The sequence below is a fragment of the Platalea leucorodia genome (genome assembly GCF_965183815.1).
Source record: "Platalea leucorodia genome assembly, chromosome: 1".
NCBI lineage: Eukaryota > Metazoa > Chordata > Aves > Pelecaniformes > Threskiornithidae > Platalea > Platalea leucorodia.
Window position 1 is genome coordinate 162,313,968 of NC_138823.1, and position 253,771 is coordinate 162,567,738.

The window sequence follows — 253,771 nt, forward strand, 5'->3', positions numbered from 1 at the left end:
TTGCCAGACACATCCCCAAGCTCATCATTTTCTACCAGGAGGCAGAGAGAACAGCCATTAAACCCAGCAGTGAAAGAAGAAAATCACATGCACAATTTGCTGCCTATGCCTCTCCCCTGGGACTCCAGGGTTTAATGCAATTTGGTGTATCCCAGCCAGTGGTGCTTGGCTGCTTTTAATTAAAAAAAAATTAAAGGATTTATGTTGGGATTAAATGGGATAATTATTGATTGATCTCTGCCTTCTAAATTGAAAAGCATTTGGATTAATCAGCTTTTAAGTAGGAAATCACTCGGCTCTGGACAGGAAGCCAGCCTCAGGCCCTGCACTTTGCCTCTAGCAGTGCTTTATTTTGTCCTCTACCCCCAAACTCAATGGGAAATGTTTTCCTTTCTTCCCTTCTTCTTGATTCTTACTCACAGCTCAGAAGAAAACTGCTTACATTGAGACAGGCTCGAGGTCACAATTGTTAAGATCACCCTACCTTTGCATGTTACCTTGCGCTACCTGCAGAGAACATCTGCCAGCCTCTGTAACATCCCAATACACCTGGCCAGGAGGTCTGCCATCCTGCAAAACCCTTGTGCTGGGAACTGGGCAAGCCGCCTCCCAGACTGGTCAAGCCAGCACTGAAATACTCCATGGATGGAAAGATCAGGTTTGTACCAACAGTGATGCTGGTAGGTCAAGCAAAGCATATGGCCAAATAGCTCAACAATCAGAAGGGAATTGTAAATAAAATGGTGTAAAGCTTGCTCTTGGTTTAGTTCTGGAACGGTATATATCACCCCATCTATACAAGCAGTTGGAAATTAGGTTAAGCAGGTGAGGAAGGTGGTAGGGCAGTATGAACTAAAAATAATAATGGCACACTCAAAATAATAATACTCTCCATCCCCAGCTGCAGAAGTAGGCTGCTGACCTCAGCACTGTGTGTTCAGGTTTCCGCATTTATGCTGGAACAGAAATAGTGTAGTTGTATGACCCTCATATCTACTTGGATTATTACACCTGTGTGAAAAATAAGGTCTTGTTAATTCCTAGGAAACCCCAAAGGGAGAATATTGAAGAAAAAAGATTTGCTATTTCAGGAGAAATATTATTTAAAAAAAAACAGGGAATTTCAATGGGATTTTTCAGCCTCTGAATAAAATTGCCAGTTCCAATGAGTCATGTTTCCAATGCCAGAACTTAGAAGCAAGTTTTAACTTTACCCTTTGTGAATGAATAATGTCCACATCACAGTCTTTGTCTTCTAATTTATCTAGTGTTGGGAAATTTTGCTATTTTATTTTAAAAAGTTCCTCCTTCCTCTCAAAAAAGAATCCCCTTTCAAAACATTTTTTTTTAAGATTCCCCATCAGAAGAAAGGAAGAAATCCATCCAGGAAGACTACGTTTTTCTAGGCAGCATTTCTGCTGAAGTACTCCAATCACTGCAATGCTGATCCAACGTTGACTTACACGCAAACCTCCCCCACAGCTGATCTACCGGAGGTAGGTGACCTGGCAGCACAGTGGCGGATTACATCCCTCTGCAAGTGTAAGGTAATTCATACTTGAAAGGATCATCTGAGTTCCTCACACAGTAGTCAGCTCTATATTAACTAAGCAGAAGACCTTGCTTCAGCTCAGTGAAAGCCTCTCCTCCATGGACAGCCAAACTTGGAGAACAAAGCATCCATGTTGTTTCAGTCCCAGTCTCTGAACACCCTGAAATTATAACTATGCTGGCTATAACCCCTGAACAATCCCTTCTGCACAGCTTCGTTAGGAAAAGCATACTCAGAGCTGATCAGCCTAGCTCACGAGAATGCCAAGAACTACTGATGAGGTTAGGTAGTGATGATATATAAATGGATGACCAGTTATTTGAACTCCGAAGCTGCTTGTCTCATCTCAGTTAGAGGGAACAGCTAGTGCGTTTTCTAAAGCGTCCTGATAGTCAGACCTCAAACATCTTGGGTGCAGAACTCCCACAGGATGCCTTCTAATGGACATCAAGAAATGAATGAGTTCCACCAAATGTTGACCAACTGCTGTGGGGCCAGTCAAGCCTCTCTGCACCATGCTCCTGGTTGATACACTGGTTTGCATTTGGGGATGAGCACAAGGGAGAGCAGTCTTGTCTACACATGTATGCTGGCATACATGTACAAGTCTACGTGCACAAGTCTATGCAAGTGCATGAGTGTCATGAGAAAGGGTCCATGCATCCCTGTGCGTAGTTAGCACGTCTCACCACCCTGTCATCTAGCTATTTCCAGAGCCGATTTGATCAGGTACAGCACTCAGATGAAAAGCTACACATGTCTCTGTGTCCCCAAATTGCTGTTCTCCCCTGGGCCTGGTGCTGCACAGCATGTAGTGTGGAGTGCTGACTCAAGAGGGTCTGGAGAAATCACTCCAGACCCAGGAGGACTTGTTGGGCCATGTCATAACCCAGCTCCTTCTGAGTAAAGCAGCTCAGGTATTTTCACTAGTTTCTGTTTATCCCAGGCCTACACGATGGTGGAAAACAAAAGGAGTTTTGTTGTGTTTTTAAGACGAGACTAAATAAAACAATAAGGCACAAGAAAATGAACTGGTTACAGAAGATCACTGAATGCACTTTTCTGCATAATAGTCAATACATTAAAAATATGTATGAGCCAGTAACATAAAAAATTGAAGGCTAGACATGCTACTTTGCAGGCAAGAAAGGGTAAAATTGACTCCTTTTCTTGTCCTTTTCCCAAAGTAAACAAGTGGAGCAAGACTAAGGAATGGGGTTCCTAACGTCAGAAGAGTGCAGAACATGACCACCTGCTCAAGGGAAATAATTTTGCTCAGGATCTCTTCAGCCTACTTCATTGTGCCATTCCCCATGGTAAAACTTAAACCCACTCTCAGATCTGTCAGTCAAAAGTAACTGTCCTCATTTAACACCTGATAACCACTTTTCTAATGACCTCCTGGGTTGACCAGGGGGAGGTAGCACATTGAAGCCGTAGTCCCAAATCAGCTCCTGCACCTAAGAATAACTTCCCTGCTCCTTTAGGGGAGATTAAAGTCACCTGGACCACCAGTGCAGCTCTTCTCCATCTCCCAGACCACACATGGCAAGGAGAAGCTGAAGTGCTCCTTAAAATCTTGGTTGGACCTGTCCTGAGACAGAGGAGGCTGGGACTCAATTTTACTTTACCAAACAATGTGTAGCAGAGTATTTTCCTTAACAGTGTCTTAAGACATATTTTGTCCTCATCCCCCAGTTAACGTGCTTACTGGGAGCCTGGTGGTGTCACCTCAAAAAGAAGAGGCACAATCCTACCAGTCAATCAATGACCTTTTTGAGTTTCCTGCTTTCCGATCTCAGAAGCAATACATACCAGGCATCAAGTGCCATTTAAAAGCCTGCTCATGTGCCAGCTATTACTTTCCCTGGAAACTGAGGGGAGCAGACAACATGCTGGAGGTCAAGGCTGCCATTCAGCCAGAGAAATGGGCAGACAGGAACCTCACAGACTGCACCAAGAGCAAATACTCTTGCAATTTGCTCAGCCAGAGCAAATGCCCGAGTCCTACATCTGGGGCAGAATAACTCCATGCAATCAGACCATCTGGGGACTGACCAGCTGGGGAAGCTTTGCAGAAAGGGTCCTGGTGGGTAACGAGTTGAACAGGAGTCTACAGGGGTCCCTTGGAACAGTGAAAGTCTACCACATATTGGGCTGTATGAGCATGAATAGAGCCAACATGCCCAGGGATGCAGTTGTTTCCTTCTCTCGAGCCTCATAAGATTATCTGGATTACTGTGTCCAGTTTCAGGCTTCCCAATCCAAGGGGGTTATGACAAACTGGAGCTCATCCAGTGGAGGGCCAGCTTGATGGTTAGAGTGCTGGAGGGCACAGCATGTGAGAAGAGGGAGAGAAAGCAGGTTTCCCTCAGCCTGGAGGGAAGAAAAGACTAAGAGGGGACCACACCGCTCTTTTTATCTGCCTGGCGTGGGGTCAATGAGAAAATAGAGCCATATTTTTTTCCCAAGGAGCACAGAAAAACAATAAGAGGCAATAGCACGATTTGCAGCAATGGAAATTTCAATTACATATAAGGGGGGAAAAAGTCCCCACAAGAGTGATGCAACCTGGAACAGGGACCTAGGGAGGCTGTGCCATCTCTGTCCTTGCTGATATTCAAAACCTGAGTAGACAGGGCTCTGTACAACCTGGTTTAACATCAAACGCTTGAAGCGGACCCTGCTTTGAGCAGGGCATTGGACCTCCAGAGGTCCTTTCCAGCCTAAATTATCCTATGATTTTATGGCATATTACTGACTTTCACTGCAGAAATCAAAGTTATAAACCACGGAATTTAATCTAAGAACTCCAGGCAATCTTTCAGATCCCTTCAGTCCATGCTTTTAAATGCTTGCGTGGTAGGGACTAGAGACCGTGAATCTGATATGATATTCCCAGAGCTGTGTGGGAAGTAAATGAGACCTAACGTCTGTGCAGGAGCCGGTATCACCGGGGAGACACGCAGCACACCGCGGTCTGGAATTTCCCATGCGCTGAAGCCTGTGTGCCGGGCACATTGCACTGTGATAGCTGAGAGGTAACAAGAAGGATTAGCAGTAGAAAAGGATATTTGCACAGCAGACAACAGAAAGACTAAATTTCTGGGTGATGCTAGTGGTGGGTTTAGCAGGTGCTGCTCGTGGTAGGAGGACACTGTGCCTGAGGAGCCTTCAAGGCAGCGACTGAACTGCCCCTGCAAGAGGCTGTAGCATTGAAAACCCCTTAGCACCTCCTTGCAGGCAGCAACTGGGGCAGGCAGCAGCTACTAACATCTCTCCTGCCCACATCAGCGTAACCTGCTTAAGCAACTGCCTCTGCATTTAGAGCCAGCTCCAGTACAGGATGACTGCACACAGAAGGTAACCTTCACCCATCTCCTAGGAGCCTCACAATGCATTTCTTTCTTCTCCTCCCCCATCACTTTTCCATGACCTCAAACTCCCCCTGGGGACTGTCAGAGTTTTGAATGATTTATTCCAGTAATGGCAAAAGCCCTGCAGAGCCCAACCCCTTCTTCTCAGCAACTGCTGGCTGTTTGGGACAGCTCAGGTCACCAGAGGGTGCTGCTGGGGCCCTCCAAGAGCCAACCTGGCAGATTGAAAGCAAAATAAAGGTGCTCTTCTGCCCCGACTCCTTTTTTTCTGTGTGGTGACCCGTGTATTTTCAGGCAGATTGGCCTTTTCTTCTGTGCATGCCCCAGTCCTTTGAAGGTAGGCTGTGTAAAACCACCTTTCTTTGCAATCTCAGGGCTGCAGCATCCTGCAGAGAGACGGTGTGTGCTCTCCTGAGATTTTGCTCATGCCCATTCAAAAAGTCATCTGGCAGCCCCTCAGTGCAGGAGGAGCAGGAGGGTCTGTAAGGCTGAGTGGTTGACCACGGTTACATATTAAGAGGGTCTTCCACCACCCCAGAGAGGAAAGGAGGGGATGTGTGTGTATCTGCGCACGTGTGCTGTGCACAAGCCCACACAGAATCACTTAAAGCCAGTAAAAGCCAACGCATTAGTTTCATGGAGCGGCAGGGAAGTCCGTCTGGACCTTTTGGCTTCTTGTGCCTAAAGCTGCTGTTGCAACAGATTATCCCAGCAGTTTCTGAGGCATCCTCGAATTTAGTTTTACATGTTTCTATACTGTTTGGTTTCAGCCAAGTTAATCCTGGCTGTCACTTGAGTACAGTTAATGATGCTCTACTGAGAGATTTGCAATTGTGCATAATGGGGCTAAAGCCCCTCCCTGCATTCTTCACCCTGCTTTCGGAGAGCTTCTGTCAGGCACGCAGGAGTCACCGAGCATTTTGCAAAGGAGTGCCTGAAAATGAATTCTGCAGTCCTAAATGAGCTGCTTTATAATCCTTCTATCTGCTTCAGGCTGTCTCAGATTAATACTATTTGCCAGTCACTTCCCCCTCTCTAAAAAAGACACATATTTTTAGCCTCTCAACAAATCTGACACATTGGAGTTTCCCTTGCATGTAATCCCACTGTCACCATTTCTAAGTATTTTTTTTTAAAATTCTTCTTAACTTCATGTAGTCCAGGAGTGGGAATTTAAGATCAGTAGTTCAAGCAGCTAGTGCCTATGGATACACGTGCATTTATAATACTTGCAAGAGACACAGCTCCCAAATTGCACCAGGGAAAAAAAAAAAACCAAACAATATAGGTTTGTAGAGTCCCAGAAAGGCTCTTACTGAAGACAAGCTCTGCGGTGGAGTCAATGGCTCTCTCCTGCCCATGGTTTTAACGTGCCCTGCGCGGGCCAGTTGTGGTTATATAATACTGGCTCCGGAGCAGATGCTGCCGTGTTCGGGCTGGGAGATTATAGCTGGCATGCACGACTAATGGAAGCTTTCTGACAAATGCAGCCATCCCTGCCAGGCAGGGGATCGCAGTGAGGCAGCCGCTCTCCAGCCTCTTGCTCGCCGGCTCTTCCCCACGATCCCGTGCAGCTGGGATGGAGACAGGGAGCGGAGCCGGCGGGGCCGGAGCGGAGGCTGCAATGGGACACGGTGCTCCGTTGGGAGCAGGCAGCCTTCCAAAGCAACAACAAAAAAACCCCAATAAATTCAGCAAATACTCCCCTGCTCGACCCGCATATGGCTGGAGGTGTACTAGCGGCTGTAACTGATGGACTGTAACAGTTGTCAGGCACGGGTGTCTCGTTTGGAGGAAGATGATATACTGCGTCCAGGATGGTTAGTGTGTTCCTGTGGTTGAGTATCTGATTGAATATTTCTTCGTGTTCCTTTGTGATTCGCCACATGTTTGGTGTATCAGGTGTCTCATTACCTTTTTCAGCACCCTGACTTGGCTTTGTGGCATGTGCAGCATAATGCCACCACGAAAATGGAACAGGCCCTTATCGCAGTGTGCTGGGTACAGCTCCGAGATAGGCTTTAACACTTAGGTATCAAAAGGCTACCTTAGCAACCCCAAATCTGCTCTGACTCTGCTTCAGAAAATCTCACGTGTTGTCTTTTGGTGGCACGGGCTTTTTCCAGGCAGGTAGGAGACAGGAGGGAAGCAGAAGCAAAATCTCCAGCTGCTCTTCACAACAGCGCTGCTCCCATCCCCACCCTTGAGAGAATTTCTGTGTTTGACTGATCAACGCCAATCCCTGCTATCCCCGAGGGGCCGCAGACGCAGCCTCCCAAGCGTCCTGCAGTTTGACAGACATGGTTGTTTCAGTCTGCTGACTCCCAGCCCATCCCTCCAAAACCCTGGGCTGCTACATCGCGTTAAAGTGATGGACGAGGAAGAGCTGTACCCAGCGGATTCAAAGCACTCCTTGTTAGTGCTTAAAGGTTGCTTCACATCTGGATCCCATTAAAAAAAGCTATCCAGTTTGGTTACCAAATAAAACTCATCCAGGCATAAGACTAAATGAGCAAGCATTTCTAGTAAAACTGGTATTGTCTGGTTTGAGATATGTGCCACCACTGATGCCTTTATGCTACCTTTACAGAAAAAGCTAAGCCTTACTAGGGATAAGATCCAACTGGATCCTTTTCCTCACAAAATAAAATAATCAACAGGCCACCTCCTACTTAACCCCATTTGGCCATTTCGAGCTTCGCCTCTTCTGTTGTTTTCTGCTGTCTGGCAAAACAGGCCTTTTGCTATCGCCACCTGCATCTGAGGCAAGCAGGGAGATGAGAGGGGGTGGTACATTCCCACGGCTTACATCATGGGACATCCCATCTGTCCATACAGAGCTGTGGGAGAACTCCCAACTCACCTCAGCCGTTTCCTAAATCCCCACTGAGATAGAGTATTTCTAAGAAGAAAAGTAAAAGGGGATCTGAAGGCATGCAAGTGCCTTAAATTTGCCTGATAACGTCCCTTGGAAAGGTCTACCCAGGAGATTCTTCCTACCTTCCAGTCTCAGCTGAGTAACCACCTCTCCATGTAAAGGTCAGATGTGTTGGAGCCTCAACCAAGGGAAGATTGGACCTTTCCGGGCTGCAGACACAGGTATTAATTTCTAATTAACACTTCAGTTATTCCTTTGCCCTGCCACCACCTCCATGCACGCACACTCCATCCATCCGTTTCACAGAGGTCAGAGAAAGCAGACAGATTCCTCAAGGGGTTAATCTGCAATGTAACCCTTTGGTTGCACTTCAAGATCTTCTAGGCTAGGTACCAGTGATACCTGAGCTTGTTTTAAGCCTGCTGGCTTGCAGCAATCTAGTTAAAACAGCACAGAGGTCAGAATGGGCTGCATAATTTACCCAAGAAAGCGGCTGAATCAGTTTGTAGAGGGCTCTGTGCTCGTGTCTGTGGTTACATTGCCACCAGCACCTGAGCTATGTAATGCCCATCTTGCAAAGACATGTCTATGTGATGCTGCAGCTCCCAGCAGTGGTGTTACCAGAATAAAATCTTGGGCTCCAGCCACTGTCCAAACCACAAAGCCTCCCGTCCCTCTGTAAACAGCAGCTGCTTCTCTTCCCAGAAGTGACCACATTTCAGCAATGGCTGTCGCAACGTAAATATTTTCTAACCCACTAGAAACACGTGGGCAGGCTGTACTTAAGGGTTTGCGTTCTTAAAGTGAGAGATGCAAGTGTGGAGCTGGATGGTCTTCCTGGGTTTGTCTGTCCATAGGGCGTGCAAGATCACATATTTGCTGTTTAAGAGCAGTGCTGTCAGCTGAATCCAACTACAAACAGTTCAATCCGTTACTTACACAACAATATTAGAAGCATTGAACCACAGGAGGAAGAGCACTGATCCTTTCATGAACCTGATTGTAGCAGAAGAGTGGCAGCTCCGTGGTGCCATGTGCGCACAGGAACGCCAGCGCTGGGGAGCCCATGGCAAGCGTTTGCACCCCAGCTCTTGGGCTTCATTTGGCAAGCAACAAGAGATGGGACTGCAAGTCATCGTGATTGCACAGGCTCAGACAGTCCCACAGACACAGCAATATCCAGAGAGGCAATATTTCACTGTGTAGCTGGAAGGAGGCTATGGAAGAGATTAACATGACCACTACCACCAAAATCCTCTAGGACTATGGTCATTTTCTTAGGCTGTTCTGGGGAAAGCAAACATGACAGAGGGGCCAAAAAATGTTATGGTAGATGAAGCATTTCTCAGGTAACACTTTCAGATGCTGCTTCACAGCAGGGTGCTTCTTAACCCCTTTTTTCAAATTTGCATGAAGTCGGACATAGTTCAATTGTTAACAACATATAAAGAATATCTCCAGTCATTTGAAGAGATAGTAGATAACCTTGGTTCTTTATAGCATCAACCACCTAGGGCAAAGACCATCTTTATTCATGGCCAGGGCTGGGCTTGACATACAGAGTCCGGCAGTGCATTTGCAGAGGAGCAGGCCGGATCTGGGCAGAGCTTGGACAGATCACCTGTCTCTGCAACCAAGTCTGCACCGTGCTACACTGCAGCAGCTCACAGCTCTCTGCTGCATTAAGCAATGTAGGGATGCTCTCAGGTGCTACAAAAACCTCAATGGGCAATGGAGACTTTCACCTCCAGGACATGGTACAGCTTCAGGCTGGAGCGCTGCTAGAGAAGAATTAAATTTTTTGGCCTGTAGCACTGAGAGTAGTGCCAGGGACATCTGACGTGAGCTGGGTGCCCAAGCCTGACCAAGGTTTGAAATTCTTTTAGCCTGAATCTTAATGAAACAAAAGGCAGATGAGGAAACAGGGTATTCAGAGAGAAAACTGCAGAGTACAAATATTTGAGCATGATATTTCAATGTGATGTCTTCAGCCAAAGCTGCCCTTAATAAATATACATGTAGTTTTGTTTCAGTCAAAATGTTTAATATAAAGTTGTCCAAAACATTTGAATTTGGGACTTTGTTCAACTATTGAAAGAAAAACATCTGCTGGCTGCACTTCTCTCACTGAAAGTCAGGGAAAGTCCTGGCAGAGAATCATTATTAACCAGCAATGAGCTGGAGACCTCCATGGTGAGAGCGGGGGGGACAGAAAAAGAAGAGGAGCTATGGTGTTTCTGGAGAGCCCATCAGCATGGCTGATACCCCTAAACTGCCACGTGGCCTCCTGTGAAGCATCCCATGACCCGCTGAGCCTCAAACACCAGCCATGAGCAATGCAGGACAGACTGCATCTGCCCTGTGGCTAGAGGACATCAGTTGTCACTGCTCTTTGGAAGGCATCTTGCAAAGAAAAGGGGAATCCTTGACTTATTTCCCCGTCTCAGAGATCTGGCTCTTGCTGAGCATGCAATCTTTATAGAGACTCCAAGTGTCAGCAGAAAGCTAACTCCTGGAGCTTGCCTACTGCTTCTCATGCTGATTTGTGGCAGAAGATTACATTTGCTCTACATAAAAGCCTTTGCTTGTGCACAGCTGAATGATTACCCGTTTTTAATGTGCTATGACAAGGACGACTGGGTCTTGAACCTTTTGGCCCTGCTGCAAGATCACTTTTAGCCTGCAGTGCAGTTTGAGTTTTCCTGCTGAGTGTGGCAGGAGACATACCAAGATTTCTTAGATGCCTCTTTGCTCTGAACAGAGGGACAGCTGCTGTTATGAGAGATGCCCAGAGCATCCTTTATGGATCAGCAGTAGTCATGCTGCACATGGGGAGGAGGAAAGCTGATTTATTGCTGAGTAAGATGCATTTGTCTCACTCTGGGTCCTGTGATGATGTTGCCATCACTAGCGAGATGAGTTGTCTCTAGCACAAGGAGCCTCCTGCCTCTGTCTGTGATCCCCTATAAACAAAAAGGAAAGATTTAGCAAGCAGGAAGCAAAGATAACAGCAAACTGTACTTACATCTTGGGTCGCCAGCTGGTTGGGGCAGGTTTCTAACCCAGCAGGTTTTCTCCCCAGGAGTGGCGACAGCAGTAGCCAGACCATGCTTTGCATTCCTTGTGGTCATCTTCTTGCAAGCCAGCAGACATTTGAACTCCACTGATATTAGATTTTGTGGTCACTTTGTAATGCAAGTGTAATTGAGCCCTTTTGTGGTTTTGGCTTCATTAATGTTGCACTCATTTTTAGCGTATAACATAGCCTACCTTCTCCATCCTCTAAAAATGAAGAGCATGCTTTGGCTCAGACAAGTATCCTCAGAAGCCCAGGATGGAGACATGGAGTCCTGTCCAGGTAAATCACTCTCAGAAATTCCTCCCACAGCTGTGTATTTCCATATATACACATACACACATGTAGAGCTTTGCTTTTCTGGTTTTATGTTTTACAATATGATGAGATTGGTCAGACTTGTGGAAAAAAAAAAAATCATCAGACATCCATTCCCCAAAGTCCCCAATTCCTAGAAGCCTGCCAAGGAGATCTCTCAAACCAGAATATACCACACTTCTTGGTGACTTGACAAATCAGGCAGGTTTCTCATCGGGACTGAACAGATGGAGAAGCAGCCTGTCTGGGGAACTTCCCGGGTTGCTCCCCAGGTGTGTGAGCCCTTTGTCAAAGTGGTTATTCCCATACCACTAAACAAGACATGGCTAGGCGCAGACCTTGGTGCTGGCACACTATCATCTGGACTACAAAATTGCTCTGAGCACTGCACCACTTGCTCCCTGTGTGCTTTCTGGTAGTGGCAGCAGCTTGGCGGTGTCCCCAGGTCATCCCATGCCACCCAGATTTAACCCCCCTGTAACCTCACATCCCTTCCCATTTCTCAATGATTGTCTCCCATCATCAGCTGCCTGTTCTACCTACATTTCTTTTCCCAACAGCCGTTTCCCCTCTTGGGAGGTCTTGAAGCTTCGGTGCCAGCTGGTCTAGCAGCAAGCCCTGATAGGCGAACAGTGAAAGATCCCTGGAACTGTTCTGATCTAGGTCAACCTGCACCTCCCAAACATGTTTTTCAGGGTTTAAACTGGTCAAAAACTGCTCCAGCTAATCAGGTTGGAAGGTGAGACCCTGCTCAGGGAGATCAGAGTTTAGTCCTGCTGTGCTATTTAGCCTCTGGGCAAGAAGAACAACCTGTCACTCATTTTGATTACCAGCCTGGATGTAGCCGGTGTGAGTCGGAAACACAGCCCAAGATGTGGTCCATGCAGGTAAACAGACCTGCCTGGCTCACTGCTCCAGAACTACTGATGTCCGAGGTTAAACAGGGAGCATGTTTTCACTGTGCTGACTTAAATCCTACAGCCAAAGTAAAAAACAACAATAGCTGGAGATTAACATATATCCTTACAAACAGGGAAATCAGCAGAAAATTAGTGCTTGGACACATTGTAGGGAATCTCAACCATTTTGGAGGGGTGGGGGAATGAAGCGTGTCTCATGCCGGATGCGTGGCATTGCCTTGTGCACAGTTGTATAGCAAGTGCTGTAAGCCAAGGAACGCTTGATTCGTATTGAAGGGACCACCCTCTCATAGCTTTTGTCAGTGACATGACGCCCTTAAGAAAACCCACGTCTTGCAGGCAGACTTGTCTGACCCCATTAGCTTGGGAGGGAGATGAGCGTTTGGAATGGAAACTCTCATCCTGACTCTTTCATAGACCAATAAGACAGAGCACCAAGGTGCAAACATCAGAGTGACTCATAGCAAGCTGAGCTGAAATAGAGATGATATCGAAGCATTAATAACAGAACCTTTGCACCGCGGCGTTTAGAAAAACAGCTTTAGTGATGGCAAAGCAGACTAGAAAGCAGACTTAGAGGGCAAAGAAGTTGACTGTGGGCCTGACTGGAGAGCGTGAAGTCTCCCTCCGCCAATAAAGGGATTTATTTGCTGAGTAGGTGATAACATCAGACTGACACCCCTGGAGAGAGAGCATCCCAATTTAGGATAGCATCACGAGTATGTTTCGCCAGTCGCTATGAAGGTATTTACATGCATTTAATCCATGTAGTCAGCTGGTGTGAGAGTCAAAGCTCTCAAATTAGAGCTGGGTAAGGACCTTAAGTTTCGGGCTTCAGGGATTTGGACACAGCTCTGCGACCAGAGCCGTGATACTTGCAACCATCAACTACCTACACCAAGAACAGAGAGGATTACAAAAGCTCAGGTTGCTAATTGCAAACATCATCAGATAAAAAGATTTCTCCAGGATCACATTTTATCTCATTCTTTACTCTGGGAAGCTCCCTTTGACTTTATTTGGAGTTTGCTCCAGGACAGATTGCTAAGGAAGACACACCCTGGTTGCCTTCATGGAGGTGATAATATGGTTTTACTGAAAATCTTCTGTTTTGCCCCACACAAATTCTGAGCACATGAACTAAATTCCTTTCAGAGGAAAGTAAGGGGGATAGCTCACTTTGAGCACGAAGGGGTGTGCTTTGTCTGCCCTTCCCAATACACGTTGTGACACTGAACTGACTTGAGAGGTGTAAGCTAGGAAGTCACTCCCCGCTCCCCATGTCACGTACAACCTTATAAAGCAACAGCCCTACTACCCCTATTAGATTTGGACAGGAGCCACATCTACCGCCTTCTGGAGCCTGGGTAGCCCTTCACCTTCCCCCTGTCAGTGTCCAGGAGTGTTTCTATACCAAACACTCCAAGAATGTGAAGGCTGACTAATCTTCAGGCTGATCTTCCCACCCTTCCCAGGGAGGCTGAGGTGTGAGGAGATCGCAGCTGCTGGGTAGCAGGTTCACACTCTGGGCCCTGAAGCTGTTAAGTCCTTGAGACCCTACACAAAAATAAGCTCTGCAGCCTTTGTGGATTATGGTTCCCAACATATGCACACCATATGTGAAATGCAAGACCTTGTTATGATGGAGCACAAGAGCATGGGTCAACAGCAGGGTGACAAACTGGGGCTTTATCCCTGGTGGTCACACCTGACCCATGGCCACCTGACAGGCTTCGCCTTGCACCATCCCCTCCTGTTTTCACAGGGGACAATTTCTCTTCAGCTACACTAAGTCAGGCTCAGAATAGAATCAGAAACCCCACTTCACCCAGCTGAGCATTTCTTTTTCTGGTTAACCACTAAAAGCTTGCAGCAAAATGAAGATGACTTCCCTGGAGTCAAGCAAGCCTCCATGTGAGAGAAGTTAGATGGTTTCTCTGATGGCCTCGGTTGTCTTCTCAGTGGAGAAAGTGGTATCACTCATTTAGCCCAGCTCTATTGCAAATGCTATTGCAAGGAGCTGCTTGTTTTGCCAGGCACACTACTCCTGGCAAAAGAAATTTCACCGTGGCTTGAACGGCAAAAAACTTAGGCCTTGAAACAAGGCATTTTAATTGTCGTTTTTCTTTCTTACCCTATACCTACACCCAGCTATGCAGTGTGTTCTGTTACATGGAAAGATGAGAAACAGCTTGGCTTATAACAGGGGTAGCAGCACTGGCCATTGAATATTACAGGGTTTCAGAGGGGCTTTCTTCTGACAATGAGGAGAAAGAGGACTTGAATCCTAGTACCCCAACCCAGCCCTGAGTTTAAAAAAAAAAAAAATAATGAAAGAAGATCTTATTGCTTGTACACATTTTCTAGCCCACCTCACCTTCTCTTTTGACTTAATGTTTCACAATACTTTCTGACACACTGTCTAGGAGGTCAATGCAACCGTTGGAGCCCCACATGCAGGAGCGCATCCAGATTGCTGCCCTCTGCACCTCCCTGCTGCCTGGAGAGTATGGTAAGGGCAGCCTTTTGTGCAGTGAAACCCTGAGGCTGGAGAGCCTGCCCAGCTAAACCCTGCAACATTTCTATGGGGATAAACGAATACTGGAGCACCAGCCATGCAGATAAGCAGTTATCTGTGCTGTGCACACACGGAGGGATCTGTTGCAGCCCTGCACGCAACCCCAAGCTGCTTACAAGTCTGCATCGCTGCTGATGCTATCGAGACGAACATCACCTATTGCAGGCGATTTATGCCAATGTCATCATCACTGAGGTACCTCTTAGCTTACCTCCTCACCCACCCACCGCTCATACCAAAGCAAATCAGGGTACTTGTATACTTCTACCCCACCTTGCTTCTCCCTATATTTTCTCAACTCCTCAAACTTTTGATGAGAAGCATTTCACAGAAGTGTGGCAAAGGAGAGAGGTACACAGGCTGATCTTACTCCTAAGGTGCTCTTCACAGAAAGCAAAAAGTACAATAGGTTCTGCCTCGCGCATCTTTCCATTTGATAGCAAAGACAATCCAAACAAATCCAAACACATCTCAAAGTACCAGAACTAACAGCATCTGATTTCCTGTGTTTCAGGCCATGGAACTGATGGTCCCTGGTGGTTAACAAATGCAAATTAATTGTTCCCCCTACAATTATAAGGCAATTATAAGATCTGTCCTCTCTGTGAAAATGTTCTGTCTTTCCTTAAGACCTGAGCTCTTTTATAACTTTTCCTGCTTGCTGAAGCCTCACAGTGGATATCTCCCAGCTGCTTATTTTCACAAAACTCGTAGGAATTCACTTATCTTTGAGACTCCCACCCCTCCATCAAACCAGACTGAAACAGGCCAGGGGGAACAACACAGGCAGATGGACATGGACCCTGTGAGCACATAGCTCGTTTCCATGGAAAGCCTGACAGGTTCTCCAAGGCACATACCCTCCTTTGAGAGGTGATATCACCATCAATCTTCTCCTTCTGGGTAAGGGGCTCCCTTCTCCTACTGCACAAAGGAAACAGCTATCTTCACCCCATTTCAACCACAGGCCTTAGAGAAGACCCTCCACATCTGCAGCACCTCAGCACAGTGCTGCTGAAGCACTTGTCACAGCTACAAACCTTCTGCTGCAACATCCAGAGCAACTCACCTTCAAACCACAGCCCTCCACTTTGTCACAGGCTCAGGAAGACCTTCTTCTCTTCAAAGTCTTTCTAGCAAACCTCAAGCCAACTCAGTCAAAAAAGAATATTAAATTCCTTCAGGATCAACAAAACACCTTTCAGAAATAGTAGGTGTGTCTTCTAAACATTGCTATGCTTTGCTGTGAGAAAATGCAGCCCTTTGCTCCAGTCTGTGAAGGAAAGCAGCCCTAAAGCTGCACTGGGGATTTATCCCTCCTCTCAGACCTCGCCCCACTTAGGTGCAAACTAGGAAACAGCTGCAGGATGGAGAGCATCTTCCATGATATAAAGGTGCAGAGCAGACATGGGGATGTCTAGGAGAGCGTAGAGCTTCTTAGGAGAGTACCTGCTCTAGAGCCCAAAGCATGAATGCAAGCTCTGCCTAACCTGGAGCTCTTTAGCTCAGTTAGCAGCATTTCCACATCTGCTGGGAACAGGTTCAGAGCAGTCTGCAGATCCTGCAAAGAAAGGGTGTGAACAGATCTGCAGTGGGCATGTGGTTTTGCCTACAAAAGGGCCTGTATAAAGGAGACAGCTTTGGGCTTAGGGTCAACTTTTCCTTGTGCCTGGGCTGCAATTGCACAAGTATTTCCTAAAAAGCCAGCCCTGCATGATGCAGTGAGCTTTTTTCCTTCTCAAACATCACCAAGAAAAATTATGTTCCTGGGTTCCTCCTAGTAGGACTTAGCTGGTCCTCAAAAAAGCCAAAAATTCCTTTGCACTCCAAAATGTCACTGAGGCCACCAAGGTCTGAATTGTCCTATGTTGCACTGGACCCCAAGACTCCAGGTCTGTATCCTCTGTAGAAATCCTTATCGCCTGCACAGCTTGTCCCTGAGCTAAAACTGAAAATTGTTTTGTTTGTGCTTGGTCTGCAGGTTTGCTAGATTAAAAATTAAGACAAATGTGAGCAGCTGGGACAGTCTATATGAAAAAAAGGGGTTAGAAACCTGCCTTCCCTAAGGGCAATAGCTAAATTCCCTTTGGCTTTAGAGTAACTGGGATTTCACAGAAAGCACAGATGTTTTAAAGTACAGGTACGTAGTTCAAGTCACCTTTTAGCGGAGACCAGCATTTTAACTCCTTTTAGGAGCACTTTGCATGGTTTTATCATTACAGTCTCAGTCTTTTATCTTTTTCTCTTAAAGTCTCAGGTTTTTTTTTCCTAATATAGTTGTTAGAAAAACAGAAAACCTGAAAGTATGATGAAGCATGCCCTTGAAGTTTTGGGGAAATAAAAATAAAATAATAATAATTTTAAAGAAAAGCAAAACAAGAGACATTCATTTGAATTAAAATCTCACTTTTTAAGTCACTCTGGTGATGTTTGAGCACTGGATCGTGGTTTCTGGGACTGTGCGGTATTCAATATAACTATTTTCTAGGCGAAAAAGACCCCCTGATGCCCTGGCCTGGCAGGGACTCACTACCCAACGTAAAGCAATGAGACTCCAGGGGCAACAACCGCGGCAGCAGTCTCAGAAACGTTGTCGCGGCAAAAGCACACGGGCCAGGAGCTGCTCAAAGTCCTGTTTGTCAGCTGGCTAAAATAGCTCGGGCGGAGGTGCTGACAAACCCATACCCACACTGCAGCCCAACACCTCCAGCCCTCGCGGGGTTATCGGTGACGTTTGACTCCGAAGCATTTTTTTGCTCACTGCCAATAGCTATTCCCCTTAGACTATTTGCTTTCACATGCTTTCCCTTTGACACGGCTGCTATTTCTTTGCAATATGTAAACACTCAGAAGGATTTCCATGTTTGTTCTTCACACGGTGCGGCCGGTCTTTCACAGCTCGCCGGGAGAATTGACATGAAGAAGCAGCCGTTTTGCAGGCGTTTGGTATTTCTTTTTTTTGTGCTGTGCTCCTGTCTATTTTCTCTTGTTTTAAATCCAGTTCTGCTCTTGTCTCAGCACCCCAGCACACAGCAGAAAAATGCATTGCTGTTGTCAGCAACACGACACTTACTGTCATCCTACATGGCCGTCCTTTAATACTAGAGCTCAGCGGAGGCTTTGTGCTGAAAAGCATTTATTTTTTATTTCTCCTTTTCCTACAGCAACTTTTGATGATTATAAAAATTCTCTTTAGATTTAAAGCAAGCTGCTAATGTGTGGCTTTTTCTAAGAACACTCCCTGAGTTTGCCTGCGTTGCTGTAACTGTCTGTTTTCATGCACTTATTTCCAAAATGATCCTGGTATTTAGTAAGACAATTCGCATCAAAAGTAAAACAGGAACTGAAACCACTAAAAAAAAATCTCAAGATGAATCTGGAAATTGCAGGCCCTGACTCTGATCTCAGGAATTTTGCATAGGTTGGATTTAATAGATCTGCTGCTTTGTAAAATCAAGATAATTTGATTGATTTAAAAAAAAAAAACTATAAAAGTTTGCATTAACTGAGGAGCCAGTCCTTCAGGTTCCTTTCCAAGGCCTGGAAAATAAGAAATCCCTTTGGCAAAAATGGTCAATATTTTTTGAAATTTCATCCTAAAAAATGGAAAATCCGAAAGCCTTTAGAAACTTTCCCAAGATCTGCATGAAAATAAAGAGAGCCTTGTAACCCAAAGCAGCCCCTAGCACAGTGATGGGAAACACATGTATAGGAGTTAGGTTATTGTGATAAAAATCTGGCATGAAAATTTTCATAGTGGAGATTATGACCCTGAATTTGCTTCCCATGGGAATTTTGACCACAAATTCTAACCAGGAATTTCCTTAACTAACCTGAACTTGTCTCCACAGAGAGTTCTCATTTCAGCAAACTGCTCCTTCCAACCAAAAATATCTTGCTGAAAATTTTCCACACAGATTTATTCTATACACATGATTACTCAGAAATCATATTACTATATGACACATCTTAGCAAAGGCTAATTTAAAAAAAAAAAAAAAGTCTTTTGCACAAGTCAGACTGCCCCAGGTTAATGTAAAACATGACTATAAACTGATTTTATTAAACTAATTCAAAGGACTGAGTGGACTTTTTCATTGCAGTTTAAACCAGCTCAGTTTTGTTCTGTTTTAATAGGATTAGGAACCTGCTGTGTTTAAATAGAAATCAGAGCACTGAAACAGGGTAACGAAATTGGTACTAGCCTGGATGAAGATAAGGCTGATTCAGTCAATGCTGATAACAGCAAAGGGTCATCTGTGCCCCTTCTGAAGATCCTTCCAGGATTAAGGCATGCATGTGTTGGGAAGGATGTTACTCTTTCTTTAGTATGATTTTTAACATGTAAGTAATATAATAATAACCAAAATGCAAATCAATATAATTAAACTGGAAAGACATCCATATTACTTTAAGAAAATCTCGTTTATATATTTTTTGTTGATCTCTTGGTGGGATCCCAAGTTTCCAGAAAAAATCTTCCTCCAGATAATTCTACCAGGCAAGATGGGTTGAAATATAAATGCTGGGCTCATCCTATAAATTACTCTCTTTGAAGAGAAGCTTTTGGGTCTCTTTCAAATTAATCTGAAGTACCCAGAAATTCTCCATCATTTTCAACAAGCTTTGGCTCAAGCCTTTAATGCTCTGTAGTTAGCCTTAAAATGCAAGATGAACTGGAGGGGTTTTCATTGACAAGCCTTCCTTCTAACAAAAGTCACCACGGATTTCACAAACAGATGTGCTGAAAAAGAGTCAGCGAAATAATAACATAAATGTTTATAAAATAACAAAACAAAGCAAAAAAAAAAAAAAGGCACAGGAAATATTTGTTATCCTTATTTATTTAATAAAGAACATAATAAACTTGAATTTTTCCAGGTACAAACAGCTTAATATGTCCTATGATATTGGCTGATAGCTTCCTTGCTCTTTTCGTAGCTTGGGTGATTCATGTGGTAGCATTTATTGAACAAATCAACAGAAAAAATGGTAGCACTCACCATGCTTATAGACAGTGTGGGCCAACTATTGAGTTACTGTCTTTAACTAAATCACTGCACCGGGAGGTTGTATCATTGCTAGATTCAGATCGGCATCTCCATTAATAAAGATCTGCAAGTGAGGTTATTTGAAGTTTTTGAGGGGAGTTCTGCATACCATATAAAGATACCATTCTCTCTTCAACTCTAAAGAAATGTGCCACAAAACAATAGAAAACCCAATAGAAAACCAACCTTCCAGTTACAAAGGTTTTGAAAGTCATTTACAATTCAGTTTTAGAAAGTTGCACTGTAAACATCTATAGTTAAGACCCTCTTTCAGATTTTTTTTGCATTATGATTTTTTTTTTTTTTACAGGTTTTGGGTAGAAGATGGAACCATTTGTAATTGCATCAGTACTATACAGTCTCACAGCAATGATATAATAAAATGTTCAATGCAAGGGTGAAATGACCAGAGGAAGAGCTCTTCTCTAATATAATCAGTGACCAGCTAATCAACCCATTACATCCCGTTCATTACTGGGCCTGACCCTTAAGAAGAATATCAGTCGAATATTTTCTAATATAAGTTGCAAATAATTAAAATATTTTTTTAAAACATGACCAACACTGCACTGCTGTGTGCAGGCTGGCTTTTTCCTTGGGTTTTGAATAGTTTATATTGTATGTGAAAAAAATCACACAAGAAATGCTCCTTTTTCTTAGTATTTTTCCCTCTCTTCTATTCTAAAGCTTTGAAAAGAAAATAATTTTACCAGTTGTCAGCCAATAAATGCTTGTTCAGCAAGTAATGAATGTACTATTTTCTAATTAAACAGTTTCATTACAGGCAGCAGCTCATTGCTAATGATCAATAAATCCCATTGAGAAGAAAACATTTTAATCAGTAAGTCGTGTCCTCTGAGTGTCAGCCACTCTATAAACTCACAAGGTACATATATATGTATAGATATACGTATGTGTGTATATATATATATGCATATAAATATAAAAATCGCATACTCTTTCTGGGTGATATGTACAGTCAGAATAACATTACAGCATAAATACACAGGGAATCTGTATAAAGTTTCTCTAATTTGAGAAGCCTTGAGCAATTTTGTTTTTTTGCGGGGGGGTTAGGGGTGGGGAGGGAGGACAGAATAAAGAGTGTTTTCACTTTAAGGAACGAAGAGTAGTTCCCTTAAGTTAGAATCTAATTACATACAAGATTTAAAGGCAACAAAATCCCTGGAGAACAGCCCTATGTTATACACCATAGACATGGGGTTAAAAGGGCAAGAGAGCATGATTATAATAATACTTATATAGTACTTTTCATTCCCTTATAGCACTTTGCAACCAGAAAGTCATACAACACCCCTGTGAGGTAGGTAAGTATTATTATCCCCATTTTACAGATGGGTAAACTGAGGCACAGATAGGTTAAATTATTTGCCTAAAAATCATGTAGTAAGAATCAGGAATAGACCCCAGGAATCCTGATGGCAAATCCTCTGAATTAACCGATAGACCACTCTCAAGTGAATGCCTGAGACACCTCTCAATGAATGGAGAGAATATATTAGCCCATATTTACACAGATACATCGTCATCCTTTGACATGTTGTCTTTACATATTCTGACTTGTTTAGAGGACAGGTAACAATGGCCATAGATAAACTTGACTGTAACATGTCGCTTTAATTCTTGTTGCCAACCCCATGTGGATTTTGACTCCTTTACAACCTGGGATGTAACTAAATGTCAATGACAATACACCTTAAATACATTCTTGATATCTTTGCTTCTCCAGGTGAAAAGCACAATTACTCTTCCTTAAAGTGCAATGGCTCATTACAGAAATCTCAAGATTTTCCATGAAGTCCAACCAAACCTAAGTACAATCAGTCTGAAGGTGAAAAAGAAAGAACTTGTCTGTAATGATGGACTTGTCTCTGTATTCCGTAAATACCTTTTCACATTCTATTGAGGCTGAAAGTTTAATAATAAATAATAATCTATATTAGCATGTAAAACCTCTAATACTTCTCTACAGCCACACATCCACCTTTCACCCCGTTGTCATTTCTTTGGCCTGAAGCTGATGGACACATCGACTGTAAATATCACTTTGCCTACAGGAATGAGGACATATCTATTTTCTAGTAGATTCTTTTTATTGGTTCCTGTATTTCTTGTCCTTCCCCAGTAATCTAACGGTATGGTCTGAGAAAATGAAAGATGGATACTGAGTAGAAAGGATTCAAAACCTCAAAATTTACGTACAGATCCAGAGGCAATTCCCCTCCCACCTTTTTAATCACACTGTTGCAGCTGTTCTGCGTGGTCCAATTGGTGTTGTTTTTAGTAGTAGTAATAGCAGTAGTAGTAGTACTTTTGGAGTAATATTGATGCACACAGTTTCCAATAAGGCTGCTTAGCTCAGTGTTCCTGGGGAAAACACAACCTATCCCACTACCTTAACAGAAACTTTGCCGGCGTAGATGGTGCTTTGGAGCACTACACACAAACGTGATGCACTACTTCTATGGCGAGTTTGACTGCGGTATTCAAAGCAGATGCTTGAAACATACTAAAAAATTAGTGCTTTTATTAACAGTTTTACAAACAGAATCCATTACTGTCTAGTTTCCTGAAGGATAGAACAAGCCATTTCTCTCATTATTTTGACATCATTTCCTCCTCTGCTTTTTGTATTTCTGCTGATGAGCAGTTGCAAGTCCCAAGAGGGAGGGCTTAGTGTAATAAACAGTTAAAATGTTGCTAATTTGATAGTTTACTTTGCAACAACTTTCCTCTTGAAATGATGGGGATCCCACAAGTTCCTATTACCTTGATTCAGAGTTCATCATGAAGAGTGTAAGGATCATTAATCTCCATGGAAAAAGAGACATTTTTTTTTAAGTAAAAAAATATCAAATATAATAAATTTATGAAAGACCATTCACAACATATACAGTAAGTGTTACATTTTGCTACAGCAGCTGTGATATTTTTTTTTTCTTTTTAGAATGCAAGGTCATACATCGCCGTAAGTAAACACACTAATATGAGTAAGACCTTAAATGAATGTATACAGCCAGGCTTTATCTGTGGATAGATATACACTGTGTTTACTGTTTTACAGTCTAGCATATTCTTATTCACACCATTGATATAACAGCTATGACCCTGCAAAGATTCTTCCTGTGCATATATAAATATAAATATTGAGCCAAGTCAAAAAGAGCAGGGTCAAAGGTTATATGACTTATTAGACTCCTGTAGTTAAGGGTAAAAACTCCATTGTTTCTTTTGCAACTAATTTTTAATAAGAAGGCTGCTTCAATCATTGTGTAGTTACAGCATTACATTCTGTAAACAATATTTTAAAGCATTCTAAACAAACATTTAAACAATTGATTCTTTATCCTTGTCCGGCGAGAGAAGACAATCTATAGCCTCATCGCTTTTGCTCGAGTCTGTCATCTTCAGCTGGAGATTATCACTCGTACCTCTGGTGACACTGTCGTAGGATGGAGGGAAAGACGTGGAGGACAGAGTTTCTGATTTGTCTATTGGCCTGCCGTAGTTTTCGTTCATCATGAATGCAATAAGACCCTCCTTCTCGGGCGCATCGTCCTCGAGGATGCTGCCCTCAAAAGTTCTGTGCCGGTACAAGTAAGATGCCTGCTTCATGGAGCGCCGAAACAAATGTCTCCTGTAGGCCCGCTGGATGACGATGGCAGAGACCTCTTCTTGTTTCCGTCTGAGAGTTGTTGTAATCGGTTCGTAAGAGATCTTAGACGGATTCGCTGCCATGAACTTTTCTTCCATCTGTATTTTAAGGGCATCCATCTCTCCGGATTCTCCTAGCACCCTTTTTGTAAAAGCAAACAAAATATCCAAGCAATGGATCCTATCTCCACTAACCATGGGGAGGTCCATTGCTATGAGTTTGATTTTGTTTGGTTTCGCTATGCGCAAAGGTTCTGACAGCGCGTCTGCAAAGTCTGAAAGTGCAGAATACTCAATAAACTGAGTGGCTTCAGGGTCAAACTTCTCCCAGATTTCATAGAACATATCAAAATCATCCTCGCTTAGAGGCTCTGTACTTTCCTCAGTGGCTACACTGAAGTTCTCTAAAATAATGGCTATATACATGTTTACAACAATGAGAAATGATATAATGATATAAGTAACAAAGAATAAAATCCCTACGGCAGGGCTTCCGCAGTCTCCCTTTGAACCATTTGCATTCGGAAGGTTTGGGTCGCAATACGGTGGTCCAGTGTTTAAAATAGGGTTGAGAAGACCATCCCAGCCAGCTGATGTGGTGATTTGGAAGAGACAGAGCATGCTGTTAGCAAAGGTTTGGAAGTTGAACATGTCATCAATCCCATACTCCTTCTTAACATAGGCAAAGTTAGCCATGCCAAAAATGGCATAAATGAACATGACCAGAAAAAGCAAGAGGCCAATGTTGAACAGAGCAGGTAGGGACATCATTAAGGCAAACAGGAGAGTTCGAATTCCTTTGGCTCCCCGGATAAGTCTTAGGATCCGGCCAATCCGAGCCAAGCGAATGACTCTGAAGAGTGTGGGAGAGAAGAAATATTTCTGGATGATGTCAGAAAGTACGGTGCCTTGGAAAGAAAAGAAACAAACAGTGAGTTAGTACATGGGAAATAATCCCAGGCTTCCCTTTAAAGGAATCAGTCAGGGTTATGGACAAAATCAATGAAAAGTTTCCCAAAATGGAAGACCTATAATAAAGGGAATGGCATTGTCATTAGCGTTTTCATGCCTGTTTAATCCACGCAGACTTCTGAGGCTATGAGCAAAGGTGTCAATAGTAGCCATAGTTTTATTGAGGGAAAGACGGTCTATTGGGAATGAGAAATCAGGATCAACTCAGACAGGACATACCTATCTGCAGCTTTTGGTCACGACTTTTGATCACAACTTTTGGTCACCTGAGCCATTTATCCTGAGCGTAACTGGTCAGAATTTTTCTGATTTGGCAATATTTTTGTCTGTAAAGTGTTTGTGAGTCAGCACTGAAAAGCTGGTGAGCTGGACCTGGTTTTCTGAGCCACCACCAGAACAGTGCAGGTTTCTACTGGAAATCCACTTGGTTGGTTGTTTGCCTATTAATTTTTCCAGTTTCCCTGATGGGCTGGGAGGGAACTAAGGGCTAAGATTGTACTAGCAAGGAAATGAGCTTGCATCTCTGTAGCTAAACTGTTCCTGCAGAAACAGAGTAGCTTGGTCCAGATTGTCTAATGCCAACAGTCCCTGGCTGCACTGAGCTGTGCTGAGCTCACGTCTCCCAGCCCAGCCCCGGAGAAAGCTCACTTGCATGGCCAAAATCCTCTGACACTGAAACAACCTAGTGGATCACGGGGCAGCCCTATGACAAATGTGACAGCTCTGGTTAACCGGCTGCTATGGGCATATCCTGAGCATCCAGCATCAAGGCTCTGATGACAGCTGTATGGTAGTGATGTTCCCTGGGTGACCCAAATCTGAAATCCACGTGGTCTTGGCTGATCCAAGGGCCCCAAAGCACAGGCTGCTCTCTGGGCACTAGAGATCTCCTGCACTGGGACCTTGCAGGCTCTCTGGTCCACCAGAGAGAGTTTAGAGCAACAGAAGCATCAGTCAATGCGATGATGGCTCTGTTTTCCTAATGTGACAGTTTTACTTTCACCTGTTCCCTCCTTCAAAATGGAAACTATATTGGAAAAGCCAAATTTCTGAGTTCCTTCTGCTCACTGGATCAGTTGATCATCTTCTAGTTGCTACTTTATTTCCCACGTCGATGAAAACTCTTTTGGCAGGATTTCAGATTCACATTTGACCTGCACTCCTGTAGCACCTAACCTATGATCTATGGTTGGGGCTGCAGAACAACAAAAGGCACAAATTAACAATAAAACCGTGTCTCTCTGTTTCGTCCCTTGGGTAGATGAGGATTTGGAGCTCCAGAGACAACAGGGCTGAGAACAGCCAGACTCACTGCACTTGCCCAAATGTGCCCTGAAGGGCTATTTCACACTAATGTAATAAAAAGTAAGTAGCAAAACAATAGCAGTCTGCATGTGCCCTTTTCATGTGGCTTTTTTACTCCTCCGTCTTTGGCTGTTATGCAGAACTGGGTTTAAGTAAATGCATGGTGCCAGTTCTGGACCGTGATTTATCACCAGAAACCATTAAGTGTGGTGTGATAAACCTCATAGTTTCACTGATCACACAAGTTATTATTAGGCAGTATTATGTTGTATTATTTAAATATTAAAAATATGCTTAGGAACTAATTCTCTGAGTTGAAAGTGTATTTTATTGCATGAAGCCTTCAACTTTGTCTAATTAAATTTAGGTCTGCCTTTTTAACTTTGGAGTTTGAGTGAAAATCCAGATTCACCTACCTACGATAGACAGAATCACGACGACAAAGTCAAATATGTTCCAGCCATTGGTGAAGTAGTAGTGTCGCAGAGCCACCATTTTGATGATGCACTCCCCGGTGAAGATGGCAACAAAAAGCATGTTGATTTTATGGAGGATGTTCACTTTTTCTTGACTTTGGTCATCCGTTTCCACCATCATCGTAACCATGTTAAGGCAGATGAGAATCATGATGGAGACATCAAAGGCTTGTTTTGAGACAACATCAAAAATAAAACCTTGGTATTTGTTCTGGAGGAAAGGAGAAGATTTAGTTAGGAAATTTGAACTGTGTCAAAATGATGACATCATTGTCTCCTGATTGATCAGAAAGTAGAGGAAAATAGACAATGATGTACTGCTTCTGATTAGAACTTCATAAACATAAAGATGATGACGAATAGTTGGATGATAGAGTTTTCAAACCCATTTACTCCTAATGATTCTTGAAACTACTGAAAAAAGACCTTGGACTGGGGCCATGAATTCATTCAATGCAGGCATGTGGCCACTGCCACAACTACATATGTGAATTGGCCTTTTAGTCAATATTGCAGAACAATGGGAATTTTGTACCATGCAGGTCACTGGACTTGCAAATACTGTCCAAAATCAAAACATGTAAATACTAAGTGGCTTTCATCTGGAAGCAATCACTCTTCCTACACTGGGAAGTTGAATTGCATTCATTCTATTAAATAAATATTCAACTATTACACATATTACAACTGAATTATGCCATTCTTACCAGTGGCCTTGGGATTGGCTTTTGAGGTTTCTTAGATCCCAACTTTTTCATTGCATTATAATACTTTTTCTGTTCTTCTGTCATAAAGATATCCTGGCCACCTAAGTATAGGGTGAGAACAAAGCTATTACTTTTGATGAAAAGAGGTCCATTGCCTCCATCCAAAGTTCAGGGCTGCATCCTCTTCTATGTTCTTATTTCCCTTTTCAGGTAGCTTTCATGAAAATATCGAAGAAGGGCTTGATGAAATGCAGTGCTGGGAGCTGCTTATTGCATGGAGGTGAAGGGCAGGAGACAGAGAGCAGTGCAGGCAACCAAGGAGGAGCAAGACTCGGATTCTGTCTGCACTCAAGGTAGGTCCAGGGCGAAAGGGGGAAATAAAAGAACCTCAGCCCTTTGTTTAGAGCCTACAAAGCAGCGAGGAACACAGCTCTCAGGCCAGGCTGCTCCTCCCTGACCCTGGCTGCACCTTGGGGCAGGGAGGCGATGGGTTGAGGAGAACAGGTTGCACTGCTCTGAGGGACGGTGGTGTTAGTGCATGGGGGACAGCAGGGCGGTCTGTGCCTCTGCGGCAGAGTTTGTGCCAGAGATCCCATATGCATGGAGCTGCTTCACTGCTTTCTGTGGGGAATATAATCCCCCAGCCTGTATTTTCAGGATGCTCATCCTGTGGGGACATTTGGGGCTGCTGCAACTGTGCATTTGTAAAACTCCTGCAAGGGGGTTTCTGCGGCTGTTCTGTCAATGCTAATCTTGAGGCTAATGTGGCACAGCCACTGCTTATAAATCTATCCCTTGCCCTGGTCTCTGCAGCAATCACAAGGTGATATGTAACATATGTGCTACTTATCTTTTTCTTTTGTTGGTTAAAATTGTCAATGATGACACCAATGAAGAGGTTCAATGTGAAGAAAGACCCAAAGATGATGAAAATCACAAAGTACAGGTACATGTATAAATTACATTCCCATTCAGGCTGCTCCTCACACTGCAAAGGGAAAAGGGAAAAAGCGAAAATGATACTGTCTCCGCACATATCACAATATTAATGCAGTTAGAAGAAAACTGTCCATCAGCAATAAAGATTATGAAACAGGAAAAACAGTGTAACTCCCACTAGCAGAGTCAGCGCTCCATGGTCTCTGTTTGAAGTTTACTACTGGCATCTGCAATGCCACTGTCATTTCAGCTACGTTTCACGACACTGTCACAGCAATCACACTGCTTCAGAAAGTGCAACCTCAGAATAAATCCTATAAAATATTCTCAGTCTGAACCCAGAGGGGGAAAAGAATCCATTTTCTGATTAGCCCTAATCTTATATGAACTGATGGCACTTATAAAAACCATAAGTATGATTGCAGTATAATTAAATGTTACTTAAAAACACTGTGTTGAGAGTCAGTGTATTTAGAAGTACAATTTTTCTTTCATGAAGGGTAGGAATGAATAAGATCTCTTGCTGAAGGACTGAGCAATGCAGTCAAATAGCCTCAAATCACATGTACCACGTTTGGCAAAAATGCTCAGATTTGCCCCACCAGCTCCAGATATCTAACCAAGATGCCAGAAGCTCCCATTTCCCTAAATGCTGTATTTTCTCATGTGTAACCCATGTGTTTCATTCAGTAGCAGGGACGATACACACACGTGTACATGTAGTACAAGAATAAATCAACATCACAAGCTATGTTATGCAAAGGTAGTTCTCCACTCCTTTGATGTCATGAGTTTTTTTCACCCCTTATTCCTCCATTTAGGGCTCGACTCCCTGTTACTCAATTCAGACCGCCAAATTCCCAGTACTCAGTGTAATCCTGTTCCTTTAATATTATTAAAAGAGCAACAACAACAAAACTAACCCATGTATGATATAGTAAGGAAAAAGCCCTTTTTTCTTTTTTTTTTTTTGTTAAGGAAACCTGAAAGCTGAATGGGATGTAGGTAGGAACTGGTTGCCAGCGCAGGGCAGTCACCAGCACCCAGAGCTCCAGCACATCTCAAGCCAGAGCTGGAAGTTCATACCAGCCGCCTTCCCTGCCACGAGCTCCTCCACCCTCCTTGAGTGGAGCTGCTGGTTACAGAGAAGAAACTTGCTGAAAGTGAAGATATACTGGGGTTTGAGGATGGGGATTACAAGGGAATGTAACTTAATGCTTTTAAAGAGTTTCCAGTTATCACAAGTTAGATCCGTGGAAAATATGGCAGTCAGCAGGGAGAGTGGAAGAAACAGAGAGGAGAATTTAGGTTTTTGGTAGACTCAGTCTCACTCTGGAGATGCCTCGCTGTGCCGGGAATTTTGCAGTATGAGTAGATCAATCAGTTGTGTAGAACTACGGACTGCATTTGTTCTAATCTCAGGGTCATGATGCTTCAGTACCAGCTGCTAAAAATTAAGGGCTGCAACTGTCTTAACCAGAGTAAGACAAGGGCTGGCAACCTGCATGTATTTTGTTGCTGTTGTTGTTAAACACCATGAATGATGCAAAAGTCAACGGAAAAGGAAATTATTAATTTCTCTGTAGTGACCTACCTCTCGTGAATCCACTGCTGCATACATAATGTCCATCCAACCTTTAAATGTGGCCTGAAAAAAACCCCACAAAATACACAATTAAGCATCTTAAATAGGCATATCTTGAAATGATGCTATCACCTCTGTGATGAGTTTTCAAAATGCAATGATGTTGAGCATGTTCTTCCGAGTTAACGAATTGCCTCTCCTTTAAAGTAATATGTATCCAGGGGTTTATGTTCATTTAGACATTTAAAATTATTCCAGAATGGTTTTCTCCTGGATTCTCTTATTCATGTTTTCTGATTTTCTGCAGTTGTAGTGATAAAGCAAAGGGTTTTAAAAGAGATTTTAAAAAGGAGAGAAAACACGGCAATTCAATCTTTGGAAGTTTTAACCTTAAGAATTTCAAGTAACTAAGAGATATGGCTACACAGGACAACTCAGAGTGCTGTCCTGCACAAGTCTCAGACCAGTGACTATGTTGTAGGATCCCACTGAAGCTTGGATTCTGCCCTCTTTTAAAATGGGGTAAATTAAGGCAATGTCAAAGCCCAGGGAGACACATAAATCACAGCTGACTTGAAAGGAGCAAAGGCAATCAACACCTGCTGTGAGTCTGGCCCTGGAAACTCCATCTGCTTTACTGTTCAGATTTTCTTCCTTTAAATCAGGGTTTCTAATTATTATTTTTTTTAATTGTTTAAATAAGGAGGGACTCCACAGAAGTCTGTGCCTGTTACTGAAACCTGCAGTGGAGAAAGGGCAGTGACAATACTCCTAGGAGAAACATGCAGAAGTGATTTTTACTATTCTGTATCAAAACCATGACTCTCTGCTCTCAGTATATGCCTCTCATTAGACACAGCCTGACACCAAACATACGTGGCATTAGGTCTGACTCTGGCCTAAGCCACATTACCTTTATATTAGTCCTCTGGGGTTGTTTCATTTGACTTCTGACCCATTTAGACTTACCCTGGATTTAAAATCGGTGTGAGCAGCAAATGAGGCATTTTTAGATTTATTGATTTAATTGGATTTACACTAGCATGCCTGAAAGATCCACGCTCAATTTTTTTTTTAATCCTACTGTCACTTAGGTTGAATTTTCACCATGGTGTGTAGGCACGCAATTCCAGATAATGCTAATAGGAATTTGGCCAGTGGTTCCCAGGGGAAGCCCGGGCATTTGTGTTGAGCTAGGTATATCCAGAGATTTTAGAAATGCTCCATTATACATTCTCTATTATTAAATTAAATCCTGGAGGTAGCGCTGCCTTACCATTTCCCTCTGAAGGCGACTGAGCGAAGGGAAAATGTTGTACAAGAGGTTAACCATATTTCTCATGAAAGTATATATAATGTTTGAAAGGTTGCATTCATTTTTATCTACTGGTTGAAAGAGATTAAACCCCGCAAACCAGAACCCTTTGGAAAATCTATTCCATGATACTGTGTGTTAAAAAACACTTTAGATGTAAAGTGTTCATAGGAATGATCAGCAGTTTTATTGAAACAAATAATTATTTGAACCTGTCATGCTGATCCTCCTTAACTGTTCTAATATTTTCCTTTTTTGAGGTTCTCTTTCTAATCTGATGAAAGATTTCCTCATGTCATTAGAGTTGCTTGCAGCTTCCAGCTCAAAGTGCCATTCAGGACGGGTGGATGGGATGAAACAAGAAATCCTTTTCCCCGTGGCACAAAACGATATGATCTTAGCCTGTACTTTTCTCCCACTTGGGAGGAAATCTTTTCTCTTGAGTAGCTATTTTACTCCTTGATGTGTACCACAGACACAAGAGACACTACTGCAAGGCACAGTGGTTTATAGCAATAATAGATGATGAAGTGATCTGACAAAAAATAAATATTAAGAGAATGAAGTACTGCGATTTTCTGTTTTTCCCAGTTGTCCAGAAGTAAGAGAATTAAAAATCCACGGGGCTTCTGGAAAGCTTCCCTAGACACTTCATCTGCAGAGGGTAAAAGATACTGAGAATGAAAGAAATATAACACTGGGGAAAGAAATTATTTATCTGGAATTAGTAACCACTTATACTCTGGATAAGGAAGTGACAAAATCTTCATGGGAGTGTTTGTGATATTATCCTGCCTGGAAGCTATCCAGAGAAACACCATTTTCTACTGAAACTGTCATGTGATGAGATTATCTACCGATAAACTCATCTTGGGATGGGATTACATTTTGTTATTTGACTGGTGGTTAGAGCTGCAACGCAGTAAATTAGTGGGGAGGAGGAGAGGTGGGATGGCACTAGCTGCCCTCAAACCATTTATTGTATAACCAAATGGTGCCTTAAAATAAAACAAACCTTTGAATCTGCTAGGGGGATTTTTTTTCTAGAAAAGGACTGCAGTAGTGCAATAAAAATGGCTGCTTATGACGGCGGAAATACCGGTCCTAGCATTACTTCTTTAAGCATTACTATTGGTGAGAGAAACTTCTGAAAGCTAAAACAGAGCCACCAACAGTACAATCAAACTACACATATTTAAGTTGGCTATGCTAACTCCACTGTCTGCTGGCTTTTCTGTTGAATTTTTCGGTTTGTTCCATTTTACCATCAGAGCAGTTTTATACTGAATATTCTTTTTACATCTATTTTGCATTAAGACTATTTGATGGGAAGGGCACCACTGAGCATTGGACCCACCAGAGCACCCCAGAAGTCTGCACTGTGCTGGGCTATGTGGGCTCCAAGGGCACTGCCTCTGCTCTCCTTGAATTTCCACCAGTAATTCCTCATGGAAATACTGCTTACTCCTGATCTCTGGACGCATGGAGAAATCTACCCTGGAGCACCAATTTATGGTTTGTTCAGAAGCACAGAACTTTTGCACATTTTGCATCCACGGTGAAAGTAAAATCTAGCATTACAGTCTACAGAAGTGCAAGAGATCATTTAACTCAGTAACTTTAGACACACGCTGCTGTCTCGTGACCATTTTGTAGCTGATTTATGAGCTCAGTCATGACTTTGAACCCGGCATGAGGGGTTGATTTAACTCTACAGCTCCTGATTGCTGTCCTGGTCTAGGAGTGCTTCTGTGATCTTCCATTCCTTATCTGGAGCCCCAGAGTGACAAAAAGTTGTAGAACATGTTGGATGTAAGTCTGTTCCTGTCTAAGGAGAACTTTTCCAAGCAAGCCAGATGCTGTGTGAGAGACCACTTGTTTTCTTGGTGTTCTTCAATAGATTGCTGAAATTTCAAGACACGTTGCAAAAAAATATGTGGAGGTGATCATAACATGAAGGGAAGGATTCTTCGAGGGAAATGCAAAACTCCTACTGGAAATTTAAGATATTTCTTTGTTCAGCTCAAATACAGATTTATAGAACATAGGTGCTGTGATCTGCAAAGCAATTCTGGGAATATAGAAAAAGCATTACTGAAGCACTGGGTTGTAGCAATAATTTTTTCCTAATAGATTAGGGCGTTAAGGATGTTAAATCCCCAGAAGAGTGAATCATCCCTCTTGCAAATTAAAAAGTCGTGATAATAAAGATCTTTTCGTCCTCGTGAATGAGGCATTTCTCTTGCTTGTAGAGTGAGCAGAGATTACCTCCTATTTTAGTAATCTGTTGTGAGACAGCGCGTTTGTTAGTTGGAGAAGCTCAAAACTTGACTGACCACTTCACATGAATGTTTTCTCAGGCTCGTTAATTCAAAGTGGCATCTTCAGAACAACATGATGGATCCTAAACAAGGTAGGAAAAGAGCAAAGGATATTTGGGGAAAGTTTCACACAGTTCTCAACTACCTTGTCAGAAAGTTTGTCTCTGCATAGTAGTAAGCCTTAAAGTTTCCATAGTAGGAACTTCTCATTTCTTTCAAGGATGCTGTAGAAGTGAAGACAAAACACTAGGCAGACAGATTTTTTTTATGTATTTCCATTTGGATTTTCAGACACATTCAGGCATCCAAAGGTAACTTCAGAGTTGTTTAAAGGGTGTGTTGCAGCAGCTGAAAATGTCAACAGTCAAAAGACGAGTCCCACTTAAATGCTCCTATTTTGGATCCCGGAGGGTTGTAACCAAAATGCTTATCTCATCGTTGCTACGCACTGTCTCAGCATGCACAAAGACGCATCGATGTGTCTGTCTCTTTAGGAGAGCTGAGCTGTTAACTGATCCCCTGCAGTTCCTATGGTAGTTTGCTCATGAAATGTGACTCCATATGGAGGATTATTTGGCAAGGAGCACCTGTAACCGACACTCCTCGGCTGGAGTCTGGCAAAAGATATCCAGATGTTTGGGCCCCTTCTCTGTGGGTGTCATCTTTACACTTTATTGCTTAAGATTGTCGTTAGCAGCAGACAGAAGAGCTCCAGGTGCAGGATGAAAGTTAAAATCAATCTTTTAATGGCATCTGGCTCCTGCCCTTCCTCCTGGAAGAAGGAGCCAGCACCTGCCATAGAAGCTGCGCAAGGTTTTAGGGCTCTCTCATTACCTGCCATAATCCGTTTGTCCAGCCTGCACAGGCTGTACATTTATGGCACTTCTTTTGTATTTCTGCAACTGGAAAACCTACTTCTCTGCTACCCAATACAGGATCACAGTTTTGAAAGAAACCTGCAGGGTCATCAAGTCCATTTTCAGCTGGAAAACAGCAGTACTAGACCATCCCTTCATAAATGTGCCGAGATCCACCTAATGACCAGTTAGGTTTTTGCTGCCATCACTGATCCCAACAGAAGGCAGTCCCACTTGCTGAATGCAGCCAGTGTCACCAGTGTCAAGTGCCCAGGAACTGATACTGTAGAACAATAGAAGAGACTGCTTTGGGATACTCCTTAGGCAATGCCAATTTATGAAAAGTTGCAGATTTTCAGAAAGCTGGAGCTTGACTCTTATAAAAGAAATGGGGAAGGAATAACTACTACCCTGATGGTGCTTTTTCACCAAACAAACTAGGCATCTGTTATGCAGTCATGGAGGAGATAAGAGGCTTCAGGTGAGGCATAATACTTTAAAACTGGAAATTTTTGCTCAGCTAGCTCGGATGTTTAAATAAAAGACAAAGAAAGCACTATATGGAACAGAAAATCTAATTAAAGATGTTCAAAATGAATTAATCATCTACCCTACATGCGTGAACTGAATATCATAATTACATGCAAAAGATAAAAGTTCTTGCTCTCAGCAAGTTCAGCTTTATGTCATGGAAAGAACCAAAAGTGGTTGTGCCCATTCTAACCTTTCCGCTTTCCAGAGGGTATGAAAGAAAAGACTCGATGGACAGCAGTCAGAAGATCTCAAACTCAAGCATAGGTGTACCAGGAACAGAGTATATAAGGATAAGCATTTCTACAAGAAAGGAAAGGTACTTCATGGAGCTGTTTCACGCATCTGTGACAGAGAAAAAAAGATCTGGGAGAACGCAAATTTGCATCACAGAAAGGAGAAGGTCTGGCAGATCTGATGGGGGACCTGTGGGAGGCTCATGCCCTCTTGGAAGGCCAGGTGGGGGCCTGGGGCAGTACCCTACCACATTGCAAAGGGTGGATGTATATATGTGACAACTGAATTGAGCTCCCAGCATGGAAGTTTTTATCCCAGAAGCAAGGAATGCCATCACAGGTGCTTCAAGACAGTAACCTCCCTGTCCAAGGATGTAGCAAGGGACTTGTTTCACAATACGTGCATAAAATGCAACACAACAAACACTCCTAGTGCATATGCAGCCCTTGTCATCACTAGGCTTCAGAGCAAATTAGGAATGGAAATAAGTATCATTACCACTATTTCACATGAGGGCCCCATGGAATTGAAACACAAAGCAATTTGTCTAAAATCACTCTGCAGTCCACCGGCAGAGCCTGGAAAAGAAGATGGAGTCTCCTGTGGCTCTATCCATTAAGTTGTGCTGCATCACAACACAGTAAATCTCTGTGCATACAATCTGTTTATCTATATTTTACATTTGCTACTGAAAAAGGTTATAAAAGTGGCTTACTTCTGTCTTTATAGATAAAATATTGGCATCATCTTTGAACCTCAACAGCCTCTGATATGCACACACCACCTTTTCAGAGAGAGCAGACTGTATGGAGTTACAGCAATATGATCATCACCACGTTTCATAGTTAGGTTCAATCTGACTCATTATGTTTAGCAGGTGGAAACGAGGGGAGGAATCAGAATGAGAGGCACCAGTGTCCGTCTCGAACATGTCCATGGACGGCGAGCAGAGGACTGTAAATTAAGATTCCTCTGTGACTCCAGCTTGATGCAATAACTTCAGCTGAGTAACTGAAGGTACTGTAACTTCATTTTTTCCCAGCAGGGTCTAGTGAAGTCCCAGGCAGTTCAGGAAGGCCGGTGCACTCTGTCTGCATGACCAGTCCTTCCTGAACCATGACTTCTTGTTTCTGGCACTGAACTTTTCTCTGGATTACAATATTGACAAAATGGTCTTTTATTCACCTCAATATTCCAATCACCTCCCAGAGGACTACATTAGTGATGCACCAGAAACTCAAATTAAGACCAGAAGCTGCCATAAATATTTCTATACCAAATTAATATGCCAAATATGGATAATTTACACTTGAGGAAGGGCATTCCCCTGATAGATAAGGCTGAAAAACCCAGAAAGCATAGAGTTTAACCTGAGCCTTTAAGCTGATGATTTCAATGGGAACAAGCAACATTCACCCATTAATTTAGTTCCCGGTGGTCACACTTACCACTTGTAGCAGAGCCAGGTACCCAGCTCCAACATTATCGAAGTTAACTTTAACTTTTGTCCAGTAAAATGTGCCTGACACATTATAGAGTATACAGTCACTCATGTTGTTAATAATTTTAGAGTCTAAAGGCATATCTCCTTCTGTCTTATTAATGCACTTCCCAAATTTCCCAGCAAACAGGTTCACTCCCATGATGCTAAAGATGAGCCAGAAGATGAGGCAGACGAGCAGAACATTCATGATGGAAGGGATGGCTCCCACGAGGGCATTGACCACCACCTTTGTTGAAACAGGACAGAGAAAACAGAATTAATGTCAGCACTTATACAGAGACTTCGCGAACAAGCTGTTGTGCACCCTTGATTAACTAGGTTGAACCCTCACATGGTGACAGGTGGATAACTACTAACACCACCTAAGGAGCCAGACCACCATGAAAGTCTTCACACATTATCATTTTTTTTTCCTTTTGTAATTGAAGAGCTAATCTGTTGGCAGCCCACCCATGGGATGATGTTTTTTCAAGAGGAATCTTTTAATTCAGGAGCAATCTGCGAAGTCATCATGACCTCTCAGATCCTACTGGATAATACACTTCAGTCAAACCATCTCTAATAATCATACGATTAATTGGAAACGGCTGGGGTACATCACAGCGTCTCAAAATAGACCAAAAAAGATTTCTGAAATCTTTTGCTGAACTCAGGCCTCCATAGTCCTTGGGATGTGAACTCTAGCTGTGATAAATTTTACTGATTTAAATAATAACTGATTGAGACATACTGTACTAAGCCAACTTCCCCCGTCTGATCAGTATGCATGATTAAAACAGTGAAACCATTCTAATTTAACAAAAAATGTATTATTTTTTCCTGTGACATGCTGTAAAGTTCCTACCCGCCAACCCAGGCAGGGCTGTAAACCCCTGTGTAAAACCATACATTTTCTGAGGGAATCACACTATCACAAAATGTAGTTCTCTCCTTCCTATGTCACCAAGTTTTCTTCATATTCACAGCTTTTGGAGATGCTGCCATTGCACGGTCCAGGCAAAGCTGCCTGGCAGCATAGCTGCAGACACCAGCCCCCACAACACGGATTTGTCTCCATCTCTGTCTCATGCTCTGGAGATTAAAATCTGGTAGGCAGACACAAAGCTCTTCCTCTTCTCCATCTACATTTCTGAAACTGAGACAAGGTGATATTGATCCATAAAAATTAAATTTTATTCAATTGTGAAGCTGATTATGGAAAATGTCAGCTCTTGTTTTCTCTCGTATTAGTGTCCAATTTTCTGACAAGCTAATAATGTAACATTCGCTTCCCCATCATTTTTGCATTGCTGAGGAAGAAAAATACCCAGAAGAGTGAAATGGTTTTCATGCATGTATAGCAGCAGCTTCATCTACAATATACAATACAAAATTATGTAGATCTTTCAAAACCCAGATTTATTTTTTGTGCATTTATGAATGAAGCTAATTTTCACACAGAAAAAGCTGCTTGACCAATTTCTTTTTTTCTGTATAGGCCCACTCCTGATGCCTTTTCAATTTGTTTTTTTTTCCTAATTTTATCTTTTAGTTTTGGATGTTAACCAATTTCTAATTTCATTGTTTCAAGACCAAATTTACTGTGTTAACCAAAATGCCAAATAATTTCCAAATCAAGGGCTTATTTGGATGTAGCCTCGGCCCTTGTCAAAGTAGCTTTCTTTTGCTGCTACGCGGGATAATATTTTTGCTCAATTTTAATCCATGCAGCACAAAGCCACTGCACTTATGTTACATACGCTGCTGAACCCAGCTCCCACCCTGTGACAGGACACAGACATCCAGGTTTCAGCAGTGCAAGTGATGGCCATGCCTGCATCCTGCTTTTTTCCTTCTGCTGAATTATGTTCGATGGTTTGTAGATAACAAAACACGACATGAGGCTGGAGCAAATCCTGTAACACCTCTCTGAATGAATTATTAACGGGGGTTTCATTCTTCTCTCACTGCTTCTGCTCTTACACCAGCGTGGTGCCATTTGGTCTGCTGGAATCACTCCTGATTTGCACTGAGACAAGAGAGATGACTTAAAGACCTGAATACATAAAGGCAAGTTACTATCATAAATTCATGTCAAAAGTCCAGCTGCAAACCTTGCCATGGAAAGGGCTGAATTTCTCTTGCAACTAGGAACAGCAACATATATAGCCATGTATAAGAAAAGGTTTCATACTTCTTGATATCCATCAATAGCTTTATAGGAGAAACCACCTTCCAGGTGACTTCTTTAGGGATAACCTAGAACCTGAGCCATCCTCTGCCCTAAGCCACAGTGGTGCAAACCTATAGTTTGTGGTCCAGCTATAGATTTGGTGGCCCAGCTCTCCTGGTCTCATGGGCCACCTTTTCAGTCAAGGCTGATTCAGATTTTAAATCCAGAAATAGACTTGCACAATGCATTAATCCTCCCTTTGCCACAGCAGAGCCCACCAGAATTCCTGCAGTAATTTCAGGCCCAGGCTTTAACTCCTGCCCAAGCCTGGGCACAGCTTTTGCAAAGATGTCTAATTTACAGTGTCATGATTTCAAATAATGGACAAAAATTTTATTATTAGATAATCTATTCCTGGTGTCCTTTGCCCTCACTGTTAGAAACAGTTGCTGTATTTTTAGGTTGAATTTGTTGAACTTGAGGCACTATTCGTCTGTTGTTAGGCATCTTCTCCTATCATGCCAGGCTTCACTACGGGTCAGTTGCCACTGAACATTGCTTTGGGTAATTAAAAAAACAGAGCTTCTTTCTAACTGTCATCATTCCTTCAGATTTCTAATCATGCTGCAGAGACTTTGCCATTTGTAACACCCCGCTTCCAGCAGTTTCATGGAATTCCAGTATTGAAGCACTGCTCTCTCCCTCTGTTTGCTGGGTTATTTCCCTGCCTATTGAGGGATTGTATTAGTCACCTCATTTATCGGACCTGCCCAAAAGCTTGTGTCCTGTTGAACAGTCATCCCAATCCCTAAGTCCTTCTCAGCCGCTGTTTTCCAAGAAACATCCCCCAGAGTGACCTACTTTCCTCTTCCCGAGATGTACGATGTATGTGGTTTTATTAAAATGCATGTTGTACCATTGGTCTGTTTTTCACTGTGATCCAGATCAGTCAGTATAATTCCCTTATCCATAATATCACTTACTACTCCGCTTACTTTTTGTGTTGTCAGCAAAGATTTTATATTTTCTTCCAGATGTTGTTAAAGTCCAGATTAAGGACAGTTCTTATTCTGAAGGATCCCTCACCCTGAGACACTCATCACTGAATTTACAGTGTCATCACTGTTTACAATTACTTTTTGAGATCCATCACCCGTTTTAAATTAATTTAAAATATGTTTACTTGGCTTGGTACAAAGCTCGTGTTTTCATCACAATGTCCCATGGTATCAGATTCCTCTCTGAAATCTAAGGATATTATATCAGTGCAGTTACCGTCATCAGCATAATTTGTAATCAAATCAAAGTACCATATCAGTTTTACAAGAACTATTCCCATGAAATCATGCTAACTAGCATTAATTATGCTATTTCTTTCCTGCATGTATCTTGTAGCAGCCTCACCATGACTTTGCCTAGTATCATTTTCACATTAAATGGTCTATCATCATCCCACTCGTCCTTTTAAAATACTGCAATAACCTCCCTTGCTGGGAAGAAACTTGCAGGGAAGTGGCACCTCTGAAACAATTCCCTGATGGATAACAAATGAGGAGACACGGGAGACTTCATGATTCGGGACAGGCAGACCTAAGTTAATTTACACTGGGCTCTAATATGGCCTGGAAAGTGGTGGGCGACGCAGGGTGGTGGCACGTGCATGGCACCCCCAGGGTCTGCAGTAACTGTCAGGTGGGATACTGGTCTTACTGGGGTCTGTTTTGGGGACAGAAGGGCAAGATGGCAATAGTTCAGCCTTATTTTGCAGACTTCTCATGGGACGGGAGCTGCTGAGACTTGTGTCAAACTCAGACAGGTCCCAGCCTGTTTGAAAACAGGGAAAGGACTGAAGTCTGATGGTAACAGGTTCTCTTGGCCATCCAAGTGCTATTCTATGCCTTTGCCTCAGGACCAATTGTTTCCAAAATTTAGGTACAGCATCTCTTACTGCAGTATGAATGAGAACTTTCTTGTTCCTGTTCTAGCCATGCAGAAATCTTTCAGTTATTCAAGAAAAAGACATTATAATAGAGCAAACTATTATTATTTTCTTACTGTCAGTGTTTGCTTCTCAACATTATCATTATTTAATCTATCACTGCGCTGGCAATTTTCCTGTGCATTCTGGAGCATATGAACTCCTAATAATGAAAGGTCTAACTGTCCCTAGTCATGTTAAGTGTGGTTAGAAAAACTAAAAATAAAATGATTTGATTTTCCAATAGCACGTACTCTCAATTACACTTTATCATAGTTTACAAGCTAATTCACTACCTCTGATAGCTCAGAAAGACTGAATATATTTCAGCTGCAGCAATGATACAGGGAAGAAAAGGGATGTTGACTCAGGGGCCAGGGAAGCCTACAAGTATGAGCATGTTAGGAAGAAAACTTGCTGGGCTGATCTGTGTGTCTACGCCATGTAGGATCGCCACCAAGCCAACCTCTTGCTATTCTCAGAAAACCTCTCGATAGAGATGTGAACTGTTTCACGTTATTTCTTTCCTATTTCAGTCTCACTTTTCCAATGTTTTGGGCTAGTCTTCCCACTGCTTTTCAGGTTTGAATCCAATTTAGTTAAACTGATGCAAAGTCATGAGTGAACATTCTTATGTCAGCTTAGAATATGTTACAGGGGTTTCGCTTGAACTTGTAAATCCACCAGTAGAAGCTAAGCCTTCATAAGCCAGATTTAAATTGATTTGAGAGAGTCCGTGCACAAATCACTCTAGTAATTAAACTAGTGCAGCTTTTGCTGATATCAACATTTGCTCAATTTGCGTATGTTTAATAAAGACTTGGAGTGAGGTCATCAGATGACATAGGAGTGAGAGCTCTAATTAACGTCAGTAGTACAACATCGCTTTGTGCCAGCTAAGGATCTGCAGATTGCTTTTGTTTTATTTTGTGAATAACCTTTAAAATATTGCCTGTGTTTGCTGAAAAGATCGTGGTGAACAAAGCAATTCAGGTTTGGGTGCCCAGAAGAATACAGCCTCTTGAATCCTTTTGTCTTAGTACTAGCACAGAGGAGAGCGGTCTGCAGCAAGATTTGTCTGATCTTCACCCACAAAAATAATGTGATTTAGATAATCACAAGGTCTGTAGGACAAAGCCATAGATCCCCAATTCTGGTCATCCATAGAACAGGCAAAATATGGGTACAGGGTTTTCATAAATTGCTCTATCACCATATTTCCTGGGTTATATCTATCTTGGTCATTAGGCTCTCTAGCCTTCAGTCTGTCTTACTACAAGGGTGTTGCAATGAGAACAGTTAATTGCTAGGAGCTCAGTGCATGAACTACACATTTTAGTCACTGATGATTCAGACCAAAATTTTGTCTATGGGAAAGCTTTACCCTGAATATACCTCAGTATGAAAGCTGTAGCATTTTCTTTGGCCTAGTAGAGGATTTGGGATCATCAGACAATGTAAGTTGTTTTACTTATAGTTTTGTCACAGATTTGGTTTCTCTTACTATGCAATCTGCAAGATTAGCAGTAACCTCAGCTCATACAGAACACAGTTGTCATCATCTGCAAGTCATGCATGGTGCAAGGAGTTAAATAAACTGCTTATCTACACAAGAATTGCTTAGTGTAGCAGGTAGGCTTAACAAATAAACAAGTATGCTGTGCAGATATAGCCACGCCGGCAAAGGAATGCAGAAGGGAAAGAGATGGATGCAAAAGATGGAGCAACAAACACAAGCTACATGGTTTTAATGTTAATCCTGACATTCCATATTAAAACTGCAATCTGTTCAAAGGAAAGATTTTATATAATCATTCATTTGCTTTCCCCATCTTTAGCATTTCTAATTTTTGCTTTAATTATTAGTGAAAAAGTCCTTATGAACTTTCCCAGCCAGTCTCATTTTAATACATGTCAAAAGCAGGGAGCAAACTTGTAGCTTGGTTATTCCCCTGATACGCCTTATAATTGAGAGGTAATTGTTAGCCAGATGCTTCCTCGGCCAAAAAGCTGGTTTTTAAAGCGCAACATGACAAGTTAGGCAGCAGGATTAGTTTATCATTAAATCCACCGGAGGATAAGCTGTGATGATACAATTGCAATCAAGACAAAGGAGGGATTTCTGATTTTGTTGTTTTGATACAGCATTATCAGTCATTTCCTTTTGCAGACTGAATGAAGACAAAACCACGTGCAACTGTTCCCTGTTACGTGCTTGATGTCACACAGTAGAGCTTTGGTCGATGCTTTATATAGTCTTACCCTCATCCCTTCAAATCGTGACAATGCTCTTAATGGTCGCAGGGCTCGGAGGGTCCTGAGGGATTTAATGGGACCCATCTCGGAGTATCCAAGTGTATTGGCGATGAGGCTTATTAAAGAGACCTGAATGGAGACACAAAGCAAAAATCCAAACTGTTAGTACAGTCCTGCCATTTTCCTTCTCTTCTGACTTTCTTTCCTGAAAAGAAACATCTGGTTAGTTGGAAACAGCTGAAACAGTGGGGGGAAAAAAAAAAAAACAAAACCCCACCTTAAATGGAAGCCATTAAATTAGACCAACACAGAAAAAAGGAGGTTTTTACATCCACACATATACAGAACTCTTACCAACTCACAAAACCTTTGTTTCCAGTTTAATGCAAAATTTATAGAAATGCAGACTTTCAAAGATGTCCGTTTTCTTTTAACTAAGCACACAGAAATCCTTTTATTGTCAGCTTGCACAAAGCTGATGAGAAAAGACATCACCGTTACAAAACTACCACTCTGTGACGCCCATGCTGTAGGTTTCCTGTACAATCCTCAAGGTGTGTGTATCTTCCACTACTGAAAATAAGATGAGTCACCTAAGTGTTATAATTTAGGGCTTTCTGGATGAAAGCACCTGTAAGATCTAACCATTTCCAGCAGAGATAAAAGATTTTAGCATTACCATTCAATTATCAATCTTAAACTTACTAATTAGAAACAAGTCTTCTAGATTGGTGATAGACATGACTTTATACCATAGACTTTAAAAGAATGAAGTGCATGACTCGTTGATTCTGCACTTTTTCCCTTTTTCTGGTTTCTACACAGCCTCTAAGGGAGCAAGAAACTTGACAGGTGCTCAACACTGAGGTTCAGACCTCTCAAAGGCTATTATTTCTTTGAAATAAACTACATATTTCCAAAACCGGAGACAGCATGGAGGGGTTCCAATGCTCTTCATGTTCTCAGAGCTTTTGTAGTGCCCAGCTGGTCAGACATGTGGATGCTATCAGGCACAGGTCTGGAGTCTGGATGAACTGAATGGCAGCGGAGATTACAGGTCAGATGATTAACAAACACGTGGAGCAACTGGGTTTTACATGCTTAAGCCGGTGTTCACAGCCTGAGAATTTAGGGATTGAGAAACAAACAGCTCTCCAACACCACAGGTATTATACCAATTTGCATGGATTAAAAAAGGAACGAAAATTAATCCTCACATATTATAAAATACTCTTTTCTTAGAAGAGACACCTATGCATATTACTCGTCACAGTTCCCTTACTCCCATCTTTAGGTGTTTCAACAGCCCCAGTTATCGTGGTATCAGTTTTTCTCACACTCACCAATGTGAGTGTGCAAAGCTTACCTGGAAGGAGTGTGGCTTTATTGTCATTTTAAAGATAGAAGTGAAGTCTCAAAACAGGGATTCTTCTACACTATGTAAAAAATAGGTGCTTAATGTAAAAGGAAACTCTAGGCTCCTCCATGAAGACAGACAGGTCTGGTCAGAAACCTTCCTTTTCATTTTAGGATGGGATGATTTTCCCTCTGAACCCCAATTCTGGCTGACCAGCCCAGCATCACCCATGAGGTTTGTGATAAAGCAGTGATAGGTTAACGGTTGGACTCGATGATCTTAAGGGTCTTTTCCAACCTTAATGATTCTATGATTCTATGATTCTAGAAGATGAGCCTGGTCCCCTAAGTCGTGAGCTAGTGTCCTCTACGGAGCAACCTTTCTCCTGAATATGCATTCATTTATGTACCAGCGCTGTCTGCACAGCTAAGCATCTTTATAAAACTTGCACAATTTGTTAAATTATTTACCTATTGATGGCTTTATTGTGGCATGTGGGTGACAGCAAGCCTAAGGGCAGGAGGTCTTCAAGACACCAAGCCTGCGCTGGATGCAGTGGGCTGGATATCTGCCAGGATAAGACAGCCCAGATCTGCAGATGACGAAGTGGCACAGAGGCTGACTGTCATGCTTTAACATGTCACTTTTTAATAAGGTGTGACATAAACTCACCTCTCACGTACAGACTCAGCGGCTGATGTGGAAGGAAGGTCTTAATAAACACTTCTGCATTTTAGCGTTGAGTGTGCTGTAAAAACATCTCAGCAGACAGGCAGACTGGATTCAAGGTCTGATGTCTTAAGACCCTTAGATAAGTGGGGAGGTAAAAATCACCAGTGAAGCCTTTGCTTCCATCTCTAAGAAAGCAGATCTGAACCCGTGACACGAGCATGCCTAAGAAGTTATTCTGGAGTAAGTAATGCTATAGGTTTGACATATATTCACTAGTAATGCTTCTTTCGCCTAAATCCTGCTCAGTCAATGCTCACAGTTGAAGATAAAAATCTGGGTGTGACTTCAAAACCATCTTAAACTCACCAACACTTCCAAACTGGGGCAGCACCCATTTTCTGTCTTCCCTGTTTCTTACCAACCTTGATTACATCCTGTACTCTGAAGATGCATTAACATACAGTCCAAAGCCTTCTCCTTTCATTCACTCTCCCCATTGACATAATGTTGCCTAAATAAGGAGAAAGGGCTGAAGGATTTGTCTAATAGCAGTAAGCAAACGCACAGCATACTTATATACTAAAGCCATTCAACTATGGCATCTTAAAACTGTAATATAATTGGCATTATTGAGATATCATGATAGGAGTAACACTGTGGCACATATTTCTGTCTTTGGTGGAAAGCTTAGTGCAGAAAATGGCCTTAACCCCACAAAGCCTTGGAGCTCCCTGTCCAGAAAGGCTGGACGTGTAAGAAAAACAGCTCAATGATAGCATGCTCAGTGATAGAAACCAAGATCCATACGCTCACATATCAAGGGAAGCTCATTAATTTGTAAAATGAATGTAGAGATTTAAAAGAAAATTAAGCAGATACAGAGCACTCAACACCCTTCTTTGCCAGCTTCACCCACAATGTCTGAAAGTCAGATCTTCTTGAGGTCTTCAAACTGCCTTGGTTCATGCATCTGCATGCTTCCTCCCTCATATCCTACAACTCCGCTTTCTCTCAAGGCAGAAGATACTCTGTTTAAATCCTGCAAGACCCGACTTTGGATCTGAGCGTGTAACCATTTTCTTTAAGAGTGCCGTAAATGTCACCCTGAAACACATCACAGGTGCTGTTGTCCTCCTGACACAGATTTACACATCATTAGATATCTCTTCAGAGGATTAGGCCGTGAAGCTGTGTGATATTTGGCAATGATTTACAATGCTGGAGTCAAAACTGAGTTTGAGACAACTTCTTTAAATGCAGGTCTGTTGGTTTTGAAGGTATCCCCGTCAAATTTTATTTATAGGAGAATTACTAATGCAGAGACTTGGCCATTTGGACTTGATTAAAAGTGACCCAGAAGGCTATTTTTAGGAAAAAAATCAAGCAGTTTTCAAAATTGGTGCTGACTGCCCCACATAATCACAGCAAAAGGTGAAGTCAGCTGTTTCTGTTAGGTTTTTTTCCTGTTACAAGGCTGTGCAGCCCAGAGCTGCGCTAAGGTTCTGCTCTGTGCTCTGCTGGGTATCAGAAACTCGCTGGTACCTCCAGGGTCAACATAACCTCCAGATTCACAATATGGCACACATTCCTAATCTTTTCTCTTTGCGAATACTTCTGCAGGTTTTTCAGGAAAAAAACAAAACAAACCTGAAGACCAGGCAGCGCTGTAACATTGTGGAGAGCAGGTGAATCCTAAGGAGTCACTGTTGCCTAGAACCATTTCCCATAAAACGCACAACCTGCTGCTGGGCTTGAGCTTTCACCTCACCTTCACCTTTCACATGGCGCGTGTGCTAACAGGTAAGCTACAGAGTCTCTCATCCTCCTGTGCACTTCTTCTGACCCAAGAAGCCTTATTATTCCTCTTATTTGCAGATGCTTTGCTTCTAGCATCTCCCTTGAGGGTCTTTCCAGAACCTGCTAGATCTTTCACAGCTTTCTGTCTAAACCTTCTTTCCCTTAACTTAATCAAGTAATAATGTTCTTCATGTTAGCTTTAGACTGTTCCTTAGCCCCTTGACTTGCTGTTTATTCTGCTCCTCTGAAGTCCCCAGGATGATGCTCTCACTGGAATTTGCTATCTAGCGTGAGCCCCAGTGTACAACCTGGCCAGCAATGAGGGTCCCTAAGGCGGGGAGTGGTCCTTATAATTCAGTATACACAATCCTGCCTCCACAGATATTAACAACAAAAATCTCACCAACCACATGGGCTAGGATTTCAATCACATGGCAGCTCTTCCTTTTTGCTTTCTTCAGATCATCTCAGCACAGCCCAACAAGAGCTCAGCCTTGGTGTTGTCAGTGACTTCCCAAAATTTATTCCATCCTGAAAGAGTGGAAACCCTGAAAGAGTCAGCATTTACTGCCTGGCTCAATGGAAGGGTTTCCCAGCAAAGCCCAGGCTCTAGGCAAAGCCACGTTGATGCTACCTGCACACCTTGGCTTCTTCTTGCCATTGTAGACAGGCAGGTGGTGTTGAGTTCTCTTTTACCCTGGCATTTAAGGAAGTTTGTTGCCCCCATTGCTTACTTTCTTTGCCCAAAGACAGGTTTATCTATATATCTATATATCTATCTATCATCTATAGCGATATCTATAAATATATGATATCTATATATCTGTATTTCTGTATTTCTATAGTCCTACATATTCCTACATGCAAGTTTATCTACATAGATTTTACAGTGGTTTGTATGGCAGCCTCCTCGAGCTGGGTAAAGGGAGAAACAAATGAATGCCACAGCTTTAATTTTTGCCATTTTCAGTGTTATGCTCTAGGAAAAAATTAGAGCTTTTAAATCTTGTGACTGCACTGAACACTAGAAATACCAACCATGGGGATTACCAGGCTGGTGTTTTGAAAGCCAGCCTCCTGTCATCTATGTGGCTTAGTGGCATTAGCAGCTCGGGTCTACAGTGCCCCATTGTATGACATTTGTATGTGTTTCCAGGGCAAAATCAAGAAGAATCAGTGAATTTAGACTGTTAGAATACAGGCAATGATCTCTGAAAAGAGACTAGCCTCCCTGATAACTGTTCAAAGTGATTGATAATATGTTCTAATGAGATTAATGTCTGAATTTCTTAATTATTTTGACAGTCCACTACTAGATTATATTTGACCAAAAAAAAGCCTTGTCCAGGAACCAGGACATTTTTTCAGTAACTGCCACATTTTTGTTTTATTATTTTAGTGGAATATTGTCGGTCTTGAGATAAGAAATACGACTCATGTATTTGCACCCAGGTGGCACCCATGTAGTGTTATGTTCCCGGTGTGCTCACATTGGTGCTCACAGCAATTCATTAGTTAACAGATATGCAGCATTTTTTGACAATTAAAATTGTTCACTATGAACACCCAGAGATAAAGTTATACAATAGGTATATATGTGTTCACCACCTGACAGTGACTTAAGAAATCAATGTTGTAAACCAATGTAAACCCCAGTAAAGCTGTCAGAAGATAATTTTAAGGCTGCAGAAAAACAATTATAAAGTAGGAAGTGCAATAATGCAGCTTCCTTTCAGCACACACAGGGGAAACGGTCTTTAATCAAAAGATCAGACTCTTTTTCCCAAGGGTCTATTGTATTTATAACAGTAGTGGGGTTCCTTCCTATATGCATACATTTTAGTAGCATGCACAGACTCCCTAGCCATGAAATTATGCTGGCAACAGTAATCTGAAGGGCGCAGTCTTTGGGAGCAGTGTTTCACCTGAGTCTGACAGCGTTTCCTATAGCGAGGAGGTGGGTTTGAGCTGGAATAGGGACTGCTCCGTTGTTTTTCGTGTTCCTTCCCACCAGCCTAATAGCACATCATTTCAGATATAACCAGCGAGCATCCACTGGACCGAGCTGGAAGCAGACCTGAGCAGCACCATACAAAGGCAGATGCTACTCGGCACAGACTGCATTTTTGAATTAACCCCAGATCACCACTGAGATGAATTAACAGCAGAGCCCAGGGAACAAGGAGTTCTGCCTGGGCAATGGTAAAAATCCTCTTTGGCTGGTCACATAAATCTTAAAACCCATGAGAACAACGAGAACCTCTACTAAATATCTGCCTGCTGCAGGACACAGCTGCGAGCGATACCCTGCAAGCTGCTGTCTCGGGGAGAAGAGGAGACCTCCTTCCCAGTTTGGGCCATAGCATATGTTTTATGCAGCCAGGGATTTCATCAAATTAACCTGCTTGTTCAATTTAGAGGGGAGGGAGCAAGGAAAATAAGGACATCCGAAAGGGAACACAGCAGCTGAGTTGAAAGCTCTGGCCACTTATTTAAATAAGCAGTTTCAGCTAATGCAGGCCCCCAGTGCTTTCAAATAGCTTTTTACATGCCCCAGGAACACCTGTCTCTCTCTCTCTCTCTCTCCTTAATTATGCTTTTAAAAAAAGAGTAGAAGAAAGAGCTTGGATTACTTTGGGTGCTTCTTTTCAATCCAGTCTGGTTTCTCCTGTCCACTGCTGCCAAGGACAGCATTACCCAAAGAGCAGATATTGCAGCCTGGTGTCTTTAAAAGTCAGGCCTGCAGTCCCAAGTTGCTCCTCTTGATTTGAAAAGGAACAAAATTAGGTCTGTACCCCAAATGCAAACAGAGAAAACTACAGGAAAGGGGGAATTTGCAACGACAATTGAAATACATGGAAGTTCTTGTTGCCACTCTAAAACATTGTTGGGTGAAAAAGGCTTGTAATGAGGTTGGTATTCCCTTGCATCTACCATTTCTGAGCAGACATTTGTTATCACCTTATTTTTTTTAAATATCTCTTTACCCTTTCACTCTGACATTGCATTTTCTGCCATACAGATGCCTAATTGTATGATTGCACCTGTCAATCCAGAAATTGCATGTTAACGAATGAAGGGCATAAAGTTAAGGAAAGTCTTAAAATTAGGACATGAGAGAGAGACTAAGGTGACCTAAACCAAATTCCCACCTCTGTTACCTGTTTCCTTGAGTCACAACCCTCACATTCAGGTAAAGACCACAAACTCCTTAAGGCTGCTCTGGAGTTAGTCCATGGCATGGAGATGAAAGCGTGTCTGCAAACGAGTTAATGAACAGCTTCCCTCACCAGCAGAGGAGTTCGTTACTGCTTGTGGAGTGCTCTTGTGTATTATAATATGATGGGCTACACGAGTGCCTAGATTAATTATAAACAAAAATTATCTCCTGGAAAGCCCGACGCTACTTCTTATAACTCAGGTTAAGAAAGGCTTTTACATCATCCCCTCATGGTTTTTTTCCAGGACATTTCCTCTTCTTTTTTTATTTTTTTTTGTTTCCCCACCTACTACTCAAACTAAGGCTGTGAAACTCTGTTAATATTCCATCTTCTCAGCTTGTTTCCTGGTCCTCATGTCCAAGCTTTTTGAGGTAATGTTTCCTTTTCAGAGGGCAGCCTTGTTGCAAACAGCATGTGCCACTCCTGTTGACTTAAATGCTTTTAAATAAATCATTCCTGCATCCTAATTGCTTCCTGGCGGTTTCCAGAAGAACCTCTTTACGTCTCGCTGTTCTCTTAATCTGCCACCTCCTTTACACCTGCTCAGGCTTTTCTAACAACTCCAGTCAATTCCCAAGGCAGATGGCAGCGAATCAAGAATTAAACCTCAGCTAATTTCTGAGGGAGAGTCAAACAACCTGCTGCTGCGAGCTTACATCCAGCAAGATGGCAAACTGACTTATCAATTTGCAGTTTTCCCACCCCACCCTTTCCAAATGGACTTTCAGCCTGTCTCAAGTCACCTTTCCACTGCAACCAGACAACTTTGCTAGACCTCTGAGTCCCGTTTACTAGCACCGGGTAGGGATGGATGAGAGATTGCTGGGACTTTTGGGGACCACATGACACTCCTTGATCAGCCAAACCTTGGCCAAGACCCAAAGTCTTTCTCCTTGTTGCAGTGGTGGCTGTGTGGGTCCAGCTGCCTTGAAGTCTAGTATTTCTACTGGGATTTAGAGCAAAAGAATTTCTTCATCATCAACTATGTTCTGTTTCTCATCCAGACGCCATGCAGAGACAGCCTTTATTTAGGGCAGCTGAAGAGGAAAGATATTCTCCCCTTAAAAAAGATCTCCAAAAACACCACACGATTCATCCCAGAGTACCTTCTTGATGCTGAATGCTGTTGTCAGGAGTAGACGGGAATATGCTTGATTATTATTTATTATTTGAAGATAGTGTTATAACGCCAGGGGTGCACACAGTGATTACTGAGAGAACATTCCCCTGGGGGCTCAGCCCCATCGACTCTGCTCCATTTCCATTGCAGCCAGTGGGAGTTTAGGTGCTGAGCTGAAGGGATGCTTATTTCTGGGCAGGATTAGGATGAACCCTACTTACATATGACACAATGTAAAAAAAAAAAAAAAAAAAGGAGAAAAAAAAAAAAAAGAGAAAAATCTGTTCGGGCTGTTTCCACAAGGTGCTGTTCTGGATTTGCTCAATTCCCTAAAGCATTTATTTAATCAGATGTTCCAAATCAATATGAAAAATACCAAGTTGATGTGGGAAATACGACAGCCTTAACTTGAAAATCATCTCTGTTTAGTTGGATTCTTGAATCTGAGTTGATCCTGATATTGTGTTGAATATGCTAGGATGGAGAGGGACTCTGAAGAATTATAGGTTCCCTATTTTCTGCCAGAAAGGACAACGGTACAAGTAGGAGTACATACTACAAGTATGAGTCCTCATCTTCATTTGCCTTAGCACAAAGCTCCCCAAAGCCAGTCATACCAGGGTAGGAGGCCAGCACAAAAATCTCTACACCAGTGGGGTACAGCTTTTGAAGTTTCACCCCAATTCCTTTAATCTCTCACCCCTTAATAAAGAATCCCTGACCCCTCTGCAGGCTGCATCGCTCCCTTCACTTCTTCCTTCCCCCTCCTCCTGGCACCAGGCTCTTGAGCAGCTGGATCCTGGCCATCCTGGATGGAGCCACAAGGGTGGTGGGAAAATGTTTTGCAGTCTGCAACAGCTGGGGTTGTAAAGGTGCTGGTCATCAGGGAAAGGAACTGTAGCACAGTCCTCCTCTGTCCTTGCAGTGCATGTGGGACTCTGTCTGGACTGTTAAATACAGCCTACATCTCTGTCCCAGCTCTGATCCTCCATGCAAGGGAGAACATCTCTGTGTAAGGAATTTGGTTGCTACACTCACAGAAATGGAAAGGGCCAAGCAAGCTGCATGCAAGAGCTCAAGGGTTTTATTCATTATTTTCTTTTTAAGCATATTCTTCTAGAAAGGACATTGAAATGTGCTCCATCTTTAAATAACTTCAAGAAATAAAAATGGTTGGTAAACCTAGTTCAGCACAATTTGAGTGGAGATGGGTTATTTACACCACTTTCAAAAGTTGAAATTCTCCCTCAGTAATTGAAATTCTTCAGTAATTGCAGTAATTCTTCATATTGCAACCATTTCACAAGGTGTAGGCGGGCAGTGAGCTACACTTACAGCTGGACTTTTCTCCTTTCCTTCATTTACTGTCCCTTTTCCTCCAGCTGCAGCATGCTTCGTCCTGCTGTGCCTTGTCTGAAACCGAGCTTGTGCTTCCACTTGGCAAAGCCCAGTTGCTCTCCTTTTAGCAGCTATGTGGTAACTAACATGAGGTGCAAACCAAGATAAGACAAGACATTTGGATGTTTTTGCATGTGTTATGTTGAGATAAAGCGTGGGGAGTCAGAAGGGAGATTTACAGCATCCGCTGACCTGCTAACATACATTAAAACCACTTATCTCATCTTCATGTGGAATTTTTTTTTTTCACTTATCCTGAATTAGCCAATATGTAGTAAACCAGCATTTTTTTCTTTTTTTTTTTTTTTTTTCTTCAAAACCGGGCTCCCTGGTTTCTGGAGAGGTATTCTCTTTCCTATTAGTTATCTGCCATCAGCAGAGGCCCAGAAGAATTTGCACTGAGATATCTTCAAAAATCTGACATGAGGATTTGCTTTGAGGAACTGGAAGAAAACTAGTCAAAAATGAACTCTGAAGTAAGAGTACTCTCTTGTAACCCGTGGATTTTTGGTAGCTCACAGAGAGCACTAATAAGGTCACTTTTAAGATGCTTCTGCAAGTGACAAGCTATATTATTTTTACTTTGCCTCAGTTGTATTTTTGTCATTCTATTCCTGTGTGCTTTTCTGAACAGAAACTAGACGAAATTCGCATGCTTTTAGGATAGTTTCCCAAGAATACAAATTGGATTTCAGTGCTGTTTGGAAGCAACTCATTACAGCAGATTGTGTAATTACTGGTAAAGCAAACAGAAATCACCTTGCTAATCAACAGGGAATACAGATGGAAAAAACAATTAAAGTAATCAGAAGCCATCAATATTTACTTCACACAGCAAGTTTTTAACTGTCACTTAAAGACAATCCAACACAAGGGCATAATTCAATTCAATTTTTAACTAGGGATAGAAAGACTGTTTTAAATTGTTCATCTCAAACTCAAAGATTATTAGCTGCTTTTTAACTTCTCTGGCAGTGAAGTATCCTAACTAGAAATCTTAGAGCATATGCTTTCCAGGGAACTATCTTGGAAAATGTAATATCTGTATTTTTTTAAGCATTCAGTGAAAATGATGGTGCATTTAATGACTGAACATCCGTGAGCAGTTCTCAAACAAGCAAACAGGAAATTTGGCAGCAAACAGGAAATTTGGAAAGCTGCTTAATGGGGAATACAGATCTCTAGGTACAAACTCAGCAGCTCCAGGCAAACACCAGAACCGTGTTGTGTTATAACCATTCACAAAATGCAGGGGGGAAACCTACATATTATTTTACTTTCATAAAAACATCTACAAAATCCTGCCTAGTGGACTTGTTGAATAACTCATGTGAGATGTCTGGCCTCAAAATCCATCGCTAAGCCTTGCTTGAACTATTTTGCAGACAGATATACAGCTTAAAGCTGTTGTGAGCCCCTGCCTCGATGGCAGCAAAGCAGGATCTCTGGAAAAAGGGATGGAAGGAGCAATCTTTCTCCATGGTGACTCAGCTGGAGTGAAACTGGTGGGGCATCAGGGCAAAAATTGAGAACTAGAGATGGTCTTCCCCTCCCCGCTGCAGGACATCACATTGAAACCCGTTGCTGGAGATGACTGGAGGGGAAGGAGGCTGCCAGCATGTTTAAAAAAGCAATTGCTTAAAAAATTAGCTTTCCCAAGTATCAAATCTTGAAAGATGGGATAATCTTAGAAAGAATTGGTGGAGAAACCCCCACCTCCCCTCATGCCTGAAATCAGTAAATGACAATCAGTTTTTTTTAAGCCTGGATTGGGACTAACCTTTGGTCAATTAAATTGAACCCCAAAGCTGCAATGGAGATGATGGATTTGTGATAATGGACTTTTGTAGAGAAATCACATTAGTGCCTGTTTAAGACGATTTTTCTGTGTATGCCACAGGCAATGAAACATGGCTGTGACTTTTTTTCTGAGTATTCTTACTAATGAGTTAGGGACTTTACATCGCTTCCCCAAGAGCTTTCTCGTGACAGCTTCTGTAGGGTACCAGTCTCTCCCCTCTGCCTTCAATGCATGATCAGCAAGCGAAGAAGCTGTTGACGGCAACACCTCCCGTCTTTGAATGATGCTAAGCTCCAGATCAGTGTCTTTCCCGAACTGACCACTGCAATGGAATAATCCATCCCCTGTCAGCAGAGACTGGGGCATAGCTCAGAATTAACTGGCTGAAGCTCAAACTAGATAAACTCAAGATAATATTTATAGGTCAGAGGAAACAATTGAAAGGAACATCAAACATGACACCAGCATGCACAACCGGTGGAGTTTATCTGCCCCTTGCTTTAAAACCCAACTGTCTGCCTGTCGCAGGACATGCCTGGTTGAGAGCAGTTTTCATAAACATTCGTTCTGAATGCCATGCGCCTCGGTCTCTGGCCAAGTTCAGGTTCCTTGTTTAATCTGCTTTGTATGAAGAGGTTTTGATTGCATGAATGCTTGGAAAATATCTATTCTTTGTGAAAATATTTGCCTGTGCATCCTAGCAAAGCGGATTGCGCATAAACACCATTCCTGATGGTGATATTGATGTCTGTCTACACTTCAGATATACTATGGTCTTTGTTTTTCCCTCATTTGAAAAGAGCTGTGGACTGAGTGGCCATCACTCCAATTTATGTGCATAGAGAAGCTATATTTGCAGTGTAGAAGAGGGTTCCTTTTAGCAGTATAATTCCAGGGAGGTAACATGCATAGAGATACATTAATGCCTTTTGTTCAGTATATCCAAATTTCAGCAGACACCTAAGGCATCTTTCCCAGGTGCTCTAAGTTGAAATGAGCCTGTATTTTGTGGTTTGATTACTCTTTTCTCCCTTCCCCCCAAAGAAATCTGTTGCAGCATTGTTGATAGGACTTTATTGTATTGCAATGTATTTAAAAGCACTCTTACGGTTTTGCTACACTAGCACACTTTGAGATGCAGAGAAGCCCATTATCAGAGATCATCCTTTAGGGATTCTACATCCAGCAAAAATAGCTCTCAGTTTGCGGATTACTCTGTGTTTTGATGTTCAGGCTTTGCAAGACAGAATTTTCTTTCGTAATCCACAATTGTGAGATGGAGCCTTTGCTGTTCCACAGGCCCAAATCAGTGTCAAAGGTCTTTCACAAGGCAGGTTAAGTAAAAAAAAAAATCAGGAGTAATATACTTATACCCCCTCTGGGTTCACTTCCCATTTAGAAATAGTGAATACTTGCAAATTTTGAGCTGGTTTTATGAACTATTCACAGCAGAAAAAGGATTCTGAGTTGCATTTGTACAATGAGAAAATACAGATGATAGATGGTTTCACATGTCCAATGAAAAATCAACCATCGCAGCTTGAATTTTGAATACCGATACCAAACTGCTAATGAATAATTTGCAGATCAGGAATTTTTAAGTGAATAATTTTAAACAAATAAATTTGAGAAAATCAGACAAGTGGTTCATCTGCTTCTTTTGGAGCAGATAATTTGCCCATTCACTCCCTTCTGCAGCTCAGTTGCTGTGATTTGGTTCTCAAAGGACCAAAAAGAAAATGTAAATTGAAGTAAAAAGTGTGCTGGAAAAATGATAGCATGTTACTTTGCCAATTCAGAGTGACAGGGTGTGTGAGCAATAGGGTAGGAGAAGAGCATCTGTTAAACCCGCTAAAAATATAGTACCAGATTCTCATAATCCACATTGGGAAATGACTTTGAAGAGAAGAATGGAGCATGGGGAAAAGCTTTATTCATTGAGAACACTAAGGGGCAAGCGATTTCCTAGAGTCAATTAATAACTAAAACAACTCAAGGGTGGGGCAACTTTTTGGCTAGACTGGGAGCCTGCAAAAACAACATTTAAGTGTGGGTTAAGAAAATAAAAACCTCTGGGTCAGTAAGAAGGCTCTGGGGTGGATTTACTGGCAATAAGGGGAGTCTCAGGGGCCCGTGGTCCCCTTTCCCCCATAGCACTGTTTTATGCCATATGTGCTCTGGATGTGTGGCAGGGGAGGTGAAGCCCCTTTCTCCAGCTCACCTGTAGCTGCCTCTACAACATGTCATTATACCCACAAACCCCACACTTAAAAAGTAAACATGTGCCTAAATTTTTGGGTTACGAACTGATTTTGCATTCTCATGTAGCTCCCGTTCCAAGGGGACTTTTTGCATGTAGGACAGGATTTAGCTTAGTTTCTGTTTTACTCTCTTTGGTATTAATTAGACGTAATGCTATAAAGTATGTATTTCTAACAAGTGTGGAACTCATTTCAAACTGCGAATGATGCAGCTGAGCTCCATACTGTTTCAGTGAATTAATTGTGAAATTATTCCTATCAGGAAGACCCCTACTTATAGTTGTGACAATATTCAGCTCTCATCCAGCCCTTCTAGTCTTCAGAAGCTCTTTAAAACAATAACTCCAATAACAAATTCCAGAAAGCCCATGTCACACTTTAGGTGAGTCCTATTAGTCCCATTTTACAGATGGAGAAACCAGGAAAGAAAAGCTATGTCACTTGACCTAAACCACAGTAAGTACAGTTTTCAGGGTTGGGCTATAACTTAGGAACTGGTGGTTTCCAGTTTTGTGGTTAGATAATTAAACCAGGCCTTCCTCTTCTATTGAAGCTAATCTGTGAAAAATGAGTGCCTTCTCTTTAAGAGGTTTCCAAGCATGTAGGCAAAGAGGAATTTATGACCTACAATTTATGTAAAGAACTTCCTTTTCATAAATCAATTTATTAAAGCTCTGGAGAAGCTTCCAAAGGCTCTGATCCAGCAGTGCACTTAGACATGTCCATAACTTCAAACAAGTAAATCGTCCCATTGAAGTGCTTTCCTGGACTGGGGCCAAAGAAAGTACAGTTCTCCCCTGAGTCAAGGTTCAGATGTAAAATGGCGAAAAATAATTTATCAAAAGTTTAATAAGTTACACAGTCATGTCAGAGCTCTGCCAGCCTTCCAGATTAATACCTCAAGCTAATAAGAAATGGCCTCAGGGAGATAATTGCCTCCTTATTGATACGCTGTGAGGAAATGTTAAACGTCATCTGGAGGATGCGATGTTGCTGGCTTTTCCTGAATTTGCCAGATCCCACAACCAGGCAATGTGAAACTTCTGAGGGGACATGCCTGGTACTAGCAACACTCCTGGGGCATGAGCTCACTTTTGTTCAACTATTACTCACTTTTAAGGACTATCCTCATTGGAGAACTAAGTATTGTAATATTTCGAGGATTTAGAGTATTTCGTAAGGCTTTGCAATAGTGAAATCACTGACAAGAGAACTATTCACACCTTCTTCTGGACTCCTTCACTGGTAAATACTTGGGAGATGGTACTGAACATACTGTTACACACTGCTGGCAGCCTCGCCAGGAAACTACGCCAAGGACAGTGTCTCTAATCTGCTGAAAGACTTGTGTGTCGAGGTCATGTGCGGAGCAGTTGGAGGTAACCGGACCTTTTGCTAGCAGGGAGCATGGAATGAGATGTTAAATGCTAAAAGAAAGAGCAAGTTCCTAGGGACGAGAAGGGAATGTGACTCAAATTAGCAGGGTGACACCTCTCCGTAACGACACAAAGCGGTCTTCTCTGCTCTGGCGCGCTGATTCCCGGGGATGCACAGCTACATATCAAGACCTCCTTTGAGCTTTGCCTAGGGTTGTTACTCAGAATCAGAGTGACAGCTGTCATTTTGCAAATGCAAAGCTGCCAGACTTAACAGCCTGCTCTTACGCATTATAAAATCCAACACAAGAAGCATCGTAGTTCCAAAATGATACTTACATCTACAATAAGGAAGTCAAGCCAGCACCAGGCATTGGTGAAATACTTCTTGAAGCCATAAGCCACCCATTTCAGGAGCATTTCCAAGACAAAGATGTAAGTGAATATTCTGTCAGCGTATTCCAGCATGGTTTTTATGTTTTTCCGATCTTCAAGGTAAATATCTTCAAAAGCCTGGAAGTACAAAAGAGTGATTAAAAATTTCTCCTAAGCTGTGTTGGAAAGCATCGGTGCTGCACTGCAAGTCTGTAGTATTATTTGATGGGATATCACGTACTGTCTGTGATTTCTGATATATTTTAACGTTCCCATCAGAAAGAGTGCACAGGCACAAATAGGACTGACGGTAACCTAAAAGAGATCTGTTCAGCTTTCCCTTATAATGGACACATGCTTAGCTATCTCTCTCCAGCCTCTACTGGCTGTACTGACTAGACATCCTTTGAGTGTAAGAAGAGCTTAAGCACCCTAAATTTGGGAACGTGAATCTGTGAGCAGGGTGCTACCCCAAGCTGCCCGAGGGAATCCTGCCTCAGCTCCTCTTGGCTGTGCCACTGCTATCGGGGCACCTCAGATGTCCCAGGGCATAGGACGCCTGTCTTTAGGAGGCAGAATCCAACCTTTATATTTAGTCAAATACATCTTATTGCTAAGGCTGACAAATTGGGTTATTAACCTGCCTATGTTACAGAGTACTGGAGTTCCCTGGCTTCTGTTCAGCAATCACATTTCAGGTAGCTACAACTATCTGCCTCAAGAAATGCTCATTATTATTCACTTAGCAGAACAATTATGTTTTAAAGGTCAAGGTATCCTATCTACCCATCTCATCTGTCTCTAACTAATCTTATGCAGGGCATCATCAAAGGACTTTCAGTATCTGTATCAAATACAAGCAACTTAATAACCCCTTTAAAATATTTAAGATATAAACCAATATGCTCACTAAAATAAAACAAATAAGGTTGTCTCATAATTTAGCTTTCACTTTATAATGTACGTCAAATAAAATGCAGGATCCTAGTGCCGGGATTGCATATATACCGCCTATTTTGGGGCTTCTAAGCTGAGCAGTGGTTACGGTCTGCTTCCCCAGCTACTCTAGTGACTGTCATTACACAAGCTGCTCCCGTGTCCCTGTAACCTGGATAACCCAAGCTTTGATATATTACTCTTGTCCCATCGTGTGACCCAGAGCACTTGGCAGCAAGAAACAACATTGTTTGAGAGGGTCTGTGCTAATCACCTTAATTATCTGCATTTACATATTTCAAAATCTGTAGCTACTTTCTGAGGAACTTCAAAAAGTTAGCAAACACCCAGTGCCTAGAGATACAAGAAGTGTGTTACTTGTCACTCAAGCAGTCACACTGCTCTTTTGCCTGCCAGGGAAGAGTAATTAAACTGACAAGAAAGCTTTGGCAGCCTGTGCCAAAGCTTGTCCATTTGTCCCCACACTTTGGGGTGACGTTTTCACTGCAAGTCCATCTCCTATCTTGCCTTCAAAAATGATATTTCAAGAGTGTGAAAGAGCTGTTGGAGAAAGCCACAGAAAACAATACACAGAGAGACTGGAGTTTATCACTTCTTGTAGGGGCTCACTCACTTTGTCAGATGACTTGCTGTACTTTGCAATTACTGCAAAAATAACAACAGACTATTTAAAGTGATTTCCTTTTCTCCCTCCTTTGCTCTCCCTATTTTCTACTAACTTGTCAAAAAGTACATTGTGTTTGGTCTACTAAAAGCACACTGTAAGTCAGAAAGCAGCTTAATAAGGGATGAAAAATATGATACCTGAATGTCTCAGGTGCACTGTGCTTCTGCACGAGCTATGGATGTTACCCAAATGACAAAACTCTGATGCTTTACATTTTTTCACGGTGACGATGCATGAAATCTTTGTGATATAAAAGAACATTAAGGGTTATTTCTTCTGCTTTGCTTTGTGTGTTAAAAAAAAAGAGTTAAACAGGATACCCATAGTGTTATCCACAATTACTACTAAAACACAGGTTCCCAGTTTGGGTGCTTATGGCTTAAATGCATAAGAAGGGTTTTCGGATCTTTTGCAGTAAACTACAGATATATTCTGATGGTTTAACTACCACACACAAATATATACTGGCTTTTAAACTCCCTTAAGAACTTAGCATGCCCCAGGAATGTAGCCAGATGAGCTAAGTTTTTGGAAGACCTCACTCCAGAATAACAGAAGAAAACAGTTGTGTGTTGCCTCCAACATCTCCAGTCCAAATACTGAAGCACAGTGCTTACACGTGAGAAAAACGCAGCATAATTTGCCCTTATACAGAATTGCACTGGCTAAATTGAAAATCGCAAAAAGTAAATGAATACATGCAATGAAAATTAAATGAGATTTATATTGCAGTGTTCAGTATCTAAGGCACTTTTAATTACATGTGTAAGGAAGTGTATTCATCTAAAATGTATTACAGCAAACGACATGCCCCCTTTAAAATGTGTTGAAAAATGAACATGCTGATTCTCAAGCTGGTGCAAAAACTGTCAGACTCCATTGATTTCAGCAAAGCTATGACAATTTTCAGCAGCCTACTATTTACCCAAGTTTTTCCGCCTCTTACTTTTCATAACAAAATAAAATCCCCTTGGTGAAATTTCAGCCCATCCTTGGTGGACCTGGAGAACAGTCCATTCCTTTCCTTTTTGCATCGACATTTATGTATTTCCACCTTCTTGTCTCCCTGCAGAGACTTTCTTTAAACTACATAAACCCAGTACTTCTGTGTTTTCCTCTTTTTTTAGGCCACTGATAATTTGTGTTGCTCTCCTCTGGAGTTTCTTCAATTAGCCCATGTCTTTTCCAAAGTGCAATGCCCAGAGCTGAAGCCTGTGCTCCAGCTGAGGCCTCCTTGATGCCAACTGGAGTGGAAGAACATGCTTATTTATACAGCCCAGTGGGGTGTTCGGCTTTTGTGCGGTGCTGTGATGTAGTTTACTCTATCCTGATTGTTGCCTGTTCTCTCTCCAGCTCCTTTTAGTAAATCTGCTACCTTACCAGTCATCCTGCATCATGCCTTTCTGCCCATGATTATTCCTGACGAGGTGAAGCAGGCACCTTTCTAAGATGATGTTCCTCTTACTATTTAAGGCAGATTCATACGTTTGGCTGAAGTTAATCCTCACATCCAGAAAAACACTGGTAACCTGTCCAAACATGGCACTGCCTGCAATAGTAGGTGTATTTGTTACTCCGTCATGGAGGAGAAGATCAGTGACTACCAGACCAAAGCCTGGAGAACTCTTGATACCTTTGCTCTACATCCGGATAAAAACCTGAGAGAAATCCCACCAACTTCAGTGACATTCCTGACATGTAAATGAGCAACATAAATATATGCTGCCATCGCTACGAAGAGCCCAGGGCTGATAATACAGAGAGGATAATCCCAGTACGCAGCGGGATCTCAGGAGGAGAGGATCCCGTATCAGAGTCCGGGGTAATGACCAAGCAGCCTCCATACATACACATGCATTTGGATGCAACCAGGAGCTATCTGTGCAGGGAAGGTACAGTGGTTTAAGCTAAGGTATATTCAAAACATGACAGGCACCCACTAGCTCCATGTGTAGCACTGATTCAGTGGCCCCTGTGCCTTTTATGATTTTGCTTTGCTGGCTCTAAAATGTGCTAAAAAAAAAGGAAAAGAAAAAAAAACATCCCTGGAGGAAAACACAAGCCTCCAGATGGGAACTGCCATGGGGCAGTTATGGGATGCTGAAGTAGTAACTCTGAGATACTTCCTCACACAGAGTTCCTTAAGGATTTGCTTTTAAAAACATGTACATATCATAATTTTATGTTACAACAGAAGGAAGTTCCCCCCCATATGGTAAAGGTGGGTGAAATCAGAAAAGCAGACCTGTTTTAGCCCCAAACATGCTTTGCTTTAAGAAGTGAGCAGTGAGGGCTCATAAGATCTTAGAGACAGCTAACTGGAGAACACCTTCTCTGAGACCCACGTCCATTTTCAACCAGCTAGGAAATCCTGTTACATTTACCAGGGCTCCACTGCTCAGCAGGATCATGAATATGATGAAAGTTTCAAACCAGTTGTGTTCGACGATTCTGTAGCAGGTTTTCCGTAGCCTCCACCAAATTTTGCCTGGAAATTTTGTGATGTCCACTGAACAGCATGGGAAGAATCTCACACAGACTGAAAAGGAGCAACATGAAAACAAAGCAATTGTTAAAAAAACCCATTTAATTCTTAAAGCTGCAATAAGGAGCTGCTAAACAAGATTTCTTCTAGCAATAAGCTGCTGCATGGAGACTTTCCTCCCTTGTTTTTCTCACAAACTTCTTCTGCTCTGCCTTCTGTTTCCCCCTCTCACTCCTCTATTAAAAAACATTCAAAATCACTTAAAATGTGCCCCAGTGATTTCTCCCAATGATTTTTATAATACAGAATATATTGGCCATGAGTCACCAGTGCCCTAGGTCGATCACATCGTCTTAGCTGAGCTCAGGCACCACCCCTGATCAGGACTAATGACTCTAGCAGGGTATTACCAATAGTTTCCACATCCTTTTGAATGGAGGAAGGATGTTTTCTTGGTACCATGATACCACTAGAATTACTGATTAAAGGTGGCAATCTGATGAAAGGGAGATGAAGGGAGGAGGTGCTACAGCGCAGATGGGATGAACATGCTGAAGAGACTCAGGCAGCAAAAGCAGGAGCAGGTTTTGATCTCTTGGACTCTCATGAGCTTAAATGAGGCATTAGAACAACTTTGGAAATATATTTAGGTGGTTAAATCCCCTTTGATGTCAGCAGAAATTTAGATATCCAGTCCACAGCAGGTTCCCCACTGATGCTTCATAGCACTTTCTGACCTTAGTGACAAATACTCTCTGATAGTTAAATGCTGTGGTTGTGATGGGGACCATACAAGGATTTCTGATAGGCAAAACCACAGCCATTTTTAGTTTCCTTAGCAACATTCATTAGTTATAGCAAAAGGATATTGTCATTGGTAATGGACAGATCCATCTCTCCCATTTTAAAAAACAACATGTGCACTGCCTTGTGCTGGGTAAGAACTTAAAACTGTGGTAGCCAGGACTTGTCCTTGTCCAGGCTGGCCATTCAGCCTTATGTCAGATAATTTGACTCAAATTTCACAACATTTTCTGATGAAAATGACCCTCAGAAACTACTTTATTTTCAAAAAGCAAGCTTTTTACCCTACATTTAATCCATATGCTGTATAGAAAAAAACTTAGCTATGGAGCTTTATGAGTCCCACCATGAGAAAAAAAAAAAACAGAGGCCAACTGCTTCCATAGCTGAAAGGTGGCCAAGGTCACTAACATGTCTTGAAGCATACAACAACTGCTCAGACGTGACAAGGGAAGACATCTCACTATGGTGATTTAATGCAATGTTATTGCAAGTAGAAATAATATTTAGGCAAGGAAGCTGGGGAAGGAAAGAGGGTGAGTGCCAAGGTTACGCAGACAGCAGATGCTGCTAATTCAAGGTGGCATAACAGAGGTGCTTGAGCTGCATATGATACGCGAGGAGATCAAGTGCAAGTCCCGGGATGCCAGGATTTCCAAGCAGCTGGAAGTGGGGGTCTGCTGGCAGCAGCCTCTGCCAGGAGGAAGAGAGCTGCTAAGTCTGCTGTGGTCCTCCTGGCATTTTCTGTAAGTATTTATTAGCCCAGATCGCTGCTATGGAGCAGCAGAGCTGTCGGATGTTTCATACATGAACCACTCCCAGATCTCCCCTTTCCCTCACATTTCCGAGATGTTTGGTAGGTGTAGGCTCTTGGATGTATGAGGTTTTGGTATGGGACTAACAGGACAGTAAATCATTTATGCAAAGGTAATGGGACAATGATGCAAGCAACTACCTGTCCCCTAAATGTCTCTGTCACACAGACCCACACCAGTTCCCAGTTTACCACTGTATTCTGGAATTCAGAGAAATTCTGGGCTCAGTTGAAATACATTTAATCAAACTGTTTGAGAAGAACATAATGCTAGGAGAAGATAGAAGTGTAAGAACCAGCTCTCTGCCTCTTTATAGGTCAGGTACCACTCCGACAAAGGAAAATTTTATCCGTCTAAGCACTTCAATGCTGAACACCAAAGAATCATGTCAGGGGATGAAAGGATATCATGGTAGTCACTGCTTTTTGCTAAAACCAGTACAGTGCTCAGAGACAGTAATGCATGTGATTTGGGTATATTTTAGGAAGTAGATACAAGGAACAGACTTCAGGCATGCAATACTGCATGGTACCAGCATCCCTGAGCTAACATACTCATATGGCAGCTCTGCTTAGAGGTGCCCATGCAGTACAATCCCACCAGTATGACATGACAGTGGGGGCTGTTAGTTGCATCTCAGCGGTGCTGCCAGAAAACTCTTATGCTGCTTCTCACCCCACGACCTGTATGGTCATTACCAGCTTTCAGGTGTCTGGTCCACACTCTGCTGTTATGCAGGTACACTGGCCATCTCATTATCAACTCAGCTTTAGATCAGGAAGAACAAAGACTTGGGCTCAGATCCTTCATTCATCAAGTGAACAGGCTAATGAGCAGATTGTTCACTACGTAAGTGTGGATTTCTCACCATAGAATTATAGAATATCAGGTTGGAAGGGACCTCAAGGATCATCTGGTCCAACCTTTCTAGGCAAGAGCACAGCCTAGATGAGATGGCCCAGCACCCTGTCCAGCTGAGGAAGTTAAGCAGAAATCCCCCTTTTTACTGGAAGTAACCATTGCTTCTAGCAGAATAAACTTTCCATGAGCCTACCTTGTTCCCATAAACAGTTTCAGTTTGGAAAAAAATCAGCTTTTTTCTGACTTAAAACATTTGTCCAGAAACTTTTCCTCTTTTCTCCTAAGTTACTCCCTAGATGGATACTTGGCTTTTTAGTCTCCTAGACAAATGCCTAGGCTCAGCTAGTGACAGGCATGACATGCTCTATCATGCTCTTACAGTGTAGAAATGCTCTGTAAGTGCCATTAGAAAAGGTTAGGATCTTCCAGGAAGTGGTTTTCCCCACCGTAAGGCAGTTGGATGAATCATTCCCTGGAGGAGCCCGCCTCTGTCTTTTCACTACACAGGGAGCCTACATGATTACCCGAGCCCAGGCACAGCTAAAATTAGGGGATCACCTTCAAATTAAATACTAATGAGCAGGGCACCGTGAGTTCCAAAGTCACTTCACTTGTGATGGAAAATACTTACAAAATGGCAAAAACAGGCTATTGCTGATTCAGTCAGCTTCCATCTGATAATCTACAGGTACAGAGAGGTATTTTAAAGACAGAAAGCCTGCTAGGACCACTAATATTTTTTTTATGCTCTTTGATGGCTTTCATGCAATTCCGATCTGAAAAAAAAGTCCTAGTTACTGACAGTAATACCTTGAAAAATCCAAAATAGCTTCTCAGATGAGTCAGCCTAAAATCACAGCGCTATTAAATCCCATGCTTTTGATTGGGCCCAATTCAGAAATGTTTAGACCAGATTCTGATACAATTACTAATGTCAAGTAGCACTTCCATGAATAATCATGCTGGCTGTAATTCAATTGAAATGCTATTTTTAACTATTCATAAAGCAAACAGAAAAAAAGAAAACTGAAAGAAAAAAAGAAAACTGACCACAAATGTCCTTTAATGAATTTGTAAAGTTCTATTTCCATTTCAAAATTTCTGATTTCCCTCACTGTTATTTCATGCCACTGGTTTTCTGGACTCTCTCATAATGCTGGTAGCCTACTGTTCTGGTGACCTTGACCCACGCTTAAATACTGAATTAGAAGCTTCACATAACTCAACCAAAAAGTTTACCTGACCTTGGTCAGCTTTCTAATAGTGGTTGTTTTTTTTTTTTTTTTTTCCATTTCTGTGAAATCAAAACATCAAAAACATTCCAATGTCTCTAAGGCATGACCTGGTGAGGGTCTGAGCAATCATAACTCCAGCTGGCTTCTGCAACAAGGCAGGTGGTCAGCAGAGCCCAGCTTCAGGTTTTGAAAGCTACTTTATCCACATGAAGAAGATTATTCATTAACACCTTTTAGCACAGCAAGTATCAAGGCAGGAATCAACCCTTTGACATTCCTTGCAACAGCATTACTCATACTGCCTTGTCTAACAGATTTGTGCTACCCCCCTGAAATCAATGCTAGTAGGGAGAGGGTTGTGTAGAAGAAGCTGACCACCTTGTGATTTAGTCAGGACTTAGTTTTGTCACCCTAATTCATGTTGGGTTACATCTTATCTGAGAGCAAACTGACTCATTTCCACCATGGACTTTTGGGTAGTAGGTTACTCCTCAGCAGAAACACAGAACAGCAGAAAAAGTCCCCCCCAAAGGGTCTAGTTATTTGCTGGTAAATCAGTGAAGCTATACTGAGATGCATTAGTCATCAACTTGTCCAAGGACAACGTCTGTTTTCAATTCATATTTGAACATTACATACCATTTCTCTCGAAACAGAGACCTATTTACCAAGAAACCTTTCCAAATGCAATGTATACCACGATATTATTTATTTTTTGTTTGTTTTTCATAACAAGGGAATTGTTGCCTTCAGTCCCTGGGGTGTCTTATGGCACAGTCACAAACTGCAGATTAAAATGTGTCATAAACCACAGTCTCCACTGCAGGTGTGACAGAGAAAGCTCTTACTTAAGCACCTGCCACAAGGATAAACAAATTACCAAAAAAAAAAAAAAAAAAAAGCTGGAGGAATTTTATATAAAATGCATTTTGTGTAAATATTCCTTTGGTTCCACATTCACATTTTCTAGCTTGGTGCATTATAATCATGGAGCTGTTAGACCTGATTGCATTACCTTGGTGCACTGGGAAAAAAAAATTCTTTGTAGGTGTGGGAGCTGTACTGCAAAAGCTTCCTCCTGCATGCATGACAGCCAAGCCTATTGATTTCAGGCTTATGAGTAAAGGCTTTACAAATCCACTGCTTGTTCACGCCAATATACACATTTAAATTTACATAAAATTATTAGATGTGTTTTGGAAGGGTTGGGCTGCTGATTCTCTTCAATAAACCAGGAAGACCAATTAATTTCTTCTATACTGTGGTCCAGTAAGTCTGGTACCTTGTGTTCAAACTGCAGTAATTTTGTAGCTACTTTTACACAGGAGTTCCCAACTATTGGGACATTCATTTTTAGAACAAAACAATATTTTGCTTAGCTTTGAATGCTGGTTACAGCATTGCTTGGTTTGACACAAAGAAAATACAGCTTCCTCAGCATAAACTCAAGCAGGCAGGTATTCATAACATGGTTTTAGTATATATATCTCTGCCAAGCTGGGTTTCTAATGACCAGTGTGGCTAGCTGTGTAGGCTCAAACAAGAAAGCAAGCCTGGTTGTACTGTCCCTTTGTAAGCCCCCAGCTGTCTCCCCATGCATGGAGGGAACACAGTCACTGCAGACCCTCTTTATTTAACCTGTTTCTCATCTTCTGCCCCCCCTAACCCACTGGCATGCATGGCTGGGTTTTTAGCTCTCGGGCTAACACAGATTTGCCATCACTGTCTCCAGCATTCGGGTACCTTAGGCATACACGGATATTTGAATCTTTTCTCATGTACTACAACTGGGTGATGCCAAGAGAGCATCTGACAAAGCCACAGCCTGCCAGGTGTTTTTTACTCTTCCAAGGGCTTTACAAGGGTACATTTCTTGTTTATCTGCTGCTGCTCTCCTCATAACATATCCTCTTGGAGGTCACTACAAATAACTATGTGATGCCTTGAAGCAAAGGCAGTGGGCAGCCTGGTCCACCACCGATGTCAGCCCTGCTTCGAGTGAGGGGGTGGACAAGTTGAAATCTAGAGATCCTGTCCAACCTGAATTAATTTAATTCTGTACATGCGATAGGACTATAAGAGTTCTATGACATCTGAAAACTGTATATAACAAAATACTAGCATGCCCTTCCTGATGGAAAAAAATGCTGTGTCTCAGATATTACGGCTAGAGGAAAAAGATACCTTAAAACTTGTTTTGGTTCTGCGATTTTTTCCCTAGCATGACAGTTAACACATTTTGTTTGGCTTGGTTTGGTTTTACTTAGCTTTTAAGCATCATCTGGTGGCAGTCCCCATAGCTCAGTTTAGATCTGTTCAGTTTAACGGTCTGTTTGTGATCCTCTTCACTTTTTTATTTCTAAACAACCGCTAACCGCGGTTGGGGACAGCATGATCCAGATCCCACCATTAATCAGAGTAACTTCACTGTAGCGCATGGCATTTCCAGCTGCGATAATTGCTCCTACATGGTCACATGAAAAACAGGTTGCGGGCGTCCTCGGTGTCACGAGTTGCGATCAACTGCGCGTTGAGCAAGGTAGCTCATTCTCGCCCGACCATCTGACGATACGCCTTTGAAACCTTTGCCAGCGGGCTGTGTCTGGGGAATTACGCTTGAGGACTTGGTGAAAACTTTCTCCTATTAGGGTCTGGGAGAGAGGAGCATGCTGGGGCCAGGGGGCTTTCTTTGGATGACCTTCTGTGAGACACAGAAGAGAATGTCCAAACAGATAGCAATTTTTGATGCAGAGAACGCATACCAATGGAGGTAGCAGGACTGGAGTGTTGCAAGGCATCTGGAGGAAAAAATACCCAAATAGCTGGCATTGCCTAGATGTTGCTTTCCCATCAACTGGCAACAAGAATGATCTCTCCATTTCTATCAGTTTTTTCCCAGCAATACTTGCTAGGTGCCAGAGCTGTGACCCTACCTTGGCTTCACATTTCCTGACCCAAGAATACTCCCTGTTGACCCTAATCAAAGCTATTTTGAGATGATAATGAATTAACAAGTCTCCCCAAGAAAAACGACCTATGGCTTATCTGGGTCACCCAACTCCCGGAAAACTGTGACCTCAGCAAACTTTCAGCAACTATTTCAAGAACATGCATTATCTTCATTGCCTTTGTTATCTGAAAAAGGGGGCTGAATTCGGAACATATTTGTTCAGGACATAACCTATGCTGGATGTGTTTAGAAATGTCATAGTTTGAATTTACATAGCTGGTGAGCTAACAAGGTAAGAACTTAACCCTTCCCCTCTTGCTCTTCCTCTTCATCTCACCTAATCTCCTTCTTTCACAAATATTAGCTGGTCATTCTCCCAATTATACCAAATATTGTTGTATCTCTTTATTACAAGCCAGTAAAGGCGACACTAGATAAACCTTCCCAGTGTATGCCCTTCAATACTTCCTTTTTAGTACTTTTTAACTTTGTCATATCTCAGCTAACTAGACTGTTGTTTGTTGGCTTGCTTATTTTTTACCTGAACTGAAATGATAACTGCATGAGGTTTAATTGCAATGGTAAGTTTGGGTAAAAATATTGGAAGGTATTTAATAGAGGAAGATTATAGGAAAACACTTTGTTTCCTTGCATAAATAAAACCAAACGTTAATGTCATTGCAGTAAGAATCATTTGGACTTTCAGTTTATGGCACTTTGACTTGAAATGTTATGAGTGAACACTCACATGTCAAGTTTATGCATTTTTGCCAAATCCATGAGCAATGTGATCACATTTAGCCTACACAGTAACCTCTGGAAAATCTGTATGGATATGTGTTGCAGAGGAAAGCAAAGCAGATATGTTGGGGAGGACGACACCTGCAACTGCATCCCCAGTGCCCCCGTACACCCTGCACTGGGCCAAGGGCTGGGAGCAGGTTCTCCTTCAATTCCCATTCAGAGCTCAAGGCTCAGCTGGCTGTACCCTGGGAGAAGAGGAAAACACCCTGACTTGAACAGGGACTGGTGAGGAACTAGGAGAGATGAGGAATACCACGCAAAAGGCAGGAGCAGGGATGCTCGGGTGGAAGGGAGCAGGAGCCAGCAGGGTGGATGTAACCCAGGGGAAGTTTGGGGGTCAGCCCACAACGCCTTTGTTTCTACATTTCTCTGCTGCCAGGAGGATGAGTGGGCTTCAAAACTGGCTTAATGCTTCCAGTGATTCATCTAGAAGAGCACCGCTTTCTACCCTGCATCCCATTGACAGCAGAGGAGAAGATCTGACAAACTGGGTTGGTACTGGCGTGGTCCTGCACGATGGAGTTTCAGGCAGTTCTGGTTATTTTAAGAGCTAATTACAGAGTGCTACTGCTCTGGGAATGAATCAGGGCTGTGCACTGAATGAAGTGGTAGGCTGTGTGATGTCTGCCTTTTTTCTTTTAAAAACTGGAAGGCGATCATGGCCAACCACAGTTTCAGAATTTGGAAACGGCATCTGACTAGCACCGGTCTTACAGCACTGGCTTGTTTAAGCAATTATAATATCATTTCTCACTTTGCAGTGCACAACATAGATTGCTGCTCACTAGCCTCATTAAGAAATATATTGTGAAAGAATGAAAACACCAGATCTAATTTCTAAATGTTATTGTATGGGCCAGAATAGTTACACCATGCTTTCTTCCGTCAACTGCATTAATTTTTGGCTACTGCTTTTAAGCAGAGCTGCCAAAAAAATGTTTAGATCCTAGGAACATTTGTAAGCCCTGCAGGGCTCCCTTACCTCATTCAATCATCTTTCTCACGGATATAGAGATGCACATTTTTGCTGACTTCAGGGGCATTCTTATACCCAGCAAATCATCTCTGTCTGATCCCATCTGAGCAGCTCAGTTTTTACTTATAATAATCCTTGAATTTTCAGGGGAATATACTAACATTCAGCTAACCCTATTTTTCCTAACCCAGATTTAAAGGAAAATGAGGAATCTGACTGAGATAAGATTTGGAATAGAACTTACTCTGAGAAGAAATAACTTAGGGTGTTATTTACCTTATAGATTTACTTTAAAATAGATCTTCTGATGTAGCTGGGTTTAAAACCTGTGTTTTGGAGCAGGCTGGTGTTAGAAATTAATAAAATGATGCCATATTTTGGTATTAAAAGTTATGTAAATGTGATTTGTTGTTATCTAAAATAATTAAGTAAAATACCCTTTACATAGCACATCCTTGGTCAGGTGAAAGTTACTGGACATGCTAATCTTAACATCCTTTAAAATAAATGGAAGAGAGTCCCTGGGACTCATGAACTCTCCAGACAGCTTCTATTAACTGCCTATATACATCTAAGCAACAGAAACATCCTGATCTGGTCAGTTCTCTACCGAATTTGATCATGCACACATACGTGAAGGCAAAAATCTTCATTGGCCAAGTTAGAAAAATCAACATTAAAAAAAACCCCAAACCTTTATGGCACAAATTATGATGAAAAAAAGCCGAGCACTTTAGAAGCTGCATAGCCTTTTTTAGCATGCTTTTGGCTTATCTCACCTTGGAAATTTAAAGACTAACGATAACAAGTGATTTTAAGTGTGTGTTTGGAGCATTACAGTATCTAAGAAATGAAGTGCATTCAGTGAAATACTACTGCAAGCAGCCAGAACAACGTGGTGTGAAGACGGAGAGATGTGCACTAAGAGAAGAAGAGGCTTCTTGCCTCAGCATTGCCATGAAATATGCAGGCCCTTACCTTCGGGGAAGCAATCTTCAGGCTCCATCAGCTCCTCAGCAAACTCAGGGATCTGCTCCAGCAGTTCTGCAGGATTTGTCAAATCCACTGTGCTGCCTTCAGAAAGACTGATTTCATCAAGCTTGTTGTCAACAAGAGCAAAGACGAGGAAAACAAATTGATCAATCGCCCTGAAGGACGTAGCTGAGGTTTTATTCCACTAACCAATATCCCAGCTAAAGCCGCCACAACAGAGACATCGCCATGCATTTCATATGGTGCCCGCTCCTTGAGTGACAGCTCTGCCTACGCTGCAGTGAGCTAACAGTTGACCCATCAATAAGAACAACAACAAAAAGTTAACACGTAAAACTTACTTTTTAAAACAAAAGAGAAGCAAACTGTAGAAAGACAGTGAACAGCCATTGAATATTAATGGTAGGAAGAAGCTTGGAATGATAGAACCACTCATGATTTTAAGGCTTGTACATCCTGAGGGCTCATACCTTCAGATGGGGGGGATCAGAAGTGGGACCTAGCTCCTGAAATGCTGAAGGATGAATCTGATGACCTGTGTTGGGTTCCTGTCGCTGGGGCCTCATTCCTGAGGCTCCTCACCCACAGCTGATGGGTGAAATCTGCACCTCATCAGCCAGGACCATGCTCTGCTCCCTGCTGCCACAGCTTCTCCTCCGAGATGAGCAGAAGTCCCTCTGTCACCAGGGTCCGGTCACACGATGCTACAGGCACACATGTGTGAGAGGGCTTCCACCTGCCTCACCCCAGGCCTAACTCATTCCCACCACATGATGTGGCCCCTCGCCTTTTGATCACACATTTCTGATCTCAAGGTGATGTAGGAGGAGGGGCACATGGCTTTTGGAAGCCTTTCAGAGGCTCTATCACTTCCCTGAAGTATTTGACACCACCATCTTAGGCACGTTGTTTAAATTCAGCGGTTCTCAAATTCTCCTCTGCAAAATGGGGACAAGAATATTCCCGCTCCCTGAAGCATTGGTTGTCTTATCTATTTAGGGCAGGAACTCTCAAGTAGAGCTGGGTAAAAATTTCTGGGGAATATATTATTTTAAAAAGTTGTTTTAGAGGCTGAATTTGCTATTAAATAGATATGATATGTGATTAAATAAGTCACTCTAATATGAAACAGAAATTTCATTTCGGGTCAAAACTTTCTTTTAAGAGAATCAAAACAATTTCTTTAGAAGAAAACAGGACTTTTTTTCCCATATTTTATTTTACTAGTCAAAATAAAACATTTTTATTTTGTGTTAATCCAAAATTATATTTTACTTGTTTATTCAGCTTGGCCACTAAAGTGAAAGATCTAATATTTGCCCAGCCCTGTTCACAGGGGCTGACTGTTTGTTTCTGACTGTATTAGAGCACTATCTGGCATAAGTGGGCAACACTAAAGCTGGTATCTTCTACGGGTCATATCAATGCAAAATAGATATAAGCAGGAGTCAGGAGAGGTGGGTTATTGGTTAACTGTCTTATTCCGTTCTCTGAGTGCCTACTGAAATCTTTTTGTGCTTTATCTTGCAATACTATTGTCTCCATTTAAAAAAATGAGGACAATAATACTTACCCATGCTTTTAAACAACCTGTGAGATAGTTATATGAGAGATGGCACATACACATAAAATATTATTTTCATGAGGACGATGGTGATGGAGTTAGAGAACAGGTACAGCTTTATATATTTATTATTAATGTGAAAATGGGCCCTCTGTTTTCCAGTATACACAGTCAATGCAAAATTTATAGCTGAATTCAGAGAAATGCTGAACCTGGGGTAAAATGGGCAAGATTGAACATTCCAGCAATGCTTGCAAGCGGGGATGGAAGCTACTTGTTTGCAATTAGCTGCAGCATCCAGAAGGTCATAGTCTTGGCTAGGGTTTTTAATGCTCTACTCGAAAGGACTGCAAACAACAGAGAACAGACCTTTTAAAAAGAGAGTCAGAACAGAAAGCACAGGTCAAAGACATGGATAAAGCTTCTAAAAAATCCATATATAGAATGCAGCTGTTGTACAGAGCCCATTTTCTACAGACTACCAACCGTATATGATGGTGGAAAAAATGTCATACCAAGTTTTAGCACAGTCAGAAGTTTCTGATACTGTTCATTAGGGAATGCATTTAGTCATTATCTGTTCTGTTATGAAGACGTCAAAACACAGATCATCGAAATAGTCCTAAATCATATACAGCTGTAGGATGTAGAAAGCAGGGGTTCCAATGAGAAAAGAAACCTTGTTGGATATAATTCTTACCAATAGACAGAAATCAAAGAAAACTGTGAGAACAATGCCAGCTTGATAGCATTGTCAATGAGAGAGCTGGATTTAGCAGAGACAGGTTAGGAAACTCACAGAACACAATACAGTGCAATTATAATAGACTACAAGGAAAACATCTTAAAGAATCAAGTTCTTGAGAGTTATTTATCAGGAGGAGTTTTCAGAAAATATTAGAATCCATCAGTGTCAAAGGGAGATGGGGAACATGCAAGACAAAACAGACAGGATTTCTTCTGAAAAACCTTCAAAGAAGAAGAGGCAGAGAACATGGATTCAGAAAACAATAGACAAAGGTTTGAGGGTCCGAACTGGGACTAGAAAAAGAAGTAATCATACATATGAGAGAGGAGGGAAAGATTAGGAAAGCTTGTAGGAAAAGAAGCAAAGGTTACTCTTTGCCAGAAAGGTTAAAGGGATTAAGAAGGCTTTCATGAACTCCGTAATGGAAAGAAAAGAGCTAGAGACATAATAACAATTGATGAGGGCAATGTAACTAATCAAAATTCAGTTGCCTAAGAAAATAAACTCTTTTTAAAAGAATCCAACAAAGGGATCAATAAAAAGAGGGGGGAGAGCCTGTTAGAATTAATACAAATGTAAGCAGAGAAATATCTCAAAAGCCTGAAACATATGCAAATCAATGGATCCAGACAAGGCACATTGTAGGGCATAAAGGGATCCGATACACCAAGTTAAAACACCATTAGCAATCAATAGTGAATGCTCATGGAAAACTGGAAACAGCCCAGGAGAGCAGCAATAAGTAAACACAATACTGAGCTCAGAGAAGAGGAAAAGGGAATAATCATGGGAATCACAGATCACTAAACACTTTCTGTAGCCTGTAATTAAAGTAAACTAAATAAAGACTCAGAGGAGAAAAGGTGCGTGCTTTCTTGGAGGGAAATGTCATAGAGACGTAAAGGTAGTGAGGTGGTTTTCCTGTCTGCTAAGGGTCCTGTGCACAAATGGGGTGCAAAGAGGCCAAAAGAAGGCAAAAAGGACAAATACAGAATCTCCTCTTTCTTTCTTGGAATAAGTGAGTGGAGGAGGTGTACTAGGCAGAGACAACGGGATCTGTCAGAAGCCGCTTCGGGAGACCTCCCACTAGTGCATAAATTCATGCTGCAGAGGGGAGTTTTTAATGTGCTTTTGGGTGGAGCGGCTGTTTTAAACACCCAGACAGGGCTTCCACACCCACTGCTTGTGTCTGCAATAGTGGCAAATTTATCTGAATGGGTTTTTCAGAAAGCCTTTAGCAGAGAGATGCTGAAATCCCATTGAAAGTTGATGTTTGCTCAAGGCTTAACTCTTATCTCCCTTCCTCTCTCCTTCACCTCTGAAGATCACAGCCTTAATCTACCAAATTGGCATATGATATATAGACCTTCAGAAAATATCTGGATGCCTATTATAGAAAAGTCTACTTTTAAAATAAATTGTTATTGGCTTGGATTCACTTATTGCTGTGTGGAGAAAAGCCATCCTAAGGACCCAAATATAACACAAACTTTGTCTTCAGAGGAGGAGATCTGTAGGGATTCGAGTCAGCAGTATCTTCACTACAGATATATAAGAGGTACTGACCGATATAATCCACAGGTTAGTTGATAACATTAAATTGGAGAGAGTATTGAAACCAAGCAAGCAGAAAGGAAAAGAGAAGTAAAACATGGATGGAATATAGCAAAATGAGACTTGACTCAAAACAGTACAAATGAGAGAGTTCAGGAAAAATTCCAATGAAAATCCTGGAAACCTGTAACCCCAAGTCACCTGGAGTAATATTAAAAAATTAGATGTGATTTTGCAGTGGGATATAACAATGCAGAAAACGTATATGAAAGCATTGTGTCTAGATTATGAGATACTATTTCCTCTCTTTATGGTTCTGCGGAAGTTGTATTTGGAATAGTGTGCTTGCTTCTTGGCTAAGACAACTCCAGAAAGGAACAATTGAGGGAGTTACAAAGAAAGAGGTAAAAAAAGTCAGATAAAGGGCACAGTGATAGTCATTTACAAGAAATAATGAAATGACAGAACAATGACGTGTGACTTTAGGGGGTAAGCCAAAGACAAAAGGAAGCAAACAACAGTCTACTAAATTAAATGATATTAATTCATAAAAAGAGAATGATGGATAAAATTGGTAAAAGAGAGTAATGAAATGGTACTTTAAAAGGGAAAAAAAAAATAATAAAAAAAGGCCTGGTTATTAAGGCAATACACCCAGCCATGAGGTTTTTTCTAAGCAAGTGAATTGTTCCCTTTGGTAAATGAAGAAATCCAAGTTGCCTGATACATTTAAAGTAGATTCCACAAAGCTGTACAAAATATTTTATGGGGCAGTGTTTTGGCAGGGAAATCAACCAGTTTGTTCTCTGAGGTCTTACATCCACCTGTGACACCAATGGTTTTATTTCTGTGGTGTCTTTCTAATGATTTATATAGGATGAATATTTAATCATATAATGTATCCTTTACTGACATCAACAGCGTTTTATTCAGAACACATTCAGTGCTTCCTGTTATTGACTGAATCACTCAAAGCCCTGCCTCTTGGGCATACCAAATCCGTTAAGTTGCTTCCTCGCAGTTGCTGGCTTTATTTGGCTCGTTGCAAGTTCTTGGGACATTCATCAAAAAGATGATTAGCATGTCCTTGTGTGCCAGCACAAAGATTACTTCTGAATAGGAGGACTGTAAGTATGTAATGTCCACGCAAGATCTGGCCTTCAAAAATAGCATCCTTTGGGCTTTGCTCTTTCATGTTGGTATTCATAGCCTCATGTGAACTTCCGTTTGATTTCAAGTCATCCCTGGATTATTGCCATATTCCTCCACCTCTTTCTAAGCAGCCGCAAATAGAATCAATTATACTCTACTATAGAAAGGTGACATTTGTGTCCCAGGACCCTTTGAAAGTTGAGGGAGGAAATGGGGATTATTTCTTTATCACGATGTTGCTGAATATATCAAGGCTAGAATGTTCCTCTTTTATCATGACATTTCGTTATAGCACTAAAAGAGGATATAGTTTTCCAGCCTCCATGTTAGGATCACAGGGTTTATTTATTTCAAAAAGACATTTAAACACGAAGGATACCTAATCCCCTGAGAGAAAAATTCCTGAAACAGTCTTTTAATTCCTCCTAGTTATAATGCTTCATCTCATTATTTTAAAGTTTGGGGTTTCTTTGGTAAATACATATACATTTTTTCCTGAGACTGAGATATCAAATATTTGAGTCTCCTTCCTCTGAAGTTCAGGACCTTTTCTTTCTGAAGATGAAGTTCAATATGCCAAGAAGTATTCTGGTAAGGAGGATTGCTCCTTACAGAAATGGTTAATGGCTAGAGGATTTCTGGTTACTGTGAGTGGAATTTCTCTCACCTAAGTGTACAACTCATCTAGTTACCCTGGGTTCCCTTTATAGTCAATGGAGAGAAAGAGGCACTTTCAGAAGATGATTCATCTGACCTAATTTAAATGTTGATTTCAGTCGGAGATGAGACACATTTACCTAACTACATTGGCTCCAGATCCTCATTGACTATAAAGGGACCTCAGATGACAAGTTCAGATGCAGGTGTCTACATTTAGTTTAGCAAATTCCACCCCATATGACAATATGAATCAGCAGGTCTGGAGAAGGTGAGCTCTGGCTCTGTGGTGGCTCTGTTTCCTCTTGTCCTGTCAAGATTTCTCCATTGGATTGCTCCTGCTGGGCACAAATTTGCCAGCAGTTTTACAGCAGAACTGGGAGAGGCGTGATGCATGTTGATACTATGTCATCCTTTCCCTTTCATTAATTCAGTCCCCCCAAAACAGCACTGGTTCCAATCTCAAGGAGCTATGGAGTTTCCCCAAAATCCCAGGACATCACCCAAAACCCCCAGTTCCTGATTTCAAAGAGAGGAATCCATCACTCTAGTAAAAAAGGCAATGTTATGTCAATAAAATGCTAAATCTGAATGGGAAAAAATCCCAACAAGTCAGCAAGTAGGATATAGGGAATTTAAAGCCTGGAGTCACTCAGGGTACAGTGCAAAGACATACATTTTTGGTATTCATGTTTATAAGGACAATATACTCCTACAAATTGAAAATAAATGTCAATGGGTACACACTGAGAAGCAATGAGTGAGCTACACTAGGACGAACATCAGCTGAATGATACCAAGGCTTACTATTTTGTTCAACTTCACTACAGTTGACATCTTCATGTCAACTACTTAAATTGTTGCACCTTTCTTCAGTCTATGTGCTAACAGGAAAAGAAATAGTAATCTGTGACACATAGCAGATGCCCTCCAGTGAACCCAAGGTACAGATCTGCCAAGTCAGCAGATGCCATTCTTAGAGTTACCTTTCAGTGGGAAAACACACACATGTTCACTCCTAAAATAAGACAGTAACATTATAGAGGATTTTGTGTTTTTTTCAAAGCCTCTTGGAATCCCGTCTTAATTTATAATGCACATTTTCCAAGCTTTCCAATTATATTTATGACAACAAAATCCTCTTTCTTCTTTACTAAGACTATAATACCTACCACGTACTATTGCTTTCCTACCACTTGACAAACGTATTTTTACAAGCCATAAATTCCACATAAATCGGTGACATGCACTACAGAGCTGGTGCAATGAATTGCATGCAGTATCAGGTAGGAAAGTTGTTTCTGTTACCTCTTTTTGCCCTACTGGAGGTGGTGGCTCAGCCTTCAACTGCTTATCCACGTGCAACTCACTTAACTCTTCACAAATCTCAGAGTTCTGACTCCGGACGCCTGGGCTTTGGCATCGCTGCCCCCTCAGCTGCAGCTGTTTTTCCTGCTGGAAATAATCCTAGATGGGTTTATTTTCTTTTTCTTTGATAGCATGCTTATTTCTCAAGGAGAACTACCCAGCAAGAAGAGAAAATAGCCTGGACTATACTTGTCAGGGGATGGCATCTTAAGGAAAAATGGCAAGGAACAAGATGACACAAGCTTATGATGTAACTTTTCAGCTTTAGCAACTGGATATGTCAAGATATCTGGCTGTGGAAAATGGAAATACAAACAGGCCAACTTTTTTTGAGCTATTGTTGCTGGGGCTGGAGGAAATACCCCTGCAATCTCCATTTTGAGTCTGGTTTTGGGATACAAGTTTCCTCCGGTGACCCAAGGCGCACAGAAAGGTGCTTGCAGTTCAGTCAAATAACTGAGGGCTGTACTCTGAAGTCGCGGTGATATTCAGTGTTGCAGCTGGAGAAAGGCATGGGTGCAATACCCAACGCTGTGCTATGAGTCTGCCTGAAACAGTGTGGAAAAAAAACACGCCCAGAGGAGACCAGATACACATTGAAGGGAAGGAAAATGCAAAGTTCACAGGAAGAGATAAAAGGTATCTAAAAGTAGATGTGGAAAAACTGCAGGTAAACACGTAAAAGTACGTGGCTCCTATTCAGCCAAACACTTAAGACTACTTTGCACCCGCTGATGCCAACAGGACTTAACCGCAGGTTCAAAGGACAGCGCATCCTTAAGTACTTCACTAAAAAGGGATGAACTCTAGAATCAGAGCAATAATTTCTTTTCTGCAAACACGTCTGACTAGACCCGGTGCTTGCTAGTATGAGTGGTGCCATTAAATCCAGCCACTTCTTCCTGGGGTGATGATTATTGCTGCTGAGTTCTCTAGAAGTACTCCCAGGACTAATGGCAGAGGAGAGTATGTTTGCAGGGTTGGTCCCTACATCTGGAGGCCCAGGTTCTCTGCTGGTGTAAATCAGTGTGGCTTTATTGATTCACCTAAGACAGGGATTTCTCTGAAAACTCCATAGCTCATCACAGCACTACCATCGTTCATGCCATTACTAACGCTGCTACTAAAATATTAATAAAACTCTAGCCAGTTTCAAAGGCTTGTGCTGAATTGCTTACAGAAGGACTTCCATGCTGAGAAAAAAATTACAAGCATAACAGGATTTCAACAGTAGTTGTTGAAACCTATTTATCTTTCACTTGTCCGCCTTTTTTTTTTTCCCTTGGCTTGACTGACATTCAATGTTATTCATGTATTAAACGAGTTTCCCTTCCCCAGGGAGCTGAAGCATACCTGCCTCAGTTCTAAAGCCACATTGCCACAGGAAGTCCCTCAAGAGGTACCAGCAGCAGAAAAACACTTCATTCCAAATATAACTATCTGAAAGAACAGATGACACAAAGGAAGCAGTTGGTTAAGCAAATTGCTCTCCGTATAAATACTTTTGGACTGTCAGGTTTGTACCAGTCCTTTCAAATGTCGTTCTGTGTTTCTAGCAAATTAATTTAAAATCAAATTACTTGTTTCCTGCTTCAGAGGGCATGTGGTCTAAAATATATTCTAACTTTAATAAATTAAATTACGCACGTCCAAGCTTGTGCCCTCTGCATAAGAATGTATTGCATACAATTTCTAGGCACAGTTTAGCACTGATCTTCACAGGCCCGAGATTGCTCCATAATCATCGAGTTATGGTTCTGTCCCTGACAAAAAGTAACAATCTTTAAGGCGCATCTCTGGAAATAGTGTAATATTCAGGGGAGAAGCTAACGTGGAAGGCACAGTATGCACAAGTAAGGCGCTCAGCCATAAAAAGGTTTTTTTAATGCAATGTGCATAGAACTTAGTACCAAGTAATCTTAATGGCATGATATTGGTTATAGCACTAAAACAACAGAAACAATTGTTTCATGTTAAAAGTGCAATGCAATCTGAGGTGACATCTCAAGTTCATTTATGCAGAAAGGTTGTGCACTCAGATTCATTAGAAACTATGCAGTGTATGAGAACAGACTGTGTAACTCAGTTGATCTGACGAATACTCAAGTTGTTAAGCAAATTATTGCACTAAGCTAGAGTCAAGTGCCAAACTTAGACCAATTCTCTATTTACTAACCCTTCTGTGTGGTACCAAGACTCAGCAACACTTTCCTAGAGACTAAACTCCAGGAAATGTGGACCCAGCTGCTTCCCAGAAATCACACTTGTACCAAATATCCAATGAGTTAACGTTCATCTAAAGTGATGAAATATATCCTGGCAAATTATCTAATGGGGACAACATGCGCATGTGCTCAGACAATGATTTGGATCATCATCACATGTCTTCAGACATGTCCTGAAAATTTATAAGGTGGGAGAAAATCACTAAGAGAAATAGACTCTTCAAAACAATCTGGTTGTATAGACTGATCCCAAAAGGAGCGTTAGGGAATCAGCTTGAGTTTTTGCAAGCAACTGATGCCATCCCTGGTAAGCAACTCTCGTGGGATGCAACAGTCTCATTTCCAGCACACAGCACCTGAAGATCGGCACAGACTTGTCTGGGGAAAGGTGCCTTTGGTTATGTTGTTTAACTTCCGACTGTTTGCTTTTGTTCTGATTCCAGATGATTTGTTCTTCTGGAAGCAACGGCAGCAGGTTTATCTCCTGTAAAGCTCCCCACCGTGGGTGGTTTATATAATTTGTTTTTAATTTTTGTATCAAGTGCCATGTTGCCAAGGCAATACACATTATGTTAATATTTATTGATTCAGTTGTTTTCATAATTTATAAAGTAAAACCATTCAGCAATATAAAAACTTTGTGCACATAAAGGGAGGGTTGGGAGCCCAGGACAGACCTCAGCTCCTTTAGAGCATAAACCATAAGTTTGCTCACCTCTGCTCTGATCTGGGCCATAAAGAGGTGTTCTGCCAACACCGTACCAGTAATTAGCACATGGAGGAGGATGGACCCAGTGTTGTCCCCTTGCATGCTGCAGGACAGTTGTAGCACCAGAAAAACAGCAACCAGATTGAAAATAGAGCACAATCTGGGTGACATCTCAAGTGTGTGCACGGACCCACATACTTGTTTGCTGACACAAATAAATACAAAGGCTCCACACTGCATTCTGCCTCTGAAAAGCACAGATCGGCTAATTGTTTCAGGCTCAAATGGGGATTAGTGCAAATGCCGCTCCTTTGGAAAGAGTACTTGCTGTTGGCAAAACAAGACAAATACCTGTCATCAGCACGGATTCACTTTATTCCTTCCCCACGGAAATATCATTTTTTCCATCCTGTGCAAACAAATTTAGAAAGAGGATGCCAGGACCTCCCTTTCAGATGGTGATCAGCTCAAATGGGTTCTCCTGATGCTTCACTCACTCCCTAGATCATGACCCTGGCTTGTAACATTTGTTCCCTGATTCCCTGGCCACGGCTGTTGTGGGAAAGAAGACGTGCAAAGCCTTTGATAGCAGGAAGCTTCCTCTCCCAAGCAGGTGGGGAGGCAAGAAATGGGAATTGCCTCTGAAGCCCTCCCACCTTGCAACTATCACTGCAGAGCCAGCAAGCAAGGATGAAGGATGTGGCAGGATAAAGTTGATCTAAATTATTTTCTGAGGTGTACAGGGCATCCCCTGTCTCTGATGGGACAGTGCAAATGCAAACTGCCCTTTGCTCAGTCCACGGTGCAATGGGAAGATTCAACCCTATGTATCTCCTCTTCTCCCCACCAGGCTGATGCGTCCTTCTGTCTCTTTGAAGAGCAATTTTGAGACACTAATGGGATTTCACAGATGTCCAGGTTCTGCTGTCACTTTCCAGGAATTAGATGGTCAGGACATTTCCAGGTACAGACTCAGAGTGGTGGAGGCTTGTCCTGGTCCCCCCGCATACAAGTCTGCACACACTTGGCCATACAGGTGGGACCCTACAGCACCACTGGACACTGCCCGTCAGAAGAAGCATCAGCAGCAGACAAGGATGCTGGCAACAGAAATATCACTGCTTTAGCCATTCATAGAGGACTGACACTATGAAACTGAGCCTCCTTGAGAAATGCAGCTCAAGAGAGCAGTAATTAGTAATTTAATGAATGACAACATATTTTAACCTGCAAAGCTTCCTATAGCCAGTTTTCGGATACCATAATAGGAGTTGAGGAGCTTTTCATGTATAGCAAACCCAGTTCAGCAGTGTGACACACGTAGTTAGGAGAGGACTGTTTACTCTGTAAAGTAATTGTTGATGTTTGTGTTCCTCCTTGCAGACAGCTACGGATTTCATAAAATTACGGTGCCTGGTAGCAACTGGCATCCTTTCTCAGCAACAGTTTGCATCGAGTAACTGGCACCCTTCCTCTGCAAAGAAGCCAAGAAGTAAATGATCGTGAAAACCGAACTGTTTATATCCTACCTCTACATAAGTGGAGAAGCAAGCAGATTGCAATGCTGCTGAAATACGGCGAGCTTGCGTTACTGCCTGGGTGGCACCTGTTTCGTGTGTAAAGTAAACAGGAGACTACAGTCTGCAGAACTGTCGGGCTGACAACTCCCAGATATGCTGAATTCAGTCTTTCTGAAAAGCCTTGAAAAAGCTGAGCTAAAATGGGAGAGAAATAAATAGCCACAAACCGGGGAAACGAATCGTGGGTTCTTATTACCAGAACAGATCACTTATGATCTTGGTTCTCCTCTTTCACAAATAAATGTAAATCCTTGTAGCACCAATAAAATCAGTGAATTTATCTTTCTGCATATTTAGCATGAGAAGAAACATCACCACATACATCAGGAAAATCCCCTTGCTTCCTTAATACGAGAAGGGGAAGATTAATGTCACTTATTCTGCTAGGAATAAAAGAAGGCTGGTGTGCAGCTGTCAGTTTTAAGTGTGCACATTTGAGAATCTCTCTACCCCGGTTTGAAGAATTGCTTCTGTAAAGCAGAGTTGCTAGTATGCAGTTTAATGAGAAATCAGAGGAAAACCTGGAGTGATACCACACCACAGTGTTGGGATTGTAGCTAAAACACAGAGAGGACTCGTGCTACTCTACGTTCCTTTACAAGTGCAGTTTAATAGCAGACTACAGTGTTTGCAATGCTGATACAAAGCATGTGAAGTCCTACTTTAAGTTTGCAACACATTTACATAATTTAAGAGCTGCAAATTCCTCAGAGAGGGTATGAAAACAGGAAAGGGAAAGTCTAAACTTGATTACTTGAGACTAATCATCCCCACTCTCCAGCTTACGCCACCTGGTCCATCATTTCACTTCAGCAGAAACAACCAGACATCAGGCTAGCTTAGTAGACTGATTTTTGTTCAGTTTTTCAGCCCTTACATAGCCCTCCCAGTCTTTTCTCTTGCCATTCATCTGTGCAAAAGCCAGAAACAATCCGGTGCAAAGTGAGCAGTCAAAGGTCAGAATTAGAAGGTGCTACTCGTATTTGCCACGTGAATCCATCTGGATTTTTTTTTTCTTTTTCTTGATGACCCAGCCTTTTTAGGGACCCCATTTATTAAAACCCAAATCACTAACACATGCATGCAGAAGAGCAATGTGGGCAAAACAGGTTAAACACAATAGTCTCAGAGTCCAGAAAGAGCACAAGCCTGTTGCCCAGCTCCTGGTGAATGTACCAATACATGAAATTATGCCCCTCTACTTGGATGTCCACAGGTCCCAAGGGAGTTCCCAACTGAGCTGTCATCTATCAATCAGAGTTAATGCCATTGTAGTTTGAACTTACACCTATGTAGCTAAACACAGAACTTGTCCTCCTGGTGGAGCTCAGAAACACATTTTTTTTTTCCCCTGAAAGTTGTAGGGTATTTGGAAGCAAAGTGCAGTACTGGTTCTAAAAAATAATGCACCTGTGAGTACTTAGCTGGATAAAAATACCAGAATCTGGCCCTTAAAATTCAGAATGTTGAAAGCTAAGGCTGGCCAGAAACCACAGCTGCCCAGCAGAGGCCATTAACAGCAAAACCTCCCCTGGAACGAGCCTGCCCTTGTATTTCCTTTCATTTTGAATAAAGGTGAACTAAAACTTTGCCAGACAAACATCATCACAGCCACTAACTGCTGGTCTCCGCACAAGTGCTGGATGCTTTGCCAAACGTCATCCCTCAAGGAGGGAAACATCAGTTTAGCAGTGCTCCTTCTCAGATTAATCCAGATCATTTTAAGCATTTGAACTCTGGCCGCAGAGGAGCAAGGCACATTATTTCTAATGGCTTCTGCCTTGCTGGCCTAAGATTCTGTCCCACACTGGGCAAGACACTGCCCATAATAAAACATAGATTCATTATTCCAAGGGTTGACTCTTAAAATTAGTCTAAGTGGGAGAACTTGGCAAAAAGATGGACTGCCAAAGTTAATTTAGCCTGTTATCAATTCAATAGGCTTAAATAGGCAGTGAAAGTGTTTCATAAGTGTTCATTGTTCAGAGTTCAAGCTAATACCTTCTGCTAAATTGCATTTTGAAGTTTAATCACAATCTACTTTATGTTTCTTTTGGTAATTGGGATCTCTCCACAGTATAATATGAAGAACTCAAACTAATGGGCTTCTCTGATGGAAGTTTAAATTTTGGAAGTTTGCCTCAAAGTGCAGTGAGTGAGAGTGCCTGAAATAACCTGGAACCTTTCACCCAAATAAGGCATTATTATTATTTTGATCATTAGGGAAGTCTCATATTATTACAGGCAATAGCAACAAAATAACCATTATTTTAAATTTTGTTATTTTGGACCATAATTAATGGGAGTAATTTCAACCCCCCAACACACGGATGCACGCACTGTCTGACTTGGCAGAGGAGCTGTTGGGGAACTGGCTGCTGTTCATTTTGTCCAAAATGTTAAATGTCAGCATTTTCTTTAACCAAAGGGAGAAACAGTGAGAAATGCTCATTTCTGGGCAGCATTTTGCTCCAGGGAGGGATATGGATACTGGGAAATGGCACCCAGTAGGCTGTGACTGACGCGTAGTCCACGGTCTGGGCACTTGTCCAAATGCATGTTGTCAAGTCCGCTATGCCTGATATCGGTTCTTTCAATGCCAAGCTTTTTTTTTTTTTTTCCTCCCCCCTCTTTCTCTCCTCCATCAGCTCCCTGTGTTTCCTGCACCTCAGGCATTATGCTGTGGACAAATATATTTCCCTGCCACCGCGCACAGAATAAGCACCCTAAAACCTTTGTTTGCAGTGTGACTGCTCTAATCACGTCAGCAGAGATCTGACACGGAGTCGTCTTCTGCCCCATCGTACTGAAACAAAATAAACACAAATGTCTTTCTATATGTAAAAGCAAAGATGCAGACATAGGTGCTTTAAAACTGCTGCTGTGATTTACAGTCCTTTTTCTAATGGCCTTGCTGCTATTCTGAAGACAATAAATACAGAAATATTCTATTTTATTGCTAAAAAACAATTGGCAAATCTATGCAGTTTTCAAGAAATGCAAAGCAAAGCATACAAAAGGGAGAAACCCAGGCAAATTATGTATGTAATAATAATAATGATAATGATAATAATAATAATGAAAAAGCTCTGCTATCTTACTTAATGATCAGAAAAATATTTGCCCAAATAAAGATGACAAAAAGAATGCTGTAAGATTTATCGTGTGCTGCATGCATGTATGCATGTGGGCTCACTCTCCTGCCAGTAAGAGCTGGGGAGTCATCAACTGGCTTCAAAGGTATTTCATCCAGTTGCACTAAAAGAGAACGTGTCCCACAGACTGGAACTGAAAACAGATGGAGTATAAATACTGTTTGAAAGGGCATTATGCTTCCTGACAATAAAGTATATTTCCTACAGTAAAAGGCTGAAATTAATGTACCCTGTCAAATAAACACATGACTTCATGGTATCTCTGATTTATAGATGTTGGAATTATTAGGAGCATAACACACTGTCACAAACAATTTTATAACAAAATCTACGCACTGGCATTTTTATGGTAATTTTCAATAATTTCAGCTACACTTATGTCAACCTGGAATAATTCTATTGACTTTTACAGAATCACTTTGGGTGCAGGAGCAGGTCTGTAATGAACAGAAACTGTACAGTGAAATTTCCACCGTATACAAAGGAAACAGATGTGGGTCCAGATGCAGATGATGAACTCTCTGTTACCTGAGACATTTCATTCTTTTCTCTGTCTTACAAATGCTGTATCATAGCTAAAATAAACTTACAGGCTCTGTGCAGAAATTATTTGTTGAAGTCTTTGACTCAGTGTTATGAGAAAGCTAAACCATGATGATCCTAATGGTCCTCTCTGACCTCAAAATTACGAATCTCTTACTGGTAGAAACATGTAAAAAAAAGCTATCAGAAATAGTTTCACCTTGTCAAATGAAATAAAATGAGTCAGTAATTCTGAAATAAATACGGAGAAGAAGAGAATAAAAGCTTGGGGGTTTGATCTAGTTCAGAGCAATAGAGAAACTGCGCTGTTGAAGAGAGACTGGTGGCAGCCGGCTCTGTCATTGACACGTACAGAGGCAGTTACTCATCTAAAGTCTGGAAAACTGGTTTTCCTGGCAGATGTGTTTGGTGGAGCCCAGAAAAGGGTATACACGAGGGGAGAACTGCCATTGAGAAAAAAATACGAATATGACTGAAAAAGCAAGGCATGGTCTGGAGCAACGAATGCTCGCCCTGTGTGCAAAATCCAGGCAATGCACACCCCTCGGGTCCTCTGTGAAGACCCAGACCAAACTTCTTGAAAATCACAGCAGAGGTGCTGCTCCGCCTTGAAGGGGTCTAGGAAGAGTACAGAGAAGTGCAGCTGTGCAGGCGGGAAACTGGGAAACCCTGAGAGGCAACGAAAGACACTGTCCCCTTCCCACAGGGAATATTGCCTGCCAGGTCACGGGAAGGTGAGCCCTAGCAGGCACAGCAACAACTCTCTGCTATTTAAGGATTTCCACAGCCAGGGGTAAGCCTCAGGCAAGAGGATGGGCCAGCTCTCCACCGGCTTTGCAGTCTCAGGATGGCACGTGGTGGGAGCTGGGACCTGGCTGCCGTGCACGGAAAGGCAGCACTCCCGCGGCGTGCGTGCCTGGTGTCAAGGAAGGGGTAAGAAGCTGCAAAGCGCTCTGTCCCAGCAGCAGGCAGCCAGCACTTTCCATATGACCCAATTAGCCACTCCCTTGGAACAAATCAATAATGGCATTTTCTGAAGACAAGCAGGCAAGTGCTGCTGGCTCGACACTGTGTTGCATGCGAAAATACAAAGGTCTTATCTCTGAGGAAAGCAGCGTCCGTGCCTGGCTCTGTCACTGCAGAGGGGGTGAATGTGAGATGTGGCCAAGAGCCACTAGCCCCCACAGCGTGGATTTTCTTCTCAGTGGCATGCTATAGCCAGATCAAGTTGAGGGCAGGAGTTTGAGTAAAGCAGGACATGAAGTAATTAAATTTAAGAAGGGGGAGAAAGCAATAACAGCCTTGCTGGGCTGACTCAAAAAACAAGGAAGGGGTAAACCCATTTTCTAAGGATGTACTAATGTACAGTCTGCTGCCTGCATGAACTTATTAATGCAGAAAAGGATCCAGATACAATGCAGAAAGACCTGGGCGTTGTTGAGGCCTGGGGTGATAGAAACAAGAGAGTTCAATGGTGTAAGTGCAGGACACCGTACTTTGGAGACTGATTGAGGACACCCAGCGTTACTCATCTGGAACCTCTTTTTAGTCTATCGTGAGATTCCTCTGAACCACAAAGTGATGCCACTGAAAAAGGCACACACCTTTCTGGGCTACAGCTGTGGGCACCTTGAAGGTTAAGAAATACTACTGCAGGAATTTTGAAGATTTAAGCTTTGGACTTATACGTCTAATGTAAATGGTACGGATCCCTCTGATGTACAAAACTTTCAGTGTAGTTAAATAGCAGGTAAGTTCTGCTAGGATCCTCTGTGTCAGGCGGACTGGACTGTGCACACTGAATTGTTCCATCACCTTACTGTCCCCATAATCTGGTTCTTACTCCTTCAGGAGACTGAAAGTTGATGTTGCATATGAAAAGATGGACTTTATAAGCAATTACAAGATACTCTATGAAGGTTCAAGAAAATAATTTCCACATTTTAATCATTTAGGAAGCCAAAATAAGAATCCAAAAGAACCTTGAGAAGATGCAACCAACATGTTGCTGTTGTTGCTTCTGAGCTTTTGGGAGCTGTTTTGCTGCTAGGACAGGCCATATTTAAATTATACATCTCAAAGACAGAGGAAAAATGGAAGACAGTTTTAATGTAGTAGAAGGTTAATTGGACACCATGTCCGAAGTATGACCGGATGGATGATATTTTTGTTGTGATTATTCTTGTTCTTATTATAAAGTTAAACTTCTCATCAAATCCTGAAGAAATCTTGTGGACTGACAAGGAGAGACTTCCCCAGCACTATAAGCAGAGCAAGGAAGGGGGTTAGGTAAAGCCCTTAGCGAAAATGTTGCAGTCACTGGCATCAACGCACATATCACACAATAAAGATGAATTAATTAAGTTCGAGGTGGACTTTTCTCAGCCTCATTCCTCTTCTGCCAGCTTTTTGCACCTGTGCTGACTTTTATCGTTCAGCTTTTCTTTCTGATCCTTTCACCATATGTGTCGGCTACAGGCATGTGTCTCGTGGCTCTCTGAGCTGGCAGAGTCTCTCACTTGCATCTCAGTAATCAAAGGAGATTTAGAAGCTATCAGGTGGTCTCACTCCTTCGAAACCCTCTCAGTGACAGTGCCACAAATTGGTAGCTTTCAGGAAGACGGCTGCTGCCAGTCTAAGCTTTGATAATAAAAATGGTAGCTGAAATTTAAACTTAGACATTTCTGTTACTCAGAGGAAAATGTGCAGTCACAGAAGGGTTTCTCATCATCTGAAATTTCAGACTGCTGTGTGTAACACTGTGGGGCCCATTTCTCATAGCCACAATGGCTCACTTTAGAGTAGTTTTGTGACTTTCCGGTATTGGTACAGGAGCTGTAAGCTGAGCTAGTCATCAACCTAAAATACCCCATTGGTATCAACAACTTTGTGGTTCTGCTTGAGACCAGCCTCCCTTTAGCCTCTCCATCATGACGGATGGGTCTGGACTGATATGAGCACACGATGAACAGAATATGGTCCAGGATCTTCAACTGACAGAGAAAGCGTAAAGGATGTGTAAGGATTGTGTAGATTTACCTAGCCATGCGCTTGAGAGGCATGGATACATATACTCCCTGTTTATGCATCTCTTTTTGCCTCTTCTCCCATGCTACCGCACCAAAATCTACATGCGTGAGGAGGAAGGCAGGTTCTGGCAACGTTGCCAAAGGGCTGCTAAATTCCAGGTCAGCCAACAACTTTAAAGTGAAGCAGGGTACATTGTCTTCTCCTGAAAAGTAAATATACATACACATTCTCTTTGTACATGCTAAAATATGTAAATATGTAAAAATATGGATTATAATTAGGAGAAAGTTAGAATAGATTTGAATGTTTAGCGTACCCTTGGTAGTTCTTTTCTCGTTTCTGTATGATGCCCTCCACACAAAAAGATACTTCACCGTAATTGTGCCCTTTCAGTGCAATCATGTAAATTTTGCTCTTGTTCATGTTGTTCTTTGCAAGCTCTGCCATGGTTATTGTGGCCATCATGGAGGGAAGGAGGTGAGGACCCCCATGGAGTTGGGGCTCACGGGATTAAAGCTTCTGGGAGTGAGTGGGGAAGTTTATTCCCCAGAGTCCCACAGGGCTGCCCTTGATACAAAGGTTAGCAAGCTATAATGCTCACAACTCTATATCCAGGGAACTGGGATTTCATACTGACCTCCAGGTGCAATAATATCTTCTGCAGTAACCTACATGCTAATCAAGAGAGTTTTTTGTGGGTCCAGAGATAATACATCTTTGGAATGGGCACCATTAAAAATGACAGATCTTTGAATTCTTTGGGATCTGCTTTCTCATGGCTCTGCTCCTTATGGAGACATTTACAGCTGTGCAAATTTACTAGGGTTTTGCAGGAAAACAATTGCAAAGGTCATTACACAATTATAATTTCTGCTCTTGAGCTTCTTCCTATTTCTGTTTATTTATTATGCCAATGTATTTTGAGTCTTTGAGTTGGAACCCCCTCGCATGCACGCATTTTCCTCTCTAGAAATTTGATAAAATTGTTGGCTGGATATATGAACTCATTTCTTGTTTGGACCTTTTCAGCAGTAGACCCCTCAGGCCTGTGGACAAAGGTTGAAAACCATTGATCAGGGTTATGCACAGGGGAATGGCAGTGACCTGCAGCAGCTGTTTGTCAAAGCCTGGAAAACACTAGTGACAAAGCTAATTAATACATTTCTCAACTCCATGCCTTCTATTTAATGCACATGGTAGCAGAGAACTATATTATTTCACTGCAATCCAAACAGGTTGTGGTAATGTGACAATGTTACTCTAATGTTTATTGAAAATGTCATTAAAAGATACACTGTGAAAACAGTATTTTGATTTGCTTCTCCTACTGGGTTTTGTTTCCTCCTATTTTTTTTCACCCTGAATCCTTGATGTTTATATTACATATAATAATGTTTCAATATTGTTGAAACAATTTGAAGAAGTTTTCTTAATATTTTCAGATCAACTTTTATTCATCATTTTCTGTTTCACTAAAATGCCTATTTTTCTACATCAGTTCTCTCCCTCATGACTCTAATAGATCTCACTAAAGGTCTAATTCCACATTTACCTGCTGTACAGCATAAAATGGACAGCTACCTGTTCCGTCTACTAATATACACACCAGCACCTACATGGAAACATTGTGCAGCTAAATAGAAATCCACATTTTAAGGTACAGTAAGATGTAAAAATCACAAACCCTCCATGCTCTTTGCTGCAGTTTAGTTTGCAGTTGTGAACATTGCTATTTATCTTGAGGAAGGTGGAATGCAGCGATGCACCATACACACGTGTGCACGCACACACACATACACACACACAGGTGCGCACGCTTCCAGACCTCATGGACACTTACGTGCAAAGTTTCAACAAAGTTTTGCTTTGCACTGTGAAGGAAAAATCTGTGAGTTTTTAAGATTGTGACCCTCTGTCAGCCGCAGCAGAAAGGTGTGGATATCTTTAAAGGTCAAAAAGAAAAAAAAAACCAAAACAAAACTAAACCGAAACTCCAGAATGAAACACATTTATACACTATTAAATACATTTATACTAGTCAGTATTTGCAGATCAGCTAATACTAAGAAACCCAGTTACTATATTCCTATTTCACTTTTCAAGTGTACTCTGCTTGTAGGTTTAACTAATACAATGCTGGGAATAGAAAAGTACTTCAAAGAAAAAAATAGATGTTATCCATGCTACCCACACTGATCCACAGGCCATTTCAATACAAGTATTCCTTAAAGAAGATACAAAAACGTCCCTAAAAGTGTTTACCAAAAATTTCAGAGTTCTTTTTTGTTACCTAGGCGCCTATTTGGACGGTAGGGCTTGATGATAAAGTTTTCTGACCCCTTGCCCTTCAGCTCCCCAAGGGGATGGTCAATGTGTAAGACTTGCTGCTGAGCAGATGCATTCACACTGTAAAGATTTCCTCAATGAAACAAGAGAAATTAACATTTAGCAGCCAATTTGTGCCCACCTCCTGACACAGAGTCCTTCCTTGGGGCTTTTTTAGGACGGCCCTTCTATAAGGACAGCTTTGCTTCACAGTTTTCTTCCCCTCAACCGAGACATTGGGGATCCCTCCCGACAGCTGGATCTGAAAGAGGAGCTTTGATCCAGTGCCTGCTGAACTCCGCGGGTCTCAGCTGGCGTCAGAGGATGCTGGATCAAGGCTGGAGGGTCTGGGAAACATTAACTAGACATGGTATGTGGAGCCCAGAGATAAAGCTGGTAGAAAGGGGAGAGGGGAAGAAGGAGAGAAAGAAAAGTGTTCCCGTGAAGATTTTTCTTCTCCATTTTACACCAACACTTCGAACCACACAGAATTATTCAGCCTTTACTACTGTGTGCTCCGGGGAATACAAAAATCTGCCATGTCACACCAAAGAACAGGCAAATCACTATTTTTCCTGTCTGAATACATACAATTACATATCTTTCTTTCTCTGGTGCCTTGTCATATCAGCCTCTGCCTCGTTGTATTTTTAAGAGAACTACCTGGCCCTCGATTCTTGCTGCACAAATCAAACCAGGCCGTTGCCCATTTTTGCACACTGAGAAAATCCCCTGTTGTAGTCAGAGGACCTAAGATTTGTTCTGTAACGTTCCCATGATTCAGCTGAAAGGAAAAAAAAAAAACAGTCTGCTGTGTGAGAAAGGGTTTAATTGCTCTGGTTAGAAGAATTAATCTAGACAAGCACAAAGGATACAAAGAAAGGGAATGCCTCTTGTTGGAGACTGAATTTTGCTCTTGGATATGCACCTGTAACTTCTTCTGAAGTTAACAACATATCAAAGGCAGGATTAGGCCATAGGACATTCGCATCACGAGCCATGGATCCAGAGCAAGGGTGGGAATGAAGGCCCTCTTAATAAGCTACAACAAGCAAATATTTTAGTTGCCTACCTGCTCCATTTCTGTAAAGGTGCTCTGCTCCTCATCTTCCTCCTCGATATCCGACTCTCCCACAGCAATAGGAACACAAATGGACAGGTCAGGATTGGTCATAAAATCATCATTGTCTGTAATTCCTAGGTGTTTCTCCCCATTTTTATTCATCCCATCCTCAGCGTGGTTCTCTTTGTGATTCTCCATGTCTTTGCCAAGCTCAGTGGTTGTATGACTGTTCACACAATTGTTAAGGGCACCTGTATTCTGGGCAGCAAGCTTCATCATTGCCTTCTTTTCAGCTGTTGTCTTGGGGTGCCGGAGGACATTGCAGCAAAAATCCCACGTCGTGTGTTTCACATACTGAAGACCCCTGTTGATCCGAGCAAAAGCAAGCTGCAGGTTGTTCATCTCCCCATCCTCGTCTGGTGCCGAGAGGTTGTCAGCACTGAAAGAGCTTAGCAGCAAGGCAAGGAACAGGTTGAGCACCTGAAACCAATAAAGTTAAAAGGCAATCAATGATTAATTGTGGAGGACAAATGTTTGGTCTTGGAAGCAGAAGGGTCTGAATCTCATCTAATCTGTGCCACCCTAACACCACCAGTGTTCATGGAACTACCTCTAATTATAGGTGATTTCAGTAGGAAAAGGAGTGCAGACATTTCCAAACACTTTAATATCAGGTGCAGAAGTTCAGCATGGACAATAACACACCCTGACATTCCATTTCCCCCTTCAATACTCCAAGACACAAAAAAGAAAAGGCAAAGCTCAGAAACAGAATATGGGTTAAAATTTTCATTGGAAGCTACATAGTGTAAATATTTTCATAAGTGGTGGTATAATGAATTTCCTGTAATTGCCAGTATTGCATCTTGGAGAAAATCACTAATTGCAACACTTATAGACATCCAGAAAGGTACTGCTTACATGTAGAAAAAGACTATAGGAAGAATGTTTTCAGGACCTTTTTGATTTTTATCCAGTGTGAATAGTTATTTATATTTCATAGTCTACAATGATATACATATGCATGGCACTTAAACCAAATAGTATATTCAGAAACATTTCTAAACATTCACATGTATTTTCACAGATAGTCTTGATTTAAGTATCCTCTGGGCCATGAAGAAAATCTATTGTGACTGTGAATAAACACCTAAGAGGTCGTAGAGTTTCAAAACCTTTTTCCTCCTGGTGAAAACAAGTCATCACACTCAGAATTAATATGCCTAAATCTGAGCAGGGCTCACCCCCAAAGCAGGCTTGGGACTGGAAATGCTGCTACTAGTCAGGAAAAACTCTTTGAAGATTTTCGCAGGCATCTGGGAAGATCCAAACTGAACTGGAGACCATAAGTTGGCTTCCTCTTGTTCCTGCAACTGCAGAACTGTCTACCTTTGCTGGTAGTGCACTGCAAGGCTAGACACAACTACACATTTGGGTGACATATTTGATGAGTTAAACCTCTTTTTACCTTCTAGTTTGTTTTGGTTTTTTTTTTTTCCCCCCCAATTATGCAATTATATCCCATAAATAAAAACAGTTTCTTCTAGAAGGGTATTCCCAGTAATACATCTTGCAGGCTGATCACCAGCTGCTGTGTATGGAACATTACACCTGCTTGTGGTCCGTGAAAGAATGAATTACAGCTTTTGTGCCAGATCGACAAGGGCAAGAAGCTCACGCTGGAGGTAGATGCCCGAGATGACGGGAATGGGGCAAAGGTGACTCAAACTAATATGAGCTAAAATATATTCACCCAAAATAAACCAGGACCAAATTGCCTGGTGTCAACTCATCTGCTGCCTGTACAAGGTGGGTGGGTGCCAGCTCTGTGCCACTGCAAGGGAGAGATCAGTGCTGCAGCACTTCTGCCGTTTTAGCAATAAAACGGACTTTGTGAAGATATTTTCTCTGTGATCTTTTAATGCCACCAGAAATACTTGTAAGTCCCCTGGCTTCTGTCTTTCTGATAGTATTTTAAATTGAAAAAGTCTACTAGACCAAAATAAACAGTATAAACAGTACTGGGTCTTACTAAAGAGCCACAAGCTTTTGCTATCATCCCCCCACCCTGTTCCCCCTTCTTTCAAATATTCAGAATATATGAGCTGGAATTTTGAAAACTAGCCTGCTCTTAATCACTCTGGTGATACTGCATTTGAAGTGTCCTGTCAGTACTGTTTTGTAAAGTATTCTTTGCAATCACTGTGATTATAAATGAAAGCAGCCGGTAGCACAGCAGATGCCCATGTCCATTATGAACTGCTGAATAAACTATTGCAGCACTGAGCACTACCCTGCTCTAAAGTAAAGTGAGATTAAAGCTAATTGTTTCTTAGCTGGTCCATCATACTGGAGCGTCACTGACAGCTTGTGTGGGTCTCCCCTTAACCACTGTGGCGGTCTGGTATGAATCAATCTTTCATTACATATCCCACTCGGAGGTATTGCAAGTGATGTTGTCTGATAGGCAGTTAAAAACCAGAGTACTGGATATACTGCCAAGCAGGTGGGAGTCCATCAGCAAAGGAGTCACTGGCAGGACCACTTCAGCCATTTTCAACCAAATTCGATAGAGGGATGCGGTCTCAGAGATAACCACATTGCTACAAGCATCCTGAAAATAAGCCCCATTTCAGTCAAAAGAGGTTCATCATGCAGACAACAGAGCCTGATCAAACACAGGTGACCATGTTAGGGCTGCATGGAGCTGCCAATACGTAGTCATCTAGTGCCAACGGACCCTAGCATGTCCAAGTCATCCTGAGGCAACTGGCCAACACGACACACTATTATGAGAGATCTGTGTCTAGTTGGAGGCCAGGATGGATACCTTACAGTATCCCCAGTGGCGTTAGGCAAAACTGAGTCAAGCCCTAGGCTGACTGCAGCGGTAGCTCAGATGTCTTCTCCATACATGAATACCTCCATGTAGGCACCCAAATTTTGTTATCTGAAGCTCAATTGCATCCTATACATCATTAATTCTGCTGTTCACAGAATAACTTTTTTGAAATGCCTTGTTTTACTTTTCTGTATTTATTTCATCTGTCAAACTACAGTTACATAAGTTTATCCACATACACCTGCAGGTGTATATAATAGGTGGCAATGTTTTTAGTGTTGTTATTTACCATGTATTATTAAGGCAATGTTGTTTGCTTCCCAGAAATGCAGCTGACATTTTGCACAAAGAGCTATTTGCACTTCATGCTTTTAGCCAAAAATAAATCTCAAATATCATTCCCTCCTTCCTTTATGAGCAGGTAACCTCAGAGGTGTGTTGCTGGGCGTTCAAATAGAGTGAACTGCTGTATAAGCACTTTATGTTTACTTATTCCCCCCATTTCACTGTACACTGCATTTTCCAGAAAAAAATGTATGCTCAACCCATGACACACCACATTTCCTGTAAAAGGTTACTAATAATATCCAGTCCTCCTGGTTGCTAAAGCAATGCTTTCAGTTTAAGTAAAAGCAAACTAAAGACTAATTCAGTTTTCAAAAGCAATGGCAGATTTGTGTGTCCGTATGGATCCCCTTAAAAAGAAATCTGCTTTCTAGTGACACCAAGCAGCCAGTCTCTGGAAGCAGGTCACTTTTTTTTGGTCTTTGAGGCTAGGAATCAAATGACAGATGCACTCAAAGAAACCCCAACTCCTTTAGCATAATGATGTTAAGCGTTTACCCTAATGACAATGCAGCATGCTGTCATACGCTTTCTCACTTTTGATGCCTTTCCAAAGCTAGTGACCCTGGTTATGCCATTATAAGGCACAAAGGATCAGATTCATCCAACTTAATGTCAGGTGCTTCCCTGAGGTGCTTAAGCTGGAGGAGTTTTCCTGGGATGTCTGTAGATGATGGACACAGTCTAGCATCCCAGGAGATGCTGAAGAGCCGAACCATCTGTGGCGATGCCTATTGAAGCTTAGGCTAGCTTGGGTTTAGTATCTCACAGCTGGATTAAAGTTAGGGTACTTACCAATGCAGACCAAATAACTAACACAGAATCATAGAATCATAGAATATTTCAAGTTGGAAGGGACCCATAAGGATCATTGAGTCCTGCTCCCTGCTCCTTGTAGGACTACCTAAAACTAAATCATATGACTAAAGAGCGTCGTCCATGACTTGTCAAACCCAGCCAGGTGTCCCGAAAGTCCTTCTTGGTGTCAGTCTGGTACTCCATGCTCCAGGCCAGTGGTGGCCAACTTTTATAACCAGGCAACCTTCACCAGGTGAGAGGAGAGCACAGGACGCTTCAGCCCCATCCTGACCAGAGTTGCAGCACCCAGGTAGCAAACCTGGCATTGCACAAAGTGGTGCACTAATTCTGCGGTCACAGCAAGTGAAGAGCATAGAGACGTGAAGCCGTGAAGCTAATTCCTAGCTCCCCAGCCATGGGGAGAAAGCAGGCTGCTGGAAAGACCCCTCCTTCCCATGGAGCCCTGGGCAGGGGCTGCTGGTGGAGGCTGGGAGCGACATATACTGCCATGGTGGGCTGCAGTCTGAACGCCTCAGGTCCACCACCTCCTCTTGTTTTGCCCATCACAGTACAAAAACAGACAGTGTAATTTCAGATGACACCTTCTGATCAAACCCTCTTCGAAAACATCTGTCTGCAGACTCTGTTGCTGAAGTTAAAATACTTTTGGAGCAAAAGCATGTGACTGCTCCCTCATTTCCCTTCCATTCTTGTATTTACCTTGATTTGGCAAAAATGGAGGGATCTAAATCTTTATGTATTTAACCTCCACCTGTCATTCAGTCAAACAGTGTCCAGTCCCTGCAATCCTCCTGCACTCCTGTGAATTGATTCAGCAATGCGTTCGCTGCCCTGCACTCTCACAGGGGTCATGCACTGTGCTGAATATAGGCTGGAAATCCACTGGAAAATCTAAGGCCATTTCGTAGCAGATTGAAAATAATTCTGTATTTCATTTAGCTAGGAGTGAGAATCATGTTGCACCTGCGCAAGTTCAAAGGCAGGGTTAAGCCATATCCAAAGTCAGGTCCTCAGCTACTGGTCTTGTTTGATTGCGGAGGATCTAATATGAGTTCACCCATGTGGCTTTTCCTGTAGAGGAATCTGTCTTGACTGCACACTGCCAACAAAACAAGGGAGTTTGATTTTCAAACCCCTGATCTTTTCCTGTTCATGAAGTTTAATGAACTTCTTATTGAGCAGCAACTAAGGCCAGATGTTCTCACCTGCCTGGACCACAGAGGACAAATACTAGTCGGCTGGAGTCAGAGGTAGGATCACCTTTTCAGGCAGGAGGTTCATAAAGCAGAGCAGTTCAGGAGCTGCTCTCATGAGCACTTGTTTGCTTGTAAACCCACGAGACCCTTCGAACAACTGAAGACATTCAGACTGTAGATGTGTACTGTCATCTCCACTGCAGGAGATGTAGGCTAGGAAGGACAGTTGAGGGCACCTGTGAGAGACCTGCATCACCTGAGGGTGCTTCCCTATGGAAGAGAAATCTCCTAGGAGCCAGATAAGGATTTTTTTTTTTTTTTTATAACAACAGGGTCCAGAGCAGAAAACATGCCCCATCAGTGAATTCTGTCATGCAAAAAAAGAAAGCAGTTAAAACAAATTGTATCCCTGTGGCAGCACATTGTCACTGCTGTCATTCAGCTGCATAGAAAAGCCCAGGCAGAGCACCATGGTGAGGTACCTGCCAGGGTCATCAGCTACTCATCTAATACTTGTTTTATGGGTAAAACAGAACCCATACACCTCAACCTATTGAAACTCTACTTCTCCAGCAGTGCCTGTTGGACACAGACAAGCAAGAAGCTCTTCAGGCACCATCTGACCAGTGGAAGAAACTGATTTTCTTCCTTCCTGTTTGTTTTCTGATGGCAGTGGACATCTGCACTGTTCTTTGGCTAGCACAGATGGGAAAGATGCAGTTTTCTCTTTGGAGACCTTGATGACTTCCAGCAAGCCTAATACAATATGAACCAATTATTTTATTTTGTTTGCTGTAGCAAAATCCATGAAGCTGAAAAGAAAAACTGTTCATAAAGGGGCTTTCACTGCATCAAGGAAGTGTGAGATCTAAGTTTAAGCCAGAGACCTGCAGTAACAGGTCATCTAGTCCATCTCTCTGCTACTGGAGGATTATTTCTTTCCTTGGAAGTGTATTTTCCAATCCTTTGTACATTTTCATCCCAGGGCAAAGTTTACCAAGAGAGAGTACTCCTGCAAAAAGCAATTTACATGATCATTTATTTTCTATATTCCCTTTTCTATTACTTCAGCTATTTGTGCTTGGATAAGAAGCTTATATCCTCCCAGTCCAATTTCTCTTTATCTTGTAGTCAATCTCATAATCCCATTCTCGTGATATCTTAGTTTCTTGCTGTCAAAATGATCACGATACCACAAGTATGGCATGCGATCCTTGTGGCGAGGGGCAGGTGGGAGAGAATACAGGTTGGAGCAGGATTGATCTTCATGTTTCTTGCCCAAGATCTGCTAGGAAAACTCATGGAAATGGGGATATGGATTTCCTGCCTTGTAGCCATACAACTTCCCAAGTGGACTGTGTTTGATCCTACAAAGCAGGCTAGCAATTGCAGATGAGAGGTTTGTGGGGCACTATATCACCTGTTTCCTGCAACAGGATTTTTTTCTTATTTCACCAAATGGATTAACATGGAGTTGATAACTAGTTTATCTATTTAAATATAAACAATAATATAAATAAATATAATAATATAAAAAGAAGATTCATAAAAACAATATGCCAAATTTGGCCTGTTTCCCATGTGAGATTCCTAAACTACTTTATGATGGTAATGAGAGCGGATGTTCTCCACAGGAAAGAAAAATGGAAGTAATATGGTAGGAATAATTCTCTGATATGCAAATACAAAAGTGATTTCATAGGAATGATTTCCAATTGCCCAAAGAAAGAAGAGAACAAGGCCTGATTTTTCCCCTAGCCTCACAGCTACCATGTGCATTTCCCCTGCCAATGCAGAACAGCGCTCGCAGACAGTGTGCTTGAAAAGCGCAGCCTTGGGGCACGGCTGGCACTCACGCTCTCTTTAGGGGAGTCGAAGGCATCTAGGGTTCCCTTTGTAGACAGGCTAGATACAATCCATATGGTCAGAGGAGCCTGAGCCCAATGTGTCCCATCCTAAAACTGATGGCTGCACCAGGTGAGGTCAAACAAAGGAGTAAAAATGCCTTTTTTGTTGTTGACTGTGAAGAATAGGTAGGGTGGCTGATATAGCTGTAGCTATCTGCACAGTAGACTCTAGAAACTGGGCGTGATGAATGTCGTCCCCATTCCATTAGCGTTTTTGTGGTATTTACCATAAGGCTAAGAGTTTTGTTGACTGTTCTCCACTTTGGGTATTGACATTGTATTTCCCCGCAGTTTCGGTGGTCTCTTGTGCAGCCGGTTGTCTTTAAGCAGTACAAGGCAGAGAAGTGATGCTGGGTGGCAGCTGTGCTCGCCCATGTTTAACGGTGTGTGCATGGGTGGGGGGAACGGTCACCCTATTTCTCACTTCCGAGTTTAAAGGGGTATGTATAATTAATGGGACAGATTGCTCGGTGCTGTTCTCACCACTTTACATCGGAGTAAATCTCCTTGAGTAATGGAAGGGTAGATTAAGCCCATTAATTACACTTCACAGCACCTTTGTGTCACATAGGAGTTTTTTGAGGTCATTTTAAGCTGCCATTCATCCCTCCCTGCTTTCAGTGGAGCTATGAAGCTGCCCTAGCACCAGGGTACGTCAGACCTGGCATGGGTACATCCTGTCGGGAGGAGGAGGCAGGCAAAGGGCACCACATCGACACTGCTCTTGCTGCCAGTCTGACACGCTGGACCACACGATGAAAACGCCTCTTTTCAGAGAGGGAGGCAGAACTGGGAGGGGAGGCTAGAGCTTCCCCAGCTCCCGTCTAGCAAGGACCAGCCACTAGCCTCTGCCTCTCCTCTCCCCCAGCCAGCCTCCGCAGCAGCCTGAAAGCAGGCTGAACGAGGGGACCTATGTCCTTGTCACCCTGAAACTCAGATCTGAGGTAACCCATGACACTTCTTACCACAACCTGGTGGATCCCTCATGTTGCCAAGCCTTTTTCATTTGTTCTCCACCTATGTGGGTATAAATGTGCACACAAACTGTACCACTCCAAGTGCTGGTCAAGAACTACTGAATTGAATTTAGATTTTTTTTTTTTTTATTTTAACCGATGACTTTCAGTGTTTTTTGAGAGTAAGTAAGTCCCTTAGAAGTATCAGAAGACGAGTCTCTGGAAACCAAGTGCTTCCTGATCTGAAAACCTTATTCTTCAAGTCCAATTTGAGAGAGGAGGGTGGGATGGGGAGTGGAGGCAGATATATTCTTTCCACTACTAAAGCCACAGCATAAAAGCAAACATGTTCTCACAGGTTTTTCATCAGATATCAAAACAACAGTAATTCACCAGCAAAGCAAGAGCTGCTGTGGACTTCTCAAACCACTGTCTAGACGGATAACCAGTGCTATTGGACAAGTCCAGTTGCAAACGTCTCCCAGCAAGACAGCTGTGTTCGTGATATTAAAGGCTCAACATACCCCAAAAGCATTAGGAAGACTACAGACAGTTTACTGAATACAAACCAAAAGATAATTATCTTTGTGCTCAGTCAACAAAAGTGTTTAGCTGTCATGGTGATGAGGATGTCAAGACAATTAGAGAGCAAGACAGACTGCACAGGCATGGACTGACTGTACACACTGAGATACTTTGCCATTGCTGCTCCCAGCAAGGAGTGATGATAGGTGAGAAACACCTGTATTATCCCTGAAATATTTTCACTACTTGTATGCAAACACCACCTCATCAGCTGCTCTACCAATTATTATACAATGACTAGACACAAGAAAAAAACCCTAATTTTGGAAGTTTAAGCTCTGTGGTTTTTACCCAGAGACCACATCAGCCCTAACCCTGAATAGCTGGGCTCACATGGAGGACACTGCCTGGTCAAGGCAGAGTGGGATCCCTGGAGTCATTCCTTTAAAATTCAGATCCTACACCTCCCTGGAGAGGGGGACGCCCAGCCATGACCAAAGACTGTGCTAAGATTTGCACTCAGTCATCTACAGGCCACCATGTCCCTTGGGCAGTCAGGACTGGAGACCAAGAGAAAGAGGTAATTCCCATTCACACATGGCAGAAAACATCTGGGGACAGGTGAGCCACAGAGAACCCAAAGGATAAAACAACCCCTGCAAACAGAATAGCAGAGGAAAAAGAACAGTGAAAATGGCCACAGTAAGGAATGTATACCCTGCATCTAATATATTATACCAAAGCAAAATAAATATGAGGGTTGGGCCAGAGACTAGAAAATTAAATCAGAGAGTCAAGAAATAATTAATACTGGTTTTTCTTTCTTCTTTTTTCGTTGTTTTTGTTTGTTTGTTTTGTTTGTTTGTTTGTTTTTAATAGGGAGGGGAACACTATTTCCTTTAAAAGTTATTTTCTAAGCCATTTGCCAGATTTGGTACTATAACTTGGGCTCCATCACGGAATCACACTTTCCCATTAAGTGAAATGTGAAAAGGATGCCTACTTAGTGAATTTGGGGGGTGTAAGGAAGTTCTGTTTTTTTGCAGTTTGCAAGTGTAGATTCCTGGGAGGGCAGAGCAGAGTGACAGAGCTGTCTGCCAGCCAGGTGGGCCTCTTTCAGGAAAGCTATGAAACAGATTTCTACTAGTAATTTTGCGTAGTACGAAATCTCCTGCCTTCACAGCACAGAGCTGGGCTTGCAGCTTTCACATACCTCTGCTGGAGAAGACCGATGGCTCAAAGGCAGGACAAACCCCTACCCTTCATTAAAGAAACAGGACAGGAGGGTTTACCAGCAGTGATGCCAGTTACATCTCCAAAATGAGTGCCACCCTGTATTTGCAAGGCAAGGTGGTAACACACATGCCTCATTGCCATCCTAAAAAGTGACCCATTTCCTCTGCCATCATCTGCTCCTGACTCCCATGGTGCTCCCAGTCAGCAGCCTGTCCCCTTTGGTCTCTGGCTTAGCTGTGGCTACTTCTGCACGTTTCTTAGTGCTTCCTAAAGCCCCAGGGAGATATCCTTGTTCTTTTGCAAGGAAGGGATGGCAGTGGATATCCTTTGTTCCTGCAGTGTATGTCTTCAGGATAAAGGTGGCTCTGAGCTGTGTTTTGCAGAGAAGCATTACTAAAAACATAAGAAAGGCACTTTGTGGAGGACTGGCTACCAGCATCCTTCAAATCAAATCTGTGCTCAACTGCATGATCAAAGGAAACTGCTTTCCAGGCATGATGACCTCATCTTTAACTACCTTCTTATATCAGGAATTACAAAGGTATTTTGCTGATGTAGAAATTTGAAAATTATTTTATTTATTAATTGTATTCTGTGTGCCTGGCTGAAATCTCAGCAACTGGGCTTGCTCAAAATCTTCTTTACTGCAAGATGAACATAAAATTGGGGAAGCAAAGGAGAAAGTCGGTGGTGTAATGTCCATAAGAGCATTTTTATGAGTTTATACTCACTGCAAGTCTGCTAGAGAGAAGAAAGAAACCAAGAGCTAGGCAGCTGGTCCACTTTATGATCTAAAAATTGCATCTGCAGTAGTAAACGAAGACAAGCCAAGGCCTGTTCTCCATCCATGAAGGTAAGCAGCTGACCTCCCTTCCCTGCTCTTCTCCCAGGCAGGATTGCTTTGTGGCTGCTGACCCCAGCCAGGGCTGTCCCCTGAATGCTCAGGCACCAGCTAGGACAGTGTGGCCAGGGAATACCCTACCAAAACAGAGGAGGGACACTCATAATATTTGAGTTCATGACCTGGCCAGTTTATAGATGCAGCCGCCTGCTTGTGTTTTCAAACAGAGAGACATCAGGAAGCATATTGCACTTGCTGAATCTCCCAGAAATGGCATGACATCAAAATGTGGGAGACAAAAGAATTACTGGAGAGGAGAAGGGACATGGAAGTCCTCCTGGAAGAAACACCCATATAACGGAGTTTGTAGCACAAGGAGCATGAGAGTGCTCTTAGTTGTGCAGTTGCAACAAATGAGTATATGTGAGGGGGGCCAGAAAGAGAAGGGAACTGGTGGTGGGGAGGAGGCAGCAAACAGAGGGGAAGGGGGATGAACTGAGAGTAGAGCTGCTGGAAAGATGTCCATCCCCAAAGACAAATGTAAGTCCCTCTTTTAATCTCCATGAAAATTCAGCGTGGAAAACATCAAGTATACTTCAATCCAAACCCTCTTTTCCCAAGAAAATATGACTATGACCCGCAGAAGGCAGAGCTTCTGTACAAAAATTGGCTTGGTCAAAATACCAAGCCACTTTTGCATTGAAATAATTACAAGAATTTCAAGTGGCTTCAGGACAGAGATGTGGAATTTGCTTGTGTGTTGGGAAGGGTGAAGTCAAGATACACAATGAGATGGAGATTGCATAAGATGTCATGAAAGGCAGAAAGCCAAAGCAATGTTGAAAGAAGAGGAGATTTGCTCAAAGCATGAGACCAGGAAGACTATAGCAGAGATACGTGACAATGTCAAAGAGGAGATTACTATCATCAAGACCAGAGCTGACCAAAAAGAAAGAAAATACATTTTAGGTGGAAGAAAAATAAAGGAAGGGCAGATTTGGGTCATATTCAATGAGAACTAATTTAAACAAGAATTTGGCTAGGGATAACCCACACAAAACAGGAAGAAGAAAATATAACACATGAAATCTAGAGACAGGGAAATAGAACAAAAGAAGCTTAAATAGCAGCAAAGAAATAAAAATGTTAAGAGAGATGAAAAAACAACAGGTCTGATTCTCCTTTCCTTTGCACCATTTGCAGTAACACAAAAACTGATGGAGTAGATCCGTATCTGTCAGAGATTCTCCTTGGCAAATGTGGGCCAGGGGTTTTATTGGATTTAGGGGAATTTAACAAAGTAAGAGCCAGCCAAGCCAACTTTTGGGAACAGGAGGAAATGTGGGATGGTAGCAGGAGACCAAAGGCAGGACCTCTTTGACTGCAGGAACTTCTACTGTTCAGTAAAACCCGAAAAGGCAGGAAATTGGCATCTAATCCTGTGTACTAGATTTAGTTTCCAAATGTATTCTTCAGCATATTTCTTTGGGAAGCCATAGACCGTGCTGCCACATACGTGCTAGGTGGAGAAATGCAGATATGAATATGCACTGTACATGGAAAAGATAAATTCCCATCTCTTTTAAATATCATACACCTCCTGAGAAGGTTAAGGCTGTCATGACTAGCTGATTGTTTCACATATCCCTTTTAACCAGCTATTTCTAGAGGCAACTGTTAGAATGAACTGCTTACTGCTTAGTTTTGGTGGGGAATAAATAATATATTTAACTGTTTGGGTTTTTTTTAAAACAAAAGTATAAGATGTTTAGCAGTAATGAATAATGTATTAAATTTGTACCACCTGGTCTATTTTAATATTAAAACCTTGCCCTTCCCTCAACACACACTAGGAAGATTTCTGTTGTCATTACCCTTTCAATGACATCCAGACAACTCGCACAGTGACATTAATAAAAAGAGACACGTTTAGTTGTACCTACCTTTGCACACTCTTGTCCAATTAAATTTGACTCAGTGTCTTCTAGATTTTTCATAACTACCCAGCTATTAGCAAGAACTTAACCACTGACAAAACCCTACTTACACTATTAATTATTAACACTATTAACACTATTGAGGACAGATGTAGTACAAAAAACGGGCAGTATTTTACCCTGCTAATGCCTACTGTATTAACAGGGCTGCAGTTTTGATTTTGAAAAGTCAGCTCCTCTTCAATCCCCAGACTACAACCAAATCTCAACAAACAATCCACTAGTATCATCTTCACAAACAAAATATATATATATATATATGTATATATATGGTGGATCCTATTAAAAATATTTCATCCTGTCAGCAGTTCATATAATGGAGTCAATGCTTAAGTAATATTTTTAGGGAAATATCTCTGACTTGGAAACACAATTAGAACAAAAGGCGTAAGGATGGTTTCCAAGGGGCAGGTTAATTGAACTAATGTATTAGCATTCTTCTTCCTCCATATTTCTAACAAGTCTCACACCCATGAAGGTTAATGAGCGATAGTTTCATAGTCCCTTATATACATACCTATTGAAGAGCACTAGCATTATTATCAGATTTTATTCCTCTCTGATACATCCCAGTGACTCATTTATAGATCAAGAAGCAATACTTATAATTCTACTGACGAAAATCTGCACCAAATGCCAAAATCTGTCACAGCCCACCAATGAATCTGATTTGAATTATTGCTTTTGGGAATTCCTTATTTCACAGATGAAAAAAGAGCCTTAGTCCAGTTTTTGTTTTCAGCCTCCTTTGAGCTGCATCAGAAACAAAAGCTCGCTCCTCTTCTGTACGCCATCTTTTATTAGGATTTTGGCTATTTGTATTTAAAAACATCTGCCTTCCTGTGGATGGATGTTGCAGGGAAAAAAATGGCAGATTTTAGTATATATTCAACATGGACACCATATAGTACCTTGAAAACAGGAACTGAACACACTTGTCCCCTAATACAAGATGCGTGCTTGGATTTAGTCACCAAGTGCCAAGATTCAACTCTTCAGAAGAAACGACTGAGCCTGCAGCGGGATACAGAAACTCATAAATCTGGAGTGACAGAAGGAAGCAGATTACTTTTTAGGAATACATTTTGAAAGTAGCTTCTCCTCCCATCTGTTCTCAGGTGCATTTCCCTCACATCTCTTGGGCAAAGCAGCCCTATACCTCCCAGCTTTCAATGGGCTCTACTTAATCTACCATACAATGGCGTTTTTGAAATCCAGCAGTCTTTGATGGTCCATTGTAAATATCCTGAGGTTAATTTCCTCAGCCTTTTTAGCACCAGCATCTGGTGTTACACATGAGGGTGGGATATATCTACTCAAAAAAATAAATTATAGTTATTTATGTGGGCACTGATAAATCACACAATTTTTAAAGCCTGGAGTCATAGGCAAAAGGTTTGTCTTTAAAGTAACCCATACGAGGATGCAAGTTTTCTCTGCTAGGAGTCATCAGAGGCAACTGGACTAACTGATGGTTGGTGTCAGGATTTATCTTGTTGATTCATCACATGATGCTATCAGTTTCTGGTGGACCTTTCATTACTCTTGACGATGCTTAACACTTAATGTTAAGCCAGATGTTTGCTCAAAAGCATCAGCTATCTGAGTGCTCTGCTTCCCAGACACTGCTCAAGCAAGGGTGGATAGTGAGGAATACAAATAGCAAAAATTGCTTTGGGACACATGGACTACACAGGTAGCTGGCATGAAAAATATGAAGGGAGAAGCTGGGAAATGTGCTGGGGTTTAGCTACTTTCCTCTGAGGTTTGAATTCTCCAGTATCACACTAAATGTACCTGCTGCCAGCCGTAAGCATACGTCAGTGGAAGCAAAAAGGATGGTAACATGCTGACAGCTGTTTTGACTCTATTTTGCTTGCGTCCCCAAATGTGCTTATTCATGTATTCTGGGCTGCTCTTCTGCAAAGCTGCACATGACTCGAGAAAGAACATTCGCTCCCTTATATAAGTGTCCAAATTGATGAGACAGGCTCAAATGACACTTCCACTTCTTGCTAATGATCCCTTGGGCTCCCTGGCTTTTTCCGGACCCTCTAACTCTCCAGCCGCCATCTCCAGTATTCCCCCAGCTCTCATTATGGCTCCTGCAGCTTTCTGATGAGTCCTCCTCCTCCATGGTGCCCCACACTCACTCCGCTCGCCGCTTTGCAGATTTTGTGTGTCCTGACGATGACTGTTACTGACATGCCTATTCTCGCCTGTTTGTCTAGCGGCCTTCTCAGCTGATGTAACCAAAACACATTTCTAGAACGCTGGGAGCTGCTGAAAGAGCAGGCAAGGTGAACAACAACATCCACGACACGAACGTGAGGGTGCAGAGAGAGCGGAGAGAAGGCAGTGCTCGTGCAAGACTTGGGACAACCTGAACTTCTCTTTAAACCTCCTGTGGATGCACAGTTCCTTGAAAAACACTGTTCTTTCTCAGCTTTATGTAGTTACATCTTATCCCCTCTTCCTTCCATTTGGCAAGAAGTGGAACTGGTGGGCCCCAAAGAGGGTACCTGCTTGGTGGCAGAAGTACGATGTACAAAGCTTGAGGATGCAGACCTCTACTTCCCCAAACTTGCTTAATTTCCAGCAAGCAGATCTAACCTAGTATTTGCAATTAGAAGGCACACAATATTTTAAAGTTCCAGTTCATTTATATTAATCATCAGATGCAATATAAATACTGTATTTCACTCCAAGGAGATTAACCTTTATTCACAGAGTGGATGTCTTCAGTGGCACCCATGAATAAGAACATATTTGTCATTAAATGTAAAAATAATTAACTTGATTCGGGGCAGCAAGTCTAACTGCAACTCTTGAGTTGTACATTTCTCTAGGGATAGACACTAAAAACCATGAAAATGGGGATTCAGGAGTTCTAGAGTTGTATGTAATTTGAAAAGAAAATAAGGAGGTAGCTGAAAACGTGCTATCATATGTCATTAGTGTTCCATTTTCATTCGTTTATTGGCACAAGAAATCTTAATGAATGAGGCCTCGTTCCTCGGGGGTAAAGCAACCTTTAATCACCTTGTAAAAGGTTTCATGGTCTTGAAAACCCCTGGTGTAATGCTTCATGCCTTTAAAAATGCCAGAGTCTCGGTGTAGCTTCCCTCAGTGACAGCCCTTTCATGTCAGGCAGAAATACAAGTCTCATCTGAAGACCTTCTTTGACCATCATAATACGCTTTACTGTCTGAGCTGTTGAAATGTAAAATTGTAATCCACTTTTACCTAGGCCTGTTAGATGCCTAGCTATTTTGCTATTACTTGCGATTTTACCACAAGGGACGGTGATAGTTCTCTATATCCATTTCATTTAAACAAAGAGAAAATCTGACACATTACCATAAACCTCTTTCAAGCCTGGCTGTGATCTGCTGAGAAATTTGCAGTGATGGAGATGTATCAGTATTGGGTGAGACAGGACTTTATGGCTACTTCTACACTAATAAATTAAATGTGCCCAGGAACATTTTATGGCACTGAGAACAAATGGAAAAGATCATCTTGCTCCATATTATTAAACTACTTTATACCCTGTGCTGACCACAAACTTCCAGCTGGGATAGTCCCTTGCCTGTGAAACTCTTGTTACATCCATACAGGATCGGCTACCAGTCTGCCTACACAGTGGCCATGTACACTCCCTCTTATGTTCTTTGATTAGAGATCGTGGTGCTCAGGTGGTAATGCTCAGCAATTAACTCTAGGAAATGGTTTTATACAGAAACAAATTCCCCGTGCTGAAGACTATACAATCCAAATCGTAGCCCCACCTTACATGTTTACACACTATACACCACAACTACCTCCTTTTTGAGGTTTTTGTTGTTTGCCTGACTGCAAACACCAAACTAAAGACAACACTCGCAAACAAAGCAAAAAAAAAAAAAAAAAAAAGACAAACAAAGATAATCAGAATTAAACATTTATCACATGCCTTTACTTTGTCCTTAGTGTTAAAAAAATAGGCAGGAAAGAAAACAATTGATCTGAGTAGACACAAATTTGCAGGCACACGTAGAGAGTAACTTTGCCTAACTGTAGGATTACAGCCATAGCTACTAAGTATTAGATAGCTACATGGAATCCAATGACTCCTTACGTTACTTAGGGTCTGTCACTTAGGAAAGTAATTCAGGATAGGAAACTGCTATTAATTTCTTCTCATATACTAAGCTTCACATATAGAATCATAGAATCATTTAGGTTGGAAAGGACCTTTAAGATCATCGAGTCCAACCGTTAACCCAGCACTGCCAAGTCCGCCACTAAACTGTGTCCTAAGCACCACATCTACCCGTCTTTTAAATACCTCCAGGGATGGGGACTCCACATGCCTATAGTCACTTCAATTCCCCAGTCAAACAATCCTCCCCATCCCAAATCTCTCTCTTGCACATCTATCACACCAAGATCTGTGCCAAATGGCCCTTCATCCCCCGCACCCTTCACCTCCTTCTAAGATGTTTATTCCCATCCAGGTTACATTGGTGGTGCCCAGGACAACCTTTTAGTGGTAGGAAGGGAGACTTGTGGAAGGACATGTTGAGGTGGAATTACTAAGAAGTTATGCATTGCTCACATTCCCTGTAAACTGATTTCTTTCTCTCTTGCCCTGCGGCAGAGACATGTCTCTGTCAGAACATCTCTGGTAATATGCTATTTTATCAATAGATTGTGGCTGTTAAAGGTCAAAATGGTGGCGAATGAGGCCTAGTGAGTCTGTGTCTGACCAGCCTGAGAATCCACAGATTTTAACCTGATAGAGGTTTAGCAGCACTTTCCCAGAACACCTCTTCAAGGAACTGTCCTAAACTGACTTGTAGGGAGGGACAAACATCTTTTTTTCAAGAATGTGACATTTACAGATTTCTGTGTGTCATAGTCATGGGCCATGTTAAAACAGAAAAAATATCCATTAAGGTTTCCTGAGATGTGGAAGCAGAATAAAAGGATGAGCTCCAAGCGTATCTGACTTTTTCCACGAAAAGGTTCCACTGGGTTTAACCAAAGCAGGCCACTTCAGATCTCATCCAAACCATGCTGAGCAGCTGTGCTGACAGGCATGCAAACTACCATAGGAAGACAGGACCAGAAGGTCCTCTTGGGTCACCAAGTAAAGCCCCCTGCTAACATAGGCTGTTTTCTTCACAAACTAATCAAGCTCCATCTCAAATGCTGCTGGTTTGGGGCTAGTCAGTCTTGCTGGAAAGTGCTCCTAAACAACCGAAATGTGCTGACAGTCAGAAGCCTCCTATCCAATCCCAGCCTAAAGGTACCTGCAGTGGTTTATACTCCTTTGTTTTGAGATGAGGAGTATTCTGTCACTTAAACTGTTCTCCTCCCAAGCCTAGCTCTTCGTTCTCCTCAGCAATTATCTCAGATGTAGATGTCCACAGTGACTGATACGAATACTTTTATTATCCTCTCAAACATTTTCTGATGGTAAGCTACTTGATCATAACATAAATTCTTAAACAGGGCTGAGTGCATGACCTTACACTTTGTATTTCATAATTCCACGCACCACACATTAATTCAGTGATAATGGTTATGCAATTCTTCCTACAAGATAGCCTGATACCCTAGAAATTGGTGGTGCTTTCTACTTTTGTGTTCTCAGAAAATGCCATTAATATTTCCCTGAGTCAATAAGCTGATCCTAAAAAGAGCACTTCTTTTAGGACTGATCCTAAAATAGCACTTCCAGCCTTATATTTCACCTTTCAGGAAAATTCTGAAGATGTCACTTCCCTGGTTGCAGATTCCACATCTTGGCAGGCTTGTGACTCCAGGAAGACAAAATCCACCATGGAAACGCAACAGTGAATTACCAGCTTGTGGTGGATTGGGGAACGGTGGTGTACGTGCCATGGAAGTACTAAGTGATGTATGTAAATCAGGCAGAGGTAAGACAATGGTAGTCCAGAAACTCATCCCTGAGGGTGAGTTATTGCACTGCAGCTGTTAGCTTGGGTTAACACTAACTGGTGCTTTTTGGGTGCTGTCTCTCATACACAGCCAAATTGGAGCATGAGTAGACGGGGAGTGCACTTCTGCCCTGCATCAAGTTGCCCTTCACTTGGTGGCATTTCAGGAGAAGGTGGTAGAAAACAGGCTTCATCCAGGTGGCTGCGAGAAGACTAAAAAGGGCGGCTTGGCCAGCGTACGTCATGCACACACAAAGAGGTTGGAAGGTTGTTCCTCTGTGATTGAAGTGTCAGTTTTATTCATGCACGTTGTTAGCACCTATTACATGCAATTGTCCCCTGAGAAGTGGCTGGTGTCACACTCGACTCTCGCATTGGCTGACCCATCAGAGTAGGGGGCACCAGGGACTGCCTTGCTACCCAAATTATCCTACATCATCTTAATAATTCCTGTCCCAATGATTTTCCTTATTAACCTCAGTAACATAAATGTACATAGGAAATATGTTAAGCCCTTCATAAAACTTAACAGTAAGCATAATTATTCAGTTAGTAATTTCAGAAGCTCTTTCTTACAAATGAGGGAGAAACTATTTTATTATCTGTCTGGTTTGGCTTTACCTTCTAAAGTGGCTTCAATGACTCTAAAACTGCCTTCTGACAAGAGTAGCACAGTATTATTGTGCAAAAGGCAGTTACACAACACTTAATTTTGCAACTATGCTGTAAAGTTTAGTTCTTTGAAGATGACTCAAGTATCAGCTGACTGGCAGTAAACATAGTTTCATGTGGCACTGCGCTGGCCCAAGACATTTTCAGGATATACGAATACAAACTAAAGATTTAAGATTTACTAGAATTCCTTTCAACAGCTGGACCGCTCTATAACATAGAATCATAGAATCATAGAATCGTTAAGGTTGGAAAAGACCCTTAAGATCATCGAATCCCAACCGTTAACCTATCACTGCCAAGTCCATCTATACCATGTCCTCGAGCACCACATCTATCCGTTCTTTAAATACCTCCAGGTATGGAGAATCAACCACTTCCCTGGGCAGCCTGTTCCATGAAGCTGCCCAGGGCCCTTACTAACTTTCCTTGCTTTTCTTCCACCATTCCTTTGAATTTATGTTAGCGAGACTCGGTAAGACCAGCAAACCAAATCACAGAATCGCAGTGGTTGTAACTCTTCCAACCCAAGTCTGCAGCCATTACTTTACAGTAGTTAAAGAGCAGGTCTGCTCTGTAACACTTAGCCTTGCAGTTGGGAAAGGGACCACAGACACTACCATAAGTACTGGCTTATGTGACAGATAACAGTATTTAATCCAGATGAGCGTGCAGATCGGCTACATAGGGAAAAATGAGACAGGATTTCCTCCATGCCTTCAGAGACTAAGAAAGCATTCAGAGTCCAAATGAGATAAAACCTCAGGATAATATTTTTCTCATCAGAACTGACTCAAAATGCAGGGGTGAAACAAGGATCTTGGCAAATTAAAAGAGAAACTCTGCTGGCACAGATTGCAATCCAGTTACAGGTAAAAGATTTAGCGCTCGAGTCTTCATAGTTTAAAGGGTTTGTGGTTTTTTTCGGCTACCAGAATTTTTGAGTCTGATGATGTTCAGCAAATAAGTGAATCTGTGAATTCAATCCACTCTCACTAAAGAAAACAAGAATTTTGGTGATGCCAGAGGAATAAGATGACCTCTCTATCTGCTAATCAACATCATGAAATCTCCGTGTAACGCAGTAGACACTGGATGAGTCTTATGATTCAGAATCCGTTGTTCTTTTCACACCTATGGATCATTTACTCTTTTTTTTGAGTAATCTACAGACAATAATCATTCCTATTTACCAGTCATTGCCGCATGCTTACAGAAAAGGATAAAGCTAGCATTTTTGCTTTCAGCTGACCAGTAACTTCAGCTTATCCAGGCTGACCGAGGTTCTTAATACCTGGTTTTACACCTGGGACAGTGTTTTTTGAGCACTGAAGATTAAATATATGTAGATAATGTTAGTGCAATCTCTGCTGAACCAGATTTTATATTTAACAGAACTTATGCACACTGATGAGTGTTAATATCTAAGGGTGTCAGATGTTGCAAATTCACATCTTTCAATAATCCATGAATATTTTAAATGTTAACATTTTTCCCAGAATTTACCATGTATTATTTTCATGTTTCATTATCATACACAGAATCCATTGCTTAATGGCAGGGGATTAACTTTCTGGATCTCAGGCTAAACTCCCCAAAAAGATATGCAGAAAGTAATAATTTGCCCCAACTCCTCTAATCACATTTAGTTCCAAGAAAAGTCTATAGAAATGGAAAGTTAGGGAAAGAAAAGTAATCTGCCTCTTTCTGAGTAATCATAGTTTAATCTTTTGACTTTTATAAAAAAACCCTATAAAATATAATTTGCTCTTGCAATCAACTTTTTCAGTGCAAAACTAACTATTAAGATATAAATTAATGTAAACAAAACAACATGCTCTGTTTTTCTACAAGCTCTTTCAAGAACTTTTCTATCCCAGCAGCCACGAACCAAAACTTTGGTTACTTAAAAGCAAAACAACCATTAAAGGCAATCAGTAGCAAAACCCAACATTTTTTTATAGCAGCATCTACTATTAAACAACTCACTACATAACCAGTAAGCCCATTAGAGCCACATGTCAAAGATGCTCTGTAAGCTGAACAGGCGAAACATTTCCACAATGACTGCAAGCCAGCAAAGCGCTCCATAAGATGTCAACAGGGAAATACAATTCAGTCTTAATAGGTTCAGAGCTTATGTAAGCCATGCTTATGGGATAGTCTATTTAAAAAGCAAGTGAGCAAGTGACATTACTGTAAACACAACCTGCAGCTTCCTAGAATATGCAGGCTAAAGACATTCAGAACTCCACTCAGAGACACCGTGCTAGCTGTAAGGTTCACATGTTCTGGACCAAAATTGAAAGGAAATAAAAATATATTCCAGTACAGTGACCATTAAGGTCATATTCACTCCTGTACAGAAGAGAGATCTGGAATCCCTTCAGCCCCATGAATGGCTTTAGAAATAAAATCATTATAACCAGCCCATGTGCCTTTCTTCTAGTAAAACATCATCTGTTCTTCTGCAAAAAACAGTAAGCCTGCATTCCTATTCAGTAATGCAATGTTATCAATTTTGTACTTGGGATATGAACCAGTTTCTCTGGGTGACAACTTGGTTCATTGAATTAAAGCCATGGAGCAATCTGAGATTTGCCATTTCTGGATAAAAAAAAATTGCACACATCCACCAGGAAAGGGAGAAAAAAAACATCTTGAGAACTCACCACCAGGTTTCCTATCACCATGACCAACAAGAAGACGAGAAGGCACAGTGGCTGCCCAGCTACTTCCATGCAGTCCCACATGGTCTCAATCCACTCCCCACACAATATTCGGAAGATGATGAGGAACGAGTGGAAGAAATCGTTCATGTGCCACCGTGGCAAATTGCCGGTCGTGCTTATCTTCTTCACATTGTCCATGTAGCTTTTCCCAAAAAGCTGCATTCCTACCACGGCAAAAATAAAGACGATGATTGCCAGCACAAGAGTGAGGTTACCGAGGGCACCCACGGAATTACCAATGATTTTAATGAGCGTATTTAAGGTCGGCCAGGACTTTGCCAATTTGAAGACTCGCAGCTGTGAACAAAACATAAACAACAGTGTCAGTTCACAGAAGCAACAGACATTTCAGCTGATGAATTATTAAAGCGGGTAACACGTGAAAGACGTTAAATGCCACAGTGTGTGCGGAACAAGGTGATTTTAGCCATACTTCCTGTTAACCTCACTTCATCTATTAATAAAATATCAGTCGGGCTTCTTGGATGAGGATTAACTTTTCCAGAGCTATGCTCTGCCTTGTTAGATAGACGTGCTTTTAGAGGGTCATTCCCCCAATATCACTGTGGGGAGAGGATGGAAGGAGGAAATCTCCGGTCTTAACATTTTCTTTTACGCTGCTTTTCCTCCTCAAATTAAACAGTCTGGCAGGCATCTGGGGGAAGCGGCTTAGGGTTCAATCCCACAAAGAGAGAAGCAATTCCTCTGTGTTTCAGTGCAAGCCTCAGCCAAATGCTATTAGCTGTTAGCTCCCAGGGTGAAAATCACCTCTGTGCTGAGGATCACGCAGTCTATGCACAACCCACGTCCCACTTAAGACCTATTTTAAGGATGTAAATGGTTCCTAGCCCTTGTGCTGTATTTTCAACTGAAGGTTTAATTTCAGCCCTATTGAAGAAGGATTGCTCAAGAACTGACAGGACACTCTCAGGACCCAGCAGCAGCGGTGAAAAATTGGCATTTTTGAGCAGCGCAGAGAGTTTTGGAAAAAAAAGTCTTCCGCTAAATGTAACCAGAAGGGCTTATTTTTCTGGTCTTTCCAAGTTGTGAAGCCATATCATGGCCAGAATGATTAGCATGGACATCCTGGTACATGAAGTGCAACACAAATGTCAGGCTGGCAAGGAAACTGCTTTTCTGTTCCAATATGTCAACAGTCTCATTAATAGAATACCACTATCCCGTGCATAACAAAGGAGCTGACAGCTAAGGAGTGCCCGTGAAAGACAGATGCTATGTTATGCTGATCAGTTCTAGAAAAAAAAAATCACTCCGTGAATAATTCAAAGACATTTTCTTTTGACAACATTCAAAAGAATGGTGGCATGTTTATAACATAATTTAGGAATAACAACTTCCAAAACGACAAGTTACTGGCTCTTGCATTTCTTGGGCTATCAATTATCTGCTGACTATGCTAACAGGGGTACAGGTATAAAATGGCAGATTTTTATTACAAATTGGAACTCAAACATTTTAAGTGTGCTACAAGTACCTGGCACAGCTAGAGGGAATCAAATGATGTTCTCATTTACCCTGATGTAAATCTGGAACTATTCCATTTATTCCACAGCCTGTAATTAGTGACAGGTACTGTTCAGGAGTTTGCAGCAATTGAAGTCTTTATCGGTAGATGTGTTTTTAAGAAAATATGTTGCATTCATGTTAGAGTTTATATGTAATAAAAGAAGAGGGGTAAGAACAGAATAAAACTGTTACCAGTCGAAAGGAGCGTAAAACAGACAGATTTCCCATGCTGGACAAACCCAGTTCCATCAGGCTTAGTATAACAATTATGCTGTCAAAAATATTCCAGCCCTGCTGAAAATAGTAGTAGGGGTCAAGGGCAATTACTTTGAAGATCATTTCTGCTGTAAAAATCCCAGTGAAGACCTGCAGAAAGAAAATATGAAGTCAAAGCAACCTTTTAAGCACACCTCCTTGCTTGCAGACTTTCCACTGATACAGGTGAACAGAGCAGAAAGCCAAAAACCTTTTACAAGCAAATACTTTATTTTTCATGGCTGATTCTTTATCACTGTTACAACTTTGTCTAGTCTTTTCACAGTAATATTCGATACTGCTGTAAACTTACAATGACATCTGAGTTCAAGCTCTGGATTAGAACATACATTTCCATCTCCTTCCGTCATCTGAATAATCCCAGTGGTAAAAAAGAAACGTAAAATTGCCTTTTATAAAGGTTAAATTTATTCATTTCAGTGGAGAAACCCGAATGAATGGAGTGGGAGCGTTAAAGGGGTATTTGGGTTGTAGTGTATCTATCTGCTGTATTCTCTCTTTTTATTTTGTTGTTATTATTATCAATATCTGGGCAACGCAAGCCTCCAGTCATTCTGAGGTTATGGCTGGCAGCGAAGGCGACTAGAAACTCTAATTTGAGTCCTAGTCTTTTTTTTACAAATAGTCACGGCAATTTTCTTTTCACAGCATCTTGGGAACACATTGCTTATTTATGACCCAGTTCAAATGTCATATGGTGGAAGTACTAATTGGAACATTTTTCTTTAAAACAACATATAAATATTACCTATGAGGCAGAGGGAGAGGGAAAGGGAAGGTAGCTGACAGCAAATTCAGTTTTAACACATTCCTGCAAAGTAACTCAGAGAATAAGATTTTGTTCTTTCCTATGCCCTCCTTAAGTACTAGTTTAAATGCTCAATGCAAGGCTACAGTCAATGTAAAATGACAAAATGTGGGCATCAAGTTCTTCATATACTGTTTTATTTTCATTCCAAGTCCCAGTACAAGGTACACAGAGCTTTGTGTTTCTGAAAAATTCTCTACTGAACTTATATATTAAAGCACATGGTTTTCCACAAAACAGCCAATATCAATGCACTGTGTAGGTCAAAAAAAGTGGGGGGAATCCAGAGCTTACATATCAGTAACATACAGTCAAGGAGGAATGTTTTCCTTCCAATAAGCTGAATATTCATGGCAGTATCCCAGCAAAACTGATCAACTCTGATCAACAAAGATGAGAAACCCATTAAGATGTTAGATGAAGGGAAAAGTTAAGATTATATAATTAAGATAGTAAGGAATAAAAATAAATGATCATAGCCTGCATTTGAGGAAGGCTTGGCTTTACTTTGTAAGGCTTCAGGAATGAATTCTTCCAAGCAGCCATCTTACACCGTACCTTATGTAAAATACCTTCTCTTTCTCATCAGGAAAATAAAACCTTGGGCTGCAACAATTTGGACTGTCATCCCATCACCATCTCATACCAAGAACCCAACAAAACAACCTGTCTCATATTTCTAACTAGCCAACAAGTTCTGAGTCACGGTGGTCAGAGATACCAAAGATTCCCACTAGAATGCTCCAATGTCCCTTAGGACTGAGAACAAGACGAAACTGGATGTCTGTGAAATTGTATCCAGGGGACTGCCTTAAAAACCACAATACCACGCTGTGTACATTATGCAACCATCTTGCTGAGAAATGACTCAGGAGGATCACTTTCTTTGCCTGAATCATTTCAATCAATAGCCTTCTGAGAAGGAAATGTCACAGTAAGATAGCAAAATGTCTGAGCCTTCCTAAAGGCATCAGGAATCGTGTACGTGTACCAGCTATGAATTTCAAACGGCTGTTGTCAAATCGCCGGCACCTGGTACACAGCAACTGCGCTTGTACAAGAGGCTGGATACTCAATACGATAAAGCTGGAAAGAAAACAAGTAACGTAACATCCCACTGGTGCTAAATATGCTAGTGCTGATTTGGAGGACTTTATCTTAAAAAAAAATTATTTGATCTACCATTTCAACTATTTAAGCTCTAATACAGCATAATGGTATCTCAGCTTCTAAAGGCAAACAAAAATTGGGAGAATCTTGCCTATCTATTTTTTATGTGGTGGCACTGCACAAGCAGATGAACCATATAAAGATGTACATGTGCTTGGCTGGCCTTCTGATCACATTTGAAAATGCTGATTCCTGTAAGTGATGAACTAAAGGAGTCTGAAGGTAGCAGGTGCTGCATAAAGTAGACAGACAATCAGAGCAGGAGATCTTCAATAACTGGCAGCAGACGAAGAATTGCTCTCGGAGAAAGCGAATCCATATTCCACTTTCATTCTTTCATTTCTCTCAGAAACATTTGTTTTGAGGAAAAAATGCCAAAGATCTGCCCTTTTTAATATTTCCCCCCATTTAATGCTGGTATAATCACTCAAAGAGGGTTAGATGCAATGGGAAGACGACAGCCAGCCAGCATGGGGGCAGAGGAGGGGTCTGGCAGTCTGTGGCTTAGGGGATGCAGTCACCTGGCAGCTTGCCTTGGAGCTGGGACTCCCTTCCCTTTCACAAGGGTTGCAAAAAATGTCAGTTTTCATTACAAATGACTTTGCACAATCCTCCACAAAATGGAATTACCTTCCTCTGACCTGCTCTACTCACAATCAATCCAGTTATGCAGGGATTTAGTAAAGCTGGTGAGGGGGAGCTGGGACAATCTGGCTTCTCACAGACCCATCCTGGGATCTCAGGGGAAGGGGAGCCCCATGCCGTCAGCGCGCTACAAAAAATATTAGCAGGCTGTTTTGCTTATTTTACACTTTAGCACAAAGAGAAGAAATAGCTCTAGGCAGTGCTGAGAAACTCACAGTGAGGTAATTATATATTTTTTTTTTTTGCAAAATTTTGCAAAATTTGCTTTGCAGTTCCTCCCCCTGCTCGTTGTCTATTTCCTTGTTGGCACCCAGCACAGCCCTGCACATCCCTGGCAGGTCTGCAGGAGCCGTGTTGGCAGGAGGGATGCCAAGGGCTAAAGTTTCACTGCCTGTGGTCTGCAAAGGGAGAAGTTGATCTGCCACAAGCAGAGCAAGGAGCAGACACATTTACTATCTGGAGTGCCAGAGGGGGAAACAGCAGCATTGCCACCTGCTCTGATGGATACTGGGTCCGAAGGAGTTTTTTAAAGTCATCTCAGAAGACCACAAATTGTTGAGCAACATCAAGGCAGGCTGGCTCCAAAGTAGAGCTGGGTGCAGTCCAGTGAGATGACTTTCCGAGCTACCTGTATCTACTGCTTTCCACAGAGGGTAAGAGCATGGGTTTGAAGCAAGAGAGAACCAAACAGATTTTTTCTTAGCACAACAACAGAGGGAGATTTGCCAAGACACAGCAGCTGAAAAACTGGAGACTGGTTCCACAGCCTAGGAGAAGAACCTCAACCTGCCCAAGGAAGCACAGAGCTAAGAATAACAAGGACTAGGGTAAACAAAAAAATCCATACGTAATGTAGTACCACATATTCTGGGGCTGATACAAAAAGTCTGATTATTGCTACTACCCACCTAAACCTGCCAGCGTAGGATGCTTCTCACTAAAGGCAGACATCACATCTGTAGTGTCTCTGCATACTCCCACTATAGTCCATGGTCACTACAGTCACTGGCCTCCAGGACATAGTTCACCTTATCAAAAAGTAAATGTCTTTAAAACATTACAGTAATTGTGCCTTAAAATTGTCCATTACTCTCCATTGACTTTAAAGAGAGACAAAGGCAACCAGCTCCGACAGACTCCTACGCTGTAAATACCTAAAGTTAGGCAGGGTGAATCCCACTTTGAGATACTGCAGCATTGAGTTTTATAGAAATAAAGGGCTTTTCTCATCTCCGCTACGAGATTCTCAAATTCATACTTAGCAGCATCCATGTTCCAGGGTGCTCCAGACTTACTTGTGGTAACCTATAGGATATCTCTGCTTCTACCACTAGGTTTTTGGAGCAATTCTATCATGCCATAGCTAGATGGCATGTGCCTTTTCCAATACAGACTATTCTAAAATTAAAAGGGTTTTAAACATTGAGTTTTAAAGCAGCAAAACACAGTAACTTTTAAACATAAACACAGGGAAAGACGATTAAAGAAAAAGCTTCCGTTTTGTAGTAACTGCAGAATTTTAGTGGCCCCCTGGGTTAACAAATTGTACCGTATTGCCTCTGGAAAGGCTTTTCTGCTGTTCCTGCAGCTTGGCTGTAGATCTGTCACTCTGTTTTCCTCGGAGAAGTGCGGTCTCTGCTTACGTTGCAGCTCTCTGGCTGCTCCAGCTTGCACATTAAGAGTTTCCCCTTGAAGCATCAGCCATGCTTTGTTTCATGTCCCCTCTGCCCTGGGGTTTGCGTGGGACCCAGCACACACAGCTGGACAAGGCAGGGAGGCAGAGCAGGACATAGAGGGGCATACAGCAAATGTACCATAGGCACCTTCCCGCATACATATCTAGATACGTTCAAACACCGCTCTATTTCCCTCCAAGATCTTGCCTTGTTTTTTTCTGTAGGGTTTTTTTAACTTAAAAATCACTATTAGTCACCAAGAACTGATGCCCTATCATTGCTTTAAAAGAAATCCAAAATAAACCTCATCATTAACTTTTCTCTTATCTCATTTTCTTGAACTGATACAAACTAGAAACCTACCAGGAACAGCCCAGAAACATGGCTTTAATGGTTACTAATAACATTAGAATATGTTCGTTTAATAAAAATAGACCCTCATCCTTCATTCATTTCTCTTCACCCCCAGAAAGAGGTGACTATGTGGACTCTCTTGACAGGTTGTAGGCAAAGCGATGCTGAGAGCATATCAAAACGAGGTCTTCCCAAGCCACAGCCAAACCTTTAAAAAGCAGGAAATAGACTCCTCAGGTAGCACTGCAAGTTCACATTCACTTACCAAATTGCCTATGTAAAGCATGTGGTCAAACTCCTTCGTCATCTTATAATGCTCCAAGGCCATGAAGAGCGTGTTCAGCACAATGCAAAGGGTGATGGTGAGGTCGGTAAATGGGTCCATTACCACAAACTTGACAAATTTCTTGATTAAAAGCCAAAGTGGGCAGCAATCCCAAATGAGAAATTTAACAGCAAAGTGGTTCCAGCAGGGAGGACATTTCTGGTGTGATTCCTCAAGCTCTAAGTCACAAGCAGTAAAGTAACAGTCAATTCACACTGAGTTATATGACAAGAGAACACTTAAAATGACTCATAACATAGAGGAAGGCCCCTGAATTACCCCAAACTTTTTTTTAGGATAAAAATATTTCTGTCCTAACAGGCTGGCAAATTACGCACTTTGGGTTTTTTGCCAGTTGACCTGCACTTAGCAGACAGTGACCTATTCTGAGAGTAATAACCTTTTAAAAGTGTCACCAGCAAAAATGGAGAATCACACTAAATATGTAAAGTCTAGCATTATATATAGGCTCAGACTTTTACTCTGTTTTCCATTTTGGCAAATTCAAATGGATAAGAACACACTATCTTCATTTAACTTAGATTAGAATACATTTTTTTCATTCCCTGGTCCCATTTTAGAAGTACCTTAAGTAATATCTTTTAAAATGGTTAAGAGATGAAAGAGCTTAAATCCAATATTTAGAGCTGATTTAAGCACTTAAGAGCCAGAGTGTCAATGGTTATCAATAGGGTTTCTGTTCTTGTTGTGCAGTCCAAAAAGGCATTAAGCATCTGTTTTCTTCTGAAAGGCCCACATACAAAACCAGGGGAGTGCATAAGTCAGTTTGAAAATGCTGCTAAAGCTCCAGTGTGCTTTTAAAAGATGCTTTTAAAATATTACCTAAAATACAACTTTTATATATTCATTTTATTTAAGCACAAAAGAAGTGAAATAGCTTCATAAGTATAATTTGTGTTAAACAGTGAAAAAGAAAAGCCAAAAGAGACAGTTAATGGCCGAATGATAATGATTAGCCGAATTGCTTAATGCTTTCCTTTTCTGATTCCTTTATGGGCATGGAATGCTGCATAACGGTTTTAGTCTATATAATTAGAACCTGCACTGATAACAGGAAGACTTCAGCCAAGGCTGTTATTTCAATCAGCTTATAAACAGCCTCCTCTCTCAAGCCAGGATGCATTCTCCATGCATTTTCCTTCATTGGAAAACAGAACTGCGGTATTAGGTGTCTTCTGGCAAGCTTTCAAAATATCGGATGATGTCCTCCATGCACAGGTTTTGCACAAACATCTACACTGCTCCGAGATCTCTGGGGAACCAAATTGCTCCCAAGAAATAACAATGTCTTTCCAGCCTCCAAAGAGAGGGTTTATAGGTAAGTGTCTAAAATGATGTGAGAACCATCCATACCGCAAACAACTTCAATGCAAAATCCTAATTTTGCATTTGTTTTGAAACACACCTCAAAGTAATAAAGACTCTGGGGCAGTCACTTCCTAAAGGACCTAATTTTTCAAGCAAATCCAGAAGAACACATCTGTCTATATCCATAGTCCTCATAATCATTTCTAACCAATCCTGCTTATTCCACCGTTATTAATTTTGGGACCTTCATGATGGACACGCATCAGATATGTGACTCTTTTCTCTGAGGCTCCACATTTGACACAAGCCCCTTTAAGTCAGGTTGCTGCTGAAAGGGGTAGTTTCATTCCTCTCAGCTACATGGTATTTCTCTGTCCTTTTGCCAGCTTTTGTGCTCCTAGACCCTCTGGGTGAGCTGGTTCTGCTCACTGATCCAGCTGAAAACCAATTTCTTGTACAGTCAAATCAAGCTGCAGGAACACAGGAAGGGGAGGAGAAAGGTGTGACTGTCTTCTTTTGGCAGTGATGTGGCATTAAAATGGTTTAAATAAATCAAGAACCCACATCCTTTCCCCACAACAGGTGACCTTTAGAAATCACAACAGATTTAATAGTTTTTGAAAGGCATCTGCAAAGGGAAAAGTAAAATTTGACTCAACTGCTTTTTTTCTGTTACTTTATATTATTTAAAAAAAAAAGGTCAGATAAACACAGTCAAAGTTTGTGTTGGAGGTATTTTTCCTCTTATTTTTAAATTAAAAAAACCCTAGGTTCTTCCTTGTCTGCAAGGCTTTGCAATGTCTGGGAAAAACAGGCAAATGATGACTACCCAAGAGCCAAGAACAGAAACCAGGTAACTAAACGGGAAGGAATTTCTGGTCTGGCTGTTTCACACAGTCTGGCACAAATCATATGGCTATTACTATAGTTAAAGCTTGTGATACATTTTATTCTGATTTGATATTTCTCTTGTTGTTAACAAGTATTCAATTTCAATGACTAATCAGTGTCTGGGAGTTAGAAAACCCTTGATAAGGATTGAAACAGCTTTCTTCTGTATGAGGCTAAAAATGTACATCCTCTGAGTTACCCTAGACATGATGGTCTCTATTTCTGTGGTAAAAAGTAATAGAAAGTACCATTGAATAAATAAGCAGAAGTCCAGATCAGGCCTTCTAGGCATTCTTACCATATTACAAAGAAGTAAATCAATAACATAGCTAATTGCTAAAAACCCCACAGAAAACAAATAGAACCTTTGCAGACTACAGTAAACACTGGAATACATTGAAGTGATTATTTACCTATTAAGAATAAAACTCTTTATTTAAGTAAACATATATATATCTGTTCTGGCCACAATACTGCTGAATATAACCACAGGGGATGGTAAAAAGCTGAGGAAGAAGAAAGGCTTTGTGGTTTCATGCTGGGCTGTCTCCAAAGAGCTAGGTCCAGTCCTTTTCTGTAAGGCATCTCCCAGATAAGTCCCTTCGTCTTGCCTTGCCTTCCTACTCATCGGTAACACAGAGAATAAGGCTGCAGGAGAATCCAAAATTTCCCTTGCTCCACACTGCATTCTTGACAGATATTTTTCTCTACTCTTAGTTGCTACCTCCTATCTTGTGTCAACCTACAATGTAGGAGACCTGAGGAACTGTAAGAAGCCCTTTCATGCTGTGTGTAAAGAGCCTAGAAATGTGCTGTCTTGCTATGAGTTGCTGTCTTGCTATCACTAAATTTGTGAAAGGGAAATGTTCCTGTGTATGGAAAGGCAGGGAAGGGAAATCCTCCTGCACCTGATGAGAAGCCTAATGAACAATGGAAAAATTTGCTGAGAAATATTTGCACGGACAAATGGGTCCTTTGAGCATCCTTAAATTCCATGGTAAGATTCAAATACGCACAAAACTGTTGTGTCCCACCAGCTGCTCTGCAAGGAGGAGACTTTCCTCCTCCGCTACTTGGAAGTTCTGCACGTAGCTTGTGACTGCACATGCCAGGCTTCGCATCAGGTCCAGAAAAATGAGATATAAATGTATGTATAGTCACCCAAACAGTCTGGTGCTCCACTACCCTGCATCTTGGTTAGGCCTGTGTAAAGCAGATACCATGGGGGCACAAAATATTACCAGATCTGACTTTGATGGCGAGCATTTTGTCAGGATTTTTACAAGTCCGTGGATAAGATAGTGATTATATTGCCTTCTGCTACAGCTTCACCTATATTGTAGGGGTTGCAATAACTATCTATAATGCCTTCTTGCAAAACAATGAGAGTTTAATATTAGGGTCTTCTGTGTCACTTTGTTCCTGCCAGTCAATATGCATATGGCTTTGAGTTGGGGAACTAAAGACGTGTCTTACCTTCCAGGGCACTGGTGATGATGCTGACAGCGCTCACTGCCCTCTGCCTCTGAAAGGGTTCATCCGAGTGGTCCACCGACGGGCGGTGGGGCATTAAAAGCTGCTTCTTGCTTGCCTCGTCCGAGGGAGAGGTCTGCTTAAATGAACACATTGGATCAGCAGAATAAAAACAAGGCAGATACGTGGTAGCATTTTCAAAATTGCCTAAGCCCTGTTTTTCCCATCTGAGAAGTCCAAAGCTCACTGATTTCCCAATTAGACACATGCTGATGGGGTACTGCTTTTGAAAATGGTACTTTGAGCAATTTTGGAAACTTTGCCCTGCCCTTTACCTTCACATAAATAGGTGAAAGATGCAGGTAAAAATAAAGGGACGCTTCTGATGCCAGAGAAACAGCAGTGCTGCTTTACCATGCTCTTTGCTTGTGAAAGAAGCCCTGCTTAATTACATTAATTATTCCATTATTTCTGAAATGTGTTAACTGTTTAATTATACTGCTAGAAGAGGAAAAGGGGCGTGGGTAACAGCTCCATTACAGGCCTCTGATATCATACCAAGCAAACTGACTCCTCAACACATGTTTTTTCTTGTTCTGAAACACTGCCAGATCTCAGGAACATATTGTCATTCTGGTGATCTTTGGTGTCACGGATTCTGAAGCTCCATAATTAGGGGAGAATCTCAGCTTCTTTTTTCTCAGGAAAAATAAAAAATAACCCAAACTATCTAGTTCTCATGTTTCTCAAGTAAAAGAAATAAAGAAATAAAATACCAGAAAAACAGAACTCCCAGACTGTCTTTATTTAACGTTTCATTTTAAATTAGCTTTATGCTTTTTGAAGGCTTGGGTTTCTGAAGTCAGCCAGAAACACAGTATAACTGCAGACACACACTGTACTAAATATATTCTCAGCTCACAGGAGCAAGATGTTAAGACTTCTATTATTACAAGCTCTCACTTCATACGGAGACAAATCCTGCCCGCTTTACTCCTCCAGCTCTCCCACAGGTAGAAGGAAATGTGGTGGTTAAGGAGTAAGGATCTGGGAAAGCCAAGTTCAGCACCATTCTCTGTCTCAGATTTCCTGGTCGAGACACCCAGTCTCCCAAAATAAATGTTTTAACAGCCCCCGTCCTGCTCCTCCAAGCATACAGACTGTGAGCTCCGAGGCGCTATGTGAGCAAGAGAGATGCACTGTAGATAGATGGCTCCTGATAGCTCTTGCAATATAGCTTGAGGAAATATGAAAGGAGAAGGGATTCCGATGAAGATGGAAACCTCTGGTTTATGCAGATGTCAGAGTATCTGGTTTTGCTTCTCCATAGTCAAATGAGCTACAGGAATTCAATTCAGTCTTCTGGATCTTCTCTCATCACTTGGGTCTGAAATGTCCCTAACCACCCTGAGCAGCACCCAGGATGCCAACCAAGACCTGCCATGGGCAGCAGCTTCACAGCTCTGCTGTCTGTGCCTGGGACATGCACCCACAGGGACTCAGGATCCCTCCTCTTAGTCATTTCTCTATCAAAACTGCTCTTCAAGAAAGACAGTTCCATGAGAACGACAGGAGAAAAGCGCTGGAGCTCTACAAGCTGAGCAGTCTTTCTGGAGTGTGATCTCTTCAGGGAAGGGGACATCCCCTTGTCAGGCAAAGGACAAAGCCAGTTGGCCACTGGTTGATACTGAAAATAGCCAGGACACTGGTCCCAGGTCACTTCAAAGTACTGCAGTTAAAAATACCAATCACTGCAAGACCAGAGAAGAGTAAGGACTTTTAAAGCAAGCACTTAAAACATTAGCTAAGCCAGGAAGGCAGTAATGCTTCAAAATGGCTTTTTAACTTTTTTTTTTTTAGAAAATGTTCTCTTTTTTTAAAACAATTGGCTCATTGTCCATTGAGTTACTGACACAGTCATCTCAAAAGGAGAGGTGTAATCAGAACCTATTCAAAGAGACTCCTACTTGCGCACAACATAACAAGAAAACATTTTATCCTTGGCTTAGGAGCTGGGAAAATCAGGAACGGTATTTCAGATGCACTAGTTCGCTTGATTCCCTTCACCTCAAAAACAGCCAATAAAAACCAAAGAAACAACAAATGTTTTATTAATGAAGAAAGCATCCACAAAATTGCATAATCACTCATGCCAGTTTGGAGTACATAACAAATACACGGGACTGAAAAGAAATAACTAGACAAGGAGATAAAAAAACATGAGGGAGACAAATTTCTAAGTAGAATAAACTAAAAAAGTAAAAGCAAAGAAAAAGGAAGAAAAAAAAAGCCAAATTAAAGCCCAACTCCTACAGTTCCCTCTGTCTGTAGAATGAACCATGAGACAATCTCAAATTTCAAATTCCTCTGGATCATCTAACTTTTTTTAAACTGTACCATCTTCCCATCCCACCTGACCCAAAGCTTAGGACATACCCGTAGCATGTCTTTAGACAACCTCATCCCCTGAAGTATCAGTTTTCTGACCATCAAGAAAGATTCTAATACTCCTATTCATGCATGCAGAAGTGCTTGCAGAAGTTATGGGTTGGCAGCCTTTATCTGAAAGCCACCTTCTACTCACAGGTGCAAAGAGAATTCACTGCAGAGGTAAAAAGTCAAAGGAAAAACATTCAATGATTTATTCTTCCTATTTTTTGATTCAGCTAAACCAGGGTAAATGAAAAGTCCAAGTTACAGAGGTTTGGCATATCCTTCACAAAAAAAATAGCAGGGAACTGACTTTTTCCCTAGGTTTGATGTGATGTTCCCAACGCAGCAAGTTCTTTAAGTCCCTCTATTTTTCTTTCCAGCCCAGCATCCTCAATCCTGCCACCTGTATCACGAGAAGCAGTCCCCAAGATTTCTGCACTCCTGCTGGAGTCAAGGGGGCTGTTTGCAGTGTGCCACCCTCCCCGTGCAAAGGGATATTTCTGAAGGAGACATCTGCGTGGCTCCTTCTTTCCCTCATCTCTGGAGGGGCGAGGTGGTGCAATTTGCTGCTGGCCTGCGTCCAGAGCAAATGCTACTGCACGTGATGGCCGCCCACCCGCCCAGCTGCATGTGCCCCGCCGCAGGGCAGAGCCCGAAGCCCGCTGCTCCCTGCCAGCCACTCGGCAGCGGGCACACAGCGGAGCTTCATCCTCAGAGCCGGGACACAGTGTCTGGCAGGCAATGTCAGGGTGTAAGGAACACTCCTGTGCTCTTGCAGGAGGATGTGGTCTCTTTACCAATAGAGCAGTAAATCTATCACATAGTCAGCTTGCAGTTTACTATAAAGTATTTTTCCAGGAAAGAAAGTTTCCATCCAGGTGAATTGCTTAAAATTATTGAAGTTACTTAGGGAAGTTTATGAGCTTTTGTTCTTTGTAAAGAATAGATATGTGAGGCGATTTTTTTATTATTTATTTTAGAACTGAGTCAGCTAATAGTCACGCAAGGAACTGGCAGGTTTTGCACTCTGAGATAGAGAGCAGTTCCAGGAACTGGACAAACAAGACAGCATAAAGGGTATTATCATTACAGAGAGAATATACACAGGCACAGTTGTTCGTCGTACTTATATTTCTATAAAAATTAAGCAAAAATAACAACAGTCCCTATAGTTATGCAGGGAGTCTCCTTAGGATCCAGATGAGAAATCACAATGGAGTTAAATACAGGCACCTCCAGTAGGACAAGATTATTTGTGTTGCTCCCTGATTGATTGGAAATGTTTCTCCTTTGGATTAGTTAAATTCTATAGGGACAAATATACTATTCAGTAATTTACATGTAAATGAGGATGCATAACATTGCAGAATTATTTTCTTCTGAGTGCCTACAGTTCTGAGTTATGTCAAAACTGTTATGTGAAGATGGGCTTATACATGGCAGCATTTTAAAAAGCACATTTGGGAACTGGGACAGGTTTAATTTTCCTTGTACAGTAAAAATCTTTTGAAGCATAAAAAGAGGTGGACAGGCCACACCATGAACAATGGACCCAGTAAGGCACTAGCACAAATATTTAATGAGATTGAAGGTGACCATAATAGCGTACAGCATTAAAAAGAAGGCATTTAATTTTGTGGATACTTGATTATTTAAAGAGATGCACTGTAAACTGAAACAGCTTGCAATATTTGAGTCAAATCTGAATGATTTACGCTTAGGATGTGTTAAAGCAAACTTTAAAATGAGCAGAAACTGAGCGACAACTCTCTGTGTGACAGTGGCAGAGGGCTAGCTAGCTTTTGTCCAACTGACATATTGGCAGCAATTTTTCGATGACTTATTTTGTTAACCTTTTTCTGAACACGGAAACTGCTAACGCTTTGCCTTTTCACCAGTCCCATGGCAAAGCAAGAAGGGGAAAAAAGAAATTTTACCTTGAGGCAGTTTTAGGGTCAACAAGAAAACCTCAAAGCAACGCGGCCAGCAAAACACTTTTATGCTTAGTGAGAACAAAAGCCAAAGTCTTTTTTTTTTTTAATAAAAAAGAAAAAGTTTATCTAAAGATAAGCTTCGAAATCCTTAGTTTGGCACCTCAATAAGCAGCCTGGCCTTTCTTAAGGGCTCATTCTCCAGTAGTTTTCACTCCTGTCAAGCTAGCAATACTCGGCATTTCTAGTTTCCTAAAAGAAAAAAAAAATATGTGCAACCAAGAGGAAATTCAGGAATGTGCAAGAGGGAGACCCCAGGTAGCTCCAGCCTCCACCTCACTGCTCGTCCCAAAGTCCTGTCATGGGTGGCCCTGCTCTACTGCTGGGCTGATGGGGAGCTCTGGTGAGTGAGTGAGAACAAAGCAATGGAGACCACCAGCTAACAGCCAGCTGCCCGCTTGCAAACAACCACCTCCTCAGCCCCGTGTCCATTTCTCTGCCACTTCTGATCTCCAAGATAATTGGAATGTCAGGCTAAACCAAAAATCCCCTGTGATATCCCGGCAGAGCTACAGAAAGGGCTCCAGTTGGCTTTAGGAGGCAAGAGTATTTGTGTAATGTGCAAGAGTATTTTGTAATGTGTATTTTTTAACCCTCAAGAAATTCTTGAAAACCACATGCAATATCTTACTCATCCTCATCAGATCCCATGGATAAATTGAGCTCTAGATAACAGCTCATTAACTTAATCCAATTCTGTTCAAACAGATCAATACCTTGTTGAAGGAAGATGTTACTCTAACCTTTTAAATAACTAAGAAATATCAAGACACAACAGACCAATACATAGCTACAAATAAATACTACAGAAATGCGCAGAACCTTTAGTTTGTAGTGTGCCCTGAAGTTATTTACATGATGTACAAACTTTCTCTAAAAAAGACGAAAGCCCAAACTCCCAGCCCAGCAATCAGCAGGAGCATAAAAATGCATCATTTTTCAAACCTCTCAGTCTCAGGAGAAGCAAAAAAAATTAGGAATTTAAGCATAGTCACCAGATCCTGCTTGTGTCTTATTTACACTGGGGTAAGTTTGATGAAATCAGCAGCTGCACCACTTGAAGAAAGCTGGTAGGAGAACAGGACAAGCCCTGATTCAGGCCTCTGCAGGATACACTGAAGATTTCCGAGAGAGTGACTAGGACTTACCATGGGTTTCTTGGGACAAGGTCCCTACACCCCTCAGGCTTGAATGCCTGTTGCTTTTCATATCCAGGCAAAGACTGCCTAACCCAGAGCCACCTTTGTGGAGGATGTTTGCAGATCATACTTTCATATTGCACTAATTTACTCTTCATACGACCTCAGTGGGCTTCCTAGCTTTGAACACTGCACTGTAACCCGCTGTGCTGTCAAGGGCAGCCCACCAACAACGCTGCCGCCACTCCTTACAGGTGCTCTTACGTGGCATGGGAACACTAACGGGTGTAGCAAAGTGTGCAGAGGCACATGGGATTCCTGCAGAGGAGAGGATGTCCCTCCTCTTGCTCAGGCTGTGCACTGAAGCCCCTGGTGACTGCATGGATCGATGCCATTCTGCATGGACCATGCCGTCCATGGCCAGCAAGCCTGCTGACCAGTCGGACTACCCCAGCTGACAAGACTGATGGGCCTAAGCACCATCCATTGACATTATTTGAAATCTCTCCTGTTTCACAAGCTGTATTTAGGGATTAGAGGGAGGAGATGGAAAGTGGAAGCACACTTGCTTTCTCAAAGAAGCACACTCACAACCATCCATGCCAAGCAGCCAGGGCCATCTGAAGAGCATTTGGAACTGGCTCTTTTATATTACATGCTCTTCTTCAGCAAAGTGTCAGGAGACCACTCTTCTGAGTCACCAGCCTGAATAGTGGGATAATCTGCTCCAGCTGTCTCTCTCAAGAGAAAGGGAACAAGCAGCATGGATACCTTCATGTCAGCTCAGCTGCCACCCGCAGCCTTTCCCATGGGCAAACAGCCCTTGGCTGGGACAGGGGGTAGCAGTTGCAATGACACAAAGGCATGAAAGTTGTTCATCGTGGTCCCAACTACTTTGCCTGGGGTAAAATCTTCAGGCTGAATGTTGCTAAAACTGATCAAGCTGAAATTCTCAAAAGTGGCTGGTGACTTTTTGTGCTTTCCCTGAGAAACCTTAAGGAGGGCCCAGTTTGAAATCATCTGCTGAAACTATGGTCTGCTTAAGGGCTGCAGGTTAGAAACTCAAAGCCAGAGATGGTCAGATCTTGTTTGATGTTTACTCTGCCTTTTAAATCAGAAAGGCTTTTCCAAGCTTTCCCCAAACCAGAATTCAGCGGTCTTCCCCCTCAGTAGCAGACAGGTCTGCGTTATGCTCGTCTGACACTACTGAGCATCATAGAGGGACCTAAGCAAATGCATCTTCAAAACCTGATGCTGTAAAACATGTTTTGCCAGCTCCATCACCTCAAATGTTGCATTTACATCAGTGAAGCCACATTTACACCTCAGGAAGCTGCAAGTCAGGGCTTAATGCATATTACAGCGATGTCTTTTCATGGACTGGTCCTTCATTTCTTGTTCAGGGAAGACAGAACAGATAGCACAAGTGGGTCCTTTTTCACCATGGGCTTACACTTGTACAAAATAAATAACAGCAGTAGGGTCAGTGGGGTTAATGAGGTAACTTCCACTTCACCCTGCAACATCTTTCTTTTGCCTCCCCCAAACATATCAAGACACTATAAAAAGAAGCTAGAGTTGCTAACAAAGAACAAACTCAACTTCCAATTTTAACAAGAAAAAGGTAAGCATAATCAAACACAAAGCCCAGAAGCATATTGATTTATCTCCGAGCACACTGAGGTGTTGGATTTGCTATTCCCTTTTGCCTGCGCTCCACAGCTGAGGCTGCACGTTTGTGCCCAGCGCTTATGGTTCCTGTAGCGAATACATCTGTACAGCAATGGGCTTCTTGCCAATTAGCTTTTAACTCCAGCTCACATTTTCTGGATAGATTAGATACCAAACCTGCTTTGCAGAAGACACAACATCCTTCACATTGCATCACTGAATGAGCATCTGTTACTATAGTGCCTGGGTGTTATTTCCTAGATGACCAGGGAACTGCCAAGTAAGCTCACCCACCCAGGCCATTTAATTTTCAACATACATTTTTTTAAAAGGCAGGAAGCTGGCAAATGAAAAGAAATGCCAGCAGAGCTCTAAGTCTCCCTGTCACCTCAGGGCCCAATCCTGTAAAATATCAATATTGCCTGTGAAAGGTTGAGTGCTCTCATGCTTTGTTAAGCTTTTTCTGACAGCTGGGAGAGCCTCAGCAGTCTGCAGAGCTGCTTTCCTTACAGAGAAAAAGGGACATCCACTGCTCATCTACTGAAGCATTTCTACTTTGGTTCAGTTGTTTGTTTTTTTTTTTTAAATAGATGCACAAACTCTTTTTTCCACAGTTCCTTTAATGCAGAGCTGTTTTTGCACCAAGCTGAGTCCAATAAAACTCCACTATCTACAAACAGTGTTTCTGTTGCTCAGCTGTCTAGAGACTGGTCTCAGGACTGGTCTTCCTTGTCTGCAGAGAGTAAAAATGGGAGTACCAAAGTCCTAAATGAAGGAAGGTGTAAACATCTGAAAAAACAGCAACAGCCTCAAAACTGTCAACAAAACAGATAATTCTCACACCACCCAGCTTCCCACGCGCAGCATGGCCCCTCCTCTCACCGGCAGTGTGAGAGTCTATTTGCAGGACTACAGGGAATGCCCAGATAGGTGAGGAAAAAAATTCAATCCAAAGCTTGAAAGGGAAGAAGCTGCCTGGCTCTAGAGAAAAAAAAAGCTACTTCTCAATTTACTGATAATCTGACACCACGGCTGGGATCCATCTCAGTCACCTTTCTCTTCAGGAAATACCTTGCCTAATACATGCTAGAATCACATTTGCTTATTTCCCCACCAATGTAACCCATTTTTGACACCTTGTTACTCTGAGTGGGTTTCATCTCACCTGACTTAAGATACGCGCACTACAGAGTTATTCACCTTGGGCTCCCCTTGTAGTTAAAGTGAACAGAAAGAGGCACTTTCAGGGAGGGAGATTATTCTGACCCGTTTTAGACCTCTAAGATGAAATAAATCCTGCCCACACTGACCGTAGGGACTAGACCTCCGTTGCTTTAAAGACTGTTGAGAGTAATGAGCTCCAATGTAGATTATCTACATTAAAAGAGATAAATTCCCAACATATCAAGCTGGCAGCCTGTCCAAATTGTTCTGCCTGTGTAGCAGCCATTTCCAAAACACCACCTCATGGTTTTCCAAGTGAATTTGTGCTTGGGTCCTAATGGTATCAGTCTTAATAATTTTATTTACAGCTTTATTAAATATTTTGCAGCAGTGGTGTTTTGCAACAAAGATCCTGGCAATCTGCAAAAGGCTTGAAGTCTGTTGATCATCTGTTCATCCTTCCTGGGTGTTATTTGAACTGGATGCTAAACCCTTCTGGGAACTACCTTTGGACTGTAAGAACAGCCCTCCACAAGTAGCCATACAGAAGACCAGAGGTTAGATGCAAACAGATAGCAACCAGTGGGAGAAAACGCAGTCTCAAGATGGTAGGGGACACCGAATCATTTTAAAATCATCATTTTCTAGCCACTGGACAATGTCAGATGTTCAAATGTCAAATGAAACCAACTTAAAAAATGTCCCTACAAGAAAAGAAAATTCGTATCAAACCCAAGATTTAGGTATTTGCCTCCAGCCAGCTCTGAAGAGTAAGTCTCACCAGAAGTCATGAACCTCTCTTATGCAGCACTAGAGACATGTTGCTGTGGGAGTTAGCCCGTTGTCTTCCCACCCTGCCTCGGATGCTGGGTTTGGGTTTTTCACTGAAGACTGCATATTGCGTAAATCAATTACAGCAAACTCCAACAACATTTAGAAGGAAACAAGAGTGTGAATCACATACAAAAGTCATAAAGTACTCACCAGGTCGCCTGTCCCAGGTTTTTCCATAATAACTGGGGGAAGCAGTAACCCTGCAGGAGAAGTAGGGTCTGGGTTGAGTGCCCCGGTGCCTCCTCCTATCAGGGAAACCACACCATTGCAATCCACTGAGCTGTTCCTTTTGCCCGTCTGGGTGTAGTTGGGAGTAGTAGGGTGAGAACTATGGCTCACTTGACTTTGCACGCTCGGACGCCTCCCAGATCTTGGAATTAAGAGAGAGCCCCGGTGGCTTTCATTTTCCCCAGCAGTGCTGATCTCATCATCGGCAAAATCTGTTTCGGAGCCAGTGTCTCTGCCACGGAGTCGGAAACTGAATATGCTTCCGTGGCTGGTTCTGCGCTTCACCAAGTTTGCACTGGGACCATAACTAATGCCAAGGAGAGTCTAGAAACCCCCAGAAAGGAAAAAGGGGAAAGAGAAACAACATTTTGCAACATGTTTTCAGGAGCGAGGAAGGTCTGGGGAGAGCAGTAAGTTCCATTTTAAATCAAGTGCTTCAGAGAAAGATTTAATTACACGTATTCAACCTTCGCAAAGTTAAGAGGTTGAATAGTCATTCCTAGCCATTAGGTATTTGTCTAATACTTGACAGTTAAAGATGTACTGAAATAGGAAGGGTCAAGGTGGCATTCGCCTCGTAGCGTGATACTTCCTTTGCTTCTACTTCCCCCCCATCTGATAAGTGCCAAAGGACCTGGGAAGGCAGCACAAGGAGTGGAAGACAGGAGCAGGGAAGGGGATCCAACTCCAGTTTACCGCATTATCACACATCTTCATAACAGCTAGGGAAGGAACGTTGCAGTGGGAGAAGAAGAGATAAAGAAATAGGGCAGGAAATGAACTGCAGGGAAAATGAGAAGAAGAGGGAAGAAGAAGAAGCAGAATACGACGGAATAAGGTGATAAAGGAAAAAATAAAAAAACAAGAGCAAGAAGAGGGATATGGTTTATTAATTTGTAGAATGATTATCCCAATGCACGTGGCTGCTTTAAGGGGTAGGTAACCTCAGCACACAGCCGTCTCCCTCACACCCAAATATCGGCCTTGACGATCCACTCTGACATTAGACAGTGAGAGTACAACTCTGACAGAGCATCAGCAAGATGTAGCCAAGCACTAAACACACCTAAACCCTGGCAGAGTAAAAAGGATGTTCAGAAAATGCATAAGGAATTCAAGTCTATCCCCTTCCCTCATATCTGAAGAGGAAATCGGTGGAATAAGAGCATTTAGGCAGAACATACTTTTGATCTTATGGCCTGTACAGAATTTTCAGCTTCTGCAGAACTTTCTCATGAGACAAGTGTATATGAAGAGAGGTCAGATCTCCACAGCGTCCACAAACCAGACAAACCAAATGAAGCCTGATTTCATTTCGCACTGTAGCTCACACCACTGAGTTACGTAATGATGCTATTTTGTGACACTGGTACAAGGAAGAGTACAAAAACCAGGCCCCTTCTAACTAAAAACAACCCGTTTGCATTGCTACCAAATTTTGACTGGTCAAAAATCCATGCCTGGGTTTCCATGGCATAGTCATTGAGACTGATTTCTGATGCCAACACACTTCCAGCTGCTCAGATTGCATCTGAATGATGACTCAGCCTTACTCCCTCCAACCATGCCAGATGTGCCTTGCAGAGCAGATTTACTATAAGCTTTGAAATGTGTCTCCCATGTTTCTCATGCATATGACATCCAGGGGCGAGAAGTGAAAACAAGAAATATTAATCTAAGAAACAAAGTGGCAATGCACAGCTCCAATCCACGGTCATTCTGGTACGTGGTGTCTTGAAACCCATCCAGAATGAAGCTAAAGAGCAATTCTAGCTTTAACAAAGGTGTAATTTGTAATGCGACCCCCTCAACCAATGAGACAACAACAAAAACTATTAGATTAAAAAATGCATGTCATTTACAGAAATCCAGCTCTGTGTAAATTTTGCGTGCTGGAGAGTTATTAATTGGTCACATTTACTTATATCACTTACATGTTTTCTATGAGCTTTTTATGGCTGCCAGATATCCCTAAATTCACTGACAAGAAAATATAAACAGACTTAGCCCATTACATGGCTATTCAAAAAAACAAAATAAACTGATTTAAACTTTGCCCTCAGTTAAGCAAAGACAAATTATCTGAAGCTATTTATGATCATTTGATACATACAGCATGTGCAAATTCATATTCATGCATGTCAGTAACATTTATATAAAACCCTATTTAACAACAGTCTCACTCTATTTTTTTCCCTGTAATAAAAAGTAGAAACAAGTGCCACAAAGTTTTGACTTGAAGGCAACTAGCAAAGGAATATAAGATGTTAATAATGTCTTTGTACAGCATTTAAAAAGCCCTCAGAGACAAGTTTCCTCCTTTTCTCCTCCTCGCTTTTCTTTTTAAGCTTTGTAGGTTTCTTCTAAGAATTTTTTATCTCTAGTAGGGATAGGATAGATATAATCAGATGAATGAAATTAAAGTAAGAAGATAAACCAGGCTGTGAGTAATCTTGAAGCAGAAAAAAAAGTAAAAAAAAAAATTGAAACAAAATAGATTCGTAAGAATGTTTAATTAATTCTGAAAATAAAGTGGTAATATGTTTCCTTCCACTGTTCTAACGCAGACTGTCTGCAGGTCAGTTATGATATTAAATATCTGATTCTTCTTTACAGCTGAAAGTTTCAGCTTTAAATTGCCTATTCAGAGCCTGGCCTACCTGGCAAAGTGCAGTGTGAAATAAGTGACGTTTCAGACCATGGCTTACCATTCTCCTCTGACCATCGTCGTAGTCACACTTGGGATTCCGTTGGTCTTCCCCATACTCTTCTGCTCCCAAAGATTTCTTTTTCTTTCGCCTGTTTCTTCTTTCCTTGGCATTTTTGGATGCTAAAGGTGACATTTCCAATGAACTAAGTGACATTGAATCAATTCCTTTAGCAGCTAGTGCCTAAAACAGAAGATGGTAGAAGGTGTAAAATTTATTATTTGAATTAAGGATCTCAGTGAGAACTAATAATTGCTCTGCTCAGCAACTATTTTTCATTTTAAGTTTAAAGGTTGTATAGGAGATAAATTACAAATTTCAGGTGGTCATTAACTGCAAAACTATCTTACATGGCTGGAACCAGTTTTAACCTGTTTCTAAGCTCTACATTTAGCTACAGGAAAATAAACAACAAGCGAGACAGGTTCCTAGTACAAACGCACACGTGCAGGTCTGCCACCCAGATCCTATGATGGAGCATTAGGAATGGCTGCATAAAATAATGTGATTTATGTAAAGCTCACACACAAGTTCCTTCGACATTTCATGAGAGGAACAGCCTGCGTGCACACTCCTGCAGGCGTACACTGTGCACACATCTCTGGAGTAACACTTCTGGGGCCAGTCAAAACAAATCTCAAGCTGGGGAACCTCAGTTTAAGCCCCCCCTGGACTTCAGCCCCTTGAACCGGGAGGGCTGGACAGGAGGGCAGCCAAGCTGGCTGCCAGGATTTTTCCTTCTCTATCACAGAGGGATGCTAGGGACAGCAGGCAATTCGGCTGGCATGTTTTGTAAACACTTATCCCAAGCAGCAGTGCAGGCAGCTATGATACGAGATGCAAAGAGAAAACTGCGGGCTTAACTGGAGATAAGGTGGACTTCGCTTCGCCGTGCGCTTCAGTGCTGTGCTGGTTATCTGGTGGGATCGCTGCAGGAGCTGACTGATAACAGACCAACAGCTAGAAAACCAGTGGAAACCGAATGGGAAAGCCTGAGCACACAAAGCCACAGCCTTGGAAGCAAATGAGCAGCCAGGAGGAAGACTCGATAGGTGCAGGGAGGAAGCTGCAGCCCACACCAGCGCACTGGGTCCCCATCCCTGGTGCGGGCGGGAGGAGCGAGGGGGCCCTGAGCACAAAGCACGAGGTCAGGTTTGGAGGTGCCAGCGTCTCAGCGGTAGCCACATCAGTGGCCTGGAGACAAGCCCATTTGCAGACCCCCCAGCCGAAATACATAAAGCGAGTGAATTAAAAAAAAAACAAAACAAAAACCTCTCCAGGTTCCCAAGAACAGGAGAAATGGATGAATCCTCAGTGCTATTGTCTGTAAGCCACTAGAATCAAACAGGCAATCAGCTCTCCGCAGCAAAATACTCCCTTCCTCCCACAGGCATCAGTCCAAGGAAAGTGAAGGCACTTAACAGTCATGTAAAGAATCAATCATGTATTTCAAGGAGCAGCGGTAGCTCTATCAAGCTGAGAGCACAACAAAACTTAATTCCTGTGGGAAATATCTTTCATGAGCAAGCTGCTTAGAGCAGAGAGGAGGAGGGCTCAGACACCGGTCTAGGCTGTTCTTTTATTTTTTTTTTTGAGTCAATTGATTTAATTGCTATGCTGAAGTGCTTTCTCTTCATAAAGATTCAGCAAGTCTTTTGGTGTTAAGTTCAGGTTTAGGAATGTGTTAGACCAATTGTGTAAATTGACTGATAGTCCCCAAGCAGGCCTATCAATTATATTTGTGCTCTCTTTATACTGCACAGTGTAAAAGCTGGTCTAAAGAGTTTCGCTTTTCCTTTCTGATTGCCACCATATTTTATTGATCTAGAAAATATTGTAGGTTGTGCTACTAAGTGTGCTGTACTCTTACTGCAAAATAAGCTAATTTTCAGTTTCTTAGCATTTTCTTACCTATCGCTTAGGTTGAAGTGCTTCTGCCCTACGTACCTTTTTCAGTTGTTGAAAACTGATTCGGACCAAATTGTTTCTCAGGGCATGGATGATGTCCCCGTGTCCTGTCTATCTATCCTTTCTGTTTGGGTTCTCATGGCTGGACTGTGTCCTGCCCCTCAGGCACTGCAAGCCATAACCCACTGTGATAACTCCCAGGGAAGGAGTTTGGGATCGGGCATGTCTGGCAAGGACGGGTGGTGGCTGAAGGATGGGAGCAAAGCTTAGCTCACATAAGCCCTGACATGGGGATTACGCAGTCCTATCTCTAGGACTCTTGCCTCAAGGCAAGAACTTAGTGGTATGATGACAAGTCAAAACCAAGAGCTTCATAAAGGCTTGGAGAGCAAGATTAAAACTGAGTAGCTCTGATTGGGGTGAGACACCTGAGAAGGACACCTGAAGGCTACATGGTGTAGCAGACCACTCAATTCACTTTCCTGAGCCTCTTCTTCCAGATGTTTAATTTGAGATGTTGGGGGCTGATTTGCAGAATTACTGAGCTTCACTAATGAACACAATAGACCCCAACTGCTCTATTCCTAAGTTTCCTTTCCATAAAATTGGGATGATTCTCCAGGAGTATAGCAAATACAAATGAGTATTTTTGAAGCACACAGAATCTGAGCAGTGACAAGAGGCACCGAAAAACCTCTGAGGATGTTAGTCATTTTGTCTTTGAAGCAGGCTTTAAATGCCTGAGTTGGGAAGTCTGCTCGAGCTGGCCTAAGGCTACAGAACAAATGATGAGGAAGCGAAGAGCTGTGCTTGCGTCAGGCACTGTCCACCCTTTGTACTGAGCAGGGCACAGGAAAAATGAGATGTGGTCAGCTGAAGAAAAGACTATGTTATAAAGCATATAGATAAATGGGAACAATTTAGGTTTTCACGAGCAACCTTCATTTTGACATATTCTGACTTTCACGACTTAATGTTCCTTTTCTGTGTACATACAGGCTTAACTGAAATCAAAGCCTTCAAAAGGAAATTCTTAAATATCTTTAATTATAGCTGGGGTTACCAAAGTTGACTGTTATTAGGAAGAGCTCAGCTGGAGTCAAAACACATGAAAATTTGTATAAAATAGGTAGAAGTTGGAGCTCAGTTTGCTCCCTTAGGTTATGGCAGAAAGTTACTCTGTTCATAGTGCCTGTATATGGACTAAATTGCATTCACCTATTACTTAAACCATCAAAGAGGATCTTTAAAAGGACTTAAACGATGTATAAGCCTCTACTAGCACTTTGTCAAGGGTGAATTGCATTTTCTATTTTATTTCCAAGGATTTAAATGGGTTTTGGATTAGGCCCTGAAGCCATATGTACCCAAAAGAAAATTATGTATATTAGTTTATATTGTGTATAAGGATTTATTTCTCTGAACTACAGTGCTACGTGTTATTTCAGACTAATTTTCTTATTGTCTTCTTATTCACAGCACCTAAAATGTTCTCTTCAGCTGTTTAATAAAGGCTTTCTACCCCACACAAACCACAGGCAAATTAGCTAGTGCTATTAAGGCTATATGGCTACATCCACCATTTGGCCTCCCTGTTTTGTTTAAGCTTATGACATAACATTAAATCCATATCCTTTGCATAATTTGCAAAGCTTAACCTCAAGATCTGCCTGTTTACTTTTTTGGGAATGAAGTCGTATATGCTTCAAACAGGTTATCCTACACGAGGACATGGTTTAGTGGTGGACTTGGCAATGATGGGTTAACAGTTGGACTCGATGATCTTAAGGGTCTTTTCCAACCTTAACGATTCTATGATTCTGTGGTACATCTTTACCGTCAGTATCGGACAGTTGGATATTCATGGCAGTTTGAATGAGGCAGTGAGGAAATGAACATGAGCTGAAGTGATGGTGGAAGAAGGTTCAGCTGGGGCTATGGCTGAGCTGCCAAAATAGCTGTTCTGTGCTCAGATGCAGATGTACTTATACTATCATTAAAATGTCTTGTATACCAACCAATATAAATTCCTCTGCTGGCATAAGTGGTACAGTTAAACCAATACAGCTCTGGATATGTAAACCCTAAACAGCCCCAGTCCTAGCAGGAAGAGCCATCCTTTTTCTTTCAAAAAGGATTGTAATAACTCTGTCCAGGACTATAAACATTAAGCTGCTTTCCAGCAAGCTCTTACTTTGGTTATCATATAACTGTAAAATAAAGAGAATGTGAATCTGAAGGTACCATCTGTTCAAGTTACCCAAGGCTAAGCATGTCACATAGTTTACTGACCTCCTGTTCTTTCTTTAACATCTCCATGGCTTCCCGAAACTTTCTTTCCTTCTCCTCTGTTTCAGCAATAGTGGCTTGGTTCTGCTCTTCATATGCCATGGCCACAACAGCCAGAATCAGGTTGACCAGATAAAACGAGCCCAGAAAGATGACCAGCATAAAAAAAAGCATGTAGATCTTCCCAGCAGATCTGAGAGTCTGTAAACACAGAAATAAAATCACTAACACTTGTTTACAATGTTTTTTAAAAGAATAAAAAATTGTTTTGAAAACTTAGATTTATAATATAATTGAATTCAGCCTTTGTTACTAGCCCAAACAGAATCCTTTTGATGACAAACAACAACCACATGCAAGGAAATAACCTTCTCACCTATAGATTTTTATACCTTATTCAAAAATTATGTGCCTTGCTGTAGAATTCATTTTTAAAAGAAGAATGCTTTCTTCCTTTACCAAATATCTCTGCTGGTTTTCTTTGAGAATAGATAATCTTATAATCAGTTGCAGTGAAAGCTTCCCCCACATAGCTCAATCTATTTTTGTCCAGTGCATCGGAACTTTCCAAGCGGGCTTCATGTTGTATCCTTCAGATGTCTACAGCCTAGGTCCTTTACAATCAGCGAGCAGAAAAAGATACCTTTAGGGTGCAACTCATTGGAACGGTATTTAGACGTCTGCCTCAGGATAAGAAGAACCAAACCTTGGGCACCGTTGCCTGGTTCTCCATCAGATTTATAAGCATAACTGGAGTTTAGGGTAACAGGCTGAGCTTATATTACAGCTATGTCCCATGGTCAATGACTTGATGCTAGTGACAGAAACCACTGTGTGATATTATAAGGTCAAATAATAAAAGGGAGTGATGTTCACCCTTATTTGCCAAGACAGTTTCAGCCTTCCAGAGTTGTACATGCAGCTCTGTGCCAAGTAAGTGAATATAGCTGTTTAAGGAATCTTCAATTTAATTGTTTTACATTTTCCTGAAATGGAATTGTATAGCTGGCTGCATGTGAAGCTGAAATCCCCAGTACCTTTAAAGATGTCTACCTTAATACTTTCAGTGTAGTATCTGTCAGCACTAACAGCCTTGATTTCCTTACGAGTATGCTTAGGTTCTGGCAATTTTGAGGGGCAGAAGTAAATCTTCATTGGCTTCATGGACAGAGTATGTAATTCAGTACGAAACTATCACATGCAGTTCTTCAGAGTTCGCATACGTTTGAGGAAATGCATGCTAAAATGAGCATTTACTAGCAGATCACCTTGCACACGACTGTAAGTTGACTGTAAGTTGTCCATGATGAAAAGTTTGCAGAAGGGAGAACTGAAAGGTACCAGGTAGTCTTGCCATCCGGGGAATTTGTATTCATTGTCATGCCTTACAAAACCAGATACGCCAAGTACACATGTGCTTCTCTAGTCCTTTTTTGAGCTGGCCTCAAAAGATTAGTTCATGTTACACCAGCCACCAAAAAAATCATTAAGTGGTGATGTGGCAATCTTTCTTCATTTAGATTGAGCTGAATTACCCATTCAAAGTGCCTTTCTCTCAGTACCAATTTTCCCCCCTTTCCCCAAACACCCAGCCTAATGTCTTCTGGTATCACCACTCCTAAGAAACAAAATTAATTGTAACAATTGATGGCCTTTGTCCACAACACACACAGGGCAGTTTACCTAATAACCAGCAATTCTTTCTTGTCTTTATATATTGGATATATAACTGTTAACAAGATGATGTGTTTATTTTATATTTTTTAACAGTAATAAAACAATCTCATACCTGTTGATAAAGACGTTCCCAATAATCTTGAGTCATGAGACGGAACAAAGAGAGAAAGGCCCAGCCAAAAGTATCAAAGCTTGTGTAACCATGGTCAGGATTTTCCCCGGCCTTCAGACATATATATCCTTCAGGGCACGTGCTGCAAAACATGGAAGACAATACATGAAATGCATCATAGATGGCCTCAGCATGAAGAAACTGATTTCCAAGGGAACATATTGAATGGTCTTGGTTAAGGGCACAGATCCTCAATTATAAATTCCTTCACTGGGTGAAAACACAGGAAACAGGTGGATGCTAACTTCACAATACCAAAGATCTTTGCAATGTTCTTTTTCCTTGAAAGGATAAACTGGAAAATGCTAACCATAGCTCGAGCTGTAATGGCAAATGAGCACCTAGCATTTCAGACGTTTGGAATAGACAGAAATTAGGTGCGTAAGCAGAACTTAAGTGCTTAAATATGATTTCTCTTGGCACTTATTCCTAAATAAGGTACGGTTGGACTCGATGATCTTAAGGGTCTTTTCCAACCTTAATGGTTCTAAGAACCATAAACTTGGTGTCTCCCGTTACAATTGTGGGTAATACTGTGATGGTGAACCTGCTTTTCCGGTTACATAGTCTGACATCAGCGTGTGCCATCTGAGCACCTTCCCGACTGCTTACTGTGCCTGACCTTGCGCTCACCCCCTGCAAGGACTAAATCTTTAATCTAAGAAACCCAGCCCTGTGTTCCACTCACCGCTGTAGTCTGGGGTCATGACAATTTTTCTGTTTCTGCCAGGAAAATATTTTCCTTGTGTGTCTTGCAGATTCACGTATTAAATGGCATGCAGATAGCATGAATTTCACTGGCTCTCATTAAACTTTGAGGCTCTTTACAAGTAATTTTCTAGTCTTATATACCAGAAGAGAAAAAGAATGCTCTCAGTGGTACTATGTAAGTAATGAATTTCATCATCAAGTGAAACACAAGGTAGAAGAGACCAAGGTAGAAGGAGCCACCCTCTCTCCCAGAATGGTGCAATATGAGTAGTCAAAAGACCCCCCACCTCTTGCGTATCACAAGCTGCTTTCCAAACATAAGATATGCCCCATCAGAAACTGAAGACATAGAGCAATATGCAAAGGCTTACTGCTGTATGTATCATAGGAAGAGAATACGAGATCAAGGACGTTGCCAGTGTCCTGGAGCCCTACAGTATTTGGGAATTTGTTAGGTGGGAACCATCTAACTATCTGGAGAAGCAGATCTCAGCAGAATTTGCAGTAATGCCAGCTCTCTCTGTTCTATTTATACTTCAGATAGAGATGAACCTGGTAAGATTCAGTGCAAATTCTAGCTGATGCAACTAGGAATGGTTGGAATAAGTGGGATTGTGAAAGCACTTTGTCAGAGATCAGAGATATTGAGAGAGACCAACTTCCAGGCAGTGTTTTGATAACAGAGCAAGACCCTCTGTCCTAGCAGATGGTGAGCTTGATGTTCTGCCTGTCAGATGGAGGATTCAAGGTTTTCTGAATGGTCTTCGGATAGGATGATTATTGTAATATCCAGCCATTTTAGACACCTCACCAGTCATGCAGAGTGTGTCCAATGTGTACAGCTTTTAACTTTTTTTTCTTCCAGCAAAAACCTATAGAGTGTTTCAATCACTGCTATTTTTTACCAAAGCAGAATATTGCCACAAACTGAAATGCAAAGCAGTAATACAAATAAAAGTAATGTTTAAAATACCACCCCCCCAAAAAAAAAAATTGACTCCTGAGAAAGCAGAGTATGTCTCAGTATGAAAAAAAAGGATGGTCTTTTTTTAAATATCAATTTTATACTGATATAAATCAAATCTTTACAGCACAGGAGAGCAACTCTATACTGCATGTCAAGAAGAGAATACATTGCTATAGGTTTTGAAGTTAAACAAATCTATGGTGTCAGCCACCAACACCAGACATTCAACAACACTTTAAGAAGCTTAATTTAATATCATTAGTCAAGCACAAATTTTTAAGCAAATCTGCTTTGAACGCTGAAAAAAGGAGTGCTGAAGCATTGCAAAATGTGTGCATATCCTTGTTTGCAGTAGTCTTCAAAAAAGCAATAAAAAGCGAAAACGAACAGTTGATGTTTAATGAATTAAATGTAACACAGAAGTGAGAATATAGTAAGTGATTCTGCCACCTTAGGTAGAGCCAAGTGAGTTTGTATCAGTTGAGAATTTAGATTAAAGTAACTATATCTCACAAAGAAAGAAAGAGACACTTCTAATTTTTTTCCCTGCCAGCCTAGAAATGCCTCCTTCTAGATCTTTCCTACTTTGAATACCTATTGTTTCTTGGTAAGAGCCACATTTGAATAAAAATTACAGTAACATTACTAAGTCAGAAGAGAATAAAATGCAGAAATCTCAGCTCTTTTCCCCTAAAATATATATATGCAGATGCACACTGAATCTCTCCTGTATATCCATGTCCTTTTTTGAGGTAGCCTTTTCACTAAATCTCCTCTCTCCCAAAGGCAGCATCTGCTGTCACTTTCCGCCATAGGGACATGAGATTTCTGCCTATGATCTGCTGCTGCAGACAGCGTTCAGTGCCCGTGATGTATTGCTGTCACTGTTCGAGAGCTCTGAGAAATGGATCCTCTTGGTTTCTGAGAAGGAAATCCTTTCCGCTCACTTGCTCTAAGACATCGTGTCCAGAAAGGACATTAAAATTTTTGTAAGGCTCATTCCTTTTGCCATGAGAAAATGACTGCACTCTCACACTGTGCTTGGCTGAAAACTGAGTGACCATGTCCAGAGGTGGACAGACTTTCCTTAGTCTTCCATGAAAGACCAGTCCCAAGTGGCCCCATTGAGCTGGTCTCATTGCTTATGTTTTAACGTTATTACTAATGGCTAAAATGTCTGAATACAGTTGTGAGAAACTTGATGGTGATTACTTTAATGGTGAACTTAAGCCTAGGCAGGGCAGTCGGTTGGAAATTAAGTTTCATCTAGAATAAGGTGCCTAAAATCTTAGGCAAAATGGAAATTTTGCCATTAATTGCAACTTGAGAGAGAGAGACTTTCCTCTTAATCTCCTCACCATTTTGGACACAAAAGTTTGAAAGAAAGGAGATACTAGGAGCACTTCGATGTATGTTCATAGGAAACTCTCGGCACCACGAGAATAGAGGCTACAAAGTCACTCTTAGGTTCGCTGCCAACGTTGCTTCCTGGGAAACTGTTTTGATGCAGAAGAACATTGGAGCAACTGCTCAAAGCACTTGACCACAACTGTTTGGAAAGCCCTAGGACATGGAGATGCAACTCTTCTGACTGTGAAAATGAGCAATGGTACCTCAGATGAATATATTCTGTTTATAATACAGTTAGTATTTTTTCATGTTTCATTCTGTCTTTACGTGTCTGTAAAACCTTTTCCACTCAGCAGTAGATTGCTGGTGTGAAAAGATCTGTCTGACTCTGCAGTGAGTGTACACGGTTCTCTAATATTAAGTTCAGGTGTAAGAGTATTCAAACGAGGTGTCTTCAGCACAAAAAGCATGAACTCCAGCTCAAAAATGCTATTAGTGTGAGCTCACATCCTTCTTATGGAGACTAGACACTTGAGACAAAATATCCTACTTTTCAACTCCTTATTCTTGCTCACCCTCTTTTGTAGCCGACAGAAGCGATAACCCATGGCATACGGGAAAGCGTTAAAAACACCGAGAGGAAAACAAAATGCTGCTTTCCAGAAAAACACTCTACAGAAATTTAGGTGTAAGACTCTCACATGAGAATATTATTCTGCAACTGACACCATTTCTTCTGAGGATTTTTTTAAGGAGTCTCAAGATTTTGCTGAAGTGTCTTCGATGTATAATATTAAGCCTTCCCCTTCGGATTTTTTAGCAAACTCTTTAGCTTCTTTTACCTCGGGGAAGCATTTCACAGGATTGCACTCTCCTCTGATGCACAGGGGTGGGCAACAACAACAAGCTACATAAATATAACATCCTCCACAGGAGTCTCACAGGATGCTGTTCAATTGATCACAATAAAATTAGTGTCATCGATTCAGAAAAGTTAAAAGCATCAGTCTACCTACCTATCCATCAGGTTGTAATCACCATTGTAAGCTGGCATTGGTACAGAAAATTAAAGAACATAAGAAACAGCTTTGTTTTAAATAACACAGATTGGGAATGCCAGAGAGTTGTAGCTGAGGGGCATAATTACAAAGTGCTCTGGCTCAAGAGTTTAATCTAGGCAAGCCAAGTAACCTGCTGATCCAGGCCGTAGTGGCCAATAGGGTTGTGCAATAGAAGAAGATTTGTAAAACAACCATGTGCTGAATTGTAACATTCAGACCCTGAAAACACAGGGAGGGTTGTCCATGTGTTACCAGGAGTTAGCATCAAACAGCTGCTAATGTTAGCTACAACATCTGTAAGGTAAAGGCTGCACTTTCATTTGGTTTAGGTTGCAAAGGCACACTAGGGCTTGCTACACCAAATTGCTTATGAAAGAAGCAATAATGGGAGATAAAGTGCATGCCACAGACACACCAAAAATTAAAAACCCAAAAACATACTGCGGTAAGGGCCCCTTAGTGTTTCTGCTTAGGTCACAGCTTAAGCCCAAGAACGCAGAATTCAAACTGAAATGTTTATAGGTGATGTCTTTGACATGTGGCTAATTCCAGAGGAATGGAAACCACCCTGGTGAGCACGGTAGGGTTTCAAAGCCTGGCAGTAAGAGCTGGAAGGACAGATGGTGCCCATGGCCTCCAAGGCTTGTTTATGTGCACGGAAGAGTCTTCCTTGACCTGCCTCTTTGTGCTAAAGTCCTCAGACCACAAAGGAGAGGCGTAGATCTCCTTTAGGTCACAGGCCTGAGTGCTTTTCTCTGCACTTTCCATCTTTTCTCCCTTCCCTTAGCTTTGAGGGAGAAGACCAGCAGCCAAACAAGGAGTGCATACTGTGCAGTGGCTGGGGGGGGACACATAAATATCCTTAGACTAACATTTGCTCCTACCTGACAAGATGAAACTACCCATTCCGAAATAGGATAATTTTTTTTTTTTTAAAGGGGTGTTGTAACGGCAGCCAGGCATGTGCGAGAAAGGTGTTGAAAGGCAGCAGCACCCCAGCCAAAGCCAGGCATTGCTGTCAGCGGGTGCATGGTCTGCCTGAAAGTCCCAGATCACTCTCCTTCCCCTGCTCTTTCTTGCTTTGTTATATTAAAGACTAATCATGGTTAGAGGGTGACTTACATTTCCTCATTAATTACAATCTAAGAGCCAACACCTGACTCACAGAGGCATGCTTCACATTGGATAGGTCTGACTAGGAGCCCCCAGCAGCTTTCACTCTAAGGGGTCAGAGAGAATTTGAAGGGCATTTTTTAAAGCAAGGGGCATCCACAAAAAAAGTTTCAGACTCCCCCACCCACTACTTGTTCAGGCAGATGGAAACCCACTGTTTTCAGCCTGAGACATCAGACCCCTCTATGCACACACGCAAGCAGTGAGAGGAAGTCCCTCTGCTGCAATGTGGCTTTTTTAGACTTCATGCTGCAGCAAGGCAAGCAAACTCTCATTTCTTCTCACTCAATCCAGTGGCCAGACACCAGATCTTCTGCTTAACCCATGAAACAAAATGTAGGGCAATAATTTGTCATCATAAATATAATGATAGATTACTGCTTAATGAAGACTGTAGCCCACAGTCAGTCTGCTTTTCTCATGTGGCTGATGAGGTTATTGCAGTTTTGACTAAGAGGTAATATTACCCATTCTTAAGAACTGAGTGGATTTGGATTTAATCCCTACTGCTGCTGTTTAACCAGAGACATGATCTTCCAAATACACAAGTGATCCCTAGCAGTGGGGACTGTTATTGTTGCCCCTAACCCTCTATAATACATAAAGTTATGCCCATGGCCCCTGCAGCATCTTTCAGGTGATATACTTGCTTTCTGTTTTTTCTCATACTCAAGTGAGAGGCTTTCTCACAATGACCATCCTCATTCATGTGTCTCTGTAACCAACAGAGTAGATGGAAAAGGTTATACGATTTACATCAGAAACTAGTTAAATTCATTTAAGCTATGCTGTACAGCCTGAAGGTTTGTAATATTTCATTAATCATTACAATTCATAATAATAAATCATAATAATTCATTAATATTGCTTACTAATTGGAGGTGTAATTACATCATTAGCTGTGGTAGTTTAAATAATACACTTAATTCTTTCCAAAACACCCTCGCTTTGGTGACATTTGAAGAAGTCACATTTGGGAACTGTATCCCCTTCCTCACTCCACCAGCCTTTCCAGACTTTCCCACCCATCAGCCAGCTGTACCCCATCAGACTGAATTTGGCGAGTGTTACAAACACACCAGTCCCACTAGGCACATGCCAAAGCTCCCCAGGAGCCCCTCCCCTGTGATGGACCCATTCATGCAGCAAGTTAAACACACACTGCCAGACCACGACCTGCCTGCTAAAGTTGGCTAGTCAAGAGATCACCTGCAACTGGTTGTTTCTCCTGATCTTACCCATCCCTGTCGCTCCCCAGGAGTATATATATATGCAACACCTGAGCACCATCTTCACCCCAACCCATCCATGGACTGCATCTCTGAAATGCAAATTGTCCAAGCCAAGGGGGCTCTTCTCACCCTACTTGTCCAGCATCCAACACAACATCACCTGAATCTGGGGCCTTCTTATATTAAGAAAACAAGTAATAATAATAATAATAATACAGATTTAAGTTCAGGCAACTCAGAGCTGCAGCGGTCCTAATTGCCGGCAGCAAAATAAAAGAACCAACCGCGTGCATTATTCTTTGGTGCAGTTCCCCAATTCCCAGCACAGCCGGGGTTGTGTTACTGGGCACGTTTGCTTGTAGTCAGGGGATTAAGAGCTGCGGGAGAGCATGCTGTTTGCCATGTTCTTCTGGCAGACATACACATCGTTCCAGGCTCTCTGCCTGCCCAGGGCTGGGCAAAAGCTGCAGTGCTGGGCTGTGCAAGGCAAAGTAATGTTGGTGGAAGCATCTGATAGCAGCGCTGCTCCTCAGGACAGTGGATGTTTCTTCTCTGCTCTCAAGGGGTGTGATAAGCCTTTGCAAGGGACTTTAAGTCACCATGTGGAGGATGCATAAAGGCAAAGGAATGTTACTATAGCTCAGAGAGATCAAAAAGTGCTGCATTGCTGTACATGCCGTAATGAGTATACCGACAGTATGGCAGTGTGGAGAACCTACCATAAGTGTTGCTTTCAGTATTCATGGTGACTATGAAAACAGGCATCTGATGCAATTTTATGTGTTGGTATTAATTACCTTAGTAAAATGCCACAACACAAGAGGAAACAAAGTTTTTTTCTGGTGATATTTTAGTTAGGACTCACTCAAAAACTTTGAGGAGCACTACACCACATGGTCCTTCCTTCATCCCTTATATGCAATAAGCTCAGTGACAGCAGAATTTACCAAACCATACAGAATCTTGCCCCACGCTATACATTATTTTAATGTACCCTGTTAAGAAAAATCAAGGTCATAGTGAGGATAAAGGTAGCTAAAGTTTCTATAGCAACAGTTACTAGGATGCAGTTGCCAAAGGTGCTTTCTTGTTGCATCTTCAAGTAGCTTTACTGGCTGCTTTTCCTTCCTGTTCACTAGTCTTTTTTGGTAATATCGGTACAGACACAATGCAAATGTGCTTTCATTGTCAGTATGATCTCGTAGACTATTCCTGCCCACGAACTAAATATACAGGACATATCATGTGAAAGGGAAAAAAAAAATTAAGCAGTCTGACCTTGAGATCTGAAGGGGACACAATTGACTTAAAACAAGCAGACTTTTCTGAAAAGCCAGCTCCCTGTTGTAGTTGCAAGTGAAAAAGTGAAAAGAACAAAGATAAGTTGCTCTTTTTTTCTGCTTGTTTACTTTGTACATCGATAGCATCTTGTCTCTCTTTCTCCTAACAAACAAATTTCCTTGCTGTTTCTATTGCTCTTCCAAACCTTCAGGCAGAAGAGGAAGAAAAAACAGCAGTCTATGCACAGCAGAAAAATGTCCCCGTGAAATTACAACAGGATAAAAGTGGAAATGCTTTAGAGCTGAAATCTATTTTCCTTTTTCATGGACAGATAATTCCAAGCTGCTGCCGCCCCTGTAAGTCTTTACTCTGTGGGGAAGCTTGGGACTCTGTCGTATTGGTCATTTCATCAAAATGAACGGTTAATGGTCATGGAGAAGGAGCAAGCCGTAATTGCATGGGCAGCATGAAGCAGGTTGGTGTGGCCTGACATGAAACGGTTCCCACAACCCACTTGCTGGGAGATTTGGTCTGGTGATCGCAGCAGGGCAATGCCTGGTAGAGGCACTGCTGATGCGCTCTAGGAGGATGCTTCGTTGGATCTGAAGGTGGGATCAGGACTGCATCTCCTGACAGCAGTGTCCTTGGAGGCTCCCTTGCTTCTTGCCTGGTGTTGGCCATGTGCCATTGCCTGGGGCCAGGCACAGAGGTCCTGGGTTTGTCCTTGCTGTAGGTCCCTGAGCACACCCTAAAGCATTGTGTCCAACCACAGGCCTTCCCTTTGGCGCTATCACCATAAACAGTCATCTGTGGATATGTGGTAATTTTGCCCTCAAGGGCCGCTTTCACACCGTAGAGTAGGTGCCTTCAAAGATGCCTGATTATAGGCAGTGTATGGTGCTACTTGTTATCACCTGCTCTTCTAGAGCCCTTGCAAAGCATAGTCCACTTGGTGCTAAGACTTTTGGATTTCACAAAGGCCAGAGCAGCTTTCAGCTTCTGCTCCTAGCTAAGATCTGGTACAATTTGACCATTGTACCGGATCTTTACTGGAGCTTCCTCAGGGCTAAAACAAGGTGTTCAAAATTGGATAAGCTACTACACTGGGAATTAAATTGAAAAGCAAATTTATGGAATTTGTAACCCCTTTGAAAATCAGACTATTTGATCTTTCTCCATTTATTTTAACCAAATCAAATAAAAGAAATTGAAATTGCAAAGAGAACCAACTTGGATAAATCCCAGTGCAGCCACATCCAAAAGAACAACCAACTCTAACCCTGAAACACATCTAGAAACATGAATAATTCTGCAAATACACTACATTTTTTTTTGTTAAAAGAGCCTTGCTCTTAGCACTGCTTCCAGTGTCTGACCAATCTGTGACACACATCTCAGAGCAGAGGATTTTTCCATTAATGTAGTGCTCTGAATGTGCCTGTTGTGAAACACTGAGCACACATCGCTGTGTTAACTTTGAGCCAAAGAACATCTTTGATCACAATCATTTGATTTTTTCTCTCTACTCCAAATATTACTTCTTGTTTCCATTGGACTCTTCATTCCTTGTAAATACAAAGCAAATTCTTGCAGTACATCAAGGGCAAAAATGCAGTCGGGTAAACAAAACGAAAACCAACACAAAAGTGCTATTTGAATAAATGAAGAAAAATCAAATTTCAGGCATCGTGAAGAAATTTTCTGACGCATCACATGAGAAACCCCACAGACAGATTAGTCCTTGTGCAACCAAGAAAAATGCCATCTCCCCAGTATTCCTATGTCTCTGCAATATGATTTTTAAAGTGGCTCCTTGAGGTTGCTTGAGCATACCTAAAAACATAAATAAATGGTTTTTTCTTCCAGCTGCCAGTTAAAGTACTGGAGACATGTTTGCTGCTGCTGAGTGACATACATCTATTCAAATCCCTTCTGAACTAGAATCAATATTAGCTAGATTCATTACCTCCTGCTTTATTGGCAGTTTGGGTGCTTGTTCAGAAAACAGTCCCTCCTAGTAATGTAATAAAGCCCCCACCTTGGAGATAATTAGGTTGTCTGAGATATAACATCCACTGATGATCATTCCCTGCTGATTTTGGCCTGCTGCTCCAGCTCAGGTTGCAGTCTCCATCACTACACACACTTACATCAGACCATCTGAGTCTCATCACCTAATAATTGCCATAGTAGATTTATTTAATTTTTTTTTTTACTCTTCTATAATAACAGCAACCAGTCAAACCTCAGAGTGTCATTAACATGCTTTTAAAAATGCTCTAAAATGGCTCTGTCAATTACCTCGAGATTTAATATCCTGGCCACAACACAGCTATCCCTCACTCTAACAACAAATCCCTCCAGGAGTGCACACATGACACCACCATTCCCCACATTTCCTTTGGGTTCTCTGTGTACCCCAGAGGCTAATAAATTCAAGCTCCAAATTGGGAGCAGGAGCAGAAACACCCTCCAAAAATGCTGTGAACATTCAGACACAGCCTTGCCAAATGTCTTTCTCTACCCCCTTTCCTGATGCCTTGATGGGTTCCCAACTTAAACATCCTCACTTGTCATTAATTTTATTACTAATAGGTGGAGGAACCACAATCTGATGCATCCACTCACTCTTAACTCACATACCCTGACGCTGTGGCGCAACCCATCCCAAAAGGTCCCATGCATTCAGATTTTCTGTTTTACTATTGGACATACTTGCTCTTGGCTTTGACCATTGAAGGATAAGAGAAAACAAATCCCACTCTGTTAGATATGTCAGCCGTAAATGATGGTTTGTCTGTCCTAACAGGTGGGAATACATAACTTTGCAAGTCCCGTGAGGCCTTAAGGTCATCTTCCTAATTATACTCACGTCTTTCTTTAAACAATGGGATGACTGGCAGGAACTCTATGCAAAGTATAGCAGATGAGACAATGCTAGTCCTGAGCTAAAAAACAGTGTAAGTAGGAATATTTATACCCCATTTTTAGGCATTTAAAACCAAACCTTACCCAGTGGTATTAAATAGTTAACTACACCAGGAAGAGGCTGAAGAAGACAGAACTGATGCACAAAGGGAAAGTGGGTTTCCCTTAATGGCACAAACATTAATAGTTTTGATGTATTTATCAAAACAATCACAAGGACTCTAGGTGTGGAGGTGGCATTTTCCCCTTGTGCATGAGAGCTGGAAGTTCTCCCCTGGCTGTTTCAGGCTGCGACTCTCATGGGCATAGTGCCTCCATTGGAGGCTTTCTCCAGTCATGGCTTTTTGCTGACACATTGCAACTTACTGACTTTCTAGGAAAGGAAATAAGGGTGGTTTTGCCAATACCTTGCTAGAACTCAACCCTTAAATCCATACAAGCCACTAATATATAGATATTCCATAGATATTGGATTGGTATTTAACTTCCCACCTTTTGGACAATTCCAAAGCAGTAGTCCCTAAACTATGCCTCACAAACTACCTATAATCTAATCAGCCCTTTTGACATTGCTCATGACCTTAGCAGCCTGCCACCACCACGGTTCAGGTCATCAGGGAGAACAACGAATAATATTTCACAATGTGCAAAATATTGTTGCTGTGTTGAACATTTTTTGTTCAATATTGTTGTCTATTGGCTAGCAAAGGCAGAAGTCCACCAGCATAGGTAGATTGCCAAATCCTGGGATCCCCGGGAAACATCCCAGTAGTCTTGGAGTCTAGCCTGAGCCTGGATAAATGCAATGTATTACAATAAAAAAAGCACTTAATTAATGAATGCTGACATTGTACCTTCTGTGGAACAAACAAAGAGGAAAGCATGGCCCTCTGCCCAAAGAGCCTCCAGTCTAAACGAGACTGGCAATACAGATCAGACACACAAGACATGCAGAGGGAAGTCTGACACTTCAGCTTTCCCTTTGTTTTATGTAAATACAAATATAGACAGTGGCAGCAGAAAGTAAAGCATCTCTCTCTCCAGGACCCCATGGTTTTTCTCATCCTCCTGTCCATAAGCAAGTTTAGATTTTATCTTTCCTTCGCCTTCCTGCTGTCTCCCTGTGCACACATGCCTCTTTTCACATTAAGTTCTTCCTAATTTAAACCCTAATTTTTTTCAGTCTTCCACATTTAATCCTACCAACTCAAAACATGTCCCTCCAAAAGCAGATCATCTCGCCTCCTCCCCTCACTTGACCTAGGTCACCCACCTCCCTGGTTCAAATACTCGCACATATTTAGATCAAAAGCTCATCCATTCCACCACTCTAAGGTCTTTTCTTCCTTTTCCTACAACTCCTAACAGCCTACAATCTTTGCACAGTTTATAATCTCCTCTGCCCACACAAGATCCCATCTCTCTCCATCCCATCTGAACTCTTCCATTTCCATCAAGATCATGAGAACCTGTCAAACAAAATCACACCCTCAGACAATGCACTTAGACCCTGAGGACTGGATGCAGGAGGAACCGTTAGCATCTACAGATGGCAGGGATATGAATAAAGTCCTTTATGCAGAGTAAGTTAGTATACCACAGGAATTATTCTGGATCCCTTCACTGTCTATACTATAAGAAAATGAAACACGTGTAGTCTATAAACATATCATGTACAAATGTAGATCACAACTCAAAACTAAGTACCTTCCCACCTCCAAAGCATGTTATTTTTGGGACTAGCATTTGTTGATTTGTTTATCTTCCTTTGTCAAAAGCCGAGAATTCATCATCTGTCTAAATCCCTCCAGCTTTTCTGTTTCCATTCCTCTTTCATTTCCTTTAAAATACTCTCCATTCAGCCAAGGTGTTACTTAGTTTTCACTATTTTTTTAACTGAGAAATTTAAACGTATTGAAAAAGAACTGTAATAAGGCCCCAAAAGATTTTAGACCTGAATAAGCAACACACACAAACTTCTCTTCCCTGCAGTTCAGAAAACTGTATTACTATGCACAATATTGTCATTATCCTCTCTCCTATTACGACTGACACAAGGAAATTAAAATATCTACTTCATGCTGCTGAGAAGTGGACAGAACTGAAGGAAAACATAGGAAAAAAAATCAAACAAACAAACAAAAAAAATGCAACAAAACAAACCAGAAGTGGAGATATTTTTAAAGCACTTACCCAGCATCAGTGCTATTGCCGCACAGTAATACATCTTCTGTACCATTCTTTATGAAATAGTTCACTGCAACAGAAATAGAGGAATGGCTTTTTAACAAGTACATTCTGGGAATGATAACATTCAAAAATATCATCCACCAACCAGCATATTCAATTGGGACAGTAATTGAGAGATGAATGGCACGCTTTTGCTTTGTTTTGCTAATTTTAACTTTTATAAATTGTAAAAACAAATATATTTTTTCAAAGCTCTTTAAGCACTTGCTGTTTGTATTCCAAATCTGACCAGTTTAATAAGGTGGCAGCAGGGCCGTGGGCAATGTATGTAGGAAACATCATCTAGCCATGTCCCTGGCTGTTCTGAGAACATTATTACTGAATTCGGTGTAGCACTACGTAGTGAAACCAAACCATAAGCTTGCCCATAACTTTTAGACTTTACACTGATGAGATACATATTAATTGAAGTTTGTGATAGAAATTCCTGACTTGGAGGTTAAAAATAAAACCAGCTATAAGTCAAAATGTAATAATACTAACAAAGCAGCCCACTCCCCCAATCTGGTGGATTCTGCCCAGCATAGAAAACATACAGTACAAAGCAAAAGAAACAGAAAAATGCACCCTGCTAAAGATCAAGCAAACAAGGAAGTATTCATAAAGACAAATATTTATCAACGCAGTCATCTGTAATGGCAATAGAGAGAGACAGACACTTCTTGAGGGAGACTCAGAGGAGCAAGCTAAATTTAAGTGCTCTGGATCATTCCCTGGTTGACTATCAATGAGGCTTAAGGACATTAGCTAATGAGAGCCTTTGTGTACACACTCGCTCTTCTATCCCCAGCCAACAACGTCTGGGAACGTTGAATTCAGAGAAACAGAACAGGAGGCCAGCTTCTCAAAAGGATAAGCAAAAAACTCTCTCAGTTTTCCAGAGAGACCCTGAAGAAAAGAGATGTTCTAAGGAGGATCTCTAAAACCTGAATGTTGGCATGGAAGAACAGATAAAAGCATTGATCTAGAAATATAATACATGCAAAGCAGAGGCCAGCAGCTGACTGATGGAGGGTAGATACACCAGTGTGCTTTGCTGCAGCAGAGAGGATGGGATCTGCTGTTGACATAAGACATGATGGTGGCAGCCTTGCACAGCATGTGTTTGTGAGCAGAGGGGCCTCTGTAGATGATGCTCAGAAGAGGTTCTCCATTCTAGGCTAACCCTCGGTTGTGAAATGTTTTAAAAATCAAGAGTGACAGCTTATCCAGGCAGGCTATGCAAAGAATGCTCAATGGCACAAGCCACTGAACAGATGTGCTGTGGCTTTCTCAGTAAGCTGTGAGCAGTGGAAAAGCCCTGCCCTGCTGCATGCCAAGAGGGAATTACTGTCCATGAGCTGGTGGTTACGAGGGCACGTGATGGTGTTCACAAGTTATCAGAGCATATATCCTGCTCAGAGTGTATGCTTTTCCACTTTGTCTTACATGTGGGCTTTCTACGGAAGCACCTTGACTGACAGCAACACTCAGGTATTCAATATGGTTAATGATCTGTGACCAATCACCACAACTGGGGGAAGGACGGCATGTCTTCCATCTCCTTTCACCCTCCACTTCTGCTGGTGAAAGGCTTCTGCTTTTCTAAGGACAGATGGTATCTTATTTAGGATATGTAGTGACACAAACCCATCAGACTCTGGGGTACGGAGGAAATACGGCACAACCATGACATAAGAGATAGACAAACAACTTCAGAGATTCTGCACCTTATTTTGAAATGGTCACCACATGGGGTACCCTGAACTTCACAAACATGCACTGCTCCCTGGGAATTGCAACTTTTCATACTGCAAATACTAAGACCAGGAGGACCACAGGTCTGTCACTGTGTGTTGATCACTTTCTTCAAAGGATGACTGAAGCTCTGGAGCACAGTGTTGGCTCAAGACTGAACCAACACCTCCTGGTCAGCCAAATCAGAAGATGAGAACAGAGTCAGAGCACAGAAATAAGGAGGAAAAGGAGGCTCTGTGTGAAAACAGGAAATTTAAAATCTCAAGAACAGACAAAATTCTGTGGCCTGCTGTTGACTTAAACATCTACATTTATAAAAGAAGCAATATGGTAGGTGCCAAAGAGTGCTATGAAATGCATGCTGAGGAACCCGTGCATAGATGCTGCTGGGAGGGGGTATCTTCACCACGGAGCCTGCAACTGCACAGCAGAGTGTCACAGCTACCGTGCCAAACTTCAGCCTGAGGAAGAGCTGAATTGCTGATTGCCTACTGATAAATGAAGGGGGGATTAGAATATTATACTCAAGGAGACAAATCACTGTATTATGAAAAACGCGTACAACAATCAATTTGTCACTCAAAGCAAGTTGGTTTGGATTTTGATCAAGCATGCCGGGCAATCAGAGGTCTTTAAGAAGCAAGCAGTCATCACTCTTGCATTCAAGAACAAACCACTTTGGTATCATATTAACCCATGGCCTCAGCTTTCCATCAGTTAACTCTAACATGGACAAAGAACATAAAACTCCTTTTTCATTTACAGTAGGATTTTCTCTCTGAAACATAGACTGCTCAAAGTGGTCACCATCACCTGAAAACACAATGACTTTTTCATTGTCTTGGCAGATTCCAATTAGGTTTTGTTTTCTTTTGTCAGTTTTTTCACTGAAAAATTTCCTCATGTCAATGGGAAACAAAATAGGAAAATGAAAGTGGAAAACAAAACTGAAAACCTCCATATTATATATTTTTTTTAATTTTTAAAATAAAATCAAGCCAAACAATGACATTGGTACATGTGCATGTCTGTACATAATCTTTATGCAACATCTTTCCAAAGGTAATTGTCTTCTTTTTTTCTACCATCTTTACTAAAATGTTGATGTCACCATTATGGTGTATACAACGCCTTTTAGGAACTTTTCTACAGGAATTTCCAGAGTAAGATTACTACTTGATCATATTAAAAGAATTAAAAAAAAAGGGTCAGAATAACACTGGCTTCATATCAGTTTCTGGTCGGTCACACATTATTTACTCCATTGTTGCGAAATAAACTCATCTATTTTTCAATAATACAAAACTTTTTCTGTCAGTACTCAACAGTCAAAAATTCAACAGAAACTTTTCTTAATAACCAGATGTTATCTTCTCTAAAACATATGCATATTTGTGCCTGAGCCTTGTAAATCCATACTAAGACTCTCTATCTCCAATGCTCCTGACATAGTATTACTTGTATTAGGTTGATTCTGTTGCGATTAAATATGTGTATGATGAATCCATATGTTGGTGTTGTCTTCCTAGGGCTTGTGTTTTAGAGGTGCCGAATTCAGTAGAATAATCCTGTAAAGTGAGTGCTCACAAGCAGCTTATTACCTTCTTACAGAGTTTTGTCTACCTGCAAAGGACAGTGAGATGATGGCAACTCCTTCCGCCAAAGTGGCTCAAGCACCAGTAACAGTAAAGATTTGGCCCAAACCCACACCCCTTGCTGTGTGCAGGGTATGACGAAGCTCACACTACCATAACCTCACTTCAACTAGTACTTGTGCCAGTTACATGGAAAATAGTAGAGGTTTACCTCCAGCTACTGTGAATCACATCTTCCTTGGCACTGACATTAACACACCTGTAGCATCAAAGAGCAAACACTCCTCTAATGAATTCCCTGAGTTGTTTTGAGGAAAGGGTTAATAGCAAACATTACTCAGCTCAGTTGTTATACATTACATTATTATTTGGTAGGGACTACAGATGGGACATGGAGCCTGGACAGCAAAACACCGTGACTGTGGAGTGGAGTAATGTCTGCTCTTCCCCATCACCAGCAAATGGACCTTATACTAAACACAGTCCAGAAAATAATATTTACTAATCCAGCTCTCAGTTACAATTACATCAACACAGAGTAATTCAATCTCTCCAGCATCCTCAGAGCTCCTGACTTTCCAGGGACACCAAGAAGCTTGGTAGCCCTAAGGATCAGCGATCCCTTAAAGCTTAAGTTTGCAACAGCATTAGGAAGATGAAAATATATCACCCCATTTTTTCCTCCTATACACCACGAGTTGCTGTGTCTCAATGCTCTGCCTCCTACACTGCTCAAAGCACACAGGATTAACCCTAGTTTTAAAGTTGCTGTATGCAAGTAGTGAGGAAATACACAAATTCCTCTAGACTATTCTTGCAATGTCTTCCTTCCAAAGTAAATTCCTCAAGCTTCTCATAATTTCTGCTATTTCATTCTACACTTTTTCCAATTTATCAGTCTTTCAGGTTTCTGCATTGCTCCCTTCCACACCAGGCAATTCTAACAGCGCAAACATTCACGATGGCTCCACCTGTCAAGTTAAGGGGAAAAAAAAAGGCAAGCTTCCTCAAAAAATATAATTTATTCTAATTAAAGTTATGCTCCAGCATAATTTCCACACCTACATCACACCACTGAGCAGAAAGCCAGTGGGGTACGTAGAGCTGCAGGGGAGAAGTCCTCCTCATTTCTATGCAAAGGAAAGGGAAAGTTTCCAGTTCAGAAAAATGGAAAAGGTTAGAGTCAGCTTAGAAAACATGGTTTCTGAGTCCAACTTCTGTTCCTCCTTCAAAGACCCAACTGAAATTATATTTTGACTCGTCTTACAACAAATTCATTCCAATTTGAATAAAACGTATATATTATCACACTCGTATAAAGAGCAGCATTCAAATATCATTAGTCACTGCCCAGAGTAGAGTCCTCTGGCTGACTTTCTAACAAAAACTTCAGAGAGGTGTCTGTTATCTCAGACTATTTATTGCAGCCACACGGGTGCTCTTTGGTTGGAGGCTTTCTCCCTGTGCTTCGGCCAGCACAGAGCACTGACAGCCACCAAACGTCCCGATTCCAAATTTAAAATGCAATTCAGAAAGCCCCGTCACCTTACAGTTGCGATACATGACACACAAACAAAATAGATAACACCTCCTCCTTGCCCTTCCGCCCACCGGCACAAACACACTATACCTCCTGGTAATACACAATAATTAAAACGAATCCTTGCTGCACTTGCTGTGCGCACACTGTGTCACACGCGGTGAAGTCTCTAATAAATGAAATTGAGTTTGAAGATGAAAACCATGCCTCACAAAAGCGATGGAACAGGATGTATTAAGGGTATTATTAGGGAAGAATGCTTGGGAATAAATGGCACTGCCAGTTAGTTCTTCCCTGCTAAAAGGGGTTGCAAATGATTATAATAATCAGTTACTCTCCTGTTGCTCACCCCACGGCAGGGGATCTGCTCTCCTCTGCTGTCCCCTGGCATTTGCTCCTCCCAGCCTTTCTGCTGGGTTTCACAGGCTCTCAGGTGCTCTCCTCTCCCTTCTTGCTTCCCATCATCCTTCTCTCCCTCTTCCCCTGGGCACTCGCTTCTGGCCCAGCTCTCTCCTGCCACCTTACCCCTTCACTGTCTGGGAGGAGATTTTCAAAACTTCAGTTAAAAAAGGAAGAGGAGGAGTTAATTGTGAGGATGGTTGGGTGGGTGGAGGGGCAGAGTCCAAGAAGCCAACTTTTTTTTTGAGGATCTTATATGCAACATTGGCTAATATATGACTTTAGGGTAACTACAGCCCTGAATTCTGGGCATGAGCTATCTTGCAGGAGGTATGGAGGGGCTGGGAGGGGGTCATAGAAAACCATACAACAAGATGCTGAGAGGAAAGTGGTCTCCTTAAGCTCAAGTGTCTATGGTAGGGTCCTATCAGTGCTTCCCCCCATGCTCAAGACAAGCCAAAGAAGCAATTTTCCAGCCAGGGCTCGCAGTCACCATAGCACAGAAAAGAACGTGTCCAATTTTGGTAGTACAGCTTTTTCCCTCTTTGAGAAAAAGCCACTAAAAATATCAGTCAAGCCCTCTGCTAGATGGCTCCCGTGCACTAGGAAGAAGCTCTGAAAGCCTCAAAGATCCACAGTACCTGGTTTGTGCTGCCTGCACAGTCCGAGGGAAGGAAAAGCACATCAGGAGTGTATGGAGCTGCAGAGAAGAGGGGAGCAGAGAACTTAGATGCTCTGCCAAGGCTGTCAGATTGGCTTGGGGACCATGCCAAGTTCATGAGCATCCCAAGGAAGATGAGACAGGAGACAATGACTAGCAATAAATTCGCATGCTGGCTTTTAAACATCTTCAGATAACCTCCTTCTTTGTCTCTGTGTCTGACCAGTCACGCAGACCCACGATCTTAGGGCTGTAGGCTGTATCACACGTAACTAAAAGCATACTTAGTACCACTTGTTTAGACATATGCTTCACATAAATAGGCAGCAAAATGCTGAAGTATGCTCTCTGGATGTTTTGTAGAGGTTTTACGTTTTGTGGAGTTTTTTTGTATGTTTCACACAAAAGAATTAAAATCAAAAGCTGCTACAAGGGTCGAATGCATTTGTGACTACAGATGCCAGAAAAATAGAAGAAAATACTCCTGCTTCTACCGTGATAAAAAAAACAAATGAATTGGATCAAAAACTGACTAAGAGACAGAAGCCAAAGGTTAAGATGAAAAGTCAATGTGCAGTATCTCTGCAGGCTAACAGAGGGCTGTATCTGCACCACTTTATTGCATTTATAAGTACAAGGGAAAGAGAGGGTGAGCAGCGAGGTAACAAAATCTACTATACATGGTATTTTCCAAGTAAATCAAGTCCAAGGCCAGGACTGAATGAAAAACAATACAGAGGCCTATCCCACTAAAAAAATATGAGTGGAGAAATGCAAAGTGAGATATTATATTGTCAGAATGTGAAGCAAAGCAGAGAAGGAGATAATCTCACCCATCCATAACCTTGGCAAGTTTTAAATTCCCTGTATCAGTTCAGGTAAGAGATACAGATTTTTTTAGGGATCTTTAGCCAACACTTATGTAACATGAAGCTGTGATCAAAGAAAAATGTAATATTGAGATGCCGGAGGAACAGGATGGAATACTATATAGGAAACAACCTATAAACCATGGCTTGTCTCATCCAGAAGACAGACCACAGCATTGCTTTCAGCAGGGTAACTGCTGGACTGGAGGGAATTGAGAAGCGGGTAGTGGGAATGACTGGGAAAAGTTTAATAAGAAGAGCAATTAAAAAAATGGAGATCTTTTATCTTAGAAAAGAGGTGACTATCAGAGTCAAAAATAGCATGCATTCTGAAAAATTGGAACAGGGAGCTTTGTGTGCTCCCCGTCACAGAACGTGATAACAATGTTTTTTGCCCTAAGAAAATGGGGGGGTGGGGGAGAAAAAAAAAAGAAAAAAAATTTCAAAACTAAAGATAAAGGAAATATTTTTCACTACACTTGCCATTTCAGCTGCTGAAGTTACTGCTGCAGGCTGCCCCTGTGGCCAAAACATTCAAAGAGAATTTTGTTGCTTATGTAGATAAGGATATCCAGAGTTATAATAGTTAATCTTAATAAAAATTTAGAAAAATATCTATACTTCAGGCTGTATTAATTTCTTCTGGAACACGTGGAGCCGCTGTGTGCCACAGACAGATACTGCTGTAGGTGTACCAAGGCCTGGCAATTCCCATGTTTTATCTCCACCTCACTTGGGTGAATTCAGCGCTTGAAACCAGTGCAATAAGGAAAGCAGCAATGCAAGCCATTCTCTAGCAGTGGGCTCACGGGGCACCTGGGCTGACTGTTCAAAGTGAATGCTACCTCTTGCCTTTGGAAGGCACATTATTGCTGAACCCAGAGCAAGCAGAAGTCCATGGACAGGCTCCAAAGGGCACAGACAGGGTCCTCTCAAATGCTTCTTTGAACTTCACTGTGCGAGTCAAGTGGTATATTAGTTTGGTAGTTTATGAACAATTGGAAGGTGCAGGAAAACTCTGAAAATGTTCAGTCTGAATCTTCTGTGGCAGATTTTTCCTCTAGTAGATCTCTCCTTTCTGTAAGCAGTAATGCAATGATAAGAGCAAAAAAAAAAAAAAAAAAAATGTACATAGGAGACAAATCCTCCTGTTTTACAAACTGTTCCAAGAGAAGAACTTACTCTTTTACCACAAGGCCAAAAAAATTCCTATTCAATGGTCGGGAAGACACTGTATTGGATATAACAGTACCAATTCCTATGTTTTTCTGATGCTTGCACTTCTTCCACTGGGTCTTTCTTTTTTTATTTAGTTTAAAACGCTAAAGTGCACAGGTACAATACGCATGTTAATAACACATCAGAGCATTAACGTTTGAGCATTTATGAAGCTATTTATCAAAAGATCCACAGCACCCGAACAAAGCCACAATATTTACAGTTAACGGCTGAGTAACGTGAATAGATTCCATGCTGACAAGCACAGTCTGAAAGCCCAGAGAGGTTCTTTGTCTTAATCATTGGTTCACATACAATCATACATAATAAAACACCTATTCCAGTCTCAACCTGATTTATTGCTTCCCTCTTTCCTCCCACCTCCATAATTATTCATCAAACACTCACTGTCTTCTATTACCACCTCAGACAACACCTCAAACACTTCAGCTCTTCCCAAACTTGCTACATTTATTATCTGACTTGGACATCATTTTGTATAAAGTTCTCATATAGTTTCAGAGAATCTGATCATACAGTTCCATTTCAGTGGTTCCGAAAGCAAAAATGAAGCAATTCTTCAGGCAGAGCTAATAATCAGGCACAGAGCTTAGAGAAGATATACACACATCTATATACACACATACATACTTTTATATATTCAAAGATATATGTCTCAACATCCATGCCCGTTTATTTCAACAGTGCATTACACCTAGGACATCAAAGAGGAGGATGTAAGAAGACTCTAGAATTATTTCACATGGGTCTGGAACCGCTCCTGATTTATCAGCTCTGAGCAGTCAGAGTGGCTCTAATTCCATTTACATCTCATGCAAGACCAGTTGCTTCCCACAAGCCTGTGATCCCTTCTCAAGTATCCAAGAAGACCATGATTCAGATGGGTATCACATCAATGTTCAGCAAGTTGCTCTGCAACCAAAAGTCATCTGTGAAAAATGCTCACGTTCCTCAACCTTAAGGCATCTAACATGGCTGGTTTAGTTGGACCACCTCCCTAGGCTGCCTAGTATGATCAAGGGATATAAAATTAAACAGGCTTCTCCAGAGGCCACCTCAGAAAGTTCCTTCTCCAAATCACTCCTATCGCTTTGTTGGATATAATTGGGAGCTGCAAAGACTAAGTACATAAAATAAGGACCTAAACTTAATGTATTTATACATCTTTCTAAATATAGAACCTGAAGCAACCATAAGTCTTCTAGGTTTAACTGGAGATGACAAAACAGATACTACATTTATCTTTATCTGGATTTTTTTTTTTTTATAATTAAAGCTTTTTTTTTTTCAGACCTTTGGTAACTACACAGTTTGACTTCAGAAGAAGAGAAAAATCACTGCCATGAAATGAATGCCAGAAACTAGTCTGGAAGAAAAAAAATAACATCCTTGAAAAGTCCTCTTTTAAGCTACAAAAATGGCAGTTGACTCCTGCCAGTAAAAGATTAATAAATCTTAAACATTTTTTTTTTTATTATTATTTCAACATTCTGGACAGGTATATCTAAAAGAAATTACAGGATTTTATTTTACCTTACAAGATAATGATTTTGAGAGAAAACATATATCGAACACTTTGAAAACAAGACCCTTTCAGAGAGCCTTAAGTAGGGTATTTAGTTTAAGGAAAAAGAAAATACTGGGGTCTGAGACTACCATTTCAAAAGTGATTTTATAATAATTTTACTATATTTTAAAGGTTTTTTTCTTAAGTGTTTTTTCTTATGTGTTCAGAATTTACATTGAGGCCTGCTCTACAAAAGAACACGCTATTTAAACTCAGATTTCTACTTTCTGACTAGTCAATAATCCATTTTAGTAATGGAATACATAAATGACATTAAAGATCCTACAGTCACCAGCCATGTGAATCAACTACACTCAGTCCATTGGTACGTCTTTTCTCTCCTTAAGCCAGTGACATATTTGACATCATATACCTTTCAATCCACTCTCACACATTTATAAAGCTTTACTTCATCAAATACATCTTTAATTTAAACACCACAACCTAAGACAGGCCTTCAAGCATGTTATTTGCAGCTGCTTTCCTAGAAATCTTTACAAGTATTGGAATTAAGCTTGCAGTTTTCCCGTCAGCTGGTATTTCTAAACTATCAGCTCTCCTAAAGATAACTGACAGCTCAATAACTTTAATATTGATACATTGATCACATAATTTTCATAATGCTGTGGATGTAAACTATCACTTTTTTTTACTTTTTTTTTTTTATTTCATTTTTATAGATGAGCACTGCTGTATCTACAACTTCAGATTCCCAGGTTTGTTATTATTAATGTCTAAAAATAATCTTCCTTGGGCTTATTGATTGCAGTCCCTTACCAAATCTAGAATTGCAGGTAGGAAAATAATTGCTTACCAGTAGCCAGTGTTTTCGCAGATCAGCAAGCTGTGCCTCCATTTTAACTTTACCGTTGGCCTACCTACTTCTATCTAATGCTGAACTGTCCCCCATGCCACACTCCATTCATACAAGCAAAGAACAGTGCTATAGAGAAGGCTGGGAGACCTGATGAGCCCCTTCTGCCTTAATCTTCCTTTTTCCCCTTCCTAGGTTTGCAGTGGTAAGCATTACTCATTGGAGGCAAAACCAGACTGATAACTTTTCTGATAAGCCTTCTTCTTAGAGGTTGATGTGTAAATTGTGGAGACCTAGAGTCATTTAAATTGATGGAAAGAACAGAAAAATCCTCCTGTTCATCACAAGATAGATGTGCCTACCAATAGGCAGATTTTCGATCTGCATCAACACCGTGAGTTGAGGAAGGACTAAGCAGGTATCTCGCCTTACCATGACCGCTGTGCCCAGTAGCTAAGCTGAGAAACCAGAGGCACCTGCAGTAACATAGATGAAGTTTCTTTCACAGAATTAAGCTTTTAATGACAATGCCAAGAAAGTCCCCTTCTTGACGGTCTGCTTGGGAATATTCAATGTCGCTTTTGTATGCTAGGACTTCGTGATTAGTGAAGCTAAATGGAAGAGATCTCTCAGCGTGAATTTTCTCACTGAATTCCCATGCTTAAGGGCTCTGTCCCTTGCTTCTCAAGCTACCTGGTATTTTCTCCAGCTGCAGGAACCATTGAAATGATGGATAGAACAAATTGTTGGGTGGATAGGCAAGAAATCCTAACTCCTGATGGATTTTAGTTTATATGACTGTCTCATGGCAGGTGCACAACTGGAGGAGAGTACCCAACAATTCTCAACAACACTAGCAACCTTGCAATGTAGGATTGACAAGTTCATGTAAGAAAGATTAAGTGACAGCCTAAGGCCTGAAAGAGGAGGTGGTGGGGGCTGACTGCTTATGGATCTATCGTGCACAGAAATGGACCAAATACCTTTTTTTTCCCCAGATTTAGGAAGAAAAGATTGTTCTTCTGCCGCCACCACCACTACTGGTGCTGGTGTGCTGTCTTTATTGGTGGTAGAGGCAGGAACAGGGGTAGCAGAGAGGCCGGGCAGCACCTGCACCATCAGCCAAGATAAGTGTGGTGACCACAGTGGTAAAGCAGGACAGTACATTTGGGTCTCGAGTGTGTAGCTAAGGGAAGGAGTTCCTGAACGCTGGGGGCTCGGTGGGTATTTCCTCAAGGATCAACCAAAAATCAAGTGTTACCACGTAATTGTGGTTAACCCAATGATGATGCAAACAAAGTTTATAAACTGACTTTTTCCCCCATCTATAAAATGAAAAGAATAGGGCTGAGAAGACAGATGAGAAAAAATTTCCTGCCTGAGGGCTGAAAGGAGCTAAGGAAAGAGGATACAATTTAGTCCATATACCAAGTCGGTTTTGAATAAAAAAGCAGAGCTGAAGCTATCCCCGGCCCTCTACAAAACCAAAACGTCTCCCGTAACAAGTGCCTGCAGCACACAGTTATCTCAAACTAGAAAGGGCTCAAAAAGACTGAAAACTGAGTTCTTATCTTTCTTTGCATGTCATGACTAAGTCTCTCAGCTATTTCCTCTGTGGCACCAGGCAATTCTTCACTGTATTACCCTTTTAAGGGGTTCCACTCGTCTTTGGTTTTCTATTCATGCAAAAAAGGTTCAAAGACACAAGAGGAGGCTGATGCCATTTCAGAGGCTCCCTGCTGTCCTTTAAAACATTAAAAACTCTCTCAAAGAATCCAAAGCAGACTTTTGCTCTCCAAGAAGAGCAGAACTGGCATATCGCCCCATTTTGATTCTCTGTTTTGGTATCGTGTTGAACAGAATTAACAATTCATTTTTCCAATTTTGCGTTTGAGTGTTTTTTACCCCTTTATTTCTTTAGATCCTTTCTTTTTAAAGTGTTATTACAAATCTCTGACAGCATTTCAGGTTTCTGTTTTCTGTTTTTTAGATCAGTATCCCTGCTCCAAACTAAACGACTCAGCCACAATGGTTTTGAAGTCTCCAAAGAGCTTTTGTAATTGTCTGTGCTCCCTTTGAGTGAACCCTACTATCTCAACATGTTGGCCAATTTTCTTCTCTAGTTCTTCTTCAAAATAAACACTGACACTACTCTGTTTCTTAATATATTCCTCTTTTTATCTAATTTGGTCTGCCTACACTTTAATCTAACTGTATGTATTGCTTAATTCCCTGCAGTACTTGAAATTTGGACTGTTATTAAATTGTGGTCAGTACTACTCTGTTAAACAGTCACTTCATTTCACCATAATACTTATGCAAAATGAAATATAAAGCACTATCCCATCTAGTTACAAAATGAGCCAGTCCTTTCATTTCTGAACTGCTTCAGTGCAATAGTCAACATTAAATGAAAATCCTACTTAATATTGTTCTCCCTAGCCAAATAGCTAAGCCACCTTCTCCAGCATTTCGAGGAACACTTCATTATTCTTATTCAGAGGTCAGTACATTTTTCCTATAAATCTTCTTTTCTTCTAGTTCTTCAGTGGCCTGCTGCACTGACTCAACACTTCAACTACTTAAATAATTTTTGTTCATCCACCATAACTGATGGCTGTTTGCCATAATGCACCATGTCTTTATTTTCAGATATTATGAAAACATGAATACATTCACTGATATTATTATTACTTACTATTAATACCACATGGTCAAACTTTAATTCATTTTAATCCATTATCGCACCAAGTTGATTATCTTTGTAATAGGTAAATCTCCTTTAGTGATAACACGTATATTTTCATGACCATATTGCTGGATTTACTAAATGGATTTATGGGAGCATCTCCCCTCCTCCCCATATCAGGACTACACAAATAAACTCTCTTATGGTATGCTAGAGCAGCTGTACAATTCCTCCCATTTAAAGCAACATTGCAGCTGGCCCTGACATTAACTATATTTTTATAGAGACTACCCCATGGTACATTTACCCTACTTCCCTTTCCAGAAAGTCAGACTATCTTCACAACTCCATTTCATCCCTTCACCTTTATTGCAGGGCTTTACACTTCCAGGCATCACTATTTTATCTCTCAATACCTCTATAAGAGAGGGAGAGCAGCATCTCACACAGCTGTCAGTTATCTGTGGGTGGAGGAGCTGTGAAGTGCCTTAATCCACCACAGGTGCAGAGATACCTTTACTAGCTCCACCAGCACTCATCTCCAAGCTGGAATGACAGAGTGTATGGGTGGGAAAACATATCAGCAGGTTTATCACTGGCCAGCAAAGGTCCAGTGTGGCTGTTTACCTCTGGCACAGAGCTCTTTCCCCTCTCAGCTGACAAGAGGGCAACACTGAGGGGACACTTGATGGTCAGGGCTAGTCCCAAAGATGGCCCTTATTCATCCAGAGCTTCGTGAGCTTCCCTTCCTTAATGCTGCATCAACCACATCATGCATTAAAGATACCAGTGTTGAGCTTTTTATTCCTTGAATGAAACCATTCTAACACCACTGCTTCCAGGGCTGCTCAGACTGCAAGGAGAGGAATCAAGCAGAAAGGCCAGAAGTCACCAGTGGGGAATGGTGAAACTGCCCTTTGCCCAATCCCTGGACCATGTAGACTGGCTGAAGAGGTGTATAATGCTGAGAAGCCAGCAGGAGTTGGAGGCAACCTTGTGCCAGGTGTTCAGCAGTCCTGGGTCAACCCAGGCAACTTCCAGGAGTCAAGTGTGGGGTTTTTATAGTGCAGATGGCTGGAGACATAGGACTGAAGGATCCACATAGTCAGAGCAGAAGTACCCCGTGACACTATGTCACGTCCTCCCAACTAAATTTCCAGTTAATGAGTTGACTATGTGGTTCATTCTCCTCCTCAAAATAAATAAAATACCAAAGGTGACTGGTCATAAGTTCACCAATGCACATCAGTCTGGCTGCTTCCTTCCCTCAAGAGCATCACTGAATTATTTTAGATGTGAGCCCATGTCCACGGCAATTGGTGTGGGTCCTCCAGTGACAGACGGTTTTGGAGCGGCAACAGCTGGGCCACTTGTTTACATTCTGAAGTTTATTTACATGAAATGCTGATTTTTTTTAAATGTTAATAAATGAGTTCAGTGAACCTATTTCATTGTAATTCACAGTATAGCAGACTGTAGAATATTAAAAATTGCTTTGGCCTAGAAAACAAGCCTTTTGATAATAAACATCAGAGCACCAGATAGTGCAGGATGGCCCAACCCAGATAATGAGTTAGAGCCCTAATAGCATAAGATTTCCTTAAAAAAATGCTCTTGGGATTTTTCAGATTAATAAATACTGAATTGCTCTGCTTTGCTTTTTGATTTTTTAAGACCCTTAATTCAAATTTTGAAGTTTTGCTAGATAATGCAAGTGCTATAAATTGTCTTAAAGAAACAGTGTACAAACCAGACCCACACACAGAGCTGAAATTTTCATGTGATTGCCTAATTCCAGGAAACAGAGCATTAAGAAAAATATAATGAGACACCCTGAAACTATTAAAATCTTCATTGATGCAACAAGGACCTTAGTCTGTATCATAGGAAAGCACCAGAAATACTTTCAGCATGAACTGTGCAGGCACCACAGAGGTCAGAAAAAGTGTTCGAAACTACATCAACATCACGAAGAGCCAGTAGTCACGTAATGCCGCATTTGCTGATTCACATGTAGATTTTGGTCAATAAAAAAAAACTGACAACCAAAAAACAGTTAACAGGGTAAAGAAGAGCTTACCTGGATCACTAAGAAATTCCTCCGAGGTGTTCCACGTCCTACCATCCAAGTACAATGTGCCGTTGGTGGAGTTAAATTTGGTGTAGTCCCTGACACACTTATGTCGCAAGTTGCCCATGAAGAGCTGGAGGCCTATGAGGGCAAAGACACTCAAGCAGAAAACGGTCAGGATCATCACATCAGCAAGTTTCTTAACAGACTGGATAAGTGCCCCTACAATGGTCTTCAGTCCTAGGGAGATAAAAGCCAAGAGTTTATAGACTGAGAGGCTGAAACATGTCTGCAGATAGCTACTTTTCATGATGAAAATCTCCATGGAAGGGAAAATCGGAAGGGTTTCTACTACATTTTTTTGTAACTGGATGGCATAAACGAGAGACAAGTGATCACTATGAACATTTACTTTGGCCTACTTTTGTCTGGACAAACATCTTGGTATTAGTCTTACACAAACACTGATTTAAAAATGGAGGGAAAGAACTGGATGGAGAAACAGCAAGATACAAAAATATTAATGGATAAAGAAAATACATAATGTCTTTTATATTTTCATGGAGCTGCAGTAAAGGCTGTAAAGCCTAAATCCCATCGAATTTTGAAAATGTGAATTGGTTTTAAGTCACTCAGGTGATTCTGATAACTTTATCCCTCACATAAACAGATGAAGTAGTATGGAAACGTTATTTATTCCCTGATTATTTGACATATTTGAGTGCCAAATCTCTGTCCTCATATGAATAATTCCTCTGCCTTCAATTCATTTGCTTAAGACAACAAGAATTTGGGTTTAGAAGCCAAATAATACAGGTAATCAAATAAATCCAGTGGAAATCTATTTGAGAAAACAACTTGAGGCTCCCACAATACCTGGGCGAAGTTAATAATTTTATAATATGCTGCCAATGTGGATAAATCATCTTATTGCACACACCCAAGGCTTGGGTCACACAAATTAGCTTCTCCTGTGTTATTTCACCCTGTAACACTAACTTCAGTTTATTATTCTATAAATATACAGATATAAATAATTATACTGTTTTCGCAAAAGATATTGCCTGCTTTTGAAGTGGTTTTGGAGATCAGAACTATTTAAGCTAATTGAATATTACATGAATACGACAAAACCCACTCTTTTCAAAAAAAGACCCTCCTAAACTTGTGTACTGTAGCTGGATGTTAATATCAGCTGCACAATGGTAGCAATTTTGTTGTTTCTTTCCTATTTATAGTTAATTAATACTCGATAAGTAGTAATCAGTGTTTCTGATAATCAGTGTCACCAGTATGGCAGCAGTAAGAGAAATTGAGTTAAATGGAAAAAAGAAAATGCAGAGAGGAAACAGGAGGAATTCTCCTGGGCAATACTCAGAAGCACATTGATTTGCTCACTGAATATGATCACACACATTAAATCTCAGTTCCCTGGAATTCCACCCCAAGAGTTTGGCAGCCACAAAGGTTAAGCTAGTGCTGTATAATTTAAAATAATATGAAAATGTACTTGAGGACTCATAGGAAGGCAAAATGGGTTTTTGGTTTTGCTTAAAATTCTGCGGTTAAAGTAAAGGGAAATCATAGTTTCTCAAAGGAGGATGAGCTGCTAGAATGGCCAACAGGTCCCGCAGTCCCTGTATCCAGCAGCCTAAAATATTCCACTCCTGCATGGGGTATTGTCATTAGGTTAACCCGTGAACGATATTGACGTGTATAAAATGGCCATTTAACCAAAAGGGACTGACCCATCTGGTGTGGGTAGCCCCCTTTCTCTGTTAAATTCTTTGTTTGCCTCTTTGAAGTTAGTTTGTGGCATGGTAAAGAGGGAGAGGTTAGACAGCTCCCTGCTCTACTCAAAAATAAAGCAAAAAATATTGCAGTATAAACATTAGTCAAAAGCTGGATTTTCATGCTATCTGTGCTCCTCACCAGAAAGAGATTTTACAAGTGAGATCAGTTCTATTCAGGTACCTAGAAGAAGGCCAGCTCGGAACTTTTGAGTCCATCTGTAGAGTTGGCTACCTATTTTGATGCCTAAATAAAAAGCATAGCTCTTCTGAAAATCTAGTCTTGGGTGAACTTTATACCCGAAGTGAAACTAGTTTTAGTTGTAGCCCAATTCTGAAGGGCTTCTTGGGGTCTCACCCTTATTCAGTGTTAAGAATATAAGACCTTTAATACAGCCAGATCTTAAACAAGTAGTGAGGTGGGGAAAAAGAAATATGATTTGTAAATGCACTAGAATATTTGTTTATTTTATCTAATATTCTGAAATGTTTCCGATGATTCTCATCACTGGTTTTCCTTTGAATGCACAGATGTTTCTTCACTGAAGCTGGTGAAACTTGGGAAGTCCAAATGCAAACTGAGTCTTAAAAAGGGAAAAAAAAGCCAAACCGCTTTTTTTTTTTTTTAATTCAGTACCCTCTGTGGAATCCCTGCAGCACATTTATTCATTTGTAATAAAAATGCAAGCTTGGAGGCTGCATTTGTATCATCTAAGCACACTAATTAATCTTACTCACATGGGCAAGGACAATGGTAGTCCTAATGTGAATAGGGATAATATTAGGAAACAAGACCTATAAAACCCTAATCACCAATAAAGACTATCTGTTTTCAAAATCAGGCCCCAGTATTGTAAATTTCAAGGTCATTTCATGAAACATGTTTTTCTCAGTTTACTTACTGGGGTTTTAAATAGAATAGTAATCCTATACTATTAGTTTTACAAGTTCATTCCTTGCAGGTATCAAATAATTTCTTTATGAGAGGGCTTTCAGCTTTACTTCCTTTTTCTTTTTTTTTTTTTTTTTGTTTTAATAGCATACAGGCTTCTGAACAGTTTAAGAAGAGAATGCTTTAGTAATACAATTGCTGTAATTAAAGACCATTTAAAAAAAACTTGTACTCTGCCTCCTGGACTTTTGTTAAAACTTTCCAGGAAAACCATTTGGGGAGTGGACTTATAATCTAACTGGTTTTTTTCTCATCCTTTAAAAACAAAATTTGGCCAGAAAATTACGTAGTGTCCATCAGATTACTTGGCACAACACACTGCTAAGGAAAGCATTTAAATCAGCATTCATTTAAACTTTCTGTGGCTCATACGTGGAAGGACTGAGGGGTAATAAGGACACCCAGAACCCCTTGCAGGTGCTCTGCATTTCTCTGAATCAATCCCATGTTTTGTAAAAGCAATGCTAGATGTATTCAAATGTAGAGCAGTGTTAAATCTTCTAGATAAATAATCCTCCTTTGAAATAGTGCCAATGAGACCACTGCAATATAGCTTCATAGAAGATACTATTTATGGGGCATTAAAGGCATTTACTTAATTCTTGCAAGTCAAACATCAAACCAGGCAGCATGCAGCAAAAACTGAGGATCTGATCCAAAGCTGAATAACAGCTACACCCGTTAATGACAATGGGTCTATAGATTACTCCCTGTGGAGTAATCGATACAGGCTTTTCCTGAATCACTGAATTCTTTCCACACTTCTGGGCCAAATCCTGCTTGTGTGACATGAACAACACCAGAAGATCCAAAATCAGTGGAATGAGGGCTGTATAGGCAGCCTGACATCTGCAGAAAGCAAGAAGGATTTGGCCCAAACATTCCTGTTAATGCAGGTAGAAATTAACACATTCAGAGGTTAATCAAATAATCAGTTTTCAAATGCACATCAGAAACCATAGAAAATGCAAGCAACACCAAACAATGAGAAATGGCAAGATCCCACACCACCATCCATTCCTCCTACGAGATGTGAGAAAGTATTAGCGTAATTCAGTATGACATCCATACCAGATGTTGGCAATCACCTACAGAAAATCAGATGCTTTCATGGAAACCAGCGGGGAGAAAAAGCAGAAACAAAAAAAGAGAGTGTGACTTGCACTAGGATTGTCCTCACCTAGCCTACTCCTTCTCCTGAGGATATGCATGGGTCTTATAAATGCGAGTCATGTACATGTAGGGAGAGTTCACCCTTGTGAATGTATTTTGCCATTAGCCACTGACATGCGGGGTAGCAAAGAGTTTAATAGCATGTTGGCAAACTTGAATGGTTGTCAGCATTTCTGTAGACCATCTTTGCATGGAAATGTGACTATCATCAGGCCAGTCTCCAAGGAAAACACAAATATGCGTGTTTCTCACCTCTGGGATAGTTACTTCTTGAGTTAAGTGATTTACCCACCAGAAGGATGACATTTATCTCTGTGCAGGAGGACTTCAGTGAGACTGAAGCAGCAAACGGGGGTCAGTCTCCTCCACACAGCCTTAATTCTCGTGCTCCAAGCTCTGTTCTGGCTATCAGTAAAGTACTGGATAACATTCGCAGCCTATTTATAGCCTTTAGACTCACACTAACTTAAATGGGAGCTGGATCAGGCCCCAAAGTGCCTTGGCCCAATTTTCTATGAGGTCACCTTTCGCCGGTATCCTGTCATTTTATGCGAGATGTCCGTGATGTACATGCCTGTTCTAGAAAGAGCAGTGGAGCTTCTCTAGATACAGGCACTTTACAAAATCCTGGTAATGATGATGAGGAGGAGGAGACATAGAAGGGTGTACCTCAGGGCTTTACATTATCTCAATTAGTAGTTATCAAAAAACTGGTGATTTCTATGCAGATGAACTATTATTCAAGACCCCCTGTTGTCATGGGAAGGGTTCCTATTGAGCACACTGGGACGTGGATACGCTGGTAATGGGAGACAAATGAGTGACTTCAGTGGGTTGTTCTGCTGCTGACCATGGTTCCTATCTAGATTGAAAACGAATGAATCCAGTTGCCATGGCAATGTGCAACACTAATTAATAAATAAAATCACTGAGAGTTAAAGGTTTTATGCTCCCATAGAGAAAATATTACCTATTTCTAAGCATGTGAACATAGGGGATATATGAAGAAACTAAAAACATTTTTCTTTAAATAAGTCTGCATAAACAGATACACAGCTACTGTACAAAGCTTGTTTTCTCTCAATATCACGAGCAACTGGAAAACAGAAAGAAATGGGTGTGTTTGGTGCAGAAAAGGGAAAATTGAGGGGATCCATGAAGGTCCTCTGGCATGTTAAGGGCTGCCACAGAGGGTAAGGCACTGTGTCCCTACACAGTGGCTGTAGGGTAAAAAATAATGAGCTGATAATGCACCAAGACAGAGTGAGGCTGGATGGGGGTCTGGATTCAGAGACAGGACCTGCAGGTGATCTGTGGCTCCTGGGGAGCAGGAGATCCTGGCATGATGGCAACCAAACTGAGCCCCAGATCTCCAGTGAGCAGGAAGCACACGGCTTGCTGGTAGATTCTAATATTTGGCTTGCTGCATCTGGATTTGAACCTCCCCTCCCAGGGCAAGTCTTCTAATGGTGAAAGTAATGAGGTGTTGGAACAGACTTCTCAGGAGGATCATGAGACTTCCACCTTTGAACGATTGTTAAAACAAGTCAGACAATAAATATCAGGCCAGGTCTGAGCTATCCTAAACACAGACTTAGGCCAGGGGAACGGACTCTGAGAGTTTGGGAGATCTTTTTCAGTCCTGTGAGTCTGTGTCCCCTAAATGTCCCTGTGCCTGCTTGCGCACTTAGAGCGAGGCATTAAAGGTAGGTGAGATTTTTAAAAGCACTAATTGTTAGCTTTACTGACTCCCTCTGGAGTCAATAGTGAAACTCATTGATTTCAAGTGAAGCAGAATGCCTTTGAAAACCAGCCTCTAAGTGCTTTGCTGGACAGAAGCCTTACACCACGGAGGACTTGGCCCGCTATTTTCAGTAAACAATTTCACTGAGCATGCTGAGTCCAAGTATGTTTGTGCAAACATAACTACCTGATGGAGAAGTGTGATCAATTTTATTGAGGAAAAGCTTAGATATTTGCAAAGGAGAACACATCTCAGCATTCTTCACCTAAGATGTAAAAGTAACAACCACCTTCTCCTCTTTCTAGCAGTTGAACCCAAAAATCTCACGGAAGATATTAGTGTTCATCATCTTTTCATTTTTAAGCCTTTTTTGGAAAAATATTTCATCTCAGCATAAGCCTATGTTATCATTAAATACTCAGAGTGATACCCAAATAAACACAGAATCATGCCCAATATTTCTTTTAAAATATATGTGTCTAACTGAAAAATGAACCAACTCCTCTGAAATTATCCGCTAACTTTATAAAAAACCAACGTAGTTGTGTAGGCAGCTAGGTGTTCCTTGGCGATTTGTAGCTCTCCACATCTGTAATTTAAACATACTCAGGGCACAGGTAATCTTGACAATAAAATCTAAGGCCAGATATTCTATTAGCATATCTTCATGCAGTTATGTCAGCAAATGATTTAGTTACTTCTACCTAAAAATGCAGTTATCAAAAAACTAATCAAATAGTCAGTCAGAAAGAAAAAAAGAGAATGTGAGTTATTATGTATTACTCTAATAAATAATACCCTCATCTTTTTTTTTTTTTTTCTTTCTATTAACCAACAAATGGAACAACTCTGGTTTTAATATCACTGAAGGGCTTTGGTGTATTTTTTAAATAAAGTTTTTCTGAATCTCAATACTCCTTTTTTTTCCCACTAAAAAACCAGCCAAAATTTATCATTTGATGTAAAACAAGCTTCTGCTCCAACTCTAATAAAGAACAGCAGAAAATTGCTATATATATAACTCAGCAAAAGTGACAGGCTCTGCTCTGAAGAGGCTCAAGATTGAGACAAGATGGAAAGTGAAAGATGTCCCCTGGAGATGGCTGTCCCTCCAAGTTAGTCTTCAAATCGCTAGCAATGGAAGTTAGGAAACTCCAGTTTTCTTTCTGATTAGCCACTACTACCCCACATGATCTGTAAAACTGCGCTCAACTTTCCGTTTCCCAAGAAAAAAAAAAATCCTTTCTCAGTGTAAATCTAATTAGCGAAAATGTAACAAAACCTCTCTGCTAACTGATTGTTCTTTTTAAACTTAAAGACAAAAATTAAGGCAGGAACTGATTTTAAGGAACACCAGATCTAATTGTCTTAAAGTATTCTTTAAAAACTATATTCTGACATACACTTTCAATGAAAAGTACCTTGCTTTGTCAATAATTTCACTGATTTTCATTAATTTAATGTTGGAATGAGGGAGTAAGCCCTAGACACATATATATATGTTTTCTGAAAACCTTAATTCCAGAATTCCCATTTCTAGCTTATACTTCATGTGAGTGTTGTCCCTAAAAGTTGACACCGCAGAATTTGTTTAGGTTTATATTACAGTGTAGATGTGCATAATATGATGGATGGAAAAGCCTTTCTAGCCTCAAAGAGCTGTATGTGAGAATCTGAGCAGTTCTCTCGACGTTTTGAGTATTTTTGATATGTAATTGCCAACATCTGTTCAGGATTATCACCCGTAGGATCTACCATGCATGGTTTTTGCTATCTTCTCTACCTTGTCATGCAGGTTGGAGATGTTAAACACTGAGGCTGAATGAGACCTGTCCATAGATAATGCTTGGCAAGAAAGTATCGTCGTATAGTTAGTCCACTGAGATTGGACTCATCTCTGAATAAATTACTTAATAGTAAATATTATTTATTATTTTAAGAAATAGTAATAGAGTAGATAAAAAGCTATGAAAAAAGAGCTTATTTCACCACCAGATTTGTAGTAAAACACTGATTGTTTTGGGGGGGGCAGGAATCATATCCTTTAAAATGTGAGAAAATGTGTGTTGGTGAAATGCTGAATCTACCGAAATCAATGGTGAAACGTTTTCTCATCTCTTCAGGGTCCAAAATTTAAACAGTGTTTCTATCACATGCAAGTGGATAAACACCATGACAAATTAGGCTATCTATGCCTGCAGTCTTGAAACCTCACCTCATAGCACAGATTTAGATGCCTCTATCGATGCGCTTTTAAACATGAATATGCATTTTGAGGTCATTAACCTTCCATTTTTAAAAATCAATATCCGAAGACTTTAAAAGAGTTTCATTGCCGTTTTCACATGGTTCATGAATGAGTACTTTATGTATGTGATTCATGAGCCACTGCATACCACCGTTCTTACAGCAGCACTCATTTTACTGAGGTCTGTTATTTTGGAAGCACTCTAATTCCTTCTGCCCACAAACCAGTATTGGAAAACGTATGAAAAATGTATTCTATTGACAGGTCACATTCCCTACATTCCTCCATTTCCTGATCAGTATCTATGGTTAAGTCATTTGTAATTACTGTGTTTACTACTGGAAATGGCATGTAGGCTTTAACTGCAGCCGGAGTGTTTAACCTGATTTTCACCTGAAATGACTGAGATTGTTTTCAGCGCCCGCAGTACTCTGAACGTTCGTAAGGCTGAGACATTGCCCAGGTCCACAAATTCAGTTATGTATCTGTAACAAGGGAAAGTCACACACAGACAATGACAAAACACCAGCAAAAAAACAACAGTCAAAGGGACAAAGAGAGACAGAGAAAGAATCACTTGTAGCTGAGAGCCAAAACGTAAGGATCAGGGCTTCTTACCTGGGATTACTGAAATAGTTTTTAAAGCTCTCAATACCCTGAAAGTCCGAAGAGGTGAAACACTGCCTACATTCACAAATTCTCCTACATACCTGTAGAATTAAGTCACAGTTATTTGGAATTATACAATAGAGTATGAGACTTGTCTGAATGAAGAATGCATTCATACATAGTGGGAGCAAATGCAGCTGAACAAGAGGTGCATCCACTTTTCAGGCCGTTCTTTGATGCCATTTGTCCCGGGTTTTTCACAGTACACATTATTTCAAATGTTTCTTGAACTATTAAACTTATCTAATAGGCATCAATTCTTTAAAACTACTGGGTGAACTTTGTTATCGTGCTGTTAGCAATAAATACTTTAAAGATTTTACCATCATGTAGTTTAACAAAAAATTCTTTACATTATAGGAAACATTAAGAGTTATTTTGCTGCTCTTAAAAAAATAAAAGCTTCAAATACCCAAGTAATTTTCACATAATAGCTTCTGCAAACTACATATAGGACAACACGGGAAAATACCAGTGCAAATGTTTCTACTGGGTTATTTATTCTAAGATGCTGTACTCTGTGGTAAAGCAGATGTTGGTTTCAAGAGATGCTTAAAATTTTATTTTGTTTTGTACATCAAATCCATGCCCTTTGGCTGCAGGAAGATGGATTTTGAATTAATATAATTGCAATCTAAACTAAAGTAAAAACTATTTATGATTAAAATACCAATCCCAGCTCTTCACTGCTGTGCCTATTTTGGTCATCATGGAGACCCATGCCACATCTGAACAAAATGCTCCCAGGAGGGCCAGTTATGGAATGAGTTTGGTTTTATCAGTGTTGTACAGAAATATTTCCTCCAAGTCAGTATACAGTAAAAGCATAGTCACCACTGTATCTTCTGAAAAAAAACGCTCTTGGACCCTTTAATTTCACTGTTAAATTTCTATTAAATTTCATTTACATATTCTACTTCTTTGAGGCATTTGTTTTTACATGTTAAAGAAAAAAAAAAAAAACCTCACCTGGTTATTTTACAAAGCCAGCTTAAGTGGGCTTTGTGCAAAGGCCTCTGGGGAGGACAAAGCATCCTCTCCATGCCTACTAATCCAGATTATAACCTGGAAGAGCAATATTGCCTCTCCTCTTCATAATCTCATAGGGCAGTCTGGGCAAAGATTTACCTGTTTGGTAATTCCTACCCAGGTTTACGCAGTGCTTCTCTCCCAAACTCTTCTGCAGCATGCCAGGGTGGAAAAAATAATTTGGGGAGAAGCAATAGCATGGGAATATGGTTTTGCTGACCAGAGATTTGTAAAAAAACATTATTAATATGTGAACAAGCATATGAAGCAAATACTACTGCTTCACATTAGTTAATTAAGATTTATTTTGGCCATTTCTTGGATGAAATTGCAGCAGACCAGTTCCACTTTATCAGGGAGCAAGAAGAAACTGGAATTCCCATCTCGAATTTTCCTGTTAGCCAGAGGATTGCTTATTGTCTTTAAGCTTTTGGCAGGGCACTTTCCAACCCAGAGTTACAGCTGCCTCTCCCTTGCCTGTTCTGGAAAGTACTTGCTTGTCTGGGAAAGAGTGATCTAAACAGGGGCACTTTCATAATTTCCCCTGAACCCATCCGTGGCCCCACAGAGGGTCACAAGCCATGGCTATGTCTGTTAGCACAGGGTGGGAGAAAAGCCCTGGAGACCTGTGGCACCTCTTACTCTCTAGCATGCTACTTAAAACTACGCTCTGTGACCCAGTCTCTGCTCTTTCTGCCCAGAAGAGGAGATAAGAAGTTATTTTGCAATAACTGTAAAGCAGGTGATGGTCATTCCACTGTAACACCCACCACTGAAAGAACAGATTTTCTGTTAGCTCAAAACCCTTGGTCCCTCTGGATCTCATGGCCCCTCATCAGGCTTTCCCATTTTGAACTCTCATGCCATCTTTGTTTCCAGTTACAGAAATACCTCTAGCATCACACTAGCTACAAGCAAAGACAACACCAGAGTTACCTGTATAATCAGTCTTACTTTAAATGACTCGCAAATTGGATTTATATGAAGGATAAATCATATCAGAATAGAGTCCATTATCCAACACTCTGTACTGTCTGCTGCTTGCATACTTGGGAAGGAAGTTTCATTGTACATATGAAGATAATATTGCAGTCACTTTTAACTCTGTCACTGCTGCCTATGGGCTCAAGGAAACACTTTTCTATTTCTTTTTTATTCCAGAATTCCAATTCTTTTTTTTTTTCTATTTGAAAAATGTTAATGTAATATGCCTTAAAGTAAGAAACAATAGGAATGGATGATGGTTCTGAAGAGTGCAGCCATTGCTATAATTTGATGGTGAGAAACTTGATTTTTTGCAGTTGCAGGCCCCCCTGTTTTAGGAATCTTCTAACTAAGAGATGAAAAATCATCTGGAAAGAAAATTGAAAAGTAGGTAGGAAAGAAAGCACAGACACCCAAGACTCTCATTAAATAAGGCTTAAGGAAGTTTTCATGAATCCTTGGGCTGGAGCACTGAGTGGCCATTCAAGTCTAGAAGAATCAGAAAAGCAAAAAGAGGTGTAAGTCCACAACCTCTGGGAACCAAACCCTGCTTCCTACCTACAGGGAGTGAATCACCTCTGGGCAGCTGTCCACCTCCAGGTCTGTGCAAACCTTCACATCCTTCCAGCTCCTAAGCCCCAAACACCCAGAGATAATGTGGGCAGAATTTAAGGGGTATCCAGACCTTGTCCCACACTAACTGTTCAGACTCGAATTTCAGTGACAGTAAATGAGATGCTCCCAGAGGAGTTCTGCAGAGCTGGCGCTGACACCCCAACCTCTGCCCGAGCTGAGAAGATGAGGTGGAGCAGATGCATTGCCAAGGCTGCAAGCTGTGGCTCATCGTGTCCTTTTCTCTGCTCCTTTCTGTCTCCCTGTCAAAGCCCTCCTTTCCTTGTAGAATAGAGGCAACCCATGCACAGAAGATGTCCATGTCCTGAATTCAGAGACCTGCAAATGAACTCACATCCCAACTCACAAACAGATGAACTATTGTACCCTGCTCTTACCAGCTGCCTGATGGACAAGAGAGCAGGCTGGTGACACCTTGTGTTGTTCTGTCTTGCATCTAAATGTTGCAGGAGAATTGCACTTAGAACTGCTTGAGGAAAAGTTTAGCTGAGAAAAATACCTAATGTGTGGTGACCTGCAAAAGCTCCTCCCCATCTGTGTTGCACTTTTTTTTTTAAAAGCTTATCACGATGGCCAGATGTCAGTTCAGCCAAATCCATAGGAATGTAGTAACAGATACCAGGATCTGGCCTAGGGCTGGCTTTGATCCAAAGCCTACTAAAGTAAATGGGAGTCTTCCCGATGAAGTCCACATAAGTTTTACACATCTTCATGCTGTTCCTCTGCTAAAAGCTGCTAAGAATATCGGTCCTGATCCCTGCAGCCTACCAGAGTTTTTCTACCCAATTCAGTGGCCCTCACTGGCGTTTGAACTAAGTTTGGTTGAACATTTTTTACCAATTTTGGTTCCATTTAAATGTCACGGGCCCAGGAGTTCAGCTCAAATGTCAGTGCTAGCAGCCTTGCATCTCAACTAAGGCTGTGAATTATGAGATTTAAAGACAGTAGCAAGAACTAAACTAAAACCAGAACATAATATAGGTGTCATTAAGCAGAAAATACAGGGAGATCAGATGAAATCCTTCTACAATTAGGAAATGGGACTTTTCAGGGCATCTTTACTAGCTTCCACTTCAAGATGGCATGCTCTCTTCACGTGCTTTTCTCTCTTCTTTGACTATGAAGAAAATCTGGATTTCTAACTCAGCTGGAGATAGCGACAGTGTCAGACATCTGCCTTTGGCCAAAGCTTGGGCTGACGCTGTGTCCGCTCTGAGCGTTGGCTGACTGCTCCCCTACCCCCGTGTATTTTTAGCTGTCTAGATGCCACAAATCCGTCAGCTCCTTCAAAGCACCAGAACCCCACATGTCCTGAGTGAACTCTAATAATCTAGGTAGAAATATACAGCTGAAGGGCAATATCATGTTGGGGGCGAAATTTCTATTCCCAAGATATATAACAAGTTTCAGAGGCCTTTAAATTAATTCCCTATAGTAGTAAAATAGTAATTACTTTCAGGACAAAGAGGGTTTGCGAAGGGAAGAACATGAAAACAGCTTTGGTGGTGTTATGGATGGATAGATTATAAACAGGGATTTAAATACATGGGTATTCAGTCACACTTATAACACTGTCTATTCAGGGGTCTGAAGCTTCCCAAAACTACAATAGGTAGGCAAGTATTATTACAGATATTTTACAAAAGCTCTCTCTGTGGAACACAGAGAGAGTAAATAATTTCTCCAAAATAGTCTAGTGAATCGAGAGAACAAAATCAAGAATTCATGTGACTTCTTCCTCTGAAATCACTCAGGAAAACAAACTCCATCTTAATATACCTTTCTCATTTTCAGTACAATTTGAGTGAAAAAAAGAGAACAGCCAGACAATTTTTTAAAAACTTCTATTGCATATTGCTGTCTTGAAATATATAAAGGAGTGCTACTTACGCCATAACAATAACACTGAAATCCAGCCAGTTCCATGGATCCCGAAGGAAAGTGAATTCTGTCATGCAAAATCCTCTCGCCAATATTTTTATCAATGACTCAAAAGTGTAAATGCCAGTGAAAGTGTACCTGGGGAATAAAGTGGCCAAGATAAGCAAGAGCATTAGCAAGCAGTAGATGGCAGGAATGGCAGAGGCACACTCAACGCAGTCCTACTCACATGAGACACTCCTGCCCATCTCCTTGGGGTTGCTCATGTGAGTCATGGCTGCAGCACCGGGCTGCGTATGAGCAGCTTCATGTGTGGACCAAGGAGCACGTAAGAAATGGGAAAGCGCTCACGACAGCCGCAGGATGAAGATCGTTTTCAGCACAGGATGTACACTGATGAATCCTCACTCATTAAATCAAGCATGAATACTATGCTACTAAGCTGGGCTATGGGACTTTTGAAGCTCTGCCTGCAATTGCCAGTGAAAGAGGAATGGATTATGCCACATTCCTTGTTGTTTCTCTGATCTGAAGAAGGGTGGTTGTCCGATTCATACCTCTCATCTCTTCCTGCCCAGGCCATTTTGAAGGATAGCAGGTTAAAAAATGTCACCACTAGGTGACATGAGCAAAAAAGGCTATTTTTCCTGCAACTTCCCTAGTGTTTCACTATCCATGGCAAATCACACCAGCCCTCAGAATTAAACAACAGAATTCCCTCATTGAAAAAGAGGAAAATAACTTCCACCTGAATACTATATGTAGTAATTTTGACCTGCCTGACAGTAAAAGAGACATGAGGGTGGTTTTTTCCCTTAGTAAGATAAGTTGTTTATTACCAACAGCCTCTTGATTGTGGTGATCTCAGATAGAACATACATCTTACCTTTTGTAATAAAGATGATGTTTGTAATAAAATTCAGCAAATTCTCTGTGGAGGACAGTAATGTATCTGACTTATAACATTCAGATCTGTATTCATCCAGGGTTCTACCTACCACCAGAGACATACTTCAGGGCATACAACACCTCTTTTTTAATGTTTCTACCTGAGACATCTAGCCCAATGGGACTAGGTATTCTAGGCCATATCTTAATAAAAATAATAAATTATTAGTATCCACCACTAGCATTCCCTACCCCCTTTCTCCAAATGAACATGCAGATGATACCAAAGCCTATTTAAAAAACTCAGACAAACACCTAAAATCCCATAAAACACAAATCTTGCAAGTCATGATGTTAGGGGCTTTCACTGGAAATGCTAGCTTGAGTTTTCTGTTCAGTCCCTAGACATCAGTAGCTATAATGGTGCCATCACACACAAAAAATTATAACAGTTGGGATTCCTGTTTGGTAACAAAAAAGGTGTAAGCAATTACAGGTGGTAATATAAGGAGGAACTTCATTATGCATAAAATAGCTGTATTCCGCTGATCTGCAACTGGGCACACATACAGGTAGTGGCAAATCTCACGCCCTCCTGCCATCATGTCACACAGTAGAGCTAGTTATACATGTTATAAAACCTCAGTACACTTCATCTTAAAATGGAGATTAGCAGGACTGTTTTTGTGCATCACTGGGTGCCAAAGGTTTCTCATATCTCCTCTTTGACCATACACTTAAGCATTATCTTGTATCCGACTTTTCATGGCTCCTATTTAGTTTTGCTCTGTATTTCAAATATAGGTCATCCACGTGACAGTCTCTTTAAGCATGTGTATTCAGTAATACATGCAGAAAAACACATGCAAAGAACTAAAAAAAAATACTTAACGGTACATAAGCTCATTAAAATGATAAAGCACTTGTATTTATTCAGCATGTCAGATGGTTTAATTGATTGTATAATCATCATCTAATTCTAAATGGATCGGGCAAAGTCCTCCAGCAACTGAACAGCTTCTTTAACAACAGAAGTCAGGATTTTTAAAAAATTTTTAGTGAGGGTAAGTTGAATTGATTTCTTTTTTCAAAATGGTAAGAAAAATGTTTTAAAGGAAGATCTAGGGCAAATATTTGCACAAGGTTACTCTTGTATCCCCTGTGAGTCTCTGGAACAGCAGAACAAAATGGAATAAACGTATCTGTTCCAAATCCAATATTAATCAATTTGAATTAAAGTTCACTGGGTTATTTCGCTCCTCAAAAGTACTTGCCTTTGATTTCATTCCATGCATTTGAGGAGGGAAAGCTGAGAGGTATGAAGGGACGCAGGAGAAGAGAAAATATGGAAGGGAAAGGATTTACCCCATGCTGCCTGGGTCCATTTGAATTTCTGCTCTACGTTTCTTGCGTGCCCTGCTCGATGCACTGATAACATTACCCACATTTTCCTGCCTACAGAAGACACGACAAGCACTTCGATATTTTCCTCCAGAATGTTCAAATTCCCAGCTGTAGACCCACTGACCAAATTTAGACTCACACGGATGAGATGTCCATGTTTCAGCTGAATACATCATGGCTATGGTACTGTGTGACAGTTTTCAATAAGAAAAGGACGACATCAGGGGAAAAGGAAAGTCACAGACATACTTGAGGATAGTACACTATAGAGAAATACATGAAACATCCTGGGATTAGGATGTTATTGTGATCGGATGAAATATTTGGTTCAGTGCTATCTATAATTAGTAATTTATGGCCTAGAAGATGTGCCCTGCATGATTTTATGAAACCTAAAATAAGGGCATTTTACTGTCTTTCTTTACAGCCCTGAGTAGACCAACCACCAGGCTACGGAGCAGCAGATGGCTGTGTTTATCATATGTCAGTCAAAAATAAAAAGTTTGTTCTGATTGGTTCAATGAGCCAAAATAATTGTTTAATGCACTGTAGGTTGATTAGCTTGTGCATCTGGTATCTGTTTCTAACAGGAATATTTTAAAGCAACTTAAAGAAATGAAATGGGCTTTCTGAAGCCCGTTAGTCTCTTTTAAAATTAATTAAAAAAAAAACCAAACAACAACCCAAAAAACCTTCAAGTGATATCTTTGCTATTTTTTCCAAAGGTTTGACACACTAAAAAGACAGGAATCCTAATAGAAGTGTTTCCAGACAATTTTATGCTTGCTCATAATGTAAGCCTACCAACAATTACAGGGGAACACTTCTCATGATGCGCTCAGTCCAAAAGAAAATTTTGCTTCCAATAAGTTTCAGCTTAAGGACAGAATTATGTATGTCCAGGAAGTATTTTCTGAAATAATACAACTTTAACTCCAACAGCCTCTTCTAATGTATTCATCCATCAAATCTCTTGCATGGGAACTGTGGAAGGCTGGCCAGTATCAAATGGAGTTCTCCTCATATGTGATTTCATTCAGAGGCAGCATAGCAGGTGGATTTAGCAATAAGTATGAGCCTGGTAGACTAAAAATTGTTAGTTGACTTACTAAGGGAGTTTTCACAGGCAACAAACGCCTGGCAAAATATTTTGTCAGGACAGATACTATGGTCAGTGTTATTGGAAAGAAATTAGACAACAGCAAACAAGAAGAAAAGAACATAACAAACGGAAGAGGAAGGACGAGATAAGGACAGGGCAGCTGTAAAATAGCAAGGATACTTACTCAACATATTTATTCCATGACGGAGTCTCTGATTGTGCCATGAACACACAATTAGTTAAAATAGTGCACATAATAAACATACTGAACAATGTAAAGAAGCGAATTAAGGAAAACAACGCATATAAGGCTTCATAAATTTTTGTCATCTCACACAAGACATGACAGCTCACTCATAATTTGCAAGATGTTTAAAAAGCACTATAGACATTTGTTTGCAAGTGCATAAGGAAACAAATGATTATATAAACATAGAAAAAATGAGGGAATCTTCCCTGCTTTTTTTTTCTTTGCCTACATCTTTTACACATACTTTATAGAACAAACAAACATACTGACTCTGCAGTCTTCTGAAAATACAATACTTTAAATTTACAGCTGTGTTGGTCAGATGACAATGTGCATAGGTGCACAACTTTGTATGAAAAGAGGGATTAGTCTCATTTAAGTATCTACAGAAAAACCTGTGTCTGCAAATTCCCATTTTATTTTGCATCCTGAAACATTTCTCAGGCAGTAGGGCAAGTTATAAATCTGGTCTTTCTAATCTCTCTAATGGGCTTGAGGTCTCACTTTCAGTATAAAGTTTCACCAAAAGCTAATATGAGTTTCAGAGCACTAATTTTAAGGCTTGGTCTGCAAACCCGGTTGGCAAATACACAGTCTTGGTCTGCAAAGCTGACTGCCTCAGCTGAGGCACCAGTTTCCCTAATTGGAGGCTAAAATGAACCTCTCAAGTGTATAGTCCATGCACTTAGCTGCTAAGCTGAGGCCATAAATACATAAAGGAGCACCCTAAATCGAATTCCTGAAATTGAAAACATAGTTCACTGAACTGCTCTCCTAAAAGCACATGCCACTTCCTGTAAAAAAATTACAAAAGATGATGGGATTCTTCTGCATAAATAATAGGTCCCATGCTACTAGAAAAAGTTTAACTAATGACTTTAAGTGGAGAGAAGATAAGGTAAAGGAAAACAGCCTACAACTCAGTCAATAGGTTGGGACCCTTCTCAAGGAAGAAGAGTAGCACCCAAATGTAACTTTCTTTTGCCTTCCTTAGGGAAAAAAAAGGTTGTTTTTTTTTTTTTTGTTTCACCCCTTTACTGATCCTGTTGATGGTATTTTTTGTTTAAGAACAGCAGTCAAAGAATATAATGTTTGCATGAAAATTGTCCTTTCACAGAGCCAAAATCTCTGCTGAATACAGAGTGGAATGTTTTCTGATGGGCCGCATAAGCAACTACGAGGTTAAATTGGTAGTAACCAACCTGCATATTCCCCAGTGCCATTGCAGAAACCAGTAATTGAACTCAAAGGGACTGCTCATCTCACAAACATTTTCCACTTCTGGGGCCAACACCTCCTGCTGAAGGACGGGGAAGGATATCTGATATCCCGTTGCATTTTCTCAAATCAGCCTGAGATACGTTTCTAAGAGTTGTGTCCATCTGGTTAACGCAATTAGGTTGTAAGCTGCAGCTAGCCTAGAAAACACTGGATTAATTTTTGCAATACAGTGAAATGCTATGAAATGCTATGAAAACAACAATTGTAAAACAGAGTGGTATCTTCAGGCCAGGCCAAACAAATACTATCCTCCAGTTGAATTCCAAGCAAGGAAATTCCTCTATAACCACCCATTTTAGGATCACTGGTCTGATTTATACATGCCTGTTTCCTTGTGGTATAAGCTGAATCTAAAAGCTTTCCCAGATGCTCACTTTTAGGCAGGTGTCATCACCTTCTTATTGAAACACCAAAGAGACTATACCAGAGAACACAGATTGAAAATGTAAGGGGTCAGCTTTTGGACATCAAATGCACTATGAATTCAAACTGAGTTTCATGACCAAGCTGAAAACTACAAAGAACATAAAAGAAAAAAACATTTCAGCTCGTTATGCACCAAAGTCAGAGATCTGTGCTAAAAGAAAGAGAAAACAGTAATTCCTGCAGAATGAAAACTAGCATTCCTTCCTGAAATCTAATGCAATTGTTTGCACTAGAAAAAGTCAGTGATGATGATCCACTCAGTAAGAACAAAGTAAAGGAGATGAAATTGAGATAATCTATGTTAGCACCGTTGTCTGTTACCTGTCTTAGAACTGCTATTAATTCCAATTTTTGAAAGCCTACTGATCCATGAGTTGACATGGCTAACACACTCAGAAGTATGGGTTGGACTCTGTTATGGACCAAACCCCAAACATACTAAGCTACTCATCAGGATCCTTTCTGCAATAAATGAAACCTATTATTTCCAATTTGAAGTTATAGAATGGGCTTTGAGCAAACTCATTCTGAAAGTTATAAATTTTATCTTCCAGCACAAAGATATTGAGCCAAACACTCACAGGCATACTTCTATTCTAGACTTCATTATGATGGATAATTGTTAATTAGCAGACTGAATACTAGAGGCTCTTTAAGTGATCATTGCCAAATTACATATAATATGTGCAAGCAAAGGTTAGTCCCAATCAATAGTACATATAATTGGTGCTTCACAAGGTCTCATTTTCCCTTACAGAGGAAAGTGTGTAAAATCAGATGGGAGAAAAGTTGCAAGCAGAAAATATGAACAAAGACTGGAAATTCTGTAAGAAGATTATTTTTTTTTTTTTAAATGGACCAGAATCCTTAATTCTAGCATCAAGGAAGGTAATTTTGGCCAAAACCCCACTCTGGATCAGTGGCAAACTGAGAGCAGCTATCTATATTACCTAGAAAAACTAGGAATATAAATTGCTGTGGATTCTATACAGGACAGGAAACTGCTTGGAGAAACTAAGGACAGCACAGAATGGTCCTTGGCTTGCAGGCAAGAACTATGAGGAGTCTTTTAAGCATAAGGCATCAATGAAATGTTAGCAGTGGTTTAATCTTATTAATAGGTGGAGATAGTAAACAAAGATGTTAATAGTAGGTAATAATGATGCAGAAGGCAAAAGAGTTCATCCAATACTTCTGTTTTGCATTTGATATAGATGGGATGCAGACCTGCACTCCCCATGTTCTCTGTGACAGAAATGGGCCAGGGTCTTGTTCTGGGCAGCTGTCTGGGCTGTGGTCCTTTCATGAGGCCTCCTAGACTCTGCAGAAGAGGAGAAATACCTAGAAGAGGTTTAGGGGCAAGTTGTTAATTGAAGTAATTCACATTACTAGAAAGCTGAGGATGATTTCTCCCTTGGAAGGGTGTGTTTTTGAATAACTAAACTAATCAGGCTTGGCTGTATGAGCAGTGAACATACAGGATCTATCCTGCCTGAAGTCTCAGAGGAAGAACTCCATATACAGCTACTTAACCAAGAAATGTGACCCCCACAGCTTCTATATAGGATGATTTTACTCTGTCCTCTCTATTCTGTTCTACAGTTGGCCTTCAAGGTACAGTCAATGACTGGAAATGGAAATACAGTATCTACTAAAGAAGTTGCTTCAGACACTTACTTGACAGGGCACCATTTGTTAATGCTCTTTTTTGGCTTTTGCCCTGGGGAAAATAAAGATTGCTTGATTACACTCACGTAGGACAATAGATCTGGTTCCCAGATTCATGTCTGTGATATTATCTGCTTGAGTACTTGCCGATTCAGGCTCCCTTCTGCCTGGGATATTGACTGCCTGCTCAGCCAATTGGCCTTTGTGTTTCAAGTTGATGTGAAAGGTCTTTATCGACAGAAAACAAATCAGTTCCTGATGCAGGAACTTCACTGCTGTTTCATTGGGACTGGAGCTGTTGCCTCCTGCCTGTGCATGCCAAAGATTGAGCTGTTGGATTTCCTGCCATCAACACAAGGTGATAACTTGGGTCTTTCTGGAACTAAAATGCTATTTGCACTGTGACCTTCCACTCCCAAAATTTTACACTCTTTATCTGACCATATTTCTGTTCCTGACATATCTTTCAAATTCACTCCTCTCTGGTCCTTATCCTTCAAAGTAACGTGATAAGGATTTCTTGCATACTTATCTTTTGGTTGACTGCTACCAAGGGCATGTAGCTCCTGTGCATTACGCATACCTGTGACCTCTTGGCTTCACCAGCCAGTATAGAAGAAAGTGAGCAGAACACAGAACAGGCCTCCAAAGTTGGAGCCAATATTCACACATACATGCTTTTTTCTAAGAAGCTCAATTCTCAAATTCTTCTCTTAGCCATACCCGTGCAAATTCATTGACCTCAATTAACTTCAGCAAGGCTGTACTGATGCAACTGTACCTAATAAACACTGTTGGGCTCTGGGTACGCAGCAGCATGTGCTGTACTGCTTGCACGTATAACCTGATCCATAAGCAAATCTCTCTGCAAAATTCTATGGTGTATTCTTAGTAACCATACTAATGTCTTGGCTGATATCACATATTCATTTTGTGTAGAATTATTGTTACTAGAACCTTCATCTGTTTTTCCTCTTGATAGAATATCTGTATTTTTGGGGGGATTTTTTCCCCACTGCATGGACAATCACTGAGAATGAGGTTTCTTTCCCTATTTTTTTCCCTGAAATTTGATAATAAATCAATGATTCTAAGATGCTACCTGCTTAGTATTTGTTAGTTCTCTCTGGTGGACATGGGCATTGCAGACAAGGGATTTCTATCACTAAAACATCACATGACCATCACAGCAGCACGCGGAGTCTTTGAATTATCACTGCCAGGTCTCTCATGCACACTGTAGAGAAAGCAGGCAACTCATGAAAAAGGGTGTGTTTTTAGTAACGTTCACACAAAGCTGAACGTTTGGGTCAGTCTGGTCTTCCAGAGAGATGTGACTATGTCCAAATATAATGATTCTGTGACCACATTAAAAAAACAAGCCAAAACCAACCACTGCATATGTGTGTACATATATATATATATATTGCTTGACTTCAGAATCAGAGCTAGGGGAAATCAGGCATCTCCCTTCCATTGAAAGGTCCAGCAGGCCAGCCTGTGCTTTCATTCCTGGGTAACAGGAATGTTACCCATAGCTGGATAACACATTGCAATAAACAAACTAAAAAACCAACAAAACAATTTTTTAAACGTTCTGTTTCAGGAGAGAAAAAAAAGTCAGTTCCCAGGCAGTTCAAAATTAAATTGCATCTGCATATGGTGTCTCAGAGTCTCATGGGAGAGGTTGCTTAAGTGCTCAGTAGCGAAGCTCTCCATCAATGTAGATCTCCCCAGGTGTGCTCCAGCCTCCTTGTTCCCTTACTTTCTAAGGTACTACACCCAGTTTCTTCCACTGACTCTTTACTAAACATGATCAGGCCCTTCACACCCCTTAAACCTGAGTAAACTCACCAGACTCTCCAGTGCAGTTCACATTATCTGATGCCAGTAGTATAATATAGTCTTTTCATAGCTCACATAACAATATAAAATGAAACAAACCAAAAATCCAAGTGCATTTCTGCTTGTGCAAGCAAATTCAGCCGAAAGATTTAAAACAGCTTAATGAAATAAAATGGTTTCTGACTTCCATCCATCTGTGTTTAAAAACCATAAAAAACACACAAGAAGGGAAATCAACAGAAAGGATATGAATGTACCAAAATTTTAATTGCTGCTCTTCTGATTGGATGGAACGGACTAAGTATATACAAGGCAGGAGTGGCACTAAATCGAAAGATTGTCTTCCCTTTGTTCAGTACTATAAATGTCTGGAAAACAAAATAGAAAATGAGAACATTCAGTATTTGCATTTATGCTCAGCTTTTCCCAGCCCACATCCCATTGGGAAATTCCTGCCAGTATCCGCTACTTCTTCCCCACTCCCTCGCAAGACCCCCAAATTCCTTTTGATTCAGTGAAGAGTTATGTCCAAGACTCTCCCAGCAGAGCTGTTGCCTGTCCTATTGAAATATTCCAACTATTTTTTCTTCCTTCACTCCTTAGAGGGTCCTGTGCCATCACCTCCATCACAAAGCTGGGAAGAGAGCGGAATCACCTTTAAAAATAAAAAATGACCTGGAGACTAAAATGTGGTAGGACTTTTATGATGCTCTTCTTCCCAGGTGCTGGGAACCTTACTATGTTGCTACTTTATCTTCTCTACCTTGAGCACTTTGTTGCTCTCAGTCAATGTTTTTTGTCTCACCAAGTAAGAAGGTGCAAGAGGCACAGCTCCACAGCAGGATCTGACCCTGGAACTGAGGCACTGTCATTGTACTCAGGTTAATATGGGCAGATGAAACCAATACTGTGAGTTATCATAAATCCAAAGCAAAGGTGAACTGGATGCTGCCCCAATTTACAGAGCTCTGAAGATGCCCCACCATGCACAGAGGAACTACTATTCACTCAGAGATGGGATCAGGACACCTAATAGATAAATGCTAAGCAACTCATCCACCTGGAGTCTAAGACCTTCATGACACTAAAATTGCAAATCTATATCCTGCTGCTTATGCCCAGGGATAGCAGGCAAATTACAAGGGAAATTAATTCTGGCCCTTCCAGGTAAGTAATCTATTTGTCTTTATCCATTTAACTTTTATTCTGTAGTTCTTGCACCTGTTTCTACATTGTTTTAATAGAAGTAGCATTGTGGTCATATTAATTCATTGTTTACAGGAAATAGGATAGCCCAAAATCAGGAACATCAGTACCTGAAAGAACTGGAAGCTGCCTAAAAATACACTGTGCTTCCAAGCCTTATTTTGTCCCCCATGTTGCAAAATGTTTGGAAAGGGGAACGAACTGTAGTAAGCAACCAGCCCGGCTCTGCTGTCAACAGCCTTTTGACAGAAGCTGTTTGCGCTGTTGTGGCTTTGGTCCAGTCTACATGTGATTCCTCATCAGGTGATGCTCGCTTTGGGACGAAGCTTACCCTTCTGCAAAGTGCCAGCATTGCACGTGCTACTCACATCTCCCTTCAGGTCTGTTTTGGTTATTTTAAATGGAGTTGAATTACTCCTCAGCAGGAAAAGAACCGCTGCTCTCCAAGAACGCTTGTAGAGGTGCCTCCTGCTCTTATGCAGAGTGCTAGCACAAGACTCAAGTCACCCAGAAGCCCTTAACATTAAGGGGCTTAGGTGATAAACAGTCCTGTGAAGAGTCAAGCCTCATGCAGGAGGCAAGATAGGGTAGATAAAAACCTCTGGCTTAATTTAACTCGGCTACTGCTCTGCTCCTTTCAGACACTGTATATTCATACTCAGAGTTATCTGAAAACACCCAAGTTTTAATTATGCTTTTTATCCCTCTTTGCCCTCCTGCTTGGATGTTTTCTGGGAGCCCTGCTCATGCCGAAACTCTGATCCTTGATCTGGAAAAAAGTATTTTTACTGGCTGGAGAAAGATAAAAACCAGAACCCTCAAAACAGAGACAGTGTTTATGCCTTAGCAAAAGCAAAGAAGCAGGATGGCTGGCTGGTGCTCACCTTACGGTCATTGTAGAAAGGGTCAAGGTCCTCCAACGGCTCCCCAATGAGCTCCGGAGAAACAGTTCCATAGATATCAGGCAGCTTCTTGCAAGCTTGCAAATCAAACTGAGGCTGAGGTTTCTCCTCTTCGCCCAGCTGCTCTCTATATTCCTGCTTTGCATTCCTTGCAAGCTTCTCCGCAATTCGTTTCTCAATAGCAGCCAAGGATTCAGGCGTGAACCGGTGGAAGCTGTTAGTACCCGGTGGTAACAAGAAGTCAGCCATCTTCTCATCCTGCTTTGTCTTTACTGGTCTTTACTCCTAGTAGTGGAAACAGCTGAAACAAAAAGTACCAAAGGTTAGTGACAGGAACAAAGCAAAAAGAAATCAGAATGAAAAAAATAACCCAAATAACTTGTAGGCTATCTATTATCAGGAAACCCTTCATCTATTTTTATGTGGTTAGTAGAACACCAAGGAAAACAGAAATGACTGAAACTGTAATTTCAATTAGGAATCACTTGTGATCACAGCTAAAAAGACTTTGTAGATAGACTGTAAAGTATTCTTAAGTTTTTCAGTCACTTTGGATCCTAAATCCAAACTAAGGAGTAACTTAGATTCATAAAACCTTAAGTTTCACTGAAAGCCACAGGTATTTGGATTCCTAACTCATTTTTGAAAATGCAGCTCTGGGAGTGGATGAACAATGTGCCTAAGATGACTGCAGGGCAGATTTAAATCAGCCGAACTCCGGCCACATGATGCAAACTCTAAAAATGCCCCAGCTGTTCTATTCCAAATTTAAAGAGTGAAGGGTCAAGTTCAGATTCTTACATCACATAGAAATTCTTCATAATCTCTGTCTTAGGCTTCCGCAACATAATTTTTATTTTGCTTTGGGATAGGAAATACCATCTTCAAGATATCTGTCAAGACTTTTGAGCATTTTCTTCCCCTCCACACCCTACAATCTGAAGGATGTTGGAAGCCCAAATGTGCCTGGCAAAGCCCTGGGACCTTCATGAGAGCACTCCAAGCTTCTGAGATGCTGAATAGCCACTGCTGCCAGTTCATCACATCTGAACACCAGGCTCTTTCCATCCAATACTACTTTGCACATCTAACCCAGACCTGTGAGGTCTGACCATCTTGGGTTGATGGTGCTTCACTGCTAACGCTTCCAATCCCCCCCCAAATGACAACGAATAAGAATTGCCACATCTCTTCAACTTACGTGAATAAAGCCAAGTGTGAAAAACACAGCCGAACAAAAAGCCTTCTTGTATCTGCACTAAAAAACATGGATAGCTGTGAAAATTAATGTAAAGCTACTGTTTGAACAGGGATGAAGCTTATCCCTGTTCTAGTAGCCTGCACAAATCCATCCAAGTTCACTGAAGCCATATTGTGCAATTTAATAGTGACCTTAGTGGCATGTTTTTCCAGCAAGAGAAACCCTCACTATGCTACAATTAAAACTCATTTCACAGAAGAAATACAGCCCTTGTTTTTTTTACCACCACCAGACCATTCATACTAAACCAGAATATAAGCTAGTGACAAACAAAATAGTAGATTTTGAGGTGGGCTACCCTATTGCATTTGTTGATGTGTGCAGGATACAATGCTTTGTTCAGCCGCAATTGTTGTTTTCTGCTTTCAGATGGTATTTGTCTATTTACAGTGGATAGTTCCAGATAGTTTGCTTCTATTAGGCTCTGTGATGACAACATTGTTGTTAGCAAACAAGACTTTAACTGGACTCTGCACGACAAATAGCATATTTATTGACTCCATTTATTTGAGTAAAGTACTCTTTCAAATAACTACTGTTTTTCCTATTCTGACTTTGTTTTAAAATGAATTCATTAAATTGTCATTGAGCACAGCCTATCATACGGGAATGATTTACTGGAGCTTGTACGTTATACTCTGCATTACTGCTTGTTTGAACAAGCAGGGCTAAAATGAATTAGCCTTCCTGGAGTTTGGGTATTCTGACATTCTTCTTTATTGAGATTTATTTTCCTTATTCCTTTCCCTTCTCCCCCCACATAATTTGTTTTATCCCCTTCCTCCTGAAAAACAGGAAATTAGAAGCTTTCCCACAAATTGAGTTTTCTTATGCTCAACGCTTTGTGACTCAGCACCAGTGCAAGCAAATAGAATTTCACTTTCTATAAATGACATCAGTACAGGTGGCCAGAGAATTCTTAGAGTTTTTTGTCATTTCAGGTTTTGTTTCTTCACATTCTTCTGTCTCAGTGCTGAAGGGGACAACAAAAATGAGTGGCTGATCAGTATTTCTGGAAGCGCACAGACTAGGTCTTGAAACCAGAGAGGAGATCATTGCAGCCTGTTAGCTGAGGTCTAGATAACTACGAGCGCTGCGAAGACAGTGAATGGGAAATGACTGTTCACTTTTTCTTATAATACAAGAATGGAGAAATTTCAAATGAAATCACGGAGCAGCAGGTTTGAAACAACGACTGGAGCCACTTTCCACACGGTGCAGAGTTATCCTGTGAAACTTGTTGGCTGCAAATGGCAAGGATTCACAAAGCCACAAGACAAATCCAAGGGAAAAAGATCCATTCATGGTTTTAAACACAAAGATGCTGTCTCTGACTGAGAAAATCCCTTAGCCGCAGAACCTGGGTGCATGCAAGAAAGACTACTTACGTTTGCCCTGTTTTTACACTCTTCCTAGGCTACCAGTCTGGATAAACCCATCATCTGATCTTATGTACTTTTGTCCTTACGTAGCACTAATGCCAAGACAAGACAGCCTACGCTGCTTTGGGCAAGGGCTCAGTCTGCCTGCCAACTCTGTGGCTGGCCTGGGTTTGTGCAGACATGGAAGCACACAGAGAACCAGAGTTAATACCGTCGCACATCTGCAGGTGTTGGAGATCCACATTGCACCAACTACCTGCTTCCAGTGCTTCGGAGCATGGGCTGGGTGATGGCCTCCAACCTATGCAGACATTCCCTTTGCTGGAAAACTGGTGGTAGCCACCTCTGCACCACCTTCTCCATATAGCCAAACTGGAGGCATGGCCATATAGCATGAGGTACATCAAGTACTTTACTGAGATGATAAGAGAATGTGTGGAATGTCTCTACTAAGTGCTGCAGTTTTCATGGGTGGTGCTTGATCACAAAAACAGAATCTTCACTAGAATATTCAGCATCCTTCTCAGACTTCCTTAAAGACTTCTGAAAGATGCCATTCTAGAACAGAACTGGTGAAAATTTTTTAGAAAAGAAAAAAAAAAAAAAAGGATAGGGGGTGGTGAGGGAGATAAAATAGCCAGAAAAGCCTAATCAAAATGAGAAGTTTTAAATTTTTTTTTTAGAGGGAATTATTTTTGCTTAAAGCTCTCTCTTATTAGAAAATTGAATCAACTTCAAACTGGTCAAAACCTGATCTTTTCAATTTTGTCTGCAAATTCCAGAAAGATAGCTGCCTAGGAACAACTGGAAAATCCTACACAAACTTCATTAGAGCTTTTGCTATTCTTCTATTTACTTTTTCTTAAAAAAATTACAATTTCCAGCATCCTTACAATTGAAAAAATCTTCACATGTTTTGTCTTCATATTGTATGTAAGTTAAAGTTCCAAATTTTAATATATATATTTAGCCTAATTCTTTTTCAATTTCATATGCTTTCAGGAAATGGACAAGATAATTTCACGGGTCCTTTCTATGTCTAATTTCCTTTAATCTATAAATTGCAAACATTTCTACAAATAGCCAAGGTTAGCCCAGCTGTTTCTTAAAAGGGTAAGAAAGCACCACAACTTAAAAAGGGAAATCATCAATGACTGAATCAAAGAGCTGGAATGCCATTTCTTAAGAGATAATAGCTGTTGTGACTCACGTTTTTACAATATGAGCCTGGATTTTTCCATTCCTCTCAGCCATATTTTTGAAGTACAAGGCTTCAAACACATTGCTTCTGTGATATCACCATGGACAGAACGAACATTTTCCTCTTGCTTTGTCTTTGTTAAATTCAGTTAACATCGGTTCTTGCTGATAAAAATGTACTGGTTATGTAAACAAAATGTGCATATGAAAATAAAGCCCCAAGATGCATATTTTCTATGGCATGGCAAGAAGTGAAAACAGTACAAACAAATAAGATATTGCTAGTGCCTGTATGTATTCAGAAAGAGAAATGCCATTTTGCATTACAGATTTAGCCTTACTTTCATAGGTTTCAGTCATGCCAGCTCAAAAGACCTTTCAGTTCTCATAACATGACCTGCATGCCCGACAAGCCTTTCCCTGACACCCTGTGGATGGGTGACCATCACCCAAAAGGCCACTGTGGGCAACAGGTTGCCTGCAGAGGTGTCAATACAGGGAAAGTGGGTCCTGCTCACCTCCAGCTAGCTGCCCTCCTGCTCTTGCACGGGCTTTGTGGACTTGGACCACCACCCTAGCACCTACCAGCCCCTTATCATGGCCCAAGATGCTGACATGAGCCAGCAGGGAGGTTCCATCCCCCAGAAGCAACAGAGGAAGCAGCGGCTGAGGTCCTTGCTGTGCACTACACCTGGCTGGACACTGACTTCAGAGAAGTCATGGCTTCTTGCACCTCCATCTCCTGCTTGAATGATGGCACGGGATTGCTTGCCTGGCATGGTATCAAGGACCTACGTGCATATATTTCAGACACTTGGAAATGATAATAAAGGAGCCAGACTTGAAGATCAACAATGTGAAAGTGGCGCTCACAGGCTAAAGGTTAGATACCATCCAACATGCTCATCTCAAGTAGGTTGTATTCATTTAACCCTACTGAATGCCATGATGCCACTCAAGAAGCTACCATGGGGTAGGAGATGGATGATAGCCCATGGCGGCAGGTATGTTTCCACTGTCATTCTACTAGACCTAAATCTTACAAAATAACAATCAGGAGTCCTGAATTCTCCTTTTCTTTAAGAAATATTTGTGACTAAATACAGACTTTGCATTCCTAACTGCTGTGGTAGCAAAAACAGTTGTGAGGATGGGTTTCTTTTAAATGTTTGAGACTACATGGAGCACAGTCATCTTTTTTTTCCCCCCTTTTTTTCATATAATCTCTTTGGCATTTTCCTTTGACCTGCAGAGCACTGCAAAACATGAGAATAATAGGCTAGGGAAACAAAGAACAATATAATGACACATCTAATTTAATGTCACTGGCCTAGATTCACAAATTCTTATGCATAAATTTACACATACACACAAGCATTTTATCATATTTAAAAAGACTACAAGGTGATATGGGACCTCATGGAAGTTTTATTCCAACCATGAAGTAGCGGCTTCATGGAGAACTCCTGCTTTTAATTAAGATCAAATGAAGACCTTCTACATAAAGATACATAAAGATGGAGAGGCTAAAGCAGTCTAAACGACTTAGACACTCTTCATAATTTTACTGACAATCAACAGGCAACCTTTTGAGACTTAATTCACTTATATTTATACCGCACTTCAATTCCACAGCTAGGAGGTGTCATGGGAAATTCTCTTTTAACTGAAAAATTTCAGTTGCTGTTAATACACACTCTGAGGGTCTGTGTGCGCACATCAAAACAAGGAGGAACTGAATAATACAGTCCTTGAAATTTTACACAGCACACTCATTACTTCTCCTTAAACTCATATCTGGTTTGTTTCTTTTTTCCAACAGGCATAATTTTGTCAAGACCATAAACAATGATTTTTTTGTAGTACATGTTCCTAACACATATAATCAGCCACATCTCCAGCTGGCGTAAATCAGCACAGCTCTACCCATCCCGGGGAAGTCACAGCAGCTGGGGAAGTGATCTATTAGGACCAGGAATATTTGGATAGAAATGCTTTCTTTAAAGAGAGTACCTCCACACCAGAGCATGAGCACCAGAGAGTGTGTAATTGAGGTTTTAAAGTAATGGCCTAGAAGGCAACCAAGCTTTCAGGGAGCTGGAAAACCCTAGGGTTTTTTGCAATGTGTGAAGGCAATCTGCAAATGCTTCTTCATCCAGAGACATCTTGTTGGGTGAGCTCAGAGTCAAAGGTGCAAAAAGGGGTGCTGGAGACACCAGTGCCTGCCAGGGACCGTGAAGGCTCGTGTGGCTGGCCCCCAGGGGAAAGATTTTGTATTCCACAAAAATCTGATGGAAACAGCTGCAACGTTTAGCTCTCAAAGGAGATCTCCTAGGAAAAGCACAGCATTGAAATCAGCCCCAGACTGATGCAGGAGGAGCTGTGAGACAGAGTTGCTCTTGCTGCCCACGTCACAAGGCAACCCTGCAGGTTGATACGACATTGCATAACACAGATTTCCTAAAACGAGCCCTGTTTGTTCACCGTGCATGCTGACCAGCGGCAGAAATAAATAAGTAAGAGAACTCATTGCATTCACATCATTGGGAAAAAAACAACACAAAATGTCCAAACCAAAATCTCAGAGTCACCGACCCATGAGCCTTTCGTCACAAACAGCTCTGCCTACGCTGTATCTTCTTTTAGATCCAGTTTAATGAGTTTTGCTGGCATCTCACTCATCAGAATCGTGGCATTCTGACATTACCAATGACTTATTGATAAGATAAAGTCTTCAGAAAGCTAACGTGTGCTAAAAGGAAATGAATTCAGAAGATTTCATCCTGATATTGAAACAGTATTTGCGGATGACAAATGTTATGCCAAGAATTAAATGCTGGCACTAAGTCTTCTCTTATGATAAAATATATATTTTTAGTGAGCTAAAAATATGCTGCTTTCTTTGCAGGTGTTTTTATTTCAAATTATGCTGCAACCAAATGGCATAAATAAGCAAGAGGGAAGAAGCACATTATAGTTACCAATGTGCATCTCTATATTTTGGTGAAAATTATAATTCTCTGCACCCAACAGGTTTTCTTGTCTATTTTAATTAACTAGAGACTGGCCTCAGAGTTATTTTACTCTGAACTACTTAGCCTTCAGATCCAGGGAAAGACTTCTCCTTTGCTACTCCAAACCAACAGAGCTTGCAAAGAGCTACCAAGAAAGACAAATGTTTTCAGCTCAGGATGCAGTCACTAGCTTTTGAACAAGAAATAAGAAATCTATAGGAGAACTTCATGTTGTGCCAAATATAATAGACACTGCTCACACCATTAGGTGCTTTGAATGCTCACATGAATAAAATATATCAAATCTGGTCCATTTTATTCACAGAGTGTTTTGTAAAGACATTCTAACGGATATAGGAAGTTGTAAAACGGCTATTAAAATATATTCTGAAGCCATTATGGGATAGTTATGCTGTTGAAAGAAGGCAAGTTTTATGCTGGCCACCAAAAGCTTGGCTGCATGCTTCTAGAGGAGAGGGAGCCAGGGCTGGAAAGCTGTCTGATGTATTACCACAAAGTTATAGGTAAGACATCACTGATCCCCCCCATCTAACTTTTGGAGACACATTTCATCAGTAGGAAAAACCAACAGACTTATAAAAGCCATCACCAGAACTGGCATGTTTACATCAAAAAAGATGGATGAAACTCTACAAGCAAAGCCAGGGCTTCTTTCACAATTTTAGCATTGAACAAACATGACATGACAACTGAACTTCATTTTTAACAGTGAACGGAGCAATGTGGGGTTGCCTTCTTTCAGGTGACAGAAACAAAAAGAGGCTGAGGTGAAGGGTCAAGAAAATACGGATGTGAAAGGCTGGGAGAGACAGACCCAAATCATACAAAGGTAAGCTGTGGGAGGTGGCGGGTCCCCCTCCCACCTCCCACAGATATGAGGTGAGACAGCAGGTCCTGCCAAGTCTGCAGTATCAGGAGCTCTTTGCTCCACGACCACCATCCTTCATTGAACTCCACCCCATCCATACACCTACGGTACGCCCAGCTTCCTATCCTTCTCCACATCTATCCCTTTCCTACACATTAGCCAAGAAAATTATCTCATCGTCCCACCTACTTTATTCCAAGTCAATATAACCTTTCCACAAACCTCTCCCTGTCCACAGCGATAACCCTCAAATGACATTCACACCAATCCTATGTGATTTTGGCACGGCTACTTTATTCTCCTCTTTGTCCCATGCAATGCATCTCTGTCTATCATGATATGTTCCCCTGGACGAGGATGCAGGGTCCCTGTTTGTCTATGGTTTTGGATGGTGTTCGGTGCTAATGGAGCCCCAGCTTCTGGCAGGCATTTTCAGGGCTTTTGCAATAAAATACACAGGAGGAAAATGAAAAGGCACAGATTTAGAAGTGCACAGGGAAAATTATCTTCTCTGGTAATGGAAATAGAGACTCACAAAGGACAAATTGAACAGGGACCCGATCAGGGATAGCTGGTTGCTGCTTGCTGGGGTATATTGAAGATTTGAATCATTATTTAGTACACTGTAAATTCAACAATACTATTTGGATAAAGCTAGTGGATCTTCCACCCTGACGGAAGAGACTTCCCCCCCCCGAGAGACAGAGAGAGATTACTGCTGTCCAAAGAGGAGGGATATTCTGCCCGTTTGCAATTGCAAACAGCCTGGGTTTGGTTGCCAAGTTTAGGAATCAGAGTTAAGAGCTTACATGGGCTCTGGGGGTGCAATCCTGAGCTCATGTCAGTCAAAGGGAATATTTCGTGTGACTGCAATAGGCGGTGGGTCAGACCCCTGGCGTCGGAGAGACAGAATTATTTCATTTCTGTCATTCCTTTCAAATACGTTTACTTCAGCGACTCGGTGTAGCTTCATGGAAAACATGCAATGGATGCTGGTGCCGACTGACAGCAATTTGATTTGAATTACATAATGCTCTAAACCATTATGTAAATGAGGCGGACGGAAGCACGGAGGCAGAGAAGCCAGGGATTTTTCATTGTTTTGTTTTAATACCTACTAGCACTTTAATGCTAGGACCAAGATTGCCTTCTTCTAGCTACTACATTTTGCTGGTAGGTTGGTTGAATTAATTAAACTTTATTTCTTCTGATACTAACCGAAACCTAAAGTGCATCTGGGCAAATGATGGGGAGCATCTAAAGAGTGGTGAACATGGATGATTTTAGAGGTATGTGAGTGAGTCACTTTACCAGGAGTGGTTTTGGCAATGTCCTGCCGATGTCAATGAGACTCACGCTTCTGAGAACCCTGTGGCTCTCCTGAATATTCCTCCCCTTCTCCCCTGTATAATTTCCTCATCTTTTTACATGGAATAATTTTTCAGAGTAAATAGCACATTGCACAAACAATTATTTGCCAAAAGTCATGGCATTTTCTGTTAATTAGCAATAATATAATCATCCAAATAAAACTGCTGGAGACATTGCATTTACTAACTAGCTACATCCGAATAGGCATTTATGTGTCAACGGTGCATGCTTGAGTGGTTGGTAATACTCAATTGGACCTGAGGCACAGCGCACTGGAAGCATACAATAGTGGCCTAGTATTGCAAACCCTGTTGTGGCTCCTTGCTTAATTTAGCTTATGGGACCAAACAGTCAATGAGTAAATCAGAAAATAATACATCAAGTGGCCTGTGAAAGAGAAACATCTGATGATGGTATCAATGCAGGACGTTTCTAAATGGAAAACGCACTAGCTCCATAATTTGGGAACTTGCTTGCACTTCCTGAAAGAAACAACACTGTTCCTAAAAATAACTTTATTATTACTAATAGCAGTGATAACCAGCAATTGCACCAAGAGATCATCCAATATCTTGACCCTAGTCCCTTCCTACAGCTAGGATTCTTTCTATGCTAGAGACATACAATAATATATGAATATTGGGGGCAAGGTAAGAGCCCCCAAGGGACATTATATCTATGAGGTATAACAGCACCTGCTCTGATAGGGTCCTAAAATGATACCAGAAGTGACCATACTGCTTGAAAATTCAGATTTTTTTTTTCCTTTCTCAAGACAATTTCAACTAAAAATAAAAATTTGACAAGAAAATGGAAGACTTGGTCAGATCTCTCTAATTTTTAATCTGCCATGTAAGGGGCTAATAATTCACATACTGCCCGCTCCTCTGTACATTCACCTGTATCTTTATCCATCCTGCAGTATAGTTCCTCAGCTTAGACAGGACAAATAATGTATTCTAGAAATTTTTGGCTAAAAAAATATGAACTGGATATGCAATTCTTATGAAGTAGCCTCATACACAGAATAGAATGAATCAACTAAAATCTAGCCTCTCTGATGCATTGGAACAGATTAGCCAAACCAAAGAAATGCAGGATGTTAGACATTCAGGGAAAAGTAGACACTGTTAGGACATGAGTCATCTCTTCTGTTTTGCATGTCTACTTCAGTGAGATAAACTATGCTTTAGACCCTAGCGAAGGCCCTGATGATTCAATTTGTTTATTAGGACACCTAAATTTAGGTGCTGATATGTACCTGTCAGTACCTGTGAACGCAGTGTCTATGCTTGCATGTCTGTTTTTCTCTGACAGAGCAGGGGCATCTGAACTGAAATCCATCCCCCCAAAATTCAGGCCATTATGGAATAGGATGCAAGGCATGTGATGTGTGCTAGCTTTTCTTCTGCTTGACTCTTCTCAGAAAAAAAGGGACCAGCTACCTCTACATGCACGGTGGTAAAGGAGCGGAGCACAGAGTTGTTCCATCCCAGTGGGTGGCCAATTCTAACACTTGTACAGTAGCTTTCACGTGCCCACAATTACTTTACAACATTAAGTATAGATCTTCAGCTTCAACAAACTGCATACATTTAATTAGTCAATGACAACCCCGTTGTTCCCAGAAACATGATCACACAGATTATCCTGATATTCTCAGACACACCATGGACTCAGAAATCTGGAAAATATTTTCTGTCTTATGTTTTGTTTCTGTGAATTAAAGGGATGTTTGAGGTCTGAATTGTGCAGTTACATGGGCAAAAATTGTTTTGAACTAATATTTTTAAAAGTAGGGTGACATACGGGCTAGTGGCATCCATGACTCTAAGGGGACCACAATGAAACAACCCAAAAAAAGAGCTGAAAATGCATATCCATCCTAGTTCACAGCCAATTTCCTACTCCAGTCTTGGGCTTGTCTTGCAGATTATGTCAAAGCATATAGTGATTTTAAAAGCAGAGCAAGTAGGATGACACAGTTTCTCTCTTCCCACACAAGTGTTTACCCTGCCTCCAAAATATGCTTCCCTGACTCTAATTTCCTTCCAAAAGTATTCCCAAAACTAGTAGTGCCAACTCCAGAAAAGCTGTCTGGGATCCCAGCTCTGTCCTGCCCATCTCTGCTGCCAGACAGAGAAGAGAGAAATGTAAGTTGGGGAAAGAAAAGAGTCAAATTTAGATGATGTTTCACAGATTCCCCTTGTCCATGTCTCCAGGGTACATTTCACACTCTCCAACGGCTTAATAACCATCCTTTAGATAGGATGGTTATATATTAGGTCCTCTTTACCTAATAACCACCTATGGTGGGTTAATCCAATCTGAGGAGGGGGGAGAGACAGAGCAGCTTGGTGGGCACCTGGCAGCTAAACAAGGTTAACCCACCACCCCATCCTTTGTGGAAACTGTGCTTCTCACTTGGTCTCCAAGTCAGTGAGCTGCAGAGAAGTTAAAGATGATGTCCTGGAAGAAATGGTCACAGCAGACCAGATTGCAGCTTTGTACTGCAGCCTTGGGCTACAGCATGACTTCTCCTACCTCCCCTTTCCATTCCCCCAAAGGGGTGGAGCTGACAAAGAGAGTCATGTAAAATGCTGTCACAAAACACAGAGGAGATCCTGTAAGCTATCCCTTAGGCCCAAGCAAGAAGAACATCTAGCTTGAAAGATTAGACCATTAAAAGCATTACTGACCCTCTCAATTCTTAAAATTTATAATATTCCCAGGTGAGTCTAAATTAAATTGAAGGTTCACATTAAGAATGTAATGGGAAATCCCACTTCACATGCTTAACATTTACTCTCACAGTGGCTAAAAAGAATAAGATAGTCCAGGACAGAGTACTGCTAATTTATCTTAACTCCCTCCTCTTTCCACACCCAAAGCAGAAACCCATCTCAATGCCTGGTCTACTTGTATCTATTATTTAGGTATGGCCTGATAGCACAGACATCACTGCCTCCATTTTACCCAATACACACTGTAACAATCCCAAGAACTGACGGTTTAAGTGTGTTTTGCTTTCTGATGGCTGGTACAGATAGGTAGCAGAGATACAGGCCCTGGTCTTCAAGGCTTTCTGACGTGGCTAGTGATGCCACCAGCTCTGGCCATCTCATATCTCACTCATCGTCTCCTTCTCCCTGCCCTGGCAAACACAATCTGAGTTCATCTTTCCAAAATTGCCTCCAGACCCAGGGCCAAGACTGTTGACCATGCTGACCCTGCTGCTCCTGCTCATTCTCACATCTCTGTCTTCGTTTGGAGGCTCTGACTTAAACTATCATTACTACAAACACAACAGAAATGTTTCACTGCGCATGTCTAAAAATAGAATTGCAATCATCTATGCTTCCGTTACTTTAAAACTAAATTTATCAAGAGATTATTCTTCCGTGAGGTTTAGCACATGAGAAGTCTTATGTTTTAAAGTTCAATCATTTCACAGTTATCTATGAGCAGAAGATATTATGGATTAATTTTATAAAGAAGCACAATCACCTTGGGGATCAGATCTTCTTTTGGTGTAAACGGTCAGAATAAGTCTTCAGCCCATCAAGACAATTTTTGGCTTTTTTTTTAACATTGTTTCCTATGTTCGCAGATAATGTGTAGCTGAGCACCAATAAGATAATATATAAGGGTTAAAATTCTGTTTCAGAAAAATCTTCCAGGTAACAGCTAAGACTCCTATGACTGAATAAGGAGAGAGAAAAAACATATTTCTCTGAGTTTTTTTATTAGTTTAGTTTCTACATTAGACAGTTCTTTGAGTGCAATTGATTTTGTAGTTTCCTCTGTAGTTTCTAATTAATCACCCTCTCTCTGTGTGAGGATGTTTTACACAAAAACAGGAGACAGGAAAACATTTTAAAATAGGAAAATGTGCTTATAGAACCACAACAGTGGCATGGAGATGCAGAAATGCAGGTTCTGTATGAAACCACTCTTTCGAGAGGAAGGGGGAACAGCGTTGCCTGCCGTATGTAACAGCTGACTGCAAATTTCCTATTGAAACTCTATTTCTATAGAAAAATGCTTTTCCAATAGGAGCAGCATTTCAGTAAAGATCATCTACTTTGAGATACAAATTTCTTTGTACAACAAAGAAGCCTCCAAACTGAAAAGGGAACAGATTTCTCAGAGAAAATCACAATTTTTCATGGGGAAAAAAAATACATTCTCTCCAAGAATGATGGGAAACAGGCCAGAAATCACCCTAATCACACCCCACTGCTGGTTCTCCCACTGGCTTGACATCCCTGTGTTTGTGTTTTTAAAGCATATGAAAAAACTGGGAACTTTACATAGTCATTTTGATCCCAATATAAAAATGTATTTTAAAATTACTCGGTTTTGACCAGACAAATGACATCTCTTTAAATCACAAAGCAAAAAATGTGACAACACCTATTCAAAACCAGGAAAACACACTTTTCTTCTAAAAGTCACCATTAGAATCTCATCCAAGCATAAAACTTTTGACTGAGGACAGAGATCTTTTGGAGCTTTGAATGAGTAACAATGGGATTATTACAAAAATAAATAAAAGATGAGCAAGCTGCCACTGAAGATATGGATTTCCCACTGCAACAGCTTCAAAACTTTCTTGAAACACAACAAATTTAAAAAAAAAAAAAAAAAAGGAGGCAGACGAGAAGGCTCTATCTAACTGATAGCATGAAAACATCAAGCACTTTGATTCAGATTAATAAATAATGATGGCGTGTTATCCAGGAAACAGTGTAATGCCAAGTCTGTTTGATCTCAGACCAACTGTTGGGTAAAAGTATTTTGAAATGCTCTCTTGGGCAAACGGGCTAGTTGCATCTCATCTCTGGGACTTTGATTATTTAAATGGGGCTTTTATTAAAAGAAGGAATTTCGTCCTAGAAGAAATTTTATACCATATTACCTTCTTAAGGGCAAACTCCAGCTTTACCTGGCTTATTCAGGAGGCTGGGGTCATAGAAGCGGGGAAGCTCAGAGCATCCTCTGGTTTTGCCCTCCTACCTTCTAAACTGAGATGGAAGCAATGGGAAAGGAAGAAAAGAGGGAGACTTGCGAGCCCTGTCAGCATTTCAGGGCTGTCCCAGGAAAGCCAGGGAATCATCGTCACTGCAGCTCCCACAGCCCACACTAAGAGCTGTGAACCCCTGGGAGCATCTCTTCCCCCTCGGCCCTGCACAGCAAAGAGCATTACCCTCATTTTGTGGCTGGGAGCACATGCCAGCCCGGCTTAGGTACACGGGGATGTTGAACACTCAGTGCCACAGTGCCACGGCACAGGGAACGGACAACAAGACTGGGGCTGGATATATGTCCTTGGCCCTCCTGGATTCTTCTCCCAAGCTAGCCATGTGGGTGAGACACCATGTGATGCAAGGCTTTCTGGATGAACCAGCTAGACGCTCTCCCCTCGCTCCAGCTGCCATATAACCCCTCTGTTGCAAAGCGTGGCTCCAAGCCTCAATCCAACCCCTAAGTGAAATGCCAAGGCTGACAGATGAGTTCATTGCAGTCCACTTTTAGACAGCAGAAAGTGCTGCCTTGCCCCAGGTCAGTCTGCCCCAACCCACCTTCTCTCCAAGGAAGAGTCCGTCATCAATCAGGCTAGCACTTCCATTTCACGCTCAACTCTTTCACAGGAGAGTTATCTCCCTATCCTTCTCAAAACATCTAAAAAAACCTCTAAGTTCACAAACATGCAGGTCCATGCAGGTGTTTCTGGACCTGCTCACTTTTTTTCAGCATTGTCATTCTCCCCATGAAACACTCCACTGGACACATGGCTCTTTCCCTACCAAACAGGGTTTCGGCAGCCTGAGAGCTCAGCTCAAGAAAACCCCAAGCACTAATGCAGGAAGCGTAAAGAGATCTGATAAATGCTCCAAAGCTTCAGCTTCCAATAAACATATGAACTATAGCAACTGCCAAGAATTATGACTGCATGACATTACATCCAGCTCCTTGCTCTTATTAAAAAGTAAGCATGGGTATCTGATGTGCAGATGGGCAGTACCACACAATCTGCTCTGCTCCAAAATCTGTGTTTTAATGGATGCTCATAGGTTGTCACAAAGCAAAAGTTTTCATCTTAAGGAAACACATGAACTCTGCAAACAGCTGCTTTTAGGGTTTGCTGCAGTAAATGGACAAAAGTGATTCTGGACTTTCGGCCAGTTTTTGCATGCTCTGACGCAAAGTGTCTTCCAATCTGTTTCCTACCACAGAAAATACAATGGACTCTGATCACTAGTTTTAAATAGTGGAAGGCAATTTGCACATTTTTTGTAAGTGAAAGTTAATATTTTTGGAAAATGCAAATCTGATGAGCTTCCTTTTGCCTCCAGAGCACGAGAAGTGACAAGGTAAAATCCACAGTGGCAAGATCACCGAGATACTCTACACTAATCTGGAGAGATCAGCTCTAGCAAGATGAGGATTGTTTTACATTCATAATCCCTGATCTTACAAAGTGTCAGTTTACACAGTTGGTATTGGGTGTAGAGTTATCGAGATCTTTGCATGACCACACCAGTAGCACTTGCCCTCAATACTCACAGCTAATAACAGACAGGTGATGTTTTGGAGACTGTGAACATTAAACTGATTTTAGTCCATCAAAAACTTTTGGCACTATTAGCCACAAGCCTGAGCTGTAAGAAAAATATTCTGTGCCTTTTTAATAATAGTCCTGATCCATCTGTCCCCAAATTTCCAAAACCACACCTGATCCAAGGTGGGATAGATGGGCAAAGAGGGATACAGAAAGAGCTGTAGGTAGGAAAAGTTTGAATTTGGCATCCTCTAAAAACAACAGCAGCCTTACCGTGCTGCGGGGTCCACAATAAAGCTGTGCACTGTCAGCGCTAAATTTGCATTCCCCAATTTTCACTTCTGGAAATACACTTCCTTCATGTGCACTCTCTGAGTAGCAGCACTATGAGTCTTTGTTGAGACTGCTCAGGTTTTCCCCTTGCTTTTATGGATGTTGTTCCTCGGTGTACTTCTTAACAGAAATAGGGCAGCATAGTTTATTAGAAGTGATGGTATTTTGATCTGTGACCATCAATAAGTCTGTGGCCTTCAGACCAAACACTATTATCAAGATGTCCATTGAACTGGAAACAGCGTTAGAGAAGAGACAGCTAACTCAGCGTTAATCAAGACTTTCTGTTCTTCCAGTATCTGAATATTGCCATCAGGCTTTCTGATAATACCAAACCCCTGGCAATTCCAGGCGATCACACACTGGTCACGTAGACAGGTGACTTGTGATACTGAACTGCAAGGATAACATTCCAGATTGACAGTTAACATAATCATTTCTAGGGCCATGCACAGGGTCCAATGTTCACATCAGATTCTGCATGTCAAAATTCAGTAAACTCTGCAAATAAATAAGATCATCTAGTCACAAATTTGTCTTGCTCTACCAGCAACAAGGTGCAGTATACATTTGGAGACTAGCCTGGTCTCCTGAACAAGCCCTTTAATGATCTAGTGAAAATTGCCAATATAACTGGCATGTTTGCTTCTCTGCCTGACCACAAGATGCTACCCAGTGACAGTCCCAGCTAAAACTTTAGCTTAAACTGCATCTACAGGCTTTTAAACGTGGAACTCAGATTGCAGTTGTGTTGGTCAGCTGTAAGAACAGCATCTCCATCACTGTTCTGCACAAAGAAATTGCAAGTCTGGCTCTTTCCGCCTTTCTTAATATTTATGCATCTGGTCTGGCAGCATCCATCATCAGGGTAGCCTTAGTAGGTGCCCCAGAGGGATGAAATAATAGCAATTGCAAAATGAGACACAAGATGAACGGGAATAAGGAGGGTGGGAGGGAGCTAGTATCAGGAGTCTATCAGAGCTAGGTTATATGAGGCTGTATCTCTTGCAGCACAGGAATAAAAAACACCGCCACAAATTAGCAACAAAGGAAAACAATGAGTCTGAGCTGGTTTCAGTGGGGGTTGGGGTGGGAGAAGCATTTGGTAGAAACATATACAGAATATACATTGCCAAGGGATCAAGGCCTGAGTCGAGCCATAAAGTACTTTGCAAATCGTCTTGCAGTCTCTAGGCATGGGCAGTGACCCACTCCTGGACAGCACAGCGCACACTGAAGTCTCCCATAAACCAACCCAACAAAAGTAGGGGCAGAAGTTATCTATTCTCAACTGTCTCTGGAGAGCAAATTGCCAAAAGGCAGCAGTTCTGCAATCCCCAGGAGGAAAGCAAATGTCAGACTTCAGCTGGGAAACTGCTTTCTGACACCGAGCCATTTTCAGAGCTTTCTTCTGGCTGCAGTGGGAGATGGTGGGATTTTCCCCCAGCTGCACACCTGAGATAGCCAGGGTAAAGACGCCTTCATCCCTCCCGGACAGCAGGCTCACAGATAATAACCCTTTTGAACGTAGTGCATTCCCTCCTCCCAGACTTCTCCAAGAAGGAACTTGGCTGAATTTTTGCTGCATGGCCAGGGGCTTTCGATTAACAGGGACAACAAAGCAAATTACTAATCCTGAAGACTAGGTATGATACCAAGCATTCCTTCACAACATTAAGTGCCCAACTGAGGGGGAAGGGCCAGGAGAGTTTGTGTGCACAAATTTTTTGAGCCTCTGAGCTGAAGCCCAGCCCCAGAAATTCCTGTTGCTATTTTTCATTCTTTGACAGTAGCACCCAGAGTCCCCAAATGAAATTAGTTTGCTGCTAGATGCTGGAAAAACACACTGTGGACTGAACAAAGGCCGGGAAGTTGTGAAGTTATTTGCATCTTCCACCAGCAAGATGAAGGGATCCCAGCTCTCCCCAGCTTTAGCCAGCATTTCATCCTCTGCCTCCCTGTGCAAGAAGTGCAGCTGCACCATGAGCTGGGGTGAGACACATTCAGAAGGTCTGAAAGCCCAAGCAAGCACCAGATGAAACCTTCTCTTCAGCAGGTGTGAACTTCATCTGGTGTCCATCACCTTGAACAAACATGTCGTCCACCAGCTCATCCAAATTCCTCCAAATAGAGTTCAAAGCACTCATTTTCAGCCATAAAACCTCTCCTCCCTGAGGGTGCTCAAAACTACAGGTGCCCAGCACTACCAGTGCAGGGGGACAAGGCAGTCTCTCCAGTCCATCGCCTGGAGCTCATTCCCCATCCTGCTCTGGAAAGCTGCCTCGTGGGCCTCAGCAATGCTCATAAGAGCTAAGATATGTTGTGATGGCTGAGATGACAGGGATGTCGGAGGAGCAGGAAGGGAGGGAGGAGCGCTGTAGCCCAGCTGGCTCGCTGGATTTGTGTGCGTGGGCGGCAGGTTCACAACCAGCTATTCCTTTTATTTCTGGATTTGTGTGTCTGCTTGAAAATTTGTACCGGCTCTGCTATATAAACAGGAACACAGGAAATTGGGCTAGAAATGCCAAGATAACCCAGAACCCCAAATCTTAGCCTTGTACTTTTCCTTCACATTTCAAAATCTGTCTCCTAGAACATGCCTTTATTTAGCTTGAAATTAAATTCCAAGTCTTAATACCTTCACAGGCTTTAACTATTTTTCTTCTTGCAGCTGAGGCTGGCTTTCATCCCAGCACCCTTCTGTTAGATGAAAGGCTCCATTAAACCCAGCCCCTTTCCAGCACTCCTCCTGGATCATGGGATCACAATTAACAGAGTTTGCTCCGAGGTGTGCACGGGGATTGAAGGATCATTAGCTTTGCTGTACATGCAAAGTGGCAACCTCTTATCTAGGGACCAAGCACAGCACCTCAAGGACTTCCCCACCTCCCAGAGTCTGTAAAATTGATTTATAAACTGGACTGGCAACTTCTAGACAGCGAAATGTTGCCCACTGTGAAAGGTGCCAGTCAAACATATATTTGTGGCTGAGGTGGGCACAGCCTCCTATCCCTACTCAACTAAAATATTTCCAAGTTCACACTTAGACTGAGAAGAAGCAGCAAAGTCCTCATCAGCTGCTTGAGGATACAGAATGACCAACCTGTTGGCTTATCTTACAGCCCCTCAACAAGCAGTGACTAGTCTATGGGGCTTGTCTCCTGCCAGCTAAATCCTGGGTTGGGCAAGGGGGTGTTCAGATGTGGATAACCTGGAGCCACTTCTTGTGCACACACAACAAATTTCAGCTGCCGAGACAGAGAGGACTGATGCCACATCAGTGGGATGACCACATTCAATATTGCAGGTGTAATGTAAATAAAGAGTCAGAGCAAAGGAGAGCAGCATTGCTGTATGTGCTGCATCACTCATTTGTAAATACTCAGAGCTTCCAGTATTAACTACTGCAGATGCTGAAAAAAACAGGATGTACAGAGGACATCACAGGAGTCCTTGCACTAGATTTTTTTTCCCTTTTTAGCCTAGTTTTCTGAGGAAACAGGCTTATCTGATCATGCTGTCTGTCTTTTAATCCCCTCTAATAACTTTTGAATCCATTGGCCAATTTCAACCACACTTGAGACAGAAGTCGACATTTCAAATACACTAAACACCCACTCATCCTATAGAAATGAAGAGCTAAGTAAAACGAATCAATGGTAGTTAGTGACCCCACTACGGTGTAGCTCCAACCCCTTATGTGTTCTGAGAGGTGGCAGTCAACATGTCAATCAGGTTAGGGATGCAAATGAATCCTCAATAAGCCATTGCACACATTGCCGCTTACCCCCACAAGTGGTCAGGAAGAGACTATGGGCTTGGAAGGGCAAGTTAAAGAGCTAGATCTGTAGGAAACAATGCTGAATTAGTTTTGCTACTCACAAAGCAACAGGAGCTTTATTTTTCTTGTTTTAGGATAATAACCTTAGAAAAGCAGAATCAGCGTGACCACGCAGGGATTAATATTGTGGTGTCCTCTCTTATCCTCTTCGGCCTTGAAATAGTAAAGTCTAAAACTTAGCTCCTGAAGAAGGAGGAGGAAACCAACACTGATAATGTGAATAAATCCCTTAAAGCAGCACCATGCAGAATAGTGAGACCATGAAAGCCGTTCTGCCTCCTTGGCTGTGTTCAGTCCTCATTTTGGTTCAGGGGTAGTAACTTCATGCAAAGCCTCTGACCAGGGCAGCAAAGGAGCAGTGAAAGACTCTCACAGGAGCCTGATTTTTGGGCTGAAATCCTACTCTCCTGAGTGCAGCATATGGTACACAAGAGCTGCAAAAGCAGCTGCTGAATTTACACACACTTTTAGCTTTATTTCCCTGACTACATGCACCACATTGTAGATCTGTACCTAGAAACAGGACCGTGGTATCTTAACAAGAGATCTTGTGCATGCATGCACAATGTGCTGAAAACCAGTTTCAAGCCAGGAGCAGAAATATGCTCCCAAACTCATGTGCCCTTGCTACAAATGTATGCAGAGAAGCACAGGACTTACAGGACTTTTTCCCACATGGTAAGTTCAATGTGTTTCAAAGCTTCGACCAAAAAAAAATCTAGCTCAGCTGCTATATATCATGAGAAATGGCTGATGCGCCCAGCACACTGGCAGACTGCCTGGCTACCAGCTGTGGTCCAATTTCTAACCCTGCTAAAAACAGAGGTCTGCCAGTGGACACAGTGCCACAAAAAGTGCAGAAGACAAAGCCTGCCTTTGGATGTGTCTGCAAAACTGCTACCATAGCCAACAAGCTGCCCGCAATGCTGTGGCCAACACTTCAGGCAGCTGGGCTCTCTTCGCTATGGCTAGCAATGACCTGCCATCCTGGAAGTCAGTAGGAAAACTCAACCCTGGATCCTGCCTGGAGGGCAAGAAGTTCAAAGGACTCCAGACTGGCCTGTGGCCAGACTGAGAGGAGTGTTTAACTGGGTGCCTGTAAGAGGCATTTCAGACATTCCCATAAAAATGCCATTTCCATGTAAGTCCTACACAGGCAGGCTTGCTCTGCTCCTCTCCCAGTCAAGGAATGCAGCAATTATGCCCACAACGGGAGGTCATCTTCCCGCTCTACACTTAAGTTGCTTTCCCATCGGTCAAGCTCTCGTTCTGGAGGCAGTTCTCACCTCAAAATCAGCACCTGACAGGCAAACCAGAGCTGCTGGCTTCAAAAATTGGAAGGACAAGGTACAATTTAGGTGCCTGGGAGGCCAAAGTGGACTTGGTGGAATTGCTTTTTGTGAGTAGGTCAGTGGAGGCCTAAAAGATCTCTCTGCATGGTCTCTAGGTACCTCGTGCTCTGTCCCTCTCTCCTTCCCACGTAAGCACTTCCCAGGCAGCCTGTAGACACTCTTCCGATATATTAATCCACAATTATTAACAAGCCTGTGATTTTCAAGGCCACATCTGCTGTACCCATCTCTGGGATTCAGGATTTACTGTCTGCATGTCCTGCAAGTCTTGTCTTGAAGGCAGCCTCAAGGCTGCCATCACAAAGCAAGGTAGTACGAACTTTTTTCCCACAGGAGAGTTCATCTAATTGCTCTTTCTCCGTTACTCTCAGCTCTGTATTCCTTTATCTTGTGAAGAGCTTTGTTCAGGTCAAGATGCTGAGAAAAATCTGGGTTGCAAAGTTATATGCACCTTGGTTACATAGTTCCACCATGAAAGCCAATGAAACTCTATTTTGCAATCCTTTTCCAGAAGGTGCAGCTCACTTGTCTCCCTGTTCATCCGGTTCCTGGAACAGACAGGAACCTTGATCAAAGCCAGGTGATTTTACCTCAAATAAAATAATTCAGAGCGATGTCCAGCAGAGAACTACCTTCAAGTGCTTTTAACAAGAGTAATGTGGGCTTTCTTCTTCCTCATCTTATCCTTTCTGGCATGTGTCCTCTAAGTCATTTGCAACATGGGGGATTATTTCTGGCTGCACTGTAGAGGAGAGCCTTTCTTTCATTTCAGGTATCCAGAAGATTGTACATACCTTTATAAAATGGAGTTCTCGCCAAGTTCATTCAGGTCTCTGCAATTTCAGGGTTTCACCATTGCAACACGCTCAACTTGGGACTACCTTTTAAGACTGTTTTGTCAAGAATCTAGCAAACTGCAATGTGAGGCTATCTGCCTTCTGAACAAACCAGACCACCTGAGTACATTACACGTGGGATACGCACATGTCTGACTGCTAATTTGCTCCTATGTGTCCTTCAACATGAAAGTCCTTAGCAGCAAACTCAAAGAAAGATTTGAGCCCCAGCTGTACTGCTGCCCTGATGCAGCTCTCTGTGATGGAGATAAGCTGCGTCTGTAGGACAGATCCTACCTCTGGAATTCAGCCATATTGGGAAAAACTTCTCGCCTCCATCCTGGCTGAGTTCAGAGTAAGATAAATAATGTCCTTCTATTCATTTACAGCTGAATGCAGGTTTCTCCTTAGATTAATTCTGAGCTGCTGTTTGGGATCTGAAGACAGCTGCTGCTGTGCCCTGCCCAGTCCTAGAATAAAGATTGGTCCTATCTTAACTACAGCAAAGTGAACCTCAGCTGTAGGGTGATAGGTGTCTTTTAAGTACTCCTAGCAAAACAGTAGATAATACTACCACTTAAGGCTTGACTTAGCACTTGGGTTTGATCAACATCCAGTTCAGAGAAGGTAGGAAACAAAGTGTGACCCCGATTCACATCTTCACCATTTCCCCTACTTGCTAAACAGTAGTATATCTGCACAGGCAGTAACTGGTGCCTAGCTTATGTGTCAACATCAGCTGCAGCTCGCTATGCTCACTGGTTTATTGCTAATGCAACAAATAGCCTTGGGGGTGCAGTATTTGTTGTGACAAGCTGGAAGAAGTCCATGAATCAGATGATGAAGTTGTTCTTGCTACTAGCAGGTACAATTGTCTTTTCTGCTGAACTAGCAGCACACTTTCTTCTCCTTTTGCTCTTAACTTGTTCCCCTTTTTGACTACTTTTTAAATATTTTACAGATGTTGTACGCTCATGGCTAACCTTTCCAACACATTTTCAGCAGTTTTGTTGAGTCTGCATTTTCAGAGTCTATATGGGGATAGGATCAGGGTTAGAGCTACTCATGCCAACAGACTTTGAATGCTGTTATTCCTGTAGAATGATCTCGATATGCATAGCAAATTCCATGCGGAGAAAAAGCTAGGCAGGCCCCAGTAGAGGTCCAGTTCGAGGACTGGAGAGCAGCATAGGCCTTGGCTGAAAAACTCGTCATCCCTGAAGACAAGAGGTTTTTTGTGTTTGATCACCTAAGCAGCACATTTTAGCCATCCTACTTCAGCAAAGCACATGGTGAGAGCGCAGATACCGTAGGTTCATATGGCACCAGTGCAGAGACAGAGGCACCTCCAGGCAATGTCTGAGGTCATACAAGAGCACTGCCATACAAATTGTGCTCTCTCTCTACACCTGATTAACTGTATAAGCCATGCTCACACACAGTTCCTGTTCATGAAAAGCCTGAATCCAGTGGTGTCTCTTGGGGTGGGAGGTGCTCCTGCTTGGAAGGAAGCAAAAGCAAGGTGATGGGGAATGTTCTCCTAAGCAGAATTTGAGGCAGGAGTGGGAAGGTTTTGGAGAAAAATAATGAATGGTGGTGAAGATAGAAACTCTGGAGAGCTATGGGAGGAAAGATCCTTCACCAGGCCCCTGGGAGTGGAAGGTGCGTGCTGAGGCTGTCTGTGGAGGTTTGAAGAACAGATCCAACAGTTTGCTTCCTAGCGTAGGGTGCAGGGCCAGCTCTCTTCTGTGCAGTTTCTACAGGACCTTGGGCATGCAATTTGCCCTCAGCTTTCCCTCTGTAAAATGAGAAAAACAGTGCTCCCTGTGGTTGAAGGATGCTGTCTAAATAAACACAGGGGGTCACTTTTTTGTGTTTTGGTTTTTTTTTTTTCTTTTTTTTATCAAGTAATTAATTTAGTTAGGAGCTATCTCATTTTCTCTTCATTGAGATCCAGTCTCTTCATTTTCCAGCCCAGTTTGGCAGTGTTGTCACGTGCCCAGGTACCTCATTCAGGAGACTCAAAAGCGCCCAAGGCAAACATGACTCTCAGAGTGATCTCCACCTCCCAGTCTCAAGCAGACACAGGCTCTCCTCCTTGGAGAGATGGCCCTCTCCTCCAAAATTACGATGCCCTTTGCCTTAGCTTCAGCAGCCTTTCCTTTGGAGGATATCTCAGTTCAGCCCAAGATTCCTTGAGGCTGGTTGAACTGACAGTAACTGCAGAGCTTCCCAACCCAACTGGATCAGTCTTTGAGAAGCTCTGTCTGACCCTCACTCCAGCCCCATCCTCAGTCTGTCCTGTGACTTCACCCACTCTCCCCACACGGCGAGACAAGTGAAGTGTCACAGACAGTAAAAGCCAGGAACAGTGTTTGGACAATTAAAGCCCTGCCCTTAAAAAATAACTTCTAAAAATAATGGCAAGTAGCATGTATGAATATCTCATTTGACTTAAAGCTAAACACGCATGCTTGTGATCAAAGTACCCAACAGTAAAATCACATTGTCATCCACAGCTTTTACCTCCATAATACAAAATTTTTGCCACTTCCAATATGAAATTGCTACTTTGGTAACTAAGAAGAGGTCTTCAGATTTTCAAAATACAGACAAGGTCCCTATGGGCTATTCAGGCATAAAAGTCATCATTTACCAAAAGGTTTTCTCAATCTGTATTTAAGCATCTCAGAAAGAAAATGACCAAGATGTTATTGCCTGGATCAGCATTTTAAACGGGGGTGGGGGGGGGGTGGGGGGGGGGGTGGGGGCGAGTAGGCTACCAAATGCAAAATGCTGTTAACTGTCAAGAAACCATGAAAAGCACAATAAACAGCAAATGTTCACTTTAGCAATTTGAGGCTTTAGAATGGGAAAGTCAAAACTAGCAACACCAAAACACAGAAAATGTAATTTATATTACTAAACATACCGCTGTGGTAAATGCTTAAAGGGCTACAGATAATGTTAACACCTGTTATTTTGGCCACAGGAAAAATTGTAAGACAGGGGATGGTCCTGGTGATGGGTCAGGATGAATGAGAGCTCTTTCCCTCACCATCATTCTCTGCATTTTCCTCCACCTTCCTCTGCCTCATCCTTCGTCTTCCCCCTGGAGGCTCAGCCCGTCGGAGGAAGAAGATGGGCTGGAGTAGAGCAGTCGTGGCTGCAAGACTCCTGGGCTCAGCGGTGCGGGGGAAGGTGAGTCCGAGAAACCGTCATTTGTCCATTTCTGATTTGGATGCTCTCAGGTTTCCCATTAGCAGCAGCGGGGGATGACTCACTGCTCACTGAATCCCCTGCACACCAATGCTTAGACTGACTGAAGCACTCTGCACACACACACTGAGTCCGCAATGGAGCAAAAAGGAACCCACGGCCTCATGCGGCGATGGGGACCACAGAGGCGTCCCTCCCTCCACTCCTCCCCAGCATCCCCCAGCACTCTGCAGGATCCAGACCACAGCATAAGGTAGGGTGGGCTGCTGGCCTAATTCTCCAACCATCCCAGTACACAGCAGTGCAATAAACCAGCTTTCCCAGCGCAGGGGATGGTGTCATGCTGAGCACACCTGGGTCATGCAGTGCAAAGCCCCATTAGAGATCCCTGGACCAGCTCCAAATGAGTAAAAGCATCCATAACACATAATACAGCAGCACACAACGATAGTAGGTCAGGTCCTAGAAGCAATAAAACCACATTAGCAGCTTGTAAAACTATGCTAAGTAGCCTCTCCGGTTGTGCCCTGAAAAAAAATAGCCTCGTCCGGTAGCTCCTTACTGCAACCACTTACATGAGCACCTGTGATTTTTTAGATGCACAGCAAAAGCTCTTGGGGCATGGACTGCCCCTTGGGCACAGTGGGATGATGAGGGATGATATGGACCCTCGACAGCTCATGCAATCAGCCACAGAGAGAGGCTGCTGTGCTTGCAGCAGAGCTTCCTTGCACTTGATGTGTGTCTGCCTGCAAGGGGCCTGGGGCAAGAGGTTTTGGGGCGCTGGAAGGAGTGACGCCTCCTTGGCGTTAAGGGCTCTCCTTTGACCAAGAGTACAGGAGCCTGGCTGCTTCTGAACTGAAGAAGGAGACACTTGAATCCAAGAGTAAGATTTATAAGTTCCCAAAACTAAAAATACTCCGCTTCCCCAGTAAAGCCAGTGAAGAACAGCTTTCCCACAAAGCCAACTTCATCAATATTATTAATATTTATTATTGTCAGGGCACATAAGAAAGGTAGATGGTCCCTGCCACAAGGTGCTTACAAAGAGCCTAAATTCTTTACACAGAACCCATGTTTCTTCCAAGGGACAGCATCCTACAGCTGGTACTAGGATGAAAGGGAACCCAGCAGAGACTGCACTTTTGTTACACATTTTTCCAGCAAATAACTGATTAAAGTTTGCATTCCAAGTACAGCTATGCTGTAGGCTTATGAAAAATTTTCTCATTTGAAAGTCATTTTCCTCCCTTGCATCTAGGACAATCAGCAGCATGAAACAGAAAATAATAATAAATAAATATGCATCAGCCCAGAGTTCACGTTCAGTCAAAGCCAGGAGGCCTTGCATCTCTCACTAAAGGATCCCAGTAACAGTGGCTTTGAAAGACTGAATTCTGATACTTTCAGTAAATGGAAGAAAAACTCACTGGTTTGTAGGGATTCAACCATGATTTGGGAAGTTATCCTTCCTCCTCATAACCCTTGGTGTTCCGCTCATCGACCCAGTGCTTTTAGCTCACTTCCCAGCCTGCTCTTTCTCACAAAGCAGAGGGCTTCTACTGAAGTCCTTGGTATTTCAGCCCAGCAGAGAATACTGAGGCCACTGACTATCCCAAGGATGCCATTTTGTTGCAGTCTCCAGCTTAAGATGAAGTGAGAGGAGCGATTTACTGCTTGGCTGCAGAAGGACAGTGGCTGTAGGATGATGACTCTGGTTTTGACCCTGGTATCATTTTCCTAAGTCCCAGTTATGTGTGGGCTGTTAGCAGAAACACAGAAGAAGGTGGCATGATATTGCAACCACATTTCATGGGAGAAAAAGAGCATATTTGCAGTTGCCATCATGTGATATGATGTGGAAACACACACCAGAGTGCTCTGTATTAATGGTTGAGGGCTTGTAGCCTCCCTTAGTCTGTCCTTTATTAAAAGCGATGCATCAAGGTTTGAAGCAGATCTGTTTTGCTGAGGCTTTCTGCAGAGAAAGGATTTCACCTTTAATGAGATGTTGGTGACTTTTCCCTTTCCTAGTTTCCCAGCTCTCTCCAAATACCTGCTGCATCGTCCTTCAGCTCCCACATTGGCCATGTAGCGCAGAGACTGTACAGTCACTCTCCCTAGGCACTGAAGGGCTCAAAAAAGTTGCTACCTTCTACCCTATGTCAACCAAAATGTCTTGCACAGTGCAAAGAAATGCTGCACACACTCCATAATGCAAAATACTTTAAAAAAAAAAAAAAAGAATAAAAGGAAATCAAGAATAATACATGTAACTCACGTGCCAGTGATAGAGTAGAAAGACACAGTGAGAAAACTGTAGCTAGCAACATTGCTGGCAAGGACAAGAAGGAACTTTTCAAATACGTAAGGAACAAAATGTATCCTGTAAGTACTGTCAGGCACAACACCATGGAAAGGGCAGAAATGTTCAATACATATTTCTGTTCTGTACTTGGGAAAAATCCATGCGATGGAGCAATAATATGCCGAGAATGACATTCTTTCCAATTTAAGAGCGATAAAGAAGTACAGTATACACCAGCTTCTTTAGCTAGACTTTTCAAATCAACAAGTCAGGATAATTGCACCCAACAGTTACCACAGACTTGGCCAAGATGTACTCTGAATATCAATGTGGCTTTCCTAGGTATTGGGACACTATTGTAAAGCACCAGAAGAAAACCATGGTTGTGGCAGTATTTTATACGGATAAACAGAAAGATCCGAGTGACTGTTAGCCTCTCTGCGTTCTGGGCAAAAGAGCAGAATAGCTGATGCAGGGACAGATCAGAGCACAGTAATATAATTTGATGGGAACATTACCCCTGTAGAGCATTTCAGTTCTGATGTCCAAAACGTAAGGCTTACGGTGATAAATTAGAAAGGTTTAGGGGAGTATCACTAAGGACAATTACGGGCTGGAAAAATGCCCCATGGTAAATGCTGCAGAGAGCTCAATCATACCAAAGAGAAAGTAAAGGGATGAACTAATCACTGTACCAGCACTCTTGGACAAACACAGCTACAACAATACTACTACTCCACACATTACTGAGTACTTTGCAGTCTGTCAGACTAAGACAGAAGAAATCCAGTGGCCAGGAACTGGAACAAAATAAATACAAATTAGGTGTACTGCGCACACTTTTAAGAAAATAATTTAACAGTGGTTTACCAAAGACTGATAGTTTACCAAAGACTGAAGGATGGAAAATCCATCCCCCTCAATTCCTGTTTTCTAGATGGTATATACTGTAGCTCAAACAATATTAATTATGAGGAGCCCTCTGTTATTTTGGAGACAGAGCAGATGATCACAGTTTTACTTTAAGGTTTTATAATCTCTGAATTATGGGATTGAGCCTAAATTTTATAGCCTTTCTTTTTTTGTCCCACTACCAAATGAACAGAAAGGCACAAGCCGAAATCCCGTACTTGGGCTTCAAAACACCATACGACACGGTGTGTATGGAGCTCTGTTATAAAATGTGATGGGAGGGACGAGAAAGCTATCCAGTTAAAAATAAACAGATGCAACAGCAAAAAATAAACATTACTGCAAATCTAGAAAGGCTCAGGATCCCTCACTGCAGAAATATGGCTCAAATCTCTGCTCTTTTTCTGCTCCAGCACCTGCCGCAGCCCAGCTGCCGTCGGGGCTGCGTTACAAACAGGCGAGCGTCGCCCCACGATACCACCTAATTGGCACCCAGCCTTCCAGGGAGTGGGAGATAGTCAGCCTAAAAATAGGCTGTCCTCTGTTTAGGCTCTCCCCTCCCTCCAACCCCCCAGAAAAGCCACAGGGCTGGCGGTCCAGGGAAAAACATCCAGAAAAGCAGCAGCCTCAGTGGAGGGAGCCGGGTGGTATTTTTGAAGATGGAGGAGCAGGATGGGGTGCTATCGGGGTGACGCTGAGCATTGCACGGGAGGTCCCTGCCTGACCTCCCGCTTCTGAGAAAGACCGATGTCCACCACCTTTAGCACGGGAGCTGCAACCCGAGCCCCGTCAGCCCCGCTGGAGGTGCGAGGACAGAGCGGAGCCACACAGCCCGACCCTGCCCTCCGGGATGCTGTCCCCAGCCGACCCACAGCCAAAGCAAAGCAGCTGAGCTTGGCTCTCATGGCAGCTCCTGCAGCAGCTCCCCCATTGTTCCCTGCTCGGAAACTCTCTCCAGCCATCCCATTATCCTGTAGAGGCCTTTGCTTCGACAGTCCATGCAATTTTTGGTTCAAGGAACCAGCATTTACAGGCAGCAAAGCCTCACAGGACAGTTTTTAATAGGAATTTCATTGACATTGAAGATCCTCATAGGACTTTGATGAACACTTGAACTTTAGTCTGACATTTAAGTGCCTAAAACTCTGTATGAAGCCCAAATTAAGAGCTCTTATACTCTGCTATTGATGCTTTCTCTCATATGCAGCTCTACAAAGCTCCTGAGCATCAGTAACATTTCAGAAAGCATTGGTTCTGCTTTTAACTGGATACAACAAGTCAAAATCAATTAGAGATTGATCTCAATTATGCTTTTTTTTAATTTATTTTTAGCGTGTAGTTCAGTAACCAAAGTGAAGAACTGCAATCGATGAACCTAACTTGCTTTTTAGCAAAGCTATTGCCTAGGTTATAAGACATTTTGCAAAGTTTCCCAAGCTCGCAAAGGCAACTGTATAAATAATGTCACTTATTGAATTCTGCGGAGTGCTCTAACAGCAAGACTGATGGGTAGCCTAATACATTGTGTAGTTGCTATAAGCAATAATCTTCCATGCTAATCACAACTTTCACATTCATTAACATTATAGGAATCTCCTGAAAGTAATCATGTACCAGGGAACGATTCAAACATATGCAAAGCTAGCTATGACTATAAAACTGTCTTTCAAAATGGCATTGAGAAGAACATATCCAACATATTTTACATCCCACAGACCTAAATGTGTGAGGTGCTGCTTTTAGAGTCCTGCTTTGGGCCACGCGGTCTTGCAAACCACTATGCGTGTTCAGCTGCCACAGTTTAAAATGAGCATGAAGTGATGGTGCTCTGCATTCAAGGTGAGATCCTGGTCCACTGAAGTGAGAGGAGAAAATGGCCTTGCAAGAGCATTCCTCCATATGTCGCTGCTCAGCTTGTCTCCTGCCTGAGCAGGACTTCGGGTTAACATTGGGGAGGGATAACTCAACAGCCTCACAGAAGTTAAGGCAGTGTTACTCCTCGGCCACCCCCAGGGACCATCTCACCATAAAAACAGTACAGCTGGCAAAATTGCCACCTTGGAGAATAAACCTATCAACCACGGGGCTGATGGGGCTGGTTGTTGGCGGCTGTATGGCCATGCAGCGCTGGTCAGCAGCACGCCCTCCTTTACAAAGCTGCTATCGGCCCAGGGATGAGAAGCTGAAAATGAAGGTGTCCAAGCGGAGTGCATGGGATGAGGAACGTCCCTGAAAGGGTTCGCCCATGCACAGGGAAATACTCTCTGCATTTTGGGGCATGAGGGCTGCTGGAGCTGATGGGGACAAAGCTGACGGCCCCTCCAGGACATGTTTTAAAGCACCTTCCTCCTCATCCTGGCAGACAAGCAGCCCTACAAAATAACCTCTCTAACAGAGATAAAGCTTCTTAGCCAGGCCACCCACTGCAAACCAAATCAAGGGCACTAGCTCACCATTAATGTATGCCATTTTCTGTGCTGGGTGTGCACATGCCTGTGTTTTCCCTGGCTCCTTGTGACCTTTTAAACTCCAAAAGAATGATGCATGCAGTTGCCTCATGCTCCTTTCCTCCTAGAGAAGGCTTGGCCAGCAAGGACACTGCAGAGAACCAGGCTCAGCTCATGACATGCCTCTGCACTGGATCTGCCTGTGACAACCTCATGATGGTTCCCAGCCTCGCGCTGTTGTGATTTATCATTTGGGGTCAGAAGACCCTGTTTTGGTTCATCAGGAAAAAAGGCAGCCAGCATTAATGCATTTCGCTCCCCTAGCAAGATGCTAAAGAAAGATGACTATTTGCCAGTTATTAGCTCAGAAAGTGCATCTGGCCAGAAACACCCTGTGCAATATATAGGGAAAAAAACCATTTAGATCTGCAACTGACTGCAGAGGGTGGGTTTGATTTATCAGGGAAGGCAAAGGCTGTTGCAGAGCGGGGTGAGGAGGAGGGGCCCAAAGGTGGCTCTTGGCCACCTCCATGCTCTTTGATCCCGGGGCCGTGCTGGCCACAGGCCAGTACCCGCTGTGGGCTGTGTTAATCTGTGCTGGCCGCGGGTGCCTCCCAGGAGGCTTGGTGGCAGCTGGGGATTACCGGGGTCAGGGACACCCTCCATTTTCCCTTCCTCGTACCACTGACAGCCATGGTCAGGGCAAGGGCTGGGGGAAAAATAGGCACAGCCTTGTTGCAAGGGTGCACACACATAGCGGGTATCCTCAGTGTACCCCCTGCTGCCTCTCAGGCCGGTTTACACCAGCTTCTTGCAATAGCTGGGCACACATGTCCCATCTGACACCACAGATATGCCAGTTCCCTGCAAAGTGGGGAGTATGTAACTGGTGGAGCTGGAAATTGCATTTTCAATATCCCTGCTTCATTCCTGATCTATTTATTTATACATATATATATATATATGCACATATATATGGTTATTAATCCATACCTGATGCATGTAAGTGGGCAGAGGTGCCAATGCAGTCAAACACCCCCACACATGCAGGGAGAGCCAGCTGTAACCATGCGTGGGGCAGGATTAAAGCAGGAGGGCCATGGTCCTCTGGGACATCATCTTTGTCCCTCTTTCACCTCCTCTGGTCTTTCGACAGGATCACAGGCTCTCCCACAGCTGGGGGCACCTTTGTTCCCTGACTCCTGACACCCACTCTGCAGCAGACGGCACATGCAGACCTATCCACAGCCTCCTGAAGCCAGCAGGGATCTTTGGCAGATCTGGATCAGGCACTAAATCCATATGATGGAGCCTTTTCAGATGTGATTTCAAAAGGGGCTGAAATCCCAGGACTTTGTTTCCAAGTTTCCGTTAAAACTATACAATTATAGCTTTCACCTGGCATTACCTGATCTAATGAGCCTGGTTGATGTAGGCTAAGCAGTCACTGGCCTGACAATGGGATACTAAACATAAAACACAATACAATAATGGTGTAACACAATAAAAATTCTGTGAACAACCCATGTTACCTAAGTAATCTGCTTCCCTGTGGATTTCTGGTGGATTCATTGCTGTGTAGTATGTGGCTGAGTCACCCTACAGCCACTTTCTTCTGTATGACACTCCTTTGAGTTTCTCTACTCTCTATCTAGGAACATCCTTTGACAATGCTTGCAAACCCCAAATATCTGTTAGTCCTGAACCTCTGAATCAAATTGTCCAGTGGGTTCAAAAGCTACAGGATAGCACAGATGCATAATGAGAGCAATGGTAAACCTACTGAGAAACTGAGCAACAAAAGATTATTTTCTATGGCTTGCGCAATGAATGATTAAATACATAGAAAATTAGAATTTCCTGTGCAACAAAGTAATTATGCTATTTCCTTCTTATGGTTAAACAATCCAAGCACAAAAGACACTACATCTGGCTTAACAGTTAATGAAAAAACACCCAAAAGACAGCTTTAGAAAATTCCAGGGAGGGAATGATGTTTCAAAGTGTAATGCCAGATCCAAAGAAGTCAAAAGGAACTTTACCTTTGGCTTCACCAGGCTCTGGATCAGGCCCTTAAAATAGTTCTGGAAATGTTCCGGAAAACTTATTTCAGCTACATCTAAGCTCTGCGCTTTGCAGCTATTCAGTAATTTTCACTGTTAGTGTTAAATTGTCCAGGGGACTTTTATGCTCGTAAACAAATCCTCCATCTCCCTTATGTTGCTTTTACGTTGATGCTGCATCACTGACTTCAATAAACAGTCTCCTGATTCACCCTGTTACGACACAGCGAGCAGAATTAGGCACCAGAGATGTGTCTAAAAGCCTTGGTTTCAGGTTCTGAACATCACTTTAGCTAATTAATAAAAGAAAACCACAGCCCAGAGTCTTTCAATGTTTTCAGACCATAACCTCATATTCAGCCACTTGCTTTGTTCCCAGGAGTCTAGAATCACCAGGACTTTTTTTTTTAAATTATTGTCATTGTTATTTTGGGGGTCTTTGTTGCCATTCTCCATATTTCTTTAAAAAAGGCAATGTGTGACCCAGTGCAGTGTTTCTAGGTTCTTTCTGGCCTGCCCTGAGAAGCAGATAAAAAGCAAAAAGAGCTTCGCTGGGTCCTGACTCTTGAGCTCACAACACACGGAGCAAGACCTGCCAGCCCAGCACCACTCAGGTTTCACAAAATGGGGGAAACCTGGGGAAAGCTGGAGGGATCTTTTAACGAAAAGAACAATTTTTCACAGATCTAACAGCACATGAGAAGCAGGGCTGCATTTCATGGCTACAGGAGAAAACAAGTCTCCAAGCCATCCTGGGCAGCCAGAAGAACATCTGTACACCTTTCAGATGCTTGTTCAGACACCATGTGGTCATGACAAAACTTTTGGGGGTTGTCAAGTTTAGGCAACTTCATAGAAAAGCAAACTCAATGTAACTCAAGCAAAACTTCCACTAAGGGCAAAGGAACCCAAGAACTCAGAGACTTTCCTCGGAAAGTTTCTACCCCAGTTTCATCCTCCCGTGAAGAATTCAGAGCCTCAATTCAAAACTGCCTGAACCCAGCAGGGAGAGGAGCACAATGGACCTACTGGAAATTTGTTCTAGACTAAAGTACTGAAGTAATTCTTTAGCTAAAGTACTGTTACAGAGGTATCAAGAAAGGATGGGACAAGGGGGACAAGCCCAGAGAGGATTTATTCTGCCTTTTTCTTCCCATATTCATATGATGATTTTTTTTTTCCCCTTTTAGCTATGACGTATGGTTTCATAACAACTGTTTACTTTTCTCTCTTTATCTAACAGCTGTCTGCTAAGAAAGATGGAAAAATAAACTAAACATGTTAAAAGCAAGAGAAACTATTCATATGCAATGTATTATTGCGTGCTATATTTAAATCTTTGTACATTATCTTTCAAATTATATTTAGTTTCAACAGGAGGGAAAAAAAAAAAAACCCTTACTTTCTAAAATTAGCAACAGAATTTGTATATTGTTTTCAAATAAAACCGCTCTTCCTCAGAAACTTTTGCCAGGGAATAATTAATGGTTGGAGACAGGGGATCTGACTACATCAGATGTATTTTGACATTGGGCCACTAACAGTCACCTAGAGCAAAAAACTGGGGAAGTCCTCAGGGAAAGCACTGTGTAAATCTGGATTAGCTCTGCCGAAGTCAAACAAATCAATCTGGATTTACGCCGGCAGAGCCGAGAGGAAGATTCATCCCTCTGTTTGATGGACGCACGGAAGAAAAGAGCTACAAGGACTTCAGCAAACCAGGGGAACTTTGCCACGCGCTGCAACTCTGAAGGGGTTATTTCCTAAGAGACACACAGCACACGCCGGCAGCAGCCCCTGCGCTCACATGAATGAGAATTACACGGACGCATCGAGGGAGATTAGACCTCTCGACGTGAAACACTGTTGAAAAGAGATAAAGGAAAAAAAAAAAATCTTAAGATACTTGCAGTGCTTTCCAGACCCTTTTGCTGCAGACACCGCTGGCAACACCTCCGGCCCCTCCAGCAGCGCGGAAGCCGCGCATAGCTTGATGTCGGAGGCTGGAAATCGGGCTGGGGAGGCAGCGGAGCCGATGTGCTTGGCCCCGGGGAGGGAGAAAGGGCGGCTGCGTCACGCCGTCGCACTGGCTGTACTAATATGGGGAGCAGCGGTGGCCAGAAATCCTCGTCCGGAAGGAAAGGACAACCCCTGTAACACGAGAGCTGGCGCGGGAGCGCAAAGCGGGGAGCAGACACGCAACTGTGGGGGGCTTTGGAGGGTTTAGGACTTTCCCGAACCAAGAGGATGGCACCGTTGGCTGCATCCGGCATGGCAGGGAGGGGAACCGGCTTTGGTGCGGGGGGTGCCTTCCCCACAGCACCCAACTCCATTAAACATGGCATAATTACCCTGTTATAATCAGGCAGGTATTTTAAAAAGGCTTTAGTGTGATTTTATAATTGTGCATTATGTAACAGCTACTAACGTGTCAGGCCTCAGACAACACTAAACGCCTGTCTACAGGTCAGGCTGTAATACTTTAATGAGGCGTTTCAGAGCTGTTCAGTCTGGACTGAAACTCTCTCATTATTTCACCTTCCCCTTCCACCCCTGTCCCCGTCCAGGGGCTCTGGCTGCATCCTCAGCAGGGCAGCCGCTCACAAAGCTTCCTCCCATCACCGAAAGCCTCCCTCTAACATTTCTCTTCATAGCCACATGCGCACTTTTGGTGGCTACATCGTGGGGAAAAACAAAAACTTCATCACAGAGTTGCTCCTCTTTACGAGCTTTACACAACGGTGAGGGTTTTTTTGTTTATTTAATCATCACTTTTTTTTAAGTTCATGTTTTTCGGGATTTCCCAGGGGCAGTGTCTGCCCTTGTACAGCCCGGCAGCAGAGATGTTCCTCGGAGGACAGAAATGAGCTGGCAGCGGGGCATAAAATCTGAGCTGGCTCCTACAGGGGTGAATTTTTGCTCACATAAAAATGCTAGAAACAATCCCTCTGTGCTGTCCTGTTTTGATTACCCAGGACCAAGGTTCTGTAAACCTGGAGCCGTGACCACACAAAGCTTGTCAGACTCCTTTTCGGCATGCTGTAAGCCAGCCAGGAGGAATGGTGGCGTATTCGGCCACCGAGACACTAACAAAACTATTAATTCTTTGGATAAAGTGAGCATTTCATTATGATACGAAAAAGAATCTTGAAAAAATCACTTTATAAATAACACAGTCTTTGAGAATGGATTTTGGCCTAAAAAGTTAGTATCTATCTCCAGCTAATGGGTCTTGAAAGAATTTGTCCACGGACAAGTTTTTCCATAACTTCTTATTATATAGATTTTTCAATTTTCTCTAAAGCCTTTAAAAACAGCAGAAAAAAACCAACCACAACTCCCCCCTCCCAAGACCCTTCCAAAATCCCAAAACCTGATTTATTGGTCAAAATCAGCCTGCAAATGCCATGAATATTGAGAGAGACTCCTTGCTTCTAACACAGGCACCGTACTCGTGCCCACAGTCTGCGTTCAGTTACCTTTTATACACTTGAACATGAACCTGACGTCAGTAAGACTTTTTAAATATCCCGCACTAATACTGGAGTTGGATTAAAATTAGTAAAGCACAACCTGCAGATATCTTTCAAGTGATAACTTGGATGCAGAGCAGTTTTAGTACCTTAGGAATCCAGCAAGCTTTAAAAAGAATCTGTAACCTGTTGGTAGGGCTCTCTAGCATTGCAGTAGAAAGCCTCTTTGGCAGAAGTTTAGTGAACCAGGAAAGTTCAATTCAAGCTGAAAGATGAAACAAATAATCTGGCAAAGAATGGGCATATTTTTTCCAAGATAGAAAAGAAAATCTTCTCATTCTAAAATTAAATAAAAAAGGCAAAGGGAAAACTCAGAGCTTAACAGAATTTTTAATTTTTCTGCATGTTTTGGTACAACGTTATTTGATGTGTGATATCTCTACATTTAAAAAGCTCTTGCAATATTATGATAAAAATAAAAAGCAAGCCATTCTTGCCATGCAGAATTGTGATTAAAAAAGGCTTTGTTCATTAGAAAGAGCAGGGAGGCATGTTTTAGCCATGAAAGATAAGGGATCTTTTGACATCAATGAAAATTTTGCACACAAAAGATTCAGAAAGTGGCCTCCTCGCAGGAGGCCAAGCCGCACCTCCTCAAAGGTGGGCGTGTTAGAAGAGAGGGAATTTTTGTGGTTCATTTGCCATCTTTCCTGGGAAAATGCCTCTGTGAACTGGAACTGATGATAAGAAACCTAAAAAGGAGGGGTACAAACTGCGATCATGGCAGCTGGTACTACATGTATTTAACAAAACCAGTGTGTCCACTCTGTCCCCAGCCTGCTTAGGGACTGAGATGGGCGATAACTTTGGTAAATATCTCCTCGTTCTTCTCCCAGGCTGAGCTCTGGGATCTCACCCACTGCAACCAGGCAGCCCGCAGCTGGTCCAGTAACACCATCCCGGAATGAGTCGGAAATAAATAAGAAAATGCTATTAATCTAAGGAAAAGAAAGTAAGGGTGACCACATCACCTGCAGCTACGCTTAAAGAAAGTCACTGTCTGCATAATGGAGCAAAAGGATCCTCCACAAGAAACTTTCTGAACTACCTGGATCTCTTCAGTGACACAAAAACCACAAGAAGGAGAGAGGGGTTAGGGACATTCCGGTTCTGGAAAAGTTTTCTTTTCCTCATTATTAATAACTCTAATTACTTTGAAAGAAGAGCAATGAGATAAATCCTGCAGAGCCAGAAGTGTGACCTGATTTCCTTCCTGATTTAGAAACTGTCACTTTGCAAGAGAAACCCAAAGAGACAGAGCCAGGTCAAAGTGGGCCCATCAGTTTGGTTTGCAAAGTAAATAATAAACCAAGATCAATAGAAATATAACCAGGGTTTTCTTTTGGTAGATGTTGATCAGGACAATGCTATTTAAAAGATAAATAAACACTTGTTTATTTGTCTGAACTGTTTGCAGTCATACATGACACCGTGGAGGAGATATTCACTGTAAGCAAACAGAAATATACCCAAGCGACTTTATGTGTTTTCCTCCAGGTTCGACAGTAAAAGTGAGAAGCAATAACAGAATTTCAAATATAGATTGCTTCATACTATGATTAAGGCCCTACCTCAAGACAGCATGTAAACACAAAGCAGAAAAGTCAAGCATATACTTAAGAGTGATGCTGCTTCTGTGATACCTGAGTTGTATTTAACAGAACTGAGAAATTACTTGTTGTCACCTTTTAACTATCAGAGCTATAATTTTCCAAAGTAATTCTTGAGGACAATTGGAGACAACTTACAAGGTAGTAATTTTCAGGATGAACTGAGCACCCACCCTCTGAAAACAACAGGTCTCTTCTATGTTTTTCAAATTGAGCTTCCAAATACTAAGGCATCTGAGGTCATAACAGATAATAACCTGTTCCTTCTGAAAAGCATGACCAGGATTTCCGAACGACCATCATACATGCTTTAATATGCAAAGTGTTCTGTGCAGAGCATTCCTTCAAGACACTAAAGAGGAGAAAAGAAAAAAAAGAAAAGAAGAGAAAAGAAGAGAAGAGAAGAGAAGAGAAGAGAAGAGAAGAGAAGAAAAGAAAAGAAAAGAAAAGAAAAGAAAAGAAAAGAAAAGAAAAGAAAAGAAAAGAAAAGAAAAGAAAAGAAAAGAAAAGAAAAGAAAAGAAAAAGGAAAGAAAAAGAAAAAGGAAAGAAAAAGAAAAAGGAAAGAAAAAGAAAAAGTCTATCCCTGTGTAGTATCATAAATAGGATTTTTTAAAGAAATCAGAACTAGCTATATTTCATAAATCTGCTATGCCCATCAGGATGTCATTTCCTATCAGTACATTTTAAAATATAATTTTGACTACACATTTAAATCAAGAACACAGCAACTACTCAACGTTTTTCTGTAGCCTGTAAAAGTCCTGGAGGTGTTAGCTGGTGCCACAGGTGTTAGTCCATCATAGCAAGAACCGAGGCCAGTTTCTGATTCAAGCCAGGAATATAATGCTTTCAACCCTGTTGCAGTTTTAAAGTCTGTACCCGCAAGCTGTCATTCAGAGTCAGGAGCCTCATGGTCTACATACACCCTTCATGGTCAAGGTATTTAGGCTACATACCCAATGATGCAACTGAATACCTTCATGAGCTCTGACGAATGACTGAGGGTATGAAACAATATCAGTTCTCTACCACACTGTACAGAGCTTTTGCATGCTTTAAATCTGCAGGACTCCTCACAGCATAAACTACTTCTCTGTGCAAATGCGGGCATCAGAATCTGACCCTTTGTGTTTGTAAAACCCTTTGAGAGTCTCAGACAGAAGTACAAAGCTGTATTATGAATGGATTCAGAGTGAGTGTCATGAACTGAGAAAAAACACATTACAACATTGAACTCCAATCACGTACAAGTTAAGTAACATATTCATCTACGATCATTTCTAGCAATACTGTGATCTGCCTCATACCAAAGGTTACATAAACTCCACTTCTTAAGGCTGAGAGCTTTTGGCACATTGATCTAAAAATATCACAACTTACAGGACAGGTTTCCATTGCTTAAATGTTGAGACGCTTGCCCCCAAAAGACATGCTTTTTTTTTTAAGGACCCTCTATTTCCGAAGCTCTCTGTCAACCGTGTTTGTCATTTTAAAGGCTACACCAGAAAAAAAAATATTACCAAAATCACTGGACATCACTCCAATCCCATTTGCATCATTCCCATCCCGTCCTGACACTGGGCTCCTCTCAACTTTTTCGGAACCAAATATCTCATCGGAGGCTCAAAACTCAAACCAACAGCAGCGACACTCTCAAAACCACTACTTTCTTGGCCCATTAGAACAAGGGGGTTTCCCTCCTCACTGCCTCACAGCTCTGACCTTTCCAATTCTCTGCCACCAAAAGCTTATAGGATCTGCTGGATCCATCTGCGGCTCCACCTGGCCTGCTTTCCCACGCCAAAAGGACGGATCAAATATACGTGTCTGAAAACACATCCCTGCTTTCTCTTTGTACCATCCGGGAGGGAACCCCCCCACACACCGGTTTCAAATGAGACGAAGCCTCCAAGACCACTTCTGCAAAGCCCCGAAATCCTGGGAAATCACAGCAAAATAAACTTCAGCACCTTGGACAGGACACGCGGAGGGAAAATCGCCGAAATCGGCTCATCGGCCCTGAAAATGCTGCGCTTGGACATGACCCTCTAGGACACATCTGCGGGCCTGTTTATTTTTAGTATTGACAAATCCTCTTTGAATCGCTGCGTTTATTCTGCCATCCGCCCTGTATTTCGGGAAGAGCTGCTCGCCAACCTGGTGGTGGGAGAAATTGGGGCCACCAGCTCCGGATGCGACGCCCGTCTGCGGGATGAGCAGCTGCCCCAGTTGCAACTGGAAAAGCTCAGCTCAAACACTCACAAAGCTCAGCTCATCCTTTCCAGGCAAAACAAGACCTGTTGCCGTAGGTGTGCGTGGCTCGTGCGTTTCTCCGCTTTCTAGAAGCTCATCTCCACCTCCTCACCCAAATCTCCAGGAAAAATAAAATAGAAAGGTCTGATTTAGTCCCATTGCAGCCACACTTCGGTTGCATAAGTTTTGCTTTAATTTAGCTTTCGTTCTCTCTTACAGTGCTCCCAGTATGTCACTGTTCCCCTTGGGGCTGCCTCGATAAAATCATGATCACCTTGCCAGAGTGCAGCACAGCTCTCCCTGTTTTATTTGCATAAGTAGAGTTTTTAATTTGTGTCGGTAAAAACTCCAAATGTTTTAAGCAGAGGTATTCTACAAACAGCTTTGAGGTGAGTAGTGCCGTTAAGATATATACTTAAAATATGTCAGTTCTGACAACAAGTAACACCAGTAATATTCTCATGATACAAGAGAACGATACATTTTCCCTGGCACGGCAGAAATACCCACTCTAGTTCATTTCTTCCCTTCAAAACGCGCCACTAAATTTCCACTCCAACACATCCGACGCCACATGACATTAACCGAACAATTTGCAGAGTATTTTCTGTGTTGTTATTTCTTCCCGGCACTTCTGTGTGCGGAAGCGAGATGGAAACTAGACCAATTCCCCACCAGAGCTCCCCTTCAACAACAAAATATATATCTAGCTATATCCTCCGCTTTAACACCCCGGCGCAAGCTTTGCTGAGCCAACTTCTCTCTCCTCCAGCCCCCGGCAGCCCCTCCGCCGCCCTGCCCGGACGGGACGGCCGCGGTGCCGGTGCCACCGCTCCTCCCGCCCCGAGGGGAAAGTTTGGGGAAGGGAAAAATCCCGGCACTACCAATTCCTCCTCCACGACACCCTCGGAACCGGACGTCTTTTTGGTTGTCTTTTTTTTTTTTTTTTCCTTTTTTTATTATTTTATTAACAAGCAAACAAAAAAGAGAAACTTACATTGGTTTATTTAATTTTTCCTGCTAAACCAAGAGTCCCAGAGCCACTTCATTGTATCCACAGAGTTTGAGTCCCCGAGCGGTACCGTCCCGCGGGAAGGGCCCGGCTGCTGGGCGCGGAGCGCGCTGCCCGCCCGCCGCGGAGGGCGCATGGCTCGGAGCCGCCGCGCCGCGTCTGCGGCTGCCGCCGGAGCGGAGCGGAGCGCAGCCCCGGCCGGGCGGCGGGGGCGGGCGGGAGGAGGGAGGGAGGGAGGAGGGAGGGAGGCACCGCCCGCCCCGCCGAGCCCAGCCCAGGCGAGCCCGGCCCAGCCGAGCCCGGCCCAGCCGAGCCCGGCCCGCAGCGCCCCCTGCCGTAGTAGGGGGAGGAGGGGTGGGAAGAGAGGAGGAGGAGGAGGAGGGAGGGATGGGCAGGGGCGCTGGGGGAGGAGGGAGGGGGAGGAAGGAGGGAAGAAGGGGGAGAGGAAAGGATGGGCGGGGGGAGAAAGGAGGATAGGGAAGACAGAGGGATGGGGGAAGTGGGAGGGATAGGGAGAAAGAGAGGAGGATGGGGAAGTGGGAGGGATGGGGAGGAAGAGGGAGGGATGGGGAGGAAGAAAGAAGGATAGGGAAGAGGGAGGGATGGGGAAGAGGGAGGGATGGGGGTAGTGGGAGGGATGGGGAGAAAGAAAGGAGGATGGGGAAATGGGAGGGATGGGGAGGAAGAAAGGAGGATGGGGACGAGGGAGGGATGGGGAGGAAGAAAGGAGAATGGGGAAGTGGGAGAAAATAGGAAGGAAGGGATGGGGAAGAGGGAGGGGTGGGGAGGGGTAGAGAATAGAGAGGGAGACAGGATGGGGATGGGGAGGAAGGCAGGATGGGGAAGGATGGGGAAGAAGGATAGGCAGGGGTGAGGGGTGGGGAAGGAGGAATGATGGGAAAGGAAGAGGGGTGGAGAGGAAGGAGGGTTGAGGAGGGCTGGAAAGAAGGGAGGGATAGGGAAGAGAAGGATGGAAAAGAAGGCAGGAGAGGGGATGAGGGAGGGCTAGGGAGCAAGGTGGGATAAAGAAGACTGGGGAGAAAGGTAGGAGAGGAAAGAAGTGGGGATGGAGCTGCAGTGGAAGCTGGGGGTTGCCACAGGGGACTTGGAGTGAGGGTTCAACTGGAGCGAGGGGATGCAGGGGAGAAGAGAGGTGCTGGAGAGCAGGACAGGGCAAGGTGTCCCCAACACACAGGGGAAGGGAGCAGGCATGAACGGTGCCAAAGCTGGACCCTCTGTTCTCCCCACGGACAACCCAACCCAACGCCTCCTGCAGCTGCCTGTCCCAAGTGTCTCAGGCCTGAAGGAACAGATGCCTAGGTCACGCTTACAGGGCGGCAACCCCAGGGAGTGGGAACAGAGGATTTAACCAAAAATAAGCTTCCCAGCAATGACTGGGAAGGTCATAGATGGATGCTCATAGGTGGATAGATGGGTGGCCAAAGTTGCTGGCAATATTGAAGTATTCAGGGTGGTAAAACTGGAAGAAACTTCTGAAGAACTGCAAAAAGACCTCAAAATACTGAGCAAGGTAAAATAGGGTATACAGGCCAGATGGGAATCACTTTACTGGCTCAGTGATGGGCTGTGAAGAGGCTGTTACCACTCCAGAAAGAGTCTGGAGCTGTAATAAACACTCCTGTGAAAGCAGCTCAGGGCTTGGTAGGGATCAAATAAAGCAAGTTCTGGGAAAGGAGCGGATCATGAAGGTAAAAACTGAGGAGGCTACAAAACAACCCAAAAATGCAGCAGTGGTCCCAGGAGGGTGGATGGAGAGTCTCCATTTGAGAACAAGTTCACGCTCAAAGAAGTTATTGAGCGAGGGATTCAAAGTATGCAAAGATGCAGAACTGGAAAAGCATCAAACGAAGAAGTGTTTCATAGGGAAGAGCAGGGTGAGGAAGAGGAGGAGAGAGGGAGCTGAGAAGAGGGGGTAGAGACTGGAAAACAAAGACTACAAATGAAGGGACATGGAGGGGAATGAAGACTAGGAAAGGCAGAGGAGGGTGGTTGTGAGCTCCCTGGTGGGAAAACAGCCTCTAAAAGCCTAGAGCAGTGCAGAGGCATAGGACGATGTGCAAGGTAGGAGACAAAGGAAGACAAATCCTCAGGGACGTAATCACTCGACATGAAGCTGAATGGTGGCTGTGCAAAGGGAAGGATGTTCTCATGAGGACCCAATTAGTGGACAGAGGACAGGCACATCTTCAACACCAGAAAGACAAACTGTGAGTCCTTGGCAGTTCAACTCCTGCTGTTGAACCCCTACCACTGTGCCAGAACATCTCTGCAGGACATCTCTATCTTACAAGAGGAACAGCTTTTTTTTCAGCAGAGTTTACTGGATTTCCAACACTATTTTAAGCTCAACCAGAAAAAGTCATTCACATCAGAGGAAAAATGCTGTGTAGGGATTGCTGCTGGCCTGAGCCCATGGGCTGGGGTCATGTTGCTCAGGGCAGCAGCACAGCCCTGGTGGAAACTCTCCTCGCTGAGATAGCCATGGTATGGTCCCACCATGCAGATGCTCTCAGCACCCAGAAATACCCCTAGCTCTGGGGCAGCAGGTTCAGCGTCATCGCAGCGTGCCCAGACCTGCACAGACTCCTACCACAGAGCTTCATCACTTCTGAAAATGGTACTTCCTCCCCCAAATCACCCAAACAGCTAGAAAATACTATTGGGGCCTTCATGGGGAAGCTGAGCTTGTGCAGAGAAAGGACAGGTGAACCTATTGCTTCTTCCTATGGAGGCGTTAATTAATAGGCTGCCTTGGCTGTGGCATAATGCTCTCTGTGCTGATGACAGCTCAAGACGTATGCTTTGGGGCTGATTTACATGTGTATGTATTGGAGGGAATTTTTGAGTTGGTATATCCTCGCCTGTGCTTTCACAGACTAGAGTTTGCCTCTGCAGGTTGATGTTACACAGACATTGCTGGAGCTTTAACTTAAATTCAGGAATTTCATGTGGAAGGGGCCTTGGCAGCTAAAAGTAAATATTTTAGTCTTTTCCATCCAGTTCTTGCTCCACCTACAATCCATGAATGCAGATCCTCATCTCTGTCCTCCCTCCTTCCTTAGCAATCTCAGTAACAACGGTCTCAGGGTTGATCATGGAAATGAAGAGTGGGAGTGGACAGGGGGAGCCAGCTGGGTCCCAGTATCACAGATTTAGTGTCACAGCCAGGGAAAGGAGGGGAAAGCCCACCAGCTTTCACTTAATGTCCCATCCACTGTCCCATCCCTTTTCTGTCTTTTGCAGTCTCTAATATGTAATTCTGCTCTAAATTTTCAACTCTACTGCTTGTTTATGGAGGGAGGAAATACTCTTAAACCCTGATGAAGCACCAGGAAGACCCATCTCTGTTTCATCTCTCTTTAGAAATTGAGAAATTATTCCTAATATTAGCAAATCCTCATTCCTGTGATAATGAAACCAGCTCAGCCTGAACCCAGCTTGTAGAAAACACAGAGCAATATTTACAAAGGAAATAAATAAGATGAATAAAAGGTAGGAAGAAGTACAGCAGGGGAAAGCTACCTGTCGAATTTATTCCATGCCAGGAGCAGGACTGAAATGATTCCCCCATTTCCTACCCCTTAGTTCAACTGGCAACCCAGAAAACCATCCCTTCCCCCAGTTTTCAGTTCAAATATGTACACATTATGTGGGTTCTTGTTTCTAAACTGCCTCCCTTTAATCATCAGTTCAGAAGATACAGAAATGTAACCCAGGAGCATTCGCGGAAGGCAGTGCTTCAGGGGTGGGTTCTGGGTCTGTGCAGCATCAAACTCGCGGCAAGTGGGGAGCATCCTTGGCACAGCAGCAAGTCATAATGCAAACACTAATCAAAAAGTAGCCATGTTAATTGGAACCCTATAGACAGGCTGATCAGAGAGAGGAAAATTGATTAAACCTGTGCTGCCTTGCCAAAGTCTTCCTTTCTGCAAGAAACATTCAGGTAATGCTGGCTTACCGAATGTCTGAAAAAGTTCAGGCGAGTCAGCTGAAACCCAATAAATGTGCATGTCAGATGGAAGTAAGTACCAGCAGCAAAATAAATGTTATGTGGGAGATCAGTTGATGTCATCTTTCTATTCACTTCTCTCCAAAAACATGCCTTTTTCCCCACAAAGCAATCACTGCTTTCTTAAAGGGATTACAGACAGCAGTGCTGGTTGCAAAGAGCCATTTTTTCTTCCAAGATGTTTATAAAACCTTTCTTTCATCCCATATCCCTGCACATTTGTTGCCGCCTTTTTTAAGGAAACAAAGAAATTGAAAAATGTGCAGTTCTCAAAACCGTGAGAATTTGGAGGATAGTTTTAAACACATTCTCTGTTTTTTCTTAAAAAACACATGCTTCTTTAGAAATACTTTTCTTGCAAAACTTCGTTTGGCAAAAAGGAAAAAAAAATTTCTTCAAAATTTGAAAGGTTTTTCCCTGCTCTCCCACCCTGCTGGTGCTCAGTGGCGTGCTTTTGATTTCCACAGACCCTGGCTTTCTATAAAGCCTTTTACTACCTGGGATAAGGGCTGTGAAAAGCTCCTTTAGCACTAGGTGCCATGAGATTGTCGCACACAAAACTCAGTTTAGCCAATACTTCCCTCTACCGGGAAAAAGAAATACTGCTATTTGTTACAATTCCTTTTGAAATAAAGGGAGATAGCAGGACAAGAAGGGTTTTCCTGTCTAAAGATGACGGGAGATTCGGGGTGCGTGGGATGAAGAAAGGGCGTCAGATTCAGCATATTAACACCTTGCTCATTTATTAACCCGGTAAAAGGGTTTTGGCCGTCCCGTATTGACCCCCCTTTAGTAAGGATCCCCCACAAGCTCCCCAGCCCCACTGCGAGCGAATGGAGCAAATCTACAGGGCCGGGTCCCCTCCACATCCTCACCTCTATGCTATGGAAAGGCTAAGGTCAGGCCACTATTTGCATCAGGACTGAACCCACCGCTGGGTCACATCAGGGATGGTGTTAAAGCTTTGTTGTATAACATTGTCTGGGATCTGGGCTTGTTCCTTCCTCTGTAACAAGAGCCCTGATTTCTTCTCATCCCCCACTTCAATTTCAATGAGCAGAGAGACCCTGACATAAACCCAGCTGCTGTGTCAGGGTACATCTGTATCAGTCTTCAGCTTCCGTCTTTTAATTAAGTGTATCATCCTCATGGAGCATCTCTCATCAAGCATCCATGGGGAAATCCTGTAACGCCTGGCTAAATTGCTACATTTGTTCAATCAGACTCAAAGATATAATCCTAAAGTGAGCTAATCTAATTTAATGGGGAAAAAAAAATTTGCAGACAGGGCCTCTGTCAACGAACGTGTCCAAGTGTGAAGAAAGCATTCAGTGCCCTGATAGACACATAACAGCTCACATCATTAAAGTGAAATTTATTTAGCCTCCCTGAAATGGCTCACCCCCCCTCCCCAATTAGTCCACTTGTGTCACACCAGAATACAGCTGTGTTTTCATTTAGAAGGGGATGAAGGTTATGCCGTGCTGGGCTGAATTATGTCCCATTACTGCACTCTTGCCGCCTGTGGACTGCACAAATATTTGGTGATTAGGCAGTTCAGAGAGCAGAGAAACGCTGCTTCCCTAAGTGGGGAAAGCGTTTACATGGGGTTTAGTGATTAGCAGTGTCAGGAAGGCAGCACTTGGGTTTCCAGCAAACCTTTCTGTTCCTCCCGTGTTCCCTACATCCTAACAAACCGCAGGCTGGATGAATTTTTGACACCCAGAAGGCTGAAAAAACCACTTCACATGAACTTTCCTTTGCTAACAACCAAAAAATTATCCAACTCCCCGCTTTCCCAAGTTAGGTAAAGCCTCCTACGAGGGAGCAGTCACACACTGAGCCTTTGCAAATCAACCGATAAATACAAATATATTCCCTTCTTTTTGGGTCAAAAGCACCAACTCATGACACCGAAGCTGCTTTACCCCTGTGACCTCTCTTGTGGAGGACATTGCCATCTCTCCAGCGGCTTTGAGGAGCAGCAAGGCTTAGTCCATGGAGGGAACCAAGAGAGCTCCTAGGTGCAGCTGGACTTTGGGTGCCACAGGGAGATGTTTTAGGGGGGTGAAATCTAAGCTGTGCCAAGCTCTGTGGGAGTTTTGGCTGTGATTTCTGTAGGGAAGGGCTTCAAAGCAGACCAAAGAAAGGTTAACCATTTCTAGAAAAAATTTCCACACAAAGTCTAAAGCATCTAGAAATGTTGGTGCTCTATAGACGCTGCAAGATCAACCATACGTAATGTAAAATCACATTTGATTTGTGGCAAATCACATTTGCTGCATGCTTTCCTTCCCTTGCCCAGGCACTTTGAGCAAATCCTTGCCTTATTTCTGCCTCCAGAGCCCCCCCTTGTGCATTATACAGAGGATCTCCAAGGTAACTCACTGCTGTTTCCAGGCTGAAACTAATACTGGTTTGTCCTTTTCATTTCATTGTGTTAAAAACACCAAAAATAGTAAAAATCTCAAGCAGAGTTAGAGAAAGTTGGTTGGTTGGTTTTGATGAAACACTACCTGTGAGCCTGCAGTTAGAAACATGCCTTTGGGTGCATCGTGCAGACACAGCTAATGAGAAGACCCCCACAAGGACTGGGGGGAAACTCAAAATGATAAAGTAATTTTCTGCATTTAGTACGCTGATCCCTCTTCTTTCTTTCATTGCAGTCCACCATGCCCTCCCTTCCTCCATTTTAACCCTAATTAAAGTCAAGCTTCCTTCCAGTACATTTACTTAATATTTTACATGAATCCTGAAACATTTCCCTTTTTTTTTTTTAATTTGAATCTTCTAATTAATTGTAATGCCTATTAGTTTGTATTCAGACACTGCCATTTCAGTTTCTGGGAAGTTCTTGGGGTAGAAACACCCAATGTAGCTAAACAATAAAGACCACTATGTCTTTCAGCATGGAAACAATCCTGCGGACTTCCTTAGGGCTGCTGTAGGCCTAATGATGCTCACATAGGCCAGATCTTGGGCAAATTGTGGTTACAAGTGGTTAAGTGACTCAGAATTTCTGATAAAATCTTCACAAATCTGAAGGAAATTAAACTGAGCTATCCTCCTATTCTTTTTCTTGTAGGGTTTCCTATAAGGTTTCTACATCATCTTTATCCTTCAGTGCCCTTTCTCTGGTGCTCCTCACGGATGTTTTCACCTTTATACTTACTAAATTGCAAATCCAAGGGTTGTAGGCTGCAGGGCTTTGACTGCCCATGTTATTTAACTTGCAAAAGTCTCCAGTCCACCAGATCACTCCTTTCTGGTCACTTTTCCCTAGCATACCTGCTTCTCCATCCATTTTCAACCCAAGTCTGCTGCAACAGCATAGAGTTGTGACAAAACAGTTTTCCCTTCTGAAAGGGGGAATGCACGACTGACTTCAGGAACTGTCATTAGTATTTTTCAACATCTTCAAGCTGAGCAGCTTAAGGAGGCTCAGGTGGACACGGAGCCTGCCCTGAAGCTCTTTGAATCTGAAACTCTTATCCTGACACTGCATGTGCATGGGCAACTTGTCTGAGCCCCATTGCCTTTGAGGATCAATCACATAAGTGCTAGTATTCATCCTCCTGTTGGGATGAAGGCACAAGGAGGATGGGTGGTCAGCAAAAGCCTGGGTGGAGGGTTATAAGTAGAAAAGGATTCAATGACAAACAGGCACTCACAAACTGCTGGTTGTGTTGGGCTGACCCATTCCCTACTTGGGGAATACAAAAGGCACCAACAAGACCAAAGACCAGGAGACAATTTCATGTGTAGATCTCCACTCTCCATCTTTGAGTGAATGTTACACGATCAGAAATAATTACTGAATATATCCACCAGCTGCCTCTTTTGCCCAAGTGAAGAGTTAAGCACTAGCCCTCACACATCTCTTTGGGCTTTCTCCTTCTCTCCTTTGTCTACCTATTTGCAAGCACAGTCTGCAAACATCTCGCCCCTCACCTGCTTAGTCCCACTTCCAATTTGAAACTTCCCTCAGGTCCCACCACAGATTTCTGCCTCATCTTCCTTTCCCTAGCAAGCAGTTTTTAGACCAAACTATTGAGAATAAGTTAGAGCCTCTACAAGAGGACCCTCCAGCATAAATCACCTGTAACCTTAATATAATAAACCACCCTGCCACTCACAATAACACGAAAAGGCAGGAGGAGGACAGCATTCAGCCAGGATCTGGCTGCTAATGCAACAGGCCCAATTGCCTGCTGGGATAAACTACAGTAAAGTCACTGGGTCCTCCAAGCATCTGAAAATTTGCCCCATTAAAAATCAAGGAATCCTTTGAGTCCTTCTGGTTTGCCTCTTTGGAGAAGATTTTAAACAAAGCTATAATTGCTAAAGGCTCTCAGCTTTTCATACTTCATCCTTAATGCAATATCCTACCTCTGACAAATGGAGCCTTTAAAAACAGTACTGCCCTTGACTGGAAATCTAGCATTACAGTACATCAATGCGCACACTGAACAACCGCATTTTGCTTTCCAGGCTGACCCCCTCCGAGTGCAGGGTCAGACCCTTGCTGGATATTGAATGCTCTCCTCAGCATCAAGCAAAGTCCAATTTTATCTTTTTTTTTCTGCAGAGTTTGAGTGGTCTCTCAGAGAGGTTTTTTTTCATTTATTCTTTCATCCATTTTCAAGCATTGATTTGGGGGTGACTTTAAATGGGACGGGACTGGGGTTTTTGCCAGGTATTCTGAAGAGAATTGCTATCCTCAACACAAACACAGCCACCCACGGACAATAACAAGAAATCCGAACAATTGACTTTGGTCTCCAAAGGAGTTAGATGGGTTCGAGAGTAGCCTCTCTTTCTGGGGATTTGGGTGCCTGACAGAAAGCATGGCTGCTGGAGAAGCACTTCCCGCTGCCTGCCACTTTTCATATTTTGCTTTTTCTAATGGATTTTCACGTCTGCTTTTTCTGTAGTCATGTTCATATCAAAAGGGAAGAACAGGACAAAAACTGGTTTAAATGGATGGTTTGAAGTAAAGGAAAAGTTGAAGTATAAATACATGTAAAAGGCAGGTACCCACTTCTGAATTGAGTGACAGTTTACCGCATTTTTCTTACAAATGGGGTCACGACTTATTATTTTTGTACAACACACTGACACTAGTAACTCACTCATGTCAGTCCCTCCCCAAGAACATCCCACCACTGTGCAGTCTCACTTCACACCCCAAGTTTAGTATCCAACACAAAGACAAGTGCAGCTATGAAACTCAGCCCGTACAATGGACCAAAACTATCATTTATAAGCAAACAAAAGCAGTCATTTCTTCCAAAACAAACAAGTAGGAGGAACTTTCCAAATCCACATGCTTTGAATGCCTGGCTCCAACAGTATTCCCAGCAAGCACTTCTCTGAGAAATACAGCAAAAATATCTATCTCAGCCCTCTTATCTCATAGGATACAGAGGCCATGACTGGTTTAGGGCTATAATGTAGCACAAGAAAACCCGAGACTGAAATGAAGGAGGGTATTCGCTAGACTAAGCAGATTTGGGCTCACTGCAGAGTCCAAAACTTTCTCCCAAAATTGTGACTGTCTAGTAAACCCATCAGAGATTGGTGCTTTACAACTATGAGGTTTGCGCATTTTTTCCAATCTTATAAGAGTCATAGTGGGAATGTCATAGTGAGACATACGTGATTACCCATCCCTAGATGGATAAGATCAGTCAACCTCTGGAGATGCCTTTATCCCCTGCATTGACTGTGTCATGAGCCTAGAGCTGAGGCTGTACTGTATTATTGACAAATTGTATTGGGTTTCCCTTGCCACATAAACCCAGTACATAAATATGCAGTTCTTCCATGGGGTTCTTCCTGCCTAAACTGACTTATAAGCAGTAAGATGTAAAGTCCCAGCTCTCCCACTTACTTTCTATACCTTGAAGAAAGTAAGCCAGACAGAAATCTCAGCATTATTTTTATTGAATTGGGGTTTATTTCAGAGGAGTGTGTATATATTTATACACATATATATACATACATATATATGGGGGGGTTGTGTTGTTGTTTTGGTTTGGTTTTTCCTTTACTGAAGAAATTGTTGGTGTGAGGGTTTGTTGAAGTGGAGGTGCTAAGCAGACTAGTTCTCCTGGAACTGGTAAGTTCTTGCCACGAGCATAACCAGAAGACCCTGCTTATAAAATAGCCACTGCCTGAACAGTGCCTACTTCCTAAAGAGTTCTCTGTCATTTTGCTGTCTGTAAGAGCCACCATACTTCAGATTTTTGTCAGCTTGAGAGAAAGGTGGAGACACTGTCCTCCTGATCAAAGAGCAGTGCCTGAAGGTGCGCTGTGGAAAGAGACCACAGGAGCAGGGATGGTGCCCAGAGATGATATTGTTTGGAGGAGATGTTGGGACTGATGTCAGCTAATGGGCTGCTAAGGCTTGTGCAAAAAAATGAAAAATGGATTTTTAAGGAATTTTGCAGAATTTAAGTAATAGAGGATACAATAGTATTTGCTAAAAGGCTTGATAACGTGCATAAGACTGGCTGAGAACATAGTTTAAACAAAATGGGAAAAAGAAATTCTGGATTGTTTCTAATGTATACATTTCCTATTAGCTTATCTCATGACTGACCAAAAAAAAAAAAACACCAAACACCCAAAACCCAACAAACCCCCAAATCCCAAACCCCTGTAACTTTGGTTTAGTTCATGATGATTTTAGCAGACAGGGTCCTCAGCTGCTATAAATGGGCTTGACACAATCAATCAAATTATACCAGCTGAGGGCCTAACTCAGGAATTGCTTGAAGAAATGAAAAGTGGGTAAAAGTTTCCCAGACAAATTAAAAATGGATTAATATCTGAAATTAACTTACTTCTGGGTGATGGTGGGTATCACTACAATTTTTCTTGCTGCTATGCTGTAGCCTCAATGGAAGAGGGAACTAATTGCCATATGAACCTGAACATTCGCCAGCTGCCTTTTCCCTGAAAAAACTCACTCAAAAATAAGTCTCCAAAAACTTCAGGGACGAACAGGGGGGGAAAAAAATATAATTCTGGAAAGAAAGTATTCAAATTGGATAAGATCTTTGTCCTTAGATAAATGAGATGGGATAAATTAAAGTTGTATTTTGCACCTGCTACACATAATGCAGATGGGAATGGGTGCTGAGCAGCCAGGAGGGGCTATTTGCAGTGTCCCTCCCATCCCACCAGCATCAATGGAGTAGCCTACATGTTTAGGTCTACATCAAGCATCCTGTTCCCTGTCTAGAGAATCTGACAAATGCCCTTGCAGAAAATTTGTCTGTATATAAACCCAAGTGTGTGATACGGTATGGTCAAAACTGGTGGGAAGAGCAGTGTCAAGGAAATAGGGACATCCTCAGCCACCCCAGCTGCTCACCATCAGTGGTGGCAGTGCTTGGTGATGCATTTTGCAGCAGGGCCCAAAATGGCTCTTTTTGGTGGTTGTTGCAGTTTTAGTCATCTTCCCAATTTGTAGCATGGGCATATCCAGTCCTCCACAGGGCTTTTTCATGGGATTTGATTTTACCTGTGTAGACATCTTTAGCTCAGTAGTGAGCCACGTGTTTTTCAAGAGCGTAATAGCAGTCACTCTTACCTGTGACTGGCAAACACAGTTGTGTGAAAGGGAAAGTTTTGGCATCCTCCACTTTAATTAAACATTTTGATCCTGCAATCGATGCCAAAAACCACAGTGTGCAATATAAGATACCTTATCCAGTGAAACACTAAACCCGTGCATGGCTTGTAGCATACATAGAGGGTAACAGACCCCCAAGTCGCTGTGCTGTGCTTTGTTAATACCATGGCAGGAGCACAGCTGGGGTTGAACAAGCACACGCTGATGAGGTTGCCCTACAGTTGGGTATCTACAGAAATGCTGTCACTGCATTACACGTGTCTTAGCACCGTTTCCTGAATCCAACTGACAAGGTCACTTCTCTCCTCTGCCATTCCCAAGATATTTGTGGCAGAGGATTGCTCCTGTGTTGAACCCTGTGATGTGGTATCACATCAGACTCCCAGATCTCAGTTCAGAATAACATTGTGATTCACAGTCTCAGGAAAAACTTGAAAATATGACTTGAACCTCACTGAGGTAAAAGATCTGCCAAAAACACAAGCCTGAGGTGTGAACTGCATCACGCATGTTACTGAGAGGTGAACTCCAGACCTCGCTGCCCCAGGGACTCTCACAGCCAGCAGTGAGTTTAGCCATTGAGAAGTGCCAAACCAGAGTGAGAGAACAGATCTATTTAAGACCTTCCCCATTTTTGGGCGTGGGGAGGTATAGAAGTTGTATAAGAAGATGTTTGAAGATAGAACAATCTAAAACTTACCTAAGCAAGTGCTCCCTGTGTCCAGAAAGGTGGTTCCTTTCAAGATGAAATGCTGATTTGAGGGGAGAAAATACAAAGCAAGCCAAACATTTCCAGGTTACTAATCTTATGAAGAAATATGCTGACTGACTGAATTTTCTCCTTTTAGACATGTGAAAATATATATTATTTTGATAAGCAAGTCCAGCTGCCTCTTCTCAACATACTGCCAGACACCCATTTTCTGGGCTGGCTCAGACTCAGCCTGGCCCCTCTCATGGCACAGAATCACCTCCTCCCACCAGGGAGTTTGACACCAGAATAAAACATCAAGGTACTCCATGGCTTATCAGAGTCGATAGGTCACCTCCTTGAGATCCTCCCACCCACAGAAGGTCACACCTTACCCAAAAATCATCCAGTCCTGTTAAATCCATCCAAGTCTTCCTCCAGCTGCTAGTCCTCAAACCACTTCTTCTCCCCCCAAAACAGCACCCAGCTCTCCCACACCTTAACTTGACAAAGCTGAGACACCCTTCTCCCAGGTATTCACCTCTACCCTAAGCAATCATCTCCTCCCTTATAAGTATTTTTTTTCCTGATCTTTTATACCTTGCAGCTGGCTCCTGATGGTTGAATGGATTAACTCTTTCCCTGCCACATCCAATAAAGCTCTTGACAGTTGGTTTCTGCTCTTCAGCTCCCAGGAGAGGGAAAATTGGCTGCATACTGTCAGGGCTATAATGATCATGACAGGCAGCGGCTATGGCATTGGTGGGTCAGATATAAGAAGGTGCTAAAAAGACCGAGAAGATTATTTGATTGATGAGAAAAATGCCTCTGTGAGAGGATTTAAGAGGTCGTTCTACTCACATTAAAATAATAAATAGAGAGGTGATAGTGAATAAGTGACTTCATTGAACAAAAATAGCAGGTACTAAAGAATTTTTTAATATAGCATTAAAGGTATATCAAGAACCAGTGGCTTGGAGCTGAAGTCAAGCTAATTTAAATGAAAAGGTAGGCTTGTGATTTGAAGTGTAAGGCTAATTAACCGTGAAACAAATTACCAGGGGGCAGGCATTCTCCTTGATGCCTTCAGGTCAAGAGCTGTAACCCCAGCTGGACAACTTCTTTTAGTCAAATGCAGCCCAACACTCACCTGTGAGATATTTGGCAGCCTTTAAACCCATGTTTCCAGTTCATTTCAGTGGAGGTGTGACATATTTCTAACATAGTGACCTACACTAAGGTCACTCAGTTGGTTTGTGTTCATACTACCCAAAAGCAGACCCTCTGGATCTGCTTTTCATATCAGCTTGCACAAACCTTAGTTCAGTACCTGTCCAACAAGCTTCTGCATCTATTTGCCTGCAATTATATTAACACTTGTTCTGCACATGACTTGTGAGCATGCCAGCCTGCTCTGCTACACCCTATAACCTCCTGCAAAAATTACTTTGCACTTGTTGCAGGAAAAATCTCTTTCCACCTTCTGGTGTTGCTGTCCCAACACATATGAGGTCTCAGTTAGGGACCATCTCAATCGACTGGATGGGATAAGCAAGCACATTTTGGATGATTGGATCTTGCTGTTGTGGAGCAACTTGTGCTTTGAGATCAATAAGGTATGGAAAAGAAATTTTCTATGTGCATTTTCCAGCTTTCCTCTGTGCTAGATGCCTGGCCCATAGCCATGGGATCACGGCTTTCACAAGGAAAACTCACCACAGGGAAACTGCACCCCTCCTATACACTTGGGAGGAAGGGCAGTTGATACAGGCTGCATTCAAAATAAGCATTGCTCAATGATCGGGTTTAACCCTCACTGACATTTATTCCTCTGTCAGGAACAGTCACGTCTCTCCTCTCGACTTTCATTTTGTGGGATTAAACAAACTAGGATTCCAGGCTTCTTTCTAAAGCCTTTCTAATCCCCTGCCTGTTGTAGAAACCCTTTAACTCTTGTTTGATTTATATGAAACTTTCTTGAGCATCATTTACCAATGCACGCACGGGTGCAGATGTGACATCCCCCTTGCCTTCCCATTGCATTAGCACATCCTGAACTCCACGAACTGTGTCTCAGCTGATAGACCTTCACTTGCATTTCTCTGTTTCATGATTGCATCACAAGACGCATCACAATCATTCTATTTCAGTAATTTATCCAGGTCTTCGCAGTGCTCTGCTGTTTCCATCACCTGGTGGCAAATGTCCCCATTTGGCCCCCAGTGGAGGACTTTATGCTCTGCCCTATTACATTTTGTTTATCAGAATACCAGTGGATAAGATCTACCACATTCTTCTTTCTTAGTAAATAGATTTCAAACCTATATTATTCAATTTTCCACTTTCTTTCAAGTCTTTCACTATTTCCCCTTCAAAATGTGTTCCACAGCCCTGCAACATGCTCAGTTCAGATTAGCAAGTCTCTGATTGCTTGAATTGCTTTGATTGCTTTTCAAATACAAGTATTACATTTGGGTTGGATTTTGTGGATTTTTTTTTTCCCTCCTGCTGCGCTTCCTGATTTGACAGATTCTCACAAAATTCTTACTGACAGATCTGCCATTTCATGTGTTGGTTCTCAACAGTATTTTTGAAAAGGGGTTATTCTGGCCGCCAACTCCATTGCTCTAATTCCCTTCTGTGTTTATCTGTGGATGTACTCACATTATATATAAAAATATAATCACATATTGAATATCATCTTCACTGAAAATGAAGGAGAATATTTACCTGATCTTTGTCATATATATATGTATAGATAGATTATCTTTAACCCTAAAGCTGTCCAAAACCTCATCCCTGGCCCATTTTAAGCCAATCTCACATCTTTATTTTTTCTTCTTCTTTCTTATATAGCCAATGAGTTATTTATTACTGTTTTGGCTTCCCACTCATGGTCTAATTCTCTTTTACCCTGGAAATTCTCGCTCATTTCATTTTCTGACCTTTAAACTCTTAACTTTCTTTGAGCACAACCCTTTCTCCTATTCCCTCCAAGCTCTCTACTTGCTGCTAGTACTCGATTTTAAGGCATTTATTTATCTGTTTAGGTTTCAATCTCTATATTTAAGATAGAGGCCCCAACTTTTTTTTGCACTTTGAATATGTCATTTTGATCTAAAACCACTAGGAGGAAGCATTAAACAAGTTTCACTGTCCTGTTGCAGATCTCAGTCTTAATTTTATTAAATTAATAGAATTTTGAGCAGGAACCAAGAGGCCTGCTGGGTCACAGACTCCCTTGAAAGTGCTGTGGCACAGAATCCCTTGAAGAAACGTGTAACTATTCACCTTCTGGTCAGACTGGCTCCTCTGCTCCCGCTGCAAAGTGGCTTCATGACTCCATCCTCTGAAGGACAGAAGTCACTTCTAATTTCCAGGATAGATTTTTTCCCCTGACTATTCTATTTGTCTTTTAAAAGTGTTTCTCCCTCACTTATATTTTCCCACCTGCTTTATTTACTGAGAGTTATGATGCATCCTCTCAGCTGTTATTTCTATGCTGAACAAAGTAAACTTGAATCTCTTTTCGTAACATAGTTTGTTATTCATTCTAGTATTGCTTCTCTGTACTTGATCCAGTTTTAATTACAGTTGTTGAATTGCAAAGGTATCTGGCAAATGGGAGGAAAAAACTTCTCTTTTCTTAAAAGTGCGATAGGAGTTTAGTGCCATGCAGCTCCATTGATTTGCCCAAGAGCTGAGAAACACTGAATTAAATTATCAGTATGGTCCCATTAATAATGATTGTCTCAATAGTAAAGTCAGTCTAGCTTATGCTACAGGTCCTGATTTTTGCTGAAGAAAATAGCTTTTTATTGGTTAGTTCCACATAGTCCTTTTTCCCCCCCCTTTAACTCTTTTGACTGGAGGGCAAATATTCAAGTCCTTTCCATTACTTTGATTTCCTGTGAAAAATGTGTGTGCTTTAAGTA

The 253,771-nt window shown here is 41.9% G+C and overlaps 1 protein-coding gene across 1 annotated transcript; it reads right to left on the reverse strand.

The window, feature by feature from the left end:
• Nucleotides 1-23,098: 23,098 nt before the first annotated feature.
• Nucleotides 23,099-196,320, reverse strand: SCN5A (sodium voltage-gated channel alpha subunit 5; the record flags this gene model as incomplete). The annotated part of the gene is given in 28 exon segments (XM_082325486.1): nt 23,099-24,333; nt 26,119-26,389; nt 26,886-26,986; nt 27,732-27,873; nt 29,419-29,472; nt 36,119-36,400; nt 42,567-42,689; nt 57,903-58,076; nt 61,947-62,101; nt 71,471-71,591; nt 78,469-78,627; nt 93,168-93,638; nt 115,115-115,471; nt 116,894-117,067; nt 121,896-122,134; nt 125,652-125,784; nt 135,031-135,432; nt 137,817-137,999; nt 142,017-142,214; nt 143,803-143,944; nt 156,759-156,822; nt 172,006-172,236; nt 180,297-180,388; nt 185,109-185,237; nt 188,678-188,758; nt 194,202-194,206; nt 194,209-194,331; nt 196,054-196,320. Coding segments are annotated over 28 exon segments (6,108 nt in total).
• Nucleotides 196,321-253,771: the final 57,451 nt, after the last annotated feature.